Source organism: Ascidiella aspersa, chromosome 7 (assembly GCF_963924565.1).
Source record: "Ascidiella aspersa chromosome 7, kaAscAspe10.2, whole genome shotgun sequence".
Lineage (NCBI taxonomy): Eukaryota > Metazoa > Chordata > Ascidiacea > Phlebobranchia > Ascidiidae > Ascidiella > Ascidiella aspersa.
The window spans coordinates 29,133,379-29,369,581 of NC_139453.1; the positions used below are offsets into that span (position 1 = coordinate 29,133,379).

A 236,203-nucleotide genomic window follows, 5' to 3' on the forward strand; every position below is an offset into this window, starting at 1 on the left:
TGGGACAACATTTGACGTCGAAACGTTTATATAAATGTACGTTTGAACGTCTAAGTCATGTTGATAAAGTTCTGTATATGAACTATAAAGTACATAGGCTATAGAAGTGGCATAGCTTTCAAAGGCAAATATTCGACCCTAGACAACTAGAGCCAGCCTTAGAATAGCTTAAACATAATTTTAGGAAACAAATTCTCAGTTAAAGGCGGTACTGTTATAGTCCCGAGCCCCGAGTCCACAATCCGACGTTCGCATGCGCATTTTCAAAGTTATGTGACACCCCTATGAGTGGCTTGCTGTATATCCAGTTATCCACCTTATTACTTTTAGTAAACAGGTAGGTTTAAAACATTTCTGCAGCCCAAATAAAACACAAATGTAGGCCTATAACTGTGATTTTTTCTTCCAATGCCGTGATGGCCAAGAGAAAAGCACGCATATCAAGAGAGCATCAGGATTGCCATAAATACAGTTAGCACGTTTTCGTTTGTACACTCCATGCATTTATAACTAAACTGTTAAATAAACGTGTTCCTCAAAAGTAAAATATTACCTTATCCTTAACAGATCTTGTCTCGACGTAATCTGGGACTGGTAATGGGTCTTGCTTTTCTTTATCCATCTGTTCTGTGTAAAAAATAATCTGAAGATGAGGCCATCAACGACTTAGAAAGCAGAAGTCTTGTATGGAGACTTAAATATCCATACAGCAGTTTTGTAAACGAAATAAGTCAAGTGTGGTCAAAATCCACAAGTCAAGTTTTCTAAACAAGTCATGTTCAAGTCGAAGTAATCAGTTGCCCAAGTTAAGTCATTATTTAGAGATTCTCCAAGTCAAATCAATGATCTAAATAGAAATTGATAAACCATTAAAACTGGTAAACTCGTCCGATTATTATGAGTTTGTAGAAGCGGGTTGATTATGAGGTCTCATTATTGTCTTTGCCTGATGAATTAACCTAACTTCTCCAATGGGGATTGTAGAAAATTGTTCATTCAGCTATTGTCTTTTTTTGGCAAATATTTAGTCGAGATTTCGTTGGCTAGATGTCAGCTATATTTCATTTCGAAAACAGTAGTATACGTGCTTCTAATTGCTCAAGGTTTGAATTTTTTAAACTTGATTTTACTAATTTCCAAGCTGTTAAAATTACTGGTTTCTGGAAACCTATCTTAATTTTCAAAACTTTATTTTATTTGCTTAAAGTTTAATTTTTTATTGTTAAAATTTTGCCTTAGTTTTTATTTCAATGCTGCAAGTTAATTTTGGTAAGCATTGAACCGATCTCTTTGTTTCAGACCATATTTACTCAAGTTTGCTTGTGGCGTAGGCCGAAACTGTTCTGTTTATTGATAAGCTCTCGCCTATATAAAAACGCAAACGCATTAAAAATGTTTACAGTAAATCTAGTATGACGGAAACAGGTTATGTGACATAACGGCGCGTTTCGCTGGACGGATGTTTTGGTTACAAACGGTGTTTTGCAATTCTTGCATGCGGCATTTCATTACGTCATAAAGACAGGTTTTATGTAAAAAGAAAACAACGACGCTACAAGTTCACCTAAAAAGTATCAAAAAATACATATAGAAATCTTGAGATAAATAGCTTTATTTTTATAATAAAATGTTAAAAGAAAAAAATTTATTTCAATTAAGTCTTTTGACTCAATGACGTAAGTCCAAGTCAAGTCATTTTTCCGAGAGACTTTAGTCAAGTCAAGTAATTTTACCACAACGACTCAAGTCAAGTCAGAGTCGTCCGAAAGGCCTAATTAAAGTCAAATCATGTGATGACAGTTACTATAGTCAAGTAAGTGACTTGAGTCATTCAAACACTGCCAAAATGTGCGTTACAACGGCATTTAAAAAACAAATTATTTGCGAATGTTTACGACATGGCCTTTTTATTATAACAGAATTTTGTAGTGGGGTAAAGTACCGATTAAGCTCTGTAGCCCCACCTGACGGCAACGAAAATTAATCCAGCGTCGGATAGTCCAGCCTGCAAAACATCCTTTCAAGAAAATTCCACCCCTCCGTTTTTGTCTTATATGTACAGATGCTTTTTTGTAAAGTGGCACCGAGTTTTGGCATACCTTATCTTTTGATGGACTCTGCATCACCAAAGGAAAGCAAGCAGCTCGAAATTTCTTCGTCCAATGTTTCCTGTGAGTAAAGAATATTTCGGTCAGCAATGAACACGCGAAGCTTAAAGCAACCGTCCTTAGCCAGCGATTAGACTTTATTGAAAAATATTACTAAAATATTAATATTCCTGTTTATTTAGGAATACTAATATTTAATTGTATTCGGCCTTAAAAATCAAGCGTGCAGAATAAGATCCGAATTAATTAAAATATACGAGACTACTCTTCAAAAATACCCATGATTTGACCGCCAGTTATTCGGGGATAGGCTATTAATATTGGTTAAAAAATTCATTAACGCCAAAAATGTCAAGGCTCCATAAGACCATAACTCGACTAATAACCAATAATTTCAGAATTTTTTCATACACAATATTTGATGCGTCCTAACTTAGCTAGCAATCAGACTTTTATCAAAAAATATTGATATTTAATTTATAAATGTTATAAATGACGTAATTGGTCTAAAAACTCCAGCGTGCAGAAAGTGACTCACATAGGGTAAAACCGAAAGCTGGATAAACAATATAAGCATGGGCGCCCGCACGACCTGCACGAACTTGGCGCGCTGGAATAGGTTTGGGGCAATATCTCCGAAAGTTGTGACGATACAGAGTTCAAATTTTTACACAGTCCTTGTATTGGTTACACCTTTCCAGCAATCACACTTTTAGCGAAAAATATTGAAAAAAAATTAATATTCAAAAATATGAATATTAATATTCAGCGATATTAACCCTTAACTGTTGAGCCAACAAGTTCAAATTTTAACGGTATAAACTAGGAGTCACCACCTTCAAAATGAGACATAAATCATGTTTAAATTCATTCGGACTGGTTGTTTACTGTTTCTTTGAAAATTCATAACTGCCCAAATTCGAAAAAACGCCTTTCGTAATTAATGTTCGCATAAAGCAATTAAAAATGACGCTACAAAGTTGAAATTTTTACACAGTCCTTGTATTGGTTACATCTTTCCAGCAATCACACTTTTAGCGAAAAATATTGAAAAAAAATTAATATTCAAAAATATGAATATTAATATTCAGCGATATTAACCCTTAACTGTTGAGCCAACAAGTTCAAATTTTAACGATATAAACTAGGAGTCACCACCTTCAAAATGAGACATAAATCATGTTTAAATTCATTCGGACTGGGTGTTTACTGTTTCTTTGAAAATTCATAACTGCCCAAATTCGAAAAAACGCCTTTCGTAATTAATGTTCGCATAAAGCAATTAAAAATGACGCTACAAAGTTGAAATTCTTACACAGTCCTTGTATTGGTTACATCTTTCCAGCAATCACACTTTTAGCGAAAAATATTGAAAAAAAAATAATATTCAAAAATATGAATATTAATATTCAGCGATATTAACCCTTAACTGTTGAGCCAACAAGTTCAAATTTTAACGATATAAACTAGGAGTCACCACCTTCAAAATGAGACATAAATCATGTTTAAATTCATTCGGACTGGGTGTTTACTGTTTCTTTGAAAATTCATAACTGCCCAAATTCGAAAAAACGCCTTTCGTAATTAATGTTCGCATAAAGCAATTAAAAATGACGCTACAAAGTTGAAATTCTTACACAGTCCTTGTATTGGTTACATCTTTCCAGCAATCACACTTTTAGCGAAAAATATTGAAAAAAAATTAATATTCAAAAATATGAATATTAATATTCAGCGATATTAACCCTTAACTGTTGAGCCAACAAGTTCAAATTTTAACGATATAAACTAGGAGTCACCACCTTCAAAATGAGACATAAATCATGTTTAAATTCATTCGGACTGGGTGTTTACTGTTTCTTTGAAAATTCATAACTGCCCAAATTCGAAAAAACGCCTTTCGTAATTAATGTTCGCATAAAGCAATTAAAAATGACGCTACAAAGTTGAAATTTTTACACAGTCCTTGTATTGGTTACATCTTTCCAGCAATCACACTTTTAGCGAAAAATATTGAAAAAAAATTAATATTCAAAAATATGAATATTAATATTCAGCGATATTAACCCTTAACTGTTGAGCCAACAAGTTCAAATTTTAACGATATAAACTAGGAGTCACCACCTTCAAAATGAGACATAAATCATGTTTAAATTCATTCGGACTGGGTGTTTACTGTTTCTTTGAAAATTCATAACTGCCCAAATTCGAAAAAACGCCTTTCGTAATTAATGTTCGCATAAAGCAATTAAAAATGACGCTACAAAGTTGAAATTCTTACACAGTCCTTGTATTGGTTACATCTTTCCAGCAATCACACTTTTAGCGAAAAATATTGAAAAAAAATTAATATTCAAAAATATGAATATTAATATTCAGCGATATTAACCCTTAACTGTTGAGCCAACAAGTTCAAATTTTAACGATATAAACTAGGAGTCACCACCTTCAAAATGAGACATAAATCATGTTTAAATTCATTCGGACTGGGTGTTTACTGTTTCTTTGAAAATTCATAACTGCCCAAATTCGAAAAAACGCCTTTCGTAATTAATGTTCGCATAAAGCAATTAAAAATGACGCTACAAAGTTGAAATTTTTACACAGTCCTTGTATTGGTTACATCTTTCCAGCAATCACACTTTTAGCGAAAAATATTGAAAAAAAATTAATATTCAAAAATATGAATATTAATATTCAGCGATATTAACCCTTAACTGTTGAGCCAACAAGTTCAAATTTTAACGATATAAACTAGGAGTCACCACCTTCAAAATGAGACATAAATCATGTTTAAATTCATTCGGACTGGGTGTTTACTGTTTCTTTGAAAATTCATAACTGCCCAAATTCGAAAAAACGCCTTTCGTAATTAATGTTCGCATAAAGCAATTAAAAATGACGCTACAAAGTTGAAATTCTTACACAGTCCTTGTATTGGTTACATCTTTCCAGCAATCACACTTTTAGCGAAAAATATTGAAAAAAAATTAATATTCAAAAATATGAAAGTGTTTGCAGAACTTTCTACAGTTTGTTTTTTTAGGTCAAGTTTGTTTACTTCAACCTATTATCTTTCGCCGAGTTTGTTTACTTGAACCTATTATCTTTCGCCGAGTTTGTTTACTTGAACCTATTATCTTTCGCCGAGTTTGTTTACTTGAACCTATTATCTTTCGCCGAGTTTGTTTACTTGAACCTATTATCTTTCGCCGAGTTTGTTTACTTGAACCTATTATCTTTCGCCGAGTTTGTTTACTTGAACCTATTATCTTTCGCCGAGTTTGTTTACTTGAACCTATTATCTTTCGCCGAGTTTGTTTACTTGCACCTTTGGCTTTCGTTCGATATGGCATTTGAAGTCTTCTGATCTTGGCTCCAGCTTTATCATGCGAACTGTGTATATATTCCTTGGTAAATCAAAACTCATTCCATTCTCTTTGAGATACATCGTCGTAATCAACTTATTCTTTGTCGATTTTTGATACTTATTAAAAATTCACTACGAAAGTATGAATTCATTGGGCCGTATTACCAAGGTAAGAGCCGGTTTATTTTATACTTTATTCTTTTTGTTTTTTAAAATTGCTAAATTGAATATTTATATGATTTTTTAGCTTGAAGGAGAAAGGCCATGTGGGTCCAGAATGTCTTGCGAAAGATATCCCACTGGAATCTCAAAAAAACAAGTCAAGTGGTTCATACCACCAGCCCAGAAGTCTGGGTATGTACTGTTTGTTTCCGACAGTAATGGAAGGGATCTCGTTTGTCCTTCGGTAATAAAGCCATCCCACAATTTCCCACTGGACTTTGCTGCCGTCAGCATACCAGGCGGCACAATTAAACACGGATTGCTGGAGCTTTCACACCATCAACCTCTTCCGTATGTCAAAGTGATTGTTCTGGCTCTGGGAACGAACGACATTCTAAACAACCTAAGCCAGATGAAGAACGACCCCGAAGGTCTTGCAACAACAATCAACATCCAGATCGGTCATCTTATTGACATGACCAAACAAATATATTCCAATGCCAAGGTAAATAAGCAAGTACTAATAAAAACAGTCCTAATTATACTTATGTTTCACCATTTTTTTTTTGAAAAATCAATATTTAGTTTATCATCTGTACATTTTGGTACTACAGGTTTTCTGTTGTGGCATCCACCCTCAACATTGGAACGGCGAAGGCAACAAAATGTCAAAAATTAACGATGCCATTCTAGCTGCGTCAGCCAGTAAAGGAGTCAAGTATTTTCATTTTGAAGTTCCCAAATCACCACTTCTTTGGTATGACGAAATACATCTGTCGGATGATGGCCTGGCTATTTATATTGCGCAGCTAGAGGATCGGTTGAAAGTCGCGCCAACTCTGATGGTATGTATGAAGTTGTTAGACCTTAGTAACGAAAGTTGTAAAATTTATCTCACTATTTATTACAGATACCATCAGCATCAAAATGTCACGTCAAAAAAAGGTTGGAGGAGTTCCCCCCTTTACCTGGTTCGGTTTTTCCTGTTAAGTGCTTAACAACCGAGCGTTCCTATGCGACTGTGGTAAAGGCAACAGATTGGAAGCCAAAGGTTGGGGTGACTTTGGTGAAGGCAAAAGAGGCGAATCCAAAGGCCGGGAAGGCTTTGGTGGTAAAGGCAACAGAGACGAAGCCAAAGGTCGGGGCGACTTTGGTGAAGGCAAAAGAGGCGAATCCAAAGGCCGGGAAGGCTTTGGTGGTAAAGGCGACAAAGACGAAGCCAAAGGTCGGGGCGACTTTGGTGAAGGCAAAAGAGGCGAATCCAAAGGCCGGGAAGGCTGTGGTGGTAAAGGCGACAAAGACGAAGCCAAAGGTCGGGGCGACTTTGGTGAAGGCAAAAGAGGCGAAGCCAAAGGCCGGGAAGGCTTTGGTGGTAAAGGCGACAGAGACGAAGCCAAAGGTCGGGGCGACTTTGGTGAAGGCAAAAGAGGCGAATCCAAAGGCCGGGAAGGCTTTGGTGGTAAAGGCGACAAAGACGAAGCCAAAGGTCGGGGCGACTTTGGTGAAGGCAAAAGAGGCGAAGCCAAAGGCCGGGAAGGCTTTGGTGGTAAAGGCGCCAGAGACGAAGCCAAAGGTCGGGGCGACTTTGGTGAAGGCAAAAGAGGCGAAGCCAAAGGTCGGGGCGACTTTGGTTAGGGAAATAGAAGCGAAGGCAAATGTGTGCACAAGGAAGACGCAGACTGATCGACAACTAAAAGAAGAGGTTAGTAATATTCGTTTGTTAGGAGGCGCTAAAAAAAATATTGCGTTTGCGGATTTAAAAAATTGTATAAACTCTATGGATTCGTTTAATCCACAATCAACAGCTTGTTGGGAAACAGTAGTTTCACTTTTATTTGGTTCACATTTTACAAAAAAAGACATGAGGAAGCGAATAGGACGTATGAAGTATATTTGGAAATCTAATGTAACCAGTAATGATGTTAACAACTGTTTAAATAACGCAGAACAAATTAATGTTGAGCATCAAAACGATAGCGCGTTGGATTCGCCAATTTCGACCGACTTAATTTTCCAAGAACCTCCGGCGCCCTTCATGCAAAAATCGGACGAGACGTTATCGACCAGTATCTCCGGCGTTAATGAGGTCATCGAATATTGGACGCCAACGGAACCACTCAGCGATTCAGCCGTGTTTGTTTTAACGCCAAATGATTGGGATTTAATTTACAATTCAGTCGAAGGACGTTATGCTAAAAACAAGAACTGGGGTGATATTATTCGAAAATATTTAAAACAATCTAATGGATACTGTTCGTTCATTTTCAAATGTCACCGTTGGAATAAATCGGATAGATCCAAAATCGTTTTTTCTTGTTCCGGTAAATGTAAATTTAATGCTTGCGATCGTCGTTTTGAAATAAAAGTTTACGACAAAATCATCAAAGAGTTTCACGTATCCTACAGCGGCAGTATAAAACATCATGCGGATGACACGGCAGGTTGTTACTTAAAAGGATCCCGCAGAGACGCACTAAAGGAAAAATTGGAAAACATTAACCCCCGGCGCCAATATCTTAATAATCTTCAAAATCTCTTTGAAGATGTTTTCGAATCGGGTAACAGGGACGATGCACCGAATGTTGGCGTTTTAACAAAAGCAAGGCAAGAAGCGCGAAAAATCCAAGTATTGGATAAAAGCGAGATAGGAGCGCTGCAAAAAATGTTTTTACGTCAGCAGGATAATGGAGTCGGAGAAAAGCTCCCAGGCGTTTTACGTAAATGGTCAGGTGAGCCGCGCTCAGTTATGTTGTGGTCTGAGGACACTTTAAGAATTTATCATGATAGAACTCGCTTCGATGCTGCCTACATTGACGCCACTGGCAGTATTATGTTAGAAACCAACAATTCAAAACCGTTTTATGTTTATGAAATTGTAGTTCGTCATCCGTGTAAGGGAAGAGCGCCATTAGCAGTTGGTACCTACATTACCAATTCTCACAACTCTTCATCGATTAAAAATTTTATTGCTTCTTTTAAAAGCGACGAAAATCTAATTTGTGGAAAATCGCGCGCTCGCCTTTTAATTTGCGATGGTAGTGTCGCATTAATTCAGTCCGTGTTGGCTGAAATTTTCCAAGAAAGCTTGGAAACATATTTATCTCGTTGTTTTCAAGTAGTGACCGGTAAAGCGACCGAAACTACTTTGTTAAAACCATTTTTACATTTATGCGGTAGTCATACCATGAAAAATATGAAAAAGTTTGCAGGCATGGTAAGCAAGCGCAGGCGTGAAGTAATGTATATTATGGGTTTAATTACTTGCGCTGGTACCATGGAAGAAATAACCGAAATTATTTATCACATGACTATTTTATTCTTGACGCGAAATGCAATTAATGCGGAAAGCAGTTGGAGATTTTTACGGCAAAAAATCGGACGTCAAATCGCTTATGATGAATTTATTTCGGATGTTGATAAGGAAGAAGACGAAATCCAAATTATTGATTTTGAATTAAATCCTTTTTGGGATATTTTTGCGAACGTAATTAAAAATGCAAAAACAAATATTCTGTCATATGGTGAATTAACCAACGATTTTTTCTGTCCAGAGTTGTTAGAAAAGTTTATTAAATACACGCTACCAAATATTGCGTTATGGTCAGGTATAATGATTGGCGATCTTGGAAGGCACGGTAAAAACATTTTTTACAAACAGTATTCAGATTCGTATGTTAAAATTCAAAAGAGGCCGGAACAAACGTTTACAAAAGATAATCGCACGCAGGGCATCATGGAAAAGAGCCAGCAGGAGTTAAAAAGAACAAGGTGTCAGGGAAGAAAATTTAATGGTTTACACGAGTTCGCACAGGTTTACGCCGATTGCCATGTTGGCCTTGTTCGTGAATATAAGGACGGTGTCAGGGTAGGCGAAAAGCGCAAAAGAACGAATACCGAGTCGTCAGATCCAGAAGAAAAATGGGGAAAGCGTTCGCGAGTGGCAACCCCAGATACGAGTATTGGAAAATACATGCAGGCGCCTTCAAGCCAGCTCCGTAGCTGCAAAAACTCAAAAAGATCTTTGGAAAAGGAACTCAATACGTTACAAACTTGCTCTTGCAAAATGCCTAAAAATTGTTTAGCGCGGCGCTGTTGTGCAACTAAATTTACTTCAAGCTTAATGTTAAGTGAAACAGATTTTGCAGAAATAACACAAAAAGGTAAATGGTTGTCTGACTTACATATGGACGCGGCAATGTGCGTATTATCTAAACAATTTCCGCACGTATCTGGTTTTCAAAGTTGCTTGGCGTTTTCCTGCGATAATTCTCCGTTGTATACACCAAAAGGTACATTTGTACAAATCATCCAGGTACACGACAATCATTGGGTAACAGCGTCGAACAGGTTTTCAACTAGCGAAAATACTCTTGTTATTTATGATAGTGCTTGCTCACGTGCGTACACCGATAAAGATAAGTTTAATTTATCGAGATTAATTTCATGTCAGAACAAAGCAATCGAGGTAATTTTTCCGAAGGTTCAAACACAGTCCGAGTCTGGTAACTGTGGCCCATTCGCGATCACATTCGCCGCAGCTCTTTGTTTGGGAATTCGGCCGGAGGAAGTTAACTTTGTTGAGAAAAGTTTACGCGGCATGGTAGCAACATGGCTTCGAACTAAAGGAATACAAAAAAATGACGTGGTACGAAACAAAAATAAAACAAGGCGCAACAGAATGCAACTAGAAATCCCGGTATTTTGTAATTGTCGTTTGGCCTATAGACCGAATAAAGATTTTAGTGTGGAATGTTGCTCTTGTAAAGAATGGTACCATCCAAATTGTGTGGTTGTGGGAGTTCCTGCTAACGTTTCAAATGATGGGGTTATCTGGTTTTGCGATAAATGTCAATAATATAATTAATATTTTGTGCTTTATTTTTATAATTATGAAAAACCTTTTTTTATTTGGATTTTAAATTACAAACCAGTCATGTTATTTAATGACTCTTATGGTCTGGCCTTCACGAGTTGAATCAGTCGTTCTCTAGGAAACTAGAGGTAATCATCGATCTGATTCCGGCAAGAGTCGTAAGTACCTTCTACAAAAGTGGGGAAACAAACGGACCGTTTAGTTGCTTTATGCGAACATTAATTACGAAAGGCGTTTTTTTCGAATTTGGGCAGTTATGAATTTTCAAAGAAACAGTAAACACCCAGTCCGAATGAATTTAAACATGATTTATGTCTCATTTTGAAGGTGGTGACTCCTAGTTTATATCGTTAAAATTTGAACTTGTTGGCTCAACAGTTAAGGGTTAATATCGCTGAATATTAATATTCATATTTTTGAATATTAATTTTTTTTCAATATTTTTCGCTAAAAGTGTGATTGCTGGAAAGATGTAACCAATACAAGGACTGTGTAAGAATTTCAACTTTGTAGCGTCATTTTTAATTGCTTTATGCGAACATTAATTACGAAAGGCGTTTTTTCGAATTTGGGCAGTTATGAATTTTCAAAGAAACAGTAAACACCCAGTCCGAATGAATTTAAACATGATTTATGTCTCATTTTGAAGGTGGTGACTCCTAGTTTATATCGTTAAAATTTGAACTTGTTGGCTCAACAGTTAAGGGTTAATATCGCTGAATATTAATATTCATATTTTTGAATATTAATTTTTTTTCAATATTTTTCGCTAAAAGTGTGATTGCTGGAAAGATGTAACCAATACAAGGACTGTGTAAAAATTTCAACTTTGTAGCGTCATTTTTAATTGCTTTATGCGAACATTAATTACGAAAGGCGTTTTTTTCGAATTTGGGCAGTTATGAATTTTCAAAGAAACAGTAAACACCCAGTCCGAATGAATTTAAACATGATTTATGTCTCATTTTGAAGGTGGTGACTCCTAGTTTATATCTTTAAAATTTGAACTTGTTGGCTCAACAGTTAAGGGTTAATATCGCTGAATATTAATATTCATATTTTTGAATATTAATTTTTTTTCAATATTTTTCGCTAAAAGTGTGATTGCTGGAAAGATGTAACCAATACAAGGACTGTGTAAGAATTTCAACTTTGTAGCGTCATTTTTAATTGCTTTATGCGAACATTAATTACGAAAGGCGTTTTTTCGAATTTGGGCAGTTATGAATTTTCAAAGAAACAGTAAACACCCAGTCCGAATGAATTTAAACATGATTTATGTCTCATTTTGAAGGTGGTGACTCCTAGTTTATATCGTTAAAATTTGAACTTGTTGGCTCAACAGTTAAGGGTTAATATCGCTGAATATTAATATTCATATTTTTGAATATTAATTTTTTTTCAATATTTTTCGCTAAAAGTGTGATTGCTGGAAAGATGTAACCAATACAAGGACTGTGTAAGAATTTCAACTTTGTAGCGTCATTTTTAATTGCTTTATGCGAACATTAATTACGAAAGGCGTTTTTTCGAATTTGGGCAGTTATGAATTTTCAAAGAAACAGTAAACACCCAGTCCGAATGAATTTAAACATGATTTATGTCTCATTTTGAAGGTGGTGACTCCTAGTTTATATCGTTAAAATTTGAACTTGTTGGCTCAACAGTTAAGGGTTAATATCGCTGAATATTAATATTCATATTTTTGAATATTAATTTTTTTTCAATATTTTTCGCTAAAAGTGTGATTGCTGGAAAGATGTAACCAATACAAGGACTGTGTAAAAATTTCAACTTTGTAGCGTCATTTTTAATTGCTTTATGCGAACATTAATTACGAAAGGCGTTTTTTCGAATTTGGGCAGTTATGAATTTTCAAAGAAACAGTAAACACCCAGTCCGAATGAATTTAAACATGATTTATGTCTCATTTTGAAGGTGGTGACTCCTAGTTTATATCGTTAAAATTTGAACTTGTTGGCTCAACAGTTAAGGGTTAATATCGCTGAATATTAATATTCATATTTTTGAATATTAATTTTTTTTCAATATTTTTCGCTAAAAGTGTGATTGCTGGAAAGATGTAACCAATACAAGGACTGTGTAAAAATTTCAACTTTGTAGCGTCATTTTTAATTGCTTTATGCGAACATTAATTACGAAAGGCGTTTTTTCGAATTTGGGCAGTTATGAATTTTCAAAGAAACAGTAAACAACCAGTCCGAATGAATTTAAACATGATTTATGTCTCATTTTGAAGGTGGTGACTCCTAGTTTATACCGTTAAAATTTGAACTTGTTGGCTCAACAGTTAAGGGTTAATATCGCTGAATATTAATATTCATATTTTTGAATATTAATTTTTTTTCAATATTTTTCGCTAAAAGTGTGATTGCTGGAAAGGTGTAACCAATACAAGGACTGTGTAAAAATTTGAACTCTGTATCGTCACAACTTTCGGAGATATTGCCCCAAACCTATTCCAGCGCGCCAAGTTCGTGCAGGTGCCCGCACGTGGGGGGGGCAAGGGGGGCACTTGCCCCCCTGCAATTTCAAAATGCGATTATTAGTATTATCTATAGGTGCAATATGTATTACTTATGAAGGTTAAAAATATTATACATCATCCATTGCCCCCAGTGGCGTATCCAGGTGGGCGGGAGTTCTTACCCCATTTTTGTAAGTGATATTATTGTTTTTTGTTCGTTTTTGTCATGGTTTAACAAACTGTTAGAGGCGGCGTAATTGGGTCACGCGTCTTAATCTAATGCGAAATCAAAATCGAGCGCAAAACGCTGTTTTTCGTCTTTTGTTTGGTCGACCGTAAACGCTGGAAGTTTTTCTCTTTCGTTATTTGTTTAGGTTGACTATGATCTGCAAGTGTGTATTGACAACGCTAAGTCAAACCTTCTTTCTTTTTTTCTCGCTAAAAAACGAATTATACGCAGTAGCCTATGTTCCTCGCTGTTTGGTCTCTGCGCTAATATCCGATGCTGGTGTAACATCGACATTTGTTTAACTGAAGCAGCAGATTCTTAAAAGGAGGTATAATGATGACTGTCGTGCGCGTTTCAAAATCTCCATTTTTAAGTAATGATGGTTAACGCAAAATCATGCTCTTTAAGCATACTCTAAGACCACGTGCTAAGTGTGCAATGGACACAACTTATTTCCCCTCATCCACAGCTTGTAATTTAGCTGACTTGCGCCAATCGTGGCATAATAACACCCGGAAAAAACGATCTTTGTTTAGTATTGCAGGTGGAGAAAGGCGTGCTTGTAATTTAGCGCTCGTTCCGTTCATTGAACTTGAAACCTGCGCTGCTGATAGTCGAATTATGTGTGATTCTACCACAATTAATCACTCATATTTTACTGTCTTGGTTGTTTTTTTGCCTGAAGTTAACGCTTGTACACCGTGATTTCGCAGCTGGCGCCTGACATGATTGTCGACGACGCACATGGTCGTTTTTGCTGGACGTATTTGGCGGTTTCTGATTAGTTTTTTATCACGTCTTGCAATCACCATTCTATGACGTCATACTGTCACTGTTTTATAACGTCATTATTCATTAACGTCAGACGAAAAATAGGGGAATTCCCTAAGTTAAAAATTGAGGAACCCCCTTTTTGATTTTCTGGTTACGCCCCTGATTGCCCCCCTGGAAAATTTTCTGCGGGCGCCCCTGAATATAAGCACGTGCTTTGGGCATACAGGGAAAGGGGCACCATAAATGATAATTGTCGGATTTACATTGTATTTGTTCTAAAAATTTAACGCAAATTCACCTTACAGATATATTGGGTATACCGCAGTCTTGTAACCTAATAGCAAGGGGAACCCAAAAGGGTTAATCTGGCCCTTGTGGAACCTACCAGTCCCATCCAGCCAAATATTTCAACTATCTTATTAGGCAACTGCAATAACTTTGCATCCCCAGTCGCAAATTTATTGCCTAATTGAAATTTGAAAGCATGACCTGAATGAGACGCTAGCAAACGGATCACTGGGCTATTGGTTATCCAATTTTACTGTTTGAAAACGCCAGGCCAGGTGATGTATTTCCATTTAGGCGGCTTTATTTTATTACTAGGTTAAATAGGCAAACTTTCCATATATATATTTGTAATACAGGCGCGAAAATACATAGACAAGTCAAATAGCCAAAAGCAGAGTTGATTATGTTCCCCTAAAAGAGGTATTGGGATTTACTAGAACAGGTTTTTAAGACAAGTATATAAAAACCAAACATCACACATTTCCTAACTGCATTTTCCTAACAATGGCAAAAATACACTAAGCTACAGAAAGCGCTACAATTAAAGAAAATGCTGCTTAAGTGTGTTGCGTAACCTATAAAAGGTGGTCAGCAATACAGGGCATCTTTCATTGTAAAAACATTTCTTAACAACACCATCTAACAAAAGCAAAAATACACTAAACTAAGGGCTGCAGAAAGCGCTACAAGTGAAAAAATGCTGCTTAAGTTAAACACTGTTTTTTAAAGTTTAAAACTTCTAAATATAAACCTATACATAAAAATGCCGATCGAGATAAACAAACAAAAACACAAACATTTTGTTTAGAAACAGTTGGATTTATAAAAAACTTGATTGCCGAGGATATATAAGACTGCCCTACTAAATACGAGTAAAATAACATATGCTAGTCTTTTGTGTTCTGTAATCTTTTTATACATTTTGTGTGTTTGCTCATATAAACAACAAATACAGAAAAGTGGTAATACTCTTAAAGACAAAAAACACAGATTCTAACCTAAATGTGAGTCTGTCGAAGCAATGCACGATTGTTTAAAAAAATTATAAATATATTGCTTTTTGGACCTAAATAGAATGGATCCAAAAACACTGTTTGAGGTGGATGTATAACATGCTGTGCACATATAAGAACGAAATACATACAAATGCTACTATTCTTAAAGACAAAACACCGCACAAGATTTTTAGAAAAAACAATAGGTTGACAAAATGTTGATAGTAGTGGATTTATAACATTTTCATATTAAAAATGGGTAAAAAATATGCTTTGCATCAAAAGGATCATTTTCAGTGGTTTGTGTATTTGTGCAAACAAAGAAAATATTTAAAAGTGGTTAATTTGTTAATAACATAAAAATTTAGAATCCATATAGTGGGATGGATCTAAACACTTGTTTAAAGTGAACGCATAATATTGTTATATTACATATAAGCAAAAAATAATATGCTGTGCATTTTAAAGCAAGATTTCAGCGGTTTCTATGTTAAACTACACTAATTTTTTGGGGGGAACAGTTTGATTGAGATTGGTATATAAGATTGTCTATTAAATATAAAAAAATACACTAATGTGCAGGAAAAGGCAAAGTTTTAAGTGACATGCTTGTGCATATAAAAATGAACTTTTTTCAGGTTAAACGTGCATAAAGTCATCATACAAACATCAATTTACAACAAAAATTTCAATACAAACGCCCATGCAAAAAAACAAAAAAATTGAAGCTGTGTATATGGTGCATTAAACTTAATCCATACACTTTGTTATTTACCACTCAAGAACTTTCTTGTCGGAAACAAACTTCCCATGAAGCTCATTAGCTCCCTCCGGTAGCAAAGCCAAGTAAACGGTAGTTTCAGCTCCTTGATCTGGGGTTTTAGTTGCTTCGGGGCAGGTCAAATCAGTTGCTGTCCAACCAGGACAACAGGCACTCAACAGAATATCATTCTTGCCTTCTTCTCTCAGACGATTTGCATAAATGCGGTTACACCCAACTTTGACATTCCGTATGCAAAGTTGGAGTATCCACTCTTTTCGAGGGTGCTGTCGCGTGCAAAATTGATAAACTCGTTCATGCGCTTTACAAGTTGTTCCTCAGAAATTGTGTCGGACCTGAATTTTTTTTGTAGATCATGGCTACATTCCAACAAAGATTTTTCAAGGGATACTGGATAAGTTTACAACCCTTCTGCCTGGTTTAACGATAGGAAAAAGAATTTTTAGAGCGCTTAACATGCCAAAGAAGTTAGTTTTAAAAGTAACAGTGACTCTGCTGCTCAGAGTTCCCTGATCTGGGTTTTCAAATGTAACTCCAGCGTTGTTAACCAAAACGTCAATACCACCATATTCCTGCTTCATATCTGCACACAATTTTTCTATGCTGGCCTCGTTATCGATATCCAGTTGATGAAACTTGACTTTCAAACCTTCTGCTTCAATCTTTTTCTTGGCCTCAAGACCCCGTTCCTCATTGCTTGCAGTGAGAACAACATCGCCGTTAAACTTTGAGCACAGCGCTCTCACAGTGGCAAGACCAATGCCCTTGTTACCTCCAGTTACTATTGCTACTTTGGTTGAAGAACTGATCAACTATTTAGTTTTAGTTTTTTTAGATCTAAATAAATCTGAAATTAGTGCAAAAGGTTAGTATTGCTACTTTGGTTGAAGACATGGCAGATTACTTAAAAGAATTACAACAGTGGATTGATAGTCTGTAATTTTTTTAATACAACATATTGTCAAGTATATGATTTTGTATTAGCAAAGAATCAGGTCAATTATAAAATTACTGAACTTCCTAAAAAGCAATATTTTTATTAGCAGGTTTAATCAGGGTTAAACACTTGCTCTTATATTACAGGGCTAATCTAAACAGGGACAGTATGAAACTTTTCATGTAAGACAACGATTGTAAACATATGCTTTCGTCAGAAAACAACTTTTGTAAGAAAATAATCACAGAATTTTAACTGGGATATTAACATTGCAAGTACACTTGGTTCAAAAAACTTAACATGTTGCATATTGAGGCTATGCTGTCGCTATAGAGACTTTGGTAGTACATTGCAAATTTCAGGTGGATAGTACAAATTGATTCAAGAACTTAAGTCTGGAAACTATAGATATTGTAAAGTAAAAAAGATTACAAAACATCAGAAAAGAGTTGAAGATGTTTTAAAAATGTAAAAACACCAACAAATTTGACAGCTTTGCAGGATATCAACAAAAAAAACTAGTTGCTCACCAAGTAGTTGTTCTAATACACAAAAATCGTTTGAGCTTTTTGCGAAATTTGAACGAAAACCACAGACACAATAAAATTATTAATTTGTGCATGAAATTGGAATATAAAGACGATTCAACACAATTAATTAAACATACAAATGCATGCAGCATTGGCAAACTTACTACCACTACTTCATCTAGCACAAAAAATGAATTACTACTTCAAATATACAAAATGTACCAATTACTATTTTTTGTACAAGTTAATATTGTGTGTTGAAGCCAGTGCCATTTAAAGATTAATTTATGATATAAACATAAAATGTGTGGCCAGTTTTTAAATCATTTGGAGATATGCAAAACAGACAAATACAAAATACATTACCTAAAATTTGAACTGGAACTTTTGCAATTTGCATTAAAAGCTACACTTCCAAGTATAAGACTGATTCATTGTAAAGTTTGGTGAAAGCATACAAGATTAATCATAGTAATTTTTTACAATGAGAAATGGTGGGTCTTTAAGAAATGGTGGATTTTTGAGATAAATTCATTCAATGACCTATTGTCAAGCATAAAATATTTTTAAAGGAAACCTCTTTACACGGTATGGAAATTTTTAGACGAATGTTACAATAATGTGGTATGCGAATCCAATTTGTAAACAAGACACATTTGAAGTGAATTTTGTTATTTACCACGGTTGAACTTTCTTGTCAGAAAAAAACTGACCGTGGGGCTCTGTAGCCCCCTCCGGTAGTAACGCCAAATAAACTGGGGTTTCAGCTCCCTGATCTGGGGTTTTGGGTGCCTTGGGGCCGGCCATATCGGTGGCTACCCACCCTGGACAACACGCATTTAACAAGATATCACTCTTGCCTTCTTCCCTTAATCGCTTTGCAAGGATGCGACTTATTACTGTGACACCAACTTTGGACATTCCATAGGCAGAGTTTGAATATCCGTTCTTTTGATGTGTTCCGTCTTGTGCAAAAGCAGTAAACTCTTTCATGCGTTGAACCAGCTGTTCCTCGGTTATTGTGTCGGACCTGAATTCCTTTTGTAGTTCTGAACTACACTTTTTCAAGGACATTGAGCTGCCCATGCTGGATACATTTACGACTCTTCCCCCTGGTTTAATTATGGGAAGAAGAATTTTCAGAGCGTTTAATGTGCCAAAAAAGTTGGTTTTAAGAGTTACGGTGGCCTGGGTGCTGAAAGGTGTTGTATCTGCATTTTTGAATGCCATGCCGGCGTTGTTAACCAAAACGTCGATGCCACCATATTCATGCTTCATATCGGCGCATAATTTTTTTATACTGGCCTCTTCATCGATATCCAGTTGATGAAACTTGACTTTCAGACCTTCCGCTTCAATAGCTTTTTTAGCCTCAAGACCCCGTTCATCGTTTCTTGCAGTAAGAACAACATCGCCGTTAAACTTTGAGCATAGCGCTCTCACAGTGGCAAGACCAATGCCCTTGTTGCCTCCAGTAACTATTGCTACTTTGGTTGAAGACATGGCTCATTACTTAAAAGAATTACTACAGTTAATAAACAATATCTTGTCAAATATACAATTTTGTATTAGCAAAGAATTGGGTTAACTATAAAATTATTGAACTTTATAAAAAGCAATTTTTTTATTAGCAGGTTAAAACAGGGTTAAAGGCACAAGGGTAATCTAAACAGGGTTAGTTTGAAACTTTTCGCGTAAGACAAAATATTGTTAAACACATGCTTCCTCGAGAACAACAACGTACGTAATAAAAAACACAGAACTTCAACTGGCATATAAACATTTCAAGTACACTTAGTTCAAAAAACATTACATGTCAGGTCGCATATACTGAGGTTATGCTGTATGTATAAGCAACTATGCTAGTACATTGTAAGTTTCGAGTGGGTATTACGAATCGATTTAAGAACTTAGTCTGAAAACTATAGATATTGTTAAGTAAATGAGATTACAAAATGTCAGAAAAAGTTAAAGAGGTTTTAAAAAGTAAAAATATCAAAAAAGTTAACAGCTTTGCAGGATATCAACAAAACAAACTAGTTGCTTACCAAATAGTTTTTCTGATGCCTACAAATTCTTTGGGCTTTTTGCAACGTTTGAACAAAAACCACAGACACAATAAACTTATTGATTTGTGCATAAAATTGGAACATAAAGGTGATTCAACACAATTAATTAAACATACTAATGCATACAGCATTGGCAAACTTACTACCACTACTTCATCTAGCACAAAAAACGAATTACTACTTCGATTATACAAAATGTACCAATTATATGGCACCAATGGGCTACTGTTTTTTTTGTACAAATTAATATTGTGTGTTAAAGCCAGTGCCAGTTAAAGAATAGTTGATTATATAAACAGAAAACTCGTGGCTGATTTATATCATTTTGAGATACACAAAACATACAAAATAAAACACATTTCGAAAATGTAAATTGTAACTTTTGCAATAAAAAATACGCTTGTAAGTATGAGACTGATTCATTGTACAATTTGGTGGAAACATATTTAGACGATTAATTATACTATTTTTTACAGTGGGGATTAGAGGGTCGTTAAAAAATGTTGGAATTTTGAGTTAAATTCTTTCAATGACCTATTGTCTAGAATTAAATATTTTCAAAGGTGATCTCGGATAAAAAATTTTTGTCAAATTTTAGACAAATGTTAGATTAATAACATAAGCGAATTCAATTTTTGAATTGTGAAAAATAAAAGTGAATTTTGTAATTTACCATGGTTTAACCGTCTTGTCGGAAACGAACTGACCGTGGGGTTCTGTAGCGCCCTCTGGTAGTAATGCCAAATAAACAAGGGTTTCAGCACCCTGATCTGGGGTTTTGGGTGCCTTGGGGCCGGCCATATCGGTCGCTACCCACCCTGGACAACATGCATTTAACAAGATATCATTCTTGCCTTCTTCCCTTAATCGCCTTGCAAGGATGCGACTTATCACTGTGACACCAAGTTTGGAAATTCCATATGCGGTGTTGGCATATCCGTTCGTCTCATGTGTTCCTTCTTGTGCAAATGCAATAAACTCTTTCATGCGTTTCACAAGCTGTTCCTCTGTGATGGTGTCCGATCTGAATTCCTTCTGAAGTTCAGCGCTACACTTTTTCAATGACATTCCACTGACAAAGCTTGAGACGTTTACAACTCTTCCCCCTGGCTTGACAATCGGAAGAAGGATTTTCAGAGCGTTCAACGTGCCAAAGAAGTTGGTTTTAAGAGTTACAGTGGCCTGCTCGCTGAAAGGTGCTGGATCTGCATTTTTGAATGCCATGCCAGCGTTGTTAACCAGAACGTCGATGCCACCATATTCCTGCTTCATATCTGCACACAATTTTTCTATGCTGGCCTCGTTATCGATATCCAGTTGATGAAACTTGACTTTCAGACCTTCTGCTTCAATAGCTTTTTTTGCCTCAAGACCCCGTTCCTCATTTCTTGCAGTAAGAACAACGTCGCCGTTAAACTTCGAGCACAGCGCTCTCACAGTGGCAAGACCAATGCCCTTGTTACCTCCGGTTACTATTGCTACTTTGGTTGAAGACATGACTGATTTATTATGGAATATAGCTAGAATAACAAAGATATAAATATTAGATTTTTGAAATAAATATTAAGCACAAAGTATATCAAGTTCTCTATCTCATCCAAATAAAACAACCATCACCTCAAAATATTAGCACACTAAGCTAAAACACTTAAAGCAAGCAATCTCCCGTAGACAATAAAATGTAAAATAAAGATTCTTGCCTTTAGTATCAGGTGTTGTTTAGACTGTTCACAAAAACAGGTATAAAATATCAAATCATTTCATAAAATCTTTTTGGGGGGCATTTTCTAAAAGTTTGTTTTTGCTTAGAAACTAATGAACATTATTATTAGGCCAAAATATATATTTCTGTAAATATTTAAGAAATGATTTCATGTTGTATGCTTGGTTTGATATTGTAAATATCTAATAACATCTGGGTGTCACACCGCACAGTAAAAGCTAGGAATTGTTGCTTGCTTACTAGACATCACACATTGTTTTAATACAAAAAGGCAGCCAAAAAATAAATATTTTAAAAAATCAATCATCTTCATGATTTCTTTATGTGATTTGGTGCCAAGCTGTTCGGTAATATTTTTTAAGGTAATACCTTTCTAAAGTAATAGTATAAAACAAATAAAATGGGTAAAACAAAAACAGGACTGCAATGAAGATGCACGTTTGTTTAATATACAGTTGCATTAAATATTTATAATTGATATCTGATTAATATATAGTTTGACAGTTGTATTTATGATTGAAACAAACAACTAAATAACCTCAACGAATATTTGCGTAATAATAGTCTTACAGTCAGTAAGATGTCACCTGAAAATTCTGGAATAAAAGATAACAGCCAGTTTTTGAGCAACCTTATTCATTATACAACACAGTAGATGAAACCCACACATGCACATGTCTATTCTGCGATCAAGCCCCACTGGCCAACGATAAGGCTGTTGAACCCCTTCGATTGGTGTTGTATATACAATTGTACGTATAGGATACAGCAAGCAATGGTGCTATGGTTGTGTGTTCGACTCGCATTCTTCTAAGCATGCGTAGCTCAATCAGTAGAGCGAAGGTCCCAGTATGAGCGGAGGTCTTCAGTTCGATGCCTTGCTTGCATTGCAATCCTGATCAGGCTTACTGAATTCGGTAAGCCTTTCCAAGGCATCTTGTGTACAACACAGTAATAAAGAACTATTAATGTACCTAAACAGAAATTTAAGTCCATTAAATAGCAAGATACAGTGTCAGCAGAGTATTTAAGAAAAAGCAAGAAGGTGCAAACGACACAGGTAAATTTTCATTACAGCAGCAACATGCAATATCACAATTTCATCTTGCGTTTTCCAGAAATATATTCGCCATGTGGTTCAGACGAATCCCTTGGTAGCAAGGCCAAATCAACTGGGGTTCTAGCACCATCAATTGCTTTCTTAGGAGCTTTCATTCCACCCATATCAGTTTGAATCCAGCCAGGACAACATGCATTTAAAAGGACCCTGCTTTTGCCCATTTCGCGAAGCTGTTTCGCATGAATTTTACTCAGGACAGCCACGCCGAGTTTAGAAATAGCGTAAGGCATGTCAGCGAATCCGTTCTTAACGTGCTCGCCACTTTCTGCTAGCTCAACAAACTGGTTCATCTTATTTGCAAGCTGTTCCTCAGTGATGTCATCAGATCGAAAGAAATCCTGAATCTCAGGGCTGCAATTTTTCATTGCCATCTGGCTTACATAACCAGCAACGTTTACAACACGTCCGTGCGGTCTTATCACAGGAAAAAATGCATTGGAAACAGATCTTGTACCATGGAAATTGGTTTGTATAACAGCACGTGCATTGGTAGCGTTATCAGGCTTCACCATCACCCCAGCGTTATTGACCAATACGTTAACTCCTCCATATCTGTCCAGAACGTATTTCTTGAGATTGGCAATGCTGCCATCATCGTTGATGTCCAACTGGTGGTACTTAACCTGGCTGCTAATTTTTCCAAGCTTTTCGATTGCCTCTTGGCCTTTTCTGGGGTCGCGCGACGTCAGATACACGTCACCCTTAAATTTGGTGCATAGTGATGAAACAATGGCGAGGCCAAGACCCCTGTTGGCTCCGGTCACTATCGCTACTCTGGAGACCATCGGTAATTTTTCACAACAAAACAATGTTCGACAGTCAAAATAATAAGTCAGTTTAGCAACACAATTAGCATTAAAAAAAATCCCTTTAAAAAAGACAAACGTTTGTGGAAAAACATACAGACAAAATGTTTGCGTTATTTTGTGCACATTTATGGATTTGGAATGTGGGATAATTTATCTTAAAGTACAAATTTGAAAATATCACTTATATAGCATACTAGATGACAGATCCAACAACTGCTTAAAATATAACATACTAGAACATGATAAGCGTTAAACAAAACCCTATTTAAAATATAAAGACAACTGTTTATGCTATTTTGTGCACATTCATTTTAAATACAAAAAGTACAAACTAAAAAATATCCCCTATAATAATATACTACTGTAGATGTCAGGAATATTGGGAATAGCTGTAAATCTAAGTTGTGTTAAATAGTATTTGGGTGAGCAGTAGGACTTATGTACAAGCATAACTTAACGCAAAATATCTTTCTAAGCTTAATTATCTTCTTTAAAGCAACAAATAGCTTAAGAAACCGTTTCTTCTCTGAAGTAAAGAATAAATAGCAATGAAATTGACAAAGGGCCTTAAAAATTATTATTTCCTATAGTACAAGAGCTGTCAGGCTTCAGGCTATCCTTACATGTGAAAATGAACAGTTTTTTTTTAATTTGAGTGAAATTTAATTTATATATTTATTGACAATAATTAATTATTAATCAGTCATTATTGCCCTTAACATTGAGCCTTTAGTACGTGACTGGATTTTCAATTTAACACCGACTGCCTTATATATTTGGTATATCATAGCATGATTATAAGAAACATGGAATAAATTTAGCACAATAGCTTTTGTACTTCCGGCAGATAACAAATGTTAAATGTCAAAGCTGTTGACTTCCTTTAGTATAGCATTGCAATTGTAATTTGTGAACAGAGGCTAAACTTGTCTGGCATCCTGCTTAGTCTATGCACGAACAACCCAAAACTGGTCAACATATGAAATCTTGTACTTTATTTTAATGGAAAAATAAACATATTTATGTAGCATTTTTTCCAAAACATTTACAAACACATTAAGGCGCTCTTTCACTATTGTACATAAAAATTAATAAAAAAAAAAAACTTTCTTTAAATGCCGCATGCCACAACGCATATTGTTTGGGTTAGGGTGCGGGTTAGCGTTTGGTTGAGGGTGGGTCAAGTTATTATTAATAATAAACATAATATTACTTGACCCTCCCTCACCCAAACGCTAACCCGCACCCTAACCCAAACAATATGCGTTGTGGTATGCGGTATTATTTTGTTTTGTTTTTTGCATAACTTTTCACGTACATAAGTGAAAGAGCGCCCACATTAATTGTGGGCTATGGCTATATTTTATGATTATGAAAAAATTATAATTAAAAAAAAAAATTAAAATTTCACCTAAAGATACAAAATTAAAGCATTTATCAACCATCAGCCGAACAAACTCATATTGCACACCTTGAACTTTAGTACTGCACACGCTAGATCTCGCGTGAACGTAAAGTGCCATGAAGTGCAGACCGGCCTTGCGCTGTTTATATAATTTAGGCCATCATGACTTGCAAACACGCCATTTCAACTTTGCTGTGTCAGCATTGTTCTCCAAGGGCGTACTTTCGCTGAATCATCGTGAGTCGCCGTTTTGGCTTTCACGCTGTGGCTGACTGCGATTTCACCCGATCCGTCAGAAATCAGTGCAGTTCTAAGCAAAAAGGTCTACGACAATCAGTGCATTCAAAGGATCAAAAAGTCCGACTTTTAGACTTTGAGGTCTTGGACAATGCACTAATTTGCATTAACAAATGTGCATAAGAAGATTAAGTTTAACAATACTTGACCCAACCAAACCCAAACGCTAACCAGAGCCCTAACCCAAATAATGTGCGATAATTTAATAATTATAACGCTTCAGGCCCCAATACCTCAATTTGTGACGTAATAATCTTAAATACAATGGACGAGAAACCATCCGAGTTTGGGCTTTTTTCCCCAGCATTTGAAGAATTATTAAAATAACGCACATTATTTGGGTTAGGATTCGGGTTAGCGTTAGGGTTTAGGTGGGTCAAGTGTTATTAATCCTATCTCACAATTTTTGTTATCTTTTCTGAACTTTTAATGAATATTTTTAATTTATCTTCGCCGGGAGTTTACCTAAAGGTCCAAATCAGTGCATTGCCAGGACCTCAAGGTCTAAAAGTCTAGACTTTTCTGCCATTGGATGCCCTGATTGTCGTAGACCTTTTTGCTTAGAAATGCACTGATTTCTAACGGATCGGGTGGCGATTTTCTCCTTTCGTGAGACAATAGTACAGCGCCATATTGAAAAGGGTCGTAAAACTAACATTTAACATGCTTTAAATATGAATCTCTCTTTATACATTATGTGTCGTTTGATTGATTGTGCTTAAATTTTCGCCTTTTGTGCGACAATAGTACAGCGCCATGTTAAGAAGGTTCGGGAAACTAACATTTAAAATGCTTTATAAACTGCGAATCTAAACATACAGATGTGAGGTGAATCCACAATGCATTAAGCGAACAAGCTGTAATTACATGCACAGACTGCCAGACACGCCGTTACAAATCTAACCAAACATTGTAAAACGACACAAGTTAAACAAGTTCATTTGCTTTGATATATACTTACATTTTATCACCAAGCTCCATCGATTTGCAAAATATAGGTAGGCCTATATAAACTTAATCCATGAATTTTGAACTGTTCGACTTTTTCTACGGACTGTTACAATTTTCTACGGACTGTTAGTTTGTGAAAGATTATTATTGCAAGAGCGTCGCAAGTGAAGGGCTGAATCTCAGTTACGCAGCAACAAAAGGTTCGACTAATTATAGATTAGCTAATTAGCCTACCTACCGGAAGTCTGAATCCCTCCCTAGTCGATGGTTATTGTTAATCATATAAAACACCACGCACCAATTTAAACACAAATGCTTTGTAATTTTTTTTTTTTACTAGCACTTTTGTTTTACTTGAGTGAAACATATATTTGTTGCTATACCCCCAATATGCCCCCTCTCTGATTTAAAAAAAATATATTGTTGTTAGGGGGGCGCGGGTCGCTATGGAACTTTTCTTAACTTTGATTTTGAAGGGTCGTATTTGTGTATTCCAAACATACACGTGCCTTAAATACTACTAACAGAGGTATATTTGACAAGTATAAAAGGTTTGTATTGGTGCAAATTTTAGCACGAAAAAGTAGTTATAATTAATATTGTCAACATTAAAAAAATATTATCAATAAAAACATATCTAATACCCATTACCTTTAATAGCCTGATAGCTTAGCTTCGATGTGCTATTAATAGCTAATTTAACTATATATGTGAGCCTACGGTAGCCTATATACTTTAAGTATATATATATATATATATATGTAGCTATATATAGACAATCAGTCGATCTGGTGTACGTTCAACATCAATTAAATTCACTGATTGATAAATTGCATTTGCTGGAGCATGTGCGTCTCACTGGTTTGTTATACTTAGCCTTCAGCGTTTATTTCTGGTTTAAAACCTTTTTTAGGTCCTAAATTATTTTAGGCAGGCAACATAAACACTGATCTATGCTAGATATGCTATGTGCGATAATATTGGATCGGAGCCTATACCCGTTGATAAATGGTGTCCGTACTGATGCGATACCAAACAAAAAAAAGAATTTTTGTGTTTCAACTTATCACTCGGTTCAATCCACAATATAAATCACAAACCCAACGTGTAAAATATCCGTGGAGGAAACTAGTTCCAGCTTTCAAAAAGAATAACATCGCCTTTAAACTTTGAGCAGAGCGCTCTCACAGTGGCAAGACCAATGCCCTTGAGAATGAAAGTTGTACAGTTGCTTGGAATTTAGAACTTCAAAAAATGTGTGGATCTTAAGTTACTTTTATGCAACTCTTTATGAAGTTCTAAATGTAGTGAGAAGTAACAAAAGTAAGAATTTACCCAGTTGTTTGTCGAAGGAGATTTAGGTGTAGATTTTTTATGTATGACGATTTGGTCTGTCTTAGATGGACTTTGTTCTAACAAATTGTGGGGGCGGGATGCCCAGAGGCAAGCCAGCTTAGTTTGGCAATAGTTTAGGAGTTTAGGTAAATAGTTATGGCTAAATAACTTTAAAAAAATGCGCTACATTTATATATTTTAATTTTACCTATTTGCTTGTAATTATATTGTAATTACATCAATTGGTGTATTTTCCCAAAATAATATCAAGTATCACTAGGTTGTAATTAACAATCGGTATTTGGAATAAAACGTGACTTTAGGGAAATGGCTATGGCTAAATAACCTTGAAAAAGTAGGATACATCAGAACGTTTTAATTTTACTATATTTGCCTGTAATAATATTGTAATTAGATCAATTGGTATATATAACGGAGTTTTGCTCTTCCAGCAGTATATATAATAGAAGTACCAGACGAAAATAGAATAAAACTGGGGTTATTGTTTACATAATATATACTTTATTAGCGCGCTACATTTATTGAAGACGAAAATACCGGTGGACGCAAATTGCTACAAAATCCGCTGAAACAAACTTGAATAAGCGAGAGACACACAGTGAAAAGAGACTTGAAAACCACTCCACCAAAATTACTAAATGGGGGTGACAGAAAATACAAGGGGGGTATGTACAAAGTAACAGGAGAGGCATTGGGTGAAAGTAAAAAACGAAATTCAACATAAAACCTGAAACCTATAGTGTGGTTAAAACACCTTAATGAACCAAACAAAATCTGGTTAAAGCAAACTTTAGTATTTCGATCTTTAAGCAAATATTATTAATAATCTAACATGCAAAATTTGTCGAAGCTGGTTTCGACCAAACGCAAAAACACGAACAAAGGTCACGATTAAAGGCCATTATGACGTCACACCGGCGACGCGAGATTAAAAGTGTCTGTTGTACAGGTAAAGTTTGCATGTAAGCAACTATAAGAGAGGTACTTGAGCCTGGGGTCAGAAACGGGGTTAAAAGAGGGCAAAGTCAAATTTAAGCATTATTTCATCTGGATTGCAACGGGGGTTTACCCGGGGCTTACAAATCGACTTACTGTTTTACCTGGCTTGAAAATGGGGGTCAAATTTACCCATTTCTTATCCGGGGTTAGACAATGCATTCAAATTAAATTTTTGTGTTTGGTAAAAAGTTTTCTTTTAAAAGTTAATATAACAACTACTACATTATTTTTAGTGGTTAGCAAACCGAATCTGAAAACAGACTGGTGAAACGTGAGTTGTTTCTTCGTATTTTATGTGTCCAAGCAATGGTTCCTAAAAGGGTGCGCGCCCTTTTTAATGCTCAAGGGCGCCGAGAGATATTTCAAATTATTTTGGATTGCATTTTTAGTTTCTTGATACAGTTTTTTATGTGCGATTTGATTTCAACAAATTAAGAATGTTTTTTCTACCTTATTAATTTTAACATCACAGTTAACCTCTCGGCGAAATACTAGAAAAAATACTAGAAAATCAACCGCATTGTATTAGTATTTTATAAAGGGTGCCGTAAGCCCTAAGCGGTTGAAAACCAACAAGTGTCGTCAATATTTAAAAGAAATATTGTCAGATGCAGCACACCGCATAACCGAGTGTGTGTGTGTGCGTTTATGTGTGCATGTGCGCACGTGTGTGTGCGTTTTGTATTGCGCGAGGGCAAATTTTGAACTACACGATAAAGGGCGCAAAGTTAAAAAAGGTGCCCGCTTATGCGAAATAGCATAAAAGGCTAGACGTAAAATGAGACTCAAGCATGACATATTTTTACGTATTTAAAAAATACTAGAGTGATAAAAAGTTCGCAGTAAAATACCAGGAAAAGTATTTCGTTTTAAAAGTTCGCTACTTTTAAAAACCACACGATAAGAAATAACCGGATATTATTAGCTTGACTATTTTTTCCATCAATTTTAATGTTAATCACGGACATTCTAACTCTAGCTTGCTACGTTTATCGATAAATTACGTTTTACGCTTCATTTATAAACGCTATATATATGTATCCCCTAATCGCTTCAGAATAACAAAGATAACAAAACAAAATTAGAAAAGAGAGCAAAAAGAAATCCGAATCACGGATAGCAAAGCTGATTCTTGTATGGATTAGTACTAATAATAATTGAATAATTCTTTAAGGCTATCGCGCCATTGTAGCACTTTTCCTAATCATACTTCAGACAAGGCGCATACGGTGTCGCTAGGGTTATCTGCAATGTTGTAATGACTAAGCGCACTTAATTCACTGTTTTTGAATAATTTGACTTGACTTAAATCTTTTGCGCTAATGACTTGGATTGAAATAAAGTGTTTTCATTAAGCATTTTGTATTCTAAAATTGGGTTATTTATCTGACGTTTGCTTACTATAAGTTTCATTTTGTGTTATTTTTAAGTTAAACTGCTGCTCATAATCGGACTACCAATTTTAATAGTTAACGTTTAATTTTTATCACAAAGAATTGATTTGAAATTGACTTGGACTTAACTTGTTATTTATTCAAAATTACTTGACCAGGACTTAAGTTCTTTCAAAAAGACTTGACCGGGATTTGTTTACAACACTGGTTAGTGATTACGTGTGTCGTGATACAACGCAAAATGTCAGATAAATGCGAAATCTTAGACACATTGGGTTTCAGATTAAAAGGTAAACTGTGAGTTTTTTGCTTTAAACGATTTTCTTAGGTTTCTTTGGAAACAGGGTTGCAAACAAGTAGCCTTGTAATGATATTATTCTATTTTCAATTATAAATTAATCTTCCTAAAATTATAAGCTTGTTAAGAGTTTATCCAATTGCAAAATTACAACGGAAATCTAAAAATTGAAAGCACTTTAAGAAAGCAGAATACTGTTAAAAAACAACAGAAAACTTCAGCAAAAGTCGAGCAAAAAATATCCCAAACTCTGCCGCCTTTAAAGAGTCAACACTCAGCGAGTTACTCGCCCAAAATTGGATGAAAAGAGCGAGTAGACTAGAACCTGTAGCCGTAGTACTCGACGTATTTCATCTGCTGAGTTTCACGAATCGAGTCCAGCAGCTTTTGCGCCCGACGTACTTGCCTGGCCTCCCTGCGCGACTGACGTCTCAACGACTTCTCGAGGTCGCGTTGCTTACGGGCGTCCTCGTTCTTTTTGCGCAGCCACTGGCGATACGCCTTGTTGCACTCCTTGCGTTCCCTGCGTTAAAAATGTATTTCTTTTTAAATAAATTAACACTATTTAATACTTTGGTGAATTTGTTTACTTTCCAGGTTTTTCTTGCACTTCTTGCCTTTCTCTTTCGAATGTTTTTTTAATATATTTCCACTTCTCATTGGATTTAAGGAATTTAAGGAAAAATTTAGTTGTTTTAATTTTTTCCTTTTTTTAAGTTCGGTGATTTTAATATTTTAATATTTAGAAGGGAACCTTTTAGCGGGGAATGACAGAGACTTAACTTGAAGTTGACTTACTCTAATTATGACTTGACTTTGCCTTGCCTTGTTATTTATTCGAAAAGATTTGACCTGGACTTAAGTTATTTTACAAATGACTTGACTGTGACTTAAATAATTTCATAATAACTCGTTTACAACAATGATTTGTACGCATTTTAAAATACATATTATCATGCAAAGCTTTCATTTGGCAATATCATGCAAAGCTTTAAGGCAATAAACAAGAAAAAGGCAACAGTGCTGCATGGACGTGTGAGAAACGCTACAAGATCCTCCAAAATAGCAGATCTTGCACCGTTTTCGGCAAAGGACTCAATTTTCGGCAATCAACTCAACTCGTCAAAAAATAACTCCGACCACGAATTTGACATTTAGCAGGCGCGCCAGACCTTTGGTCATGGTTGGGCGGGCAGAGGAACACGCCTGTTTGTCGGTAACTGGGGCCCAACCCGAATTAACCACGTTCAGTGTGACTGAGGTCTGCTGCGCGCAATTACCTTCACTAGCCGCGTATAGTTTTACTGTAAAATTCGATAATGTTTTAAAGGCTAACCAATGGTGGTATGGCATAGATTTTTGTGCGAGATTATTTCAATACATCAAAATACCTTAGCAAAATTTAGTAGTGGCTTGTTAAAACAACATCATACAAAATTTGACGGAGTTTTAAAATAACCAATGGTGGTGGGCCCCAATTTATGTGATCAAAATACCTTGCCAAGAATACTTTTTGCTGTGGCTTGTAAAAACACAACTAAGATATAAAGTATTTGGCATACACTTTTCTGCAAGTCTCTTTCAATAAATTAAAACATTTTACCACGCATTATTTTGCTGTGGCTTGTTAAAACACAACTGACAAATGAGACAAAGTTTTAAGATAACCAATGACATTTAGCTTTACCAGGATATATCGTCAATTACAAAGTGTTTAACATTCCTGACCCAACGTTAAAAAGCCTCACCTTAAGAACCATCCCTCGTCATGTTCGATTTGCAGTTGCTGAGTGGCCAACCTCTCCTGTTTTATCTGGACCGACTTGTGCTTCATCCATTCCTTGTACGCCTCGTCCGCTTCGTTAGGGTCCTGTGGAGGATAAGGCAGTTGTCTAACCTGTTGGTTGGCGTGATCGGACGCCATTTTTTGCTAAGAGTTGACAAAGTGTTTGGTGCTAAACTATTTCAACCACAATCTTACGAGAATAAATTGCGGTTTAAATAAAAAGATGTGGGTAATTCTAGTTCAAACTATAGTTTGAATTATGGTTTTCAAAAATTTGGTAATTCTAAATCTAATTTGAGAAAACAAAAATAAACTAATTCCACAGTTGCATTCTGCGAGTATAAACAAACACGGACACGTAATATTGTATTATGCACTTGCTATATTTGTGACAGATGTCAAAGTAACGAGTAGCTTTCCACGCTATGACATATTTATCATCAACAATTGTTTGGCAATCTAAACAATTTGGAAAAACTGAAATGCTCTATATTTAATTCTCAAATAGTTTAAAAAAGTAAATAAATTAGTTATATAAGTCAAAACATTCGATTACAGCTTTTAATTAAAAAGAATAACACTGTTTAAAAGTGTATATTACGTGTATTCCAGATCACCTTTTTTGACACGGCCTTCCAAAATAGTTTCTGTTTCTCATCGGGCTTAAAACAACTAAAAAAACCTCCCCAAATCAAGCAACAAGTTTCTAATCAACTTTACTTCGTCAGCCAATGTAGGCGCAGCGGCAGGCGGTGTGCTGTACGGTCTGACCTACATGCCGTACTTGTTCATGCAACGACCAGCTCAAACAACCCAAATTAAGCAATAAGCTCCTCACCTTGCGATTGTCGGCCTCCCGTTTCCTCTGCTCCTCTCGTTTCCTGTCGCGCTCCTCCTTGATGCTCTTATTCTTCCTCTCCACCCAAGCTTTCCACGCATCCTCCGCAAACTCCCTCGCCTCCTGCTCTTCAGCCTTCCTCCTCTTCTCATCCTCCCGTTCCCGAGCAGCCTTAGCCTCCAGCTGCTTCTTGAGGATCTTCTTCATCTCGGGAGAGTAGGAGAAGGTTCTCTCGCTCTGGAGGAGCACAGAATGAGGGAGAAGGTTTGTTAAGTGTTGTGCTTTGAGTAGAGGTGTATAAATTTGCGACACGCCCAACTTAGTTCGGTAAATTTAATTAGGTCCTCTTTCTCTTTGGAGAATGAATAAGTTAGAAGTTTAGAAAAACAAAAAAGAAATAACGATTTTAATTTTGCTTTTGCGATTTTAATTTGCTCAGTTTGGCTGCCTGTTTACGTTATTTCGAATAAATAGGTTTAGGTTTTGATAATGGAGCAAAACTTTGCGATACGCCCAATTTAGTTCGGTGAAACTAATTAGTGTTGGTTTATGAACTCTCGCCCTGTGCAGAAAAAACTAGTGAGCTGCCACGGCACACGGTATACTATAGTCTGGCCTTTTATTTTTACAGTTATCCAACACGCGATTGCCAATCATTACAGTTGTACTTAGTTAGTTTATCTTTGTATATAAGCGTATAACAAAAGCCAGTACAGAAAAGCAGGTTGTATGAAAATGATAAATATCAATGGAGTATTATTCGAAACGTCCCAAAATTACCGTTTCTTCTGTATGGGCCTATTCATTCTACATCTAACTACAACATCTAGTCATTTGTTTTTAGATTTATTCGAAACGTTCAAAAAATGACGCCTACTTCTGTGTGGGCTTTGACATTACTAATTCAACTGCTAAAATCTCTGGACATTATCTTGAGATTTATTCGAAACTTTCACAAAAGATACCTACTTCCCACACAGAAGTAGGTATCATTTTGAACGTTTATAATTTTGAACAACATATTGAATAAATAAACAGTTATTCGAAACGTTCAAAATGCTATTTACTTTTGTATGGGCTTTAATATTCTTATTACGTCTTACTACAACATCCAACCATTATGCTCCAAAGTATTTATATTCATTCCACTCCAAAACTATCCAACATACCCTTCTCCTGTATGTTTGCTGTTCCGTTGCCGACACTGGTCTCGTGGACGGGGGAGGCCTGGGCTTGTGGGACCTCACCGGCGCCGACTTGGGCCGACCCTTGACTGGCGGGAGGGCCGATTGGTCCTGGGACTTCCCCTGAACCACTACTGCCCCCGTGTGGTGACCGTTGGAGCCGTTTCCATTGTTTACCGGGGGAAGGATTCCCTTCAGTTCGCTGGCTTCGACAAGCTGGTAATTTTTCATGTTAGTTCACAAACGTAATAATAAGGGGGGGGGGGCTAAAATAATCTAAAGCGACTTTATTTAAACCGCAGAAGACTGAAATTACCCAGAAACTTTCGTGAGCGTGCTCTCGATTAAGTAATCATATCTATAGGGTCAACACGTAAACATCAAATTAATTTGTTATAAAATGGAAAAAAATTAGAAAGCCTTAGTTTGCTCTTGCTTTATTTTAAACGACTAAGAAAAGTAAAAAGAAATTCGGTGAAACATTTCCAAAAGGAAAGTCTTAAGAAGGATTTTCTTTAAATTCGCATATTATGACTGCGTAAAACATATTCAATGAAATGATGCACACACATATGTGTGTTAACAACTGTGATCTAGCCCTTCTAAAGCTGCTTTTTGACCAACGATTACGACTTGCGTATCATTAGTACACCAAAAGCCATCGCAAACTCAACGAATCTAACCGGAGGTCGTGAGTTCGAACCTCACTGCAGGCTAGTTGTTTTCTAGCCTGCTCTGCTTGCACCATTGATCGACAGATTCTGTGAGTCAGCAATGGCTTTCGGTGTACTAATTATACGTAAGCCGTAATAGTTGGTCAAAAAGCAACGTCAGAAGGGCTAGGTTTCAGTTGCTAACACACATACATGTGTGCATGTTTCACTGCGTAAAATCTATTTTTAACTGCCGTAAACCCGGAACAATACGGCGTTAAAACACTTTGAAATACAAAGTTGAGTAAATTACCTCAAACTTTCCGCCGCGTTCTATCAGAATTTTCTCGTCCTTTCGAACGAACTGCCCGTTGATCTCGACTATTTCCTCTTCTTCGTAACTACGCGAATCGCCACCACCGTCGTTAACCGACATCTTACCAACTGTTTTGGACACTTTTCTAAAAAAAAAGAAAAATTGGATGAGGGTTTGTGCTGTACAACAACCGAGAATTGGCCCAGTGTATAGCCTGGGATTTTTCTTAACCATGCCAATTGCTAGGTCGATTTTGTTTTTTTAATAAATTAATGTTAAACTTTAGAATTATATAGTATACTAGTTTTTGTCAGCCAAATAGTGCAGGTGACAATTTAAACTATTTATATTTAAAAGTCTTTTTTTTTTACTTTTATTTGCCATGGCAGATAAGGCATTCTTGATGAAAAACGTTTTGCAGCATTTGTGGCAAAAACTATATATTTATTTAATATATTACTCAAATATGTTGTTTTTCTTAAAAAATAAACAAAAAGTTGTGTATTATTTTACAAATATTAGTAGACATAACTGTTTACAAAATGCACAATTTAATCACTTGTTAATAGTTCAAATTCAAAAATGTTATGTTGACAAAAAAAAATACTGAACAGAAATTTTCTTACTTAAAAACAAATAATTTTGTCCAAAAAAATCAAAATAACATTTTTTTTTATTAAAGTGTAAAAAAGGTTGGGAACCCCTGGTTTACAAAATGCATAATTTAATAACTCGGTAATAATTAAAACATATTTTCAAAAAGAATTATGTTAGTCCAAAACAATTAAAATAACTTTTTTTTACTTTAAATCTTCTTCTTCGTCCGATGACGACGAAGATGAATAATCATCGGGTGGAGCTTCAAAGTCGATCAACTTTGGTTTAAACAAAACTTTACGCTCTCTGTCTGCTTCGTCAGAACTATTACCACCAGCTAGCTCAGCATTTGCCTAAAAAATTTGTTTAATAAATTGAATTTGAAAAATATTTATATCTCTCAGTTTTTTTAATATTAAAATTAGTTTTGCGATGAATTATACGTTTTATTTAAATTAGTTGATGCCTCATTTTTTTAAGTTAATGCCTTATATTTTTTAAGTAAAATGCCTCATGATTTTTAAGTTAGCCCAAACTTGAAACGAGTTTAGCTACAAACTTATAACTAACAAATAAATCATTTTTTTCTTCATATTGAAGTTAATTAGTTAACAATGCAGTATATAGTGTTTGCAATAATGTAGTATGAATGATGTTACATATGAAATATAAAAGTTTTATTCATATATATATATACAGTTATTAAGGTATGTAAATGGTTGTCTGTCTATTACTATTAGTGTGCCCAAGCGTTTACGAGGCGTGGAGACCACACTGATTAGCGCAGGGTGTGTTTTGTTGACATCAAGGCTTGGTGGGTTGTTAGTTTATGCACCGCTGCCTCAGTAAATGATCTAAAGGAAGCCATAAGCAAATATTGTTGTTACCAACTGAATTGTTGTTTCAGCCACCTCAGACAAACTTGTGCAAATTTTAGTGGGTATTTTCATCTTGAATACTGTATTTTTAATAGATACTAATTTTTATAAAATATGAATGCTATGCACCATCCCTTTCTACAAGCAATTTTTTCGCAATTTGCACAAACCAGAAACTTATATAAATACATTTTCAAGAAGTGTCTTCTTTTCTTTGCTTTATTAAATTCTAAATCAATCTATTCTTTTTGGTTGAAAACAGTTTTTTTTAAACGAAATTCTTTGTCAAACCGCAAATATTTGGCAGTTTGCACACAAATAAGCATAGGTAAAATGGAGATTTTAAGATTTTTTCATCAAAAATTTGTAACAAAACCAAAATTATAAAATATATATGGACATTTCCAAACACTAATGGACACTATTTTACATCTGTTGCTCATCAATATTAAAAAAATTATTAAAAAACATCCAATTCATGGTTGAAAAGCACACACAGGTTATTGGCCTTGATATAACACAGGTGTAGAGATTATGAAACTCATAAATTATTCAGCGCATTCGTGGTTTTAACACTTAGCCATGAAGGTGATATATCACCCAAATTGAAAACCAACAGGTCTGTACGCTACAAGGTCCTTTCAGTTATAGTATATTTTTACCACACAAAACATTGTTTTAATAAAGGTAACAGGGCATACAGGCACAATTATGTTTTCTAAATCACACAATTATTTTTCTTTATAATATAGATTATCCATTTCCTGTTAAAATACCCTCAAAGAACAGGTTTGTTTTAAATAAAGGAACCAGACAGACACTTGGATACAATTAGTTTTCTTATATAGTTTAACTCGGGTGCGATTTGCTTCCGACGATAGCATCTTTTAACACTAGGTTTTTCACATTAGCTCAGCAAACATAACACATCTGCTACTTTTCTGGGGCTGTAACCTCAAAGGCCTCTAGTCACATTATGTTTTAGTAACCAGTTCACCTTATCACTAGGTGCAGGGGGACAATAGATGGAAGGCTTGGACGGCAGTGTTGGGTTTCTTATTGTGTTGACAATTACCGCCGTACGCTCGGGCATCAATGATGGGACAACACACCAATGAAAGGAGGGTTTGAAAATAAATACACAGACTTTTTTGGAGTCGGCACCAGGCCATTTATCGACCGCGACATGCTTTGTTGTTTCCGTACAAACAATGCCTTTCGTGGTACTAAAACATGACAAACAAAGGGGATGTCTTGCACGATCTTGCCCGAGACAGCCTTCCAGGGATTAAGGGGCTACAACAAACATTGTGTCAGCAAACATGATTTAACTAAACCCCTTTGACATCGCGCACTTGAAATCCGCTAGTGTGACTTGAAATGAGAAGTGGTATTAAGAAGATAACCCGATTACATCTGATTAAAAAAATACTCTCACTAATAAGAATAATAAGAAGTTGCACATGTGGCTAATCCAGAGACAACCATCTGAAAATGAACTTAATTAGGTTAAAATGATAACAGGTGAAACTTTAAGCATTGAACACAATTCTATCAAAGAAACTAAAACCTGAAACAAAGCACCTAATTAAATAAAGTCGACGTAACTGAGCCGAAATAATAATTTTCAAATGACTTGGATATAGTAAAGCTGATTAAGGGTGTAATTTTGACAATGATCTAAGATGATATCTTATTTTTTTTTTTGCAAAATGGGAGTCGATTTAATTATTTCTACAATTTTAAAGTCATTTTAATGCAACTATATAAGTCAGTTTTGTGTTGTTATTTCTTTTTTGATTGTGGGTCATATTAATTATGTGAATATAAAAATATTTAAACTCTATAAAGTCTATAGGGTAATGATACTACAAGCTAAAAATCACTTTGTCATCAGTTTGCAAATTAAGAGTCACCAGTTGGCATTTAATAATATAAAAAAACTGTGTTTAACCACGTCATTACAAAAATAAACTTAAGATTTGTTTTTGTCGACTAAAATGTTCAGCAAAACATTTTGATTACAATAGAAAGGTTTTTACAGGAATCGCACTAAAAATACCAAAGCCATAATATTCTATAAAATCAACAGTTCATCACTTTTAAAACTACAACCATAACCTATTGCATAAACAACCCACATATTCGTAGTTAGTAGTGAGAACCTACCTTTTCTAGCCTAGCTTGTACATCATAGTCTTCACTATCTTCAGCGTTGTTAAGTTGTGTATTGCGCTGAACGATGGGTCGCGTTTTCGATGTAAGTCCGTCTTCATTGTCCTCTTCATCTGTTGTAACATCAGTTCGAGGCTCATCATCTAAAAATACACATCACTCTTTTAGACCGATTCCGATTTTTTATATACTTGGGAAATGTTCTTAACTTCAATTTATTAAAAATAAAATCCAAATGACAATTAGTTTATTAACTTTATTCATTATTAAACTATTATTTTGCATATTAACTCGGCTTGATGCTAAAACCCAATTTTTTTTATTTGTTAGTTGTTTGTTGTGCAGGAAAAATTATATCATATTTTCGTACTAAAACATGGGCCAAAGTGTCGGCCTACATTTACCAACACCGATATACTGGTACAAGTCAAATTTAGGCCGACTTTATCGGTAAATCTATATATATCGGTCTATGTCTAAAAAAATATTGACAATTTCTGATCAAGTTAACAGTTGCAAAACGTTTAAAATTAACAAAAATGGCAATTTCACTTTTATTTGGTTTTTTACCCATGACATTGTATAATTTAAATGAATATATCTGTAAAATTATTGTGTTGTTCCTGAAAAACAGTTATAAAGTTACACAAGCTCATATTTTATGGACATGAAATGTCCGGTTGTTACAAAATCACGACCGTGTTTAGCCACGTGCAAACTGTGGTATTGTGTGTCGGATGATCAACTGTTTTATGTCGACCAACTGGAGGAAGAACAAGGCTTACAGAAGGATGCTCTTTCAGGAAAAAGCAGCATTAACTTAATGAAAAACAGTTATAAAGTTGCCTTGTGTCAAAACTGAGGTTGAATAAAATTGTTTTTTTTAGTTGCAGGACTGTTCTCTGATTGTTGTTAAATCAAGGAAAATAGGATAATTACCACTTTCCGATTTGACGGGTGAAAGAGCCCTTTCTTGTGGTGTTGCAGGTTTTTCTGTACAAAATATAAAGTTGACAAAGAACAATTGGTTTAACTGTACGACAAACAAAAACATTAAAATTACTAAAAATAATTAGTAGGGTTTTAAGCAGATTTCTATTTAAATAAAATTTGGTAAAAATTTAGAAATTATTATAAAAAAATTTTGAGACTAATTTACCGTTGACAGGTTCTTTAGCAGGTTTTTTAGTTATTTCTGCTTCATCTTCCGAAGATGAACTGCTGCTGCTGCTACTACTACTGCTGCTTGATCCAGACTGTTATTAAAACAAGCATAATTTGCAATTATTATTAAAGAACTTCTTAAGTAATTATTATTTAAGCACTTTTTTATTTTCAAGACACGATTCTTAACCATTTTTAGTAAATAAACCAGAGACAAATATTCATAAATAGGCTTAACTATTATTGCCGATTAGAATTCTATTCAGTAAGGTGTTACAAAACAATCCATTTCTTTCTAACCTTTTCTTTCTTATCGGAATCTTTAATTAGCCAATCGAGATCTTTTTCCCAGTCTTCACCACTTGAAGAAGCCATCTTTTCACTGCTACTACCATTCATGGCACATTCTAAACCTAGAAAGTCTATCTCATAAACTAAACACAAAAAATAAAAATAAACATACTATTTTAATAAATTTTATACAGGCAATATATTTTACAAACACAGGATCTATATACCAAAACAGTAGTCTAGCACAGGGTTTCCCAAACTGTGGTCAACGGACCATTGGACGTTTACCAACGCAAAAGTTTCCGTCTCATTGATGTTGTCAGTTTTGTAAAAACATAAAAATCGGTTTATTTATTTTTGCTCTGTATTGCGGTCCGCGAAAAAACAGATTCACAATTAGTGGTCCGTGGCCCAAAAAAGTTTGGGAAACCCTGGTCTAGCATACTGAAAGAAGTATCAAATATTTTTTCTTTATTTCATAGTTTTTTTAGATTGAGGACAGCAAATTGAAACATAAATTAAAAAGAAATAGCATTTTAAAATTTAATTTAATTTTTATAAACCGAGTATTGTGTGGCCTTAAAATTATATACAAGATATTATGTTGCTAACCAAAACTAAGTAGACTTATTACGCATTTGAATTATTTTTTAATAGTTTTATTGAACCACAAATCGGTTTATCAAAAATTTTTTGGGTTAACTGATCAAGACATTTCAGTTTGATTGTTTAGTTATGAATTTGTAAAAGTTTTTACATTCTACCAGTTTACAAGATACCCCTGTGGAAAGTATGGCAAACTGCTAGTATTTTCAACAGACTTAAACTGTATCCTAAAAAATAGAAAATGTTTCTGTTTTTTCCCTTGTTAAACTAGTGGATGCACTTTTCATCATTTAGTGCTTATCGGCTGTGTACCTTGAAATCCGCCATATCTCCAGAGTGCTTAATTAAAACATATGTGCTTCGATAATTACTGTTACTCAATATCCATTGTGAAATTGTCAGCAACATTTATACTGCAAGTGTTACATTATTACTAAAACCAGTGGTTTAAAAACGTTTTGGTTTTATATTTTTTGGTAGCCAATATTTAAACCATTTACACAAAACAGTCGGTTGTTAATCCACACGGGTTTCACAACGCACCAACGCAAATGTTATGTTAACAACATAAACCTAATTCCTTTAATATCTAGCAGGCAATTTTTGATAATAACAATCCTTAGATCCCTTAGTCGAAATGTTATGTATTATAAAACCTAATTTTTTTTCCAAAAAATGGTTGTGTCCCTTAAAATAAGCAAAACTTTCGGCGCTGGTCTAGAATCCTACCACAACGAAACACCATTTGGGTTAGGGTGCGGGTTAGCGTTTGGGTTACGGTGGGTCAAGTATTATTATTAAACAAAGAATATAATAATACTTGACCCACCCACACCCGAACGCTAACCCGCACCCAAACTCAAATTTTGTGCGTTGATTTTAGAACTGTGGTAGGATTCTAGACCAGCGCCAAACTTTCACTTAAACAATGGGAAAATGTTATCTTAAGGGCGACAGGGCGTAAGTCTAACTGAAAAACTTTAATTGACATATTATAGAAAACTTTCGCTAAAACAGAGAGCGTTACACCCGCAATCAAAATGCAAAGTATGACAGCAGATTAAAACCACTCACAAAAGGCTTAAAATGCCGCTGTTTCGACTTTAACAACGTGAATTCATAAACGAAAGTGAATGAACTAAATACAATAGAAAGCGTCGCTCGGTCACGCTCCATTAACCCCGCCTTGCACCGTGACAACCACGACAGACGTGAATAAACAAGAACGACATGACGGCCATAAATTTTTCAAGACAAATATTGTTCAATTTGAGCAAATGTTTTCAAAGAATACAATAAAAATGTGCTTCATAGGAAACCTACTAGGCCTTTTTCTAATTCATATGTCATTATTGATTTAATAAATACGTTTTGTTGTGATTTTTACTCTATAATTATTTGACGATTTATTAGACAAAAATTGTCCCATATTTTAAAACCAACCTTGATCTTTATTTGAACCACAATTGACCGATATTTTTTATTTGAATAAAGTGTCATAAATTCCGCAAAATACCTTGTTCGAAACAGTTTTTAATTATAATAAAATGACGCGGTTCGCCACTAACAGAGTGAGAGAGCATAGCAACGGTATATTTTGATCGACTGTTGCTAACAAAGCCGTAATCTATCAAGTTCACTCGTTTCAATTTTGAAATTACGATAAAATCAGTAAATACAGACACGTGAATCAGAAAAAGGCTAGTTCGTTTGTTGCTGTGATTACTTAGCTGATAGTGTCAACTTTTTCAGCCCGATAGTGCTTCGTATTGATGGTTGGATAAAGATTTAAAATTTGCCTAATGTTTTATTTGTGATTCTAGTGTTGTTGTCTTTTGCTCTGAGTTAGGGCCATTTGTTTAAGGTGTGTTTAGTTAATACGTCTTCAAAATAAGCAACAAGGCCTAGTTAACGTTTAAATGCTGTGTTAAAAGCATGCAGTTCAGGTGGTGCCAAAAGGTTTTTTTATGAGGTACAACCAAACTAAAACTATTAAAAACCGCACTGGTCTACAAACCCACCACAGCGTTCAAATAATTATTAAATCAACGCACAATATTTGGTTTAGGGTGCTAGTTAGAGTTTGATTTTGGCCAGTTTAAGTATTATTATTAAATAAAAAATATATTAATACTTGTCTCAACCAAACCCAGGCTAACCCTAACCCAAAATATTGTGCATTAATTTAATAATTTTTTAAACACTGAGATAGGATAGTAGACCAGCGCCGGAAAATCAAATATGTTCCCTACTTTAGTCATGTTGAAAGTCATAGGTTTCATGCACATGGAAAATGTTTAGTTATTTGGCAAACTGTATGAAAGTATGGCTTTATATGTTTCATTGTGTTAAAATAACTCTTTTTGCCCTCACTAACTTTTGCGGTCTGTTTTCAATCTTCTTTTTTCAGTTTTATCAATTGCTGTTTTTGCAGGCAAAACAACATGGAGTAGTTACATTAGTGATGCAACAAATTTATTGTTAGTGTGGCCTGATGTATCCAATCTCACCCAAATTATGACAATAGGAAACCAAACAGTGGGTGTCCAGGTATGGATTTTCTTACCATTTAGAGGAGATTTGTTACAAATTAAAAAAAAATTAAAATTTATATGTTTTTGGTGGACTGTTTATTTTTGTCGTTTCACTGTTGCACATAAAAAACAGAACATTTTTGCTGCTGGTCTAGAATCCTTCCACATTTTTTTAGGAAAGGAAAGTAGTCGTCAAAATTAAAATTGCAAACTAGCAGGATAAGTTTAAAATTGCAAACAAGCTTCACCCACCCAAACTCAAACCGCACACCCTTACCCAAATAATATGCAATAATTTAATATTTATTTGAACATGTCGTAGGATTAGAAATCAGCACCAATTTTTTTATTAAGTATATATACTTGTTACAAATTATTCTATTGGTGAACAAACTTTCAAGCAAGGATCTATTGTTTATCACTCCTAGTTATATAGGATTTTTATTTTCTCTTTCTAAAAGGTCATGTTTGTCATATTTAATTACCTTTAAAATGCAGTAATATTTAATAAGTCAATGTTATATATAAAATCATAGTTCAAATATAGTTCCAAAGCATTTGGTATTGTTTCTTTTGTCCCCTATGGATAATGTATTTACTTTTAGGGCATAAAACCATTACTGTATTTGCAATACAAAAGCTAAACAAACAATGGTGCTCATTGTGTCAATTAAAAAGCCCCATTATGCCATTGTTACAAAACAAATCTTACTGCTGCATAGGTAAATAAATGTTACAATTGTGGTTTGAAAGCCAAGCACAGTTGCTAAGCAATTCTACCAAAAATCACTAATTTGTGGCGGGAAATCTTTTTCTTTTATTCTAACCTTTTATCTTATTTCTTCTGTTAGTTAAATTAAATGTTATTGACTGTTGGATAAATATGGTAAATCATCATATAGAACAAATATTAAAGTCTATACAGAAGTGAAGTATATTATATGACATTGACTTTTACTGGTGCTTGCTTCTCTATGTTGAAATAACCCATATACCTTTGGAACATTCACAAAATGTTCTACTGTATAGTCTTACAATCCATATCACATCTCACTATTATCTCTAGCTGTTATGCTTCAAAATTATAATGTTTTTCTACAATAGATGTGATCATACACACACTTTACAACATATTATTTTAACCTTTTTTATAGCTTTGTGGCTGCTACGTGTATGCACTATTACAAACACTTCCAATATGTTTAAAAATAATTAAGAGTTGTTTAAAACGTTCAAAATGATACCATTCTTCTGTATGTGCTTTAGAAATATTACTACATTATTCATTAAAGAGTTTTTTGAAACGTTCAAAATGCTACCTACTTCTGTATGGGCTTTAATATTGTTATACGTCTTACCCCAACCTCCAACCATTATGCTGCAGACTATAAACAATATTCTAACAACTCTTCAGGTTGGAAATGAGACCTACTCGTTGGTCGTTACCGATGAGGACCTTGAGAAACGAAGGATTGAACGCGAACGGCAGAAGAGGCTTTCTCAAGAAACCAACAGGAGAAGAAAGTAGGATTAAATAATAAAGTCTTCAACCACAACTGTCAAGCTATATATATCCATTAAAATGTCTATGGTTAACCTCAAAAACACTGTGTATACTATAAAGAGTGACCCTTAACTAACTGTTTGTCTGTAAGTGAAAATCAATTAGTTTTTAACCTAAGTTTTCAAATTTAAGTTATAAAAAGAATTAAGAAGTTAAAAACAACATAATCTCTTGTTAAATACCTTTCAGTGAATGAATTAAAGTATGTTTTTAACGGCATAGCTTGGCCACTTAACCGAATATCATACTAAAACAAAGACTTGGCACACATCGGTTCTAACAAAACTCAGAAAAAAATATTTTGTGATGGCAAATTAAAATTAAAAATGTAGGAATGCTAGCATTTTTTGCGCCTGTTCATTTAGCGTTGGACAATTTTTTTAATAAATAATATTTTTGTTTTAAACCCTCTTTTAAAAACTATGACATTGGAAATTAAGTCCACAGTTGAACTGAAAAACTATTTTTACAAGGAATAAAGAGTTTATACAACATAATCTTTTTGTCCAATACCTTTTAGTGAATGAATTATAATATTTTCAACTGTAAAAGCCAAGTCACTTAACCTAATATCATACTGAAACAAAAAGCTATGAAAAAATCTTTTGTGAGGGTTGAAAATGAACACTTGCAGTATAGGAATGCTAGCAGATTTTGTGCATTGGACAAGCTTAAAATAAATAATACATTTATTTAAAATCCCCCCTTAAAGTGTTTGACATTGGACCATAGTTTAACTGACAAACTATTTCTTTTGCACATTTTTAGAGCCCTCGAGGACAGAAAGAAGTTAGCTGAAGAACGCGAAGCCCGAAAGCGTTCTCTTGAGCTTTCCAAGCGCAAACAAAGACAAACCGAAGCAACCGAGAAGTACCAACGATCGCACATTGGATCACGACATGACAAGAGAAACAAATTTGCCACAGGTAATTTCTAAAATTAAAATGCCTTAATTTTTGTGTAACTAGTTTTGTTGTTTTGGTAATTTACTTTCCTTTTTGCAGTATGTACAAAATATAATAGAGATAAAATCTGGCACATCGGTACATAAATTATTCATGAAATGAAATGTTGTTTAACAAAATATGCAGTTTTGACGCTAATTACGCATTTTATTTCTTCCCTTTATTAATTATTGATTTCCAAATCATACCTTATGCACTAGCTCCGTATTCTTTTTGACATGAAAACCAACTCACAAACATGGTATACATTTTATTGCTATGGTTTTTCTAAAGCATATGTTAAACTTGCCTGCTTAATCACCATTATAAATTCTTTAGTCCCTAATTAATTTTAGTCAAGTGCTAGATGTTTACTAGTTTTGTTTTTGTGGGAATTTCCCTTTCTTTTTGGTATATGTAGAAAATATATGGTATATGAAAAACCTGTCACTACATAAATTATTCAACAACTATTTACCAAATGACGATTTACCATTAATTACGCATTTTCTTTTCCGTTATTAATTATTGATATCCACGTTATGCTTTATGCAGTTAGCTTTATCAGTATTTTGTGACATATAAAGAAACATACACTGGATCAAGTTTATTGCTATGGTTTTTCTTAAGCATTGTTAAAATTGCCTGTTTTATCACCATTATAAATTATTTACTACCTTATTAATTTTAGTTTGTGCTAAATGTTTATGCAAGATAAACAGACTGAGATATGTTTTACAATTAGATTTCATTTTCAAGTTTTTTTCTACTTTTACCTCCAAAAAACTCCATACCATATGCATATTGAAGCTTATAGATTTAAAATTGTCCTATTATTTAACAAAACTGACATCTTGTAAGCCTAAATTCACTTTTCTATTGTACAGGATTGAAAGGAATTCCATCCCTCGACCATGTGTTGCAACAGTTGCGGAGCGGTAGCACCGAGATTGTTTACCAAAACAAATCCGACACAAACAGGTTTGTTTCACATTGACCATTTGCACAGTTATTAGGATTAAATTGATAGATTTTTGTTGAATACAGTAGGAGGTAACCAAATTTTCCCTAAAAATGCTCACCTAAAAAACGGGAAAAGAATACCTTATCTATTTTTTTATTTTATCTATTTTTTTAAGTAAAATGACTCTGAACAAAATTGCTCGACTTAAGTCTGTTAACCAAATGAATTGGCTCAGACTTAAATCATTGAATCAAATAACTTGTGTTAAATTTGTTTTTATTAAACATTTTTTAGCAATGACTTGGAATTGACATGCTATAATAAATATGAGTCATTTCTTGAATTATTTTGAGTCATTTCGAAATGACGTATTTGCAACACTGGTCATTGGTGTTACACTTGGTATGTAGGCTTTATCGTTGTTTACAAAAAATCAACGGTTTATCTTTTCACGATTTTTAGTTTTCCTTAACATTGCAGTGTTGCTTCTGCGATGGAGCTTGCAAACCACGGGCGCGCCCAGTTTGAAAGTGAGCTTCAGGAGCAACAGAGACAAGTGCTACAGCAACACAAGCACGACACTATGCAGGTGAATGGGGTTTGCTCTTGTAATGGGCTTTTATTTAGAGATTGGGAGTTTTGGGTGATGAACTTTTTTCAAACTTGACTTTTACCTTTACGACATTGGGTGATTAATAACTGTAAATATCAGAAGAATGAAAAAATAATGAAAAAAAATATAATAAAAATTTGTAGGCTAAACATTAGAATGCCAACCACCCTACTATGTTTTGTATTTGACGATGAGGTGTTTTATAGATATGTAAAAAATAACTATGAAGACTTTTTAGCATTGGCTGCACATGATTCACGCAGTCTAAAGTGTAACTAGTAGTTTACTAGTAGGCTGAGTTTAAAATTTTTATCATTTTTAGATGGTTTTTGCCCATTAACTGACTGAAAAAATTGTATTTTTCGACAGGAATTCCAGCAGGAGCTCCGTAGTGACGTCATGCCCTCCCCATCAGGCGTCATTGCTGATGACGTAAGCGATACCGACAGCTTGGATGAAAATCAACCTGCTCCTCAAAACGAATTCGGTGAGTTGGTGGTGCAGGTTTGGGTCACTAATCTCGCGTATGCTGTGACGTCAGTAATCATGAATCGACAATATTTCAAATTTTTACCACAAATTTGAATTTTATGATCCACTATTTTTTATCCTAAATTCAATGATGTCGACCAGCTTTTTAAAGTTATAAAAGTTAAGAATGACGTGACTTCTTTTCAAAAAAGTTTAAAAAAACTTTTTCCCAGAACTTATTGTTTATATATATACTGGAATTGCATTTTTTATTGTTGAAAGATAGGAGCAATTACAAATAAATATTTCGAATCCCTTGTAATGGTTTGTTTGTCATAATTAAGTTAAAAGTTGACTTGTTTCAATAAGTGGTCTTTTTCCATGTAGTGTCGCAGTCATTCTACCCAGCCTACGCTCGTTACCCGGCTCACGCGTCCAACGTTGACCTCATGTCAGGGCGAACCTACGGACAACATTTCACTGTGGACGAGGACCACCACGCACCAGCGAACCAGCACTGGTCGCAAAACACCAGCGGCGCCAACCAGCTGGCCGATAGCCTGTCGCGACTCTTTGTCAACCAGAACCAACAGGGAATGGTGAGTGGAATACAAACTAAAACACCACAGATCGTTCCTACTGGTTTGTGAACAGTTGGTTCTGGTTAATCAACAACGGTAGTTATGATAAGTGGTTATTGTGGGAGTGGTGTTTCAACACCAGAGATGGTCGAAAAATACCAGCGCCAACTGCGTGGTACGCTAAGTATCCACACACCGAGTGTCAAAACACCAGTGGCTGGTGCAGAAGGTTTTTGTTGCGACAAATAGTGTGTGGTCCATTTGGGCTACGTGGGTGTTTAATAGTTGCACACCAAAACACCACAGCTGCCATGTAACCTCTGGTGTTTTTTTATAGCCATTGGTAGGACACTAAAGTGGGGGAATCCATTCTATACTTTTTATTTACCTTTCTCAAATCGATTTTCTAGTCTGCAAACGAACATTTCTCCAACGCCAGAGAAAGGCACCAGGCCTCAGTTTTACCAGAGAGCGAACCTTCTGAAAAGCACCGAGACCAACTTCAATTTCAGAAGGTTAGTTAATTTGCTTCAAAGGCATATAAACGCCGACAATTCCTGATTTACTAGCGTGAAATGCTTAATTTGAAGTCAAGGCAATATTGATTAGCGAGAGTTTTGTTTAGCGTTTTTAGCCTTGCAGCATGCTCTCTTATACTATGAACTTTACCAGTTCCGTAATCAAAACTATTCCGTAATCAAAAACAATTGTTTTTACTGTACAAAACTTCCGCTGTAAGGGCCAATTCAGAACAAAATCACATATTATCAATTACAATATTCACTTTTTCAATTGGTGTATTTTCTTTATAATATGTTTTTTAATATCTAAAATAGTCGTATATTTCTAAGAAATTAAATACATTTAATCCACTCATTTTAGACGCCCAACTCTGTCCAGCGAGGCGTAACGATACCTCAACGCTCAACCAATCAGAAGCTCGGAAACGAAGCAAGCAAAACGTGGTGGAACCAGCAGGACAACCTCCCAAACCAGGAAGGTAAGTCAAATAGTGCTTTCAAACGATGAACGTCGCGTTTGGGGTGCTTAGGGTGCTTCGACGGCTCGGGCTCCCAATGGCGACTGTTAGAAAGGCGACCGTCAGTAGAGCGACCTCACCATAGCGTTCATTTGAAACAAAATCGCTAGTTTGATCGCAAATCCGTGCTGATATTTCTTTGTAAATTTTGTATCGGATCGGCACCGATACCAGCCTAATATCGGACAAGTACCGATACTACAACTTAGCATCGGGTATCTGCTCCGATCCCATATTATTCGACATTCCCACTCAAAACATTTAATTTGTTTCTGACAAATTGAAAGGTGTTGAAAATAAATAAAAAAAACTTTCAAACTTTTAAAATGCCACCTACTTCTAAGCGATCTCTCCTATTCTTACTAGGCCAAACTAAACCTTTAACACAGTGTGAAGTTGCTTGTACTAACAAAATGTGCAAGTATTGGCGAATGGTTGTTTCTCGACTCGCTCCTCTCTGAGCCTGCATAGCTCAGTTGGTAGAGCGACGTTCCCGGCTTGACCGGAGGTCGTGAGTTCGAACCTCACTGCAGGCCAGTTGTTTTTTTGGCTTGCGCTGCTTGCATCATAGATCGACAGATTCGGCGAGTCTGCGATGGCTTTTCGGTGTACTATTGATACGGAAGCCGTAATCGTTGGTCATAAAGCAACTTCCGAGGGGCTAGATCACAGATATTATTAAACACATATGTTTGTGTGTGTCTTTCATTAAACCTTTAACACTTATCCTTTATACATTTAATTTGTTTCTGACAAAACGCAGTCGCTCAAGACGCTGACCAAGACTCACTTCACGGCAGCTCCGGCTCTGGAAATTCGCCCGTATACAGTCACATGACTTCCTTCCAACGTCGCTACTTCGACGACTTGACCTCAACCGATCAACACAACACAGCTGCTCCTACGCAAGTTTCCAAGGTACCGGGTTCGAGTCCCGCCGACGCCTCGGGCCCAGAAAGTAGCGAAAAACACCGCGTTTCCGGCCCGCGAGTAGATGACGAAGCTAGGGTCTTAAATCGCCAGCCAGAGCCTAACGAGCCGTCTATTTACGCCGGTTATTCCTCGAAAGAACAACAGCAACAGCAGGATGTGCCTAGAGCCCCACCAAACTACTACATAAAGTCCTATCGTCCGTGGAGCGCCAGCGAAAAGACGCGCCAGAGCCCGTTCGAAGATTCTCCAAAGACCCCGACTAAAAGGCCTTTTTCGGCGGCTGTTTCGACGCCATTACGACAGCAGAACGAAAGCAGAATCCCTGAACCTCCTACTTTAGGCGCGCAAAAGCAGCCTCCGGTTAAATCCGATCCAGTCCCGATGGACTCCGGACTCTTAGATCAACTTCAATCCACCAACAACAAGTGGGTCTCCTTCACAAAGACCAACGCAACTCCGATCAGCTCCGATTACGCCGGGGAACCTCGCATCCGTCCGCCTGAGAAGACGACCGTCGTGGTCGCCGCGCAACCGCCCGCTACGTCATCTACTGGTGACGTCACACCCACCAAGACACCATCGCCGTTCGCCAACGCGCATCCGCTGCCAGTTCCCACAGGCCACGCGAAGGTCACTTTTACTCCGGATACGCTAAAAGACGAAAAAGAAGACCAAGAGGTGGATGTAAAGTTCGGCTCCGGAGGAGAGACGAAGACCTACAAGGACATAAAGGGAATCCTCCGGAAGACTTCAAAGTACGGAGGCAAGGCGCGACGCCCTCCATTGGGGTATTCCCCGTCGCACCCCAGCTACCAGTCGGCAGCGGTTGCCAGGCAACAGTGGGTAAACCACATTACCGGGAGTCCGTACCTCAAGGCCAAGTTAAGCGGAACGGAAGTCCGGGACAGCATGGAGGTAACCAGGGGCGACGCGGAAGAGCAAGAGGAAGGAAGACAGTCTCCAGGGAAGTCGGTTCGTTGGCATGAAGTCCAGTACAACGACGGTACCTCAGCAACCATCTCAACATCCGGGATTGTCGCAAAGACACCGATCCCTGTAGCCACCAGCATCCCCGTGGCAACAGTCAAGCAGGCATCTCCAAGAGGAGGAAAAGCGCGTCCAAAGTCCGCTCCAGCATCCAGGAGTAAACCTCAAAAGCCTCCCGCGTCGCCCAAAGGAGGAAAGAAGTCCTCATCTAAAGGAGTAAGAGGGAGGAAGCTGAAGCCAGCCAGGGACGCTGATGTTGCCATGGAGCCGCATCCGCCTCCTGCTCCGAGAAAGAAGCAGCTCACTGTGTCCACCACCATCAACTACTCCATCCCCAACTTCTCGAGCCAGAAGAGGGAGGACCACCAGAGGAGCGGATCTCATCATCGCGTCGCCTGGGCAGCCGAGGAGGCGGTTACCATGGATACGCTGAAGAGCTCCGGATCTCCGGAACCACCTCGATCACATTCTGATGAGGAGAAACGACCTGTGAACGGGACCGTGCTCCATAAGGCCGGAAACCAGGTGGGATTAGGCCAGTGGTCATCAACCTTTTTTGGCTTGCGGCGCCCTACAGAAGTTATAAATAGTTCGCGGCACCCTTGGTCGTATTTTGCTAAGTGGTTAACTGTAACGTTACAATATGCGAGATTTAAACAGCACATTAACTGTACAACGAGGTGGCTTCTTTTTTTGGCACATTTATCGTACTCAGAAAATTGTAACAATAGGTTTACCAATAGAGCAAAAATTAAAATCCCAAAGAATTTAAAATATCTTTCGGCAACCTTGAGCTTTGAAAATGGAGAACCGCTGGTTTGAGCGATAAATTTCCTATTTTTTATCGTATTTTTTAATAGTTATATAGTGTTCTACTTATGTCATTTGTTTGTTATTTTTGCTTTTTTTGGTAACGTTTTGCCATTTAAAGAAATATTTTCTGTAATAATTTTTTTATAAGTGTTTTCTTGGTTCAATTTTCTGAAGATATTATTTTTAGTGTTAAAAGACGTATTTTTTCTCTTTTTACAGTAATATATTTTGTTTTTAAGTTAAAAGGATGGCCGGTCATTTTTCACCGAACTTATTTACATTTCAAGTAAAAAAGGAATAAATACCTGCCTGGTTTAAAATCAAATATATACACTATGAATGGGAAAGCGTAAAAGTAGCGGAACAATTATATAATTATAAGCCTGGACTATATGTGGCAATAAAATCCACCTTTTGGAGGACAATTATGCTTGCTTATGCCAGATAACCGCCAACTAACACCCACTATGCTACCCTTACACTTTGTTTACGCCTGCTTTTGTGAACCTCGAAGGTCACCTTTGCCATAATCAGTCCTGAAAAACCCATGTCACGTGACCATCGCGGCCAATCAGAAGCTGACACGTCAATCTCGCTGACCAAGACTCCAACTGACGAGGAGATTAACTGGCTGTGGACCAAGGTAGTCGAACAAGTATTTAACTGTATTTAATGGTGCAATCTCTTTCACACTTTCACCGACGTAAATATTCTTTTTGACGCAGTAAAGGAACGTGCTTAATGTCAGATTATCAGTGTTGTAAACAAGTCATTTTAAAAATGCTAAGTTCCAGTCCAGTCATCTGCAAAATACCTTACGTCCAAGTTAAGATATTAGGAAAAATAGCAAGCTAAGTCCCAGTCATTTGCCTAAACTTAAAAAAAAAGAACTTGTTCTAATCCTGACCGATGTTTGGGTTGGCAAGCAACAAAAACGTAACATATAACCAACAAACTGTTTTACAAGCAGAAATTGAGCACATTTTACCAAAAAAGTCCAAGTCAAGTACTTTGTCTATGAGACTTAAGTAGATTTAAGTCATTTAAAACCAGCGACTAAAGTGCACTTAAGTCAAATCATTGAATTCCTTGTTATGGAGTCATGTTAATATTTACTCAAAATTCTACCACAGGCTGAAAGAGTTAAGTAGCGTTGTTACTTAAGTCCCAGTCAAGTCATTCGTAAAATAACTTAAGTCCAAGTCTTTTCGAATAAATAACAAGTCTAGTTCCAGACCAAGTCATCGGTTGCCCAAGTCAAGTCATAATTAGAGCAAATCAACTTCAACTTCAGTCGTTGTCATAAAAGTAAAACGTTAAACTATTAAAACGGAGAAACTCTTCCGATTTTGAGCAAAAAACTCAAGTAAAAAAACAACGTCAACCCATCATATGGAAAGTAAATTTTTATTGTGCAAACATTAAAATAAATAACCTTATTTGATAAAAAAAATACTTAAAAAAACACTTCATCTTAACGCAAGACTTAAGTCAAGTCATTTTGTCCAGAAGACTTACGTCAAGTCAAGACATTTGAAAACAATGTAGGACACTGGTTGTTTTTCAAAAAAGCAACCACACTGGTACCGACTCAACTGTTCGGGATTTTTGCGAACTAATAGATTTTTGCCAACAAGTTTCAATTTATTGATTTTTATTTATTGACAAATTATGTTAAACACGAAAGGCCAATGTTGCGTAAATCGCTAACAATTCACGTTTGCACAACTTTTTTTGTTGTCCCTAGGTACGAACCTGTTTAGCTCAAAGACCAGCCACCCGAAGCCACAGCACTGGGGTGAGAAAATCAGCAAGTGACACCAGGTAAGCCACGACTCGGTGGAGCTAAACCCTGGTAAAAACACCTTGTATAATGGTCGTTTGCTGGCTTGTTTATTGAGTTTATATACAGGTCAAAACATTAAGATTAAAGTATGATGCGATATTAACCGTTGTGCGACTTTTACATGTGAAGCGGTCAACTGTATTTGATATTCGTCATAGGTTCTGGACACGCATACATGTTTTTAGAACGTTTTTTAAAGCGAATGATTCAGTTTTTACGGCCCTTTCCTCCACATTTACGGCTTTTTTCTCCACACCTGGCTGTAAAAACCAACCTAATCATTTTTTTAACCCCATGGTCACCAAGAATAACCTAAAAACATTACTTTATCAAGTTTTAATTTCAATAATGTGGCGTATTTACTTTAGTAGTGACGTCATACGGCATCGTATCACAATGTCGTGCTTTTTGCCCCAAAATATCCAATATCGGTAATGGAATACAACGAAAAGATCGAACATCCCCGAAACCAGTTATTTTCTTACACATAAGCAATTTTTTCGAGTTTTTCAATCACATCGGTGGTCAGCTTGCACTTCTCAGCCTATACTCAAAAGTGTTAGCTATCAGTTTTGCTTTAGCTTTATTTCTTGATCACACAAAAACGCACTTGTTTGGCTCGCAACGTAGGCCCTAATTCGAGTTTTTCAGTAACTAACGTTGGTAGCCTTGGCCCCCTAATTCGAGTTTTTCAGTCACGTTATCCCCCTAAATCAAGTTTTTTTAGTCACGATTGGTAGCCCCTAACCCTTATTTTCACCCACCCAGGTTCGCTCCCGCCCCAGCAAACAACCGTCGATCGGCCTGGGGATCCACCCAAGCTTCGAACCACCCCCAACAACAGCAGCAAGCCAGTATCGTGTCCATCGACGGCGGACTGCTGTCACGTGACAACATGATGACGTCACAGCACCCCCACGTGGTCGCGCGAAGCAGGGGCCGCCGTCTCATCCGACCAAACTCGGCCGTGCAGCTCTCGTCTAAGCAGAGGTGAGTAAAAAAGGATTTTAAAAGCAAATATGAAAGGAATTGTGTGAACGTTCTATTAATGTAATGTGCATTGTTGACGTCAAACTAATGTATGGGGATTATATAGTACGACGTCGTTATCACATACCGAAAAAAGTAGGCAATACTATAGCATTATGAGCATGTCAAGGAATAAATTTAAACTCAAAACATTTATGATTATTATGTACTTGGGAAAAAAGTGAATTTCAATATTGCAGTTTGTGAAGTTAAAACTTTAATATTAATATTACCCAATATAAACACCAGGGCCCCAAAGAATGAAAGAGTCATTGTGTAACTGTTCCAGTAACACAATGCGTATTGTACGTCACAAGAATATGAAGTGTTGTATTCAGACTTTTGACAAACATAAAATACCAGACAAAAGTAGCATTGTGTTATGGCGGTAAAAAGCCTAATATTATTTTTACCGCCGAAACATGGATTGTAATAATGTATTTCTATTAAATGTTATCTCATTTCCGGGAAATAGAATTGTGTTGTGCTGTGATTTACATAACCCACAACCGTTAGTATGAATGAAATTAGATAAAACACTTAATTTCCATAAAGTTATGGAACTGGTAACACTTGATAAGTATATATAACTACTATTTTGGATAAGAAATGCCTGTAAGGCTAATATTGTTGGCGTAACACACTGTACAAAACCTCTGGTAATGCATCGTACTGTATACATTGCAGCACTGCTGACACATACGGCGCTTTCATGCGAAGACAGGCTTTGATGCAGCAGAGAAGACACAAACAATTCATGACTAGATCAAGCAGACCAGATCAGGTAAACTATGTTCGATATTGGGGCAATGTTAAAAATACGCATTATATCAGTGGTTCTCAACCGGGGTGCCGCGGCACTCAAGGGTGCCAAGATATATTTCAAATTCTTTAGAATTCTAATTTCTTGCTGTGTTGGTAAGCTTCTTAATACAATTTTCTGTGTACGATAAAAGTCCTAAAAATTAAAAAAAAAGTTTTTTTCAACCTTGTTGCACAGTTAAAGTTCTGTTTCAATCTCGTTTATTGCAACGTTACAGTTAACCACTCAGCAAAAATACGAGCAAGGGTGCCGCGAACTGGCTTAATAGCGCCTGATTGTAAGTTCGAATGACAGTTCACCAAAAAATCGCTATTTTACTACTTTTTTTACTTTTAAACCTATCGGAAAAAAAAGGAAAGATCTTGACCTAACGTGTAAATTTTAATAAAACTTTTTTTTTTTTTGACAAGACAAAAAAATAATCGCCCTGGACTTATATAAACAACAGTGTGTCAAACAAGTCCCACCCAATTTTTTTTTTCTCACAGATGAAGGGAGTTATCAACTACCCCTCACCCAAACCCAGCCCTGGGGGTCCTCTCAACTCACCCTCATCTGGGGCTGGAGGCGGGGTGGGTGAAAGGGTGAACGACAGCACGACAGCTTTCCTGCTGGCCGAGACCCTTGCTGAACAAAACATGAGCGAAGAACAGATCATTAGCGCTATGGATTCGCTACAGCGAAGAACCAAGGACGCGCAGAACGCCGGGAAGCCAGGTAGGACTGCGATGTTGACGTTTTATTCGAATACATGTTTAATATTGAATTGCAAAACCAAACATCCTCTTTTGGTTAAGGCGTTTCGATACGAGCTTGTATCATCTTCAGTTAATGTAACTGAGAAGTAATTCGGTTTTTAGTTAATGTGACGTAGAAGCTATTTCTTCGTTTTTTAATGGAAGATTTCGACTGTTTTTTCGTTTGAATACGTTTTTGGGTATGGTTACTGACTATAGGCAATCAGAGAAGTTGACGTTTTAATACAACTAAGGAAGTATTGCAGTTAGGACTTTTCGAACGGTGTTTGATTTTTTTTTTTTAGTTTATTGTGTAAGTGTTTTTCAACCTTTTGAAAATTTTGACCTAACAACCTTACCAGCACATTTTAAACCTCAAACAATAAAACCTATTGGTTTCTTGTTCACAGATTTTTTTTATTTAAATCAAAGGGATGGAGTGTTTTTCATAATATTATGTTGCTTGACTTGGCGTTTTTCTTTTTAGAATTAAGGATTTTTAGTACACTAGTTAGGACTTTTAAAGATGTTTGACATGTTTTGCTTCTTTTGTCAAATTACTTAGGTGTTTTTAAACCATTTTTAAATACTTTTTTCATAATTAAAAAAGTAGTGAAGTGCTTAATTATTTATGATATTATGTTACCTTCTTCGTTTAAAAAACCTCAAAGCACTTTGAGACACTTTCAAAACGAGAATCTGGCTGTTTTGTCAGCTTATTTCCAAGGGTGCCAAAATGGCGCTAAATTAATTGCAAAAATGCCTCGCAGACATTACCCCTTTGAGGTGGGCCTGTGAACAGGTTTTCAAACATAGCGTTCTGGGCGTGGTTAAAGCCGTGTAATAAACAAAGGCACAAAGCGAGGCTCAGAGTCTGTAAGCCACTTAAACCACAGTAAACAACATTTGTGGTTGCCCTGGCTTGTCTTTTGTTGTAGACCACATCGTGTGGGAGATATAGTGTTCCTGGGAGAATCACTGCAATTTTTTTTTCAAGTGGGCTGTGTGATAATGTTAGGTGTCACGTTTGTCCAATTTACAAAAAAGCTGACCTTGAATAAAGTCACTCACAGACAAAAGTCGGGAAAAGTCAAATTTATTTTAAATTTTCGCCAGGGCCGTCACTTTAACAGTTGGGTGCAAACTCGAATATGGAACGCCCATGTTTGATAATATTCAGTTGAGATAATTGTTTCAGCTTAAAAAGCACTGTTTCTATTATCTACGATTTCGAAAAAAATGCAGATGATTGCATTTCATTTTTTATTGCAACTATATCGTAAAAAATAATAATTGTTAACACTAATAATTTAATGAATATACTGTTGCTTCCAGGCATTTTAAACATATAAGTTCTATATGCACGAATGTTTGACACGGGGCTTTTCGAAAGTTAGGGCTTCACAAAAAAGATTAAAGGTGTTTTTCCTTTAAAAAAATATCGACAAATTTTCTATAGTTTTAACTTTGGAATTTACTGTCCATCGACTAGTTTTGAAAAAAGCCTTTTTTTAAGGGTTTTCATGCTAAAAACATGTTCGTTTTTCAATCCAGTTATGCCTTCAACCCTTTCAATGGAGGAACAACATCTTCTCGCATCGCTGGAAAGACTTAATTCACGACTTCGAGAAGTGGAGTCGGCAGTTTCAACAAACAACTTCTTTAACACCCATGTAAGTGAAATTGTTTCTTTCTTTTGGAAATATATACACAGTTGAAAATGAATAAAGAGTTATTCGAAACGTTTAAAATGATACCTACTTCCGTATGGTCCGTATGGGATTTGGTATTCTTATTACGTTTTACTACTTTTAACCATTATGCACCGGAGTGTTTTTTGTTTATACACAAAAACGCTAACTGTTCTCCATTTTGTGTCACTTTGCCGAAAATAACTCCAATCTGTCAGGTTAGCAAGAATAAGCCAATAACGAATTACTATTTAATGACACCGAGCAAAAATAATGCTAATTCGTGTTTTACTTGCAATGTAAAACTTTACTTCAAGTTTTTGATAGGAGCATAAAACTAACGAAATTATTTCAAATCTGGAAATCAGTTGTCATTGTTTTACAACAAATTTTATTAAAACCGTTGTCAAGCTTTGGTTGACCCGTGCTTCAACAGGACAACAATTGAGTTATTGCGTGTTGTTCCTGTAAACCATTTTTTACACGTTGTTCACGGTGGCACGAAAAAGGTTTACTTCAGTCGTAAGACTGCACAGTGCACACTGATTGTCGTTACATCAATGATCAAAAAAATTCAACGCCTTAGCTTTCAACATATTCTGTTTCTCTGCAGACCGGCTACGCAATGGACCGTGACCGACAATCGCACAGGCAACGAAGCGTATCGGCTGACGTCAGGTACCAGAGGTCACGCCCCCGATACTAAATGACGTCATTTTCGTTACTTGAGTCGTTGTTGTATTTTTTCGTCCGATTTTTATGCAAATGTCGCGTCTTAAAACCCAAGTGTGCAAATTTTGCGCTAACCCTGTGATTCGTCCGGATTAATTATTATTTTGTTTGGTGATTTGTTATGTTTCTAGGTTATTGCGATTGTTATTGCGTTGTTAACAAAGTGATTTCGATTTACTGATGTTCTCTAGGTTTCTTTTTGTAGAGAAATTAACAAAAAGTCGTACTTTCTTTTAGATATCACCGTTTTTATGCAGTTCATTTATAAATTACAAAGTATTCCTTTAACCCAGGGGTGGCCAAACTACGGCCCTAGGACCATATCCGGGCCACCAGGACCTTGTCCGGGCCACAGATTTAATGAATCCGGATGAAGTACAGTTACATTGTTGTCGGATACGAATGAAAACTAAATTTTGATGGAATTTAAACCGCAAGAAGAGTTAAGGGTGTCTATAGTTTTTATTGCATAGTTTTTACATTTCGTTTTTTTAACGATTCTTAAGCTAATAAAGTTCGACACAAAATTGCATATCTAGCCCGCGATTGTAAATCCCAACAGTTATCCGCCTCTTTACGAAAAAAGTTTGGTGGCCCAAGCTCCAACTCAGCGCTTATAAGGCTGTTCAACTAAAACAGGCATATGTAAAAAAAAGCATTTCTTTCTGTTACTGCAAAAAATACGCCTTCATTTACCTCGAATTGACGTCTTTTTTCGCATACGGTTCCACCACAATATTTGTTACAACTTATTTATACACTGTTTTAGTCTATTGCTCCCGTTGAATAGTTAGTTTTGTATTGCGCTATCAAACGGTTAATTTTGCAGCAAAGTTCGACAAGCTTTTTCGACAATCGCTTCCGACCGATGGTATTTCCCACTGTTCAACTGTACCCGTAGTGTTTTCGTCAACTATACATACGCCCCGTCAATAAAGTTCTATTTTAAACAATTTAGCTGACTTGCTGGTGAGCAGAACCTAAATTCGGGAAACGACGAAAATGATAAATAACATCTGCAATTTAATGTTTCGGAAAATAATATGATTTACCGGATTGGAAAATTACCGGATTGTTTTGGAAACGAAATTACAGCTAATATCTGCGAGGTTTTGATTTAATTGTTTTGAAAAAATCATGATAATTTGGGAAAATGATACGATACATAAATACTGCAAGGTTTCCGAACTATTAACCTAAAAAAATGTTCAATCAAAAGTCATAATTTTTAGTTCACTCTGAAAACGATAAAGTGTCTTCGTTTACAATTTACAAAAAGGTCCCACTTTTATTTAAATTCGCTAGGAATCCGTAAATAAATAATCGCTATAGGTGTCCGTTAAACTATAATGAGAATGGTTCATTCGACTTACGTGCACATTACAAAAAATTACTTAGTAAATGCACCGTAATCTACTTATTATTCCTGTAAGGCGCATTTTAAGCCTAAATGTTTTGGTAACAGCCGCGTTACATCCAAGCTTTGGGAGATATATTTCAAGAGACGAATCAAGATACTTGAAACTTTGCACGCCGCCAAATAGTAGAGACATCTGCAAACGTTGTGTGAATTAGTTGATCCGTAACGTGCCAAGAGCTTGCGTATCTTACAACCAAGTATTAAGCAAGACGGGGTTTTGTTTTAAGATATAGGATTACCTTACCTTGTTTAACCCGTAAACCGAAACTCAAAAGGTGTTCGTTAAACGTGCTAGGGGCTTTTTTGACAGATGTTGCGTCGCGATTAATAAATTTGCACTTGGATTGGGAACTTCCAATTTCTACTTGAGTGTTTTTACCTGCTTTATTACGAGGACAAATTTTTTTTTTTTTTTTTTTTTTAGTTGATCCGTAACCTGGCAAGAGCTTGCGTATCTTACAACCAAGTATTAAGCAAGACGGGGTTTTGTTTTAAGATATAGGATTACTTAACCTTGTTTAACCTACAAACCGAAACTCAAAAGGTGTTCGTTAAACATGCTAGGGGCTTTTTTGACAGATGTTGCGTCGCGATTAATAAATTTGCACTTGGATTGGGAACTTCCAATTTCTACTCGAGTGTTTTTACCTGCTTTATTACGAGACAAACAGACAAAGCAAGAATTGCGAAAACAAGCCTGCCAAATGAAAATGCTTTTCTTGAAGAAATAACCTCTAAAAATTTAACAACAAATTTTGGGCTTTTTAGCACGCTTGTTTTTTAAAGTGATTGAATATTTTTTTCTAATGCAAAGCGTTTTTAGTTTGCACTCGCCGCGAAGACAGCTAATTGATCATATAGAAGCGCCGAAGCACGCTCTAAAAAACCCATATTTTAAGTGGTTACATTAACCTGGTTTACTCTTGATTCGGGATGTTCGATGCAACACCTCATTCCGATACTGATATTTTAGACAAAGGGGGAAACGGCTCCGTTACCACCCTGCTATCGCAAAAGCACTAATGCGCTTTTAAATGAAAATGACGGCTTCAGAAATGGAAACTGTGACAAACCTTTGATATATTTAGGCCAGGGGTTCTTAACCTGGGGTCCATGTTCCCATTGGGGCTCCATGAACTACTTTTAGGGGTCCATGAAAGCCATATTGCAATATTAGTGTATATTTAAAAAATAATCAATTCTTCAAAGGAAAGAATTTAATAAAAAATAAAACGTTTTTGTAGTGAAAGTATTTAGACTTCATTTAACTTTACATTTTTCGATCTGAAATCAGCAATTTTTTTTAATCTATTTGCATTGTGACGTCAATAGTCTATTTGTATTGTGACGTCAATTTATGACCGCGGTCGACGCGAAGCAAAAAAATGTAAGGGGTCCCCGGTAAAAAAGTTCAAGAACCACTGATTAATACAGCAATCACTAGCAATTCTTACTGCATTTGCAAATAATTAATATTCTGTCAATCACAAGCCTCACAGCATCACCTGTAGTTTAGTTATCAATTTAATACAAATTGGAAGCTCCTATTAATTATCCATAGCAGTATTTCGAATTGGCTGAAAGATAGATAAGTTATCATAGCGTTTTTAAACAGAAATGATGCCTTTAGAAGTGGTAACTTTGACAAACATTTGATATATTTAGGATTAATACAGCAATCACTAGCAATTCTCTGTGCATTTGCAAATGATATTCTGTCAATCACAAGCCTTACAGCACCACCTATAGCCTAGTTGTATGAGTTTCTCCCATGCTCACAATATACTCGGTATTTGAACTCGCCAATGAACCGAGATGACTTTCGATTTAAGCTGCGCCAAGCAGGAACCTAACTAACCACATTTGTTGTCTCTCGCTGACGAACTTAAGGTTTTGTATTCGTGTAATAGAATACAGGCATTTGGTCTTGGTAATAGAAGCGAAATAAAGCTCTCAATGCTTTGAGAAACAGAAATGTTTTACATTTTAAGCATTTTTAATTTTTTTTTAACAATTAAAAAAACGGACTTAGCTTGAACAACTATAGTGAAAAAACAAATAGTTCTAATTTGATTTCTTTGGTAAAAAGGTGTCAGGGTGGTTGTTAATGTACACTAGTTTCTTGTTTTTCGCTCTTAGCACATTGATGAGTTACGTTGTGTCATTTTTGCGCGAATTTAAGCATTTGTATAACAAATAAAAAAAATGTCGGTATTTGACCTAGTTCTTGTTAGTTAAAATCTAATAAAAATGAATTAAAAATCTAAATGCTATACACCAAAGATTGACAATTAATGAAATGACTCCTATTTTCGGTCATTCATGAAGGTAAAAATAACAGCAGTTTATTTTTAATTTTCACTATGATCGTTATGTTTAGAACAGTGGTTCTCATACTTTTGACTTGGAAGACTCATTTTGCTTTTTCGAAATAAAAGACGACCCTATCGGTTATCAAAATATAGAGAATTTAAAACTTCGCGATAGACTAATAACTGGTCTACGGACCAAGGCTTAATAACCGCTGGTTTCGAAGGTTTTATTCACGGCGTCGTGTGTTTTGAAATGAAAATCCCCGTAGAGACCGCAGTCGGTGGCAAGGCCTATTTACGTGTCCGGCTCAACAATAGCCGGATATTTCGTGCTTTTTCTCTGACGAGGGGTGGAAACAAACGGAAGAGGGGTGCTTACAAAGTGGACTTGGGTAAACTGTAACAACATCGAAGCGCAGAATGGAACCTAATGCTTTGGGTGTGATCATCAGTGTTGTAATGGCTTAATTCAAATACTTGACTTAAGTCACTGTTTTTCAAATGACTTGACTTAAGCCGTTTAAGACAAAATACTTAACTTTACTTAACTATGTTGAGGAAATGATTGACTTGACTTAAGTTACTATTTTCATAGGACTTAACTAAAGTCTTCAAGTGAAAAAAATTAGCTTGACTCAAGTCTATTGAGCAAATGGCTTGATTTGACTTAAGCCTTACAAACAAATAAGTTGGTTTGAAATGAAGTTTGTTCATTAAGCAATGTTTTCAATTGTGTTATGTATCTTTATTTTCGCAGGTAAAACAATTTAGTTGCTATATGTTGCGTTTATAATATCTTTTACTTGAGTTATAACTTTCAGCCATAATCTTCGATCCAATGAGTTTAAATCGGTAAATTTATGAATAAATAGTAAGTTAATATAACTATCTAACGAAATTGTTTTTGCATTTATCTATTCCTGAAAATGATTGACATTTTTGTATTTCTAATCTATAGAGAGACAATTAACGGGGTTATAAAATATCTGTGGTGGGTCATTTCGTGACCCGCGGGTCAGCGTTTCGCCATCCCTGCCCTAGCTGATTGATTCGTTCCTACTGTAAATGTGTAATAAACGCCTGTTAAAACAAAGCCGCCTTAGCTCTAAGGCTATGTAAAACCAATAATACTCATTAGTTATAGAGTATCATTGGTAAAACTTGTGAAGAAAATTTTGGCCTAACAACTTCGCAAACCTTTGGACGTTTAATTTTATCTATTTTGCTTGTTTAAGCATAGTAGTGACGTCAGTTGGTGTCGGAACGGGTTCGCCACCCCTGACCCCACACACAGTATTGCAAGTGCAATTTTGCCCCGATTGCAATGGCGTTGTAGTTTTACGCATTTTCCATGGCGCAGTACATTTCGCGAGGGCATAGGCGTAGCCAGGGGGCACAGGGGCCATGCACCCCGAAAGATTTTCGGCTGTCTACGCCACTGCACGAGGAGGAATAATCTGCTTCCTGTATGACTAGTGTTTGTATTGTACGACTCAGCATTATTGGATCAGGTGCTTCAAACTTGCAATGCTCCTGTGGCCCTATTTTCGTAGATGTGAGGTTTTTCGTTTTTTCTCATCAAGACAGTAAGCTACTTACAGAATGCACGTGCAATGGATCGTGGGTGGTCTTCAGCAAATAAGTTAAGCCGTGAGTAAGATCCTTCCTAGCGTACCCCAACTGAACACCGTTTTGTGCCTCGTTTAGTGATAGATGGCCAACGAGAAATATTTGACCACCTTTTGAAGATACATAGGCCAGCTGTGTGTACACCTGATCTGCTTGTGACTTGTAACGTTTGAAATATCTTTTTAGGATATATCTATGTAATTTAGTTCTTTAACATGGAGAAATTAAAACACATGCCTTTGAAAAGATCGGTTTGTTTGGTTATGCTAGATCACTACATGGTGCAAATTTACCTATTTTTTTTAACTTCCTACCGGTTAGACCCGCGCTTCTTAACCGGTTCGTCATGGAAGGTCGCCAGGTGCGCCGCGAACAAACGGACAAACATTTTGATATATATAAAAACATATATTTTTTTGCTTTTCTATCTCATTGATTCCACAGTATAATCAAGATATGCAACTATAAAGCCCATGTAGTGAAACTATGCCAGCAAATCAATGAAAATACCGGTATAATTCACTCACCAGGACGTTTTAAAATGGATCTTAGGTGCGCCCTGAAGTAAGAAAGGGCAAGAAACAGTGGGTTGGACCAACGGGTTGAGAAACACTGCACAAAGTTTACCTTGGCGACCCATATCTTTTCACTGAACATTGTATATATATTTACATATATAATATTTAGAGACTTATAAATGAGTTCGAACTTATTAAATATTGGCCATGCCTTCATTTGACTTATTTATCGCAATTTTATCAAGTATTGAACAAATCCAACCATAATTAACTACTGTAGTCGGCGACCCAACCAAATCATATAAAAGGCGACTCTGTTTTGGGGTGCAACTAATGGGTTCAGAAACCCTGATCCAGACTTCCACATGCAATGTAATTTAAATCCTTGCCAAAACACGAATTAGCGCACGCGAGGTCTATAACTGGCTGGACAGTAGAGGTCGTGTGGCTCTCTATGCACGTTTTTCCGCAACGTCTATCTGCAAAGCCAAGCGCTTTGACAGGACCGCAATTTAAAATAGGGGCCGCCCAACGTTTCTGTGTTTTTTTCCAATGAAACTGATTTGCGGTTCACATATTTAATCTTTACTTTATCTTTATTATCGAAAATGTCGCAGGCCGATCGAATTACCACTGCGGGCCGGGATCTGTCCCGCGTGCAATGTAGTTTCCTGTTGAAAGATTACCCCGGGACGCCTCCTTATTTTGTCAAAGCGTTCGACTCATCTCCCCCATGACCTTTTTGCTTTGCAATTCATTATCAAGCTACACATAATTGTAATTTAAGCAAATTTAAGCAGTTTTTTTTTCGGGCGACTTAAACCAAATAAAACACGCAAAGGTCAAAAGGTCATAACGAATTACAATACTGCAAAATATTGCCCTTTCATGCATGACGCCCGATCAATAAATCGCAAACAAAATAATCAACAGTTAATTGGCAACATTACAAACATAGTTTGCGTGATAATATTTACTTGGTCAAAGGGCCTTGCGCCAAATTATCTCTGGCGCGTTTCGGCGCACGTTTAACATCAAAATGCAAACTACGAATTTGTTAAGTCTGGTAACCTCTTCGAGTTCGCACCATGACGTAGTAAAATCTTGAAGCCGTGTTTTTTTCGAGTGTTTCATCCGGTGGCAAAATCACGTTGCAACCGCACGTTCTTGATTGGCCGAAAGCGGCGCCAGGAACTAAGTTTTGTAGGTAAATGAATGGGCCGGAATGACTGCACATATTTTGCAACGTTTTTTTTTTTTTGTTGGAAAGCAATCTGGTAATAAAATGCGACCTTTGTACCGAGTTTATGTACTTTGCAAGACAAAGAAGTCAATGACTAGAACGCTATGGTTCGCGAACTTATTAATGTAGTTACCCCGGGATTAGAACCTAAATTTTAATCAATTATTTTAAAAACTTGGATTCTTTTCTTAAAAAATATATTGCAGCAAAACAAAAATAAGAAAATAATACAAAACTACAGGCGGAGGTAACATCGTTTAAAAGTTAAGGACGACTGACGTTTTTCCGCTTTAAAAAAAAACAGCTTCACGAATTATTGTCTGAATCTTTTCTTGCTTCATACCGTACGTATTGCAGAAAATTCGACTGCATCGCAATAGATTGCAAACATAATTACATTTAAAAGATTATTCAAAGTAACATATGTCCAACTAGCATTGTTGTAAACTAAATTATTTTAAAATGACTTACGTCTTAGTCAAGTCTATAGTATAAAAAATAAGTCCAGGTTAAGTCATTTGTAAACAAGATCAAGGTGCAATACATCATGAATTATTTTTCTAGATTTCGCACAGTTATTTTCGTTCGTTCTGACATTGCAGTAAAGCACTTTGTGAAAATCTTAGTGCGATTTTCTTCTATATTTTGATGTAGGGCTACGTTACAATTTTAAGATAGAGGTTAGGCCGTACAGGTACGTTTTTGCAAAGACTCGGGGTGAGAATAGAAACTATTTGAAACAGAATAGAAACTATTTTTTAAAACATCCGCCAACGATAAATTGTCAGGAAATTAGTGTTGTGAGTTCGCGCAATAACGACAGAGTAGTTTGTTTGTACAACAAGGGAATATATTTATCTTTTCCGTGGAGTGTAAGAATTCCTAAAAATAGTTTGTACATCTTTAAAAAAAGGTCTGTGCGGATTAGGGATGACCGATTCCTAAAGTTTCGATACTAAAACCCGATATTTTGAAAAACTATCGCCATCCGATACCTAATGACGTCATTACTGCGCACAAACAAGCAAAATAAGATGATAGAAACGTCCAAACTGTTTTTTTTTCATGTTTTAGGGCAGCATTTGCCTCGGTGTTAAGAGGCTACAGTTGTTATTCTAATATTTTTTGGTAAATGCTTTTTGTGATAGAAATCACTGTTTTGGATGGCAAATTATGACTAAAAATCAGCACCGATACCAGCCTAGTATCGGACGAGTACCGATACTACAACATAGCATCGCGCATCAGTTTCGATCCGATATTATCGGACGAGTATCGATACTACCACTTGACGTCAGGTATCGGCTACGATCCGATATTATCGGACGAGTATCGATACTACCACTTGGTATCGGGTATCGGCTCCGATCCGATATTATCGGACGAGTACCGATACTACCACTTGACGTCAGGTATCGGCTACGATCCGATATTATCGGACGAGTATCGATACTACCACTTGACGTCAGGTATCGGCTACGATCCGATATTATCGGACCTCCTTAATGCAGAACAAAGGCTGGCAACGGATTTACACTGCCCGATATTCGTGACAATAAATCCCACACAGTTTTCCTCATTTATTGCTTCGTGTCGGCAATTTTACGACCCCTGGATCAGCGTATGTTCTCAACCTATTGGCCGCTCGTAGCAACAAATGACGCAAATAGGCGAATAAGTTTGGAAAGTTACCAGAAGCATTCAGCTATTCCGCCGGGGGTATTTCCTCGAGAAAGCCCCACGATTTTAAAGCGGTTGAGGTTACGGTGGGTTAACGGTGGCAGCTTAAAAGAAGGTTGTCGCCCAACGCGGGCCCTGTCTCGTTTGAGCTTGAGCTGCAGGCCAGTGGTTCTTATCCTGATTGGCGCGGCACTCTGGGTGCCATTTTAAGGCTCAAGAGTGCCGAGAGATAAGTTCAATTATTTAGGATTGCAATTTTTGCTCTATTGGTAAGCTTCTTGATACATTTTTTTGTATACGATAAAAGTAACAAAAAATTAAAAAGGTTTTTTTTAACCTTGTTGCATAGTTAATGTGCTCTTTCAATCTCGTTCATTGTAATGTTACAGTTAACCTTTGGTAATGATTTCGGAGCATAATGGTTGGATATTGTAGTAAGAATATCAAAGCTCCATACAGAAGTAGGTAGCATTTTTAACGTTTCAAATAACTCTTTATTCAAAATGCTACCTACTTCTATATGGGCCTTGATATTCTTACTATGATAAGTTCGTTTTGTTTGAAATGATTTGTCTTGTACGGTACTTATGTTATTTTGCAAGAGACATGAATGGAACCGAACCCATTTCAAAATAACGAAAAGCTAACGGAAAACAAAACGTGACCAACTGCAATTGGAAATGATTGAACGTGCTTGCATCACGCAAAAAATAAACGTTTTTCTTGAACACGAAAGGCCAACGTCTGCGGCCTTTCGATGTTCCGGTTCATAGTTTGTCGTTGAGTTTGGCTTCAGCAATGCAGAAGCGAGCTTAAGCTATAAGTAATAGCGGTGAGGCGGTGTAGGTTTTTTAAGGTCGAAATTTTACGCAAGCTTGACCATATAGCAGGCGGCGGATATTATGAACAATTGCCTGTTCTTATTTTAAACGCTGGGATTTAGATTGGATGTAGACTTGTCAATCCGTTTGACAGCGCTTGCATTTAGGTATGCAGCTGATATATCCAAGGTAAATTTAAGATATAACATGTCCCAGGTAAATAACATAGTAATACATAACGCACGACTGCAGAAGACACGCATGTAAAAATATTGTGCATGTCGTCTTGAAATTAGTTGTTGTTCATTTCAAAATTTGCAAAAAGTTATAGTTTGTTTTTCAACACTTAGTAGCCTATAACCGCCCGACGAAAAATGAATAAAGAGTTATTCGAAACGTTCAAAATGATACCTTCTTCTGTATGGCTTTGATATTCTTAATACATATTTCGCAACCGTTTACCTTTAATTTGACTATTCTTTTTCAGGAATTATTGCCTTGTTTAGAGATAAAACCAATAATAATGACGATAACCGGTGCCCACTTTGTTTCACCCGATGTCAGTCAATTTGACCAGAAGGTCAACATCTCAATACATGGTAAGTGCGCAGTGACCGTTAACAAACTTAGAAATAAAATCTTGTTTGACCGAGCGATTTCACAAACCAAAAACTGCTTTGCGTACAGAATTTACAAATGAAAAGGGAGCACACAATAGGACAACTAACAATTACTCTGTGATACCGTAGTATTAACACCAACATCATAATAAAGCTAAATTGGCTGCAATAATAACGACAGAAGAAGATCTAAATTGTCTGAATAAAACCTAGACCTGTGGGAATAAGTCCTAAATTTGTCGCATTGCATTGTTTGGCCCTGTTTGGCGTTATTGGTTGGTAATGGGTTAGGTTAGAACTTTGGTTAGGGTTGAATTATTAGGGGACTTACTGATGAAGTTAGGGTTTCGGGTTTGGTAAAAGGTGGTACAGACCTTATTCTTGCCATTTAGATCTTATTCCGACGAGTTTAGGACTTATTTCGATCTAGACGTTATTACGACCATTAGGTATTAGTCCTATTTCGGTGTTATTTCAAACACATTTTTTCTTCATGTTTTTTGACATAAAACAACAGGTTTCTTCAGTTTACCTGTTTTATGACGGTAATGTATGACGTAAAAAATTCATGCCGCCAATGGTTACGTGAACGAATATATTTGTTTAGGGGTACACATAAAGAAAAGTCCAAAAAAACCAAAACAAAGCTCATTGTTTTAGCTAGACTATCACCGAGAGAAAAAATATATGGTGAGAACCATATATTGTTTTTTTTTTGAAAGGTTTGACCGCCTCGTTTTTAAAGCTGCAAAAAAGCTGCGCCAAAATGTTTATACTTTTCCAACTGCGAGACGCATTTCTTTCATGACACGAAAAATCCGCCGTAAACAAGTCAATCATTTTGACAGATCAAGGAGGTTCACGGGAATGCGGGGAAAGGGTAAGCAGACAAAAGGCGGTGTGTTTGCGAAACGTGACGGAATTGGCGTTCTCACACGAAAAAACGGACAACTTCGCCATGCAAAATATATACGTTCCCGCTTCATTGAAAATCTCTTAGTAGAAAGTTTAAATAACGGATATGCAGCGTCTAACAGCGCTCTAGTTCTAGACCACGAAATGTATAGGCTACGGTCAATTGCACTTTGCACATAGGCTGTTTACTCAATGCGCTTTTTTACTTTAAGCAGAACGTTTAAACGACGGACATGCAGCGTCTTAATGGGCAGCTCGACTCGATGACCGAATGGTCCTTTCGCTGTCCTTGTGTTATTCATTTTGTTATTTTGTTTTTCGATGTTTGCAAAGATGCACAAAAATTAATTAAATCTTCAATCTTAAAAACGCCTGAAACCCACTAAAACTAGGCTACGGTCGTTTGCACTTTGCACATAAGCTGCTGTTTACTTACTGCGTTTTTTTGTGCTTTTTCGGAAAGTGATGAAAGGTTTTTCAATCAGGGGCGGGTCAGTTTCGACCTTGTTCCTTACGAAGGAATGTGAAACCGTTTTTGCGTGAACAAAATTTCGTCCTGTTTGTTTTTTGAGTTAGAAGAACGTCTATAAAAAAATATACAAAATAAACAAGGGATTTTTAGCAAACTAACAAAATGCAAAGAACTACAAAACATTACTTTTTTATTATTGGCAATAATTGTTCTTTTATCACACCAACCCAGTTAGTATCTAAAACATGAAAGTATTTTTTAACTTTGAATCAAACAGCAATAAACCCATTGATTTTAAACATAAAACTTAGTCTACAAGTCTACAAAAAGCAGCTAAAATCGTCCCACCGGGGGCTGACTCGCGCATTCCTGTTTAACTGTTTAAATGTTTATTTCGGACTGATTTAAATGCATTTGATGTTGACATTACAAAAAAGCCGACATTGATTGAGAAAACATTCGCTTTGTAAAATATCGCAAACAGAAAAATCGTGATGTAATGAAATTGGATAGGAAATGATCGTTTAGGGCTTAGGCCAAATACGATCTGTCAATCAATATGGAGATATTGAAACCTCGTACTTCTGGATTTGAGCTTACAGTGGCGACACGTCCTGATTTAATTAAATGTAACGACATTCCACAGGTCAAAGATATTAGCTCGCAAACGGAATTGTCTTTTAGCAACACAGCTGTCACCTGGTATCACGGAAGTCACTCAGGATGTTATCAGACCAATAAAAATGACATCTTTTAAAACGTCATCGCGGCATTCAAATCTTTGTCATAAAAATTAAACAGTAAACTGCGTAAATTGGTAAACTCGTCGATTACGAGCAATAACTAAAAAATATGAAAAACGCGACATAGCAAGCAAGTTGACTTATGTAGAAAAATTGAGATAATAACCCAGTTTTATAAAAACAATGCAGTATGAAAAGCATTAATTTTAACCCAAGTCATTTGCAAGAAAGACTTAAGTCAAGTCAAGTAATTTGGTCAAAAGACTTAAGTCCAGTCAACTCTTTTGGCAAAAGACTTAAGTCCAGTCAACTCTTTTGGTCAAAAGACTTAAGTCCAGTGAAGTCATTTAAAAACCATGACTTAAGTACACAAGTCATTGACTTGAGTCATTAAAAAACTGGAGTTTTTAAAAGCAAACTTGTTTATTACAGGTTTGCCCTCAAACCAACAAGTCACGGTGTACGCAGTGGCGCGTATCAACGCTACGTCACACTTCGAGAGCTACGCGTATTATCAAACATCGGAAACAGGTAAACAAAAAAAATTTGGCTGTTTCTTTTGCTCCCAGGATTTAGTACATTGTAACAGCATACTCAACACACCGCTGGTTCATTTAGTTTAATACCAGCGAATTTGATAAAAAGGATTTTGCACTTTTTCTATTCAAAATACATGTTTAGGTATTTTACTTTAAACGATAAGCGTTTCAAATTAACCGAACTCTTACGTGCATTTCATTCTCAATCAATCACCAATTTGTTCATAGAAAAATACTCGATATTTTAGTCACAAATATTCCCTTTCTAGTTGTTTTTTCTAAGAAAATGAAGCATTTCATTCAGTCGTGAAAAGTTTTATAACTTATTAAGACCAATATACCATTACCATAGCCTATACACAAGTAGGTATAATTTTGAACGTGTCGAATAACTTGTTATTCATTTTCAACGTAGTGAGAAGGAACTGATTAAATATAAATATATTGCTAATGCAGACAGTAGAAAGACGGAAACAAGGAGAAATGCGGGTTGAAAATGAAAAAAAGAGTTATTCGAAACGTTCCAAATTCTACCTACTAATGTATGAGCTTTGAAATTCTTAATACGTTTTATTACAACCTCCAACCATTATGCTCCAAAAAAAATATACCATTAAATCGCCGTCTTTTACAGGGTCGGTGGAGTTCGACAGCGATCCCAGTTTGGGGGGTTCCTTTACCGGCGTGGAACCGATGGGGCTCTTCTGGTCAATGCAACCCTTCACCACTGGCAAGGTTAGTGCTATGAGAAATTTGCAAAACCTTGGCCATTTAAAAAGCGTGTGTATTTTTTTTATTGGATTACAACAATAACTAAAGAAAAGTAAAGCGGTTACTCTGAGTAGGAATATAAAAAGGCCATACATATTTTCGTCATATTTTCATATAAATACTATATTTAACTCGAAAAAATTGACAAATCAACTTGAATGATAACAGTAACTGCTTCGAAGCATATTAATTGAAGGTTTTAGCTAGACGTATATAGGTTTATTAAAGTTCGTTACTGTTGTTATCATTGAAGAATGAATGACGCTTCGATTGAAAGTTTCTAGGCACATTTTTAGATTATTTCTTTTGAAGATTTGATTTTAAACCGACACATGCGTAAACGGTTTTGTAAAATTCGTCAAACCCCGTTATATCAAGTTGCGGAAAATAAAGACCTATAAATAAAGCATGTCAAGTTAGGACCGAATGGCTATAAACGCAGAGAAAACGAAATGTCCCCAACTTAAATTTAGCAACAAAGTTATCGGGTAGCTCCTGTAAAAAAAAGCCAAAACATATTCGAGCAAGTCAAGCTGCAAGCAGACAGAAAGGAGGCGTTTACGGGCCACTGGGCAGCAAAAAAAAACTGGGGACTTTTCCTAATCGCTCAAAAGACATCGCGCGACAGCAGATCACCCACAAGTTTGGCCAGATTTTACGAAGCATTTTAAAAGCGTTTGTTGGCTCATTTTGGTGACAAGTTACCAGTGTTGTCAACAACTCATTTTGAAATGACTTAAAAACGAGTAATTTTTTTTTTCAAAATAGCAAGTCCTATAGTCACCAGCTGCCCAAGTCAAGTGCCGCGGCCTAATGCATTAGTCGACACTAAAGCTCTACACTAATTAAATCTGTGACAAACAAAATAACCTAAAAAAAAGTATTTAAAATTGAACTGGGCTAAAACCTCACTTTCTACCTTTATACAACTACCCAAGTTTATCATCAACAACTGTATTAAATCACAAAACTAAAAATAGCCTAAACACCCCCTTTTTTGCGCAGTATCTTCCACGATTCGCCCCCAAGGACGCGCTTCGTCCCCGCCAGTATGATTTCTATGTGGCCGATGACGTCATAAATGACGTAAGCGAGCTGCGGGCTTGCGTCAAGGAAGGAGGTTTCGCGGCTTGTACCTCAATGCAGAGGAGCTTTGCAAGCGAAGGAGTTCGAAGGGTGGAAGTGAAATGTGACGGACTGGTGGGGGTGTTGTTCTTACCCAAGGGGGAAGGACCATTTCCAGGTGGGTTTAAAAAAATCGGCGTGTTTTAAAATAACTTAATTTTTTGTTTACTTGCAAATTTATATTAATGAGATGTTGAAAAGCAATAAATAATCGAAACGTTCAAAATGATATCTACTTCTGTATGGGCTTTGATATTCTTACTACGTCTTACTATAAAGGTTATTTTTACTGGGGTCGATGAAGACCCTTAGTGTATAATTTAAAAAAAGGAAACGATTTGGTTATATAAATAAGTTAAATAAAAATACGCTTTGCCACCGTTTACTTTTATTTTCCAAATATTTAGACTTTTATTTTTAGTTTCATATTTGTTGTACCGAAAGCAACAGGTTTCTTATGTTTACTTGTTTTTTGACGCTATGTCTAAACGCGTCGACCATGGTCCACCCAAATCAAAAACTGTTTTTTAGGGTATTTACAATGAAAACAAAATTCAAAACCACCGACTTAATATGAGATTCCGCACAGGTTGCGTCAGAAAGTGCACGAAAAAGAAAAAACACATAACCACTGCGATTTCGGCACCGCAAAAAAAGTACCCTAAAAAGCACCTTAAACACAATAGGTCATATTGTACAACTTCCTTCTTACGTAAGAGCAATTTTAAAATTCCGCGCCGGTTAGCGAAAGTTTCGATTGTACCACCGTTCAGGCTTTCACATACACCTTGAAAACGTAATTCTGCACGTCAGCTAAAATTTGCGCCGGAATTTACCGACGTTGCGTTACCGGTTTCGACTCTACATTTCTGTGAGCGTTGTGTGAGAACGTGAAAGTCGGCGAGGGGATTTTTTTACCGACACGTTTTAGGCAACAGTCTGTGTGCGCCATGCGTAACCCCAAAGGTTTCTCACAAACAGAAATTCTTTAAAGTTGAACGTGAGGGGCCTCGTCATAGTCGTAATGCGTAGCAAAACATTAACAAAACGTTTAATTGTAATTTTGGTTGTCACTTTAAACATTGCATTGTAGCATGTGCGCCATGCGTAACCGCCAGCGTTTATTTTTGCATTTTTTCGCAATTTTCAATTTTTTTTTAAATGATTGGTTGTCACACTTGTTTCCTTGAATGACACACAGTCAAGAACCTCTGCTTTAGACGCAAGGGGCCCAAAAAACGCAAGGGGCTTGGATTTTCTCACGACCGACACGTTTTGGGCAACATTCGTCTGCGCTTTGCGTATTTGCGTAACCGTTAAGGCTTTGTTCGACTTTTTCTTGCAAAATCAGAAATTCTTGCGTCAGGCAATACAGTCTAAATATTTAAGTTTAAAGCTATTAAGCCCAAACGTGACAGAAATACCATATCGTATAGTATTTATACAATTGTAATGTTTTTTTAAATTGTTTCAAACCAAGCTTATCCAAGTCTGTTGAATAGAATTCTACGGAAATTAACCTGAATTGTTAAACATTTTTTCGATTTTTTCCAAAATTTTCTTTAATAAAATAAAATATTTAACCCAATATAAAGCCTTTATCCTAACAAATAAATAAAATATATTTATCCCCTTACTTTTACTTTGAATTGCTACCAACAAGTTTCTGTTGTTTGCATTGTTTCGTTATTGTTTTTATCTAGAGACTGATGATGATGCCATATTTTGTGGCAATATTTATTTCTTTGTTAAAAGACGAGAAGTTTATAAAAGTCTAAAATATATTTATTCCATTTTAAGGAATCCTCAACCTGTTCGGTGGTTTCCCGGGGGTACTCGAGTTCAAAAGCGCTCTCCACGCGTCACAAGGTTTCGCTTCACTGACCCTGGCCTACTTCGGGGTCCCAGGACTTCCAAAGACCTTCACTAAGAACCTTGATCTGGAGTACTTCGAGAAGGGGGTAAAATACCTCAAAAACCACCCCCTGGTGCGCGGGGACCGGGGTATCGGGCTCGTTGGGGTGTGTAAGGGCGCCCAGGTGGCCCTGGCCATGGCCAGTTGCCTAGACGACATCAGCTGTCTCGTGTGGCTTAACAGCAGCATTAACGCGGCTTGCGGTGATATTACGTACAAAGACCAAAAATGGCGTCAAATGGGCGTCGACGAAACGGTGAAAATACCGCCGGGCCCGGTCGAACTGCGGCGCCTATACGCCCTGCCGCCTCCAGGCCAGGCCGAGGCCAAACTCGAGGGGTTATTTCCCTTCTACAAGAAGCACAGCACCTCGTACCTTTTCATAGCAGGGTCGGATGACCGATGTTCACCGGCCGAATACTGCGCGAAAGAAGCTGAAATTCTGCTCAAAAACTCAGGTCACCCTGACTTCGAGATAGCTCATTACCCTAGGGCTGGACACATGCTCGAGCCCCCTTTTTCACCCCACTGCTCGGTGCTTTTTCAGCCGGGTAAGGGCTTCGACTTCGAGCTTAGCTGCGGCGGTTCCACGCTGGAACACTGTCGCGCGCAAGAAGGCTGCTGGCGGCTGCAAATGGACTTCCTACGTAAGCGGCTGATGACGTAAGCGGTTGATGACTTAAGCGGATGATGACGTATGCGCCAATGACGTCCTATCAATCAAATCGATCTTTAAAGAAAGCAGTCCGCTAAGATCTTCTTTGCGTTAGACGGGGTTTTGCGTTTCTTCGGGAAATTTAATTCTTGGACAATAGACTGAGGACGTTGGCATATGACGTAGGAATAGCAGTGGTGACGTCATGAAAATGCCATCCGTCACAAGAAATCGTAATGACGACACAAAACTGGGATTCCAAAAAACGCGAAAAATCCTTTTTGAGTTCAAGAATAAATATTTATCGGGCGTGAGTGATTACGTCTTATCACGTCACACTAGTCTTATGACGTCACACGTGATGTCTGTGAAAAATAAAATTCGTTTCTGTTTGCGAAAGTTTGTGTTTTTTTCTTCACTGAAACAATCCTTTCACGCGCGAAAGATGAAAGAAAGAGCGGCGAACTTTCAAAAATGTCGTTGCCAAAAACGAAAAACTTGTTTTCTAAAATCTATGGAGATGACTTAACATTTTTCCACCTCAGTGAATCAACGCGAAAAATGACTGTCGTGATATTACTTAAACGCAAACAGTTTGTTTTAGTTTTTTCAGAACGACATGTTTTACTGAGCAATAAAAGTAACTTTATCGTTTAAAACAAGCAAAAATAGCAACTTAGTAGATATTTTAGAGAAACTTTCTTCCGTATATGGGCTACAGCTTGGTTGTGTAATTTCACGCCTGTATTGGTTTTATTTCGCTATTTTCAAACTTTATGCTGTATACAAGCATTTCAATAAATTTAAAAAAATGCTAAACTGAGTTTTATTTATTTTATGCGACTGCAAAAGTGAAACAACAGGGCTAAGTTTGGTTTTGTCGGGGCTGAAGCTTATTATGCTAAAATCGACCCTATTTATTGAGGTTGCGTGTTCCAACCGCTTAGCCACAGCAATATTTTAAACGTATTTCAGTTTATTGAATAACATCAAAACGGCAATCAACGCACAGGTCCGGGGTGCCGTACTAACGGTGCAGCATAATAACCCCTGTCTGTTACATTATGTTTGTTGAGTGAGTGGAGTCATTTGTTCAGTTCAATTTTCATCGAATTCCCTTCCCTTTGCTTATGGCCAATCCTTTTGTATACATCACTTGAATCATTTAGCAGTTACCAGTTTTATGGTCATTGGGCCACGCCATAAAGTTAGGTAATACAACTTAGTTTTGAATAATAGCAACGACAAAAAATGTCCATTAAGGAGCCATACCAATCGCAGCTAATTCTTACGACAGAAAAAGCCATTGTTAGGGACAAGTGTAAAATATAACTACCATAGTGCACACGATTTCCACTATTACATACAGATACAAGAAGCCAGTAGCCTAATCAATTTGTTTTTATACTACGATTAACACTAAAATGTTTTATTTAAATATTGCGGAAATAAGGAATGTCAACTTACCGTTAGGTTTCATTTGGGTGAGTTTGTCCAAACTTAAATGCAAGGCATAGTTTGCTGTCGTTATATCTTTATCCATCTGATATTTTAAGTCCTTTCGTCGATTTTAGGTCAACATAACAAGACTATCAAAGCCCATATAGAAGTAGCTAACTATGCTAAAAATGAATAAACAGTTATTCGAAACTTTCAAAATAGTTTCCACTTCTTTATGGGCTATTATATTACGACGTCTTACTACAACCTCCAACCATTATGCTAAAAAACAACAAACCATTAGCAAAACAGATCAGAAAGCTTTGAAGAACTAAATTGGTAGGCTACCCTAACAGCTGGTGGCGGTTGTCAGGTTTTAATTAGTAGCAATCAACAAAGTTGCCTTAATTTTGAAGCAGAGTTCCCAAGGCTATTCAAGGCATAGAAAACTTAAATAAATTTCCTTAACCGGGACTCACATAGTTATAATTATAAAGAAACGGTCAGAACAACAAATATCAAATTTAAAAGCACGCTTTACGTAAACATTTTCATGAATTGTCGAATTTTAAGTTGCAAAACTATTCTTTTGGTCGGCAATTTATAGAAGTATTTACGCGAGCATTAATGTTCATTAGCTTAAAAAGCGATCTGTAGTTCGACTGGAATATTTTTTAAAGACTATCGATCGACTGGTTCATCAAAGTGTCACAAAAATACTTATTAAGCACTTTGAGCGTTAATTGCATTCCAAGCCAACGATGGAGGTTGATTTTCTACCTCAAAGAACGCTCTATTGGGCTTGTCCAGACAACAAGTGGTGCTTTTTATGTTCCGCTTGTGTGCGGCAGCTACTGTAATGACGTAACACATATTCGACGCAATCGAGGTGAAATGTGGCGACCAACGTGTTGGCTACTGGCTTCTTATATAGATTAGCGCCAATCCAATTGACCATGGCTGTTATACTGAAAAAATATTAACGAATTCACGTTGTGGCTTAGCATAACTTTAAGTACGGTACGTGTTTATACCCTACCTGTTTAATTGGAACTCATTATTTTTAAAGATCCTTGATAAACTGTTTTCCTTAGCTATATATAAACACTTGACAGTAAATATGCTCAGGTAAATGCCACTGACGCCTTAAACTCAATTAATTTACGTTGTATAACCACACTAGGGACACTTTTGACTGGTCTTTTATTCTGTGATCTTATTTACACAAGCGACAATGAAAACTGCACACCGACGAAAGAATATAGTTTTGGGGTTAGGAAAGGGGTTTTCCCCTCTAGAACCCAAACTGAAAACGGCAGTATAGAAGTGATGACGTAAGCAGGGGTCAAAGGGCAGACACGGGGTCACGGAAAAACTTCGAAAACAAGCAAAGACACGTTAGTGCAGAAGATAGGTCAAAAAGGATTTTTCTGAATTCATTCCTTCCCTTTTAAAGCACTAAATGCTGTAAAAACGTCGAAATTTAAAAAGTAAGGTCGTTTCGAAAAATTGCCACTAGTTTTAATTTCTCTTTGGGAAAGATTTTGACCCAAACACGCAAGGATTGGTATTACACTGGGTTTCTGACGCAAAAAATTTGAGGTTTGCAAGCATTTCAGCCTCTATTTTTTTAATATATACACAGAAGCTACGGCATATACAAACGCGAAATAGAAAAAAACGTTGTATTTTGAAAGAAGCGCGATTTTTTCGGCGTTAAACGCGTTTTGGGTGACACCAAAATAAATTTGTAAACGGAGTTAGTCTTTACCGACATCTAGCGGCGTCGCTAGTTCATCCACTTTCGGCAGTTGATGGCGCCACAGAGGCAGGGAATCTTGTTGCCTTCATCCTCGAAGTCGAACTTGTAATCGTAGTTGAGCTAGAAGAAAGACAATAGTTGTAAACAGGGCTGCAGAGTCCGACTTGGAACTCGACGGAGTCGGTTAATTTTTCTTAAGTCGGACTCGAGTAAGACTTCCTAACCGAGTCCCGAGTCCGACGTGCGCATGCGCAGTACCCAATTTCTTAGCTGATAAGAAAGCAAAGTGCAATTTGTAAAAGTCTAATCGCAAATATTGGACAAATTTTCCAAAATCAGCAAAAAATAAAAAAAACGTGTGGTTGACGACGCCAAGACACAAATGCAGTACTTATAATATGTTGTTTAAATCAATTTATTTCTAATAGGTCAAAATTTGTCGAATTTTTAATTTTTAAGTCAAAATTTCTCGTTTTTTAAGTCAAAAAATAATTGCCTTACTAATAAGCGATGCAGGTTTAATAGATAAAGCGCTTAATCCATTATTACCTCTTCTCCTCGGAGAATATGCCGATTGGAAATGATCATTATCTTCTTCTCCTTCTCAAAGTTAACAACCTCGGCTACGCAGTTTGGACTGCAAGAATGGTTGATGTACCTGTAATCCAAATGCAAACATCGTATTTAAAACAGCGCACATCGGTCGCTTTTGTTTAACACTTGCACATAAACTTTTTGCCCGTTGAATAAAATTATTGTGACTAAGAAGTAAATCAAAGTATCACTTTTAAAGCTGGGACGCGTTTGTTCCGGCTAATTAACGCTCCGTCTATGGAAACTCAGAATTGTAACAATTGCGTCCCAGCTTTTATAAGCGATGCTTTGATTTACTTCTTAGTCACATTAACTGAATATGATACAAGCTCGTATCGAAACGTCTTAATCAAGATGATGTCGATCTACTCGACCTTTTTGGCTTCGACATTCAAAATTAAGCTAATATTGTTTATTAAATTTAACGTCTACACGTACAAGACGTATTTAAAAATATTACCGAAAGATTACCTGCAACTACAAAAATATTTCGCATACTATAGTATTATGTTAAAACTAAAGATTTTTTAAAACCTTGTGGTTTAACATTCGACTTGACTTTTTAAAGAAGTGGATAAGTTTTTGTTTGAAGAAAATACATGTTTAATATTTTTATGACTAGAAAATAACTATTAAAAAAACAAAAAAGTTAGAAATAAAAAACTTTTTGAAAAGAGTAAACTTTACAGCGAATTCTTGTCGTAAATAAAAAAACAAAAAGAAACCAAAACTTTCATGAATATTTATCCGAAAAAAAAAAAATGGCTAAAAATTTGAATTTTTATCAAAAAAGCACAAGTATTATTAAAAAAAGAAAAGGCAAATGACCTGGCTGGCCAACCCGACACCGTCGAGTCTACACTGTAGTCGGAATTAAAAATAAAAAACAAGCCCAGCAAACCAAAGCTTTCAGGAATATTTCTACCAAAAATGGCCAAAATTATAACCAAAAAAAGCACACGTAGAATTGAAAAGCAAGTCACCTGGCCGGTCCGCCGGATACCGTAGCGTCAACGATGTAGTCGGAATCGAGCCGGAACATGTAGACTCCCCTGTTGGCAGCCTCGTACTGCTTCTCACGCTTCTCAGCAACCTCGGATCTGATCGACTCCCCAATGTACTCGATCACCATCGTGCCTGGCTCGATGTCCCGGGCGGCGAATAGACCAAGGCCCTGGGGGTAAAAATCGGGTTGTTGGTGATGATTTGTAGAAGTTAAAATGGTTTGTCAACGATTTGATAGGGTTAAGCTCCACTTTCAATCGACAATAAACAACCGGGCAGGTTCTAAAGCACATTTATCAATACCCAGGCCCTGGGGATAAAACTCGGGTTGTTGGTGATGGTTTGTAGAAGTTAAAATGGTTTGTCAACGATTTGACGAGTTTAAGACCGGAGCTAGAATCCCCCTATCCAAACAAAAACATATACGCTGTTATACAGGCCCTGGGGGGGGGGGTAAAAATCGGGGCTTGTTGATGATTTCGTAAATGGTTAACTTGGTTAGCAGCTAATTGACTGGGTTAAGCTCCACTTTTAAATAGACAACCGGGCAGGTTCTAAAGCGCTTTTATCAATACCCAGGCCCTGGGGGTAAAACTCGGGTTGTTGGTGAAGATTTGTAGGGATTGAAATGGTTTGTCAACGATTTTATGGGGTTAAGGCCGGAGTTGAAATGTTTTTATCCACTCAAAACAGACCCAGACCCTGGGGGATAAAAAGGGGGTTGTTGCAGATTTTGAAGGGGTTAGAACGGTTCCTCAACAATAAAACGTTTTTATCTATTCAAAAGTATACACAGGTCCGGAGACGGAGTAAAACGTTTTCATCCACTTTAAGGCCCTAGGCCAGAGGATAAAAACGAGGAGGTTGGTGTTTTCGTAGAGATTAGAACGGCTCGTCAACGATTTGATGGGCTTAAGCTCACTTTTTAAGTGACAATAAACCTAAAAGCGCTTTTATTCTTAGTAATAAAGAAGAAACCACAACTAGGCCCGAGTTAAAACGTTTCAATCCTCCCCAAAACATAGCAAGGCCCGATGAGGGTGAAAATCGGGGGTTATCGTGTTTTTGGAAGGGTTAAAATGGTTTGTCAACGATTTGACGGGGTTAAGCTTACTTTTTAGTTCAAAATAAAACACAAGGACGGAGCTTAAACGCTTTTATCCGCTTCAAAACAAAAAGTGGAGTAAATTTTAACATTTTTCAGCCCTGGAGTGAATGACAGGGGTTGATGAATTCGTTGTTAAACTGGGTTGCACAACAATAACCTGAGAAAACCTGAGATTATTGTTCGATGCCGTGCACAGATATGCAACTGAAATCTTAGTTTAAATACAATCAAGTAGATGGCGGAATGACCTTGTGAAAAAGTGGCATTACTGCAAAAAAACATTAAAAAAATATATAATATTATAAGAACGCCGTTCTGGAACGTTCTGGCTTACTTTCTCCATTGGATTTCGGCCATTATCATACAGCCGACATTTGCATTAAATTTTGCGAAAAAGTTCACCTGAATACGTGATCTTGCAAGATAAACGTTGCTCCTCCATTCCTGCTTCATACGACGATACTGGGAAGACTTGGAGTGTACGAAGTGCTTGCCGTAGATGGAAGAAGATGCGTCCCCGATACCACTTGACTCGTAGTACTCGCTTATCAGGTTGCTGATCAACGTGTGCGGTCTGTAGATTCATAAAAGTTGATGTTCAAGTTTGGATTTTTTTTTTGAAATATAAAATACAATTGAAAAAATAAAAAATGTTCACCCTGCTTTTCTTATTAGCTACATTAGTGTTTTTAACCCATGGGTCACGACCCAAAACTTGGTAGCCGTTTTGGTTTGGTTAAATAGTTAGATTAATTAAGATCCTGAGCAAGATTTAAAAGCTAGCGGTACTAGTTTTAAAAAACATTTGGAAAAATGTAGTCAGAATATCAAAGCCCATACAAAAGTAGGCAGCGTTTTGACCCTAGGTTCAAATATCTCTTTATTCATTTTAGGGAATAATACAAAAGGTTCAAATCGATACCTGGCTTTGATGTTCTCACCACAACCTCCAACCACCATTCGGAAAAAAAAAAAAATTTAACTGTGAAAAAAAATATTCCATAAAAAATGTCTGATCCTGGTTTAACTCATTGTTATTTATATACTGTAAAGCTAACGCAACTCATATTTATGCACCTGCCTCTCTTCTAATGCCGAAAGGTCGCCGGTTGAAAGGTCAAGGCCCGATGACCTTTCACCCAGGTTCTGATTGGCTCTTCGTATTCCACCCCAGCGCTGCCTGGGAGTCTTTAAAGCTTGTACTCTGCCCTGATTGGCTGCACAAACGTGCGCTTCGCTGTGATTGGCTAATCGGCCGTGAGCTCGACTGTGATTGGCTGAGAACGAGCGAGGTCTCTTGTGATTGGTGAACATCGGGTGTTTGTAGAATGCTCGCGTCCACTGTTTGCTGACAAAGCGCCTTATGACGTAATAGCCGCTCTCCCTGCACAAGAACGTGGCCAAAATACTATAGACTTGCAACTGAGCTACAAACTAGAATTTGAATTTTCTGCTTAACTTTAAAACAACTGCCAACCTATTTTGTGGATGTTTGCTGAACAACCTTTTTATGCTCGACACATACGCCAGTTCTATTTCATTCGTGCTTGTTTTATTCATATCTGCTTTATAAAAAATCTGCAATCCTTACTTATATATTGCTTGGTATTTCTCTTTTCCTCTTTAAACTTTTGGTAGCTTCAAATAAATAAAAACTACTGCTTTGTGATTGAACTTGAATAAATCTCAGACCTTAACATATTTGCCCGTCTTCGCACTGTTTGGGAGAATTTTCCCTTTTTCATAAAACAACTTTCCCATTTCAATACGATTTTCTATACAAACGAGTATCACACATTAAGGTATTGATTTGTTAAAAAAAATCTAGAAAGGATATTAGTCAAGAAATGAATAGGAATAAAGCGCCCTCGTTAAATAAAAAATAAAATAATTAAAAAAATCTTGTTAAAGGCACAAAAGAGGAGGGGACGACTTACTTTTTTCTGCTCTGCTTGATGTGAGGTTCGGTCCTCGCACAACCGGTCGGATTTATCGCTAGAGGGAGCTCGAGCAGCGGTGATCGTCCGAAGCGAAATTTGTAAGAAGCACACAACTCGATGTTGGGAAGCTGGGGGTTAAAATATGGGGGTTTAGGGGTTATTGGGGGGTATTATGGCCAAGTAAGACCGAAATACTTTTCCGTCTAAGCCAGAGTTGCCGGAAAATTTAAAATAATTTCAAAGACCTTTTGAAACCAATTTATAGCTTTTTCATGGACCTGAATTTTGAATAACTGAAAAGTAGGTCTCCTGTTAAGGCGTTTTTAAAGACTAAAAATCTATTTTTAAGCATTTTTAGAGCTTAAAAATCAGGTCTAATTTTACTGTGTATTTACAACGTTTTAAGTTATTAAAACAAATATTAACATTGGACATGCGTAAAATTTGCCAAGACATCTTAAAAATAGGCCTTGCTTTTTGGCGTTTGTAGAATCTAAAAATCAATTTTTTAGCCTTGTTAGACCTAAAAATCAGGGACAAGTCTTTAAAACAGATATTGACATTGAACATGGGTAAAAATTGACAATATCCTCAAAATTGCAGCCATTAGCTCAAAACTACATCTAGTAATCTCAAACTCACCGATTCCAGGATCCTGCAGACAACCGGGGAAGTGAGTCCGAAGATGTTCTCCCCGTTAATGTAAGCCGGGAAGAGTTTGAGCATCTTCTGCTGGGAGCGAAGAGTCACAAGTTGCTGGAGGATCTCAAGCCATTGCTCTGAGGAGGAGGAAAGATAATGGACACGTTTTATAACGCTTATGTTCGTTTTCAAAGGGTGTTTAGTGGTTCTTAACCGGGGTGCCGCGGCATATTTGGGAATCTTTAAGAATCTAATTTTCACTCAAATCTTATAATTTTCGTGGAAGATTAGAGTGGAATAAATCCAATTATAACTTCCTACGTTGTGTAGAGTTAATGTGTGCTGTTCCAGTTCCGTTTATTGTAACATTTTAGTGAAATATGCACAGAAAAATCTTGTAGGGGTGCCGAAATCTATTTACTATTTCTAAAGAGTGACGCAAGTCATATAAGGCTGAGAAACACTGGAGTATAGTAACAGATTGTTGTAAATGTAACGTGGCTTGATGAGCAAAAATATGGTTCAGATCAGGCACGTAAGATATAATGGTAAACCAAAAATATTTTACGCCACGTTTTCTCAAGTTAAGTCGGAAAAGAAGATGGGAAGAAGCTACGTTAAGACTGTGTCGGATAATTTTGGATCGCAACCTCCAAAATTTGACCGTGAGATACTTTAAGGGCGTATAGTCGATTGTTGCAAAAGTAACGTTGAGTAAACGTGAGAAGAAAAGAATATGGCTCAAATTATTAATAATACACTAAAATATTTTACGGCATGTTCTTTTAAGTAGTGTCTAACCTCAAGGTCTGGTGCGAATGAGTTACGTTAAAAAGAGCTACGTTTATAACTAGTGATGTTCGATAGTACCGGGCCGGAGCCGATATTCATTGGATCCGGGCAAATGAATATCAGAAAAACACCTTTAACAGCAGTTATCTTAAACGATATTTTCCCCGTGGCTTGAAGTTAACATTGGCACAGGGCAAACGAATATCAGATAAATACTCAGATAAACACCTTTGAAGCAGTTATCTTAAACGATATTTTCCCCGTGGCTTACCGTTGACATTGGCTCCGGCCAGTTCCACCCACTGCCCCTGCATAGCCACTTGTTCGACGGACTTGTTCCTGCTGGCCACAGGTTGGTAGCGGGTGCTGAAGAACGGCTTGCCGTCTTTGTCGCTGATCATGCACATGTACTTGCAACGCTTGCGCGTGTTCTAAAGCACAAAAGTTATTGATTCCCTGGGGACATTTCGTCGAATCTTGTTTTTTGAATTGATATAGCGGACATAATAGTCTGAAAACAGCTAAAGTAGAGTGTGGATACATTTTAAAAGAAGACAATTTTTGGTAACGCACAATAAGACCTAAAAAGCAACAATACCCGAAAATCTATAATAAGTATAAAGACCTAGATTATAATAAATCCAAAAACAAAATATTATCCTAGACAGAAAGAAACTTAATTGATAACATATTGAAGTGTTGTTCACTACTTGCAAATAAATACCAAAATAACTTATTTTCAGCATTTTGGATAGAGTGTCCAGCCCACTGGAGATTTACTTACGTTGCTGCTCCAGTAGATACGTGTCGCCTTGTAGCCGACTGGGAAGATGGCCGACTTGCTGTGGAAGTGCGACATCTGGTGAGTGGACAACTGACCGACCGCGTGAAACATGAGGGCGCCAACGCGCAAGATGTAGTTTTTCTCGCCTGTCAAGCCAAAAAAAAAAAACTAAAATGTGCGCTATTCTTAACAAAAGAAACAAAACCAAACAAATAACTAACTTAAACAGAACTTTGGTTATTCGAAATTTACGTTACTTAGTCAATTTTACTGGCTGAGACTTCAATACAATTGAAAACAAATGCGACACTTTTGGGAAAATGACTACAATTAAGTTATAAATTTAGCTATAGTATGGGTAAAACAAATATGATTGGAAAATTTTGACACTTTCGGGGAGAAATGACTAAACTAAAGCTAGAATTGGAAAATAAAATTAAGCTAGAATGGGTAAACAAATATAGTAGGAACAAACAAAAATAATTGGAAAATTCGACACTTTTTTGGGCAAAATAAACTTACTTAAGCTTGTGTAAAAAATACAAATAAATTCTTCCCACCTTGCGTAAGTTCGCCCTGCTGCATGATACTGGCGATCTGCTTGGTCTCCTGACGTTGAACGTAAACTTTGCGGAATACGGCGAGAGTGCGGAGCTGATCACTAGCGCCACCAGTGGGCGAAGTGGCGAAGGTGGAAGCGTGGACAGGACACAAAACCGTCTTGTCCTGCACAGAGGGAATAGGTTTTATTATTGATATGTAATCAATGTTTTGTAAAGGAAGCACTAGTTAGTAACTAGGATGAAATGTAAAATAGTAACTATAGGATGAAATGAACTATAAAACGTTGTTACTTATTTTAAAAACTTATTTGTTAATAGGTTTAAAACTGATGGTGATTATATTTCTTACAACTACAGAAAATTGTAATCCAATAAGCAGAGAAAAATTATCCTTTAACGTTTTAATTTAAACTATTTTGTTTGTTTGTATATAGTTATGACGTCATAGGTTCGGACCGGACCGCGATGTTTTTTGTTTAACATATCGGGATCGGAATAACAAATACGGCCATTTACAAAGGTTTATTAAGCGATGTAGCTTGATAATGAATTGCTAAGCCAGAAAGGTTATGTCATTAACTGATGACGATGCAAGTTAGTTTTGAAACGTCATAAAAATGACGTCCATTTACTCGACCTTTTTGGCTTTGAAATTCATTTTTATTAAGTGAGTTTTACAAAAAAACAAGTTTTTTTTTACCTTAAAAAGAGGCAGTAGAGATAAAAAAAAACATTTTTTGTACTTTGACCTGATAAAGCACGGTTGTGCGAAAGCTTATCAGCATTTATTAATACAATTTGTCGTTCTATAGTGCCACCTGATTACCCTATTTAAAATCAGAGAAACACGGCCATTAAGAAAGATTTATTAGGCGATGTAGCTTGATAATAAATTGCAAAGCCAAAAAGGTGTCGAGTAGATCGACATCTTCACTAAAGATGATACAAGTTCGTATCGAAAAGTCTTAATGCAGATAGCGTCGATTTACTCGACCTTTTTGCCTTTGCAAATCATTATCAAGCTAAAACATGTTTTCCATCGTATTCTAACGAACTATGTAACGTCACAATAACTGAAGATGATACAAGTTCTTATTAAAACGTCTTAATCCAGATAATGCCGACTTACTCGACCTTTTGGGCTTTGCAATTCATTATCAAACTTCATTAAATAAGTTTTACTAAAAACAATTTTTTTTTACCTTAAAGAATAGGCACTCGCACTTGAGTGCGCATGCGCAGTGGTATACGTTGGTGCACCTGGTTCTGTTGCAGCTAATTGTGGCACCTTTCTTCTGGCAATGACCACAAACTGCTGAAGAACCGTGTCTTACAGCGAGGTCCACGTTGATAAGGGCGCCACCCTGAAGGCATGTAAAAAATAAATGAAAAACTGCGTGAAAAAAATTGTGGCTTTGGTGTGTTTATAAAACGGTTAAAAATAATAGAAAATTAAAATTTTTATGACTATGAATACAAATTAAAAAAAAAATTGTGAAAAAATATTCCTGAAAAAAATTGTGGCTTTGGTAGTCTTTATAAAATGGCTGAAAATAATAGAAAATTATTTTTTTATGACTATAAATGAAATTTAATAAAATAAAAAAATAATCCAAACAATTAAAAAAATGTACAGACCAAAGATTGATGTTTTTATCGTTAGCGTTTAGGAAACTGGGTTAAACAATGTAAAATAAAAAAACATCAAAATATAGTAATAAAATAAATCTAAATAAAAGACAATAAATAGAGAAAATGTTGAATACGCGAAATATAAAAGATAACATACATAATTCTTAAAAAAGATAAGGGTAAAATTAAACTAAAAGTTAAAACATATTTTTAAAAAATGTACCTATAGTCCTATACAATAAATTGACTCTAACAATTTAAAACTACTGAAGCGATTAATATTAAACGAATTAAGTCACCTCAATATAATGATGTCTAATACCACAATTTTGCGTTTTTAATAATTTGCTGTTTTTCGAAATAAATATTTTTATAAAAAAATAATAGGGTTGTTTTGTTTTTTGAAACATTATATCGCCAATCGTTTGTTTAATTTGTTTCATTTTGTTTAAATGTTATATGTAACCGCAAAATAGAAAAATACAACAACTTTGTTTAAAAAAAAAAATTTTACTTGGCCTATTTAAAATCTTACTTAAAACAAATATTTAAAACAAATTTAAAACGATCCGAGCAGGGATTCGAACCACAAACCTGCGTCTCGTAAACTTCCGCCGACCAAAGTGCGCAGTTTAGGTGAACCCACTGATCGACGTCAAGGTTGAGTAACCTCGCGACTCCGCTCGTCTCACCGTCGCCACTAGAGGCGCACAACACACACGTGCGGGTGTCGCGGGCGTCGGGTGGGGGCTGGGGTAAATATAGGGGTAAAAATATTTCTAATAAATATGGGGGCAATATTTAAGTTTATCCAATATAAAAGAAGTTACACACGAGTTTTTTGGGGTATCGATTAACCTGGCTGTGGAGTATATTATGCTGGGTTAATGGTACACATGGGATCTTTGGAGTTAAATATGGGGCAACAGTATATCAACCTTATATAATATACAAGGGGTTACACATGGGGTCTTTATGGTAACAATATATTTACCTGGCTAGTGGCTATAGATTAAATAATGCTAGCAAAGGGGTTTTACATGTGGTAAATAGGGGGTAACAGCATATTAACCTACCCCCAAATACATATGGGGTATTTGGAGGTAAATATGGGGGTAAAATTATTATAACCTTCTATAATATACAAGGGGTTACATATGTAATATTTTGGGGTAAATACGGGGTAAAATATATTAACCTTATAATATACAAGGGGTTATATATGGGGTCGTTGGGGGTAAATAGGGAGTAACAACATATTAAACTGGCCATAGAGTATATTATGCTGGGTAAAGGGTTATACATGGGGACTTTGGGGTAAATAGGGGTAATCATATATTAACCTGGCTATAAAGGATATTTTGCTAGGTAAGCGGTTATACATTGGGTCTTTCGGGTGACAATATACCCAATTGGCATCTAATTATTTTTGTTTTTGCATTCTTAAACCCAACAATAAGATTTCAGGTATTCAATTGCCACGTGTTGACACTGGTTCGACCTTGCACCGACCTTGAGGGCGGATCCATATTTGTTGATGAGCGCGTCGACGTCAGGCGGCGGCTTCTGATTGGTCGCCTTCACCACCGTGACCGACACGGTCCACCGCTTCCACTTGATTCCCTTCCAGCGCTTGACAGTGACTCGACTTTCTTCTCCTGAACGCAAAAAAGTGTAAAAATTCCAGCTTTGAATTTAATAAAAGCAGCAAGCTTGTTTGGTTATGCGCCTTGTAAAAGCTTTCTGTATTAATGCTATTGTCTAAAAAGTACTAAAACTGTTTTTTTAGCTAAACCACATCGTATTTTTTAACAATCTTGACCGCCTGATTGCATTCCACTGCCTTCCCGCCAGAGATGTGTGGCCTGGAATACTTGCCCAAAATCACTGGAGTAACGTCATTTGGCGTTATATGTCGCCTGAATTGTCGTTTTTGGCGTATATAGCGTTTTACTTTGGCGTAGGATTTCAACCAAAAAAAAATTTGGCGTAAATCTTTGGCGGCCACAAATTATGGAATGCAGTCAGGCTTGACCGGGCTTTGATATTCTTACTACAACCTCCAACTATTATTTTAAAGTTTATTAGAAACATACATGCTTCCTTCTTCTGAATGGGCTTTAATATTCCAACTACGTCTTACTACAACCTCCAACAATTATGCTCCAAAGGGTATATACAGCTTTTTAAGTTTGACTTTGATAATGAACCTTAAAATCTGCTGGCACTATTTAACGGCAAATGTGTCTATTATGCTAAATCCTAACTTTTACGTTGATCGCCATCACTGGTCACACCCACTAACTTACCAGTCACGCTGAGGCCCCGCCTCCTGCCACGCCCCCTTCCCTTGCCGTCCGTGGGCCTGAGGGACGATGACGTCATAAGGTCGTCGGAGCCGCGTCCGTCGAAGCTACAGCCGAGGTTGTAGAGTCGCTGTCCCCTGGTCGTCACACTGTCCTGGTCTGGGTTGGCTTCGATGAGAGAAGATATGTTGATCTTGGTGTTGTGTCGTTGGTAGATGTGCGACGCCTTCCACTTTTTCTTGGACGCCGGCGGCGCGTCGTTAGGCTGAACATTTTTTTTTCGTAAAACAGTTTAAAAACATCGTTCGGCTAAAAATATATGAAAAAATAAAAAAAATTCTATGTTAAAATATTTGGAAATACCTAATTTTTTTTAAAAAACACTATAAAATCACCTCTATGTTAAAATGCTTCCATTTTAAAATATTATTTAGAAACACTTCCAAAATAAATAAATCTTTTAAATTTTAAAACACTATTTAAAGTTTTAAACACATCATTAAGTTGGTCTTTCTATACGATTTTATACTGGATTTTTGTACTGGTGGAGGGCTTAACTTTAAACCAATTATATCCTGGAGGATTATTTTTTAGGCTAAAAACATGTGAAAAAAATTTGTTTTAAAAAATGTTTGGAAACGTAGTAAGAATATCAAAACCCATACAGGAGTAGGTATCATTTCAAACGTTTCGCATAGCTGTTTATTCATTTTCTAAATCAATGCCTTCTCACTATGTTGAAAATGAATAAAGAGTTGTTCAAAACGTTGGTAATGTTTCTGAAATGCACAAACCTTTTTGCTGAAGGCATTGGTAAAGTAACACTGCTTGTTGCAAAATATGATGTCTTCATCGAGAGAGTTTTCCTGAAAATTCAAGAAAAAATATGTTTTTATGAAAAAATTAATAGTAAGCTATGAAAACACGAAAATAGGGCAAAAATGACTGAATTTCGGTCAAATGATTTTCAGTAGTTTCTAAACAACAAACAAGAATGTACTAAATTGTTCAGGATAGCAGGATTTTCAGTTTAAATTCCCAAAACAACTAAACTTAAATTGCAAAATTTTTCGTTCGTTGACGCATTATTTTATAACCAAAACAACAACAATTATGACGTAACAGCAAGTAGTTAACATTCGTTTATATTTGAAAATACGGCGACTCACATCGAACAAGGGCTTCCTGACACCGTTTCCTTGCACTGGTCGATTGCACTGAAGGCATCTCCGCTGATTCGGCTGCAACGGATCACCTGCTCCCGCGTCACGTGTCTGTGACGTAACAATATAATAACAAATCTGGTTTAAACCCCGCCTATTTCACTTTGATGAACTTTGTTTGCACGAACATTGATTTTTATTTAATCGATTCTCTTTTTATTTGTGAACAATTTCTGGTTTATGTTTGCAATAAAGACAAGCATTTTTTTGTATAAAGTAGTGGTTTCCTTCCATTGCGCGGAGATATGTAATTTTTTTAGGGTTCTATTTGTTTGGTATATTGCTGTGATAAAAAAAAAAAAATTTCTTCATTCTGTAGAGTTGAACTGATGTACTTTGATTTGAACTGATGTACTTTGATTTGATTTTGTTTATTGTGGCATTACAGTAAACCATTCGGAAATACGCTAACTACATTTCTGTGGGGGCGCCGTAAAACAAAAAGGGTTTGTCACTTTTATAAACAATATTCACCTTTAGCAGTGTTTAAAAGTTAACTAAAGCAATGCTGGATATTTTGGACTTTTTAATGAAAACAAATCTATGTATATTTAAAAAGAAAAACAAATCTATTTAGGATTAAGTTAGTTACGGAATTCCAACTTACAAACTGGTCGGTGGAATTTCTTTGGGCATCTGTTCTAGAATCTTCCTTCTGTACAAAAAAGTGATAAAATTTAAACCCAAATTAAAAAAAAACTTACTTATAAGTACACCGAAAGACGTCGCAGACTAACCGAATCTGTGATTAATGATGCAAGGATGGCAGGCTAGAAAAAAAAAACTATAGCCTGCAATGAGTGAGATTCAAACTCACAACCTCCGGTCTTACCGGGACCGTCGCTTACTTATGAGCATTGATAAAAACCATCCAGTGATATACAAAACTAGTAACTACGAAAATGTATTTTCTGCATTGATTTTTTAGGTACACTAAAGTATACACGGATCGAAAATGCAGCTTGAAAATGACGTCAAAGCTCTTTTTTTTAAAGCTAGCAGATAATCTGGCCACGTCCCTTCAAAAAAACTACATTTTTCGCCAAATTTTACTAAGTAAATATTTTTTTTAAATTTGCTTAATTCCGGCAATATACGTTAAGAGGATTGCAAGTCCAAATCACCTTGGCAGTATTGGCGTCGGGTTTGTCGTTGTCCGTCATCTTAAAGCTGATGATTGAAGTCCCCAAAGCTCTTGATAGAAGCGATAAGGACTTCTTAACCGCCTGTCAATCAAACAAGTTTCGAAATTGCATACAGGGCAAGTGCGTGGTATTGATTAAGTTCATTCAAAAAACAAATTTAAATAATTTAAAACGTGCAAATGGTGAAGCATATTTTTTTATACTTTTTTGTCACTTTGATGGAACAATGAAATTTATGCACGGATCTGTATTGCAGTTTTAGAACGAATAAAGCCGAATAGGCCTAGAAAGTCGACATCATATTAATAAAGACGTTTCGATAGCACTTGTATCATTATCAGTTAATGTATTATCATTAATTAATGCGTTCAAAACGATAATAATTGCGTTTCACCTTTTATAGGTGACGTTTGAATAGATTATAGTCGCAAAAAATGATGATAATACAAGTGAATATCGGGACGTCTTAATAATTTTACGTTAAAAAAAGAAAGCAATCTGGGACAAAAAAACTAATGTCTAACACCTTAAAGTGCTATTGGGGAAAATTTATGTTGTAGAAATTTGAATAAAGGAATTTAAAACGTTGTAAGAATATCAAAGCCCATACGGAAGTAGGTAGCATTTTGTTAACATTTCGAATAAATATTTATTCTTTTTCAACACGATGTAAAGATTTGAAACGTTCAAAATGCTTTTTACTTTTTATGGGCTTTCATATTCTTCCTACGTCCAACTACAACCTCCAGCCAACAAGCTCCTGAATTTAAAGTGTTATTTTGTATTTCAGGGATTTACACGTTTCAGAAATCATTTAAACAAAATTGTTGGTTACCGGGCAATACTGATGGACAACGACCAAAAAGTGACGGTTTATGATTTAAGTTTGATTTTTTTAAACCTCACCTTGCTCGTTTGCTTTTCAAAGGCCACAGTCACGGAAACTTGATCTTTTTCGTCCATTGTGTCTAAAAAGGAAAAGAGAAAAAGTGTCAGTTACTGCATTTAAGCGTTTAGAAAAATTGACTATAAGCTGGAACCTTCGCTGCTATACAACAAAATATAGGAACTAGTTTTATTTTTGTTTTTTTACCAATGGTGAACATAACTAAGGGAAAATATGAAAAGGTAAATAAAGTAGGTAAGGGTTGTGCCGGAATTATCCCATTGCCCAAGAAGATGCTGGGAATTTCTGATCAAGTCAGTAGAGTCAGAGCCCAGTCCTTTGGAAACCTGTCTCCACTAAGGAGCAGGTGCCGCTACGAAGGTAAGGGCCCGAGTGCCAACTGCCCATGAAAGAAGGTAAACGTTTTAACCCTTTGTGGTGAGTAAGTATGACTAAGTATTGGGTAAAGGTTTAGCTAGTTTTCATTTTAGTTTAGGTAGGAATCGAGGGAGCCAGTTACCTTATTCAAATAAAATAAAAAAGGTTGAGAAACACTTCCCTACGAGCTAGCTTTTTTTTTTTTACTGACCATCTCTCGGGTAGTTCAGCTCGGCTAGTGAGGGCGACACCGCGCGGAAATCCTGTTGTTGGGCCAGCTCGCCGTTCCGGGGCTTCCCCGGTTCCTGTCTGGCCCGGGCCTGGCTCATGACGTCAAGATGGTCGAACTGGAAACTGGAGTCGCAGTCGTCAGCTTCGGGTGAGGAAGCTTCTACCGCGTCCTCTCCTGCGTGTCTGTGACGTAACAGTGGGCTCAGTGACGTTAGAGTAACAAAGCATTTTTCAAATTGGAATAGCTATGAGCTAGTAGGTTTAGGTTAAAATGTATAGAATTTGTTAACTTAAATGTTGAAAAGAATCACGTTTTCGGTTTGATTATGATCTGAATGAATAGCTATTTATTCTGCTCAGGCAAGATATTAAATTAATTAAATAGCCTCGGCTAAATTTCAGGTATTTTACCCCTTCATAATAACTTTTTAAATTGTTTCTTATTAAATTGTTGAGACGCAAATATTTTTATATGTAGCATAATTATATTAATCAACAAAACTTCGAGCTGAAAACCGAGTTAAAAGTCTAAAAATTAATGGAAGTTAGGCTTAAAAAAACATTTTTGATTTATACTCACAACTTTTTACTTGTTATTATTCTGTTTACATTTTGGGCGTGGGTTTAAAGTTTTTGGTAAAATTTTACTTAAAAAGGAGAACGGGTTGTTTTTGGGAAGAATTAGTTTTTCAAAAAAAATGAGACTTTTTTCAGTAAATTCTACGCGCTAATCCTGCTACCAGCCTAAAACAACTAGCAGGAACATATTTCAAATAACAACAAACACGTTACACAAAAAACAAACATCGCTTATTACGTCATAGGCAGATCGTCGATGCCCTCGGATCCGTGATGGGGCGGGGTCGGAAGGGAGTCGGGAATTTCCACGTTTCGGGGGCAAATACCCCCCGTTTCACCCAGGGACTGGAGCCGCTCACGCTTGGGGGAGGGGGGCAAGGACGAGGGGGGAGTAGGGGGCGTCATGTAGCTCAGGGGGTCCTGGGGAATACCCGAAAGTGATTGACAAGGGTTGTGCACTGCTAGTAATACTCGTTAGATACCAAAACGAGTTCTTAAAACAAGCCTACCACACAAGAATATCATAAAACAAGATATATATAATATAAATCAATTAAACAATAGTAGAATGCTGTATAGACTTTTATTACCGTTTAAGGCTTCCCGAATAATTGGTATAAAGCTGTTTGGGATTTTGAATTTATTTTTGCGTAAAACTAAGTCATTTTGCTTTAAATTAATAAATTTTAAACAAAGTTTTTCATAAAACATCCTAAAAATAAATTATTATTATAAGTTAATTTAACTGCAAAGTAACAACAAAAACTTTTCATTAAATCATACAAAAAATCATTTTGCCTTAAATTAATAAATAACAAACAAAACAGGTTTTCATCAAACATTTAAAAAAAAGTTTAGTAATTTAAAATGTGTTATTATTAAACACTAAAATATAACAAGTAGGAAAGTAAAAGAAATACATAAATTGTACACAAAAATTTAAGTATGTCAAGAAAAAGAAAAACAAAATATATAAAATTTCAAAAAAAAGTAAAAAAAAATACAAAAATTGTACACAAAACTTTAAGTATGTCAGTTTCAAAGATGCACAAACTACCTTATTCATGACCAGGTCGTAGTAGTCTGGAAGCCCTTTGTAAGTTGCGTTTCCAATCGTTCCCTCGAGTAGTGACTTTGAGAGGGGAAGTCCCGTGCCCTTTGGCATGCACATGTTGAAGTTGAGCTTGATGGCCGGCTCAACCAGCGGGGGGAGGGGTAACTGGGGTAAAAAAGGGGCTGAGGTAAATATCGTTTTTTTTCGTACGACGATGAAGGGGTAAAACGGGATTTTTACGCGTTTTTTGTTTTTGTTTTTGTTGTTTTCATGAAAATGGTAAAAAAATATTACGGGTTTATTTTTGGTTATCTAAAAGTTTAAAACATTTCGAGTTGTCTTTGTAGGAACCCGTAGGAATTTTTACGCAAAAAATTTTTTTGGGGGGGAAGACCGGGGGTATGTTATTTATGAAATTTTAAGGGTTTATTGATTATTTAAAAGTTAAACATTAAATATTGTACTAAGAAGAGAATATTTGTCGTAAAAATCAGACGCAAACCAACTAATAATGACCTTGGGTTGTAAAAATGTTCTTGCTTTCTGATAAAAAAAATTAAAAAAACGCAGTGGAATTAAAATCAACAAAGTCGCACCGAAGTTAGAATATCAAAACCCACATACAGAAGTACGATCAGTTTGTATAAAAGATATATTCGAAACGTTTAAAATGCTACCTACTTCTGTATGGGCCTTAATATTCTTACTACAACCTGAAACCATTAAATAATGAGGTATTCGAAACGTTCTAAAGGTACTTAAGGGCTTTGATATTCTAACTACAACCTCCAGCCATTATCTTAAGAATTATTTAAATCGTTCACAAAATGCTAAATATAGTGCTGTATGAGTTTGATATTCTTTCTACGTCTTACTACAACATCATTATGCTCCAAAATCTCACCGGTTTGAGTTGCGACACGGATTTAATGATGGCCGACTCCGGACTGAGTTCGAACTGATCCTGATCCATCCTCTTGCGCATCTCGGCGTCCGATCCCATCATCCGACCCTCCTCCATCTTAGGAAGACCCTTGATCTTCTTCCTCTTCTTAGCTCCTCCGGACGCCGTTCCGGCGCCTGAAGAGGACTTCCCCTCCTTGTCCTTGGACATCTTTCGGGATCGCTTCTTCTTTGCAACGAAAGGGTCCTCCTGCTGAAAGATCGTTTTACATAAAAATCATTTTTTGTGGCAGCTTTTTTCATAAAATCATTTTTTGTGGCAGCTGTTTTTTTCACGCTTTTTTCAATAACTGCTGCAATTTTCGACAAGGCTTCAATTTATGACGTCATACCTCCAATCTACGTTTTTTGTGACCTCATACAACACAATCCGATTTTTTATTGGAGAGCCACCTAGTGCAGGAAATTTAAAAGTCAGAAAATCAAAACTTTACCAAAAAAATTTTAATGATGAGATTGAACAAAATAGCAAAAGGGATTTCCTTGACGACAAAAATGTCATCTTTGTCGGAAAATTCGGATATAAGAAGAATATTTTTGAAGAAACACCGTTAACCTGGATCAGTTTTTATAAATTGAAGGAAGAGTTTCTGATGGATGTTGAGATTTAACAAAATAGCGAAAAGAATGTAGAAAAACTACTTTTTTTAAGATAGTAGTTAAAAATCACGAGACAATGAATTGAAGACGAACCTGTAGTAAGAAAGGATGTCCTCCCATCATGCTAAAGTCCGGTTTACCAGGTTCACCTCTGTTGCCCATTGCATTCTAAATAAATAAGTTTTAAACTAGGTAGACAGTATTTAAGTTCAACTAACAAATAACCTATTATTATTATAAATGCACAACTGGTGTCTATACGTAGAGCAAACAGAATCGATAAAGAAAAAATGTTGAAAGGTGCGGACTGCGGAGTCCAGGGCTGCGAAGTTGGACTCGGGATGCGACGGAGTTGGTTTATTTTACTCGAGTCGGACTCGGGACTCGAGTAATATTACGTAAATCAACCAGAGTCCCGAGGTCCAGTATGAGCAATTTTTAAACCAACCATCAATTGTGAGTGGTGAATTATTTTGACACCCCTAGGGTGGATTGCTGAATATCCACGTTATTATTAGTTATGTAAATGGGTGAAAAAAGCCTGTGTCCAACCAGACCCTAGACTTGACGAAATCTCACATTTAGCCGGAGTCGGACTCGGGAGTCCAGGGTAAGGTTCGGGTTATTTTTAACCGACTCCGCATTCCTGGTTTAAAGTAATTGTTACTTTACTAATGTTCCATCGTCTCTTTTGTTACCTTGTATCAAGAAATTGTTGATGAAATCATTTTTCTAATAATCGCAAACTAAATTTTTAGGGCGATTCATTCTTTGAAAGGTTGTTAAAAGGTAAAATTCGCAAATATCACCGAGTAAGCAGGCTCAGAAACCACCAAAACGGTATGGTTACCTGTTCCAGCATATGACGTAACAGCTCTTGGTGGTTGCCAAGACGACCGCCGAAAGAGTCGACCTGGATACAAAAAACAATCGATATTAAATCAAGACTGAAAAAACCTATTGCGAGGGTACATTTTCAGAAAATTCCATTTAAATGTTCTTAGAACCAGTGCTGCGGAGTCGGTTAAAAATAACCCGAGTCCGACTCCTGCCAATAAAATAAACCCGAGTTTTAGCCCCAAAATATATTATCGGTGTTGGAATAAAATGTGAAGTACCGTGCAATCCTAGAAAAAACACAAAAAGTTGAAAACAACTTGCCAAATTAAACAGCAACAGAAAAATATAAGTCTCCTATAACCATTGACAACACAACTACAATAATCAAAATAAATGGTAATAACGTTAAAATTAATAAAATAGAACGTTATAAGGCTGTATATTAAAAACCATACTACTGATAATAATCTTTTAAGTAAAAATATATTGATCTAAATCAGTGGTTCTCAAACTGGGGTCCGCGGTCCTTTTGGGTACCACGAGACAATTTTCTGGGACCGCGAAGCACCTAACAAAAAAACAACACGAAGCTCATAAAAAAGAAAATATTTTGTGCAATAAAATTTTCAGGCAATTTACTTTTCCAAACCAAGCTGATTATTATCGTTAGTTGTTCATTCACGTTATTGCACGCTTTAACTTAAATTGTTCATTGTGACGTCATAGTGTTGCGTTGTGCTAATAAGAATTAGGTTTTTACAGCTTGCTGCGCTGCCACTGTGGGCTGTAGGGCCACGGTTTTTGAAAACTGTTCGTGATTGCTTCACTCAAATAAAGTGATTCGTCAATTAGGGGTTATCGAACATATAGCAAAGAACCAAGTGCACCAGTCTCATTGATACCATTAAAAACAACGGGTTGTTTTGTGTTTATTTGTGTATATTTTTAAAGGACCGTGAACATTTAAAAAAATTGCTGGGGGACCGTTGCGTATTTATTTTGAAAAAGTTTGAGAACCACTGATCTAAAAAACACGGAAAAAATCTTCCCTTACAAAGCACTGATATCAAGCATTGACACAGATCGTAATATATGGCAAAAAATAATACATCTAATTAAAAAACACATACGAAAAAAAACCTTTCCGGTACACAAAGCACAGATCGGACAACACAACGACAAATCTCACCCTGTACATATGCGACCCAGGGGTTAAGGAGGGGTGACGAGCGACCCAGGATGGTGGGTGAACCAACTCCCCACTAAACTTGCTCATTTCAAGTCGATTCTCGTACTCGGCTCCTTCCCTGATCACTTCGTTGATTGTTTGGTCGATTGAATTGGGATTCTGGAAGTAGAAAGGTAAAAAATATTTTAAAAACAATACATATATATTTTGGAACACTATATACGGATCTGTTCATAAGTTTAATGGTGAAAATAACAGCCCAAATAGACGTAAAAAGCGACATGCTTTATTTTCAAACGTTTCGGCGTGATGATGGCATGAGCAATTGCCGAAACGTTTGAAGATAAAGCATGTCGCTTTTAACGTCTATTTGGGCCGTTATTTTCACCATTAAATATATATATATATATATGTGCGTTGTTTTTATTCAAATCAAGAAAATTTTGATAAAATTGAAAATAAAAATTGAAAAATTATAAATAAATAAAACAGTAATAAAAAAAACTTTGAAAAGCTAAACAATAAAACAGTGATGAAAAAAAGTTAGTACTCAGATCTATTGAAGGCCTACTACGTAAAACCACTACGAAATAGTGGCGGATTCAGGATATTTGTTTTTAAGGTGGAATATTACACGGCGCCTTGATGCCGAAACACTGCCACGCCATAATGTAAAACATACTATAAAAGGAAGAATATACGCGCCAAGCGCGAAAAAAATTGCGTTTACATATATTTAAAGTTGGCAAAAAATATTTAAAATATAGTTCGACAGGTAGGCTACTCAGGATCACATTTAGCACGTGGGTCTGAACCACGCTGAGACACTATAACAATTCTGAAACAACATGTATTTTTAAAACAAAGTGCAATAAATGTATACAGCTACCACGCGGCCCACAACTACATGACAACACTAAACTATTCAAAAGTAACTCGCGGCCCACTAAAAATGGCTCTGTGGCCCACATTTGGGCCGCGGCCCACAGTTTGCCGACCACTGGATACTGGGTTTGGGGATAAGTAGAAAGATAAATAAATAGCTAAAAGTATTGTAGCTTTATGAATAAAGTCAAGAAAAAAATCACAGTGCAATAATCGCTATCACTTTTCTCGTAAATAAATTTAATTCACATTTTACCCATAAAAAAGGTAATTTAACCATTTTTTCATACTTTTAAGAAACGACAATAATATTACTACAAAACATTGCAGTGCCATTGAATTAGATAACAACACGCACCCTTACCTTCTGTTCGCCGCCGAGCGCAGCCGCTTGTTGATTCTGCGGGGTTTTGGGCGACGTTTTCCCGTCAGGGTCGTGCGCGCTCACGATGTCAAGTTCGCGGTCGGTCAGGGTGTGCGGTGTGGCGAAAGCACGGGCGGCGGCAAGCTGTTGCTGCTGTTGCGATTGCTGCGAAGTCTGGCGCGCGTATTCTGCGATTTATAAAAGTTTTATTTATTTATAAACGAAAGAATTTGTGACAGTTTATACCGAATCATAAATAAAAAGTTGCTAACATTGAAGCTTGATAAAAAAGTGTTTTTTTTTAGTTTAATGACAATCCCCAAGTCAGGGGATCTTAAATTGAGATCGGTAGACCCAATGAGCGCACATCGACCAATTTTAGGGTTTCTTTGAAAATCGATAAATTTTCTTTGAAATATCCCTAGCTACCTTTGAATTTTTTTAACAAAAATGTATGGTACTAGCAAGTTTTAAAAATTAAAATATTTTTTTTACAATGATAAAAAAGGTATTGGCACAAAAGGGTGTTCCTTAATGGGCTAACTAGTTTTTTAGTTCAGACACAAGTTGAAAACATGGATTTAAAGTCTCGTCATGGAAGCTAAATACTTGAAAATAATGGGGTAATGGTTCACGGGTCCCTGTTTAAGAACCAAAACAAAACAAACACAGGCATTGACCAACCGATTCTTGGTCAAAAGGTTTAAAAATGTATAACCTAAAGTGCTAAACCGATAACCGGCAACACATTTATATAATACAATCAAAAACAGGCCCCCAAACACATAGGGGTAGTCAAAACAAACAAAAACCCAGGCATTGACCAACCTAGTGACTTACTGATCTCTTTCTTGGTGGGTGCTCGCGTCACCTGGGGCTGCATCGTCATAGGGACCCCGGGATGAGAATGGGGGGTGCTTCGGTGGGGGGAGGGCATCACGAAGGGGGGAGACGACACTACCGCCCTCTCGTGCTCGCTTTTCACAGTTGCTGCAAAAAAAGTTAAAAAAACTAGCGTTAAGTGAAGAATTAGTTATATCAATGTCCAATGTCCATATAGAACAGTGCTTTCCAATGGGTCGCGACCCGATAAATTTTTTTTTTTTTTTTTTTTTTTTTTCTGTGTTTAATCGCTTTTTTCCTCTCTGATTTTTGGGACATTGCTTGCACATGCGTTTATATTACATTGCTCAGTATTAAATTTTCGACAAAGAAGGTACTTTTATATACACCTACTGTATATTACGATGCTCCAATATTAAATTTCGACAAAAAATCACGTACTTTTATTTCCATTGCTTAGGTATTGAATTTTCGACCAAAAAAGGTACTTTCATATACAGTGATACAACACATAAATTACATGCTCAGGTAGTAAATATTCGACAAAATCCACGTACTTGGCGATAACCCGGCGGTTGGCATCTTGAGAGCTTCACTCGGATCGTGATGAAGTGATGTGGACACGGAGAGAGGAGTCGTTGATGGGGATGCGAAGGATGCCGAGTGGTTGGGGTCCTGGAGGAAAAGAGGAACATTAAACAATGGGAGCTTGTGGTGACAAAACGCCTAACGTTTGCAAAAAACGCTCTTTATCTCGTTTTTCCCTTTTTCATTGTGTTTGGTTTACGTGTCTCGTTTTAGCGTGTCAGTCTTAGCTGGACACGCTGAATAAAAACAACTTTGCTACAAGCTTGTGTTTCTTGAGTCTTTTTTCGCCGCGAACCAAAAACTAAGCTCAAGTATACCAGGGTTGCCACACAATTTTATGAAAAAAATTCAAGACATTCTTAGACTTTTTAAATGTAAATTTGTGGTTTTTAAAGACCTAAACAGTATAAATATCATTGTCAACACGATTTTGCAATTGTTTTTTAAACGGCACTTTTACAAACACACAACTTAAGCTTGACATAAAATACATTCAAAGACTATTCAAAGAAACAACTGGTTGTTCAAAGATTTTTTAATATTTAATTTAAATTCGTTTATTAATTCAAAGCCTTTGTGCCCAACCCTGTATAACAGCGAATCTTTGGCGACCCAATTATCGTCACTGAACGTTTTTGATGTCTTAATTTAAATTGAACAAATCGCAATTAAGCCTTTTGCATTACCAAATTCATTTTTTTATCTTTAAAAGCAAAGCAGTTTTCTTTAATGATTCTTATACCTGTCCTGGCTTCATCGGTGAAAACCCCATCATCGCTTGGTTCTGCCCCGGCACGCCAGTCGTGGAACCCAGGGGGGTCGTGGACCCCGGTCTGGGCTGGGGCACGGAACCCATTATCATGTTGCCATGGCTACCGACAAACTGGTGCATGGAGGCTGAGGGGGAAATCCCGGCCAGAAAATTCCCGTGAGGCATTCGATTCATAATTTGCATCTGGTTTGCTTGTTGGAAGGGGGTCGGGGGGAATACCCCTGGGTGACCCTGCTGGGCCGGGATCAGTATCCCCTGGGGCATGCTGAAACGGGGGCTGGTCATGGGGCTCATCATTTGGGGCGACATTGCAACCTAAAACAATGGGAATATTGGGGGTAAATCAGTGTTTCGCAACCTTTTTTGGCTTGCGTTATCCCGCAGAAATTGTAAATAGTTCGCGGCACCTTTGCTCGTATTTTTTCTGAGTGGTTACTTGTAGCGTTACAATGAACGAGATTGAAACAGCTCATTAATTGTACAACAAGGTTGATAAAATCTTTTTTTTAATTTTTCGGCACTTTTAAAGAAGTTTACTAACAAAACAAAAAATTGGAATTCTAAAGAATATGAAATATCTCTTGGCACCCTTGAGTACCGTGGCAACCCGGTTGAGAACCACTGGATTAAATGTAAAACTATATAAAGCCAGTATAAAATTATCTAGCATTGTTTGAACGTTCTAATAAAACAATGGGCATTGTTTGTCTTACAGAGGTGTAGATTGTATTGTAAATGAGAATAAATAAATTTAATATCATTCAAAGAAAGGCTACATTATTTAAACGTTCCTAAAAAAAAGATATATTTAGCATAAAACATTTGAAATTTCTGGGAACATAACAGACCTTAAATAGGTCACTATATTCGAAAAAATGTTCCAAAAATAAACAGTTGTTTAACGAATCAGGTCACCTCTAAAATACATACAATAATGCAAATAATGTATTGCAGATCTAACCTGGGGTTGAGCTGAGCTGACTTCTTCTGAAGCTTTCTTCTTCTTTTTGCGCTTGCGCTTTGGCTTTTCCTGTGCAAAGAAAATATAGTTAAAGAGTTTAGAAAAAAATTGATTTTAATTCAAAAACTTTTAAAATTAAAAGATCCAAGAAGGCTAAAATAAATCAAAGATCACAGGATAATTAGAATTTTTTTTCGAATAACAAAATCTGCCTGAATCCGAAATGGAACAAACGATTCTGGTTGCACATCAATGATAAGGATTATATTAAGCAGAGAACGTGGTAAACCGAAAATCAATTTGTTTGGATGTTATATGATAAATAGGCTATATTTCGCTTTTAAAATGATGCTGGTGATTGTAGCGTATTTACAACAACTTTTAACGCTACATAGTAAAATAAAAATCAATTCAAATATAGTCCATTTGCCGTGCCATTTTAAAATAACGTTCAAAGTAATAATATATAAAATGTTATAATAATGCTTTTAGTAGCGAAATATATTTATTCACGATTTACTAAGTGCTGTGCTTAGTTTATTTTTTATCTAAGATCACAGGCCAAAGTGAAATAAAAAGTATTACCTCATCAATCTGGTGCATCTGTTGGGGCATGAATCCCATCGGCTGCTGCATGGGGGCAAACTGGGGTAGGGGGTGTCCCTCGGGGGTCATGTGACGTAACAATGTGCCTTGTGACGGGGTCATGTTGCTTCCGGTGTTAATATTGACCGACGAAACTTGGGCGTGGGACATTTTTGGGCGAACGGGCCCCTGGGGCATATTCATGGGCCCCATTTGGGCGTCCTGGGACCCCTTTGGTCCCTGGCCCGGTGCGGACAAGGGGACCCCGTGTAGGGGGCCGGGGGTGGTGGGTAACATGGTTCCATGGTGCATTGCAAGGTGCTGGATTTGAACAGGGTTCATGTGTCTGTGGGAAATAAATTACAAAATAACGAAGAAGAAATGATCGGTTCTGAGCAAGATTGCTACAAATTTTGAGAAAACTGTGAGTAAAACACGAAGACATAGCTAGTTTTAATTCAATTCCAACTTAATATTGCCAATGTGTATATTTTGTTCGCTGAAAAAAATGCATTGGAGAAAAGAATTGGGTCGTCAAAGCTTTGCTGTTTTAGTTGTGCTTTGTAATTAGATCGCCGCGAAAAATAGTTGAGCAACACATTACAAAGGTTGGTAGCGCTAACGTTACAAGGAATATGAATAAAAAAGAGAAGGCAGCCTAAAAGCTCTGTGGTAAAATAATATTACGCCATAACTTTAAGAAGAAATGCGTGGGTGTAAGAAGGAATATGAATAAAAAAGAGAATGTTTTTAATCAAAAAAATGGTAACTAACTGTATGAAGGTAATACCTATAAATTATGTATCTCAAAAAACCCAAGTACATAGAAATACTACAAAATAACTTTAAGAAGGATGACATTGATATTGAAAAAGTAATATTAACACGAAATGATTGACAGATAATATAAGTGGGCCTGGAGTGCTTGTACACAGTAGCGTGCAATTAAATAAAACTTGTTCTATTAGGATAACAAACATTTGTATCTTAATTTTAAAGAAAGCAGGTGAATTGCTATTAAAAACAACTTTAGTTTACCTGAAAGCCGGCATCTTCTGTAGTTGCGATAGGAATGCTTCTTGTTGTACAATGGGGGTCGGGGTTTGTGCTGGGGAGGGGGCAGCCGGGTTGGGGGGTAGGGTGGTGAATACTTGGACAGGGGTGCCTACGTTGTTACCCACACCTGAAGAAAGTATAATATAAATTAAAAATTTTAGTTTTGAATAACTTTGACTATTTCGAATAATTTTGTAAACCAATTGGAAAAAAATTGTACTTTAAAAATACTTTTGTGGTATTAGCGTGGTGCTTGTAAGAAAAAAAAAACAATTACGTTAGTTTCATAAATTTTTTATCTTTTATTTTTTCGCAATTAACAGTTATTTGTATATAATTTGGTACAAAAATATTTCAAAAATCCCTACATTTAAAGTCATATGTTTTTTAGCTCATCTTTGGAGTAAAAAAATATTTTATTGAGTTAATAAAAACAAGATTTTTCGTAACATTAAATAAAAACTTTTATTTGAGTGAAAAAAATATCTTGAAAAAAATATTGAATAGAAAAAGTAGGTTATTTTTCAGCAGTGCACTAAAAACGGGCAATCCAATAGGCAATATTTCATAAACCTACAAGAGGTTGAAACGGATTTAAGATATTTCCAATTTGAAACACACAATAAGACCTACTAAGCAAAATATCTAAAGCAGAATAATGTTCAATGCTATAGTACTAAGACCAACGACATAATAAAGCCAAGTACGAAGTAATGTCCACGACGGAATAAGATCTAAATCGTCTGAATAACACCTTGCCGGTATAAGTCCTAAATTCTTCGGAATAGGCCTAAATGGCAAAAATAACGCCTGAAACTCTACGTAGAGGCTATGGGACGATTTCGGGCATCGGTCTGGCATTAGCCGTTCTAGTGTCGACGTTTGGGCGCCCTAGTTTGTCCCTTTAACATTCAAAATAAAGCAATTTTCACCTGGCCCTGGAGTTAAAGCGGTTGACCTGGGTGGGTGTTGTTGCATGGCAACGTTCATGCAAACAGGGACCGATTGTTGCCTCATAATGGTGGGGGCTGGTTGGGGGGTGGGCAGCTGTTGTTGTTGCTGTTGCTGTTGTTGTTGTTGTTGTTGCTGTTGTTGCTGTTGTTGTTGTTGCTGTTGTTGTTGCTGTGAAGGGGCAAACATGCGAACCACACCGTGCTGTACAGAAAAAAAAAATAATACTTTATTAAAAACAACACAATTAAAAGAAACGTTAGGTTTGTTGTACAATACATTTGAGATGGCCGATATTATCAGATCGTTGTCGGTAGCCGATACCAAGTGGTAGTATCGGTACTTGTCCGATACTACAACCTCCAACCATTATCCTCAAGGTATCGGTATAAAACATCAAGTATCGGACATCTCACTTACCTGCTGTTGCAAGGGCGGGGAGATTCTTGTTTATTATATTTGGGTAAAGAAACATGTTTTGTATTTTACAATTTTCTAAAAACATACTTTGGGGCGTAATGGTTGGAGGTTGTAGTAAGACGTAATAAGAATATCAAAGCCCAAGCAGAAGTATAGGTATCATTTTGAACCTTTCGAATAAGTCTTTATTCATAAGTTAAAAATAAATAAATTTATTCGAAACTACCTACTTTTGAATGGGCTCTGATACATACAATGTCAAGTATCGGCCAATTACCTGCTGTTGTTGTTGTTGGGGCAAGGTAGAGCCTCTGTATTGGAATGATCCTTGCTTGGTGCTGTAATCGTGCATGAGTTCTGTATGTCGAAGCTGCTGCTTTTTCACCTGAACAACAAACAAATTAATCTAATTCGGATTTTACAAAAAAAGCAAACTATATGAAGGGAAATTAAAAGGAAGGGTTTGAAAACAAGAAGTGAAAAATGGTTAAGAAATATTGATATGAAATTCTAACTTTTCATAATTTTAATTTTACTTTTTATTTTATTGATTTTACTTTTAATAGCGTTAGAATCAAAAATATATTGACCAAAGAGGTTTAAAAGCAAGAAGTTAAATACGGTAAAAGTTTTGTTATATTGTTCCATCTCAATCTTTCAAAAGTTCAATTTATTTATTTATCATCATATTTGAACAAATTTCCAAAAGTAAGACAAATAAAAGTCAAACTTAGAAGTAATGTCAAAAGTCTGATTAATGTTTTTATCATATTTAAAATCCCAGAAGAAAGATAAATACAATTCCAACCATCTAATGTCAAAAGTCCTACCTCGTCTAGCTGATGCTGTGCGTCCTGGTGTTGTTGATTAACACTGGTGAGGGTCTGACTGTCCTGAGGCGTGAATTCCTCGCCAGTTTTCTTGCTCTGACGTTGCTTCTTGGTGAGCGCTTGCTTGGTGGAGCGATGTTGCTTCACCGCTTGCTCAAGTTCCTTAACTTGCAACTAGAAAGAAAGGGTTTGAACTTATAGATTGATTGAAAATGGCTCCAAAAATGTTGTCTGGTTCTGTCGAAAACGCAGAATTCACACCAAGAAAGAAACAACAAAAAATGTAAATGCACTTTTTTTCTGTTTTGATGACCTGCCTTTATTGCCGACAAGCCAGTAGTTATTTTCTTTGCAATCCCTACAGCTAAACTATAAACTGCCTAGAAGCGTTGAAATTACAGTTAGAGTTTATAATTGTTTATTATGGTCCACGTGGATCCAGTCTGGCAATTTTAATTATCTTTATTAATACCGAAGGATTTCAGGGTGAATAAGTCTGTAGAACATATACCATATTCACCAGAGCCTTCATCCTAAATTGCCATCTTTCACCTTTGACCACAAGCCATAGAAAGGTTACGTAGCAAAACTTGTCAGTCGGTCATGTAAATTTTTTTTTTTTAAGTGCTTGATTAAGGCAGAAAAGCTTATTTGAAAACGGAAGTCAGATGTTTTTTAAACTGCTTATATAAACTTCCGTCTAGTTTACCTGCAATAGAGCTTGGTGTTGATAGAGCCATTCCTCGTATCGGATTTTGCGCTGCTGGGAATCTGAGTCGTTACCGAAAGAGGGGGCGCCCCCCATTCCTGAGTGGAAGAATATGGTATTATCATAAATTTAAAAGCGAATATACTTAGACTGCTTTAAGTACAGCGAAACTGGCATTTTAGCTGGTCACACAAAAGGATCAAACAAATAATATATGATAGTCTAACCTATAGTGACTAAAGCAAATATATATACCAGCACATATGACAAGCCTACTAAAACATAAATTAGATCAGCGTGGTCCAACTGCAGGCCCGCGGGCCAATGTTAGCCTGCGAGTTCAGCCTTATTGGCCCGCGAACTAACAGTCAACTTTGGTTCAATTTGGCAATATCACTTTAATTTTTGTTTTTTAATCTTTTGGTGTTGAAATTATTTCATAACTACCGTAACTGAACAAAGGTATACATTCCATAAAGTTAGTATATATGCCATAGACTATGTATAATTTGCCAGCAATAAGTCTAAGACTCGCAATTTAAAAACATTGACCCGCAAGATAAAAAAAAAAAACTTGTTTTTGGCCCGCGATGAAAAAAAGTTGGACCACCCTGAATTAGAATACAAAAATCTAGTCACTTTTGACGAACATAATTTTATGACCAGATTAAAAAGATCAGTTCGGGATTTTAATCTGCAGTTCATGAAATAAGATCAGCGTTTTTTTACGTCACGTCATTTCGTTAACATGGTTGTCAGACAATTTCATGAAAAAAGTTCAAAGACTTTTCCAAAAAAAAAAAAAAAATTCTCATTGTTGTTTTAACAGTGCATTCAAAAAACAAAACTCCAGTTGGACATAAAATAAGTTCAAAGACTATTTAAATAAATTTGAAAAAAACATAGGGCTTTAAAATACTTTTCAATACACAAATGAATTTAAAGAAATTCTAAGACCTTGTGGCAATCATGATGGACGAAACCCAAATTACTAATTTACAAAACTTAATTAAGTTAGCATATCAACCTGCTTGAGTTGGTGGTTGACCGGTGGTGGTTTGCTGCCAGTGTTGGCTGGTGGAAGGATGTTGTACGTAGGGTCCTGACTGCACTGGGCCTTCTGATACAGCCTGGGTGGTCGTACCACTGTTTATCACCTTAAGGAAGATACACGGATTAGATAACTCACAATGTATAAAAGAGGTTTTTGTTTGTTGTTTTTCCCAAGTATTTGACTGAATGACTGAGTTGTGAACACTGTACACTGAGCGTACAGTCAATATTTATGAATAAGAGGTTTTAAACAATTTACAGCAACTATGTTTAAGGATTCTTGGCAAGTTTTTTTTAAAAAAAGCTGATTTGAAAAAATATGTTCTATTAAATAGCTTGAAAAATTAACCAAAAAAAAAGCAACCTACAAAAAATTATTGGAATTTGTTTACTAACGTAAAAATAATAGCTTGAAAAAGTAACTAAAAATAGTTCGTTTATAGAAGAAAAACAGCTTTTTCCACCTGATTTATCCCTGATAATATCTTGATCTTTGCTTGCAGAATTCTGTCGATTCCAACCTCGGGTGCAATCGCCTCTTCACTCTCTATAACAGCTGGGAACAACCCGCACTGTTGCTGCTGTTGTTGCATCATCGCCTGGTTTTGCTTCTCACGACTGAAAATATAAAATAACCCGTCGATGTCTTTACAACAGACAACGTGGTGATATTCGGATTTTGTGCTATTTTGAAAATTCTTTAGGGCATTTTTTTTAGATTTAAAACACGCAAATTTATTTTATATTTTCACCCTACAAATATTTCCGTTAAAATATAATACTAATTGTATTTTAGCTTCATTATTGAAATACATATTTTGGCTGTAGCTCTGCTGTTTTAACTCATCACGGGTTTGTTGCGTTTTATTTAATTAGATTTTTCCTTGCACAAAACATTTTTTATGTAAAATCACTTCATAATTTTATTTACATAAAAAATGTCTATCATTTGATTCGCATATTGCTTTATATAAGCACCAAGTTTTTTTTTGTAGTTCAGACAAACGCAACAAAACGGCGGATACTTGTTTTGAATTATTTATTTTTTAATGACAAAAAAAGGCAAAAATACACTTCATAAAAAAAGTAAAAAAAAATTGGGCAGGTTTTACAGAGTTTATAAAATAAAATAAATTTTTTTAATAAAATTGACGTTTTACCAAGCTTGCAAAATAAAACAAAAATCACTTAATTTATAAAATACCAAAAAACGTGTGTAACAAAAAAAATAAAAAATCACAGTTAAGAGAAAAACCTAAAAAATTACCAGATTCGCCAAAACCAACTTACCGAGCTCTTGCCTGTTCTTTCTTCTCCTCATCGAGGAGATCTTGAATGAGCAGAGGTTGTTCCTTGATCAGGAGGGGCTTATGCTTGGCCGGCTGAGAGGGGACCACAGTGGGGCCCGGGATTCCCCCGTAGAAGGGACCCGCCCCTGTTTTCTGGAGCTGGGGCATGGGGCCGACTATGGGTTGGGTAAAGTGGGCAACAGAGGTACCTAGAGAAAAGTATAATGTGATGGGCTGGTTAATACAAGTGTTGAAATCAAGAAGGGGCGTATCATTTACGGTCGAGCAAACAAGAAACGAAAATCGGCGTTTTGCGTTTGATTTTGGTTTCGCATTAGCTTAAGACGCGTGGCCAATTACATTAAAAAACACGCAGCTTCGGACGGGGAGTTAAACAGTGACAAAAACGAACAAAAAACGATAATGTCACTTATAAAAAGGGGAGGGGGTCCAAACCCCCTGGATACACCACTGCAATCAAGTCATTTAACAATGACTTCAGTCCCAGTCAAGTCATAAAAAAATTAGTTTTGAAAGTTGACCGGTCAGAAAGCTAAAAATGTTGAAAACCACTAATTTAGAGTAAGTTAGACAACTAGGGGCGTTTGAAATTATTGCATAGGAGCCAATACTCGATACCAAGTAGTAGTAGTACTAATATGGATTTTAAATTGGTATAAATGATGACCAGATACAGAGAACTTAATAAATTTCAAAAATCCAGATTAAGGTATGATTTGCAATCAATTGATCAATGGATAATATATCAGATTAACCTAATATCTGCATAAAAGATAAATGAAAAAGTAAACAATATGAAGACTAACTACTTCTTGCTTTTCTAGCGTTTAAACATATTACCCCGGTCAAATAGTCAAATAACACCTTCCTTTAGGGTAAATTTATTACTCCAGTCCAAAAGTCAAATTACCCCTTTAAAGTAAATTCATGAAAAACGCTTTAACAAACCTGTCTGCAAGATCGGCTGTTTAGATGCCATCAGTGGTGCCGAGCTGGCAGCTGACAGTGGCACGTTGTCAGTCGCCTTGTGCAACAAAGTGCCACCTGCCACTGTATCTGGCAAGCTTACAGCAGCTCGCATAGGGCCGACCGGTAACTGTGGAGTCGTCACAGCGGTGGCAGGCGCTTGGGTGACAGTGGCAACATTGGCAGTTGTCACTGGCGCGATCAAGGTGGCAGTGACGAGTGGCAAAGATGAGGAAGGCTTGGGAGTCGGGCATTCGTCGAGCTGTGGCATCTTGGGCGATGGAATGTCCTCGATCTGATGAGTAACGACGCTTTGTAAGCAGCGACTCACTGGCGACTGCTTGTCACTGACACTTGGCACACTTTCAGAGATCTCATGGGTGTCGTTGCCTGTTTTATTTGAGGCTGGTATGTTAGGAACAGCGTCTTGTGGCTTTTCTGGGGGTGGCGTGGTCGCAATGGCGGTTTCTGTGACTTTGGAATCGGACGCACACTCCACTTTGGTCTCGTCGGCTTGTGAGGATGGAGGTTGAGTGTTTTCAACCTTGTTGGTGGAATCATCTTTTGGTTCGGATGAGATTTCTTCAGCGGGTTTTTCGATTGTGGTCGTTTCAGCTTTTTCACTTTGGTCTTTGTCAGAATCAGCGACCGATTTATTCAGTTCTTCTTTGATCGAATCAGATTTGTTGGCTTCATTAGATACCACTTCGGACACTTTGGGCACATCTTCGGCAGGATCGCTTTTATCACCGACTAATGGAGCATTTTTGTCGCCAGTGGTATTCGGCTCCTTAGTAGGGGTAGTAACTTCGGGATTACTTACAACAGATGCGGGTGGAGCAACGGTAGACTCCTTAATCTCTTCAGATGCGGTCTTGCTCTCGACTTGATCTTCCTCTTGCTTCTTTGAATCTTTGCATTCTTCCTTCTCCTCCTTATCAACTGTCACCGAGTTGCTTACCAACGCCTCCTCTTCTCCTGTGATGAGAATCTCCATCACTTCTTCACCAGGAGGAGGAGTCAATCCGACTCCCCGCAGCTCGCCATCCGGAGTCCGCGAGCTCTCGCGCTTTCTGCAGGCGGCGCTGGCAGGAGAAGGAACGACATATTTACTGGCTCCGGGAGGAATTTTCGCTTCCGAAGAAGACGGACAGTCGCTGGGAGCGACGGTCTTCACGTAGCTGTGCTCCGAGTTGACGACCTTGTTGCTCTCAAGGTCCGGTTTCTCCTGGATGGTGGGGAAGGTGGGGGAAGCAACATCCGAGGACACTGGAGGAGCTGGAGTGGTTATAACTGAAGACTCTGAAGAGCAAACTCCGCTTTCGGACCTTTGCGGAGCAGAAGTAACAGCTGAAGGTTCAGCGATACATTTTGATGACGTCGTTTGGACAATGGATTCAGATGTCGAGGTTTGAGGCGTCCTTGTTTTACCATCAGCATCATCACTTGTATGCATAGCAACTGGATCTTTTTTCTCTTCATCTTTCTTAGCGTCCGAAATCTTATCCACATCCGGAGCAGTAGCTTCCACCTTTGCAGCCTTAAGCTCAGCACTTGCTATAACAGAAGCCGGCATTGCGCTCAATTCGGTCAGTTGGATAGGTTCCTCTTTAGGCACCAGGGCCCCTTGGCCCGTTACTGGGGGGGCACTGGTGGCCAGGGCCGGGGAGGGGGTCGAGTGGGCAGCGCTGCTCACCCCCGGGACGCTACCGGCCCGGATAATCTGCTCTCGTCGTATCGCAGGGTCTGGTTGTCGTGAATGCTTTAGTTCAATAAAGCCACCGCTTATTTGGCCCTGGCCCTGTGGAAAAATAAAAGGCTTATATACAGAGCAGTACAACCCTATTTTCGTTTTGTAACTTGGGCGACCCTTTTTAAATTTTCTATGTGTAACACAGTATTGTAAACAAGTCATTTTTAAGTGTCTTAAGTTTCAGTCAAGTCATTTGTGAAATAACTTAAGTTTAGTCAAGAATTTATCAAAAACTTATAGGAGTAATAAATCAACTTAAAAGTAACAAAATCCCAAAACACTGCAAGCTTATTCCATTACGCGAAAAAAATTAGATTAATAAATTAATTTATAAAACTAGACAACTCTGCTGTTGCTGCTCAGGAAAAAGGGGTCAAGGTGACTATGACATATTAAGTGCAACGTCATTAAACGTGCAATGAAACATATTAAAGTAAAGCGCCTTGTCTATTTTGTCCTGTTTAAACCAGGGCTACGAAGTCTGTTAAAACTAACTCGAGTCCGACTCCAGCCAAATGTGCGATTTCGTTGAGTCCAATCTAACAGCCTGTAGTTTTTTTACCCATTTACGTAACTTAGTTAAAGTATACAGAAATTCACTTATAGTGGAGTAATATAATTGATTCATCCACCACAATACATGGTTGAAAAATATTCAACGGTTTCGAAATTTCGTACGGCGCATGCGCACATCTGACTTGGAATTCGGGTAGTCTACGTGGTCTCGACTCCGCAGCCCTGGCTTAAACCAACGTTACAAATAAGGAAATAAATCAAATAGTAGAATTTACGCCCACCTGGTTGCTTCCATCTGAAGACGAACTGGTTGGCATTCTCACTGAGGGGTAACATTCCATCCCGAAAGGGGGATGACCCCCTGGGGTAAAAGTGGGTGACTGCGATGGGGCGCCTGGCAAAAATGGAGTAAAAAAATTATAATTAGTCCAATAGAAAAAATCGAGTATCCAGTATCACTTTGGAGATAATTAGGTTTAAAACATGTTTTTTTTTTAAATAATAACTTGAACAAACGATCTTTATAAAAAATGTTTCAAACAATTTAACAAACAGTCAGAAAACGGTGTAACTCGATAACGTAGGACATAGTTATATTATTACAACTTTGCTGTGTTACATTTTACAAGAAACCACAAACTTTCCTCAGAACACCGTGTACTTCAAACAGGTTATTTTCTAATTCCCCTGTAAGGTACTATATTATAGTTTTAAAGTTGGCAACTGTTTAAAAATTGTTTTTTGTAGAAAAAGTACCAGTGTTTTACGCAACCCAATATACACAGGCGTTCAGCGTGGTATGTATTTTTAAATAACATATATACTGTTGCTGCAAGGCAGAATATCAATTGTAAATTGTTCTCCTGGGTAAACTTTTTTAAATACATATTTTGGAACTATATTTTTTTTTCAACGCTATATATATTTTTCGCCCAGTTGCAATATCATAGCCCTGATGAAGATTTCCTAAAGAGGTCATCAAAACGTTTAACGTTGGTACATATAATAAAAAAAAACTTGCCGAAAGAACCCTTTTCAAAAAGAAATCTATTTTTTTATATCCCTGTAAAAAACAAAACCCTGAAAAACCCACCTTGTCGATATTGACGGGAATTCCCCTGCGCCGGGGGCGTTGAAACGGCGGCCGACTTGAACCGAGGGTGGCCGAACGCGGCGCCGGTGCTCATGGCCTGGCCGGCCTGCGAGGGGTAAGGGGGAGGGGGCCTGGTGACGCCAGACTGGGTCGGAATGGCCCAAGAACCGCCTGGAATCGATTGCTGCTCCAAAAGCAGTTTCCTGGAAAATAAGCGAGTGTTGTAAACAAGTCAATTTAAAAAAACTTTACTGGGACTTTTTTATAAATGACTTGACTTTGATTTGAGTTATTTTACAAACGACTTGACTGGTACACCAGTGCAGTGTTGTAAACAATTCAGTTTGAAATGAATTAAGTCCAAATCAAGTCATTTGTGAAAAAAACTCGAGTGCAGGTCAAGTCATTTTGAAATGACTTAAGTCCCAGTCAAGTCATTTGTAAAATAACATAAGTCCAAGTCAAGTCATTTGTAAAATAACTTAAGTACCAGTCAAGTCATTTGTAAAATAACTTAAGTACCAGTCAAGTCATTTGTAAAATAACTTAAGTACCAGTCAAGTCATTTGTAAAATAACTTAAGTACCAGTCAAGTCATTTGAAAAATAACTTAAGTCCCAGTCAAGTCATTTTGAAATGATTGAAGTTCAAGTCAAGTCAGTTATAAATAAGTCTCAGTCAAATCATTTGTAAAAATAACTTAAGTCCCACTCAAATCATTTGTAAAATAACTTAAGTCCCACTCAAATCATTTGTAAAATAACTTTAAGTCCCACTCAAATCATTTATAAAATGACTTAACTTCAAGTCAAGTCATTTTAGGACTTATAACTCAAGTCCCAGTCAAGTTATTTTGAAACATCTTAAGTCCAAGTCAAGTCATTTTGAAAATTGTTAAAGAGAATTTTAGATAGTCAAAAAAGAAGAAATAATTTCTTTCGAAGTTTAAACAAAAAAAACACCCAAAGGGGAATTGTGCGTAATTGACGCGTAAAAGAGGTAAAATAGTTTCAGTCGAGTAAAAGTGTTTAGAAGTGCGAGTTACACATTTTATTTAATAGAATTGTTTTGATTTCGAGTTGAAATACAGTCTTATGAGGTAAATGGAAACAATACTAGAAGCTGATAAGCAAGAGTTAAACGGCGAACAAACAACTAAAATAATTAAATTAACAATGGAAGTACCTCCTTTGTGATGTAGGTCGATGAAGAGCTTCCTGGGCCTGGGGTCGACACGCGGTGGCGCCCTGGAGCACGTTGGAGGTCGATGACGTCATCGATTTTTCGCCGAATTCCATTTTTACTTCGACGGCTTGCGATGAAGCTATCAAGGTTAAAAATAGGTGTTATATAGGAAGGAGAGGTTTTCGAGACTTGGACAAGGCGAATATTTTAGAATTTTTTAGAATTTTTATATAAGTAGTAATTGTTTTAGTAAGCTTTATTTTGCAGTGTTGACTCGACTTGACCAAGTCTTTTGGACAAAATGACTTGACTTAAGTCTTTCAAACAAATGAATAGGGTTAAAATGAGGTGTTTTCATAAAGCATTTTTTATAAAATTTGTTTATTTATACTAATTTTTGCATGTAATACAATTTTCTTGCCGCATACGTGTTTTTGTGATTTTTTAGTTAAGGTATTTCTCAAATCGATAACCAACGATACCTAACATTTAATTAAGCACATTTTTAAATAATACCTGAACATGCAGCTGAGGTTTGATTTTGCAAATTCATCTGCTTCATCCTTTCAGCGCCCGACATTCGTCTTTGGGTTGGTTTTTCGGCCGCTATATCCTGGAAGGGGTCCCTTATCACGTGATGGGGGTTAGGGGGTTGTACCATACCCCCGGTCGGGGTCATCTGCTGGACGTGCATGATTTGACCCTGGGGCAGCCTCTGTGGGGTAATCCCCGGTCTTGGGGCCATTCGGGTGAAAACTTCCTGATTTTGACTCAAATCCTGCATGGAGCCCTGGCGTTGCATTAGGGGATCTCCCGGCTTCATGGGTGACATAGGGGGGTTGGGGGTCGTTGGAGTCATGACCTGGGGCTGCTGGGGAAAGCGTGGGTTTTGCCCGGGCATGAGCCCCATGTGTTCGTTGCTCTCCATTTTTGGTATTCTCAGACCCGTTGGTACTCCACTACCGGCAGACTGCATCTGTTAATATATTTCGGGGTATTAAGACTTAAGTATTTTTTACATGGCAGTTTTTTTTATGACATTTTCTTTTTTTTGCGAAATTTGGGTGGTTGAGATTTTTTCCACATACAGTATAATTAATACAAAGTTGGTTCTAATACAGTTTTACACAGATGTCGAACATGTCCCTGGTATCAAAACTATAGGGAATTATCTTAAATTGCAAATTCCTCCAAGAGAAAGGCCTAGATTAGAGCCTGTTGCTATACTTAACCACGCAAGTAAAACGACACTCACAACAAAAAAGATTGCTAGATATTCACCTGAAACTGCGCCTGTGTTGGCGACATGTTTATGATGCCTTGCTGTTGAACGTGGGCCACGCTGGAATCTGCAATAACAACAATTTTACAATTGAGAAAACGTTATTTACCATACTATATAAACTTTTGTGGTGATTTTTGTGGTCTGGTATATAAAGTTTATTTATAGGTTTGACAACACTACGGACAAAACTCATCTACGTCATCACAAATGACGACACGTTAAAAATGCATTTTAAAAGAATAATAAGGTTAGTTTGCTTCAAATTCTATTGCCTAAAAAATAAAAAAACAGGACGATTTAATTAAAATGATATGAAGGAAATTTAAAAGGGTTTATTTACATAATATGGTTAATCTAAAAATAGAATGGGTTAGTTTTATAAAATTCAACAGCTAAAAAAAAGTACAATTTGTTCTATTCTACTTAAAAATTAGAAAAAGGACCTTAAAACATTTGGAAAAACTTTAGAAAAAAACAGTCTTAACTCTGAATGAAGCTTAGAATGGTTACAGACAGGTAAACTAAAATTTATAATGGGCTACCGTGAATATAAACTTAAACGCTACAAAAAAAGAGGACGTAATAATCGAGTTTATTGAATATTATTCAATAAGTATTTTATTGATAACGTAACGTTACCTTGAAACTGTTGCGGCAAATCCTGCTGCTGCCTCATGTACATTCCGCCACCAACGGCGCCCTCGGGCCACGGCCCCCGGTTCCTGGGAAATACCCCGATGGGGCTGCTGGGGGGCAAGCTGCCGGCCACAGGGGACCGACCCCGGACCTGTTGGGGGCCACTGGCCACACCTGGAGAACCTGGCTTGGGTGTTGGGTCCCTGAAAATTAAGTGCTTTGTATTAGTTATCGGGTATTTCGGGGTTAAGTTACTTCATATATGTTTATCACTAATATAGGTTTGTCACTAAAGTATAAAATGTCCTCAAAAGAAAGCTTTAAATCAGAAGTCGAATTGCTTCAAAATCGAATTATTTTAATTAAAACGCTTTGAAATCTATCAGATGATAAGCCAAGGAAACAAGTATTCTTTTCTGAAGGTTAAGTTGCATTATTTCGGTTACATTCTGTTTATTTAATGCAGACATATCAATTGTTGTCGTTAAGAGCTCCAAAATACAATGTTACAATTGTTTAAATTAAAACTAATTTTCCCGACAAACAAAACAAAAACATCAAGGTGCTTAAGAGATCAAAGTCGCTACAGATCTTGTTATGCATAGATTCAAATGAAATAAGGGGTAATAAAAATTATCCAACACAGAAGTGTGGAATTTGCGCCAACGTTCCACCAAAATAATGCGCATATTTCACGCCACTGTTAAATGCATTAAACCTTTGCAGGTCTTTAACCGCATTTGGACTAACTAACAAACTTAAACAAACCTGGACGGATCAATTGTGTGAACCTTCCAGTAAAACAAAGCGCATTGTTGACGTAACAAGGAATGAATAAACGTAAAAAACATATCCGATTAAACCACTTTAAACAAACAAATTACACCCAACCAAACAACCTGGATGGGTGCAATTGTGCAAACGTTCGATTAAAACAAAGGACATTATTGACGTCACAGTTGTAAAAATTCTTGTTCGTTTAAACTTCCGTAAACAAACAAACACGAACAAATTCGTATCAAACCAAAAACAACATACCTAGACGGGGGCCTCGGTTTGGCAAAACTCCCCTGCTCAGCGGGGCTGGGGCTAGAGGCGGCCCCAACGCCCCCAAGGGGATTCCCCGGGAAGGCCTGGGCGCCGAAGCCTTCGATTTGCTGCTGGCCCAGTAGGCCTGGTGGTGCGGCCAGTTCAGGGGGGTCGGCGCCGGCCAGGGGGGGCTTCTGGTCCTCGTCCTGGTCGGGCAATTCGGTGGCCAGGAGTTCCTGATCGGTCAGGTGGTCCAAGTCACGCCTGGTTGCTTTCAGATACGCCCGGTTGTCCCTTGCTTTTTGCTGGTTTGAAGGAAGGGTGATGTGGATGAGTTGAGATTAAAAGTAAATTAAAGTAAACTATACCTAACATTTAAGCACATTTATATGTAAAAAAAATATTAATGTTAGATTGTTAAAAAAAATAATCTTAAAAAAAAAAAAAAAAAAAAATTTAAAAGTCAAGATGAAATGTAAATGTAAGAAAAATAAACGGTTTATATGTAAAACCGAAATATTAAGGTTAGATTCGAAAATATTATCTTAACATACAACTTGATGAAAAGTTGAAGGAAGGGAGATATTGGTAAGTTACGATGAAATGTGAATGTAAGAAAAGTAAACGGTTTATCAAATACCAAGGTTAGTTTGTTAAAAAACATTAATCCAATTCTAAGGCGTAAAAAAAGAATTATTGAAGACTAGAGAAAATAAGTTAGTTTAAATAGCATACAATAAAGTTAGTTTGTTTAAAAAATTATAAGGACGAAGTCACGTATCTATTATGATGAAAGGAATAGTTGCTTTTTTATAAATATCCACATTTTATTGCAGTTTTCTTGGTCATACTTACAAGAAAGGGGGATATCTACATTTTATTGCAGTTTTCTTGGTCATACTTACAAGAAAGGGGGATAGCTACATTTTATTGCAGTTTTCTTGGTCATACTTACAAGAAAGGGGGATAGCTACATTTTATTGCAGTTTTCTTGGTCATACTTACAAGAAAGGGGGATAGCTACATTTTATTGCAGTTTTCTTGGTCATACTTACAAGAAAGGGGGATAGCTACATTTTATTGCAGTTTTCTTAGTTTTACTTACAAGAAATGGCGCTCTCTCGTCGGATGTCGCCTTACGCCATAATTTAGCGACTTGCTTGGCTCGGGTCTGCCACTCTGGAAACTCCTTCTTAAGATAGTTGTGCTTCATGTTGGCGTACAGAACCGGTGATATTGTTGCAAGATGACCTTTTAAATATTACTATTATTTGCTTATACAAGTCCTTTTTTTATCTGAAATTGCCATAACGGTTTTAAAATACGTGGGTATGTTTCTGGCTGCTATTTAAATTTCCAAATTAAGAAAATTTTGAAACGCAATCTTCAAGATAAAGTATGTATATATTTTAAGAAGAAAAACAAATAGGATTTATCGTTTGTTTGAATATTTACAAAATTCTGGCATGTGTCAATTTTTTTTACAAGATGCTTGTTTTAATAGATAAGCGCAAACAATAGCCAAGAAAACACTAGTTTTGTTTTTCCGTTTTTATAGAAGCTAAATACCCAACTAGTTACGAAAAAGTCACCCGACTTCCGAACCAAAATGAACTTCTGGGGGTAACGTGCGTGATAAAGTGTGTCATTTATATTCCTATCGGCAACAACAATAGTTTTGTCAATGCCAGAAGTACCAAAAGAAAAAAAATAAACCAAATAAAAAAATAAATAAACTATAAAAAAATGAAGAACTTACCGAGAGGCTCATCTTTCTCCCACTTGAGTATGTTGCGCTGGTTTACACTAAGGGTATCCCCCTCCACGTCGGTACCCAGGGGCCAGGGGGGAGGGGCCGGCTCGAATATGTTGCTGTCGCTTCAAATAAACAAAGTAAAATATCAGGTATCCATAAGTTTAGGTTAAAAAAAGTTTTAAGGACCCATGCCTTAACGTCACTTACCTGGTGAGATCAGGCAGACTGGATACCCCGACCATCTGGGGCTGTACCTTGGCGGGGCTGTTGGACACCCCCAGAACAGGGGAGTGTGACATCTGGAGAGACAAACACATCGGATTTAAGGGGGGTTTGATTCGCAAGCAAACGCTATTCACTAATGCAGTGGTTCTCAAGCGGGTTGCCGCGGCACTCTAGGGTTAAATTCTTTAGGATTCTGTTTTTTGCACTATTGGTAATACCAAACATTAAAAAGGTTTTTTCAACCTTGTTGCACAGACGTTGTGTGTTTCAATCTCGTTTATTGTAACCATTACAGTTAACCACTCAGCAAAAATACAGGCAAGGGTGCTGCGAACTATTTAGAATTTCCATAGGATGCAGCAAGCCAAAAAAGGTTGCGAAACACTGAGCTAAACAGTTTATCGTAATAAGAATAGCAAAGCCCATACAGAAGTAGGAATCATTTTTAAGATGTTCAAAACTTCGATATTCTCACTATGTTTTACTACAAACTCCAGCCATTACGCTCCAAATCTTACCGGCGAGTGAGCTACACTTCCAGGTCTGGACAGTGCCGGCTGCTGCTGACCTTGGGCCTGACCTTGACCCGGGTGACCCCGGAACATCTGCATGCCGGACGGGGTCAGAGGTCGCGGAGGGTGACCCTGGAGGTTAAACTGGGCGGGGGAGTGTTGCTGTTGTTGTTGCTGTTGTTGTTGTTGTTGTTGTTGTTGTTGTTGTATGTCGATAGACTGCTGTCGCATTGCTATCACTGGCGCTGTAGGGAAAAAATATATAAGTTCAAACTAGGGATGTCCGATAGGATCAATAGCTGATGCCAAGTGGTAGTATCAGTACTTGTCCGATACTAGGGTGGTATCGGTACTTGTCCGATACTAGGGTAGTATCAGTACTTGTCCGATACTAGGGTGGTATCGGTAGTTGTCCGATACTAGGGTGGTATCGGTACTTGTCCGATACTAGGGTGGTATCAGTACTTGTCCGATACTAGGGTGGTATCGGTACTCGTCCGATACTAGGGTGGTATAGGTACTTGTCCGATACTAGGATGGTATCGATACTTGTCCGATACTAGGGTGGTATCAGTACTTGTCCGATACTAGGGTGGTATCGGTACTCGTCCGATACTAGGGTGATATCGGTACTTGTCCGATACTAGGGTGGTATCGATACTTGTCCGATACTAGGGTGGTATCGGTACTCGTCCGATACTAGGGTGGTATCGGTACTCGTCCGATACTAGGGTGATATCGGTACTTGTCCGATACTTGGGTGGTATCGGTACTCGTCCGATACTAGGGTGGTATCGGTACTCGTCCGATACTTGGGTGGTATCAGTACTTGTCCGATACTAGGGTGGTATCGGTAGTTGTCCGATACTAGGGTGGTATCGGTGCCGATCCGATACCAAACTAATATAAGAATTTTAGGCATTATTTTACTGTAGAATATAATCAGGATTTTCAAACATAGCCAGGCTAAAAAACTACTAAAGCCTGCTGTGAGGTTGTTTATATGAACGTTTGAGTAAGTTCCAATTTACGACCAATTTGAAAAGCGTTATATGTTACAATTGTTACATACAGGTAACGACAATCAAGATTAACTTGCTTACAGTGCGATCCGACAGGTATGGCTTCCATTTTACGATCTACTGGCTGGTTCAAGGCGCCGAACTGTGGTTGCTGTTGCTGGGATGAAAGGAGGTTCCCAGTAGGCTGCATCACCTTAGAAGGTAAACTATATTAGTTGTTGATTTGTATCAATGGTTTAACAACGTTGTTACACCAGTTTAGGAAAAAAATAATACATTTAAAGCCCTTTCAAAGAATAATTGTAGGTTTTTAAATCCCTGAGTTAGATCGCTGGACAGTTTTTGATTATATTTCGAAAACAAAACAGTGTAAATGTAATTATCAACACCATGTTATTCTTTAACGGCACTTTTTAAAAACCTATACTTGAGTAAGACATAAAATAAAATCAAGGGCTATTTAAATGTTGCCCACAATATGAGTCAGTTTTGTCTACCTATACTCTTTCGTTTATTTAAAACAAAAAGGATTTGTTGGCAAACGGTTTATTCACAGCAATAAATTACGAACCTGAAAAAACAGGCTAGAAAATCATTCGCCCTGTGTCGGGCATCCCTAATAACAACACCAAATAAACTTGTTTAGGCCGGATTTTGACCATTTAGGTCTTATGTCGACTTGTTTAGGACTTATTCCGATTTAGACGGTTCTATGACAATGAGGCATTAGTCTTATTTTGGTCTTCTTCCAAACTGTGTTTTATTCCGACGTTGATATTGCTCTTATATCGATCTTATGACCGGGGTCCCAAATAAACGTCATCTTTCACACAAACCTGCATCTGTCCGTGTACATCGATTGGTCGTCTTTGGTTCAAGCTGCCTCCCAAATGTTGCTGCTGCAGATGCATCTGTTGTTGGTGTTGATGATGTGTCAGTGGCATGCTCTGCTGTCGGTGCAGCATGCCAGGGGCAGGTGGCGTTGGCACCTGTGTCAGTGACAACTGTCGGTGAAGTATCTGCTGTTGCTGGGCAACCATTTGCTGGTGTTTCTGGTTGGCTAGAAGCTGCTGGTGCTCGGATTTCACCATCTGGTCGTTGTTGGTGTTTGCGCCGGTGTGTTGCGAGTTACTGCTGTTCCTTGAATTGTTGATCCCGAGGAGGTTTTGCGCCTGATTGAGTTGAAATAAAGTCGTTAATCATATAGTTGCCCATATCTACTATTTTGTGTATTACTATACATTCTACTTTTATAGAATATTGTTGTTTCACGTAGTAAGAATATCAAAGCCCATACAGAAGTAGGAAGCATTTTGAACGTTTCGAATAAATTTTTACACATTGATGTTGAAAATGAATAGAATATCTCTATAGGGTAGAGAAGTATTCTACTACTTCTCTATGGGGTTTCATATTCTTACTACGTTATTCATGTAAAGTAATATCTGAAACGTACAAAATAATACCAAGTATGTACGGGCTCTAACTTTAATGGAAACTAATTTGTCAGTGTTTTCAACAATAATTAATAAAACCATGAGAATAACAAAGCAAATATCATTATGTTCTGGTAAAAAATAAGGGTAGTTTCAAAATCAGCCCCGAAAATCTTTAAGATTCAGCCAAACACATTCAAAAAAATCTCCATTAAAAACTGTCTGTTGACCACTGTAATGATTTCAGATTTCCCGAAAAATTACCTGTTCGTTTTCCATTGAGCTTATGACTTCCGCCGTGTGGTCAAGTAGGGTGTTGGTGGCCGATGTGGCGCCGGCGTCCTGGCCCGCCTGGCCTGCACCCCCCGGGGCCTGTGTGTCGGGGGTCGGCTTAATGGGGTCGCTCAGGTTGGCGAGGTCGCTCAAGATGCCATCGTGGTCGTCTGAAAATGAACATAAGTAAAAATGTTTTATTTTTTGAGATATTATTTTGAGATGCAATTTTGGTCATTTCTCACCAGTTTTACATCCCGTGGGTTGAGTTCGTTTTACGTATTTTATACCACATTCTAAATTTGTTCTTGATCTTATTAAATGTATAACTTTCGGTTGTAAATCTACACCGTGCAAGCGCAACTAAAATAACATGCCCTGCTGTCTAAAGAGCGTTGAAAATCACATTAAAACCGATCTAGAAATCAAAGACCAAAAAGTTTTAAATGAAATAGGGAAAAAATCTCTAATTATCAGTATTGTTTAACAGTGTGCCATTCTAAGTTTTAAAACTTCAATCACGCTTCTGCCATTTAAAGACACACACATACATATGTGTATTAACCAACTGTGATCTAGCACTTCTGAAGCTGCTTTTCGCCTAACGATTACGGCTTACGTATCATTATAGTACACCATAAGCCATCGCAGACTCACCGAACCTGTTGATCTATGTCTGCAATGGCTTTTTGGTGTACGCCTCTGTCATTTAAAGAGTTTTTTTCACCTGTGTTGTTCCCTGCTCCGTCCTGTTGCGGGTTGAGTACATCTGAGAATAGTGAGAATCCGTCCCCGTTCATTGTAGCAAGTCCGTCGCTGACCAGAGATTCGAGGGCGTTCGGGCTCAGTATGTTCTCGTGCGGATCGTGGCCTCCTGGAAATGAAGATTTGATGACAAAGCCCATACAAAAGTCATTTTGAACGTTTCGAATAACTCTTTATTTCAATTTTAATATAAATAATAGGGCGGGTCGCGAAAACACTTTTTTTCAAATCCACCTGCCTCATATGGATTTGGACAGATAGACACCTAAAACCGTTATGTACAAAATTTAAGCTCATTTGAACATGTATTGGTGTGAGGAAATCGAGTTGAATTTTTGCCGAAAATCGCAAAATCGGGTAAAAATGAAAAATTTGAGGTTATGTTTAATCTATGTTTTTCAAGTAAAATTAATTTGCTGTGACCTTATTCTTGTTTTTTAAACAGTAATTGAATTACTTAAGTAAGTTAGATCTGCAGAGATTGCATTTTAATATTTATTTCCAGTAGTATTAAAAATTGAATTTTTGCCGAAAATCGCAAAATTTAATAAAAAGGCAAAATTTTGGATTACCTTAAATCTGCACTTTTCAAGCCAAACATGACTTTAAATTAATGTTTTCAAAAGATAAAGACTCACTGCAGATGGATATAGCGACAGGAGACTGCGTTTTTATACTAATTGTGCCAGTAATAAAAATTGAATTTTTGTCAAAAATGTCAAAAACAGAAAAATTTAAGTGTTGCCTGTCACAGCAAATGATATAAAATTCTGGTTTGATTCAGAGGATGCATGAGTTTGCGGGTGTTCAACTTGGAAAGAATCATTCCCTCTCTTTTTTTAAATTCACAAATGGTTTTGCTTGTTCCTGTAACAATTCTATTAGCCCTTTCAATTGACTGGGTAAAATTCGTAATTTTACCAAACAGTAATATAAGTATTAAATAATTATGCTATATAAGGCGAAATGCATATGTATTAGACCTTGCGAACTGCTTATTATTGGAAGCGGTGCGCTTATATAAACTTTACAACTTTTATCGTCGGCAATATGATGTTAAGATTCTGTTGTGGAAAAACACATACTAAGCTAGTAAATCTTAAAAAAGTATTTTTTTTAACTATGAAAGGGCTTTAATTAGTGCAGTTTCACAAAATTGTAATGCTTAAAGAACAGAATTAACTTTTCGTGACAGCGACAGTAACACACAAAATCGCCCCACTTCCCCACTTACCGTGCCCCTGTTTCAGGCCCCCGGCCAGTATCCCCATCAACTCGTCATCTTTAAATAGGGGTTCGTCGGGTAAAACCCCGAGTAGTTCGCTCTCATGGTCGATCGCCATTCCTTCTTCCTCACCAGAAACAAGTCTGCGAGCCTGCTGTAAAAAATAAGAGCGCTAGAGCATTTGTTGTTTCTTTTTAAGGTAAAAATTGGGTAAAAAATATGGTTAATTTTTTTTTTTATTAATTTTTTATTATTTTAAGGTAAAATTGTTTTGTTATAAGGTAAACAATACGTTTGACCGTATATCATGGCTCAAATTTTCCTATATAAATTTACCACCGTAGCATCAGACGAGTATCGTTTCTATCACTTGGAACAACGTATCGGCTCCGATCCGATATTATCGGACATCCCTAGTTGTGTCTCGAAGGCATTAAAAGACAATTGGTTAAAAAAAATTCGGCTACAGCATTTTTATTTTCTCTTGTTGACCATTGTTCAGGGTTGCTACACAATTTTATTAAAAAAAAATAATTAAAAAAGATATTAAAAATTTTCAGGAAAAAGTAATTAAATAGCCTTTCTAAAGACCTACGACAAAAAAATAAGAACGCTACAGCATTTTTATTTTATTTTATTGACCATTGTTCAGGGTTGCCACACAATTTTATAAAAAAAAATGATTAAAAAAAGACATTGAAATTTTTTAAAGGCTTTCTAACACCTACAAAAAAATAAGAACGCTACAGCATTTTTATTTTGTTGACCATTGTTCAGGGTTGCTACACAATTTTATTAAAAAAAAAATAATTAAAAAAGATATTAAAAATTTTCAGGAAAAAGTAATTAAATAGCCTTTCTAAAGACCTACGACAAAAAAATAAGAACGCTACAGCATTTTTTTAAGTGGAAATCGCTGCGATCATATGTCATGGCTCAAATTCACCTTTATAAATTCAGTATCGGATCGGCACCGATACCACCCTGATATCGGACGAGCATCGTTTTTATGGCTTGGAGTGATTTAGGACATTAAATAAAAAAAACTTTTCATGAAATAAGTTTGATGAAAATCTCACCAGTAAGTTCTTGAGCTCAGCTTTCCGCTTGGCTTCGGCCGCCCTTTGAGCCACTTGCGTCTCTAAACGTTGCTTGAGACGGTCGGGGAGCACAATTCGGGATGATGACGTCACGTTGTCCCCCACACTGCGAGGGGGAATACCAAGATTTAATTCTAGCGCTATCTATCCTTAGGTGTAATTTTCGGTTAAACGATTTCTGCTTCAGGCAAAAACGAATAAAGTTAAAATAGAGGGCTGTGTTAATAAAACGTTGACTAGGGTGAGATTCGAACTTACAACCGTTGGGATTTCTAGTATTACACTTCGTTTAACTAAATTATTGATTATTATCGGTGGTAAATTACTAAATTATACAAAAAAATATAAACGCAAAATGAATGGCATAAATTTGTAGTTAGTAAGTAGATAACACAGAGTGAAAATAAAGGGCGGATGATTCATTATTTTCAAAATCAAACGCAGAATTTTAAATTTGAGCATAGAAGTGTTACACAATCAGACAACGATACTCAGGTGATCAATGTACAAAGTACATAAATTTATGACACTTACGCTTTGACTTGCGGTTGATTTGATTGAAATGCTTCGATCGCTTTCACTTCAGAGTTTTTGGCGATCATTAAAATGTCGTTTCCGAAAAATCCCTCCTGCATATTAACAATATATATATTTCAAAGGCATCGTCAGTAAATCTTATTTAAATAGAATATATTTTCTGTGTTTTCTTTTCAGCATATTGCAAACCATTGAAGCACACAAACATACGCATACAGCGACTGTGATCTAGCCACTGTTGTGATATGCAACATTTTTATACATTTTAAAATGCAATACCTGGATATAGGGCGGAAACTGGTCGATGATCCTGGTTCGCTTCTTACGCTTCTTGTGTACTTGGGGTGACATGGTCGATATCTTCAGCTTCAAAGGAGGCACGATCGACTGACCTTTGAAAGAAAAACGCAGTCAGGTATTAAAGAAACTTAAAAAAAATATATGATAACTGATAAAACATACTATGAACGAACAAGCACTAATATTATAATGACATATAAAGTCAAGATATTGTCAATTTAAGACCTAACTGATCTGAAACCAATAATAAAATTTCAATACTGGGACAAAAAAAAAACGATTGCCGAATATCACGCGGTATCACGTTACCAATTTAAATAATTAAAAAGAAAATATTTTATTTAAGGTTTTGAAAATGTGACGATTTTTTAAAAGATGACGTGATAATATGACCGTTGACTGGCGCCAATCATGCGTTTTTTCGAAGATTAGACTTGAAGGTTTTACGCAATGCAAGTCACTTTCTGCAAGCTGGATTATCAAGGTTGATTATAACTGAATATTATTATACAAAAATTAAAAAAAATTATATTTCTTTAATATTGTTTCAAAAAATATTTTTACTTTACATCAAGAAAATTAGCAGTTATTATTTTATTCAGTAAATCGGTAATGTACTGAATACTAAAGAAACCTTAAAATGTCCTAAAATCAAGTCAATAAAACGTTCAATTTGGAAAACATTGAGTCAATAATAATAATCCCACCATCAATTTTCTCCCCCAATGTTTGCTGTTCGGTCGATTCACCAGCTGCGTTTTTCTCGTTGTGAGCAATCGTGATTCCGCCCTCAGACTCGTGCTTTATGTAGTTGGAGCCGCATTCTGAGGTAAAAATACATGGAACTAGATTTAGTTTCGATTATTAATTTAGATTTTTTTTATTAGAACATTTCAGTTTTCCAAATTAGATTAGAATTAGATCCTTTTTGTTTCTCAAATTAGATTAAAATTAGAATTACAGAATTCTTAAAAAGCAAAGTGTACACTATCATGGCCGCCCCTCGCATGATAAATGTTGACCTTAATTTGTGATCAGTGACAGCAGAAAAAAGCTAGAATTTCAGCTACACTATTAAAAGATACCTTATATATATATATAAATTATATATATACCTATATATGTATCTTTTAATATGTTTAACAATGTCTGGCTTGAATTGCTAACTTTGCTGCGTAAAAAGTTCACAAATACATATAGTTTTTACCCCAAACCTAGATCAATCAATAAAATTAAAAATTAATAAATATACATATTTAACCTCCTTGTATTTCCGAAGCTCTCATCTTTACTTCGTCCGGTTTCGGTTCGCCGTGTTCGAAACCCACTGGTCCGGTCATCTTACCACTAGAAATGGTGATTCCCCCCTTCTGGATTCGCCCCCGCCTGCCCCGGGAAATGTAGGAGCCCCGGCCGCGCTGACGCACGTTGAAACCGCCGATTCCTGAGTGAAAAAAAAACAATTTTTTCATTGAAACACTGTTGTGGTAAGCGGTTTTCAGAAACACTCGTGTGGTAAGCGGTATATACGAAACATTAGGAAACATAGACAAATAGTTAACTTGGCAATTTTAATAGGGGATTTTTGTTTTAACTATTGTCGGAGTATTTAAAAATTAATACAGAAATTGACATTGATGTGTTTGTAATGCATAACACCCGTTTGAGCTAGAATTCATAGCATAGATGGGCAAAATTGAACGAAATGGGAAAATACAAAAAAGTTATAACAATATAGATAAAAATGCAAATCATAATTTCTGTAAAAAATAAAAATGACGGCGCGATCAATTCAATTTTTATTTTATTTAACATTAAAATAAAGCATGTTTCTCTATATTACACAGTCTGGGTTACTAAAAATGCAAATCACGAAAGAAGGTAATTTACCAGGCCGGTAGGGTTTCCTTCTTCTTTTAACTTCCTGGGATTTTTCCTGCATTGGATTCGCCTTTAGCCCTTCGGGGAGGGGAAATGGAATATCACCTGAGATGCTTTCAAGGTCGCCAATAACACCAGAGTCTGAGCACAAAAGTATAGACCATCAGTTGTTTTCCTTTTGAAAATTTTTATTAATTTTTTTTTTTAAAGCGGTATATTTTAAAAAAATTCCGAGCGACCTTAGTCGTGAATGTGGTGGAACTATTTTTTGTCAACAATTGTCTAACTTATTACAAGATCACTAAAGTCTTTTTACTGCATTCTTTTATATTTCCTCTAGTTTTAAACATTTTTTTTTAAACTTTTTGTTTTTGTTTTATAATCACACTCAAAGAATCGCGCTAATTTTCCCAAAATGATTCGTTTGCAAACCGTGGTCGAGTTGGTTAAGTAATTTGCTCACCGCAAAAAAAGATTGAACACAAAACCGCACAACACCAGTCCCGGGGAAGCCCCCAGGAAAAATCAGTATAACTGTCAAAATGCGGTGCATTTTAACACAAAAATAAAGTAAACGAAAGCACAAGGAAATCTAATAACAGAGTTTTTTTTGTCGTCTTGTGTTAATCACAAAAAAGCCAAACCTACTAATACCGATGTCAAACTTCACAATTACATTTAGTGACAATTTTCAATAAACTTACATTCACTTAACACAGTGGTTCTCAACCTGGGTGACGTGGCGCCCTGGTGTGCCATTTCTAATGCTTAAGGGTGCCGATAGGTTTTTGGAAATTTTTGAGAATTTGATTTTTGCTCAATTGGTTTAAGCTTCTTGATACATATTTGTGTACGATTAGTATTCATTATGTAAAATGACAAATCCTACATGTTTTAAGTTGATTGTGTTGTTCCAGTTGCATTTATAGTGACATTTCAGTAAAATATTCAACAAAATTCCAGTCGGGTGACGAATCTATATATTATTTTTGAGGGGTTCCGCAAGTCAAAAAGGTGTGGGAATCACTGAGCAAAACATCAAAAAGGAAAACTTTTGTCCCCTAAAAGACAGATTTACATCACACAGAACTTAACACTTCAGAAACGAGAGAGGCTCACTTTTTTTCAAGTTACTTTCTCTCTCTTTCTGAGTAAATAAGGCAGAAAAGAGACAGACACGGTTATATCAATCCACCACAACAAGCCAAAAGCCAATATTTTAAACAAATCCAAACATGCAGGAGTTTCTCTCGGAAACAAAAACACAGACAACATCTTCAGAGCATAACTTTTCAAAAAATGATATTGCCTGTCGTGGTAAGACTATCAAAGCCTAATCCGTTTTCAACATCATTTAAAGCTTGAACATGAAGAGATATTCGTAACGTTCAAAATGCTACCTACTTCTGTATGGCTTTGGTATTCTTACTACGACAAAAAATATAGTTTTTTGAAAAACATTAAAATCCACTTCAGGTTATTTCACAAAAAAACACAAAAAACAGAAAGACACACACGGCCGTTCGAAGGACAAACAAAGATTCCACGAACGACATGCCACAAAAACGAGCCTACTGGCAAGCGGCACCAACCCGCCACTGCGTTACTGGCAATTGCCACTTCGACACTGGCAACTGATTGCCCGTCCTCTGACACTGCCAAGGCGCCATCGCCAAAATCCAAATCTGTCGAATCAAACACCGGTTAAATCGATGCAGAATGCATTAAAAAATTGCAGTCAAAATTTTGTAGTGCTAAAATCGGGTAACACCAGGAAAAACAATCGTGCTGCTTGGCGGAGCGACGTTTTTTTTTGTAAAACTGTGTACATTTTTATTAAACGTTTATAACGATCCAAATCTGTCGATTTAGAAATCGTTTAAAATCGAGGCTGGATACTGTAAAAAATCTACATTGTAGTCAAAACTGTTGTTGAGTTGGCTAAATAAATTAGAATTATGCTGCGTGCCGAATCGCCTTTTTTTTAAAAATTGTGTTAATTTTCCTATACCTGGGGCAGTACGTGTTTTTATCAAAAATAAACATCAAAATCTGTCGAAGTAGAAATCGGCTAAAAAAGGAGAAAACTGCTGTACAAAAGTCTAGATTTGGCAAGGATCGGACATCATTACCGAGTAGTGATTTTACTCCAACCCCCCTCACTTTAAACAAAAACAATAAAATACGAGTTTTTTGGGAATGGTTTGTTGAGATGGTCACCAGTTCAAAACACTTGCGATTAGTAGAAAAAGCTGGACATAAAGCGTCAAACATTCACGTGCATGAAAAATAATCACCTGCGTCCAACTCAGATTTGGTGGGAGTTAGTTGACCAAGTTCCGAAGATGTTTCATCTAAAAAATGTACAAGTTTATGTTTTAGATAAAGAAGCAAACCAACCAAAACTAACGTTAAATATAGTACACCGAAAAGCCATCGCAGACTCGCCGAATCTGTCAATCTATGATGCAAGCAGAGCAAGCCAGAAAAACAACTGGCCTGCAGTGAGGTTCGAACTCACGACCTCCGGTCAAGCCGGGACCGTCGCTCTACCAACTGAGCTATGCAGGCTCAGAGAGGAGCGAGTCGAGAAACACCGTAATCGTTGGTCATAAAGCAACTTCCGAGGGGCTAGATCACAGATGTTATCAAACACATATGTTTGTGTGTGTCTTTCATTAAATATAGTAGTACTAGTTTTGTCCTATTGCTCCTTTAAATTTCTCCAGTAAATTTTGCCGGAATGTAATGACTTGAGTCGGTGATTCAGCTTAAGGGCACTAAGTTACTGTTTTTGAATGACTTAAATCTTTTAGACAAATGACCTGAGGTTGTTCATGAGTGTGGTAGTGGTCCTGATACAGATGACTTGACGACTCTTGCATTTTGATCAAGAAATGTTTGGGTTTACCCTAACTAATTTGTTTTCACCCGACCAAGTAACTAATTTCTAGTGTTTAATATTTCCTCGGACTTTTTTTAGTATTCAAGAGAACAATTTCTCTTAGATTTATTTACATAAAAATTATATTAAAAAAACATAAAAATACAATGATAACTTGGAATTTTAGTAAGTATGCCCTAACTAATTTGTTTTTTAATCGACTAAGTAACTAATTTTTAGTATTTAATATTTATCCAGCCATTTTTTTAGTATTTAAGAGAACAATTTATTTCTTATTCATTTACTTAAAAATTACTTTAAAAGAACAACATAAAAATACATTGATCCTTTGGAATTTTAGTAAGTAACTATTTTTTTTTTTTTAAATCGACTTAGTAAGTATTTTCTAGTATTTACTATTTTCGAGCCAATTTTCTTAAAAATTAAACAAAAAAAACATAGAAATACATCAATACCTTTAATAGATTCTGGCAAAATTCCAGTGCCAACAGCCGCCTTGTCCAAAAGCTTTTGAGCCTGGCTTTTTCTGAAAAGAATCAACACACTTAAAAAAGGGTATTTAGCAGCATCAAATAAGTCTAACATCGCTTTGATTAGAGCTGGTACCAAATAATAAATTTCCAGTTTTGACAGACAACAAAATGGCACATTCTTAAAAGATCTCAAAATATATATTATTATATAATAAATAATAAATATATATATATTTCGCCAGCAAAGGCATCATCACTTATCAGTGTATCTTAGTTTGAATGAATCAACTTGACTTGACTTTAGTTTTTGGGACAAATTACTTAAATCATTTGATCGTTCCATAAAAACGCTATCAGCAAATTGGTTCAAATTTAAACGTTCGAAGATCATTTTTTTGTCAGATTAAAAGTCGAAAATTCGCTTGAGCGTTAAGAAGTTTAATTACAATCCGTTGTTAACCTAATATATATCAAGAATTTACCTTTCAAGGCAGTAACTTTAGCAATGGGTGGCAAATCATGATTAATATACCTAAATTAATTTGCTATCGGATCGGCACCGATACCATACCAGTATCGGACAAGTGCAGATACAACCACTTGGTATCAGGTATCGGCTCCGATCCGATATTATCGGACGAGCCACTAAATCAACAGCATGGCGAGAACATAAAAGTACTAAGAAATTACCACAGGTGTGAACTTACCTTCTTTGAACTGGCGGCTTTTTCTTGTGTGTTCCCATAGACTTCTGCATGAGTTGTTGAATGTACTGCAACCCCACACTTGTCAGGGCAACGCCGTCCTTCTGGTATTCCTGCAAAATAAACGATTTTCGGCCAATTTTTTTGTCAATCAATTAATGGCAAAAATATAGTTTAGAAGGGCATAAAAAATATAGTTTAGGGCCAAGATGCGAAACCTGGGTAATTTACTGCACACCTGTTTAAAATTAATTTTATTAAAAAAAATAACCACAAAAATATTAAAAAGCACACAAACACAATTGTAAAAAGCGCGAAAAAAATTACATTTACGTCGTTAAAATAGGGCAAAATACAGCTTAAGGGGGTGTCATGGGCATGTAGCCCTCTTAATCAGCTCCACGAAATGCGAAATTTGGGGGATTTACTACACACTAACTAAACAATATTATTTTTTTGTAAATTATTAAAAATCACCACAAAAATATAAAAAAGCACACGAACACAATTGTAATCCGCGCGAAAAAAAAATTACATTTACGTAATTAAAATAGACAAAAACCAAAAGTTTTTTGGGGGGGCGTGGCGCGATGGCCCAACGATTAGCTTCACAAATCAGCTCCACGAAATGCGAAACCTGGTTAATTTACTACCACCTTGACTGCCTCGGCGTCGGATCGGGTCCTTCCGGGGTAATTCCACGTCGAGGGGTCCCCGTCGAAAGAGTGGGGGTTCAGGTCGAGGTGGGGCGGGGTGGCACCCTTGGGGCGGCACAGGACGCACGTGTAACCCTTCTCGAGTACTTTCTCGATGTCCGATTCGTTGTAGAGGTACTCGCAACCAGAATGCAGCCATCTAAATGTGTTGAAGTATTATTTTAAGTTTTATTTAGATTTTTGCGACTATAACTGATTGGGCCGATAAAGGCCAAACCTCATTTTATCTAACATTTTTTGGCATATGGAACGTTCAATTTACCGGCTCGTTGTAGAGACACTCGCAACCAGAGTGTAACCATCTGAATGTAGTAAGGGTTTATTTTTATTTTGTGTAATATTTCCAATTTTTGACAAAAATGGTGCTAATTCAATACAACCCTGTATGTTTAAGCATTTATTGTCGTAGCCAGAATGTAGTCATCTAAACATGTTGAGGAATAATTTTAAGTTTGTGCAATATTTCTAAATTTTATTAAAAAGAACGCTGATTTAAACACAACACTGTTTTTTTAACTTTTCTTATTGTAGAAGTACTCGCAGCCAGATTGTAGATATCTAAATGTGGTAAATAATTTCACAACTATAAGGAATTGAGTCGATAACAGCATTTTTGAACTGGCATTTTAGCTAATATTTTTTCGCATTTTTTTTGTAAATTGAAATTGAATCACATTAATAATTGTCGTTTGGCGTTCATCAACCTAAAATTTAGCTCACGGACCCCCGATTGGTCAATGGACCCAGTTTAAGAACCCCTGCTTTAAACCTTAAAACTCAGTATGAAGCCTACTAAAGCATTTTTTTGCTGAAACAGAAAGTTATGGATTTTTGTATACTGGAAAAAACGCAGGTTTGGCGAAAATCAGTAAAGTATGAAGCCTACTAAAGCATTTTTAAGCGTATTTTAGCAATTTTGTCGTGAGGAGATGATTTGAATATAAATATTTACCGGGTGCCTTACAGCAGCAGTGGTTCTCAACCTTTTTAGCTTACGGTAAAATTTCAAAAGAACTTTTGCGAACCGGTGGACCTTCAAGAATCAAAATCAACCCAATATTTAATTACGACAGAAGTATGCAACTAAAACACTTCTTAGCTTTCACATTCCAATACATACCTCTCACAGTGCGAGCACTGCATGATGATTTCCTCGTCTTTATAGGTTCGTCTACAGTAAGGACAGTGTGCGAGAGAAGCGCATGGACCACACGAGGTATAGTTCTCCTGCCAGTCGCAGTTGACACCGGGAGTTGACGAACCACAGTGAGTACAACGAACACACCTGGCAAGCAAGAATGGATTGAATTTGTTGGTGTACTACAGCAAAAGTCACCAAACTACGACCAGTCGGGTTAATTTATCCGGCCCGCGGCATATTTTCTTAATGAAGATTAAAGTACAGTTGTTGAATATAATTTAAAACTAATTTGTGAAATAAATAATCGCTCGTTTATTTTTGACAAAAACACACTAGGATTAAAACGAGTTTAAAATTTACAAAAAAAAAAAAAAAAAAAAAAAAATAGCAAAGTTAACGAAATCTGAATGGTGGACTAGGAATAAAACGAGTTTAAAAATAGACAAAATATTCGTTTTAAATCCAGCAAAAAATACCCATAGCAAAAGTAACGTAATCTGAAAGGTTCACTAAGGTTAAAAGAGTTTTATAGACGAAAAAATTGGAATTTAAAATCCCGCAAAAAAATACCCGAAGTAAAGTTAACGAAATCTGAATGGTAGACTAGGAATAAAACAAGTTGAAGACAAAAACAAAATTTAGAATTAAAAAAAAATACCCATAGCAATGTTAACGTAATCTGGCTATTATCCTTGACACCTTAATTAGCCGTTAATACGTTAATACTATAAATGGAAGTTGGCGTACGACTTACCATTTACACTTCCATCCGCCCTTAGGAACGGTGTGCAGAGGAGGTTTCAGGCAATAGGTGTGATACGAGATGTCACAATCGTCACAGAGTAGCAACTGGGACGGTGTGTCAGCGGCACCGCACTCCTCGCAAACCTAACAAAAAAAAGAAAAGAAAATGTTTTATTAAAACATTTATGTCCACTTCTTATTCGAGGTACAAGTAAAGTGAAAGTAGATAGTTTAATTTCCATTGTGAATCGATTTTTTTTTATCGATGTTTTTTATTAAGGACGATTTGGTGAAAAAGTGTCGTAAAAAAAGTCAATTTTCTTTGCACCAAAATTACACAATTAAAAAATACATTGAGGTAGATCAAAAAAACGATTTTTTTATTCCGCTATTCTTAAATTCGTACCAGTAACAAATACGAAGGCCAGATACGAGCTCACAACAATGTAAACATAAAAACAAAACAAAAAATTCAAGTAAAGTTTAAGCGCCATGAAAGTAAAGTGCGTTTAACGCCTTATTGAGGAACACATTTTTTAGAGCAGGTTTGGTTTTTCCAAATTAGATTAGAATTAGAATTACCGAATTTCAAAAAAATCAAACTTCAACTAAAATTTGAACTAGAATCACACTTAATTATTTACAACCAATTTGATTTAATCGCAATTTATTCTTATAAGAACGTGAATGGTAAATATGTGTGTGCTAATTTGTATGCTTTTTAGACTGTAAAAATTACATACAAGTCGTTCAAACCAAAGAGTTTTAATTGAAATTCTGTGTTTAAGCTGAGAGACTGAAAATGCCGTTGGACAAAGTAGCATTTTTGGTAAAATCCAAATTAGATCAGAACTAGAATTAGAGCAAACAAGCAATTCACAAATTAGATTAGAAGTAGAATTAGTCGCATTTTGCTCTAATTCATTGAATTAGAAAACTAGAATTATCTGTCCAAGTCTGGCACACAGCACTCACCGTACAGTCGAGACATCTCCATCCCTTACGTAGAACCACCTTGGTTAGCTTAAGATTGACGCAGTAAGGATGGTAGCACTGACCACATTGTGAGCAGGCCACCAGTCGACCCTCCGCCCCTTGCCCGAAGCTGCCACACACCACGCACATGTCCTGGGAGAGACGGACAAACGTAAATGTATAAATTGTTGTTGCTTGATCTTAATCAAAAAAGATAACTCTTGGGGAAAAAACCTTCCAAAACTCTTCTCGAAATAAAAAATCCTCAAATTTTCTTCTCAAATTAAAACTTATTTTGACTATTTTCTTCCTTGGAGAAAAAAGTTAAAACTTTGTCAAAATTTAAATCGATTTAAAAATCGATTAAAAAATGCACAAAAAAATTTACAAAAATAACAAAAACTGTAGTAAGCTTTTTGAAACTGTCGTTTATTTTAAGGTCAAACTTTCTCATTTGTCCAGTCAAAACATAATCGCCCTGTTGATAACTGTTCATATGTGTTTTAAAACAGCATAAACTAAACTGCTGCTCAGCAACGAAAGTACTACTAATAAAATCCAGTGTAACCCTTCAAAAAGTCGCCACGTACATGTTGCGTTAAATAATTCATAAATTTCCAAATTAAACTTCCAAATGCTTTCCCGAAATTTATTTATCGCTTCAAGTCGCCACGCTTTCATGTCAAAACGTCAACGTTAAGTGAACGAAATCATCCAACTTACCTGGTTCAGTGTGAAGTTGTCGTCGGCTGAGCAGAGTACCACGGTGTTGTGCATCGAGTCTCCGTACTCCTCATCAACGTTCTCGTGGTTGTGTCCTCCCTCTGCAGCCACCAGCGCTCCAAGGACACTCTCCGCTCCTGGAGGAACAAGAATGGACGTTAGAAGGACTTTATGGGGGGACGATTTTAAAGAGTAGACTGTTTAGACCAGTTCTCCGCAACCGGTGTGCCATGGGAACATTTTGAGGGACTCCAACGTAAGTACATCACTAACTCCCTAATAATTCCAACCCTAACCCATTTTCTAAACCCAACCAAAAAACGAAAAATCCGGTGCCAAAACAGAGGCGCCCCGACGGAAGTGAAACTCGACGTTTGAAGAAAGAAGTACACCGAAAAGCCATCGCAGACTCGCAGACTCGCCGAATCTGTCGATCTATGATGCAAGCAGAGCAAGCCAGAAAAACAACTGGCCTGCAGTGAGGTTCGAACTCACGACCTCCGGTCAAGCCGGGACCGTCGCTCTACCAACTGAGCTATGCAGGCTCAGAGAGGAGCGAGTCGAGAAACAACCATGCGCCAATACTTGTACATTCTGTTAGTACAAGCAACTTCACACTGGGGGATCATCAGTCCGCATCAATTAATGAAAGACACACAAACATATGTGTTTAATAACATCTGTTATCTAGCCCCTCGGAAGTTGCTTTATGACCAACGATTAGCCGAACCGTTGGTCATAAAGCAACTTCCGAGGGGCTAGATCACAGATGTTATTAAACACATATGTTTGTGTGTCTTTCATTTGAAGAAAGAACAGTTGGTCACCGGCGCAGAAAAAAAAGCTTTTCAATGCATATAACCGATTAAATAACTTCTTTTTTATTCATTTTTCCTTCCTGAAACAAATTCCCTCCCTAAAGAAGCCAAGTGGGCTTCCTTCGAGAACCTCTTGTTTAGACAACCTCCAACCACTATGATCCAAACGTAGACATGTTCGGATGAGTAATGCTTTAATCTTGTTGGAAATGAAACGCCAGACATTTTAAGAAAAACAGTTGGTCACCTGTCATTGAGCCACGGTTCCATCGGGTCCTGGACCTTCTGCGGGCCGTCATGCTCGGCGCCGGCTGTACCGGGGAACTTCCGGCGCCGGTCGGGCTGGGCACGCTGAGCGATGAGGCTGCTGAGAGGCTATTGCCACGTGGTCGCCGTCCGCCACGACTAGAAGTTAAAATTAAAACGTGAACGAAAACACAACGTTATGTACCTCTGTGATTTAATTTCCCAAATACCAAGTCTTTTTAAAATTTTATAATTAAACACCTTAGTTTAAGTAACAATTTCGAAAAAATTGAGACCAAAATTGAGAGGTTTTGTGGTAAGTTCATGCTGTTGTGCAAAAAATTATCGGAAAAATACTGTATTTTAGTAGATTTCTACCGAATACGTCATTTTAAGTGTAAAAGGTGTTACTCTAGTAAAGTTCTAGTTAAATACAAACACAACAAACCTGTAATTTAGTAATTTGCATTTAAAACCGTTATAAAAAGAAAGGTATGTTTAAATATGTTTTACTTTAAGATTGCAATTCTCCAAAAACCAAGTATTTGTACGATTTTGAAATTGTTCGTTTAATCTTCGCAAAGAAAGCGGTGATGGGAAAATACAAGAGTACCCCTTAAACATTCTTTATAAATGGCCGTGTTTGTCCAATTCAAAATAGGATATTAGGACAAGTTGTATTGAATTCTCGAGAAGCTTTCGCACAACCGTGCTTCATCAGGTCAAAGTAGAATATTTATTGATCTATTTCCTACTTTTCATTTTCTACTTAACAGCAAGAAACCATGTAAAAATGTAAACAATATATTTTCGGTAAAAAATCAGTTATGAAAAAAAATGACCAATATTTAAAAAAATATTCAGAACATTTTAGCTTTTGGGATAAGACATACTAAACTATTTTCGGCAGAAATCAGGTTTTAAACAACATTAACAACTTCAAAAAACTCCATTTTAGGCAAATTGAACATTTTTTCTCCAACCAACAACATCACTCACCCTTTTCCCCGGGACGGCCCCTTACCCCGGCCCCCTCTCACACTGCTGGGGCGCCGCTTGGCCCCGAAGGGTTTTCCCCGGCCGAACATGGTTCCAGGCTTGCCCATGCCCTTGCCGTGGCCCCTGGGGGAGGGGGAACCTGTGACGTCATAAAGGAATAGGTTAAGTAAGTCATTTTAAGAAGTAAAACATTATAAAAACCTTTAATTTTTTAGAGTTCTGAAAAATTTGAAAGTGAAATAAATTTATTTGATTTTGTTTAAAAAGTATCGTGGCTTGCATTTTTTTTTAAATATCACAAAAGTGCAAATTTAAGCTTTAAACGAACATTTTTGCTAACCTTAGTGTTTTATTTTATTAAACACTGTTCCTAGAGGCGCGCTTTGCCTAGGGCAGTAGTCGGCAAACTGTGGGCCGCGGCCCAAATATGGGCCGCAGAGTCATTTGTAGTTGGCCGCGAGTTACTTTTGAATAGCTTAGTGTTATCATGTAGCTGTGGGCCGCGTGATAGTCGTGAAACATCATTGTGTTTATTGTCTGTTAAGTGATAAAGACTTCAGTCGACATCAACTTTCCATTATGATTTAAGCGATCCGATATTATCGGACGAGTACCGATACTGCCATTTGGCATCAGGTATCGGCTCCGATCCGATATTATCGGACATCCTTACTGCCGCTATCTTACCTCCGGGCGACGTTGATTTTGTCGGTTTAGTCGGCGATCTCGATTCGGAGGAAAGTCTTGGACCTTTGCGTTGTTTCTTCCACTCAATGGAGTCCTTGCTCAGTTGGTCGTCGAATAGCATTGGAACGCTTACGATCGGCTGGTAAGCCTCCTCGCTGAAAATGCTGCTCAGAGGGTCCTGTGGATTTGCGAGTCGTGTTACAGCAAATACTGTGGCAGCAGGCGACACGGGTTTTTGTGGCGAGTTTTGTATAATGACTGGAGGTTGTAGTCAAAGGTACCATGAATATCAAAGCACATACAGAAGTAGAAAGCATTTTGAATGTTTTAAAGAAATGTTTAATAATGGTTGGAGGTTGTAGTTAGACGTAGAATGAATATTAAACATTTTGAACGTTTCGAATAAATACTAATTTACAACATAGTAACTTCATATGGTTTTGGTGTTTTTGTGTTGAGCAGTATTTTCGAAACAGTACCTTGTCTTTTAAGCATCCATACAGACTTGGACAACTGAATTTATATTAACTTTTTAAAATTAGATTAGATTTTAAATTAGAGCATTTCAGTTTTTACAATAAGATTAAAATGACCGAATTCTGACAAAAACAAATTTCAAATAGAATTGAACCAAAAGTACATTTAATTATTCACAATCAATTTAAATTAAATCGCAAATTTACAAGAATGTGAACTGGAAAATGTGCGTGCTAATTTTTATGCCCTTAACATGGCATATGCTTTCCAGACTTGTTCCAACCAAAGAGTTTTAATTCAAATTATTTGTTTTGACTGCGAGACTAATATGTCGTTGAACAAGTAGCATTTTTGGTGAAATCCGAAATTAGATTAGAACTAGAACACACAAGCAATTCACAAGGAATTGGAATTATTCGCAGTTCGCTTTAATACATTGAATTAGAAAACTAAAATTAACTAGTTGGCCAATTCTTCCTCCAAACTTGCTGAAAATATGCAAAGCGGTTCCTGCCTGTTTGCTTGGCTTTTAACTTTCAAAGTCCTATTTTCATCCCATTTTTTCCATTTTTTTGAGATGTTTGACAAAATAATACCTGAACGTCGGCGAAAATTCCCATGTGACTTTCCGACGATGATTTCCGGTTTCCAGCTGAGAAGAGCATTGGGTCCGTGCTGCTACCTAGTGGACAAAAAACGAGAAATTGCTACAAATGAGGTAAAAACTGAGCTTGGTATTTACTTAAAGGTAGGGGCGTAGGGCGGTTATTTTTTTTCAAAATTTTATATCTTTATTAGAGCAATACGGTACACGCGAGCAGGCAGAATTAACCAGGCCTAGTATGTCGCATTAGGGTCGGCTCAAACTTCGTTTTTGCATTATATAGTTTTTATCTCTGTTTTGGACAAATGTATTGAACAGTATTTCTTGTTTTTCTCTGACATTTTTAGAGTTTTTTTTTTTTTAAATGACAGAAAAAAAAACCTGTGCAAGAAAAATTGTTTAGATCAGTGGTGAAAAAACTATAAAAAAACTTGTTTAAAAACCTTTCATGCCGCTCGATCCACTCTCCGACTCCAAACTTGCCGAAACCTTTCCTCTCTTCGCCGCCAGTGCTCCCACTCCCTGGAGCGCCTGCTCTTTTTCTTCCTGCTCCTCCTGGACGCTCTTTAGGAGCGGGGTGGTAGGCGGTTGGTCGTCTACGTCTTGTGCTTCATCGCGGCATCTTGGACAGCTGTAGTCAGCCCCCATGTCGTAGTACGTGTCCATGTCGATAACGTCCTCACATTCGTCGTGCACCTTTTTAATGTTGAAGCGGTTTAGTAAAAATTAAATACGTGGAAGTATAGGTTTTAATCAAGTTTTTTGGCGTTTTAATGTTAAAGCGATTTAGTACAATATTAATTAAATGCCAAGACAAACATTTCCTAATGAAGTATTTTAACGTTCAAATGTTAAAGCGATTTAAGGGAAAATTAAATGGACAAACATTTCTTAAACAAGTCTTTCAAAGTTTTAATTTCGGCCAAAGGCGAATTTGAAAGTTAAAATGGCCTGATGGCCAAATTAAAACTATGGAAATACATGTTTTAAATCAAGTCTTTTTGACAAGCAATATTTCAAAAGAGGAAAACATAGGGTTTTTCAAAGACTTTTTAATACGTTAATGAATTCCAAAAAATCTCAAAACTTTAAAAGAAGATTGAAAGACTTTGTGGCAACCCTGTGTTTTGCTTTTACAGCACGCACACTCACCCATGCCTTGCATTCGTTGCAATGCAGCATATCTTCCTTTTCTGCGCCCGGCTGGTAAGCTTTCTTGCATACCGGGCAACACGAACCCTTGTCACGGAGCTCGAAGCAAGTAGTGCACACCTGACGTAACGACAAGTAGGTGGTTTTAGTGACTACAAAGAAGGATATTCGAACAACATCAACGTCGGAATAAAACACAGTTCGGAATCGTCCCATACCCCCTACCTACATTTTCAGGCATAAGTTTGGCCATTTATGCATTATTCCGATGAATTTCAATAGATTTATATGTGTGGATAGTACTGTGTATATTGCTTTATTATGATGTTGGTCTTAATATTAATACTATGGAGGCAGTGAACAATACTATGTTGTTGTTTGTTCCACTATTAATTTGTGCGAATTTTTTTAGCAAAGATATCCAACTGAAACTTCTGTTAATATTAGTAAAATATTGATCACTTATTTGTTTAATTACGTATGTTTTATTAAAAGAAGGCCTTATGACATCGTTCTTTTTTACCTTAAATTTGGAATCTTTTATTTAATTCATCTGCTGCAATAGATGTTTTAAAATGCGCCAAACTTAAAATATGAAATCAAAACTGAAGTAATTACATTAATTATTATCATTTAAAGTTTAACTAAATCTTAAGTTGTTAATATTTTAAAGGGTGCAACTTCACCTGGTCATTGCAGTGCCAAGTGGATAGAGCTGGGTTTCCTTGTGCCTTAGAGCCACAATCGCTGCAGCGACGACACGCCTGAATAAAAACAGTTTTAACATAAAGTTCTTTGGCTTCAGAAATATACAATTGAAATCTAATTTTAAAAAGCTAAAATCAATATATTTGTCCGAATTTGAATGTAGTAACAGAGTTGATATTTAATTAAGTTTTCACCATAAAATGCCTGTACGCCGTGCACGAATTTTCGTCCAATACCAGGCGATAATTTATTTGAGATCGTCAAAAATAGTCCAGTAGGTCTGATAACAACAACCGATTTTGGTTTTGCACCCGCCAGTCGGATGATTGGGTGTCAATTAGCACTCGCGAGCGGGGAGATCAAAATCTCAACCCTAGTTAAAATATTTTTATATGAAACAAAAAGGTCGAGTAGATCGACAGCATCTTGATTAAGACGTTTCGATACCAACTTGTATCATTATTAGTTAATGTGACTGAGAAGCAAATCAAAGCATCAATAATAACTAGAATGTTAACAATTGCGACCCACCTTTTAATAAGTGATGCTTTGATTTACTTCAGTCACACTAACTCAAGAATCAAGATAATACAAGTTCGTTTCAAAACGTCTTAATCAAGATGATTTCGATCTACTCGACCCTTTGGGCTTGCAACTTATTATCAATTTGGGCTCTCCACTATGTTGTAGCACTGACAATGTTGCCCTACCTGGCAGCACCATCCGTTCTTTGGTATGAAGGGCATTGCAGGTTGAAGGCAGTAAGTGTGGTAGCCCTTGTCGCAAGAATCGCAAACAAGCATTTTGTTGTCGTCGCCTGGTTGCCTAAAAGTAAGTAAGTAAAATAAATTTAAGTTAAAACGTGCAAAAAACTATCTTTTCAGATTGTTGTAATAGAAACTTCTGTTAGAAACACGAACAACAAACTTCATGGTTATTTATTCAAACATTTTGGTTATTTGAATATCCTGATGATTTTTAACATTTTACCAATGTTGCCATCTTAAAATAGACTTTTTTAACAAAAATTAAGATAAATTACTCGGATTTAAAAAAAATGATAAACAAAAAATGTTTACTAAAGTTATTTAACTGAACGACTTAAGTTCAAGTCAAGTTGTTTGTCCAAGTTTAAATCAAGTCATTTATTTTTTATTTTTTTTTTTAATAGTCAAAACACTAACTAAGGTCATTACAAGTTACAACACTAATTTTATTCTTGTTCATAAAAAGGTTCAATCAGCACACATAATTAAAAAGGATTTACTAAAATAACTGTTAAATTGCAACTCACTAAAAAAAAATTAAACTGAACATACCTAAAAAAAAAACTTGAAACCTTAAACAGTTAATCGTTAATGTGATATTAACTAATTATTGTAAAAAGTTTCAAAAAATAAAAAAAAACATCCCCGTATATAATACCTGCAAGTCTGGCAAATTTTGCACTCTGGACATTGCCAGCCGACTCGAACCATTGGGTTGACGTCGACGTGCAAACAGCCTCCGTGGTAGTGGTGACCACATGAGGTGCAAAAGAGAAAATCAGAAATTTCACCTTCGAATAAAACCATATTATTATTTTTTACGCAAAAAGAAAAAAAATGCAGGAAATGTGTATGGAATACCAGGGTTGCATGAACTTATATTAAATCTAAACTTTAAAGCAAGATTTTTGGTTTAAAAAGCTGAAAATAGGTAAGAGAAGAAAAAATAATTAAATTCACAGAAGTTTTTAATGAAATTAATGAATTAGTTTACATTAAAAATAAATTATAACTATTCTTTGAACACATCAGGCTTAATAGACAGTAAACAAGAATTCTGCAAAATGTTTTTTAACCAATTGCAAAAATTAGCTGTTTACTAAATATATTATTTCACAATAAAACTTTATTAATTTTGCAATCCTTTTAAAACCAATTACACAATAAAATATCACAGCTAACATAATTATCTGCTAACTAAATGTATTATTTTCAGAATAAAATATTGAAAATCTGTTTAATATACCAATGTCACTGCATATTGCACAGATAAGTTCTTCTGCAGAGGCATGCGAAGGGGCTTGTTCCAAATGGTCAGGACACAGCAGTAGCATCGCCTTAATGTCCTGCAAAGATGTCACAAAAATTTCAGTAATTTGCATTGAAAAATGGACAAGAAATCGAACGCAAAAGCTAATTGTGATTTTTGGTACACAGCTTAATTGAATAAGGCGGCATTTATTTTTAATGTAATTTTGTACCATTTAAAAAACACAGTTAAATGTATTACTGAACCTAAACCCACATTCTGAATGACTTAAATCCACTGTCTGAAAATGACATTTCACATTTCAACTTAAAGACAAAAAGAATCAACGCCAAAGCTAATTTTTCTTTTCGTTACACATCTTAATTGAATAAGGCAGCATTTATTTTTAATTTAATTTTGCACCATTTAAAAACACAGTTAAATGTCTGACTGACATACAACTTATAGACAGGTTAAATCAAAGCAAAATAAAGCCGTAACAATTTTAAACATAGTTGTTTTAATATAAACTTAAGTCTCTTGTCTTTTATTTTTTTTTTCAAATGTTATAGAACAGGTCCAAAAAGCAAAATGGGGAATAATGCTAGCTAGATTTATTAAGAATAATCAATCGACATTGACAGTAATGCATTTTGGAATGCCTTACCTGAAAGGAGCCGCTGCCAGCTGCGCATGGGTAATGGAACATTCGGTCGCATCTGAGAGCCTTGCACTTTATTGTTGCACCATACCTCGTGCAGTAACTGCATTTCTGTGACATGCCATTGTAGACGGCCTGAAAAAAAAATAGTTTACAAACCACATTAATTTTGAAGCCGCACCGAAAACAGTATGAATGCATTTCAAAACATTGTCCCCACTAAAAAAAATTCTACTTTGTAAACAACAAAACAAAAAAAATGTCTTTGAAGTTGCTTTTTGAAGTTGCTTTTTGAAGTTACTTTTTGAAGTAACCTTTTGAAGTTACTTTTTGAAGTTACTTTTTGAAGTTACTTTTTGAAGTTACTTTTTGAAGTTACTTTTTGGAGTTAATACAATACAATTATACTTTCAATAACTTCAATTTATAATGTATTAGATATCTTTTAGTTAGTGATGTCCGATAACATGGAGTTGGAGCCGATACCGGATGTCAGGTAGTATCAGCATTCGTTGGATACTAGGCTGGTATCGGTGCATAGTAGGTTAACAAACGTTTTAACCTCAAAGGAATTTTCAGCCTAATAAACTGAAAAATGGCTTTTGAATGTTTCAATTTCACCTATTTTGATTGTTGGATCATATCAATAAAGTCAATTGGTATTTAATCGGATCGCGATACTTTTCGTTCAAAATAATGGGTAATGGAATAGAATATCAAGTACCGGACATACCTAGCTTCAATTTGCAAATTACAAGCAAGATAAGGAAAGCAAAACGCAATGACCTTACCTTGTCAACACATAGAAGTTGGTAAAGTTCATTTTGTGTAACTCCTTCTGACCAAGCTGCGCAACAATGATGGGCTGTAACGTGGCCTGAGTGCGAAAAAATATGAGGATCAGACGCAATTGTTTATGGAGATCAGTAGGCATAGCGGCCACTTAAGCAATACACACAGAGTGGGCCAAAAGTAGGCTTGCAGTTATAAAAAGTAGGATTTGGGTCTAAAGGAAATTTATTGTTTTGGGGTTCTTCTACAGCTTGATCTTTACAATACAGCTTGTTCTTTACAACACCCCAGTCGCATGTAATTTGTGACATAATTACATGCTAAAAAATAGAAAGATATTCATAGACTTTTAAAAAAAAATTTTAGGTTTGTTTTAAATCACCTAAAATTGGATCGCTTGACAGTTTTGGATATAATTCGAAAACAAAACAGTATAAATGTCATCGTAAACCCCAATAAAAAATTTTTTAGTTGTTTTTTTAACGACACTTTTCAAATATCTACCATAAACTTAATATGAAATTAATTAAAAAAACATAAAGTTTTTTAAAGACTTTTCATTACGTAAATCAATTTAAGACAATAAAGGACTTTGTCACAACCCTGCATTGTTCGTGGCCTGCAAAAAAAGATTGTTGCAACATATTTCTCACGATTAAACACTAAAAAATATAAAAGCTTGACAAATTGTTAAACAAATATTAACACTGCAGTCAAAAGAACCTTTTGTTTGGACAACAAAAAAAATAGCAGATTAAATTTTTTTTATTTAAATTTTAACCATATTAGTAAACTTTTTGGTACAATTTTTGTGTCCGATTAGAGTGCAACAAATGAAGAATGTTTTTCAACCTTCTTAACAGTTGATGTATGCTGTTTCAATTTTACAAAATTGTGCTGCTACAGTAAAGCACTGTTGAAAATGCTAGTAAGGGTGCTGCAAGCATTTCTATTTTCTGTAGGGCGCAGTAAGCCAAAGAAGAGATGGAACCACTGAATTCGACTGTCAGTGTTGATAAAGCCAAATTGTACCATGAAATATGTGTTATGTGGCCAACATAAAAAATGTCAAAAGTTTCACGAACCTGTTGGTTCAAACACCTGGGTGTGTTCCGCCATCTCTGCGCACCCGACCGTGCTCAACTCTTCCACCACTTCGTATGTGCGCACTTCCACACTTCGCGTCGCAGACTCACGGCTAAAACGATAATAACATAAAAGAATTAGGAAAAAAAAACTTTTGCGCAGTACTTGCAAATTTGTAAAACATTGTTTTTAGTCAGAGACACAAATTGCAAACATTATTAGCAAAACCTATTTGGATAACTGTTAGTTTTTACATTTGCAGGCCAGATATAAGATTTTATGTTAAAGTTACTTAACTTAATTATTATGAAAGAAATTTAAAGACCAATGCAACAAAAAAATGTGGTGAGCCAAGATTGTTTGGCAATTTGAATTTCTTTAAAAAAAATTAGTTTTAGATTGCACTCGACAACATTTTACCTCTGCTTCATTTTTATTAGGGAAAAGTGACGCACAGGCCACATTATTTGACCCAGTGGGCCAAGCAAGCCGGCAAGCTAAAGCAACCATACACATAAACAAAGGCTTCAGCTTCAGGTCCTTAGAGGTCATTTTTAAAAGTTGCTTCAACACAGGTTAAATTAGTTACATTTGCCACACTAAACTGTTTAGTGGTTTTGTTCGAGATTTTAACCTTTTAAAATTTATTTGAGCTAGAGCAGCGGTCCTCAACCAGTGGGCCATGGGAACTTTTTAGGTGGGCCACAGACAAATTAAAAAAAAGCAAGATTTATTGAAGAAATTAGTTTCATTTGTGTTACTACAACTAATTCCACAGGAATAATGGCTTGGGGAGAAATTGAGAAGGAATGTAAATGAACGTAAACTTATTGTTCAGAAGCAAGTACCCCAGTAATGCACGGTTGAATAAATAATTTGTTTTGATATATGGTCCGCTATTTTTTGTTCTAAACCTTTTTTATAGTTTGTTCTTTTATTTATTAGGCCACAGAAGTTTTGTGCAACGAAAATGGGCCACGAAAGAAAAAAGGTTGAGAACCACTGAGCTATATTAATTTTCATAGCTTCAGCTGTCAAAATTCAAAAATGGCTCCTACGCCGCACAGGCTCCAGAAAAAAATAAAAAATTGCTCGAGCCATTTAGGCATTTGCAGTACTACATTCAAACTTGAAAATCTTAATTGTGGTTGATGGTAAGCTGTGGAGACAAGCTGCATTTAACACATTCAGTTTTGTGAACCCCGCTCTAACCTGTGCCTGGTTTCCCTGCTTCGGCTCCGCGAAGGGGATTTCCCGGCCCTGTCCCCGGAATCGGAAGCAGGTGAAAGACCGGAGAAGGATTCACGACTCCCCCGGGACTTGAGGGTCGGGCGTCGGAACACATTGAAGCCAGGGGTGGGGTCGTACCGGGTCAAATCACCCTGACCCAGTAAGCTCTTTTCTCCATAGTAGCACAATCCACAAACCAAGCCAGAGCTAAAAATATAAAGGTCAAATAAATGAAAATAAGCGTGTGCTAAGAAAAACCTTGAATATTATCAATTTTTTGTTATTTTGTTATAGTGGATCTATTGCTTTTTTTCGTTTAGACCCTGGATATACAAAAGTGTCAAACCTTTAATATTAAACTAAACAGAAGTAATATAATGTTGACAATCCTGCGCGCAACCGTGCTTCCATGGGACAAAAGAAAAGCTTACATTTGTTGTTATACAGTGTCACCTCATTTCCAGATTAAAATTGAAAAGATTCAAATTGGACAACTACAGCTATCGTACGATATCAATTTTCTATAATCATTATTTTATGTTTTTGCTAAACAATAACTGATCCGATAACCGCTTTTTTATTTCTGAGATATAATAAAACTTAGATTAATTCAAGCTAGAATTCGGGTTACATCCAACTTTTGTTCTATGTTTTAATTTTGCGTGATGCTGAACACAGTAAACAATAGTTTTTGTTAAATCAGTCAAGAAATGCTAAATGTATTATAATTCCACAGTTAAATATCAGTTCAAATTTTGTATTACCAATATATCAGTAGCAGTAAAAACCAATCTCTAATAACTAGCATTCCAACACCACCTTTCAGATTGAAATATATTATTATTGTCCCAGCTTTAAAACCTATGGACGAACCTTGGATAAATAAGTGGAGCTGGGGTGGAATCGTTGGACGAAAGTTTGTCCGGAACAGGAGTGGAACAAGTTGAGAGGCTTGTTTCATCCAAAGATTCCTCAAATGGACTGTAATCCGGGTCGTTTGAAGCCGTTTCGACATCGTCACGAATACGGTTGCGACTTCTATGCCTCGGTCTAAGTATAAGAAATTCCATTTGATAAAAAAATAGTTTGTAAAGTTTACTATGGATTGGATATTTAAGATATGTAAGTTCAAAATTGCCTTTGAACGTCCAGGATCATCATGACATCATAAATTAACATGATAAAACAAGTAGACCTAAGCAAACCACTATTGCGGCCTAATAAACAAAAAAACTACTAAAAAAAGTCCAAAATACATTTAAAAATAAGGCAGTATAAAGTTTAGTAAACTCTATACATTTTCAAAATGTATATAATCCTTTTTGATAAAATAGATTTTTAAAATAGATTAACTGGGTCTTCACAGACCCCTTAAACTAGTCCATGGAGCCTCAAGGGACCTCAATTTAGAGAACCTCTAAATTAAGCAAAAATTGTTTAGAGTTCGGTTTGTTTTTCACTTTTTTCTTTTTATTCCTTTAGTTTGTGCTGCAGCAGGTTCAATTGGGTTTATTGCACTCTCAGGTTGGGTCGGGTCTTGCAAGTTGTCCTCTTGAAGAGACATTCTGCAACAATGGAAAACATAATATTGAAAACAAACTCCTTACTCGCACTGAATCAGCATCATTTGCAGAATAAGTAACTTTACAAAGTAAAAAATAAATACTTTTTTGGTGCTTTTGACAACTTTGCAAAAGATTTAGACCAAAAGCCACTTTTGAAAGACTAGTTTAAAAACTTTGCATGTTGCAAGAGAGATATTTAAGCAGTCTAAAATAGAGCAGCTGTAATGAAAAAGAAGTTACTGCTAAGATTAAACGGCAGTAATAACAGTACTTTTAAAACTTGCCCATCTGTTAGTGAATTACAACTGAAAACTGTAAGCACGGCTTAACGTTTTCATGTTGCTTAGGTTTGCACAAATAAACAAAGTTTGACTACAACTTCGGCTTAGTGTGCAACTGCTTGGGTAGTTTTTTGAGCGCACATGCAAGTTTTTTTCTACACACCAAAACTACATACCGATTCAATACGTTACACTAGAGAAGTGGTCAGCAAACTTTTTTGTTGCGACCAAAATAAAAAAAAATTAATTTTTTTCCCACTGAAGGCCCACTATGTAAAAAATATTTTAGAAATGACACACAAAGTTATGTCATAAAACAAGATGTTGTACTTGCATGTCACATGAGGCACATGAAAAGAAATCAAATATTGTAGAAGTAAAATAGCTTGTAGCCACTAAAAATCACTAAAATGCCCACATTTGGATGCAGTCTACAGTATGCCGACCACTGTACTAGCGAGGTATACTTTAAACATTTTGGGGCAACCAACCTCTCAAATTTTTTTCGGCCATGCACATGCAACATATTGTCAAGATCCAATATACTATCCAGACAGGCTTAAAATCCAAGTCTGTATTCCATTGCAATTTTTGCTGATATATTGGATGTGCAGCCTAAAATTAGTGGGCAATCAGGATTAAGCACACGTTTGAGGTTCGGAATTTTAACACACAATTGTGTTGCACAATTTAGATAATATAATATACAGGTGGGCACTCAAATTACTTTTAAAAATATTTAAGGAAGTGCATTTTCCACAGAATTCAGACTGGCCAAAAGGGATAGTAACATATTGGGCCCAGTCTGCATTTACGGCATTTCACACTTTTAAAAAAACTCGCAGGTGCACTTGCCGTACTTTTCACAGTGGTACAGCTTTAAAATGCGCAATATACCGTTTTTTTGCACAGCTGAAGTACAGAATTCTATAACATTTCAACTGGTTTCAAAATTTAAGTGCTCAATGTACTAATTTCTGTGTGCAAACTAAATTATATAAAAAATATCAAATGCACCTGCCACAGAATGCAGACTAGTAATGGGCCACACCTAACAATTTTTTTGAGTTGGGTTAAATGATAATCTTACCTTTCAAGAAGTTTATCAACTCAGTAACGAAAACAGATGATCAAATTTGTTGCAAAAAAGCATTTTCGTTGCCAATTTAACTGAAATACATCAAAAACATTAATTTATAATTTTGTGCAATTAATTACACTGATTAAATTATAATACCAATTTGAAATTAAATAATGCATCCTTATTTCTTTACTAGAAAACCAATTTCTGCATTATAAAATCAAAAGAGCTGCACATTTTTGAAAAACAGATTTAACAAATAATTAGAATTAGAGGTAAATAATAGTAAAATGTATTTGAACATTAATTTATTTGTGTTATTGCTAGGGTGCAAATGCTGCATAGAACAGTTAACACATAACGCAATGAAATAACGTTGTTGTGAATAAAAACAACGCAACATTACAAAACCGAAGCATTGTCAATCGGATTAAAAAACCTGGCAACTATTGTTGCAACCCTAAATAAATCGTAATACCAAGCGCTAAATCTACGACAATTTTAGTTTATTTCTTTAAAAGATACACCAAATTGTCGTTTAATTTTAAATTAATATATACTTTAAAATAAAAAAATAAATAGTTTTGTGAAATAAAAACTGTTTACTCTTTTAATATGCTTAATAGCAATGCCTATTTTTTATTTGTCGTATAAATAAGAGAACGTCATTTGATTTAGGGTTCGTCCATATTGGCGGTGTATTTTCTCTAATGGTGTTTACTTAAATTTATACAATTTATTGAGTGTTTTTTGCAAAAACAAGGCATGCTATGGCAAAGCAATCGTCGCGAGATCGTGAACTAGATGACAAAACCAAGCGATGCTGCAGCGGCATCAACAAGACCATTCACTTGATCGCAAACGAACCTACGATGGGTCTCTACCGAATTCAACAGCACATTCATAAAGCGCTGCCCAAATGTGTCGAATGCCAAAGGACGATTGCGAGGGACAACGAACAAATTAAGGTGAGAGGGAATGGTATAATATATTTTTGTACGAGAATGCCTGGACACGTGCTTGCCATTTTTAACACCAGGCTATCATTTTTGGGGCTCTTAAAAAAAAAGCTTAGTATATTGCACATTTAAACTTGGAAAAAAAAACGCTTAAATTTCCAACCTATTGTGGGAAAAAAACCTGATTGCTTACCGCAAAACTTAGTACTGCACATGCACACAGAGTATCTTATTGTTCAATGATCATTTATTTTAACAAAGTGAAATTACATCAAGAACAAGTGTTAAATAATCTTTGCTTGTTTGCTATGATTTTGTATTTCTTATCGGTAGAAGGTGCTATGTGAGAGTGTTGGGTTTTTTCCTGATTTGTCATTATTCTCAAATCCCTATTTAAAAATAGGATTAGTTGTTACTTTTTTAATTGTTTTTTGTTATATTTTTAATGTAAATAAATGAGGTCGTTGTCAAACTGGTCCCCTTCTTTTTTGCCAGTCACTTGCCTATGATGTAATAGAAGCCAGAGCAGTGTTAAAGAGCATTGAGAAAACAAAAGAGACTTTTTCCAGCATTGAAGAAATTCTGAATCGAGCCGTCACCTCAGCTGCATTGATCAACATGGATCACAAACAGATAACCAAGAGCTGACAACATATTGTTTATTAAAATTACTTTACATTTACTTATTTTAAGGAGTTTATTACTTCCCATACCCATTCAAATATTACGACATTAGTGTGCAATAGTGGCTTTTAAACCACATCTCTTTAGTGTGCTAAATTTTCTTTGCTTTCCAGAAATTGTTTGTTGATGTTGCTGCACCATTGCTTTCTTGCATTTTAACACCACTAGTCAAACTAAATTTTAAAACTTTCGTTAATTAAACTAACTCGGGTTGCCACAAAATCTTTAAATCTTTAAAAGTTTTTAAATTTCTTTAAATTGTTGTGTGTATTGAAAGGTCTTTCAAAAACCTTATATTTTTCCAGAGGTATTTGAATAGTCTGTGAATTTGTTTTAAGTTCAGCTCGAGTTATTTGTTCAGATATAGCTGTTTTAAAAAACTGTTAAAAAGATATTTTCAATTGTCATTTACACTGTTTTATTTTCAAATTTAAATTCGTTAAACGTCTTGCCATCAAATTTTAGGTCTTCATAAACCTAAAAATTTTCTATAAAATGTGTTTAAATGGCTTAATTTTTCATAAAATTGTATGGCAGCCCTTTAACTGTGGTAAGAAATTATTGACCAGTGACATTTGTATTCTTTGTATTATAAGTTTGTTTATTCGTGAAGTTTTTATTTTTTGATTAGCAATTAAAAAGATTTATAAGTCGGCTGTGTACATGGACTTTTCTTGACAAAAGGAACCGGTTTTACCCGTCAACTCTGGCTGTCTAGGTTATGGTTGGCAGATATTCAAAGGAACAATGTGTCTTACAAGTTAAGAAAGTGACAAAACTTTAAGAAGCTTATAGGATGGATCTAAAAACGTCATCGTATGTATGGGAATATATACGATCTGTACTTTTTAAAGCTTTTTTTAGGTTGAAACAAATTCAGTGTATTGTGTTTCTAAGTATATTTACAATGTTGTTATTTGGATTGATCGTTGTTTTTCTGGAAAATGTAACTAATGATGACAAGTGAACATCAAACTACAAACACAGATATTCCGGGCACGTTTAGCAAATCGTGACAGTTAAATAACGAGAAAAAGTCTGCAGGCAGATAAATTACTGCCAAAAACTCGTTCGAATCTGTAAAGTCGTGCTGTCTACGAACCAGCTGCCACGTTTTTTTGTATTGTTCACGATATGGTATTATTTAGACGCAATAAGAACATCAAAGTCCATACAGAAGTATAGGTATCCATTTGAACGTTTTGAATAACTCTTCATTCATTTTTAACATCTGCTCTAACCTTTATTGATAAGCACAAAAAAGACGATGCTGTGACGATGTTGAAACTGGATAAAGAGTTATTCGAAACGTTCAAAATGATACCTACTTCTGTATGCGCTTCGATATTCTTATGACGTATTAGTCAGATTTAGCAGTTTGCTCAAACTATACTCAGGTTTATATCAAGCTGATGAAAAACTGTGGCTTTTTGTTGTTATCAGAATTTTAAGTTCAAATTTGTCGTAGAATGTTTCGTTACTATGAGTCGAAAGAAATGGCTCGAACTTATGCGACCTACCGTGTCGGATATAGCAATGAAGCCATTGAGACAATTATGAGATACTTAAAGAAGAAAAACAACACGAGCAAGGATAAATTCGACTTGATGGTCGACGTCGGTTGCGGAAGTGGACAAGCAACCAAACTATTCGCTCCATACTTTCGCAAGGTTGTTGGCATTGATATCAGCGCTAATCAGATATTTGAAGCTAATAAAGCCAACCAGTTGGATCATGTAACCTACTGTGTTGGGGCTGCTGAGAAAATTGATATCCCTGACAAGAGTGTAGATTTGGTTATTAGTGCTTCGGCCGCCCATTGGTTCGACTTGCCTCTGCTTTTCAAGGAACTAAAGCGAGTTTTAAAGACGAACGGTTGCGTAGCTTTGTTTTGCTTTCACAACATAGTAATAACACCAGCTCAACTTGACAGCTATGATATCGGTATTACAAATTCGGACAAAACCAAATCACTTGCGGATTTCTTACTCAAGGGGGTTTGTGATGAGGGAGCTTATTGTCATATCTTGGACGGCTATCGAAAGATGTTTGACGAAATACCTTCAAGAGATAAAGAACGCATTGACACAGTCGAGAATCACTACGAACGGAATCTGGAACAAGTTTTGGGATTGCTGTATTCTTGTGACAGCACCCAAAACCACATGGAAGCTAAGATGAAGGAGTTTAAAGAGAAAAATGTTGTTGTAACTGACGAGCTCCTGAAGTCGGTGGATCTTGTGCAACAGTTTCGAACTGATGTGAGGAATGACTGGAATATACCTCAAGACCTAGCAGACTGTGATGCCAAAATAACAATAAATGCTAAATTGCATCTTCTAATGGCTTGTCATCTTGAATAAGCAATATTTTACATCTTTTTTTTTGATGTTTAAAATAAATGAAGAGTTATTCGAAACGTGTAAAATGATACTTACTGCTGTACGTATAAATTAGGTTCAGCTGCTGTTTCAAAATTGAAGTTAGGCAAAAATGTACAATGCAGAGTTGTCAGGTTTCGTTTTGCCATTGAAAACGCAATCAAAAGCCAAAAATGTTATTAAAAGCATTTTTATCATAGTCCTCTGATCCTCTACCGAAGGGAGTACACATTTCGGGACTTAGGAAAGACTGTGCGGAATATAAGAAAGTTATTTTTTTGATGCATTCGCCGCATTAAAATGAAACGCACCCATATATTTTGTAGGTGAGCCGTCGACTTTTATCTCTTACAGTGTACGCGAAAAACAATTTATCCCTAATCTCAGAAACAAAACTTCTACAAAAGAAACGTGCGGGAAAATGCTTAATATTCCTCAAAATATTTTCTTTATTAGATAATATTTGAGCCCGAAAAAGAGCATTTTAATGGTGAAGAGAAACCCTTAGACTCTAGTTCCAGTGATCCACTATGTACCATAAATAAACCAATTGCTATTCGTTTTTTAGGTCCGTATTAAGCATCTAAAAAAGCAGTCGTCTTCAGTTGCACAAGGATTCGTTTATTTACTGTAATTTTTTTCTTTAACTACATGCTTTGGTTACAATTTGAAGCGTATTATCAAACTTGGTGGCGTATGATAAAGCCAAATATTGGCAAAGATAAACGAAACGTGAAAGGAAACACTTATCTTCGCTTCGTGTAAAGTGCATTTGAAACAAAGTAAAATTCTCTAGAGTCTAGACTAGACCGAGGCAAGCTTGTTTGAGTAAATCATCTTGAAGTTATTTGCTTAAATAAGGTGAACTGTTCCGTAATTACTATAAGAAAGCTTAACATTAAAAAGCAGCTTCGGAATGGCTAGATCACAGTTGTAAACACACATATGTGTGTGCATGTTTCATTGAAAGCTTAATATCTCAGTAATTAGTTTAGAAAATTATGCCTTTGAGCAAATTAAGTTTTTCTCTTTTGCACATTACAGAGGAACAGCTTGTTTAAGGAAATCCGTTTGCAGAAATCACTTAAGCAAGCTCAATTTCGTAAATAGTTCATCAAGCCATATAGTATAATCACTTTAAAAAGCTATGTGAATGACCGTATTTGTTTAATTCCAAATAGGGTAAGTAGGCGGGTAATAGTGCCACCTGCATGATTACCCTTCAGATTTTTAAAACTCCTGAGCAAAATTATGCTTCTCTTGCACATTAAAAGAAAAACAGCTCACACACTTTCTGTGGTAAGGAAGCTTTAAACCAAACATAAAGTCAGTCTTTTCAATATTTTATTCGTTTTTGTATAAGTTGTTTTCACCATTGCGTTTGTTTTCACTTGCTTCCTCACCAATCTTCACTCTTGCGGCACCTAACGTCTCACCTGTTTTATTTCTTATCTTTCCACGCTTTGCATCGATACCTTTTTCTCATCACCCAGACTTTTGGCAAAGATTGTGTTTCAGTTGGCAATCAGGTTTGGGCAGGCTGGGAGACCGATTTGAAATTGCCACTAAATGTTCAAGCCCTCTTTGTGTCGCTGGCCGCATATCGTTTTACGCTTTCGCATTCATATATGTTCGGACTTCATTTAATACAATTATAATAGACGCCGCATGTAGCGTTCAGGCATTCCGACAGGCCGTTAAGCAGAGGGTCCAACATTCTTGGCACAACATTAACAGATATCGTGTGGTCGTTCAATAAGCACGCTCGAACTGCGTAACGACTTGACAGCCGGTTGCATTCAAATATCTTGACGGGTTGCCAAAGTCATGCGACAATCAAATAACATCAACATGCAGAAACGTGTTAAAGCCTAGAACCTGACCCTCAAAACAGCCAAAACACACAGTCTGTCGGCACGTTTTGTTATCCTGACATTTCACTTAGTTTGGCTAGAAGTCAAAGTATCACTTTTGAGCTTTTTGTATTGTGCACAAGCCAAACGTTTGACAATTACGCAAAGTGGTGTTGGCAACACTTCGGCATTTTTCAGCATTCAGTTCGAAGTCTCCGTGTGACATACATTATTTTATTTTCTGAACTTCACCTGAATATGCTGCGTTACTACGAGTCGAAAAAAATCACACGAATGTATGCAAAGCATCGATTGGGATACAACGATGAAGTTAAGGAAACCGTGATGAGATACCTAAAACAGAAAAACAACACAAGCCAAGATAAATTCGACTTGATGGTCGACGTCGGCTGCGGAAGTGGACAAGCAACCAAACTATTCGCTCCATACTTTCGCAATGTTGTTGGCATTGATATAAGCGCTAATCAGATTGCCGAAGCTAATAAAGCAAACCAGATGGAACATGTAACCTACTGTGTTGGGGCTGCTGAGAAAATTGATGTAGCTGACAAGAGTGTGGACTTGGTAATCAGTGCTACAGCCGCACATTGGTTCGACTTGCCGGCGTTTTTTGTTGAAGTTAAACGGGCTCTAAAGAAAAACGGTTGCCTGGCTATGTTCACCTCCCACCACTTAACGTTTAGGCCTACCAGTGTTAAAATACCGAGGTCCAACCTCACAGTTCCACTGGAAAAATACCTTTTACGTGGGATTTTTAACAAGGCGGCTTACATTCAAGTCAGTGGCGGATATCGTGACATTTTCCAGGCAATTCCTTCCGAGGAAAAAGAACGAACTGAGATAATTAACAAGCACAACGACTGTAATTTCCAGCACGTCGTAGGTATCCTGTCCTCATTTGACAGTACGCAAAACGACATGGAAGCAAAAGTGAATGAATTGAAAGAAAACCACGCCATCATAACTGAGGAGCTCTTGAAGTCGATTGATCTTGTGGAAGAGTTTCGATCAGAGATCAGGAAAGACTGGAACATCGCGGATGATACAGCAGACTGTGATGTAAAGTTAAATCTGGAATACATTGTAAGCCTCCTGACAGCAACCCGTCTTGAATGAAAAAAGGGCTGTTCAAAACTGGAACCGAATGAATTTTTGAACATTTAAATAACTTGTACAGCCAAAGTCTTAAACCTGTCGTCCGAACCGAACAGCATATTTTAGTTTGGAGCTGAAGTGTACAGCAGTGGTCGGCAAACACCGGTCCGTAGCAGGGTTGTCAGATTAAAATTTTGTTTAAACACGAACTGTACGTAAAAACCTGGTAAAAAGTAAAAAATAATTAAATGTGTAAAGAAACGACGCATGTCTGTTTGTGCTTGTAATTATAACGTGTTCGCCTGGTAAAGTGTTAAATATTTCACCTAGATACTCATTTCCTTTCGTGGCCGTTCTGGCAAATCTAGCCTACATTCGACACTGCTAATCTCCATCGCAGTCGCTCTTGTGCTATATAGTGTCACGCTACTGTTGGATTAAACTCAACAGTCAACAGATGCATGCCTTACTTGCGAGACGTGTTTGCGAACTATGCTGAATTATGTGAATGTACAATAAATCTATAAGCGACCTGACAGTATGCTCCTTAAATTACAATGGCAGTTTGTTTTAGTTTCGATTTAGTGGAGTCAGATAGCACGATGGTCATGTCTCTTCTGTTGAAATATACATTGGTGACCCCGACGTGATAACAACACGCAAAAATAAATCCTTCTGAATTAAAGTTTATGCATACTGTCAGGTTGCATAGAAAGTATGAATTATTTTGGTTTGCTAGCGTAGTTTTCTCGTTTGTAAGTATTTTTAAGTTACGCCCAGTTATGATTTGTTGAAACCAAGTTTATGCCAGCGTTATTGCTTGTCAATTTGATGTTTGATTAGATGTAATGCAGAGAAAAATCGTTTGATGCTTTAAATTGTTAGTTACGCAAGACTGTTATAGTTATTGTTGCAAAATTACGGCCTTTTTGGTAAAGTTTTCAAAGGTGAAAGTGTTACGATCGAGGTTGGACACTTGTAATATCTAATCTCGAAACCAATAAACGGATAGATTCTATCTCAACCAGCACTTACAGAAGTGGTTACTTCTAAAGTGTCAAAGCCACTGCGGCTACTGTCTCTGGTCACGTGTTATGGTGATTGATGTTTTATATCTCACCCAAAATAACCTGATCACTTTGTCTGAAATTCCTGCGTCACTTAACCGTTATGATTTATAAGAAGGAAAACAGAGCAGAAGGCCAAACCTTGTTGCCAATTCCCAACATAACGCGAGATTGATCTCATTTGTGACTGCAAGCGAAAATGCTCTGGGTATTGCAAACCCATGATTGCTAAGGCCTTTGATGCCTCATTTACCTTTCAGACGGTGTGAGATAACCGTCATATAGCCCACATGAAGTTACTAGCATGCAGAGAGTAACTTTCTAGAATAACCTTTTGCGCCAAGGTTATTATGTCTGCTTTAGGGAACCCATCTAATGTGGACTAGGCGATGTAATTTGTTTTCGCGTTTTTGAGATTAGCACCTTACCCCCTTTTAATTGGTATTCTAGAGCAAAAGACTCTAAGCAACTAACTTCAGTTTTGCGATTTGAAATTCGAACTGCGTTTTAAGACGATAATTTTCTGCATTATAGGCTATTCAAAAGTGTTTTGCATTGTTGTTTATTGTGCCTTTTAAGTACCATTTCAGACTTGCATCGTGTCGTACGATCAGCTACCCCTGGAATTGTCCGTTTGCCGCCAAGACAAGGAATTCATGAACATTTTTCGCTCTATTGAACACCACGATTTCCAATACGTGCTGGATCGATATTGCACAAATGTCAAGCATTCTGCGTTTGCTGGTCGACTCGTGATCGGATCCTGGGAAGATTTGAAAGAAGCGCGGCCCAACGAACTGCTCGAGACCTTTTTCGATTTCCAGGGAGGAAGGAAATGATGTAAAGAAACGACGCATGTCTGTTTGTGCTTGTAATTATAACGTGTTCGCCTGGAAAAGTGTTAAATATTTCACCTAGATACTCATTTCCTTTCGTGGCCGTTCTGGCAAATCTAGCCGACATTCGACACTGCTAATCTCCATCGCAGTCGCTCTTGTGCTATATAGTGTCACGCTACTGTTGGATTAAACTCAACAGTCAACAGATGCATGCCTTACTTGCGAGACGTGTTTGCGAACTATGCTGAATTATGTGAATGTACAAATAAGTAAACAATGTTTAAAAACATCCCATAATGACATAATTTATTATTTTGATTAGGCAGGAAAGGTTTCGAAAAAAACGTATGTATATTAATTAGTTTTAGCCTCTATAGTTTTAGACTCTATAAAAATGACAAAAAAGCCAAATGATTTTTCTAACATCAACCACGTTAAAAAAATAATTTTTGTTGTCAAAAAAGCCATTCTGGCAAGCCTTGTACGTATGTCTATCCTATGCCTTTCAGGTATTGATAATACTGGTATACAAGGATAATTTAAGAAAAAATCTAAAGGCCTTAACGTTTTATTGAAATGAGCCGGCTGGGTTAAATTAAATTGTTTGGCTGGCCGAATGCCGCCCGCGGGTTTCAGTAAGTTCAATAATTCCTAGATGGAAGCCTCATTTTGCGACAAAACAAGCATAAAGTTCGCATTTTGAAAGTTGTAATAAATTTTCTTTCCTGAACATTTGTTGTTTTTAAAGGCCGGTCCGCGACAAAATTTTAGTTTTAAACCGGTCCGCAGTGCGAAAAAGGTTGCCGACCCCTGGTGTACAGTAACACCCAAATAAGTCAATATAAAGAAGACACTTTTTTCACGGACTCTTTCGAAAAAAAAATCGTTTTTATAATTTAAAAGTAGGCCTCTATGTATGTTTTTTCGAAAGTAAAGCCTACAAACTTTTTTTATCATATATCTACATATTGTACAGAGACTTAGTCCTGTTGCTACTAACAAATGCTTTTTTGTCACACGCTTTTAATGCTTCAATTGGCAGGAAGAGCGAGTATGTTTAGTTTAGTAATATTAGATGACAGGTTGCAGTATTCCGATTAAAATGCTAAAACGAAGAGACCCCAATAAAAACATAAAAAAACAGATCATAATGGGCAGGCAGACTGAAGCAATTATTTTATATTAAGGCAAAATAAAACCACAATGCTTGTCACTATATAGTTCGCGTAATTGTGAAAAGTGTTTAACAAATATTTAGCATATAAAAGGTGCAAAAAAATCCCTAATCTCTAAAATAAGGCCTAAAATAAAGAAAACTGTGAGCCAACGCCTAATATTCTTAATCTATTTATTTCTTCAGTAATATTTGGGCTCAGCGATGAACGTTTCAAGTGTGAAGAAAAACTCTTAGGCTCTGGGCCCAGTAATACTTATGTACCTTAAATAAACCAATTGCTGTTTATTAACTCTTTGTTCAGCATCCAAAAGAGCAGTCGTATTTATTTGTCCATGGATTTGTTCTTTTCTGGTATTTTTTCTTTAACTACATGTTTTAAGTGCAATTTAAAATGTATTCTCAAACTTGTCGGTGAAGCCAAATATTGGCAAAGATAAACGAAACGTAAAAATACAACACTTTTCTTCGCTTTGTGTAAAGTGCATTTGAAACAAAGTAAAATTCTCTAAAGTCTAGACTAGACCGATGCAAGCTTGTTTGAGTAAATCATCTTGAAGTTATTTGCTCAAATAAGGTGAACTGTTCAGTAATTACTATGAGAAAGCTTAACATTAAAAAGCAGCTTCGAAAGGGCTAGATCACAGTTGTAAACCCACATATATGTGTAGGCATGTTTCATTGAAAGCTTAATATCTTAGTAATTAGTTTAGAAAATTATCCCTTATTAGGTTTTTTTTTAGCAAATTAGGTTTTTCTCTTTTGCACATTACAGAGGAACAGCTTGTTTGAGTAAATCCGTTTGCAGTAATCACTTAAGCAAGCTCAACTTCGTAAATAGTTCATCAAGCCATATAGTATAATCACTTTAAAAATCGAAAAAAAATTTTTTCTATAAATCGAATTTTTTTTTTCAATTTAGGGGAGCTCCTGGTTAAAGGCAGGGCGGGATTTCGGCCTGGGTCATGACGTCACCGCTTGCCAGTCGCTCGGCCATTCGGGCGGCCACCGGGTCGGCGTTCATGGTGGCCACAGCGACCACAAGGCCCTGGTTCAAGTAATAAGCGACGAACTTTCGTTCGGCAAGTTCGCCGCATATCGACACTTGGTCATAACCGCTGCCGTGGCCCGCGTAACGAATGCTGCTTCCGTACTGCTGGGTCCAGAAGAAGGGAACCGAATCGACCGATCGGCGGGACTTTGGGGCGTCAAACGCCGCCAAATCGCCGCTCCCCGCCCGACGGAAGGCGTCTGCGATGTCCAGCGCCGCTATTCGGCCGTGCGCGTGTGCCATCTGCCAATGCTGGATGTTGGAAAGCGCGCCTCCTGGGAATCAAGAGCGAAAAAGTTTAGAGCAAATAAGCTTTCAGTCAATCACACTTGAACTATGAAGAGATGAGGTTCTGAATATTGATAACGACTCTGTCTAGTTGGTATAAGTATCACGTGGATTACACCTGAACTTGATTTATTTTAGCTTTTTAAAATTAGATGAGAATTAAAACTAAAGCATTTAATTTTTTGTCAAATGAAATTAGAATTAAAATTTGAGTATTTCGAGTTTTCTTAAATTAGACTAGAATTAGAAATACTGAATTCTTAAAAAAAGAAAAAAAGAAAAAAAGAAAAAAAGAATTTCACTAGAGTTTTAACTAGAATTGTATTTAATATCAATTTTGATACATTTAAAATCTGTTGAATTAAATTTGGGTGGATTGTATTCATTCACACGTCATGACAAATTTTAACAATCTGCTCTAAGCCTTTGTGCACCTTTCATGGCGAGAGGGAAAAGAGCGATATCCCCGACGGCATAGATGTGAGGAGCCCTGGTTGCCATGCGACCATCAACCGGGACGAATCCTCGCTCGGAGAGCCGCAACTCAGAGTCGGAGAGGAACTTGGTGGCCGGGTTCACTCCTGACAAATGAGATCGTTGTGTTTCGTGGTAAGGATATCAAAGACCCATGCGTTAAGAGACATTGGTCAATACGAATTAATCAAACATCTATTTGCTTTTTTTTTGGTTTTCTAAACTAAAAGAAAGTAAATGTAATGACTTGACTTAAGCCACTGTTTTAAAATGACTTTGAAACTCTTTTGGCCAAAATCATTTGACTTAAATTTTGTGACCAAACAGACTTGAGTCATTGTGTCAAACAATTTTAGTTTAAAATAAGTGTTATCATTAAATATTTTATAATGAATTTTGATTATTTATCATCATTTTTGCACATAGCTGTATACTGCGTTATTTTGAGTTGCGGTATTGCTCATAATCGGACAAGTTTACAAATTTTAGTTAAACGTTTTATTTTTTATGTCAATACCATGACTTGAAATTGACTCGCTCTCAAAATAACTTGACTGGGACTTGACTTGGGCAACCGATTTGAAGTTGACTTGTTATTTGAGCGAAACACTTGTCTTGGACATATTAATTTTCAAATGGATTAAATAGGACTTAAGTCATATCAAAATGACTTGTTTGCAGCACTGGTGATCAGTAAAGACTACCGCCAGATCAGATCATCTTGGACGCTGTTTAAGCCATGCCGTGGTTCGAACCCGCTACCTTTGGAACTTACCGATCCCGACAACCACGACATCTGCGTCCACCAAACTTCCGTCAGTCAGCTTAACTTTCTCGACACTAGAGGCGCCCTCCCCGGTGCCTGCCATAAGCTCGAGCACGCCCACTTGCGGATAAAAGGAGATCGATCCTTTTTCTTGGTGCATTTTCATGATCATTTCGCCAACTTCGTAGCCAAGAGATCCTTCGAAAGGAACCTAAAATAGAGAGTTGAAGTTTTAAGGGTTTTAGATTGCTGAGGGCATTTAGAACGAAAGTTTCCAGATTTATTTAGTTTACCAAGGAAATTTCATCTTTAGAGTAGAAAAAAAGTTTTAAAACACATTGCAAGCAAAATGTTTACATGCAAAACTTAACAAAACGATAAACTTAAGACACTATTAAAAGATCTTAAACACGATATACTGACGATGACTTTTCTGGCAAAATATATATATGTATTTTAAGATAGTCCAATAGTGTCTGACCTGAATTACTAGCCTTGCTAGATCATTTTGCTTTTAACACAACATTAACATTTTTAAACATCTTTTTACAGTGTCTGGCATGAATTACTAGCTTAGCTAGAGCATTCTGCTGATACTTGTTACTAGTATTTTGAAAAAAACTTCACCAACTACTTATAGGAACAATAAATTTCGCGTTTACATAATCTACTTACCCTGGATCGTTTCCCACAAACAACTGACACTGAAGCTGGAATTTTCTTGTCAGCAAGAAACGAAGCCACTTCCATTCCGATGAACGAAGACCCCACCACCACAACCCGCTTGTCTGTTAGGATAAATAAATTATTCCATTACATACTGTAGTATTACCATATAAAAGGGCGTATGTTTATGGAATCTAAAACCATTGACAGCGTTGCTGTGGTCGATCACTGTTTCTCTGACACAGTTACTTTACTTAAAGGAACTGACGATATCAGCCTAGGCGAAATATCTATAAAAATGTTTTTCCTGGTTTTAATGAATTAGAACTACGCGCAGTAAGAATATGTTAAACTAGATTATTACTAAATTTGAAATAAGTATGCAGGTGTTGGTAAGACTCACAATTAGTGATGTCTAATAAAATCGGGAAAAAATTCAAAGGGGTGCTATCGGTATCGAGCCAATATCAATTTTAAATCGGAATTTCATCCATTGTTTGCCATTGTAATGAAAAGTTTAGTATAAAATTATTAAAAAATGTAGTATAACGACTGGAATTATAACTAAACTTCTTAAAAGCTAAAGCAAATTTTAGACTAATAACATAGAAGAAATTGCCTTTAAATGTTTAAATTTGATTTATTTCGCTTGTTTAAGCATAGTAATGACGTCATTAACATCGGACAGGATCGCGATACTTTTCGTCCAAAAATATCGGGTATCGGTATCGGAATAAAGCGCCAAGTATCGGACATCTCAACCACAAGTAGCGTTACACTTATTGTTTTTTTAGTTTTAATCGCAAATGTAATCTTAAGATAATAAAGCACATTTGTTCAAACCCAGTATTTCAACACCTATTTAAATTTCAACCTTTTCATAACGTACCCTTACTGGCGGCTGCTATTGCGTTGGCATCGTCGGGCGACCTCAGCACGAACACGTTCTCAAGATTCCACCCAGCGGCGGGTGCGAGTGTACGAGGTTCGCCACCAGTGGCGATCACGAGCTTGTCGTACGACACAGTCATGTTGCCGTTGGAAGTACATTCGGGAATCGGTCGAGAGACTTTCACGCTTTTGGTGACGATATTCAGGCCAACGACCTCCTGCAAATAAAACAAAGGGGCATAAGTACATAGTTCTACAGCGACTGGCTTGAAATTGATTTTGTACAAGCTTTATTTCTGTGCGCTTCCTAAGTTTGCGTTTGTAGCAGTGCTGTAATGACTTCAGTTAATGATTTGACTTAAGTGCACTTAAGTAACTGTTTTTAAATGATTTGACTTGGCTTAACACTTTTTGGTAAATGACTTAAAATTAAGTGTTTTCAGTAAGGATTTATGATTAGGTTATGGGTTTTTGGCGTAATAATTGCTCATAAAGCAAACTTGCCCTCTATTGCCTTTTTAGTATTTTTTAGGATATTGGTCATAAACGAACGAGTTTACCCAATTTTAATAGCTTAACGTGTAATTTTTATTACAAGGACTTGACTTGGAATCGACTTGCTTTAATTATGACTTGATTTGTAATTTATATAAAAAGACTTGACTTTGACTTGAATTATTTTGCATATAACTTGACTTGGACTTAACCGCGTCAGCGGGGCAGTGATCGACTGGCTAAAACCTGTCGCCGTGGTTTTGGATTCTATAAAGATACGCCCTAATGTTGACTTAGACTTAAGTTATTTTTTAAATGACGTGACTGAGACTTAGTCAGTTCAAAATGACTTGTTTACAACACTAGTTTGTAGTTCACTAATGATAAATTATCCTGTCTATATACAAACGTTTTATACATACGCTCTCAAGAAGACAAACTTACCACATTATTGTAGAGCTCGACTCCGATCGATTTGTAATACTCGAGGTCGGCTCTCAGGTACGATTTGGAAGGTTCGATGTCCAGCGCTTTGCTCAGCTTTGGTCTGTCGTAAGGCGGATGCTTGTCCTTGCTTAGCAACACGATGCGACCCAGGAAGCCCTCTTTGCGCAGGGTTTCTGCGCAGGTTAGGGAGGAGGGACCTCCCCCGATGATCACCACGCGCCCACAATGGTCACCGCATTCTGGAATTGTGTTTATTGTTTTTAAATCTCGACTTTTGACCAATAAAAACCAAGCTACAAAAAGTAATAAAATAACATACATAAAAAATTGAACTTATTTACTGCAAAATAAAAAAACTGTAGTGTACTGATATTGTAAAAAAATTGAGTGCCAAATTTTTCCAAGGCCTAAAGCTATAGTAGCCTAATAGTTGCTACTATCCCGGTATATTATAAGTTAGAATAGTATAGTTTCCGCACACTCGGAAAGAAGTGTAAGAATTCGTGCGTTAGACAAGTTTTTAGTTGTATAAGGGGTTAGCTCAAACGAACTGTTTAAGTGAAATTAAAATTGCGCGTAAGCCTGTATGTGTTTATATACAAAACGCGTAACGATGAGTAAGCATAATAGTTCAATACAGGCGGCCGTAACGGTTCCACATTTAGCCGTACACAAAGCTGCATTTAAATTAGGCTTTCAGCTTTTCTGTGAACGAAGGCAACGTAAAGCGAAGCGCTTGATATAATAAATTACATGACGTGTTTTTAAATACTGTGTAAGTATGTTTAGAAGAAGGTTTTGTTTGTAAAAAATGAGAACAGTTTTAGATGATTCATTACAAAATTTCTCAAATTTGTTAATACTGTTGTTATTTTTGTTGATTAAAGGATGATCAATGCATGTTCCAACCCTGCCAATTGTCAATCTTTTATCCGTGTTGTAAAAACCAAAAAAAACAAACACTGATGTAAAATAGAGAATAGATCGAAAGCAACTTTATTTAAAACACAGAATACTGCGTCTATTGACTGTTACTACCAGGCATATTCTTATTAAAAAACAGCTCCTCTGGTAATTGGAATTGTTATCCAACGTTTCGGCAACCAATTAAATAAGGTGAAAACGTTGGAGAACTATTATAATTACTAGAGGAGCTGTTTTTTATTATCAATTCTGCAGTTTTCTGTGGTTCTTTTTGGAAAATCAAAAATAACCTTTTTTTGACGAAAAACACTAAAATATTATGTAAATGATTTCAATAATTTATATTGCCGTACGAATGGCAGTGGGCCAAAAAAGCACAACTATCATTGGACAATGACCCCAAATAGCCCCTTCCTACCCCATGTGTGTGTCAAGCACCTTACAAAATCACTCACCCGTCACAGCGACCCGATTATCGTCCAGGACGTTGTTTTTGTTGTTGACCAGCTTGCTCCGTTTTGCTCGCACCACAACGTCGTCGTTTTGGACGGAAACCTGGCCAAAAAACAAGTGACGTCAATAATCGGTCTGGCCAAAAGTATCGTCACGTTTTTTCTTTTTTTGAACGGTGGGAATAGCCGTTTTCCCGACATTTACACTGTCTTCTTGGGCGACAAATCTCATGAACGGTGACGTAATGTAGTGCACGAAAATTTACATCACCACGTGTTCGCAGTGAACGTTAAGAAACTATAAAAACACATACCTACCTCTTCATAAATACAGAAAACATAATATTTGTTCTTGAGTATGAGGTAGTTTAGAACTCTTACAAATCAACCTCCTATTGAAATATAAAAAAATGCAGCCACAAATTTTAGAGCATAATGGGAAAAAAAAATTTGGAGCATAGGTTGTAGTAAGGTGTGTAATGTGTATGGGCTTTAATATTCTTATTGCAGCAATCAATAATTTTGAAAAAGTTACTATTTTTAGAACGTCATTTTCTTTTAGCATAATTATTGCCTGTACTCTTCGACGGTAAAAATAAATGTTTTTTTCACCAAGACATGTCCCTTTCTTACCAGGCAACTTTTTAAATGTGTTTAACTAAAATTTCAGTTATATATTTGTGAACGTCATAGAACGATAAACACAGGATTCCTAAGGATACTTTGTATAAGACGTCACTTCATGACGTCATCATTTAAATTTTGGTGCGTTTAGGTCAAAAAATATTCTACTTCCACCCTTGCCTTTATAATAAGAATAAATCTTAGAAATAAGGACAGCGTGGCAGCCCTAGCTATATACCAAGCAGTCAGGTCACCAACCTGAAAGCTGTGCAAACTGTCCAGCCCCGGAAAGTCCTCTATGTCTCCAGTTTTTGCGTTGAAGCAAGCGCCGTGCCACGGACAGCGAACCCGTCCGTTCATCAGCACCCCTTTGATAAGCGGGGCTCCGTAATGTGTACACTTGTGGCCCATCGCTGTGATCTCGCCGTCTTTGTGCCTGCACAGAAGATATCTGTCTAATTTGTTGTGTGTTTGTAAAAACACCATTTGTTTTGCGTTTGTATATGCCGGTTAAGTTGGGCTGGAATTTTGGTGTGATCGGTTTCAATGAATTATAAAGATTTCAATCAAACAAAGGATGCCATTCGCGAAGTTTCAAAAAATCATTTTTAGTCATATAAAGCAAGAGTCTAAAAAAATAGTGAATTCTAGCTTTTTAAGTCATTGTCGTCATTTACGTGTAATGGCAAGAAGATATCTTCATATTTTACACATTCAGTTTGGCATTGAATTCTTGCTATAAGCATTTAAAACTGCTCGTTTAAGAATAAAAAGTTCATGTCATGTTCCCTTTGCAACGGCAATTTAACTACGGCCGAAATAACTGTTTAATAGTGTGGATTTTGTTTAATTTGCTGATTTATAAAATCTTCATATTTTACACATTCGGTTTGTCATTGAATTCTAGCTCTAAGTATTTAAAACTTCTCGTTAAAGGTTTCCTTTTGTCACGGCAATTTTAGTACAGCCGAAATAACTATTTGATAGTGTGGATTTTGTTTAATTTGCTGATTTGTAAAACAGTACATCATAAAATACAAACAAGCTAACCGCAAAATACACCGGTTTAAAATCGGAAATTATGCGACAAGTGCATTTAAATGCCTGAGGCAATGTCAGTTTGTCTTAGTCAGCCAGAAAATGGCATTGAGCAAAACCCTTAGCCGTTATTGCGTGTGTAAACTCCACGCCCTGTCAGCAAAGCAATCTAACGGAAGTGGTGACAGCATTGTTTTGATTTCACTGAATTGGCGGTAAAAACGCATAAACAATGAAGCCACGCGACTAGCAAGTGTATATACCTGACTATTAAGCACTTTCCCTCGCCCAGTTCGACTTCTTTCATCTGTTCGGCTTGATTTTGATCTTGTAAATCGGACACTTTGCAGACCGAAGCCTCCACATAATCGGAATCGTCAGCCATTGTGACTGAACAATGTACAACTTAAAAAACAGTCAATTAACTTTCAGCAGGTGACTTCTTTAATCAACAACGCTGAGTTATTGCTACCAAAACTACAAGAAACATTCAGTTTAAAGTTAAAATTTTGGCAAAATCAACAAGTGTTTAGCCTACGCTTTTCTATACACACCTCATCCTAACATCTGCAGTTAAGATTCTCATAAAAAACACAATAACGCTTGATAATAATTAATCACAAGTCAAAAAGGTCAAGTTTATCAACATCATCTTGATAAAGACTTTTCGATACGTACTATAGTATCATCTTCACTTAAAGATAACTTACTTAGCTTACCGTACATGTTATTGGAACTGATAGCCTAGTAGGCGCGATTCTACACAGCCAATAAATTCCAATTGCCACTAAACGTCACGACTAATGACTCGGCGCATTAAGCGAAAACCACAGATTACTAGCGGAGTGACAAGGCAGAAAAGTGGCTCGGTATAAAAACGTGCTTCTGTTTTGAGATGCCTTCTCGCCTAAATTTAAACGTTGTTCCAGGTAAAAAGGAATAATTCGAAAAGCGAACTATTTCTAGAGTTAAAGACAAGACATCATGTTGACACTGGAAGTCACGCTAAATACTACAGTGGTTACGCCGGTTTGTTCAACCCATTCAAAAAGTAGTCGCCTGCTGGTTTTACTTCAACTTTGTTTAACGCGATTCACACCTTTTTTGCATTTCGACTTGTTATACTAAAGTTTGATCGTCGGTTTTATGTGCTGCTTCCCAGTTTACGTTTTTTTCGACCTTTCTCTTGCTTTTATGAATTAAGATATATATGGAATTCAAAATTACTGGCAGAATGTTTTCGTCTAGCTAGCCTATATGTCACTGCAGAGTTAGCTGACAAACGTTTTTTTATGTAAAAACTAAAGTTGTGAAACGTGGTAAGAAATAGAATGTGACATTTCTATTGACTGCGTCTTAAATGTGTGCGCTATTGGTAGTTTTTTTTAATAATGTAACAGCTAACAGGGTATTTTGCTTTCTAACACTAGTGTTTAATTGAAACCTAATTTTTCCCAGAAAACACAAATTACCGGTACTATATGCAGCCAGTGGACAAAAGTCCCTTATCCTCAGAAGGCTAACATGCTACCAAAGCCAGCTTTGCTTATCCCCAACAAAACGTAACCTAACGTAATGCAACAGGAAATGGCATGGTGTGACAGTGTTACTGCTGCATTAGTTGAGCTCGGGCGACAATTAGCAGAATTACTGAAACATAAGTAGGCCTACATAACGGAAAAAACGATTAGCAATCGTAATACAAAACCTAGCTTGCAAGATTTACACTGGAAAGTTACAATTTTTACGCGCATTTATTGTTAATTTAAACAGCCAAAATGTACTTCATGGCGTCAAATTTTGACATCTGTCCGTTTTAGAGTGACTTTGTAACTGTAAGTGTACTGTAGACCTATCATTTCGTTTCCACCAAAAAGTAACCCAAAAATTATCATTTATCCTAAAATAATTTGACCTGATAAATTTTATCATAAATGATTATTCGCTTTTATCCTAATCGCAATATTTCAACAACTTACAAAAAAGCACTTAACTACAAAATTATAAGCGCGAATTTTACCTTCGTAACGTGTTTGCTTAGCCTTAGTATGACCTGTTTTTTTAAGGGCCCGCGTTTCAAAACACTGCTGTGTAGGCCTGTACTTCACTTCTGAATTAAACAAGTATTAGGTATATGTACAAACGATTAAGCACTTTATAACAAATTCCCACTGCTTAAGATTTTTCTCTTATTCCTAAAGGCACTACGAGATACAATCTAACAGGCAAGTCAAATATTTTCTGTCAGCTCCGCTACTTGATTGCGGTATAAAATATTCAGGTGCTGGACACCGCTTTGGCTTCTAACTTAAGGCACCAAATGCCCGAGTACCGTTGTCTATGGACTATATCAGTAGTTCTCAACCGTGGTGCCGCGACACTCTAGGAGTCTAGCGTGCCATTTTTAACGCTCAAGGGTGCTGAGAGACATTTCAAGTTCTTTAGAATTCCAATTTTTGCTCTATTGGTAACCTTCTTGATACAATTTTTAAACGATAAAAGTGCCAAATAATTAAAAAGGTTTTTTTCAACCTTGTTGCACAGTTAAGGTTCTGTTTCAGTCTCGTCTATTGTAACGTTACAGTTAACCACTTAGCGTATTTACAAGCAAGGGTGTCGCGAACTATTTATAATTTCTGTAGGGTGCCGCAAGCCAAAAAGGTTGCGAAACACTGCACTATATACAGGTACAGGATTTTACCCACCTAAAAACGAGGTTCGTTACCGCTTGCCAAAAAGACCACAGTAAAGCTAGAGATGCTATATCTTTATCGGGGTTTGTTCAGAATAGCTTGAAGCGGTCATTCTGTTAGAAGCTATAAATAAGTCATTGCCTGGTGGTAACTTTATCAGACGGATTCAAAAGTGTAAATCGCGCATTTACAAAACAAAGTTGAAATTTGTTATAAAAAACGAATCTCTCTCTTTGTGCGAAAGAATAAAAACAAATTAGTTCACAGGCGAAACTACTCTAAATATACAATGTTTAGGGCAGCTCTGAGAAAGGCTTTTCAAAAATCACGAACAAACAGCCGATAAATTCAAAAGTCATAGTCTGTAATGTTGAAAAAGGACTGCGTATTGAGTTTATTTCGGGAAGTCTGAATCGAGCCTCCAACAAAACTGTCAGGGTCCTACGCACGTATGTACTGTATCAAATCCAAACCAATAGGGCCGCAAACTGTGATAGCACACGGTGCATCCTTTTTAAACAACCTAAGTATTACACCTTTACCAGTGAATTGATGCATATCAACTCAATTTAGTTACAAAGCGGGTGGAATAGGGTAGGATCTGGACTACTTTGATACCTTCTATATGTAAATGGAAACGAATAAACAAGACATAGACCTTTACAGTTATTTTGTTTATTACATAAAATGAGTATTAGGAGGAGCAGATCCCTCATCAACCCTTCATCTTTCGCCGCTTCTCTTTTTTTCTCGCCTCTTTTGCTTCGGCGTCGATAGCCTTTCGCTTTTGTGTCAGTTCTTCCGCCTTGAAATAGATATTGGAAAGTAAATGAAAACGTTGTGTTGTGATTAATTGGCAAGGGCGTCAAACGAAAAAATCCAAAGTTTGATGTATCAAACCCCGCTTAAGCACGACATTTTTTAAAGCTACAACGGGTTTTGAAGCATGAAATATGTAGTAAGTAGAAAGGCTAGATCTAGAATAATTATTGTCAAAGTCTGGAAGAGTTTCTTTTTAGTATACTATGCCTGGTAGCAACAGCGTATTTAATGTAGTAAGATTAGATCTAGCAAACTTAATATATATCTAGCACAATTATAAGGCCATTGTGTGAGTGTTCTACTAACACAGTGTACATTATAGACGTCACAATGGTTGCAAAGGTTGAATTAAAATAAATCATGAACACCACATTGATGCAGGGCAACATACTCAAGGTTTTAAATAAGCGTATTTTATTTTCAAACCTAAAGTTTTCAATAATGGTATTTGCTTTTCACCTTTCAAATGGACAATAAATTTCTAAAAGGCAGTCCAGAAAAACAAAAAATGGCAATTTTCAATTTTTAACGGATCAAAAACTAACAATAGGAGAGCAAATATTTGCTAAAGGGAGGGTGAAAAACAAAGGGAAATAATATTGTGACGTGAATTGGTCCGTTTCTGCCAACATACTGCACAGCCAGTACCTGTCTCTTTTTTCGTCTTTCCCCGTACTTAATCTTCTCGTAAAGGCGACGTTTCTTCTTGGGAATCATCATAACAGCAAGACGCTTCTCTTCTGCGGCGATCTGCAAGTGTTTTGTGAAAAAAAAGTTCAATATTTCTGATGTTGAAATTGAATAACTCTTAATTCGAAACGTCCAAAACAATAGCTAATTCTGTATGGGCTTAAACCAGAGGTCAGCAATCTTTTCCTAGTCAAGGGCCAGACCCAAATTCAAACGTGTAGTTATAGGCATTTTTATACCCCCCGTTAATCAGAAGTCGACCTACGATTTTGGGGGACTCTCGTTTTCATACGCAAAACTAAAAAAAACGATTATTTGGGTTAGGGTGCGGTTAGCGATTGGGCGAGTCCAGAGCATTATTATTTTTAATAATTAGATGTGATGCTTGGAAATTTCATTTAAAACAATTTTGAGGTAATATTGCCCACATCTTGTTTTCGACTTACCTGGTCGGGTCGTGACTTTCTGTCAACATCTTTAATTCCAGGTGTAACAACAACTTCGGTGGTTTCCTCCTGTCAAAAAAAAATAATTCGATAATTTGCATTCGATAGTTGCCATATGTTTAACTTAAGTCATACGAACGAAATAAGAACATCATCATCGTCTGAATAAAATCCGGTTCGGAATACGACAAAAAAGGACTGATACCTAAAAGTCGGAACAACGTACAAAACAGAATAAGACCTAAATGGTAAGAATTAGTTCTCCTCAACTTAAGTACACTACTAACTACCCTAATAATTTTAACTCAAATCCTTCGTTTATGTCGTGGGTCCTAATACTGCATGATATTTTATACAGTATTTCTGATATGGTTGCCCATGTAGCTCTTATTGTGTGTTCCCGTTTAAGCAATAACCAAAACCATAGGATACATCACATTTAGAATGTTTAGAACAGTGGTTCTTAACCAGGGTTCGACACAGCTGTTTCAAGAGTTCGGCAAGAACGTCCTCTGAAACATAAATGCTGTTATTTCAAGAAATTCGAATCTCTTTTATGTGCCAAGGTGTCATGTGACGTTGTAAATTGAAAGTTTGGCCAATTTAACCTATATAAATGCAAGTTTATAATTTGATTATACCCAGTTTTAGCTGCTAGGAGGAAGAAAGGAATACTGAGCGAAAAGTTGGGGTTCGACGAAAGCTTGCAGAATAACATAGGGGTTGGACAGTGTGCCAAAGGTTAAGAACCACTGGTTTAGAATGAGTCCTCACAATTTTGAAAATCAGTGATACTTCGAAAGACACTATTCGTTAACGTCCGATACTTGAAGCTTCGTCCGATACCCGATAGTTTGGACAAAAAATATCGCGATTCGATCCGATATGACGTCATAAAGAAATGAAAACAATTGAAGTTTTTTTCCAGGTTATGAGGATAAAATTTGCTTCTGAGTCAAGTTCAGTTGCATTCAGTTGTTTATTTTGTCTAAAAACAATTCTTTAAAAGGTGGAAACTGATGGGGTTTAGAGAAGTAAATCATGGCTTATATTCCCAGTTTAATTCAACGAACCAATACCGATTGGGGATGTTCAATAATATCAGCTCGCTCCGACATCCGATGATCAAGGGTAGTATTCAACGCATGAAAGGTGGTAGGTTTACCAAAAACTAGTCAGTTAGCAACCGCAGGTAGTTTTGTTGCAAATGTTAGCTTATTATCCAGCATTTTATTACCTTTTAAACGTTTTTAACCTAAGAACGGCAAACAATGACGTCATTTGTATCGCATCAGCTAGCTCTGCTTTTTTCTCCAGTTACTGACCTCGCTCGCTTGCTCCTCATTTTCCTCTTGCTCTTTTCCTTCCTCTTGCTCTTCTCCTTCCTCCTCCTCATTCCCACTCTCCTCCTCCGAGAGCTCTTCGTCCTCCTCGTTTATTCCTAAACAAAAGAAAAGAGTTAAGGTAAAACTTGTAAATTCAGTTTGTTTTGAGAGTGGAGATGCCTTCGGAGGTCGTGAGTTCGAACCTCACCGCAGGCAAGTTGTTTTTTAGCATGGCCTTGTTTTTAATACAATCCCAATCAGGTCGACTGATTGCCTTTCCTAAGGCATCTTGTGTACTATACAACGTGTGCCGTAATCGTTGCCCAGTACGACTCTAGAAGGGCTTGATTACAGAATACATTGTGTATATGTATCAGGTGTTTTGAGAGCAAACAACTAGACATGCTAAATATAAATTTTTGAATGTTCCCATTTATATTTACACAACGGGTGGGCAGTTAATAGACCCAAATTTTATATTTGTTTGCTGTTACCATCCTGTGCTGGTGCTTCATCTAAAACCTCTCAAATGTGTGTTTCATTGGTTAGAGATATTTTATACTCATTATGCTGATTTATTGTGTTGTGATTATGTTATTGTGATGTAAAACGGTGCATAATCCTATGTCTTATTCATATTTGAACCAAAAATGACATTTTATGAAAATAACCATATATCTAATGAAATTAGGACAAATAGTTCTTTTAGGACAGATAGGAAAGTGCACATTCTGCTTCTTTTGGCATCAAAACTAACTCTCTAGCACCACCGGTTAAAGAGTTATGGCATTTTCCTGAGATTTGACCCCTGCATGACTTTTGCGTCAGGGTTGTCACCCGAGTATTCGAGGCAACTTCCCAAAAACATTTTCAAACTTAGTTTTAGGACCAAAGGCAACTATTGAGAGGGGACTTTTTTTGAATTAGTGATTTTTATTTTTTTCACTCCACCCTAGTAGTTAATAGGGGTGTCAAATACTTAACATTTCATTTCAATACCGGGACAAAAAGTATCTCGATCCAATCCGATCCCAAATGACGTCATTATTATGGCAAAACGAGCCAAATTTGCTTCAGCTTAAATAAAGTTTATTTACCTCAAACTTGTCAGTCTACTGTTTTTTTTGGATAAATTTATCTCTCATGATAGAGTCGCTGCATTTTATCGCAAATCATGCCTGAAATTCCTATAATGATTTTATCACTTCGATCGTATATCGGCCTCGGTCCGATATTATTGCCACGCTATTGTCGATCGTCCATTAAAAAAACTGACAAAAACAACAGCCTGGTTGCACACACAAACAATTGCATAATTTCAACAGCTATTGCCAATATCTGCCAACGAATTAATCACCCCTAATGAAAAAACTAACAAATAAAACAATTTTTCTGGTTTCACACCTGGGTCTTCCCCGCGTTGGAGAGCGATGACGCGCTGTCTCTCCGGGGGTACGTAGGCCTCGTTTGTCTCGTCAACAAAGGGTGAAAGATGAGGGGGCAGGGTGTCCCCGGGGAGATACCCCTTGACGGGAAGAAGCAGCTTTGCATTGACGCAGTCGAAAACCCACTGGGGCTGTACGTAGTATCTGGGTAGAAAGGGGGTTGATGTGTTAAACTTGGGGCAGATTCAAAAGGGGGTAACCTTAAAATGATATGACCTTTCACATGTACTATGTGTATACAAATTTTAGAAGTTCTATTTGTTTCTACAATGCTTTTAGCTTTTTTTAACATATCTATTTAGTTTAGATCAAGGCGTTACCACATTTACGAGGCTGCGGCATGTTGTGTCGTCTGACTAATAAACTCTACAAAATTTCTGTTAAATTAAAATATACAAGCCGTTGTATTGAGCAAAATGCAAACATTATGTGTTTAAAGCGTCATGTATGCTTTTAAATTGAAAGTCTTCTATCCGAAGTAAGATATGAATCCACTTATAAATGTGTTTAGTGGATCATCTACTAGTTTTCAGTTACCTTGAAATGTTGGGGTTTTCAGCCATCGGTCTATCGACAACATGGTGGGTTATCTTTTCGTCATCGCAAGCAAACGTCGAACCGAGACCGGCAGTTTTGTCCCAGGAAACCTCTCCACCGAAACTCCTGCAAATTAAGGACAGTTCATTTATGCAAAGTTATATATTTTTTAGATTTCCTCACCAAGGAACACATACGCAAACCATAATAACATAATAATAAATATATTGTTTTTAACTCTGGTAAAAAGTTATTATCACTTGACCCTACTGGAAAAGTTTACAACAAATTTTAGATAAAATAACACAATTAACATATACTAAGAAATAATCGTAATCATACATATATTGCTTGTTGGATGACCAAATTAGCAAAAAAACTGCCTCAAATTAAAAGGTTAAAAAAAATCTTTTTATACACAAACAATGACACCCAAAAGAATAAGGCCATTGACCTATTTATTCTTTTATGTGGAGTCTTAATTAAACAGTTCAATACACCAACATATTGTTTACCTTGTCATAAAACTTACCTGATAATAAAGACCAATGGCTCTCTTGGCACTTCTCTTGAGAGAAAAATCTTGCAGCCATCAAATAGTTTTTTCAAATTTTCTTTTTCCTCGGCTGCTTTCCGTGCTTCTTCCTCGGAGCTGCTCAGTCCGTCTTTGAGCAATTCTTCGACCTCTTCGTCTGCAACTCCGCTATCGTCCGCGTCTTGGAAGTGAGCCAATTCCGTATTGAGCGAAGCAACAACCTTGAAAATGGGAGTAATTGTCAAAAGTCCAAAAAATTACTAGGTGTTTTGTCTTTAGATAGTATGCCCATGCAACGAATTACGTTTCGCTTTTAACATATTTAGTTTAAAAAAATTCATGTTTCGAATACAACAATTTTGCGTCATCTGCCAAAATTTATTACAACTGGATGAAACAACGGATAATAAATGCTAGAACCATCTGATTTATTTTTGGTTTCATTTTGGTTTATTTAAACATCACTATACAATCTGGAAATCTGGCAATCTCACCTCAATTCCCTTTTCATCTTCAGTGCACAGTTGTGGACCTTCTTTCTTCTTCTTTCCTTTTGCCTGATCGTCCAACGCAACGTCGACGTTTGTCAGCAGGGGGATTCTTGGAGGGTAGTGGAGGTTTTTCGACTGGTAGAGGCGGTACAACACAAAACCGAGCATAGAAATATAAAACTCGGTAAATGTGGACATCACACGGAAGTCCACGTCTGTTGGGTGCTGAAAAAATCCAAAAATTACGAGCTATTATTGGATTTACTATGCACGGAGCTGTACTGTAGCTCACAATAATAACAATTGCATGCCAATATTAATAAGCCATGTTTTGACTTACGGAATGCATTGATTGATTTTGAATTTACTAATATATTTTAATCAAAGAATATCATAAAATTTGTTACTTTATCCACATGTTGCAAAATTGTCTATTGTCTGACTTACGTTGTGTGGAAAGCTGTGCGGCACAATCCATGTCACAGGTTGCGATTGTATCTCTGCTTGATAATAATATCCCTTGATTGAGACAAAAACCTTTCTCAATGAACGCGAGGAAATGACGTAGTGCATAAATTCAACTGAAAGTGGACAAACAAATGCAATTATGATAGTAGAAATTCATTTTAGTTTTAACTTTGTATATAAAAAGTCAGTAAGGTCCAATTTACACACGTTATACACTTGCATAAAATATATGTAGACTGTCTGGCGACCCGTAAAACTTATAGCGAAAGAGTTTATGAAACTCTGGCCTAGGGTATGTATCATCTTTTCTAGGATCATTGAACAGTTTATAAAGTTTAGTTTCAGTATCACAGCCAAAAATGTATATATATATAATATATAAGTTGTGTGCAGTCTTTTTAAAAGAAATTTAAGTTAGGATCTCAAAAAGCTACGTGATACTTATAAAACAAAGCTTTTTCAATATAAAAGTTAAATTATATAATTTCTTTACAGCGCCTTCTTAAAATTTTATAATTTGACTTTTATGTATTAAAAAATTTCACTAAGCTTACCTGTTAATTTTCTGCACATGTCAATAGTCTGAATGTGAAGCCTTCCAGATTTTGGCAAAGACGCAAAAAGAAAACATAGACAAAGGGCATCGTCCAAATCGCGCAGCGCATCAATAAAAGTTGGATATCTGCAACGAATTACAAAATAAGATGTTCAGTGATTGTGAAGGCATTAAAACTAAACACATAGTACTTAGATGCAGTGAAAAACGCTTTTCCATAAATGCTCTCAAGTCAAATATCTGAACAAAAATATAGCACCAGGTATGTGCCGCAATGTTATAGTTAACCATTGTGTTGCAGGGTTGAGAATTTGCCCTCCCTGTTCGCCAAAGCAGATGTCCAATCCAGACGAGTGGTAATTGACACCCACTCACCTCACCAACAAGTGCCTTTTATGGCAAAAATGCATTGTTTTAGACCTAAAGGACTGTCAACTCAATTCGTTAACGTGCCAGGGTTGCAATTTTGCTCCTGGCAAGTGCAATTGACACACACTGGCCTGACTAGCGAGTGCCCTTGGGACACCTACTGGACTCAATTTGTTGATTTGTGACAAATTATGTTGAGCCAAAAAAAGTGAGGAACAAATAGTGCAAAAATGGCTGACGATTAATATATTGAAAAAATAGTTTGATGGGACGAAAATTCGCAGCTAATTGTCGAGAGTTTTTCACATGGGCCAGTGACGAACGTATTCATGTTACACTACATGGTCTGTCACCTCTCGCGAACAATGTGGTCAATCTTGTACGAAGGCTTGTTATCTCTGATGTGAGCTGCTCTGCCTTTTTCCGATCGGGCTTCTGCCTTTTTTAAACGTCTCACATAGACCTGTAAGGAGAAATGGGCATTTTGACTGATACAAGAGCATAGAATTTTCTGCATTTGTGGTTGTTCATTATAACACCAAAAATGGAACGAAAAGAAATTATACATGAAGCTATGATGGCGGTAAAGTTTTTACTATCAAGGACATTTTTTTTAACAGATCTTGTTTTTATTTTTAACTTGTTTTTAGGGGGTTTCTGAAAAGCAGAGATAGATTGAAATACTTACAAGCTTAATCTGAATTTGGTTTACTTTCTCAAGTGCTTACTTAAAATCTTCTAAGTTGCTTGCTACAAACACCACTTTATAAGTATCGCAGGGCAAACAAAATATGTTCAACACAACATAAGAGGACCAAGAGTTTACTGCACCAAGAAAGTCTGATGGTTTAAAACACACAAAAGCATGACTTTCATAACCTTACCTTGTATTCACGGAATTTGTTAATAACTGGTTCGTGAAGAAGAAACTGAATATCTTTCATGAAATAAAAAGTTTTGTTCGTAGTTGATCCTTTGTTCACCTGTAAGGATAAAGAGCAAAATTCTACTGGATGTTCGTGTAATTAATTATTTGTGTTGAAATGTCAGTGGGATATCCTTGGGACATTAAACAACATTTTAGTCAAACTTATCTTAAAATGCATAACAGGGCTGCCACACAAGTTTATGAAAAAAAATGAAAGACATTCCAAAGAAAATTTTTAAATTTTGAAAGACGTAAAATTGAATTGCTTGACGTTTTTAAAATGTAATTCAAAAACTTAAAAGTAGAAAGGGCCATGGTCAAAACAATTAGAAATAGTTTACAAATAATTGTAATGCCTCTTTTTAAACACGTAACATAAGCTGGACATAAAATAAATCCAGGGACTTTTAGAATTTTAAAGACTTCTTAATACGTAAATCAATTCAAAGACACAACAAGTGGCCATGCAATAGTCTGTAGCCTAAACTCTAATGTTAATAAACCTATTTTAGTTAGGATTTTGTACAAAACTTTCCCAAAATATTGTCAAAAAGTAATACAAGTGTGAAAATAAATTCTAAATTAGGATTCCCTTTAATGCAAACAGTCTTTACCCTTTTCTTGTGGATAGGTTCGTGAGGGTAGATGCCCTTGAGAATACAAAGTCTCCTGAAGTCAGCGAGAGATAACTGAAGTTTGCGACACGCTTGTTTGCGCGAGATGTACTGGGTGGCTGCCCCTGCTTCAAACTGTTCCAAAAATAGTTAAAAATTTAACTCCTAATGGCCCTGTGTATTGTTTTCAGGAGAGGTAAATTTGGTTTATCTAATACAAACAATTCAGGTGTTCTCAATATTTAATTTTTGCCATGAATTTTAAAATAACAAGGCTTAAAAATCAAAATAGGTAACAATGATTGAAGAAATAACAATTTAAAGCTTTCAATTTAGATTATGTATACATACTATTATTTATTCATGGTTAGTAAAGTTCTCTTTAAAACTTCTATAAGAATTAGAATAGAAACAGTGATTCTTAACCCCTTTCCTACCTAACCACCCTTTAGTAATTTGCCCAAAGGTATAATGAGTTTATGACACACAATGCAGTGTCTATACTGCAAATAATATTACAAATTCGTACAAATTTAAATCTTAATAAAATAAAATATAAACAAATCACCTTTTTCTTTATTCGACCCATCGTGAAATATTACAAAATTTTAACCCTAAAATCTGCAACGAAAAAAAAAAGATATATTGAAGCACATAGATGCAGCAGGAAAATAAAACACAGAAATAGAACTGCACTTTAATTGAACTTTTTGGAAAACATAAATCAAAACAAAGGAATCGTGTAGTTCCTTTGTTTATTTGTAAATTTTGATTTTTTGAAATATTTTAAACTTTTGTAAAGAAGAATAAAAAAACTTTTGATACAGTTCTTATTAATGAAATGAAAATATGTAACAAATATTTTTTGTAACCATATCCGACACTGCTACATGTGACTCAATAAGTAAAATTCATATGTGCATAATTGGGTTTAATAAGATAGTACCTGCTTTTTTCAAGCTACGTTTAATTCGTATACATTATACATAATGGTTTTTAATTTTTCTGATTATAAAAAAAAACATTGCATAAAATATCTATACTTTAAACCAGGGATGGTCAAAATTTTTCTATTGGTGGGCCAAAACCAAATTCAGAAAGGTCTCTGCTTTAACTATGTAGAGATAATAATAACTGCAACGACTGTTAATCCGGGATAAAGCTAGGGTAGTTTGCAACTTACAAAGCACAAAAACAATTTTGTTTTTATGTACTTAAAACAGCAAATTAATATGAGGAATGGCCTCACGTCCAGTTTGTAAAATAGGTTGCAGGCCACATGATTTGTGTTGCAGGACAGATCTGGCCAGCAGGCCGTAGGTTGCCCACCTTAGCAGATAGTTCATACAGTTCACCAAATTATTTAAATATTGACTTTAAACCCATTTTTCGCTGCTAATGATTAAATATATATTTATAGCATTTTTAATAAAAAAAATGAGTTGTTTTACAGTGAGTTTAACAGAATTCTAAGCCATAGACAGGGCGACTATTGTGAATCTCAGTTCCTTTTCGTCGCGAGCCATAAACTCCCGGCAGACCCGAGCACAATCGCTCACAAAGTTTTGGTCCGAGGTCGCGCCGTGGTTCACCGGCGCCGGTTTATTGCCATCCAGCTCATACAAGTGTCCATCCACCGGGACCAAGGCCACAAAATGGAGGTCGACGTTTTCGTCGGCGCTCACAGCAGCAGTCTGTCCGTCCTCTGCGCAGCTTTTGTGGACATCGCGGATTGAGTCATCCTCTTCCATTCGTTTTCCGATCTCTTCCGGAGTCATCGACTCGACGCCGTTCAGGAATTTGCTAAATACTGAAGCGTCGTCGATTCCGACAATCTTTTTGTTGTTGGCGACCGCATGAATCACCCCAATCGTACCACAAGCGTTCCGAACAGTTTGCTTCATGAAGAAAACGCTCGGACTTACGACTTGTTTCTCTTCAGACTGCGCCATCCGCTCTGATTCGGCCTTGCAGTACTTGTGGTAGTTTTCCGAGACGGGAAAGAGCAAAATCATAGCGCAACACGGCTGCGGAATCATGCAAAGCAGCTCCGGGTCCAAACCAAAAACGTCAACGAATTCCCACTGACGAGAAACTCCCAGTTTGTGAATGAACGTGTTCATTACTTTGGGGTTCGATTCCAGCGGCATCCAGCGCGATTCAGACATCGTTGGCGGTTTATTTGTTTGTTATCCTGATTTAAGATACAGTAGCTGCTAATTTTTACCTCTTCTACGCGTTTTATACAAGTAAATCGCAAGTTTTTTAACGGTAGTGTTTCTTACTTTGGTTAATGTTATAAACAAAAACACGTGTGAACGCCGCCTAGTCAAGCGTGACGGTTTAATTTATTGTAATTTTATTTGTTTTGGGGAGTACGGATATAAATCAAGTTTTCTGGTCTGTTCAAAACTAAAAGTGATTAAATAAGTGTGGTACAGCTAAATAATAACATTTGTGATAGGGTTTAATAAAGTTGCTAGCAAAGACTCACTAAACACCGCGCTTGGTTCTATAAAATAGATTTAAACTAATAGATTTGGTTTAAATATATCCGGTTCTACAAGACGTGAAAATGTGTTTAAAACACATTAACAGCTAGGCTGTAATCTTTTCCATCGTTTTGTTAGCATCACTTCGATAAAACAGCCAGGTTAAAAACTTGCAGTCATATATAGTGAGAAAAATGAATTTTCCACCTATAAGCAAGTATAAGTAAAACGTGTTTGGTCGTGCAAATTAGAAACATCACATCCATCGTTTTACGAATATTGATAAAAGTGACTGTTTACCAATGACAACGCTTCATATGAAAAAAATGACAAATAACGTATTATTCGATAACTAAGTAGGCCTATTTAGGAAGCAGGTATACTACATAATACTTATCAGTAAGCACTAGGGAGATTATTTTTTGACCTAAAATTAAGAAATTTTGACAAGAAAAATTAAAATTTTGACCTAAAAATAATTTATTTTGACAAAATTTTGACCTTTTACGAATGCATAAATTTAAACTATGCCTTGTGCTGCATCTCGGTGTCACCAGTCACTTGTTTTGGTATTTTGCTGCAACCGGCAAGTCAGTTAATTTTTCGGGATTCTGAAAAAAATTTGAAACTGCTTACTTGATATTTTTTGCATGTCAAAACGACAAATAGCTGTTAAAAGGCCAAAGAAAAACATAACGTTGGGTATTTTAGAAAATTGTAGAGCAAACAGTTTGGTTGAAATACATTGTAAAAATAAAGGACCTAGAATATTTATCGTAATAGAAATTAATTGCACATTACCACCAAAAAAAACACAGTAAATACTGTTTTAATACATCTGTCGAGATCAGAGATACACCTATCTGGTACGAAGTTCGCGATAAACCAGGCCTGCGAGATTAATTTTGCCGGCTCGCGTATAATCCTCTTATGAAGATGTAATACAGTTAAAATTTTGTTGGATATAACTCGATAAAAATATTAAAATTCGATAAAATATTAAACTGGAGGACAGTTTCAAATAGTTTATTACAGACTTATTAATTTTGTAAATGTATTTGTGCATTTTTAAACGACTTTGACTTAGCTTTAATAACTGTTTTTGACACGTCAAAAAATCGCCCTACTGATCAGTAATCACTTGTCTAGATTTACTGAAAAATTGGAAACAGAAAACTCCGTTTCGAAAATAAAAGGCTCAAGTATTAACACTCTACTGCTTAACTAAGGTAGCCTACTAAGACGGCAAGAAAAGTTTAGTCAACTAACTAAAAATCGTTTGTAGCCTAATTCCTTAACCAATGCAGCAAGCGTAGGTAGAAAAATAATTTATTTGGGCAAGACAAAAACGAATTCACAGTAAAAACGATTTATCGCAACACACAGCAGGCCTACGCGGGAATATCTCGAAAAACTATCGAGTCGTCGTAAAAATAAGCGTTAGGAAAAACAGCGACACTCTTCCGACGAGAGGTCGGCGTCAAAGGTGAATGTTAGACGAAAAAACGCAGCAGATTATGACGCTGGAAAAAATTCACAACGCAGGTTGGTTTGTGTTAATGCAATCATGCTGCTAAATTGTGTTAATTAGCTAGGATATAGGTGGTGAATTAATATAAGAACAGTAAATCCATCACAAAGTTTTTCATCAAGTGTTCAATTGCTCGTAGCTAGACTTTTTTATGTGCAAAGATAAAAAAAAACAGCCGTGCTTAATTGCTCAATAAACAAAATGTGCTTTGCATCAATGGGCGTCGATTGCAATATTATTCGGCAAACACGGTTGTGCAAAATGTTTAGCCTGCGAGTAATTTTGGTTACGAGCGTGAAAAAGTTATTTGTTACCGCAGATCAATCGACAACTTTGTTATTCTGTGCAAGTTTTGAATCGTTATTCGACACGAATTGGCCGCAAAGAGAGAAACACAAATAAACAGCTGAGCGTCGAAGCATTCAAACTTAGCCTAAAAAAATGCGAAATTAAAAAGTTGAAAAGAACACACAAAAAAGCAGGTAAAAACGATTAAAAACGTTACAAAGGGGTGAAATTTTGAACAAAACGGAGACTTTTTGCGGCAAAAGTAGGTAAAACATAATTACGCCGTCGCACATATCAAAATAACAAAAAACGCGCCGAAAATTCCTATTCGCATGCCGACAAACAATGGGAACCTTACGCAAAAAACCCTTAAAAAATCAGCAAGAAGACACAAATCTTAAATAGTGGGATTGGCACAGTGTTTGAAGTATTAGAAAAATCAGCTTTTTAGCATTACAGGGATTGCTGTTAATGACAGGAGGTAGAATCACGTGGTGAAAGGCTTAACGAGGGTGAGTTTGTGCGCAATGTAAGGATACTATGTGTGTTCTGTGAAGGGATGTCCGATAATATCGGATCGGAGCCGATACCCGATACCAAGTTGTAGTATCGCTACTCGTCCGATAATATCGGATCGTAGCCGATACCCGATACCAAGTTGTAGTATCGGTACTCGTCCGATAATATCGGATCGTAGCCGATACCCGATGCCAAGTTGTAGTATCGCTACTCGTCCGATAATATCGGATCGTAGATGATACCCGATACCAAGTGGAAGTATCGGTACTCGTCCGATATTATCGTAACCGATAACTAATTGATATTTGAATTCCAGCTATTATTTGTGATTCAAGGCAGCGATTTTTACGTTGAAGGGTCAACAATAAAAAAAACTTTATTTTTCAGAAGAAATCGCTGCCTTGTAGCATAAAATAGATGCTATATTAATTATTATCTTATCGGTCGAGTTCCGATACTTCCACTTGGCATCTGTATCGGCTCCGATCCAAAATTATCGGACTGCCCGGGCAATGGGTATTGTGCAGCGGGTTATGAGTGCAGAGATAAAAATAAAAGAGTGATGAAAAATGAGAGAATTTTGCGGAAATGCATCATTACGTCGACGTCTTCGTAAATTCGAAAAACAAACTTACATAAATATATAAAAGGGTCTAGTTTTGGAGCATACTGGTTATAGGTTGTAGAATGAATATTAAAGCCCATACAGAAGTAGGTTGTATTTTAAACCTTTCGAATATCTTCTAAAAATGGATACAGAGTTAATCGAAATGTAAAAATAATACCTAACTCTGCATGGGCCTATATCTTACTAGGTTTAGTTATTATAATTTGCAGAAAAAACGACTAAAAAAACAGGTTCAGTTATACTTGTGTTGGGAGTAGTGGGCGTCAGGTACCGTGTGTTTTGTAGTAGAAAATTGTGGAATAAATAGCAGCATCAAATCGCATTCTGATTCTTCGGTGAAGTTGCGAGACGAAGAAAGTGCTGGCAATTCCGACGGTGCTTTATTTGTCAAGACAAACCGTTCACTTTTGGCCAGTTGCAAAAATTTGTGCCTCGCAACTTTGTTCATATGTTTCAAGTTTCCCATCCGTAGAAAACCTACATATATTGTTGACAATCCAGAAACTACATTTTTGATCTCATTTTTTGCTGAATACCCTTGGAGATAGCAGAGTTTGTTCTTCATTTAACGTCAATAGTCATCACTGCTCATGTTGTACGAGAACCGTGTAGGTGCAGTGGCGTCCAACCTGCGTACTGGGCCACGTTTTAATTCGCTATCTGAAACATACAAAAGAAAGGATGTGACAAATAATGGTACAATTCGCTGGTTTGGATGGTTTTCTAGATGGTTTATTTAGATTTTAGATGGTTTGAAATGACGTTTGTTATATATTTTCATATCGTTTTATAGATTTATAAGTTAAATATATCTGTTTAAGTTTTCGAGCGTACTCGGTAATTTGAAGTTTACAATTAATTCTCCTTGTGATGCCCAAGTAAGTTCTTATTTAAACAGAATAGCGATACATTTAGAGAAACAATATTCCAATGCTTGTTTTACTATGCTCATTACTTTTAGGACATGCTTTAGCTAAGTTTCCTGGTAGTTTCAACAAAGGATAAAAAAGGGTTTTCCATTGCTTATGTATATAAGATTACAAACATTAAATTCTAAATCCTTACGTATAAAAGACTAAAAACTGCCCTTAATATATCAGATTAAAAACTGCTGGGAGTTTACCCACAAATCTGTTGACTCGCAAAAAAGTCAACTCATAAAAAAGTCCACTTACAAATCTGCTGCCACTGCACAGGCATGCTGGCAACTTCTGATTCCTTGTAGTTTGTCTTTCGGTTCGATGAGCGATGATGATCTCGCTTTGCTTTTGAATGTCGGAGCGACCCTGTTTTTTTCACCCTGTATAATGTAAATATAGCTTTAACTTGACAGGCAAAAACATTACATACAAAAAGCGGGTCAATAACACCTCTAAACTTTTCCCAAAAAAGAAATAAATATGGGTACAATTTCAAATCAGTCGCGTTCAGTTCACGTTAAAAAAAAGGGATTTTTTTAAACTTGTAGAAAAAGCTTTAAAATTTGAATGGATAAAAACAAGGGAATTTGTATTTTTCGCTTTGCGACACAAAGTTTAGCAAAAAGCGCAACTTTTCAATTGACTTTTGCATGATAATTAATTTTTTTGCATTAAATCAGTGGATTCTGTGCGAAAATAAACAATCAACAAGTAACGATGTAAGTTGGATTTATGTTAACAACTTAACATTACTGAGATATTCATTGGTTTTCCGAAACAGGCTTCAATTTTGCCAAATTGACCCAAAGTTACCTCGGTTTGGCCGACGAGCTCGTCCAATCACGAGTCGAGTCGCTCTGCACGGCGGTGACCGGGTCAAAAAGGTTCACGGCCCCGACCAACCCGAAGTCGTCGTCGGTCAGCTTTCGCGAGGCTCGGGCGGGGAATACCCTCGATGTCCGGGGGCGTGTCGAGGGGGCCGGTACGGCCCGGAACCGGGTCCGGGACTGGTTCCGCTCGGTGGGGTAGTACAGGTTGTGCAGGGCCAGAGTTTGGCCTGGGACAAGAAAAAGTTCTAAAAAACTTGCAACTCTTAAAGTTAAGTGGGCTAGCCTTTAGCCAAACCTTCTTCGTTTTTAGAAGATTATAATGGTAATTTATTTTAAGTTAATAGGTTTTTGATTAATTTTGAAGACAACCTTTCCAATGGGTTTCCTGTATAAAACACCAAAGCTTAGTAAGACTTGAAAGCTGGGACCCGAATTTTTACAATCATCTATACCAGGCGAAAGATGCACACACATATGTGCACAACAACTGTAATCTAGCCTTTTTAAAGTCGCTAAGTAATCATCCGCAAAACTTGTATTTTAACATTCTTATAGAGGTAATTTTAACAATAGTTTTGGCACCATAATACATGGAAATAGAATAGATCAGGTTATCCGATTTTTGACTTGAGCAAAAGGGACATGTAAACAAAAATTATGTTCCGAAAAATACATCAAAATTTAAAATTCATCAAAATTTAAAAGTTTTCTGTTTTTTTTTTGAGAGAGATTAAAATAGTAATTTACGTGGTATTTTGTAAACATTTTCGGACACAACAAGCCCAGCAAACTAAGAAACTGTTTAGCGTGAACTAAAATCACAATCTCACCATAAATCTTGTACAGTTCCTCGAGTTTGTTTGAGTGTGGGTCGTAGTAGTGGTTTTGCGGCAGAGATGCCGCCTTGCTCTTTCGTTCCCTGCTATGGTGTTCGGTCTTGGGACGAACGCGGCGGGATTTTCTAAAAAAGGGGAATACTAAGCTCTCAATTTGAACAAAACAACAAGTTACGATTATTGAGAGACAACCTGGATATGTTCATACGCGGTGACACCAAAAATTAGAACAGTGTTTTGACAGGTTAAGGGTTGATCAACCTTTTTTTAGTCGCGGGCCAAAACCAAACTCAGGTCTCTGAGGGCCGTTACATTTTAACTCTGTGGACTTTATACGCATCTTATTATAGTAACCGCAACGACTGTTAGTCTGTGATAAAACCAGTTTTTTTTGCAATTTACAATTAATGGAGGAATAAGATTTGCGCAATAAGCAAAAAAATAAAAGTTGGTGCACGACACCTGGTCGAAAAGTGAGGAGTTAAACCCAAATTAACACTTTTAGCCTACGATCATTTTTTGCCGCTGAAGAATTTTTAACGCAAAGAACAATCCAACAAAATCCTTCGGGCGGCGTAAATAACACTAAATTTCGAAAAAAAATTATAAAACGCCAAACGTATCTTTAATCGGATGGTTGGCACTTTAAATATTTATCTGTCCAAACAAAACCTCAACCAAGTCCGAATTCAGTCATTTTAAATTAGTGATCAAGTGCATTACCAAAAAAACGACATTTCAAGCACGTAATACAAAACGCAAAACAAACAGCACTTCAATATCTCACCTAACATCGGGCTTGGGCGCCAGCACCGAGTTAATTTCAGGCGGAAAGGGCAGCAGCGGTCCCTCGTCGCGTCGCTTTTCCGTTTCCGTCGTTTGGTCGTCGCCAAAACCAGCCACGGCCTGGCTGGTTCGAGGTCGTCTCGGACTTCTCCTGGAAACCTTCACCGAGAAAGTGGGCTGCTGCGGGGTAGCGGCTTCGGGGCTGTCCCTCGAGGAAGCCCCCAAATCGACACTGTTCGTTGAAGTTTTACTTGTGCCGCTCCGCACCACTCTGTAAGTTTTGACGTTTTTTTCCGGTTCAGGTGGTGTTTTAGGGCTTTTGTGGTGCGCCGGGTCGGGATGGTTGCGCGTGTTTGGTCGTTTTGTGGTGTTTTGGTGGTTTTCGTTAGTTTCTGGCCCCTTTATGGTTGGCTGAGGCGCCGAATTTTTTGCGCCTTTGGATTTCTTCTTTGATTTTTTGTCGCGCCTTTCGGGGTACTTGAGTCGCGAATACCTGAATAACGTCAAAATAATGCGGTTAAAAATGTTTTTTGACCTAAAGTATTCACGAACTGTTGTTTCTTTAAAACATGTAAGTTGGTGACTGATGGTAAAAGCCTATTCTACACGATACCCGTTATATTGCTACACATTTTGCAACAACACGGCATACGGCAACAATAAAAAAGTATTGGCTTGCATTTGGTGATCATTAGGAATACTTATTAAAGTAGAATATGGAATTCTTAGATTCGAATCCATATTGGAGCAATTCTGCCGTTTACATCAGGTTGGATGGTTGCGCCTTATTGTACATACGCGAGTGGAAAGTTTAAATAAACACCTGCAGCGGTGGCGACACATTTATAGTGCTTGCTGTAAATGTGGCCTTTTAGATCGGCGTCAGCGTTTATTTAGGCCACCAATTTACTAGCGCTGTGCGATAACCTTTGACTAATTTGATCACAAATTTACTAGGATTCATTATTCTGGATGCGAAACCTAATATTCTACAATCCCCTGTGATTCTGCTTTAAACATTCCTAGTGGTCAATACTGGAATTGAAATTATTGAACATTAACCATAGTTGAGAAAATACCGTCTCCAAGCTGATTGTATCGTGATAGCAGCGAGGTTGGCCTTTTTGAAAGCTTCCTTCCTACTTCTTTGCAGAGCAGCCAACGCCCTTCGCTCTGACATCGTGAGGCTCATCAGGCTTTCGATGTACTCCGAAAACACAAGATCGCTGAAAAAAGCGGAAAAATATATTTAAGGAAGCAGCTCTGATCGGGCTTTTAGAATTTTCGAAAAAAGTGCCAAGTGAAAAAAGTTTTTTTTTTTTTAATTTGAGTATATCGTATTTTTTTTTAATTTGTGTATATCGTATTTTTTTTTAAATTGTGTATATCGTTTTTTTTTTAAATTGTATATATCGCTTAAAATTAAGCAAAAACGGAAATATGTAAGCAAGTAACGACATAATAGTGATAAAACGTCAAAAAATATTGAGGGAAGTAGCTCTGATTGGGTTTTAGAATTTTAGACCAAATTAAGCAAGTGAAAAACAATTTTCTCGAGTGGAGAAATCCTATATATCGCTCAAAAATGCAGCAAAAAATGGAAACACGGAAGCTCTGATTAGGATTTTAGAATGGAAAATATTAACCACCAAAAAAAATATTAATAATTTTGAGTTGAAATAGTAAACGCCGGCTAAAAATTCTGCCAAAAGGGTCATAGAAAAACATAATAGTGGCAAAACTGGTATAGCAAGATTATATAGATAAAAGTAAAAAAAAAAACGTAATTAAGACTAAGTTTAGGTTCAAAGAATGCAGTTCATAGAAATCTGGGAATATAAAATAATTTAAGACACGCATTTCAAACAATTCTCAGTTCAGACTTTTTTTGAACCTAAAATTGAACATTTATCAGTGGTTTTTCATGTATTTTTAGTTTCGTCGTTACTGTGAAAGTGTAGCGGTAGTAAAATTAGTCAAAAACTCAAAATACTGCGCAAACAATGGCAAATACCTGTATTCCTACGAACTCTACGTATAGATTGGTGATTACCACACTCGGACGTCAAACTACAGTTAAAAATATAGAATTGGTTGTGTTTAAATACCCCTACAAAATACCTTTGGCTTGCCAACGACAACGTCAGTACATCGACTGGATCGTCATCGGGATTAACGTAACTCGATCTGTAAGCCATTCCGTGGACCACCTCGGACTCTATCCGTTCCACTTGACTGCTCTCCAAAGGCACTTCAGCTTCTTTTTCTTCCGCTGCATTTTGCGAAGGACGAAGCTTTTTCTTCTTCGGCTCTTTCTTTTTCTTTTGTTTGGATTTTCTAGGTTCGTTTTTCGGGATTTCGGTTTTCGGCAGATTGTTCGACTCGTCGTGTAATGCGGTGGTTGCTTTTATTTCGACTTTCAGAATGACGTTTGACGCGTCTTCAAATGTTGTCGGATTTTCACCGGAATTTTTTCGGCTAACGTCAATCATTTCACGTTTTCCGTCATTTTTTTTACGTTTTGCCTCTAAATGTTTCTGATTTGCGTCAATTTCTTTACGTGTTGCGTCAAGTTCTTTACGTTTTGCGTCAAACGGTTCGCTGTTTGCGTCAAGTCGTATCTCCCCGACGTTTCTCGAAGATTCTTGCTTCGGAAGAGCGTTTGACGAATCTTTTGAAAGCGTAACATCTTCCACATTTTGCTTCTCAGCAATTTTCTCGCTTTTAGAAGGAGGAGCGTCCAGATAAAAGGACGCGGCGGTCGAGGAATTGCTTTCCCCGCAACTTGAATCTTCAGTTTTCGCTTCAAATCGTTTAGAGTCGCCATCGGACGTTAAAGATCGCTTCTCATCGCTTGCTGGTGCCTTGGAGCGTTTTTTGGACTTTTTCTTGGACGATTTTGACTGTTTTTTAGCCTCGACAGGCGGTAAATCAACTTCATCTGTTTTGTCCTTTGATCCGGCGCTGGTTTCTGAGGTCAAGTCCCGAGTTTCGGGAACGTTCGCGTTTTTTTGTTCGGTTTTCAATTCTTCGCCTGCGCTCGACGAGTTACTTTTCTCTTGAAGTTCAGCTTTTTCTACTGGTTCTAGCCCCAAATCACGAGTCTGAAAAGATTTGTTGATTATGTTGCGACGCTAATACGTGGGTCTACGAGAGCAAGATCAATCATTTTGGCACGCAGTTGAGCTTTGTGACTTATTTTTTCGGAAACGTTTATACAACACCAAGTTACCAAGGAATAAAATCTAATAAGAAGGCGACAAAATGGTTATTTAGGTGCAACATTCACGGATGTACTTTGCTTTAAAAAGTTGAATTATTAGTCGCCCGGAAACCACAAAATCATTTAGATCACCATTTTGTCGAACCATAAAATTAAAAAAAAACTCTTCAGTAATAAGCTGTAAAAAACGTTTGGTGAACGCCTGATTAAAACGTAAAACCAAATTGAAAAAAATTGGCCCAAAAGCACCCTTAAATATTAAAATGCTGTGGTTAAAAATGAATCCTGAAAACAGCCTACAAAAATCGGTTGTACAACAAAACAGTACCTCTTGAACTTTGCATTCGTCAACCACATTCCCTTGATTTTCTTTTGACAAAATGTGATCTTTAGCGCCTTGAGGTAAAAGTTCACCACCAGGTGGCGTAGTTTCACCCTCTGGCTCCAAAGTCCCGGGCTTAGAAGGGTCTTGTTTTGCTTCTGGCAGCTGGGTTGAAAGGTGACCGTCTGTTATCAACTGGTCGTCGGACGACGGTTCCGATTCGGGGGATCTCCATGATTTCGCTGGGTCAGAATCTCTATTCGACTGATCGGTTTTGTTTCGAGACGGTTCGGGATTTTGCGGGGGAATCACCGGATTTGTAGGGGGCTCGTCGCTTTCTGCTGGGGCCTCGTCGGTGGGGTCCGGGCTTGCGTGCCTGGTTATTTGTATGAGGGGTACTTGGCGGGGTTTGGGGGAGTCCTCGCTGCGCTGGCCACGGGTTGGGGGTGAATCTGACTCCTCGTCGCCTGAAATGTTCAATGTGGTGTTATTTTGCCAGTGTTGTAAACAAGTTTTTTTAAAATAACTTTACTTTTTAAAAATAAAGTCCCAGTCAAGTCATTATTTAAGCAAGTTAATTTCAAGTCAATTCATAGACACAAAAATAAAACTATTAAATTATTAAAATTGGCAAACTCGTACAATTATGAGCAACAATTCAACTAAAAAATAACACCAACGCAATATACAGGAATTAAATTGTTTAACGTGCAAAATTTGAGCTAAATTTTAATGAAAAACACTTAATGTAATCCCAAGATATGTGATATTATGACTTGCAAGTCAAGTCAGTTTAACTTCATTTCTTTATAAAAAGAACTTAACATTTATTTTTGTATTGTGTAAAATAAAACAAAACTGTAAAACAAACATAAAGACCTTTAAACCAAACGTGATTGACCAAAAAAAAATTCTTATAAAAAAAACTAAAAATTCCATTTTTTTCCTTTTTGATTTTTTCGGAAAAAATTACAACGAGCACAAACAAACCTGATTTACTCTTGGGCGACTTCGGCTCCACGGGACGAGTAGCTGAGTTACTCGACTTTATGGTGTGGGCTGGGAAAAGGTACTCGCTTGGGTCCGGGTGCGAGTCGTCGGCCGAGTACAAGCTGTCGGCGAAAGTCGAGTCGCCGTTGGGAGATTTAGGGACGAGTTCTTCAGCGACGAAGTTCAGGTGGTCAGTCGAGTCGGCGTTGTTCGGTTTCCGCTTTCCCCTTAAAACGCGTATTTATTAAGTGGGCGAAAATTTATTTTCGGGACATGTCTTGTTTTTGCCATTATTATATAGGCAGGGAATTTATTTTCGCGATTTTTGCCGCTTGTTATTTTTTGTTTTCTATGGTTTGCTTTGGTTTGCTTGCATTGCATCATTGCGTCATTGCAGGTTTTCCTGTTGAAATACAGGTTTCCAATAAAATTTTCTATCGAATTGACCATTTTTTTAACAAAACTGATTTTTATCAAAAACAACAAAGCGATGCGTTTAATCATGTAAATGAAAGAATCACGCTGTTTTTTTTAGTTGTTTGGAAATAAACTATTTCAAAATTTTCAAAAATCAAAAATTGTTAGAAACTATTTTTTAACGTAATAGAAATATCAAAGCCCATACAGAAGTAGGTATCATTTTGAACGTTTCGAATAACTCTTTAGTCATTTTTAACATCAACATCAAATTTTCAACGGTTTATATGACATTGAAGTCCACAAATTTGGAAATAAAACACTATTTCTAACAGTAATTAAGGGTCATTATAATAAAAGAATAAAGACAAAACTGTGTTCTACTTGTTTTTGTGACGCAGCATTTCGTGCTTCATCAGCAGATTTTTCCTTCGGAGAAATGCTTTCCTCACCTAGAGATGTTAAGAAAGTCAAAAAGTATAATATAATACTTACAGATGTCCGATAATATCGGATCAGGGCCGATACCCGACGTCACGTGATAGTATCGGTTATCGTCCGATACTAGGGCGGTAAAGGTGCCGATCCGATAATAAATTAACACAGGAATTTCAATCATGATTTGCGATTCAACGCAGCGATTTTACCTTTAAACTTAAACTAAATAAAAATATAGTTGGTTAACAATTGGAGGTGACAGAAACTTATTCACACTAAGACAAATTGTGTCCTAACAACATGGAACAAAAAATACCTCTGAACGTTTAAATATTGTAATTTTGTTTGTTTGAGCCTCGCATCGTTTGCTATCGGATCAAATCGGATCTCGATACTTTTAGCCCAGAATATCGGGTATCGTTATCGGAATAAAGTATCAGGTTAAGAGTAAAGAAGTTTAGACTTTGGTCACCTCCAGTTGTAAACCAACTGTTTTTTTTTGTTTTTTTTATTTCACGGCGGAATTCACTGCGTTCTACCATAAATCACAGCAGAAATCCATATATTAGTTTATTATCGGATCGGCACCGATACCTCCCTAGTATCGGACGATAACCGATACTACCACTTTGCATCGAGTATCGGCTTTGATTCGATATTATCCGACATCCTCAGTTTGTAAGTGCCACAAGTTTTTAATATAATATCTTTAATAAACCATCTTTGTAAATGGCCGTATTTGTCCAATTCTAAATAGAGGAATCAGGTGGCACTATATAAAGACAAATTCAAAGTGACACTTTGACCTGATGAAGCACGGTTGTGCGAAAGCTTGTCGAGAATTTAATACAATTTGTCTTTATACAGTGCCACCTGATTCCTCTATTTAAAAAAACAGTATCATATAATTAACGACACATTGCCTGTTATAACCAGGGCTGGGGAGCCACTGTAAAATAGCATTAGCTCCGGCTCCAGCTCCGGAGCCATCAGGCAATTATTAAATGGCTCCGGCTCCAGCTCCACAGTCGTAAAACTCAATCCTTTGGCTCCGGTTCCAGCTCCGGTGCCACCACTCACTTATTCAATGGCAAGTTTTAAAAATTGCTTTTGGCTAACTAACGTTGGAGATGGAACAAAATATAATTTCTTAGCTTTAGCACCACAAATTAAAAAATGGCTCCAGCTCCACAAAAATAATAAAAAGGGCTCCGGCTCCGGTTCCGGCTACAGCTCCACAAAAATAATAAAATGGCTCCGGCTCCGGCTCCACAAAAATAATAAAAATGGCTCCGGCTCCACAAAAATAATAACAATGGCTCCAGCTCCGGCTCTGGCTCCAGAGAAAATGCTTAGCTCCGGGCTCCGGGCTCCGGGCTCCAGCTCCGGCTCCCCAGCCCTGGTTATAACACTGTAACATGTCTGGATTAAATAAAGGGAAACTTACCTGATGACCTCTGTAGCAAGCTTGTATGCGAGCAGCCGCTATATCACGAATCGTTTCGGAAGACAGAGCACCTAAAAATCAAAACAAAAACCGTATTTATTTTAAAAGTCTATGAATTATTATTATTATTTTTGTTTTCTTACTATTTCTTTTTTTCCCTTTTTTATTTCCTTTTTAAAATAATTTTTTTTTAATTCGCAGCCATAGAACAGCCCGTTTTTCAGCATAAGAAACAAAAGTTCTTATATCTTAAAGAAAAACATTAAAGCAATAAGGGTGATGTAGGACACTTTGATATTCAGCCATATTAACACCTAATTGTCGAGCTTTCTAGCTAATTTTTTTACGGTATAAACTACAAGGCATACTCCTCAAAAAGAGCCATCGCTTGTAGTTAATATCAATCGGGCTGCTTTAAATATGCGATCAAAACTTTATAACTGCTCAAGTTCAACATATGGCCTTCCGATTTTAAAATCCGCGAAGAGCATCAAATTTCACACATACCTTGTGTTGGCTTTAGCAATCCAGTAATTACACTTTTAGAAAAAAAACATTATTATTCATATAAAGAAATCTTTATATTTTTCGCCAAAAGTGTATTTGCTGAATTGCTAAAAAATTCAGCTTATTAGCGGAACAACTTTCGGAGATATTGCCCAAAAACAATCTCGGCGCGCCAAGTTTAAAATGGGGTATCGCTAATATCGAATATTCCTTGAAGAAGTACAACTAATCCGCTAAAAAACACCCAAGTCGAACCGACCTTGCTCGATGAGGTATTGTGCTACGTCATCTCTCTCGTTGAGGAGGGCGTGGTCGAGGGGCGTCAACCTCTCTTCGGTGAACTCCATGAGGTTGGGGAAGGCGGAACACTGGAAGAGAAGCTTGGTGGCGTCCATGTGACCAGACTGGGCGGCCCAATGGAGAGCTGATAGACCCTGGGAAAGTTTGGGAAATTTCGGGATGTTTTTCTATTTAAAGACTACAAAAAAATTTAGACTGGGTGACCTAATGGAGCCGATAAACTTTGACGAATTTTTTGGATGTTTTCTGTTTAAAGACTAAAAGATATCTGCATGATAAAATCGTCGGCAACTAACATATGGATAGATGTAATTCGCATTTGAGAATGCCGTTCATTACAATCGTTTTCTTAAATTTTAATGTCGGATATGTTTACGTAAAAACTGATAGATATATACACAATACACATACACATACAAACTCTTATCTAGCCATTCTGAAGTCTATTTTTTGATCATCAACGATAACGGCTTACGTATCAGAGTACCAGAAGCCAACGCAGACATCTCAAGTCAATGAAAGATACATACACATTCGTGTACTGTACACCAGTGCTTCCAAACCTTTTTCAGTTCGCGACCCACATTCAATGCAAGTTTTATTGTGCAACCCGCAATGAGATATAACCACACAAATAAAGTTACATAAAACCTGCATCTTCAGTACTGAAATCGTTAATGGGACACAACACATCTAATGATAGGTGTTGGTGATATTGTTGCATAAATGCTACTGCAATAATTTCCCGATCTAGTAGAAAACTGCAACATTTAGAAATGCTTCGCGACCCATTGGCTGGACAGCACTGCTGAACAACACCGTGACCCCAGCCTTTAAATTCGCATAGATTTACCAATTAAATGGTGCAACATACGCGCATACCTCTTTGTCCTGTAGATCCACATTGGCTCTGTTCTCCAGCAGGAGGTTCATGCAGTTGATGAAACCACCGAATGCAGCGCAGTGGAGTGGAGACCGTTGGAACGAATCACGCAAGTCGGGGTCAAGACCTTTACGAAAAAAATCCACTTTTCAAAACACGAAAAATCCTTATTTTTACCAAAAAAATCACTTGTTTCATAAAAAAATCGACAAAATTTAAATTTTTTCGGGCCAAGTCACAAAATACTAACAAGGCATAAAAAAATTGCTTGGTAAGTTTATGTAAGTTTGGACAAAATATAAACAAAAACTATAGCAAATTGGTCTTTTCTTGCTAAGTTTTAAAGAAATAGTAGCATATTGACACTGGGACATCTAGTTTAATTTTGACAAGAAAGACCTTTTACCGTTTTTAATGCGTAGATTAACTAACAAGATTTAAAATGTTACACGGGCAGAGTTATGCAGACTGTGTGTGTAAAAAACAAAATCTCGTTTAACTTTGACAATAATTCTCTTTTACCTTTCTTTATGAGCAGGTCGCACACTTCAGCGTGTCCACCAAGGGCTGCCCAGTGAAGTGGTGACCTCTCTTCGTGGTCAGCAAGCTCAATACTAGCTCCGTAATCGAGCAGGTGCTTCACTACGTTGGCGTGGCCCTAGAAAAAACACAAAAATACGGTAGTTTGCGCGTCTTGCGACTATATCAGTGATTCCCAACCTTTTTTCTTTCGTGACCCATTTTCGTTGTACAAAAATTCCGTGGCCCCATAAATTTTTATGAAAGAACAAAAAAGGTTTAGAACAAAAAATAGCGGAGCATATATCAAACAGATTATTTATTCAAGCGTGCATTAGGTATTGCTTCTAAACAATAAATTTACGTTCATTTACATTCCTTCTCAATTCCTGTAAAACTAGGTGATAGTCACACGCCTTTTTAAATTGCTTCTGTGGCCAACCTAAAAAGTTTCCATGACCCACCAATGAGCCATGGCCCACTGGTTGAGAACCGCTGGACTAAAGGTATGATATTTTCGAAATAAAAATTAATCACGAATAAAAATTCAACACGAAATGTTTAATTTTGGCGGGACCCCTGAATACTAAAATACTAGCGTTTGCGCACCTTACGAGTTACGACTAGTCATGTTCAATACCTTTAATTAAAAAAATGAAAAATACCTCGGCTGATCGGTTGCTAATATGATTTAACAAAAAATGTAAAATGTAGATCAGTGGAATTAGATTAGAATTAGAATTACCGAGTTCTCAAAAATTAGAAATACGTTTTAGCACATAGTCTATATTTGTCAGTTGGTAAAAACAAACCTACAAGTCGTTCTGACCAAAGAGTATTATTTCAAATTGAGACCATAAATGCAGTTGGAAAAAGTGGATTTTTTGGTAAAACATTAATAAGAACCAAAATTAGAGCACACAAGGAATTCTTAAAATAGACTAGAATTACAATTAGCAGCATTTTGCTCCAATTCATTGAATTAGAAACATGAATTACCCAGTTGACCAAGTCTGATGGCGCCCCTTAAGTTCTTTATTTGTTTTTATTGCATTAAATCGTAAGTATATAACATTGTACAGAGAACTATAAAACAGCATTACTCAAAACCCAATAGATTTTATCATCTAAAACCCAAACAGAGATGTGTGAGTGGTCAATTGGCGTCAATACTAGCCGCAAAAAGCTACACCCTGCCCAATAAACCAACACCGGGTTTTTGATTTGTCATTACGCCAGCCACTTAGGTGCGATAAGTTCACAATTGAAGTGTTGTGCTTACATTGTACACTTTGTGAACAAGTAGTCGGCAGTCTTAATGATGAATGGCTTTCCCGCCACTACAAGTAATAATGGCTATTTTTCACACTGTGTGCTTATAAGGGCGTTGTTAAAGAATGACTTTGATTGGAAGCACTATTATTAGTGGCTGGCAGATTGAAAATATTTGTCAAGTAACCACTGCAGATTACAAATATTGGTTAAGGAACAACCAATGTGACATTGTTTGTCTAAGGTTGGTTTGACATTGTTGTCAAGGGTTCGGAAAATGTTAATCTGGGTGGCATTGTACAAATAATTTCCTGATAAAATTATCACAGAATATGAACCTTTGAAGGCGTCACAGGATCCCCAGATATACTCAAAGCGAATTGAAAAAACAAACAATTTCCGGGACACTATGTACGCATTTGTAATGTAGCTTGATAATGAATTGCAAAGCCAAAAAGGTCGAGTAGATCGACATTATCTTTAACTGAAGATGATACAAGTTCGTATCGAAACGTCTGTTATCATAACCAGTCATGTTTATGACGTCACCCTTACTTTTGATTTCAATCAATGAATTAAGCTTGGCTTAATGGCTTAAGTCAAATAGTATTGTCTGATAAAAATTGTAATGTCTCGCACGAAGGTTAAAGCGTGCAATGCATACTTTTGGCATAAATACGGACATTGTATAGCTAAATATAAAAGGAATCCGTCAAGAAATTAGAACATTTTGTGATGCCATAATAATATGATCAGTAATTATAACCCATAGTGCACATTCAAGTTTATAAAGGCTATACATGTGCATCTTTGTAACACGAAAAATATTTTGACTATCACTGCTTTCCAGAGTTTGGTTCGGACAATTGAGGAATACAAACGTACCTTTTCGCAAGCGCCGAACAGTGGCGTGTGCCGCATGTTGTTCTGAAGGTCGTGACGCGCGTGATTGCGCAATAATAGCTCGGACGAATGGGCGTGACCGTTCCACGCGGCCATATGGAGCGCTAGAAGAAAATATACTGGGTTTTATCGCTGTTTTCGGAGAAGTAACGCCATTTTTACCGTATTTTTGTCCTGTTCTGACAGTAGCACGTTACTTATAGCTGTTAAAAAACGCAAAAAATCGTACGTCCAAAAATCCACATTTAAAAAATTTGTTTACGAAATTAAAATGGCAGACAAACTGAATAAGTGGGTGACATAAATATACCACAAATGGAGTTTGGTAGGCCTTAATTTTTTTTCAAAATATATTCTAGGAAATATGAAATAAGAAACATTAAGTCACTTGCTACTACAAACAGTTGCATACAAAGCATTCTGGCGTAACAATACATCATTGTTTCTTGTTAATGAGAGAAGAATACAGTGACAATGGCTAAAATTAAAAATATATACACCAGTAAGAACAGTTTTGAAATGTTGGAACTAATTTTATAAGTTTAAAATCATCGAAAAAGTTCTTTCGTATTTTTAAAGTCGAGTTTGACAGTTCATAAACTTCACAAAGGTGAACTTTTTCTAGGAACGATCCAACACCTAAACCTTTTCGAATTAAACCATTTATAAACATGTTTATACTTGCTACCGGGTATCAGTCGCTCCGGAAGTCGCACTCGCCATTGATAGCAACTGAGTGTATCTATCAAACACTTTTGTGGCCGCGTAAGAGCAACCAAACTAAGTTGGACATATATTTTGAACTTGTCAACTTTACAGCAAGATCTACCTGTATTTCCTTTGTTGTCAGTCCGGTTCACGTCAACGGCTTGCTTCAGTTTGCTGTTTTTTGCGAGGCTTTCACAGGTTTCTTTCAGAAATTCTGAAATAACATCGTAAAGAAATTTATATTATTTAGATAAAATGTTTTTTAAAGGCCAGTCTTTATTTAAAATTGGTTCAAATAAAAATTCTGAAATTTCAACTTGTTTTTAAGGCTTTTTTACAGCATTTATTCAAACCAGCAATAGCTTTTTTAAGCATTTAGACAACAAAAAGTGAAAAATCCTTAACACAGTCAAGCCGAGAAGAAAATGCTTTTTATATATTTCAAAAATACCCAACTATCTTTTCATTAGTATAAGAAGGTAGAGCGATTTCGACTATTTTGCAATTAATATTGGGCTTACCCTGATTCAAATTGCAACATTTGCCAAATTTAAAATAAAAGTAAAGTGCTAAAACACACACTCGACTTACCTTTCACGAACCTCCAGTTTGCAAAAACAAAATTGCGAAAAATTAGTGCAACCTTAAAATTTACCGCCTATTCAATACCAGGATATATTATCAACAGGCAAATAATAATTACAGCATTTAATATATGATTAGTTTGGCACACCCTCATTAAACATAGTTTTTTAATTGAAATATACTAAAGATTAAACAAGTACAGAACTCAGTAATCTGAAAATAAGTTTGTTTTTGATGAATCGTTTGTTTTTCACCATTCGGATTCACGCAGATTTTGTTATTTGAAAGATAATATTGATTGAAATTGACTACTTACAAATTGAAGCAGAAAAATAGTGTTTTAAAATACATGACATCACAACGATTGAGTTTAAAAAAATGTATTTAATATTCACTCTATGCAGTTTCACACAATCTACACAACTTCTCAAAAAAAGTCACAAACCTTGCGTTTCGTCGCTGTGCCTTTTCTCGACTGCGGCGTTGGGGTCGGTTAGTTTGAGCAGGGTTTGAATAACGTCGGTTGCCCCCTTTCCTGCGGCCCACATCAGTGCTGACCTACCCTCGATGTCTGCCTGCTCCAGAATGCTAAGGTCGTGTTTGATCATCACAAGAATCACCTCCTGGAAAAATTGTACTGGTTTATACTCCCTGGTAAAAATGTTAATGGTTTGTGTACTGGAAACTTGATGATTGATTTTATACAAAATAGTCAGAAGAATTTTTGCTATTTTAGCACAAATTAAATCTTTTTCACTCACACCTAAAATATAAGGCCAAACAAACAGACATTCACTTCACTGCTGCATTTCAGAAAAATACAAATAAAAATCGGTCGGAAAATTTGGTAAAATTGCTATTATAACATTGAAATACAATATTTTTGTTGTAAGAACAGAAAAACCTAGACAGAAGTCGGTATAATTTTATCTTCATTCATTTTCAAAATCTTTATTCAGGATGTTCAAAATTAATAAAGACATATTTGAGTCGTTCAAAATGCTACCTACTTTAGTATGGGTGTGAACCCTTACAAAGTCTTACTACAACCTTAAACCATTATGCTCCAAATATTTTGCTAATTTTCTACACTTTAAGTCCTTAGAATTTTACACCACTTGATTAAAAAGCCTTCATACCGAGTGGTTGTTCAGGGCAGCATAAAGCAAAGCTGTTGCCCCATTGCTATCTGTGATTGAGTTCTTGGCGTTCACCGACAGAAGAAGTGTCACAATATCGGTGTTGCCTGAAAAAGTGGTTAATATAGAGAAAGTAAACTAAAACTATATAGCTGAATAAACCTTTGCATGCAAAGTACGTAAAATTTAATTTGTTTAGTAATTCCCCCCTAGCTTTTTGTTCATAAGAAAAAGAAAAAAAAATTATGTATAATAAAATGTTGTATAATTTAAATTGAATAAATGTTATTCCAGATTTGGTGTTTAAACTATAATCCTGTTCTACCAAGTTGTGCTGCTGAAAATAGACCTTATTTTAGGCCAAATACAAGCTGTAGTGTCTAAGCCGGACTCAGGACTCAACAAAATTGCACATTTAGGTAGGGGAAGTCGGACTAAGACTCAGGGTAATTTTTCTGGCCAGGGTCGGACTGGTTATTTTTTAACCGACTCCTTAGCCCTGGTTTTTAGTATTGAAGTTTATCAACAAAGAAAAAGTTTTTTTACCAAGTTGTGCGGCCCAGTGCAGTGGGGTACGAAAGGAATTATCCAGTCTGTCAACTTCGCAAGTCTCCTGCTCAAACTTGAGAAGGTATTCAACGGCCGGCACATTTTCGTGAGCCACGGCAAAATGAAGAGCCGTTCTACCGTGGTAATCTTGCCAGTTAAGAACGCTAGATGCAAAGTCCTGCAGAAAACATAATTGACTTTGGACAAAATCACAAAATACATCCAGCCTTAGACAAAATAACAAAATATATTTTGCACTGATACATAATTTAAAAAATAAACAGTCACACTCTAAACATTTTATTTCATTATTCGTTGACAATAAAATTTTGCCATAAATGTCAAAATCTATAGATATATTAAATCATCATTTGATCAAGAGATTTTTCTAGATTTTGGCTAATTGGGAGTTAAGGATAAACTCAACTTAATCTATGAATGGCAACATAGTAGACTTAAAACTGGATTATAGATAAGTGTATAAAATTATAAAATGCCTGATTTTAAAGCAAGAGCATTATTGAAACCAAAACACAAAAATTTTTCATATGTGTCAGAAAAATTTCAAACTAAAAATAACCTATGATTGAAAATAATTCAACAGCCAACATTATCAGTGCCAATTTTGAGTCTAATGACTTCTTAGGTAAGCTATGCACACATAGTAAGGTAGCTTGATAATAAATTTCAAAGACAAAAAGTTTGTGTAAAAAAACAATAACTAATGGTGTAGCAATTGTATTGAAAAAATAAACTTATATTTTTCCAGTTCACTTAACAGGAAAGATGTGGAACACAATACACAGTTTTCTTTAGTAATTTCTACAAATATTAAAGCCAATATATTCAATAAAATTGGCATTTTGCTGTTGCAAACGTTTCGGCAATACCTCATGACATCATCAGTGTAAAAATACAAGTGAAAGAAAAGGTTTGTAACAGCAAAATTTCGATTTGATTGAATATAATGGCTTTAATAAGCTGAAACATTTGTTTTAAGAAAACTTTTTTTTAAGAACTTTTTTTTTAAGAAATATTCTATGTTTTATCTGTTTTAATAAATAAACAGACTTAAGATCATAATGGCTTTATATTGTATGGATATAATATTTTTATTGAAATTAAGGAAAGGTGTGCATTTTGAACACTTACCAGTATAGCCTTAAAAGTTTCGACGGCCGATGGGTCGTGGGTGTTGGCTGCCCAATGTAAGGGGGTTTTCCCCTCGGCATCAGGCATAATGATGTTGCTGTCGTGCTTGATTAGCTGCTTCACGTAATCGGCATTATTAAATGCTGCGCTCCAATGCAAGGCTGTTCGCTGTGGAATAAAACCACAAGACGATAAATCAATTGATTAACAAAACGAACAAATACATACAAGACACTGAATCTGCATAAAGTAAAGTTAGCCACTTGTTAGTTGAAGTGCTTTTTTTATTTAATAATGAATTTTTGTTTATTGAAGACAGGCTAATATTTAAGTAATCCATATTAGAAGCTACATTTAAAAGTGTTTTAATTGGTGTTAACCAGATCTGCGGAGACTGGTAAAAACAACAGGAAAAAATACACTCCAACACACATGGCCTAGACAGGTCCGGTATGATCTGAGGTTATGAGTTTGAATCTCACCACAGTATCATTGATTGCCAGATTCGGTCAGTCTGCGAAGCCTTTCGGTGTAAAAGTAAGAGGTTTCACAACTTACATTCTGGCTGTCAGTCACATCCACCATGCCAGGACTAAGTCGCTTTAGAAGAAAGTCGAGACACCTGGCGTGTCGGTTGCGGGTGGTCAGGTGCAGGGGGGTTTGCCCGTCGTTGTCCTTCATAGAAATGTTACCGCCCCGATCGTGCAGCAGTTCAAGAAACTTGTAGCTTGCCTAGACAACAGAAACATACCGTGAGTGAAGAACACAATCATTTTTTTTTAATTTTTTTTAACAGAACTTTCAAAAAACATAACTCAAGTTGGACATAAAAATCAAAGATTATTTTTTTAAGACTTTTTGTAAAACATAGGGTTTTTGTGGCAACCCTGTTTAAACAAAATATTTGAATTTGATAAATTTGAAAACATAGTTCAGTTATTATGTTCCCATTTAAAAGGGCAAATCGAGCGACTGAATCAAGGTACCATTTAAAACAAAAAAATTAACTAGGGTTTCATGATACCTTGTGTGCGGCAAGATGCAAAGCACTTCGACCAGCTTTATCGACTTGATCCAGCTTGCATTTCATCTTCAAGAGTAGTTTGGCACATTCAAGCCGGTCAGCCAACACACAGTACATGAGAGGCGTGCGACCGAAGTTGTCTGGGGCTTCAAGCAAGTCTGGGTATGCTGCAAGAAAATATCATTCTAGATTTAAGTCAACGTCTTGATTTAAGTGAACTTAAGACACTGTTTTGAAATGACTTGACTTAAGTCTGTGGGGTAAATGACTTGACATAAGTCTGTGGCTTAAATGACTTGACTTGACTTAAGTCTTTGGGACAAATTATTTGTAGTGTTTTCAATACAGATTTTTTTTTATAAAATTGGGTTATTTTTCTTAAGTTAAGCCAGTAAAAATTTGTGTTTTTTTTAGTTAATGCTTATAATTGAGTCCAATGTATGCATGCCCGGACTAAATTTGAAACTGATTAGGCTGCAAATTGTAAAGGTGGAATAGCAAAGGTTAACTATTTCGTAACTATGTATTGTTGGTGGGTAAGTTATATGTCACCCCTATGAGTGGATTGCTGTATATCCACACTATTATAGTTAACTAATTTGGTGAAATATAAGATACTCAAAGGAATTGGCAAATTAGCTGGAGTCAGACTCAATTTTACTTTTATAGAACGGAGTTTGACTATGTTGTTTTTAACAGCGTCTACAGCCCTGGTTAACACAAAGTAAGGCATTTTTTTCACATTTTCCTGTCTTCCCTATACAAAAATACTTAACTAAACAAATAGTTCTACTTACATGTGAGAAGCTTCTTAACTTCTGACTTTTCGCCACGGATGATGGCTGCATAGAGCGTCATCAAACGATTCACTTTACTGTCATCTGAGATAGTTTTGTTCTCTTCTGGCACCTGAAATAACAAAATTTAAGTCTAAACAAAGTATTTTACAAAATTTCACCAAACCAAATGGGTTAAATTCGGAAAGATAAATCGTTTTTTTGAGTAAACAATGGATTTATAGTTAAATCATAGAATCAAGTAATTTTCATTCTGGTAAGTGTTGAATTTTATATTTTAAATTCATTTTTCTTTCGTTTTTACTGAACTGTAAAATGCCATAGGGTAGTCATACTAGTTCAACAAGGCATTGAATAAATCAGCTTAACTTGGTAAAGTATTATTTTTAAAAGTAATGAGCTATTTTACAGTTCCTGCAGATTTAATTACTTTCTTTTCGTTTGATAAAATAGAAAACCAATAATATTTAATCATTACGTCAGGGATGCAGAGTCGGGGTCAGACTTAACGATTTTTGTTTGCTGAAGTCGGACTCAAGACTTGAGTAAGACTACCGGGACTCAATGAAATCTACAAATTTGGAGTCAGACTCGGATTCATTTTTTTTTTACTGGAGTCGGACTTGTTGTTTTTAACCGACTCCACATCCCTGCCTTAAATATTGAGTCAGAAGGTTGTTTATTTACATTTTCTGAGGACTGAGGTTTTGGGGAGGATTGAAGATTGTAGTTGCTGTTGAGGTTGAGATGGCTTTGATTGGAGTAAGCTGCTTCATTGTCAAGTATGTCAGGTTGCATTGAAACTGCCATGCTTAAAGAATCTAAAATACAAGATGCTCAGATGTATTGATAAGTACAGCTTATAAAATTTTTAAACAGTATAAATCACTAACCGATACTAATCAAGTTTACCGAACTGACATATTTCTTCTATCATCCTAAAAGTATGCAACTATTAAGGATTAATTTACTAGTAAATTAAAATAATTTCTTACCATTTTGTGGGTATACATCATCCGGCAATTGAACTGTCTTTATGGATTTGGAATCAGCGCGGCTAATTGGGGCTTCCTGTTCACAAGAACATGAAAAATAAAGTTAGGAAAAGTCACATGAGACTTAATAAAGCATTGTTCAACGTTCCATACCATCCATTTACAATTTTCTTTAAAAAACTCGGATATGCACCTGCCACTGTGGCACAGAAATTTGGTGATACCATTTTGCTTTACATCGCGATTCAACCGTTTTTTTCTATTTTGGTGCATGAACATATTAGTTCTTTGAACAGCTAAAACTACTGAGTGCAACTGGGGCACTCGAAAAGAAAAAAGTTGTAGTATGCTAGTTTCTGGAACTTCAGATAAGCATAAAACCTTGAGAGCACACTGCACACTTCAAAATTAGTAGTTGTACACCTGAGATCTCAGCGCAAAGTGCTATGAAAGGCAAGCTGGGCCTAAAATCTAAACACAGCGGCTTTTATATATTGCTTCACAACGCCTTTCAAAATCCGACCTAAATATTGTGCGTTGCTTTAATAATGGTTTCAACGCTGTAGTAGAATTCTATATCGCTTACATTATTTGGGTTAGGGTGGGGGTTAGCGTTTGGGTGTAATTTGCGTGGTGGTAAGATTTTAGAGCAGCGTCACATAAAACTACGGAATAATATGTGGAAGGACTCTAGCTTATTTTGACCCTGCTTTCCTTAGTGTCCTAAATATTAACATCACATAGACATTGTTTCAAAACAAATCACCAAGTTTCCGTACCTCAAATAGCTTCGTTTCGCTGTCATGGTAGCCGTTGTTTGCTGAAATAGCGCCAGAACGTCGCAAACCTGACGAACTGCGACCTGAAGAATTGGCAACGGTTTCGACGCTTTGGCCGGCCGACGCTGTTGTCGTGTTGTCTAGAACTGTGACATTTGTTTTTCTCAGCTTTCTGAAAAAATTCATCAGCCCGTCGCACACTAGTTTTGTCCTGCCTTTGTAGAGACAAGCGTAAAATTAAGGTTTTTTGCTCGTTTTGCGACTTTTAGAGCTAGTGTTTGATGTTGGTGATCATGTAAACAAAAATATTTAACCTATGACCTGCTCTCATTCATAGAGTAGTTATACGCGTAAATTTATTTCCTAACTCAGTAATTTTCACCTTTATGGCTTACGCAAAGAGTTTTTACTCTTTGGCTTACCGAACCCCTTAAATATAATAAATAGATTTTCGGCACCCCGACTGAATTTTCGTTAAGTATTTTACTAAAATGTCATTATATAAATGGAAAAAATGGTAAAGGCGTAAATTGATTTCCTAGATATTAGTCTTTTTTATTTTCCAACATAAACTACATTATTGCAAACTACTAATCTTTGGAAGTGTCAACAATTTTAATAGCGTTGTATAATTTAACTAACTTTTATAAAACTTCAACGTAAAATCTGATTCAGTCTTTGTACGAAGGCATTAGACCTGTATATTACAATCCTTGATACTGCTTTAGGGCTATATCACAGTAGTAACCATTTGGATTCCATTGCTTATAGGCTATATCAATTTAACTGGTAAAACACAACAGGGAACTACTCACAAAGTAAGGCTGCTAGCTAACAGTGCTTTATTCATTTTTTGCGCTGATAAAAAAGCACTACACAACTAAGTGAACATAGCCATGATTATTGAACTGAAGCAACACAGAAAATATTACAGAAATGAAGAAGGGTGAACACCAGAACAATATAAAAACTGAAAGGTTCTAAAATCCGCAACAGGAAGCAGTAGTTTATTTGCAATGCAGAATGTTTGTGTGGGTCTACGAACTGTCAGGTGTAGTTTTCTTCGAAAGATGGTGCAATATAATAGCTGCAAAATAAACAAAAAACATTACACAAAAATGGCGGATACTAACAATTTAACTTTTTATATTTTAACTTTGACCACACATAATGTTTTAAATCAAGGTTTAAGTAGATAACTTAAGTGCAATAAACCAATAAAGTTCGATAAATAAAGTCTCAGTCAGGTCATTCGTGAAATAACTAAAGTTTAAGGCAAGTCTTTTTGAATAGAACAAGTCCAAGTCATAATAAGATCAAGTGAATTTTAAAAAACGTCCTCGTCATATTTTAAAAACTGGTAAACTCGTCCGATTATGTGAGCAAAAACCAAAAAAACAAGTAAAAATTAACACTAACGGAACAAATAGCAAGCAAATTGTTTTATGTGCAAAAGTTACAATAAATAACAAAATTTAAAGAAATATTGCTTAATGAAAACACTTAATCTCAAATCAATCAAGTCATTTGTCCGACAGACTTGAGTCAAGTCAAGTCTTCTAAAAACGTGACTTAAGTAAAATCAATTTATTCCTTTGAAATACTTCAGTTTAATTTTGCCCATAAGACTAAAATCAAATAAGTCTTATAAAACCAATGACTTAGCTGCATTTAAGTCAAGTCATTCATTACGATGTGTACATTAACTAAATTTACTGAAAAACTCCTTAACGAAAAAGCTTTATTTCAAATCAACTTATTCGTCCAAAAGACTTCAACCAAGTCTTCTAAAAATAGGGAATTGACTGCACTTAAGTCAAGTGCTGCATATTGTACCTGCAGCTGCTGAAACATTAAGGCATGGGACAGTGTTTTCGCCGGCTGAATGAGGTAGCACTGTAACTGTTTTAGTGAAATGCTTCACAACATTGGCAGGAATTCCTTGGCCTTCACTGCCTGGAATAATTAAAATATCAGTTGTGTAAATTAGTCGAAGCTGTTTTTGACCAGAAGGCTTACATATCATTAGTACACCGAAAAGCCATCGCAGACTTAGTAAATATTACGAAGAAGATACAAAGCCGTCAATAAATGTAAGTAATAATCCCAACTTTTAACACACTAAAAATAATAACGTGCTTGTGCTATTAACTTAATGCTTATCACAATTTTACCGAAGGTTTTCGTAAAGAACTGTGCACCGGAAACAGGAGGTTGTAAAGATTTGGGTTAACAACTTGCTTAACTTACCAAAAATTAACAAGGATGGTTTAACATGTTGGATCTGTGAAATGTCCACACTTTTTGGTGAAGGTTTTAAATCTGTATTGTTCAAATCATCGTCATGCAATCCAAAAGGACCGTCTTGCTCTTCATATTCCGGTAAACCAGTTCCAATAATTTCCCAACCTTCTTGACCTAACACCTTTAAAACATCAAAGTTAATAAATACAGTTAATAACACCCGGACGCCAGTTGAGAAAACATAATTGTTGAAGATTTTTCTGTATTGTACACTTTTTAATCAATGTTTATAGAATAAACAATTTATTTTAACGGATTTATAAAAAAATTGCCGCGTGTAGAAAGTAGTAATTATTCAAATGGTTTAATTATGAGAGAGAGGTTGAAATAACAAGTCAAGTCCCAGTAAAGTATAATTAGAGCAAGTCAATTCCAAGTAAAGCGCTCGTCATAAAAATCAGATGTTAATCTATTAAAATTGGGTAAAATGTCGAAATAAGAGCAATACCTTCTAAAAAAATACCAAAAACACAACATACGGCAAGCAAATTGTTTCATTCACAAAAAATGGGATAAATAACCCAATTTTACAAAAAAATGCATTTTGAAAAAAGTCAAGTCATTGACTTAAACCCATACAAGACTGTCCACTAGTTTTCTTTTCTAATAGTAAAGCCATGACTTTAAAACTAATCTTATAAATGTGGATATGTTGGTACCTTTATAAAATCCAGTGGTTTCCTGGTGCTGTATATTGGCATGATCTCTGCAGCACCACTGCTTGCTTTACTCGTGGTTGACGAAAGTGGGGCACTTCAGAAGAAGGTATATAATATTAGTGTAAAAAAACATACTTAAAAATATATTAAGTGCAAAATTGCCCTTCCAGCAAATATATACTTTTTTTCATTAAATGTACCGATGCTTTAATAACTTATACAGGAAATCTTCATCAGGGCAATGATATTGCAACTTTACCGGATTTTTTTTTTACAATTGATCAACGCCTAGCAGCAACAGTATATTTATAAAAAATATTTAACGCCTGTTTTAACCGTCTCATTGTTTCACACTTTGTATTAGTATTTGTTTTTTGAAGAAATTGTTTATTTATATTTCAAATTGGTATGTGCGTGATCAAATATTAGTGGCTTAGTGCTAACTTTTACTAGTTGCGAATTTAATTTAGCAAGAGTCTGTCTCATGCCAGTTGTCGTTAAATTTAGAAGTAAATTACTTTAAAAAAATGACTGATAAATATATAATTTTATATTTTTATGTCAAGGCAATACTTAATTATTTTTCTAAGATCGAATTACCCCTTTGATGCATAATGATTGGAGGTTGTAATAAGAAATAGTAAGAATATCGAAGCCAATAAAGATATAATTTTAGTTTAAAACTTACCACTGTTTGGTCATAAAAACTTTGTCGATCCCAAGGAAATTGCAAGATCTCAGAATAGCCCCCACATTCATGGGGTCACCCACGTCGTACAAGAGAACCCACAGGGGCAGAGCTTCGGCAGAAAGCTTGTCTAGAAGTAAAGCTTTCAAATTCTCTTCGTCCACAGACATCAAAGTCAATTGTCCTACCTCCATAGAAATACCCTGTGATATATAAGAATGTCAGGACTTTCAATACACATGCAGGTTTATTATAAAAGGGAAAAGTGTTTAAGATACCAATCTGACGACAAGTAGAAAAAAATGTGGCCCTAATTAGTTTATTTTACATATCATTTAAACTTATTTAAATGGAGATTTAGCAAACAATAGAGTATAACAAAGTTTACAATTTTTTTAATTAACTTTATATGTAAGCCAATACTGCAATAATGTCAAAAATCGTCTGCAAGATTTTTTAAGTAATTTTTAGATTTCTGTTCAATACAAATTTATTTAGAGAGGAGTTATTCAATTTTTTTTATATTTATTTTTATAACTTTAGATGTAAGCGAATACTGCAAGAGTACCGAAATATCTTCTCCAAGAAAGGTCGTTTTAAATCATTTTTACATTTTCGTTTGACACAAATTTAATCGGACAAAATTCCGTTAGTTTACTTGGTGAGGTCTCCCAGTTGATATTTCTTCCAACATCAAAGTTTTGACATATTCGATGGGAACTCCACGTTCCTCAGCTGTTTGAACTACATTCTGTACCCTCGAATCATCTGGCATTACAGTTTGCCAATCCGAGTGAAGAAGCAGCCTGTACAAACAATTAATTTTAACGCAGCATTTCCACATAGTATTCTAGTGCATTATTGGTAAACGTTTGAGTCAAAAATTGTAAATTTAGAAAAATGTTTTTCTCTAAATTGTGTCCAGTAACCATCAAAAACACTAGGTTATGAATTTATAATTCATGTTGGCAAACATTACCTAAAAATCGGTCGGTGCGATGCTTTTATGGCCATTTCGCATACCGATCTTCCAAACAAGTATTCTCCATTGGGGGTTTTGTCTAATTGATCAATTATGAACTTTCGATGATCTGCAAGATAAAGCAGTTTATATCCAATACTTTTTCAAAGCCATATGTTTTACAGCACGTTCTATACGACTACAAAAACTTTAAATAAAGGTAAGCAATATAATTACCTTTGAAATAATTTTCCTTTCCTTTGTGAACTTTCGATTTTGACCTTTGATATTTTATCTTTCGGTGTGCAGGAGATTTTTCCTAAAGTGTAACTTTGCTTTAGCCTAACAATAGTGTTGTATTGACTTGACTTAAGTCACTGTTTTCCAATGACTTACATCATTCTTTTAGACAAAATGACTGTGGTTGAAATGAAGTGTTTTCATGAGGCAATTTTTTTTCAAATTGAGCATTTTTTTTTCTTTTTTTTTCTTTTTTAAAACAAAACAATTCACTTGTCAAGTGATGCAATGATGCTATAATCAGACTAGTTTATCAGTTTTAATATGGTTTAATTTTTTTAACAAGGTCTTGACTTGGATTTTATTGTTACTTAACTGGGACTTTAGTTATTTCAAAATGACTCGTTTTTAGCAGTCCCTGCCAACAATGACTGATAAAAACCTAAACAAAAGTTACAAACATTATTACATTAACAAAAGTAAACTTACATTTTTGTTGTGTACATGCGCTGAAGATTTCGATGAAAAGCAAGCTGAGAAAAGTAAAATGTGGTTTGTCTGTACCTTGAATGAATTTAATGAGATTTTGGATTGACATGTCGCAAAATTGTGGGAGATCTTCTGGAACAAACTAGAAATACAAAGTCAAAATAGGTACAGGGCAAAAGCTTTTGAATAAGTCGCACTCATATTCACAAGGCAAGCATAATTTACTTAACAATGTTTGAAAATGGGGAAAAGTTCAGTACATATGCTATAAAAAGGGCATATGTGAATTGTGTACCGTCAATTTTTGTCAAGCTTTTTCAGACTTCCAGAGAAATAAATATCCGTGCCCGTTATATGTTTAACTAGGCCTCAAGCCTTGAGCATTTTACTAATACTTCAAAGTGTATTTTGTCTTCAATTAATTGTTTTCACTTGTTTGACGCTTTTAACACTAAAATGCATTATGTTTGGTAAATCATTCCAAAATGGGGAAAGTTAGGTTTAAATTAACAGAAGTGAAATGAAAAAATGGAACTTATTTTGTTAGTTCAACACTCGAAAGTTAAGGTTTTGCAAATTTATAGGTAAATATCAAATAATATTGACTTTAAACTCATTAGTTAGCAATTATACTGAATACAAACAAATACAGAGCGGTAATGAAAAAAATTATCGTATGAAGATTAAGTAACAGTTTAAATCAACAAAAATCGTTTTTTAATAGAATATTAAATGAAAAACACAAAACTTTTGGCTAATAGCTTGTAATATTGACAATTAAATTACCTAAGCGATTGCTTTAAGGTTGTCATTTGTCGCAAGCGGTTTGGCTTCTTCCAACAGAAAATCGTCTGGGTCGTAAATTACTTTTACCAGCAACGAACAACTCGGACACGTTGCCACGTCCTCCCCACTTTGAAGTTCCTCCAATGTGATCTCAAATCTGACAAAAAATATATAACATATGTCTGTGGTGGTAAATTTAACACAATATTTGAGTTGAAAATCAAAATAAAACAAATCTGCCTAAAAACTCGCCAGCTGTAAAATCTGAGCAGCTGTAATGAGGTTATTTCTGAAATTTGCGAAGCAGTATATGAAGTACTTTAGCTAAAACGGAAAGTGTGACTGAAGTGTTTATGTGCCAGACTGCGTTTATGGCACTTCACGCTGAGATCTCGGGTGTGCAGCAGAAAATTTTGAGGTGTGCAGGTGTACAATTATGTTTTTTGCACACGGTAGTTGTGGAAATCCTACGACAATTGACCTTTTTTTCGTTTAACTGCTTTTTTATCGCCGTTTTTTAGAGTAACGAAAGGAGTCATAAAATTTAGACTGGTGCTTACTTATCTCCACAAGGACAAGGGTAGTAGTAGGTTTCAGTTTCCTCGTCAAATTCGAAGTCTTCTATTTCTACTTCGTCGTGGTACACATCCGTCATTTTACGAACAAATCTGGGCGAAATATGGCGAAACTTACAAAATTGACACTTTTGCAAAATTTACAGGCCCAATGTGTAATGCTCGATTTTTAACACGAAGGTTTTAAAATTAGAAACCATTTTGTTTCATTTTTTTTAATTTCACAAAAAAAATTCTTCTTGAAATGAAAAAAAATTATATTTTATAGATTACAACATTACTGCTCATATAGTCCCATTTTTTGTATTAATTGGTGCAAAAACAAGCTAGAATTTGATAAACCTGTTTCACGGATAAAAAATGGCCGTAATTATTTGCTGGATCAGGATCTTTCACATGTTTGTCATGGTAGTTTGTCATGAATTACACTTGTTCACTTTTTAAACGAAAAATTATATCACTGATATTGGGGGCAAAACGGCCTTAAATCGCGTTAACTCTATATGTACCGCTGGCAAAAAGCTCACACATCAGTACATAGGCTATAAAAAGGGCATATGTGAATTGTGTACCGTCAATTTTTGTCAAGATTTTTCCGACTTCCAGAGAAATAAATATCCGTGTCTGTTACATGTTTAACTAGGCCTTGAGCATTTTACTAATAGTTCGAAATGTATTCTGTCTTAACTTGAATAGTCTCGTTTGATTGGCGCTTTTAACACTAAAATACAGGCTACTGACAACATTGCCGATTGGGACAGTTTTAAAATCGCACAAGTTAAAACCTATTCTCGAGTTTACGCCCCACAATATGTATTCAAACTAAAAACGGCAAAAAATAAACACAAAACAAATATAACAACAAAAAATTGCGTACTGTAAGGTAACTTTTAAAACGTATTGTCTGGTTAACCTTTTTTTTTTAATTCCCAAACCAAAATGGCGACTGTGCCGTTTCACTTATGATGTCACACGTAAAATCTTATAACAATCGAACTGGTTACTAGTAAGTTTTACTGAGTAAATAAATTTATCGCTGAGAGATCTTACATTCTGCGTGTCAAAAAACGTAATGGAAACAACTGCAACCGTCAAGTAAGTTTTCGAAACTGTGTTTATTGTAAAGTAGTGTACGGCAAGTTTTTCGTGTTTTTCAGTCACCTAATTCAACCTGAAAAGACCCTTTTTAAAATTGGTGTTATATTTTTTGTTGCTCACCATTTCTTTATTTTACTGCCAGACCAAAGCAACTAATATCCGAGGGAAAATTGCCCAAAGCCGATTTCGAAGGGATTTATGAAAAGTACCACAACATTGATTCACAAAGTAAGGTAACATTTTTCGAAAAATTGTAGATTGTACTGATTTGCCCCATTTTGCCTGTAATATAGTATGATACTCATATTGTCCGTATGTAGGCCTGAAAAGCCTAATCAGTAATCAAAGATGGGCGATAGGAACCAACAAGCAAATGTACACCATTTAGAACTAATAACCATTAAAGTTTAATTTTCATCAAAATACCTTTAAATTCTGTTGCTTCGACCAATTTGCGAATCTCAAGTGACTTATGCGTCACATACACTTTTCAATTGAAAGTTTTGCCAAACTAGACCAACGCACTTTTTTCGTGCTTGGCGCGACCACATTTGATTCTGCTGCAATTTGCGCACGAGTTCGCTAGAAAACAACGATGCTCTTTACGATGAACTGTTTTATGATGGACCACGCAATGACGTAACTTTGTGAATAAATATGCTGTGGCTACCAGGCATATAGTATATTTAAAATAGGTTCGTCTGGCATATATTTCTTCAACCAACGTTTCGGCTTACTATACGGCAAGCCTTCGTCAGGGACTGACACACACAGCCAACAGGACGCAAAATAAAATGACACAAAGAAAAAAGGAGATAAAAAATGTTCGTGCCTTCAAAGCCAAAAATCCTGAATCTGCCCATGTTTACAACTAGGGATGTTCGATAGTTGGCAATTTATTCCGATTTCGAAATTTTTGACGAAAACCATCGCGATATGGTCCGTTACCAAAAATGACGTCATAACTATGCTTAAACAAGCGAAATGGACAAAATCGAAATGTCAAAAGTTAATTTTTTTCAGGCAATTAAGCCAACATTTGCTTCAACGTTAGGAAGTCTAGTTACGTCCAGTTGCTAACCTAGTATTTTCTACAAATTTACATTTCAAGATGAAAATCACTGCGGTGGATCACAAATGATGCCTGAAACGCACAAATAAGTTTGGTATCGGACAAATACCGATACTCGGCATCGGGTATCGGCTCCGATCCGTTATTATCTGACATCCCTATTTACCACCAGATTTTTTGAAATTTACGTTTTAAAAGTCAGCCAATACACAATTTATATAGAAGTGATGATTTGTGTGGTGAAATAATTGTGTGCCTAACAGGTTGAACATGGCGACAGAGAGATTATTGATCATGTGTTCGTGAAAAAATCCGAGGAGATCTTCTCGCATTGGAGCAAAGACTTAGACGCAGCTATAAAGAAAAACAATAAAATGGAGGTAATTAGTGTTTTTTTAAGGTGTTTTGGGGGACCGAAACGGTTCCCCAAATTTCTCCAGCTGTTTCTAAAATTTTGGACTTGCAATTTTTGGTATTTAAATGAAACACTTGCGGTCTCTTAAAACTACTTATCGGTCAACCAAACCAAACCTTAAAAAAACCCTGATCAGAACAAACAAATTGTAACTCATTAAATTTAAAAAATCAAAAGAAATTTTTGATGTGAAGATCTTATTAACGTCAAAATGTTCTTTTGTGTTACTTTTGTTTCTGTTCCTCCAGGAAGACATTTCTCAACTAAAACCAACGTCTTTTCGTTCCGATGAGTTTTATGAAAAGAGTTGTGAATTAGCTAAACAGCTTTTGAGAAGGTAAGTAAAAAATCAGGGTCGTGGACCAAACGGTGTTTTATGTAAGTTGTGTAAACAAGTCGTTTCGGCAAAATTACTTGACTTGACTGAAGCTTTTAGACAGATAACCTGACTTGACTTAAGTGTTTTGTACAAATGAAGTGTTTTGATTAAGCAATCTTAAGAAAATTTGGTTATTTTTAATATTTTGGGCACATAGAACAATTTGTTTGCTATAGGTTGCGTTTTTGTTATTTTCAGTTTAGATATTGCTCATATCCAAACAAGTTTACCAATTTAACGTTTACTTTTGATGGCTAAGACTTGACTTGGAATTGACTTGCTCTAATTATGACTTGACTGGGACTTATTTAGTCCAATAGACCTGACTCAGACTTTTTTTACAAATGACTTGACTTAAGTTATTTTGCATATGATTTTACTTGGACTTAAGTTATTTAACAAATGACTTGACTCAGACTTAAGGGGTTTCACAAATTACTTGACTTGGACTTAAGTTATTTAACAAATTACTTGACTTGGACTTAAGTTATTTAACAAATGACTTGACTTGGACTTAATTTATTTTACGAATGACTTGACTTGGACTTATGTCGGTTATTTTCAACAGAACGGCGACCTACTTTTGTCTGTTTGCTCTAGAGCCAGCGCAGCTCGCCCTACTTGCGACTTTAACGAAAGCTACGCAAGCGAAAACGACGCCGTCCATCGAAGTCAGACCAAACGCAAGCACGTGACACCATCCAAATGGAACTCAGATTAACTTGGTCAAAGCGCCTTCTTCCTGGATTAGGTTTCCGTAACAAACAAACTGGGCGAATGTAGTTTCCTGTTTTATTCTTGTTCTTTTCACTTCGTTTTGTGTTTAGGCCATGTGTTACGACTGCTATAGATTTCTTGTGTTTTAACTTTCTTTGTGATGTTGTAGATTTACTATTTCTAGTTTAACAAGAGTTATAATAGAATGCCGTGAAATATTTTTTTGTATTCTGTATTTGGACAGCTAAACTATATTAAGCGTAAGTTTTTATGGGTGGGGGGGGGAGGTCTAAATGTGCTATATTCCCAGTTTAACAAGGTATAACAATTCGATTATCGTTTTTCAAAAACAAGGAACAATGGATTGAGTTTATTTTAAAAATTTTATAAAATAGATCTTTTAATAATATGTTCCTTGAATTGCTAGAGTATTCTTATGTTACTGATCAGGAATTGAGGTGGAAGTTTATCTTGCAAGGGTCAAGGTGACCATTATCACATATTCAGTGCTACATTAAATTAAATTAAGACAACAAAAGGCAACACTATAACCTGCGTCTTTTACAAGCAAACTCCAATGAAGAAAAAACTCTGTTATATAACGTACAAACCAAGAGTGTATTGGCGTATGAAGCAGCAAGTAGCTCGTCTTGACCAAACAACATCAGGGCACATAATTTACAATTAAATTAACGCACTGATTAGGCATCAATTGCCTGCACGAAAAAAGCGGTGGGCTGGTGGCAGCGGTTAAATATAGCCGGGACACAACAAGGCAAAAAAGAAATAGAAAAAGTAGGAATACAAGGTTCTGCGACAGATTTGCTACTTAGGGGGTTAGGTGCGACTTATCACGATTTAAAACCGGTTATTTTTTACCAGAAAGTCCTAATAGGGTTTTGTGTAAGCGTAAAACCGCCTGTCAATTCAGTACTTCCAGTAAAAAGTTACACTTTATTTTAAAACTGCAAAAACATAGTTTGGTCCGCAGTGGTTATGCTCAGAACAGTCAAGAGATTTCGTGTAGTGTCTCGGCTCGGTTGGGAGCAGGTAAATAAACGGATGTGTTTACATCATGCCGCCCATTCCACCCATACCGCCCATGCCTCCCATACCGCCACCGCCTCCTGGCATTGGTGGGTCGTCCTTAGGCTCTTCGGTCACCACACACTCGGCCGTTGTGAGAAGGGACGCGACGCCAGATGCATCCATTAGCGCCTGCTTTACCACTTTGGTCGGGTCGATGATTCCTGCCTCGATCATGTTACAGAATCGGTCTTCACGCGCGTCGTAGCCGTAATCGCCGCCGTGCTGCATCAGCTTCTCTGCCACAAGCTGACCTTCCATTCCTGCGTTGTCAGCGATTTGGGAACACGGGATGCGAAGCACTTTGCGGATGATGTCGACGCCTACTTGCTCGTCTCTGTGCGAAGCAGATGCATTTCATGTTTTCAAATACTTTTAACTTGAGGCTTTTGGGAAAGAATGACTTGCTTTTTAAATTAAGTCTTTTGGGAAGAATGACTTGACTTTTGACTTAAGTCTTTAGGAAAAGAATAACTTGCTTTTTGACTTAAGTCTTATGGGCAAGAATGACTTGACTTTTGACTTAAGTCCTTCGGACAAGACTGATTTAACTTTTGACTTGAGCGTTTGGGGGCAAGAATGACTTGCTTTTTGACTTAAGTCTTTTGGAAAAGAATGACATTGGTTAAAATGAAGTGTTTTTTAATATGCATTTTTCATTATAAAATTGGGTTATTTACTTTAATTTTTGCACGTGATACAATTTGCTTTTGTAACTTTTTAGTTAAATCCATGTTTAGTTATTTCCATCGATTTTGGACCAGTTCACCAATTTAAAAATGTTTATGACCTGGCTTGGAATTGACCATTTGCTCTAAAATGCCTAGAACTCGACTTGTTATTTTTATAAACGACGAAAATGCAACTAGAGGCACATTTTACCACCACACTACACATAGCTTAACAAGACTGCCTGTCTCTGCAACGATCGCCAAGAAAAATTGTTTTTCAGGGTATAGAAGAAAAAAGGAACACAAACAAAGTGCGCTTCAAGACTTATAAAAGCGTTTATGGCTTCCTAACAGGGGTAGTATAATAGGTTTATTTGCCAGCATATTATGTTTTAAAGCTTAAATGAGCAGTTAGGACCGTGAAATACATCCAACCGACAAAATGGCTTCTTTGTTTTATTTTCATCAAAAATGTTTTTATCTTTGCATTAAAATTTTGTTGCCTAAAAAGCATCTTGAAATTAACATAACATCGCTTTTCGCTTCACTAATAAATCGTAGAATTCTAACATTCCAAAAACATAATAATAACAATAATAAACATTTATTGTCAGCAAAAATATTCTTCTAATTTGAAACTTGAGTAAAAATTGGAAAAATTAAACCTTTTCCTGTCCTACTTCGTAAGTTTTTATGCCAAATATTTATCTTGCTTTGTTCATTTCAGCTTAGACTAATCTTCACTGAGTAAGATATACCATGAGAGTACTAAATTTAGGATACAGTCAACTCCAATTAAAGCACATATAGACAATTGGATACTAACATTTTAGATACCAATAGTCTACGTCAAATGTAAGTGCGGAAAAAATGTTACCTGGAATCGACCTTGAGTGCCGCAACCACATCGTGGCAACGCAGAAGAGCGACTCCACCACCAGGAACAATGCCTTCCTCGACAGCAGCGCGAGTAGCATTAAGGGCATCTGTAACGCGATCCTTCTTCTCATTCACTTCAACTTCACTGCTGCCGCCAACCTATGGGAAAACCAGGTGAAAAAATGTTATGCTTCTTAACTAGTGGTATGCATTTAAGGTGGCAAACAAGCTGCTTTCAGGTCTTATACACATTATGGGAAAAATTAGCAAGTGTAATATACTTTTGCAGTTGTCAAAATCTACAACTAAAAATCTGTGAATAATGCTGGGACAAGATTTTTTTATACCAGGTTTTACTGAACTAGAGTAAAAGTCCACTAGGCGATACAACAGAATTTTGATGACCACTGGTTCATAGCAAGCGCTTATATTTCAAAATAGGATTTTACAAAAGTCAGGTTCCTATTTTACCTATTGCTGCATAATAACAAAAATCTGAAAACTTTGCAAACTAAGACACATGGTTTATTACAAATTCAAGAAAAATTAAACATCTACATTTAAATGAAAAACAATTCTACTGTAACAAACCTTCAGCACTGCAACTCCACTTGCGAGTTTAGCGAGTCGTTCGTTCAACTTCTCGGTTTCGTAATCGCTCGTCGTGGCATCAACTTGTTCGTGGATTTGAGCAATTCGTCGCTCGATATCGTCTTTCTTACCCTTGCCTCGCAAAAGCAAGCAATCGTCCTTGGTGATGGTGATTTCTTCAACCTTAAGCAAAAATAACATAGGATATAAGTCACACTGTCTTTGTAACTACAGTATGACTGCCATCACCCACTAAGGCCCGCAGGTATTTCTTCACGCCCTCAAAATATTCCCTAAAACAAGGTTTTAAATAGTTTGTTAGTAGAAATGTTTAACATATGTCAAACTAAGTTAAATTTTGATGAAATATCAAACTAAATGAAAATTTTATATAGCTTACTAAATATTTTGGTGAATAATGGTGCCTGTTTTCTTTGTTTAACAATAATCAGGTCAAATAGGTCAATACAAAGTTTTATATCCGGCGCGTGTTTGCCAATCTCTACCGTTATCCGGCCGTATTGCGAAAAAGTTTGATGACCCCTTGATTCATGATGTATATTTAAATTGATTTTAAGTTAAAGGCTTAAGACAAGGCGAGATAAGCTCCTGATGCAAAATGCATGAGACACACCTGTCCAAGATCATGAAGCTGGATATCCTCAAGTTTAAGTTCAAGCGCTTCTTCGCCAAACACCAAACCTCCAGTTGCAACAGCCATGTCCTTCAGCATGTTCTTACGGTTGTCACCAAAACCTGTACAAAAAGGGGTTTATAATTAGCTGTTCACGAAATACTGATGGTAGTCACTGTGGGTTAGTTTTTTTCAAGTTGAAATAAATCGTAATAACAAATTACAAAACTTTTGGAGCATAATGGCTAGAGGTTGTAGTAAGAATACCAAAGCACATGTAGAACAAGGAAGCATTTTATGAATGTTTCGAATAAATCTTTATTCTTTTTGATTAGAAATATTCAAAACATTCAACATAAAACGTACTTCTGTATGGGCTTTGATATTCTTACCAGGTCTACAAAAAATTGTTTTTAATCTTGGTTATTCAAAAACTGAAACAAGTAAACACTGTTGTGTCTTTTAAGCATTTACCTGGTGCCTTTACTGCTGCAACTTGAAGTCCAACTTTTAGCCGGTTCACAACCAAAGTGGTCAAAGCTTCACTCTCCACATCTTCGGCAATAATTACAAGTGGCTTTCTTTGGGCGTTGGCAAGTTCAAGAGCAGGAACAATTGTCTAAAAAATTTTGAAGCAAAAATTAGTACAGACTACTGGTAGGAGTCCCTATTCCACCAATTACAAAATTACCGAAAAGAAGAGAAAAATAGAAACATGAAAAGCACACCTGGACAGAGCTGATCTTCTTTTCAGAGAGAAGAACATAGGCATCCTGGAACTCGACTTTCTGTCCCTTGGCAGTGTTGATGAAGTATGGCGAAATGTAGCCACGGTCAAACTTCATTCCCTCGATCACCTCCAGTTCGTCATGAAGAGTTTTGCCGTCTTTAACAGTGATGACACCGTTTCTTCCTACTCTCTCCATCGCGTCGGAAATCAGTTTTCCGACTTCCTTATCGCCGTTTGCCGAAATCGTTGCCACCTGAGCAATTTCTTCAGGCGTAGTAACCGGTTTGGAGAGGTTTTTGAGTTCTTCAATCACAACTTCGACAGCCTTCTGTACACCGCGCCGCATCTCAATCGGGTTCGTTCCCCTTGCGATTTTGTCCGAGCCTTCTCTTGCGATTGCTCTGGCAAGAATCGTTGCAGTTGTGGTTCCGTCTCCGGCTTCTTCGTTTGTGCTGTTGGCAACGTCCTGAACCAGCTTGGCGCCGATGTTCATGTATTTATTTTTGAATTCGATCCCTTTGGCAACCGTGACCCCATCTTTGGTGACCTTTGGGGAACCCCAAGCCTGTTCGAGGATGACGTTTCGGCCTTTAGGACCCATCGTTATGGCGACAGCATCGGCCAAACCATTAACACCTAAAAGGAAAATGTTAGGTTTAAAGTTATATTTAATCCACCAAGCTCCAGTTGTTTTAAAATATTTACATCATTGCGACCTACCTAACAATTTCTGGCTGTTATTCTTTGAAGCATCAATTTATTTATAATTAAAAATAGTGTAACTCTTCAAGTCTGCCAAATAACAAAGCATTGGAAGTTTGATTTTATAAAAGACAAGATTTTATAAAAGCCATAGAGATATGCCAATTTTTCCAAGTATGGCAGATCTTGACTAGATCGGACAGGTGCATGGCAGAAAAATATTGGGTGTACACCTGCTACAGAATGCAGACTGGTGCCCGGCTAGTATAGCAGATAGGGGCAATTGGGGTATATATTTAATTTGTTGGGGGTGCAGGTTAGCTCTGTTAAAAAAACTAGTGGGTGCACTTGTCAAACTTTCAACAGTCAACATTTCAACATTGTGAATATGTGTTGATGAAACACTATTTAATGCAGAAATAAAATTTCAAAGCGAGTAATTTTATGTCATTAAACCCATTTTTTTTTTAAGATTTAACCACTCGATAAAAACTTACCGTCCATCATTTCTTCTCTGGCGTTAGTTCCGAACTTCAGTTCTTTGCTTGCATAGCCTCGGCTTGCAAGAATGCGGTAGGTCGGTCTTGCGTTGACCTGGAGGGCTTTCGCTAGTCTGTGCATATTGCTTGATTTGTGTTTGGTGATTTGCCAAGATTACAAAAAGAAAATCTACAGGAGAGACTGATTCTGAAACCAAACGAAGTTCCAGTTGAATCAATCATATTTTTTTAGAATGTAAAATGACAAAATAAAATGCCTTATAGTTAAGACCAGTGGTTCCCCAGCCTTTTTGGTTCCCGACATACTAAAAAAATCTTATTATTTTGCTGCACATGGTTAAAAAAATGACAATAGAGTAATTTTACCATCGCACTTAACACACGATAAACTATATGTAAATGTTTAAAAATTTAATTCGTAATGAATAGTGCGTATTTAAGTCTAAAATGCTTGTGTATGCCTATTGGTAATACAAATAAATTATTTTCCAAAATTACAAAAAGTTTCGCGGCACATTGACAATCTATTGAGGCACATAGTTTGGAAAACACTGGTATTTTTTGGGTGGGTATTATAATTATATTTAACGTCCATGTATATTTCTTTGCTGAGCAATTTTCATATAAGAATCTTGCAATTTTCATTTTAAGACAAGCGCCAAAGTTTGTTTTGTAAAATATAGAAGGCAAAAATGGCATAAAACGATTATCAAAGGTTAGACCTCTACAACGTTGTTAATCAATAAAATGAAATACACTTTTTCAGGCTATTTTCATAACCAAATGAAACTCTTTTACTTTTTTATGATTCATTCACAAACTTCGCACTTTTGCATTACAATATGCGGGTTCAACAGAACGTATAACTAAAACCTAATATGATTTACAGTACTAAATCAACTCCATAATAATCTGCGATACGACTGGCTAATTAATCGGCAAAAGACTCGCGTTTTAATTTAGTTTAATCGCCCCTGCCTCTGGCAAACCACGTGCGGACCAACTACTCAATGCTGCAAGCCCAAATCTTTCGCACGTGCGTCCGTCGAAATTGCTAGACTGTTTCGTCATCCGTATCGTGACGCAATAACATGATTCTCAAACTTGCAATAGCTGTATTTTCACGTTAAATTCGATAAAATTAAGTTTTGTTATTTAAGCATACTTAAGCATAATAATCTATCCGTTTTAATTATGCCCAAAAAGCAATTAACAAAAATGAAACTTTTGTTATAAGAAATACAATAAATTCGACCAGAAAGCATCCATTTATATATACTTTTCATAGAAATACAAATGAATATATATTCTTTAGTACAAAAATTTGCTAAAAATGTGATTTCTTTTGTGCAATTAAAATCGTAGTACCTCGAAAAATAGTTTCTTGCGCGATGAACGAACCGTTGTGAAGTGCGAGGAAACGTCACATCGGATCTGAGCGTGGTTCAGCCTTTTTTTTCTTCAGCGCAATGGCTGACGGATTTCTGAAGGTAATTTCGACCGATATCGCACAATTTTACACCTTTTTGTGACCGATTAAGACTTTTTTATTGACGTAATACCTAAAGGGAAGTATTGCATGTTTTTTGATCCGTATTACGCGTAAAATTCAATATATTTATCCACTTTAAAGAGCCCGATATTTCGCGCAATTTTCAACAATATTAATCAAAAAAATGCAACTCTTAGTTGTTGATTAAACCAACATTTTCGAGATTTAGCACTGGTGTCGAAAATGAAAAAAACAGTATTTTTAAGAATAATAGTTTAAATTCTAAAAAAACATACATGTAAAAATATTCGGCGCGTGTCTAGAATCCTACCCAATGCAAATTATTTGGGTTAGGGTGCGGGGTTTGGGTTAGGGGGGGTCAAGTATTATTATTAAATAATGAATATATTAATACTTGACCCACCCTAACCCAAACACTAACCGACAGACACCCTAACTCAAATATTGTGTGTTGTTTTAATAATGTGGTAGGATTCTAGACCAGCGCCCATTTTTGTCCGGGGTTTATATTGCTAACAATATTTGGGTTAGGGTGTGAGTTTAGGTGGGCCAAGTGTTGTTATTATATTTATTTTTACATATTTATGCCTTTCTTGCCATTTTAAATTTGACAACTTGTTTTGTTAGTGTTAATATAAATGTGGTGAATTTTAGACTAGCCCCAAATATTCGAAGAATGTAAAACGCAATAAGATTACGCAAAAATTAAATATAGCACTAGTTTAGTATCATACTACTTTATCGTCTGGGAATTTCTATTGCTAACTTTATTCGCCGGCGACTTTGGGTAGGTCAAGTATTGTTTTTATTTTTATTCTCTCTTATTTATTTTTTCCTTTCAATTTTAAAAACATTTTTCATTACTCTGTAAAAAGTGGTAAGATTCTGGACCAGTGCTCAATAAAATTACACCAAAATTATATGAAACTTGTGACAAAACAACTTGACAGTTTAAAAGTATTGTTTCTATTCGGACATAGCTAGCTTTCCAACCCTTGCCGATGATGTTTTCCTACATTGTCTGAATGCATGACTTGTGCATTGATTTCACTTATATTTTTTAACTGAGGCAAGATTTTTAGTTTCAAGTAGTATTTTTGTGTAGCATCATTCTAAAAGTCAACATTTCTATTCATATTAATTGCACCTACATTATATTAACGATATGTACCTTGTCAATTAGGGAAACAGAATATTTTAATTAGAGACAAAGGCACTGGTCTGGTTATTAAATTATGGGCTGTGAGTTTGTGTGTGGGTTTGTCAAGTATTATTATATTGAATTAATATTATTGCATAACCCACCCTTACCCAAACACTAACCCGCACCCTAAACCAAATAATGTGCATTGTCATAGAATTTTAGACCAGCGTCAAAGGCTTTTTTTTTAATATTGCCTAAACAACCAAAAAGTGTTGAAGTTTATTTAAGGAAAATTCTGAAGTCTATGAAATCCATTTTTGAAATTTTTAACCCAGACGACTAATACGTAAACATTTAAGTTAGAATGCCAGACTATACTTTTTGTTTTATTGTCATTCTGATTTTCCGCTATTAAAAAATCAGATATTACTAATTGTTATAAATTGCTTTCTCTGTTATATTACAGTTTACATATATAACTTTTTTTCAGCCTATGTATTTAAGCTGTATTGTATTTTCATTGCAGGTGCGGGTGATTGACGCCAAAAACCACCTCCTCGGTCGGTTGGCTGCGGTCGTTGCAAAGTCGCTGCTAAATGGTAAGCACTGACATTGTGTTTTCACTAACAACAATCAAAAATTTGTTTTAGTTTATTTTTGATTTTTTGCTTGAAATTTAAATTTTGCCTTTGGAAGTGTCAGTGATGATTGTATTTACCACAGAACTTGTTCGAAACCTTAACTGGTGTTATGTGACCAACCATGCACTACCATCTGAGACACTTTTTTATTATCCAGACGAAACCACTAGGGTTTAATATAGTACTCTATTTATTGCCAAACTCATAAAAAATCCTTAACAAATTTTCAGGGCAAAGAATTGTTGTCGTAAGATGCGAGGGCATCGTCATTTCCGGAAACTTCTACAGAAACAAGCTGAAGTACCTTGACTTCCTGCGCAAGAGAATCCGTACCAATCCTCGAAGGGGTCCTTTCCATTTCAGGCAAGAAATTGTTCTACCTTTCATTGTGTATCGTTTATTGTGTCCATGATGATTCATTTCACCACAGAACTTGTTCGAAACCTTAACTGGTGTCATGTGACTAACCATGCACTACCATCTGAGACACAATTCTGTATTTTAAATGTTTGTCAAAATTTTTTTATGACAACCTTTTAAATTCATTATTCTCTAGTGTCCAAACAAATGTTTCAAAACTCAAACAGAAACATGAATCATTTATTTTCACAGAGCCCCATCAAAGATCTTATGGCGCACTGTCCGTGGTATGTTACCACACAAGTTGTACCGCGGAGCCCAAGCCCTGGACCGCTTGAAGGTGTTCGAAGGCGTTCCTCCACCGTATGACAAGGTAAACCGTTGTATATGTTTTTTCAATTTTTCACAACACATTTCAAAGCAGAATGTCAATGATGAAACTTTTTCACCACAGAATCTTTTTCGATTCTTTTATAGAGTGTGAGATTAACATGCACTACCATCTGAGACTTAATGCTTTATTTTAAAGTTACTGTCAAACAAACACAATGCAAAAAGCTGTAAGAATTACTGTTATTTTGCAGAAAAAGAGGTTTGTGCTGCCATCTTGCATGAAAGTTGTCAAACTGAAGCCCAAGCGTAAGTTCGCTGAGCTGTCCAGGTTGTCACACGAGGTGGGCTGGAAATACAAGGAGATCATTGATGCCCTTGAAGCCAAGAGGAAGGCAAAGTCCAAGCTCTACTGGGACAAAAAGCAGGACTCACTTGTGAGTTGTACTTTTAATCAGGAACTAGGGTTGCATAGTCTGGTTAAAAATACCGGAGTTCTACTCCCTAGTCAAACTCCTGCCAAATGTGAGATTGTTTCTTGAGTCACGCTCATAGTTCACAGCCTTTAACTTCGCCCATTTTCGTAACTTAGTTAAGGTGGATATGCAGCAACCCACTTGAGTTGTTCTGACCCAGAATCCTACTTTACAGCCTGTGCTTCACTCATTTGCCAACTAAAAAAGTGTATATTCAGCAACTAATTATAGGGGTGTCCTACACATTTAGTTAAAACCAAAACTTTGAAATTAAAGCAAAACTTTCAACAGTTAAAAATTAGCTCTTCAAGTTTAGCTTGGATTGTTTTAAAAGAAAATGTATTTTGCCAGGTCAATTTTACTTAACACTTGTCAATGATGTTTTCCTACATTGTCTGAATGCATGACTTGTGCATTGATTTCGACTTTTTGAATTTAACTGAGACAAGATATAACAAATATAAAGCATTTATGTTTGTAAAAAAATAATAAAAAAGGCATTTTACCACTGTTTAAATTACAGGTTTTAAAAAATAAGGTTTGTGTTAGAATCCTGACAAAATTAATTCATTTCCACGCACACATTTTTTGTAATCTACGTCTCCCACCAGCCTAGCTAATCACTAATTGACTCATGTCGTTCTTGCTTCTGTAACTGTCATTGTCAAGATCTTAATGGAAGTCTAGTCGATTGCTGGTGAATGTGGCAACTCTAATGTGTATCTTTTCTTTCAGAAACTGCGCAAGAAGGCCATCGAGAATGTCTCCGACAAGATTGCCGACATCGACAAGCAGATCCAGGAAATGGGCTGCTACACAGTTTAACGAAATAAACCAGAAAACAAACCAACTGGCTGTGGTGTTTTGCCAACTATTTTCTATAGTTAGTTTGCAGTTTACGATCCGATTGCGTTTATATCAGAATCATCTTCACTAGCGTTGTATTTTCTTTTCGGAGTTGAAAAGGCATAAGTAAAGAAAAAACAGGCTGTGTGTGTACTACACGTGATTTATTTAACGTAAATGTGAAACGCCCGGATTCTCTAAGTGTTTTAGCGGATTAGTGTGAACTAGGAATGTCCAATACTAGATACGCGGTTTTGCGATTAAACTAAATGACGTATTTCCTATACTTAAACAAGCTAATTCTAATTAAAAATCCCGAAAGTCAAACTATAAACATAATTTAGATTCGCGTTTGCGTAGTTAACATAGGCAAAATTTCAGTTTTTGGGGGCCGTGGCCATGTGTCCCCCTTGAATAACACCCTGAACTCGGCTGAGTAATGGCAATGGTGTTACTTGGTAGAACGACTCAGATCTGTTTAATTACATCCTTATCGCAAAGAGAAAATTCAAAGTTTACACGTAATTTGCAAAAATGTTCCGGACATATTCAATACAATAACGGCTTCGGTGTTCAGTTCCGTAAAATTAGGAAGGAAACAATAGTTTCGCTAGTCCAGTTGTACGTTTGGGCATTCAAGATTCAAAAAGCACAAGTCAAGTTTACCAACCTTCCAAAACGGATCTTGGTATTGTTCTATGTTCGCATTTAGACGTAGTGCTCAAATTTGGAATGCTGCCATCACGCGCATATGCGATTATGCGTACGTGACTAAAGCATTTAGCCAAGTTAGCAAGTTCAAGCACAGAAAGTGACCTCGTCTATTGGCAACGATGCTTTTTTGAAGGAATTAACCATGCGATATGTAGCCCACGCGAATTTCGATCGATAAATGCGCATCGGTAATCGCAAAAACTTCAAAACCACACCAGAAATCGCGTTTTGCTTTCGCAGTTTAAGCACCTCGTGTTTATATGTGTTCGGCATGCTTCGTTGAATTAAGCGGCGTGACGTCATAGCACAGTAAATATTCTGATGAACCGCGTTAAAAAACACCTCTACGCGATTTAATTCGCTGTTTAAACTAAAAATATGTAAATTCGTTTTCTTTTATGCAAATCGCAATGCTTTCTGCTTGATGCAAATGATATGAACGAAAAAAATGTTCGTCAATTTTTATCGGTTCTATTGCTTGGCTGTTTTTCAATGTTAATTAGGATGTGAATATTTAGCTGACGTCATTATAGCGTTGTTATTGATGATGTCACACACTAGAAAAACGTCAGAGACTATTCTGTGAATGATTAAAAATGTAAATTGTTTCGGTCAGGAAGTAATAGAGGCTAAGACAATATACAAACTATCACGAAATGAAAAGAACTTACTTCGTAAATCGTAAGGTTGCATTAATCAGCAAACCATTTGGATTCAACTTAAGTTTGCAATAAAATTATTGCTGTGAAAACACATGTGTTACTAAACTAGAAGTCCTAATTATCAAAATATATTGGCTGAAGTAAGGCTTCAGGAAAACTGTTTTAGTATTGTTGTTTTTAAAAAAAAACAAAAAAAACATTTGTTTATAAAAAGTTATGTGTTTTTGGTTCCTTTTTTAAATTACAGATGAAATCATTTAAATTGGCATGTTCTTGAATCTACATAAATAAAAAAAATAAAAAAGGAACTATTGGTTTATTTGTGTTATTGCAAAAAAAGTAGACTTACACAAGATAATGTTTTGCAGTTTTAATTTAGTTGTAGTTCTTTAAATAAAGAGAATGTCTTGAATTGTGCAGTTGAATACTTTGCAATCTCGACTGCTTTGCTGCAAATAAGTTAAGCCATGCAGTAGGGTTATACACTTGCCCAGTCTGGAAAGTATGGCATGAATACCAACTGTCAAAAAGTGCACTTTATTATTTTCTGATGCACTCTGTGTTGCATACATTGCTCTGTAAACGTATGTTGCACAAGCGTTTTACATATTTTAGACGCAGTTTAGATTTTTTTCCGAGTGCACTTTTAAAAGCTTAAAAAAGTCTGCAGGTGCACTTGTCATACTTTCCACAGTGGACACTTGCTTTGCATCGGCGCTGCTGTAGCACATAATGAAGGAAAGATAAATTTGTTTAAATTCCGACCCCCTTTTCAGTTGTTTAGTTGAGGTGCTGGTTGGTCAGGAAATACTTTTTTTAGATTTATGCCCCTAAAATTATTTTACAATTTGATAATTTGTTCTAAACCCTATTTAATTAGGTTCCAAGTATATTAAGTGTACCAAAGTTTTAAAAATACCTGCACCCCCAAAAAAGTACATATGCACCCCAATGTTTTCATACAATGAACCATAGAGGTGGACTTTTTAATGTTTCGTGCAGCTGGTCAACCCTTTTTTTTAGTCTTTTACCCACAAGATGTATGTCATACTTCACCGACTGTCCCGTATTGTGTGACAAAAAAAAATCAAACCTGAAATTTCAAAATGTTCGGTTAATCAATTTAGCTGGTCTATAAATATTTGTATGCAAGCAAGGATTTGTCCACTATAAAAATTCGCCTGTGAATCTTTTTGCAACCAATCCATATAATATGTTTTTTTGAACATACCAAACCTGCCTATAAAACTGGAGTATGTACCCCGATTTTCCAAAGTAAAGTCTTGACCTGTGGTGAACCATGTTGCTCCAATTCTTTGACCTTGCACCCCTGAGATCTGCCATAATGCGGTGAGGTTCAAACTCACAAATTACACAAATCCGGGGCAATCATCTAACGTCTGACCTACGCAGGCACAATGCACAGTAGTATAACAAAATGAGTCCAAATCCACCTTCAAACAAATTTTCCGATTGATTTGAGACCTAAACTCTGCTGTTACACTACAGCCTGTATTCTACCCATATCAGGGTTAAGAATTTGCTCCCGCCGAAAGCAAACTGATTACCACCAACTTCCCCACCCTGCTGACTAGTGCCCTAAGCTTGGTTGTTGTTATCAGACCTACTCATTGTCTTCATTTGGTAACTATGACTGTGAATTAAACATGTGCATCACCTGTGGTAATTCCTTTGCCTTTAGTAGAAATGTTGCTGGTATGCAAAGTATGCAATTTGTTCATTAAAAAATCAAAATAAGTAAGCTAGCACATATATTCGCTAATGGCGTGCAGACATGTTTTCTGGGGGAGTGCAAATTGTAAGTTAATATCAACCTTGTTTTTGCGTTTCATCTAAATTAGGGGTGACATAAACAATCTACTAGTAGAGGTGTCATACAAGTCATGCACGTGGCCAAAACAAAGGGTTGGAAAATATTCCAGTTTCCATCCTATGTGATCCTATAATTTTAATTTACAGGTTACGGGCGTATCAGTTATAAATTTTGAACTTCGCATGTCAAACTTACATTTACAGTGAAATGTATGCAATACAGAGTGCTTTATAAA

At 36.4% G+C, this 236,203-nt stretch overlaps 15 protein-coding genes, 4 non-coding genes and 4 pseudogenes across 19 annotated transcripts; 11 read left to right on the top strand and 12 right to left on the bottom strand.

The window, feature by feature from the left end:
* The first annotated feature begins 9,250 nt into the window (after positions 1–9,250).
* LOC146138830 (uncharacterized) lies at positions 9,251–10,495 on the top strand. The gene has a single exon (XM_083394703.1). The coding sequence runs from the start codon at positions 9,251–9,253 to the stop codon at positions 10,493–10,495; it is 1,245 nt and encodes a 414-aa protein (XP_083250829.1).
* A 4,236-nt stretch (positions 10,496–14,731) lies between these two features.
* LOC146138831 (carbonyl reductase [NADPH] 1 pseudogene) lies at positions 14,732–16,962 on the bottom strand (annotated as a pseudogene).
* On the bottom strand, positions 16,922–19,049 carry LOC146138832 (carbonyl reductase [NADPH] 1 pseudogene; annotated as a pseudogene).
* Positions 19,050–20,255: 1,206 nt separating this feature from the next.
* LOC146138833 (carbonyl reductase [NADPH] 1-like) lies at positions 20,256–21,204 on the bottom strand. Its single transcript, XM_083394783.1, has one exon. The coding sequence runs from the start codon at positions 21,099–21,101 to the stop codon at positions 20,274–20,276; it is 828 nt and encodes a 275-aa protein (XP_083250909.1). The 5' UTR covers positions 21,102–21,204; the 3' UTR covers positions 20,256–20,273.
* A 1,097-nt stretch (positions 21,205–22,301) lies between these two features.
* Positions 22,302–23,312, bottom strand: LOC146138834 (carbonyl reductase [NADPH] 1 pseudogene; annotated as a pseudogene).
* Positions 23,313–27,754: 4,442 nt separating this feature from the next.
* Positions 27,755–39,976, bottom strand: LOC146138835 (uncharacterized). The gene is made up of 10 exons (XM_083394875.1): positions 39,848–39,976; positions 39,543–39,639; positions 39,323–39,376; positions 38,378–38,526; positions 35,538–35,683; positions 34,731–34,878; positions 33,750–33,980; positions 32,581–32,817; positions 31,705–31,826; positions 27,755–30,479 (listed from the first exon to the last, which is right to left on the bottom strand). The coding sequence occupies exons 1-10, from the start codon at positions 39,944–39,946 to the stop codon at positions 30,275–30,277; spliced, it is 1,488 nt and encodes a 495-aa protein (XP_083251001.1). The 5' UTR covers positions 39,947–39,976; the 3' UTR covers positions 27,755–30,274.
* Positions 39,045–39,202, top strand: LOC146138836 (small ribosomal subunit protein eS27-like pseudogene; annotated as a pseudogene).
* A 2,907-nt stretch (positions 39,977–42,883) lies between the features above and the next one.
* Positions 42,884–59,634, top strand: LOC146138837 (uncharacterized). Its single transcript, XM_083393723.1, has 17 exons — positions 42,884–42,994; positions 44,393–44,502; positions 45,311–45,468; positions 46,374–46,467; positions 46,931–47,039; positions 47,433–47,550; positions 47,922–48,133; positions 48,526–48,630; positions 48,998–49,115; positions 49,918–51,599; positions 52,402–52,530; positions 53,635–53,711; positions 54,502–54,723; positions 55,450–55,546; positions 56,074–56,302; positions 57,877–57,995; positions 58,627–59,634. Exons 1-17 carry the CDS (start codon positions 42,962–42,964, stop codon positions 58,717–58,719), a joined length of 3,705 nt encoding a protein of 1,234 aa, XP_083249849.1. The 5' UTR covers positions 42,884–42,961; the 3' UTR covers positions 58,720–59,634.
* On the top strand, positions 49,616–49,690 carry Trnaq-uug (transfer RNA glutamine (anticodon UUG)). The gene has a single exon. It is a non-coding gene; the product is annotated as a tRNA-Gln (tRNA).
* An 8,055-nt stretch (positions 59,635–67,689) lies between the features above and the next one.
* LOC146138839 (bile acid-CoA:amino acid N-acyltransferase-like) lies at positions 67,690–76,917 on the top strand. The gene is made up of 6 exons (XM_083393448.1): positions 67,690–67,816; positions 68,856–68,967; positions 71,551–71,649; positions 72,292–72,392; positions 73,434–73,671; positions 75,354–76,917. The coding sequence occupies exons 2-6, from the start codon at positions 68,892–68,894 to the stop codon at positions 76,133–76,135; spliced, it is 1,296 nt and encodes a 431-aa protein (XP_083249574.1). The 5' UTR covers positions 67,690–67,816; positions 68,856–68,891; the 3' UTR covers positions 76,136–76,917.
* Positions 76,918–78,764: 1,847 nt separating this feature from the next.
* On the bottom strand, positions 78,765–158,622 carry LOC146138840 (histone-lysine N-methyltransferase 2C-like). The gene is made up of 89 exons (XM_083394704.1): positions 158,617–158,622; positions 156,858–156,922; positions 151,332–151,496; positions 150,441–150,665; positions 149,228–149,340; positions 148,142–148,227; positions 147,357–147,485; positions 146,687–146,786; positions 146,099–146,231; positions 145,384–145,498; positions 144,652–144,729; positions 143,966–144,085; positions 143,257–143,509; positions 142,806–142,891; positions 141,935–141,942; positions 141,733–141,899; positions 141,046–141,184; positions 140,063–140,205; positions 138,983–139,119; positions 138,260–138,412; positions 137,295–137,428; positions 136,520–136,684; positions 135,340–135,538; positions 134,687–134,796; positions 133,962–134,032; positions 132,899–132,955; positions 132,194–132,286; positions 130,611–130,742; positions 129,982–130,164; positions 129,428–129,544; positions 128,700–128,812; positions 128,418–128,512; positions 127,863–127,989; positions 126,793–126,937; positions 125,521–125,667; positions 124,785–124,963; positions 123,921–124,256; positions 123,166–123,277; positions 122,069–122,307; positions 121,533–121,624; positions 121,329–121,447; positions 120,675–120,820; positions 119,579–119,874; positions 118,544–118,743; positions 117,901–117,968; positions 117,136–117,595; positions 116,620–116,758; positions 115,435–115,637; positions 114,623–114,735; positions 112,055–113,873; positions 111,087–111,294; positions 110,261–110,414; positions 109,771–109,900; positions 108,744–108,841; positions 108,035–108,208; positions 107,482–107,589; positions 106,766–106,988; positions 105,816–105,960; positions 104,778–105,123; positions 104,193–104,261; positions 103,202–103,546; positions 102,429–102,546; positions 101,869–102,018; positions 101,029–101,216; positions 99,780–99,938; positions 98,601–98,663; positions 97,844–97,918; positions 97,092–97,343; positions 96,191–96,352; positions 95,372–95,553; positions 94,535–94,737; positions 93,966–94,027; positions 93,039–93,140; positions 92,522–92,569; positions 91,861–91,965; positions 91,486–91,557; positions 90,695–90,956; positions 89,898–90,043; positions 88,980–89,135; positions 87,956–88,117; positions 86,751–86,916; positions 86,191–86,336; positions 85,678–85,837; positions 84,615–84,751; positions 83,970–84,100; positions 82,435–82,606; positions 80,903–81,093; positions 79,875–79,983; positions 78,765–79,445 (listed from the first exon to the last, which is right to left on the bottom strand). Exons 1-89 carry the CDS (start codon positions 158,620–158,622, stop codon positions 79,353–79,355), a joined length of 14,802 nt encoding a protein of 4,933 aa, XP_083250830.1. The 3' UTR covers positions 78,765–79,352.
* Positions 154,125–155,556, top strand: LOC146138841 (BLOC-1-related complex subunit 8-like). Its single transcript, XM_083394144.1, has 2 exons — positions 154,125–154,353; positions 154,840–155,556. The coding sequence occupies exons 1-2, from the start codon at positions 154,156–154,158 to the stop codon at positions 154,990–154,992; spliced, it is 351 nt and encodes a 116-aa protein (XP_083250270.1). The 5' UTR covers positions 154,125–154,155; the 3' UTR covers positions 154,993–155,556.
* Positions 158,623–159,556: 934 nt separating the features above from the next.
* On the top strand, positions 159,557–160,399 carry LOC146138842 (uncharacterized). Its single transcript, XM_083394705.1, has one exon. It carries the CDS (start codon positions 159,557–159,559, stop codon positions 160,397–160,399), a length of 843 nt encoding a protein of 280 aa, XP_083250831.1.
* Positions 160,400–164,392: 3,993 nt separating this feature from the next.
* Positions 164,393–171,959, bottom strand: LOC146138843 (apoptosis-inducing factor 3-like). Its single transcript, XM_083393923.1, has 9 exons — positions 171,838–171,959; positions 170,795–170,972; positions 169,916–170,015; positions 168,534–168,775; positions 167,593–167,812; positions 166,713–166,825; positions 166,047–166,248; positions 165,232–165,378; positions 164,393–164,784 (listed from the first exon to the last, which is right to left on the bottom strand). Exons 1-9 carry the CDS (start codon positions 171,957–171,959, stop codon positions 164,393–164,395), a joined length of 1,716 nt encoding a protein of 571 aa, XP_083250049.1.
* Positions 171,960–174,982: 3,023 nt separating this feature from the next.
* Positions 174,983–184,082, bottom strand: LOC146138844 (pescadillo homolog). The gene is made up of 14 exons (XM_083394706.1): positions 184,062–184,082; positions 183,494–183,628; positions 182,836–182,934; positions 182,305–182,414; positions 181,581–181,708; positions 181,006–181,139; positions 180,562–180,783; positions 180,065–180,288; positions 179,533–179,658; positions 178,955–179,139; positions 177,560–177,666; positions 176,226–176,294; positions 175,738–175,839; positions 174,983–175,072 (listed from the first exon to the last, which is right to left on the bottom strand). Exons 1-14 carry the CDS (start codon positions 184,080–184,082, stop codon positions 174,983–174,985), a joined length of 1,752 nt encoding a protein of 583 aa, XP_083250832.1.
* An 822-nt stretch (positions 184,083–184,904) lies between these two features.
* On the bottom strand, positions 184,905–185,782 carry LOC146138845 (ubiquitin carboxyl-terminal hydrolase isozyme L3-like). The gene has a single exon (XM_083394022.1). The coding sequence runs from the start codon at positions 185,659–185,661 to the stop codon at positions 184,963–184,965; it is 699 nt and encodes a 232-aa protein (XP_083250148.1). The 5' UTR covers positions 185,662–185,782; the 3' UTR covers positions 184,905–184,962.
* A 3,053-nt stretch (positions 185,783–188,835) lies between these two features.
* On the bottom strand, positions 188,836–211,489 carry LOC146138846 (uncharacterized). Its single transcript, XM_083394707.1, has 26 exons — positions 211,273–211,489; positions 210,494–210,569; positions 210,186–210,319; positions 209,499–209,610; positions 208,702–208,868; positions 208,236–208,409; positions 207,678–207,845; positions 206,523–206,703; positions 205,977–206,083; positions 205,283–205,460; positions 204,374–204,466; positions 203,527–203,648; positions 201,373–201,508; positions 200,850–200,977; positions 199,927–200,101; positions 199,161–199,231; positions 197,660–197,727; positions 196,859–197,085; positions 195,875–196,335; positions 194,445–195,427; positions 193,403–193,549; positions 192,325–192,816; positions 191,532–191,662; positions 190,685–190,928; positions 190,127–190,251; positions 188,836–189,611 (listed from the first exon to the last, which is right to left on the bottom strand). Exons 1-26 carry the CDS (start codon positions 211,456–211,458, stop codon positions 189,523–189,525), a joined length of 5,175 nt encoding a protein of 1,724 aa, XP_083250833.1. The 5' UTR covers positions 211,459–211,489; the 3' UTR covers positions 188,836–189,522.
* A 606-nt stretch (positions 211,490–212,095) lies between these two features.
* On the bottom strand, positions 212,096–217,550 carry LOC146138847 (rRNA methyltransferase 1, mitochondrial-like). The gene is made up of 10 exons (XM_083394039.1): positions 217,400–217,550; positions 216,614–216,755; positions 216,122–216,203; positions 215,903–216,014; positions 215,582–215,729; positions 214,924–215,126; positions 214,236–214,329; positions 213,523–213,697; positions 213,109–213,228; positions 212,096–212,359 (listed from the first exon to the last, which is right to left on the bottom strand). The coding sequence occupies exons 1-10, from the start codon at positions 217,423–217,425 to the stop codon at positions 212,310–212,312; spliced, it is 1,152 nt and encodes a 383-aa protein (XP_083250165.1). The 5' UTR covers positions 217,426–217,550; the 3' UTR covers positions 212,096–212,309.
* Positions 217,551–222,260: 4,710 nt separating this feature from the next.
* On the bottom strand, positions 222,261–227,631 carry LOC146138848 (60 kDa heat shock protein, mitochondrial-like). The gene is made up of 7 exons (XM_083394851.1): positions 227,446–227,631; positions 226,245–226,882; positions 225,991–226,135; positions 225,517–225,638; positions 224,883–225,065; positions 224,290–224,450; positions 222,261–223,078 (listed from the first exon to the last, which is right to left on the bottom strand). The coding sequence occupies exons 1-7, from the start codon at positions 227,567–227,569 to the stop codon at positions 222,724–222,726; spliced, it is 1,728 nt and encodes a 575-aa protein (XP_083250977.1). The 5' UTR covers positions 227,570–227,631; the 3' UTR covers positions 222,261–222,723.
* Positions 227,632–228,870: 1,239 nt separating this feature from the next.
* LOC146138849 (large ribosomal subunit protein uL13-like) lies at positions 228,871–232,762 on the top strand. The gene is made up of 6 exons (XM_083393767.1): positions 228,871–228,938; positions 230,632–230,704; positions 230,977–231,109; positions 231,359–231,479; positions 231,691–231,873; positions 232,648–232,762. The coding sequence occupies exons 1-6, from the start codon at positions 228,918–228,920 to the stop codon at positions 232,735–232,737; spliced, it is 621 nt and encodes a 206-aa protein (XP_083249893.1). The 5' UTR covers positions 228,871–228,917; the 3' UTR covers positions 232,738–232,762.
* Positions 230,800–230,889, top strand: LOC146138850 (small nucleolar RNA Z195/SNORD33/SNORD32 family). The gene has a single exon (XR_014501535.1). It is a non-coding gene; the product is annotated as a small nucleolar RNA Z195/SNORD33/SNORD32 family (small nucleolar RNA).
* Positions 231,148–231,237, top strand: LOC146138851 (small nucleolar RNA Z195/SNORD33/SNORD32 family). Its single transcript, XR_014501536.1, has one exon. It is a non-coding gene; the product is annotated as a small nucleolar RNA Z195/SNORD33/SNORD32 family (small nucleolar RNA).
* On the top strand, positions 231,531–231,619 carry LOC146138852 (small nucleolar RNA Z195/SNORD33/SNORD32 family). The gene has a single exon (XR_014501537.1). It is a non-coding gene; the product is annotated as a small nucleolar RNA Z195/SNORD33/SNORD32 family (small nucleolar RNA).
* Positions 232,763–236,203: the final 3,441 nt, after the last annotated feature.

Coding starts and splice junctions, on each gene's coding strand:
- LOC146138848 (XM_083394851.1), bottom strand. CDS start 227,569: ATGCACAGACTAGCGAAAGCCCTCCAGGTCAACGCAAGACCGACCTAC. Junction 224,451..224,882: donor GTGGAGTTGCAGTGCTGAAG/GTTTGTTACAGT, acceptor GTTTTCCCATAG/GTTGGCGGCAGCAGTGAAGT. Junction 223,079..224,289: donor GCACTCAAGGTCGATTCCAG/GTAACATTTTTT, acceptor TGCTTCGCACAG/AGACGAGCAAGTAGGCGTCG.
- LOC146138844 (XM_083394706.1), bottom strand. CDS start 184,082: ATGGGTCGAATAAAGAAAAAG. Junction 182,935..183,493: donor AACCTATCCACAAGAAAAGG/GTAAAGACTGTT, acceptor TTATCCTTACAG/GTGAACAAAGGATCAACTAC. Junction 176,295..177,559: donor AAGAGGAAAATGAGGAGCAA/GCGAGCGAGGTC, acceptor TTTTTTTGACAG/GAGGAAACCACCGAAGTTGT.
- LOC146138839 (XM_083393448.1), top strand. CDS start 68,892: ATGACGATAACCGGTGCCCACTTTGTTTCACCCGATGTCAGTCAATTT. Junction 71,650..72,291: donor TTATCAAACATCGGAAACAG/GTAAACAAAAAA, acceptor CGTCTTTTACAG/GGTCGGTGGAGTTCGACAGC. Junction 72,393..73,433: donor AACCCTTCACCACTGGCAAG/GTTAGTGCTATG, acceptor TTTTTTGCGCAG/TATCTTCCACGATTCGCCCC.
- LOC146138843 (XM_083393923.1), bottom strand. CDS start 171,959: ATGGCTGACGATTCCGATTATGTGGAGGCTTCGGTCTGCAAAGTGTCC. Junction 166,826..167,592: donor AATAGCAGCCGCCAGTAAGG/GTACGTTATGAA, acceptor TTATCCTAACAG/ACAAGCGGGTTGTGGTGGTG. Junction 166,249..166,712: donor TTTGTGGGAAACGATCCAGG/GTAAGTAGATTA, acceptor TCTCTATTTTAG/GTTCCTTTCGAAGGATCTCT.
- LOC146138841 (XM_083394144.1), top strand. CDS start 154,156: ATGGCAAAGCAATCGTCGCGAGATCGTGAACTAGATGACAAAACCAAG. Junction 154,354..154,839: donor GGGACAACGAACAAATTAAG/GTGAGAGGGAAT, acceptor CTTTTTTGCCAG/TCACTTGCCTATGATGTAAT.
- LOC146138849 (XM_083393767.1), top strand. CDS start 228,918: ATGGCTGACGGATTTCTGAAG. Junction 231,480..231,690: donor TTCCTCCACCGTATGACAAG/GTAAACCGTTGT, acceptor GTTATTTTGCAG/AAAAAGAGGTTTGTGCTGCC. Junction 231,874..232,647: donor ACAAAAAGCAGGACTCACTT/GTGAGTTGTACT, acceptor CTTTTCTTTCAG/AAACTGCGCAAGAAGGCCAT.
- LOC146138835 (XM_083394875.1), bottom strand. CDS start 39,946: ATGAATGGTAGTAGCAGTGAAAAGATGGCTTCTTCAAGTGGTGAAGAC. Junction 39,377..39,542: donor TGCTAAAGAACCTGTCAACG/GTAAATTAGTCT, acceptor TATTTTGTACAG/AAAAACCTGCAACACCACAA. Junction 33,981..34,730: donor AACGCGGCGGAAAGTTTGAG/GTAATTTACTCA, acceptor AAAAATTACCAG/CTTGTCGAAGCCAGCGAACT.
- LOC146138840 (XM_083394704.1), bottom strand. Junction 99,939..101,028: donor CGCTCGGCGGCGAACAGAAG/GTAAGGGTGCGT, acceptor TTCTACTTCCAG/AATCCCAATTCAATCGACCA. Junction 93,141..93,965: donor TTGAAAAGCAAACGAGCAAG/GTGAGGTTTAAA, acceptor TTTGATTGACAG/GCGGTTAAGAAGTCCTTATC.
- LOC146138845 (XM_083394022.1), bottom strand. CDS start 185,661: ATGTCTGAATCGCGCTGGATGCCGCTGGAATCGAACCCCAAAGTAATG.
- LOC146138846 (XM_083394707.1), bottom strand. CDS start 211,458: ATGAATTTTTTCAGAAAGCTGAGAAAAACAAATGTCACAGTTCTAGAC. Junction 195,428..195,874: donor ACGAATGCAAAGTTCAAGAG/GTACTGTTTTGT, acceptor AAATCTTTTCAG/ACTCGTGATTTGGGGCTAGA. Junction 189,612..190,126: donor TGTGCAGTGGCAGCAGATTT/GTAAGTGGACTT, acceptor TGTATGTTTCAG/ATAGCGAATTAAAACGTGGC.
- LOC146138842 (XM_083394705.1), top strand. CDS start 159,557: ATGTATGCAAAGCATCGATTGGGATACAACGATGAAGTTAAGGAAACC.
- LOC146138833 (XM_083394783.1), bottom strand. CDS start 21,101: ATGTCTTCAACCAAAGTAGCAATAGTAACCGGAGGTAACAAGGGCATT.
- LOC146138830 (XM_083394703.1), top strand. CDS start 9,251: ATGATTGGCGATCTTGGAAGGCACGGTAAAAACATTTTTTACAAACAG.
- LOC146138837 (XM_083393723.1), top strand. CDS start 42,962: ATGACAATAGGAAACCAAACAGTGGGTGTCCAG. Junction 47,551..47,921: donor TGCTCCTCAAAACGAATTCG/GTGAGTTGGTGG, acceptor TTTTCCATGTAG/TGTCGCAGTCATTCTACCCA. Junction 55,547..56,073: donor GATCAAGCAGACCAGATCAG/GTAAACTATGTT, acceptor TTTTTCTCACAG/ATGAAGGGAGTTATCAACTA.
- LOC146138847 (XM_083394039.1), bottom strand. CDS start 217,425: ATGACAACCTTAAAGCAATCGCTTAG. Junction 216,756..217,399: donor ACCTTAAAGCAATCGCTTAG/GTAATTTAATTG, acceptor TTGTATTTCTAG/TTTGTTCCAGAAGATCTCCC. Junction 213,698..214,235: donor AACCACTGGATTTTATAAAG/GTACCAACATAT, acceptor GATGTTTTAAAG/GTGTTAGGTCAAGAAGGTTG.